This window comes from Magallana gigas, chromosome 7, assembly GCF_963853765.1.
Source record: "Magallana gigas chromosome 7, xbMagGiga1.1, whole genome shotgun sequence".
Taxonomy (NCBI): domain Eukaryota; kingdom Metazoa; phylum Mollusca; class Bivalvia; order Ostreida; family Ostreidae; genus Magallana; species Magallana gigas.
In genome coordinates, this window is record NC_088859.1 from 15,479,191 (window position 1) to 15,767,548 (window position 288,358).

The 288,358-nt window shown below is 33.6% G+C and overlaps 26 protein-coding genes and 1 pseudogene across 47 annotated transcripts in view; 10 read left to right on the forward strand and 17 right to left on the reverse strand.

Annotated features, from left to right (window-relative positions):
• Window positions 1-5,199: 5,199 nt before the first annotated feature.
• On the reverse strand, window positions 5,200-16,244 carry LOC117684642 (uncharacterized). 8 transcript variants are annotated; one of them, XM_034457610.2, is made up of 7 exons: window positions 15,892-16,244; window positions 11,990-12,095; window positions 9,782-10,186; window positions 8,893-8,976; window positions 8,337-8,450; window positions 7,668-7,692; window positions 5,200-7,545 (listed from the first exon to the last, which is right to left on the reverse strand). In XM_034457610.2, exons 1-7 carry the CDS (start codon window positions 15,944-15,946, stop codon window positions 6,286-6,288), a joined length of 2,049 nt encoding a protein of 682 aa, XP_034313501.2. In that variant the 5' UTR covers window positions 15,947-16,244; the 3' UTR covers window positions 5,200-6,285. The 8 variants fall into 8 exon arrangements, with proteins under 8 accessions (XP_034313501.2, XP_034313500.2, XP_034313502.2 ...); XM_034457609.2 differs by lacking the exon at window positions 8,893-8,976 and adding an exon at window positions 9,191-9,280; XM_034457611.2 differs by lacking the exon at window positions 8,893-8,976 and adding an exon at window positions 9,481-9,540 and having other exon boundaries at window positions 15,892-16,243.
• A 5,652-nt stretch (window positions 16,245-21,896) lies between these two features.
• On the reverse strand, window positions 21,897-30,764 carry LOC105341835 (maternal embryonic leucine zipper kinase). Of its 4 annotated transcripts, none has more exons than XM_011448572.4 (17): window positions 30,675-30,764; window positions 29,435-29,545; window positions 28,922-29,007; window positions 28,531-28,647; window positions 28,086-28,229; window positions 27,603-27,671; window positions 27,245-27,337; window positions 27,014-27,112; window positions 26,670-26,837; window positions 26,213-26,296; window positions 25,909-26,019; window positions 25,049-25,466; window positions 24,535-24,652; window positions 23,857-24,001; window positions 23,614-23,717; window positions 23,160-23,333; window positions 21,897-22,150 (listed from the first exon to the last, which is right to left on the reverse strand). In XM_011448572.4, the coding sequence occupies exons 2-17, from the start codon at window positions 29,490-29,492 to the stop codon at window positions 22,144-22,146; spliced, it is 1,995 nt and encodes a 664-aa protein (XP_011446874.3). In that variant the 5' UTR covers window positions 29,493-29,545; window positions 30,675-30,764; the 3' UTR covers window positions 21,897-22,143. The 4 variants fall into 4 exon arrangements, with proteins under 4 accessions (XP_011446874.3, XP_011446875.3, XP_034313508.2 ...); XM_011448573.4 differs by having other exon boundaries at window positions 23,145-23,333; XM_034457617.2 differs by having other exon boundaries at window positions 23,857-24,025.
• Window positions 30,765-30,917: 153 nt separating this feature from the next.
• On the forward strand, window positions 30,918-42,740 carry LOC105341837 (serine/arginine repetitive matrix protein 1). 2 transcript variants are annotated; one of them, XM_011448574.4, is made up of 6 exons: window positions 30,918-30,966; window positions 31,118-31,231; window positions 32,262-32,625; window positions 35,292-38,273; window positions 38,503-38,700; window positions 40,812-42,740. In XM_011448574.4, the coding sequence occupies exons 1-6, from the start codon at window positions 30,949-30,951 to the stop codon at window positions 40,916-40,918; spliced, it is 3,783 nt and encodes a 1,260-aa protein (XP_011446876.3). In that variant the 5' UTR covers window positions 30,918-30,948; the 3' UTR covers window positions 40,919-42,740. The 2 variants fall into 2 exon arrangements, with proteins under 2 accessions (XP_011446876.3, XP_034313507.2); XM_034457616.2 differs by having other exon boundaries at window positions 40,792-40,919.
• A 14,001-nt stretch (window positions 42,741-56,741) lies between these two features.
• LOC136269800 (tripartite motif-containing protein 2-like) lies at window positions 56,742-60,188 on the forward strand. The gene is made up of 2 exons (XM_066065044.1): window positions 56,742-56,882; window positions 58,135-60,188. Exon 2 carries the CDS (start codon window positions 58,155-58,157, stop codon window positions 60,186-60,188), a length of 2,034 nt encoding a protein of 677 aa, XP_065921116.1. The 5' UTR covers window positions 56,742-56,882; window positions 58,135-58,154.
• Window positions 60,189-62,091: 1,903 nt separating this feature from the next.
• Window positions 62,092-66,986, reverse strand: LOC136270140 (otolin-1-A-like). Its single transcript, XM_066066777.1, has 5 exons — window positions 66,828-66,986; window positions 63,430-63,474; window positions 62,781-63,251; window positions 62,587-62,615; window positions 62,092-62,245 (listed from the first exon to the last, which is right to left on the reverse strand). Exons 1-5 carry the CDS (start codon window positions 66,898-66,900, stop codon window positions 62,126-62,128), a joined length of 738 nt encoding a protein of 245 aa, XP_065922849.1. The 5' UTR covers window positions 66,901-66,986; the 3' UTR covers window positions 62,092-62,125.
• Window positions 66,987-76,000: 9,014 nt separating this feature from the next.
• LOC105341841 (acetylcholinesterase collagenic tail peptide) lies at window positions 76,001-96,786 on the reverse strand. 2 transcript variants are annotated; one of them, XM_066066775.1, is made up of 5 exons: window positions 96,705-96,786; window positions 96,380-96,442; window positions 76,926-77,396; window positions 76,677-76,705; window positions 76,001-76,471 (listed from the first exon to the last, which is right to left on the reverse strand). In XM_066066775.1, the coding sequence occupies exons 1-5, from the start codon at window positions 96,772-96,774 to the stop codon at window positions 76,097-76,099; spliced, it is 1,008 nt and encodes a 335-aa protein (XP_065922847.1). In that variant the 5' UTR covers window positions 96,775-96,786; the 3' UTR covers window positions 76,001-76,096. The 2 variants fall into 2 exon arrangements, with proteins under 2 accessions (XP_065922847.1, XP_065922846.1); XM_066066774.1 differs by lacking the exons at window positions 96,380-96,442; window positions 96,705-96,786 and adding exons at window positions 78,050-78,112; window positions 78,377-78,497.
• On the reverse strand, window positions 88,497-91,082 carry LOC105341842 (collagen alpha-1(XXV) chain). Its single transcript, XM_066066776.1, has 6 exons — window positions 90,987-91,082; window positions 90,642-90,677; window positions 90,016-90,423; window positions 89,240-89,422; window positions 89,098-89,126; window positions 88,497-88,831 (listed from the first exon to the last, which is right to left on the reverse strand). The coding sequence occupies exons 1-6, from the start codon at window positions 91,045-91,047 to the stop codon at window positions 88,700-88,702; spliced, it is 849 nt and encodes a 282-aa protein (XP_065922848.1). The 5' UTR covers window positions 91,048-91,082; the 3' UTR covers window positions 88,497-88,699.
• An 8,361-nt stretch (window positions 96,787-105,147) lies between the features above and the next one.
• On the forward strand, window positions 105,148-107,014 carry LOC117684231 (uncharacterized). 2 transcript variants are annotated; one of them, XM_066066779.1, is made up of 4 exons: window positions 105,148-105,255; window positions 105,576-105,836; window positions 106,200-106,234; window positions 106,890-107,014. In XM_066066779.1, the coding sequence occupies exons 1-3, from the start codon at window positions 105,190-105,192 to the stop codon at window positions 106,203-106,205; spliced, it is 333 nt and encodes a 110-aa protein (XP_065922851.1). In that variant the 5' UTR covers window positions 105,148-105,189; the 3' UTR covers window positions 106,206-106,234; window positions 106,890-107,014. The 2 variants fall into 2 exon arrangements, with proteins under 2 accessions (XP_065922851.1, XP_065922850.1); XM_066066778.1 differs by lacking the exons at window positions 106,200-106,234; window positions 106,890-107,014 and having other exon boundaries at window positions 105,576-105,955.
• LOC136269801 (probable cyclin-dependent serine/threonine-protein kinase DDB_G0292550) lies at window positions 106,304-108,887 on the forward strand. The gene is made up of 2 exons (XM_066065045.1): window positions 106,304-106,315; window positions 106,890-108,887. The coding sequence occupies exons 1-2, from the start codon at window positions 106,304-106,306 to the stop codon at window positions 108,609-108,611; spliced, it is 1,734 nt and encodes a 577-aa protein (XP_065921117.1). The 3' UTR covers window positions 108,612-108,887.
• A 3,392-nt stretch (window positions 108,888-112,279) lies between these two features.
• On the reverse strand, window positions 112,280-114,188 carry LOC136269802 (complement C1q and tumor necrosis factor-related protein 9-like). Its single transcript, XM_066065046.1, has 4 exons — window positions 113,553-114,188; window positions 112,764-112,946; window positions 112,611-112,639; window positions 112,280-112,351 (listed from the first exon to the last, which is right to left on the reverse strand). Exons 1-4 carry the CDS (start codon window positions 113,764-113,766, stop codon window positions 112,280-112,282), a joined length of 498 nt encoding a protein of 165 aa, XP_065921118.1. The 5' UTR covers window positions 113,767-114,188.
• A 690-nt stretch (window positions 114,189-114,878) lies between these two features.
• On the reverse strand, window positions 114,879-132,608 carry LOC105318879 (serine-rich adhesin for platelets). Of its 2 annotated transcripts, none has more exons than XM_011416184.4 (8): window positions 132,459-132,608; window positions 132,331-132,376; window positions 124,474-124,704; window positions 123,302-123,511; window positions 122,760-122,867; window positions 121,711-122,432; window positions 119,003-121,529; window positions 114,879-118,617 (listed from the first exon to the last, which is right to left on the reverse strand). In XM_011416184.4, exons 1-8 carry the CDS (start codon window positions 132,516-132,518, stop codon window positions 117,599-117,601), a joined length of 4,923 nt encoding a protein of 1,640 aa, XP_011414486.3. In that variant the 5' UTR covers window positions 132,519-132,608; the 3' UTR covers window positions 114,879-117,598. The 2 variants fall into 2 exon arrangements, with proteins under 2 accessions (XP_011414486.3, XP_011414485.3); XM_011416183.4 differs by having other exon boundaries at window positions 114,879-118,620; window positions 132,459-132,607.
• A 4,454-nt stretch (window positions 132,609-137,062) lies between these two features.
• On the forward strand, window positions 137,063-140,988 carry LOC105318878 (uncharacterized). The gene is made up of 9 exons (XM_011416181.4): window positions 137,063-137,194; window positions 137,926-138,025; window positions 138,385-138,526; window positions 138,645-138,691; window positions 138,977-139,027; window positions 139,253-139,297; window positions 139,535-139,921; window positions 140,088-140,188; window positions 140,519-140,988. Exons 2-9 carry the CDS (start codon window positions 137,941-137,943, stop codon window positions 140,702-140,704), a joined length of 1,044 nt encoding a protein of 347 aa, XP_011414483.3. The 5' UTR covers window positions 137,063-137,194; window positions 137,926-137,940; the 3' UTR covers window positions 140,705-140,988.
• A 3,294-nt stretch (window positions 140,989-144,282) lies between these two features.
• On the forward strand, window positions 144,283-146,807 carry LOC105321376 (EF-hand calcium-binding domain-containing protein 1). Its single transcript, XM_011419645.4, has 5 exons — window positions 144,283-144,419; window positions 144,727-144,942; window positions 145,381-145,528; window positions 146,272-146,343; window positions 146,560-146,807. Exons 1-5 carry the CDS (start codon window positions 144,417-144,419, stop codon window positions 146,601-146,603), a joined length of 483 nt encoding a protein of 160 aa, XP_011417947.1. The 5' UTR covers window positions 144,283-144,416; the 3' UTR covers window positions 146,604-146,807.
• Window positions 146,808-147,913: 1,106 nt separating this feature from the next.
• On the reverse strand, window positions 147,914-161,621 carry LOC109617784 (uncharacterized). The gene is made up of 6 exons (XM_034457620.2): window positions 160,381-161,621; window positions 159,163-159,195; window positions 154,450-154,754; window positions 153,322-153,543; window positions 150,832-150,979; window positions 147,914-149,314 (listed from the first exon to the last, which is right to left on the reverse strand). Exons 1-6 carry the CDS (start codon window positions 161,582-161,584, stop codon window positions 148,692-148,694), a joined length of 2,535 nt encoding a protein of 844 aa, XP_034313511.2. The 5' UTR covers window positions 161,585-161,621; the 3' UTR covers window positions 147,914-148,691.
• Window positions 155,042-156,164, reverse strand: LOC105341145 (tigger transposable element-derived protein 4-like; annotated as a pseudogene).
• An 11,472-nt stretch (window positions 161,622-173,093) lies between the features above and the next one.
• On the reverse strand, window positions 173,094-174,473 carry LOC136270280 (E3 ubiquitin-protein ligase TRIM45-like). The gene has a single exon (XM_066067481.1). It carries the CDS (start codon window positions 174,328-174,330, stop codon window positions 173,119-173,121), a length of 1,212 nt encoding a protein of 403 aa, XP_065923553.1. The 5' UTR covers window positions 174,331-174,473; the 3' UTR covers window positions 173,094-173,118.
• Window positions 174,474-180,118: 5,645 nt separating this feature from the next.
• LOC105321375 (uncharacterized) lies at window positions 180,119-187,964 on the reverse strand. Its single transcript, XM_034457621.2, has 7 exons — window positions 186,746-187,964; window positions 186,094-186,141; window positions 185,618-185,650; window positions 183,185-183,480; window positions 181,971-182,198; window positions 181,126-181,267; window positions 180,119-181,010 (listed from the first exon to the last, which is right to left on the reverse strand). The coding sequence occupies exons 1-7, from the start codon at window positions 187,944-187,946 to the stop codon at window positions 180,382-180,384; spliced, it is 2,577 nt and encodes an 858-aa protein (XP_034313512.2). The 5' UTR covers window positions 187,947-187,964; the 3' UTR covers window positions 180,119-180,381.
• Window positions 187,965-193,999: 6,035 nt separating this feature from the next.
• LOC105347141 (uncharacterized) lies at window positions 194,000-198,688 on the reverse strand. Of its 3 annotated transcripts, XM_066066897.1 has the most exons (9): window positions 197,692-197,798; window positions 197,334-197,480; window positions 197,038-197,133; window positions 196,733-196,883; window positions 195,629-195,819; window positions 195,420-195,509; window positions 194,972-195,076; window positions 194,393-194,502; window positions 194,000-194,284 (listed from the first exon to the last, which is right to left on the reverse strand). In XM_066066897.1, exons 3-9 carry the CDS (start codon window positions 197,117-197,119, stop codon window positions 194,054-194,056), a joined length of 960 nt encoding a protein of 319 aa, XP_065922969.1. In that variant the 5' UTR covers window positions 197,120-197,133; window positions 197,334-197,480; window positions 197,692-197,798; the 3' UTR covers window positions 194,000-194,053. The 3 variants fall into 3 exon arrangements, with proteins under 3 accessions (XP_065922969.1, XP_065922970.1, XP_034313513.2); XM_066066898.1 differs by lacking the exons at window positions 197,334-197,480; window positions 197,692-197,798 and adding an exon at window positions 198,665-198,688; XM_034457622.2 differs by lacking the exon at window positions 197,334-197,480 and having other exon boundaries at window positions 197,692-197,807.
• Window positions 198,689-199,784: 1,096 nt separating this feature from the next.
• On the forward strand, window positions 199,785-205,296 carry LOC105347142 (uncharacterized). The gene is made up of 8 exons (XM_066066899.1): window positions 199,785-199,915; window positions 200,032-200,128; window positions 200,247-200,388; window positions 200,603-200,790; window positions 203,259-203,399; window positions 204,120-204,209; window positions 204,368-204,471; window positions 204,692-205,296. Exons 2-8 carry the CDS (start codon window positions 200,044-200,046, stop codon window positions 204,881-204,883), a joined length of 942 nt encoding a protein of 313 aa, XP_065922971.1. The 5' UTR covers window positions 199,785-199,915; window positions 200,032-200,043; the 3' UTR covers window positions 204,884-205,296.
• Window positions 205,297-209,133: 3,837 nt separating this feature from the next.
• On the reverse strand, window positions 209,134-211,373 carry LOC105347143 (uncharacterized). Of its 3 annotated transcripts, none has more exons than XM_011456055.4 (4): window positions 211,241-211,373; window positions 210,734-210,941; window positions 210,169-210,276; window positions 209,134-209,701 (listed from the first exon to the last, which is right to left on the reverse strand). In XM_011456055.4, exons 2-4 carry the CDS (start codon window positions 210,932-210,934, stop codon window positions 209,243-209,245), a joined length of 768 nt encoding a protein of 255 aa, XP_011454357.3. In that variant the 5' UTR covers window positions 210,935-210,941; window positions 211,241-211,373; the 3' UTR covers window positions 209,134-209,242. The 3 variants fall into 3 exon arrangements, with proteins under 3 accessions (XP_011454357.3, XP_011454358.3, XP_019930445.3); XM_011456056.4 differs by lacking the exon at window positions 211,241-211,373 and adding an exon at window positions 211,113-211,240; XM_020074886.3 differs by lacking the exon at window positions 211,241-211,373 and adding an exon at window positions 211,072-211,210.
• Window positions 211,374-216,998: 5,625 nt separating this feature from the next.
• On the reverse strand, window positions 216,999-225,274 carry LOC105347144 (synaptotagmin-17). Its single transcript, XM_011456057.4, has 5 exons — window positions 225,125-225,274; window positions 220,486-220,598; window positions 219,029-219,883; window positions 218,082-218,202; window positions 216,999-217,713 (listed from the first exon to the last, which is right to left on the reverse strand). Exons 2-5 carry the CDS (start codon window positions 220,504-220,506, stop codon window positions 217,361-217,363), a joined length of 1,350 nt encoding a protein of 449 aa, XP_011454359.1. The 5' UTR covers window positions 220,507-220,598; window positions 225,125-225,274; the 3' UTR covers window positions 216,999-217,360.
• Window positions 225,275-227,685: 2,411 nt separating this feature from the next.
• Window positions 227,686-230,491, reverse strand: LOC136269803 (probable serine/threonine-protein kinase ifkA). The gene is made up of 2 exons (XM_066065047.1): window positions 229,452-230,491; window positions 227,686-228,826 (listed from the first exon to the last, which is right to left on the reverse strand). Coding segments are annotated over exons 1-2 (1,143 nt in total). The 5' UTR covers window positions 229,454-230,491.
• A 16,233-nt stretch (window positions 230,492-246,724) lies between these two features.
• Window positions 246,725-252,323, forward strand: LOC105347145 (transmembrane protein 26). 2 transcript variants are annotated; one of them, XR_010707983.1, is made up of 4 exons: window positions 246,727-247,271; window positions 249,333-249,480; window positions 249,759-250,630; window positions 251,892-252,323. XR_010707983.1 is itself a non-coding variant. In XM_011456058.4 (3 exons), the coding sequence occupies exons 1-3, from the start codon at window positions 247,081-247,083 to the stop codon at window positions 250,533-250,535; spliced, it is 1,116 nt and encodes a 371-aa protein (XP_011454360.3). In that variant the 5' UTR covers window positions 246,725-247,080; the 3' UTR covers window positions 250,536-251,251. The 2 variants fall into 2 exon arrangements, 1 of the variants encoding a protein (XP_011454360.3); XM_011456058.4 differs by lacking the exon at window positions 251,892-252,323 and having other exon boundaries at window positions 246,725-247,271; window positions 249,759-251,251.
• A 965-nt stretch (window positions 252,324-253,288) lies between these two features.
• LOC105347146 (uncharacterized) lies at window positions 253,289-255,573 on the forward strand. Its single transcript, XM_011456060.4, has 6 exons — window positions 253,289-253,411; window positions 253,795-253,968; window positions 254,283-254,395; window positions 254,752-254,888; window positions 255,090-255,274; window positions 255,415-255,573. The coding sequence occupies exons 2-6, from the start codon at window positions 253,798-253,800 to the stop codon at window positions 255,520-255,522; spliced, it is 714 nt and encodes a 237-aa protein (XP_011454362.3). The 5' UTR covers window positions 253,289-253,411; window positions 253,795-253,797; the 3' UTR covers window positions 255,523-255,573.
• Window positions 255,574-262,375: 6,802 nt separating this feature from the next.
• On the forward strand, window positions 262,376-266,472 carry LOC105347147 (uncharacterized). Of its 3 annotated transcripts, none has more exons than XM_011456063.4 (6): window positions 262,376-262,543; window positions 263,152-263,345; window positions 263,948-264,057; window positions 265,029-265,165; window positions 265,780-265,964; window positions 266,147-266,472. In XM_011456063.4, the coding sequence occupies exons 2-6, from the start codon at window positions 263,181-263,183 to the stop codon at window positions 266,231-266,233; spliced, it is 684 nt and encodes a 227-aa protein (XP_011454365.3). In that variant the 5' UTR covers window positions 262,376-262,543; window positions 263,152-263,180; the 3' UTR covers window positions 266,234-266,472. The 3 variants fall into 3 exon arrangements, with proteins under 3 accessions (XP_011454365.3, XP_011454367.3, XP_011454368.3); XM_011456065.4 differs by having other exon boundaries at window positions 262,428-262,554; XM_011456066.4 differs by lacking the exon at window positions 262,376-262,543 and adding an exon at window positions 262,970-262,994.
• A 10,723-nt stretch (window positions 266,473-277,195) lies between these two features.
• Window positions 277,196-281,263, reverse strand: LOC136269804 (uncharacterized). Its single transcript, XM_066065048.1, has 3 exons — window positions 279,508-281,263; window positions 277,562-279,294; window positions 277,196-277,228 (listed from the first exon to the last, which is right to left on the reverse strand). The coding sequence occupies exons 1-3, from the start codon at window positions 281,261-281,263 to the stop codon at window positions 277,196-277,198; spliced, it is 3,522 nt and encodes a 1,173-aa protein (XP_065921120.1).
• A 6,897-nt stretch (window positions 281,264-288,160) lies between these two features.
• LOC105347148 (NAD-dependent protein deacetylase Sirt6) overlaps window positions 288,161-288,358 on the reverse strand; it is a 3,795-nt gene continuing 3,597 nt past the window's right edge. The window contains exon 6 of the mRNA XM_011456067.4: window positions 288,161-288,358. This exon is cut by the window's right edge and continues 396 nt beyond it. The gene's annotated coding sequence lies outside the window, so the exon portion shown is untranslated.

Here is a 288,358-nt window from a genome sequence, read left to right on the forward strand (position 1 = left end):
AAATTACACTGAACAATATATATATATATATATATATATACACACACACACACACACACACCTGGTTTCTTTAAAGTACCAGGAAAACTGGTATAAATATCTTTAATATATAATAAATGTAAATACTATATATAGTATAGGTAAGCTTGAGACAAATGTCTCATAGGTTATACATATGAACATATACATATTAAATAAACAGTAAGAAAAACAAAGTGTACATAATCAATTTGGATAATTCACATGGAGAGTTCGTTGCTTGTTTGCATAATATAAATATTTACCTAAATTACACAGTTCTTTAGTATTAGAGGTAGATAATAACTGTATAACTTTATAGACACTTGGTTTTCGGGAGTAGTATTTTTTAATATACTTATCTCTTAAACTACAAAGTGATGGACAAATAAGTAAAAAATGGAACTCATCTTCAATTACATTTAAGTTGCAAGATTCACATTTTCGACAATCACGTGTTAAATTATCATACCTTCCTGTTTCAATCTTTAAGTCATGTGAGGACAACCGTAAGCGTGTAATTAATTTACGATATTTTACATGAATTGGTTTCTTTAGGTAAACTTGTAAACAAAAATGATCAACAACATGTTTATATAATATACATTTTGATGCATTGCTTATATCGTTAACAACTTTTTGTTTAAAGACATCACACATTCTATTATAATATCTAAAATAACAGACTCTTTCATAGTACTTTGATATAAATCGGCTAAGCCTAAGATGGACAATTCTTTCCTAATATTTGAAATCCATATGTCATTATTTTTCACCATGTCTTCGTAGCATGCTTTTAAAATACAGTTTTTACTGTTTCTTAATTTAAACCAGTATTTAAAAATTTTTTGTTTCCTGAAAATCTCTAATGGAAATCTACCTACTTCATAATAAACTGCACTGTTGCAAGTATTTTTTCTGACACCCAAAACCTTCTTACAAAAATTTATATGGACTTTTTCTACATCTTGACCTTTATGGAATCCCCAAATTTCAGCACCATAACTAAGTACACTTTTTACATAAGTATCAAAAACATTCAATTGAGTTTCAACATTAAAATTCAAATCTTTCATTTTACTAGATATGCTGAACATTGCTTTATTTCCCTGTGCTGCACAGTGCTTTTGTGTAGATAAAAATTTACCATTGTAGTTAAACAACATACCAAGATAGTTAAATTGATTCACTACTTCTACGTATTTGCTATTGTATTCCCATTTTTCATTATCTTCAACACATTTTCCGTTTCTAAAAATTACAATTTTGGTTTTTTGTACATTAACAGATAAGTTCCATTCATCAGTATATCTGTGCAATGTGTTCAGCATATCCTGTAAACCCTCGGGCGATTCTGCCAAAAGGAGAGTATCATCAGCATACATAATTAAAAACATATTAATCATTTGTAATTCAATTGATGTACAATTACTATTTATAAAATATCTTTCAAAATCATTAAGGTACATTGAAAATAATAATGGAGACAATATTTCACCTTGTAGAACTCCAGCTGAGATTCTAAATGTTTCTGTAAATGTACCTTTATGTTTAACACATGCTCTTACATTTTTATATAGAGACTTAATAATACGTAATAATTTTCCTCCAAAACCCTCCATTTGCAATTTATACCATAGTTTTGATCTATCAATTAAGTCAAAGGCCTTTGTATAATCCACAAAACAACAGTACAATCTTTTTTTGTTTTTTAAAGTTCTACTTATGAGATTCTGTAGTACAAATATGGCATCAATTGTACCTACCCCTGGTTTAAAACCAAACTGAGCATCAGTAATGATATTATATCTCTGGTCCCATTCTAACAATCTAGTATTTATAATACATGTAAATAGTTTTGCCAAGCAACTAACTAATGTGATACCTCTATAATTGTTTAAATCTTGCATTTCACCTTTTTTAAAAATTGGTACAATACAACCTTTTGACCAATTGTCTGGGTAAAAACCAGAGTCGAATATATTATTAAAAAGTCTACACAAAATAGGTATCATAACCTCTTTACATTTCGAAAAAAATTCATTAATTACACCATCTTCAGCATTACTCTTGTTACTTTTCAGTTTCAAAATAGCTTTCTCAACCTCTAATTCTGAAATACACACATCTAACTCTTCATAACATGGTAATATTTCATAATCATCACTAGTGTTGTCATAAGTAGTAGTTTTTACATTTTCAAAAAGGTTCTTAAAATGCTCAAAAAACTCTTTGGCACTTACATCACAACTGATTTTTTTTATTATTCTTAAATAAACGAAAAAACTGCTTTGGGTTACATTTTCTTAGGTATTCCATTCTGTCTCCCTGATATCGTTCGTAGTTATGCTTAAACTTCTGGACTGTTTTTTTATAAACCTTTTTCTTTGCACAAAGTACAATTCTATTTACATCCGAATTGCATACATTAAAATTATGCAGTGTACCTCTATAATCACGGTATTTTGATTTACAAATATCATTAAACCAGGGTTTATCAATACAACGTTCTGCATCTATAACCGTATTTGCCAGTCCACCAGTGATAATACAATAGGCCTTCATTATTTTACAGAGTGTCTTACTAAAATTCGCTACACAATTGTCAACATCTTCTTGTGTATATAACTGGTTTTCTACATATGACAAAAATAAATCATAGTAGGAGAGGGGTATGTTTAGCATTGTTGGATTTCTTGTTTATCAGCAGTGTAACGTGGTATGAAATTATGATTAATTAGCAGGTCCAGATGACAAGGGAAAATATATTAATCAGACGGTAACTTGTTCCCCATATATACATGCAGGACGACTGCTACTAGTATATATGACAAAGCATGTACTGGCCCAATCACCTTTTTATAGACCTCGAGACATCAGCTCAAGATAATATTGCTCAGGTATGTGCAACGATCATACAGATTATAGCCGATGCAATACTAAATGCAGATATCTTATTTTCATTATATAATTACGAACGCCGCCAAGATACACACCCCTTTTCAATTTATTACAAATATGAACAAAGGGAAGCAACTCCCAAATTTCATTCTGCCCTATATATAACATTCTCGTCTCGTTTATTGATGTATATGGTTTGACTGACTATCATAATGGCATACCAAACCTTGCAATATTTGATCTTATTTTGATTCGATACAAATGAAAAATCAACCAATACAAATGGAAATTATCGAAAATTTAAAAAATGCATGCAATACAAAAAAATAAAATAAAAATAAAATACCACAAACGTAGATATACCACAGTTATTACATTATGTTTTAATTTAACAGTAACAACCTCTTATTTTTTTAATTGTATGCTTAAAATTTCCTCAAAGGATGAAATGGTTACTAGTATTTCTTCTAAATTATACATATACGGATCAACATCAGGCACGTAGCATCAGGGGGGGGCCAGGGGGGGCCTGGCCCCCCCCACTTTTTCTAGCAGCAACAAATTTTTTAAAATACACATATAAAAAAATTAATTATAATGGAGTTGGCCCCCCCACTTTTTTGGAAGTTAGTAAAGAATTGATATGAAAATAAGGAAATGAGTAGTGTAATTGAAGTTACCCCCCCCCCCCCCCCCCCCCCCCCACGGATTAGGAATTTCTTGATTTGGAGGGAAAAAATTTTGGCAGGGAAGATTTTTTTTTGGGAAGTATAGTTGAGTCTCTCCCCCCCCCCCCCCCCCCCCCCCCCACGGATTAGGATTTTGAAGATTTTTGGAAACTTTAAATCCCCCCCCCCTTTTTTTTTTTTTTTTTTTTTGGCTTGTCAAGATTTTTTGGATGGGTCTGGCCCCCCCACTTTCAAAAACGATGCTACGTGCCTGAACATCTTCGCTAGCTAAGTGACCTATTCGTTTTTCTGATGAGAAAACTTGCTTAGTGAAAATGACTGATCGACAATTATGATAATTTACATTCACATAAAATAATGAATGTTTTTGGAGCATCAACTTCTAGTCTTTGTTTGGAAATGAAAAACTGGTATTGTCGATTAAAGGGTATTCCTATGGAAAACAGATATTTTGTTCAATACTTTGTTTCAAAGTATATTACGGACTCTGAACTACTGCATGGTCTATATTGACATAAAAGCAATCTGTAATCTAATACTGCACGTAATACTTGCGATATTTTGAGCATTAAGAAATGGTGAAATGTTTTTGAAGATACCACATGTGATACACATGTAACATATAACACTTATTATATTTATGTATGCAAAACTCGAGAGAGAGAGAGAGAGAGAGAGAGAGAGAGAGAGAGAGAGAGAGAGAGAGAGAGAGAGAGAGATTTAACCGGATTAGGCCTACGTATTTTATTTTCGAAATTATTCTTTGAACACCAAAGTAACACAAGTTTAATTTGTAAGAAAATTTGAGATCTGTGTTTCTTCATATTGACTCTTTATTGCAAATTCAAGATAAGTTTTGCTTAATTTATAAAAAAAAAAAAAAAGTTTCTTTCTTCATTTTTGTATGTAAGTAAACTTAAGAATGTACATGTGAGGCGTTCTTGGTTTATAGAAATAGACAGGCACTTCTATTCCTTCCTTTTCTATATAGAGTGAAAGAGTTTGTATGCCTGTTTAGAATTTTAAAGAAAATATATATACTATCATCAGGCACGTAGCATCGGGGGGGGGGGGGGCAGGGGGGGCCTGCCCCCCCCCCCCCACTTTTTCTCGCAGCAACAAATTTTTTAAAATTTACATTAAAAAAAATTAATTATAATGGAGTTGCCCCCCCCCACTTTTTTGGAAGTTAGTAAAAAATTGATATGAAAATAAGGAAATGAGTAGTGTAATTGAAGTAACCCCCTTTCCCCCCCCCCCCCCCCCCCTCCCCCACGGATTCGGAATTTCATGATTTGGAGGGAAAAAAATTTTGGCAGGGAAGAATTTTTTTGGGGAAGTATAGTTGAGTCCCCCCCCCCCCCCCCCCCCACACACGGATTAGGATTTTGAAGATTTTTGGAAACTTTAAATTCCCCCCCCCCCCTTTTTTTTTTTTTTTGCTTGTCAAGATTTTTTGGATGGGTCTGGCCCCCCCACTTTCAAAAACGATGCTACGTGCCTGCTATCTTCCACATTCATTTTTCTTCAAACACAAGACTTTGTCCACATATAGCATGTACTCGATACACGTAAAAACAAAATACAGAAGTGTAGATGTACTTCATATTTAAAATATTTTAATATTAAATCACAGTGATGATTACAAATATAAAAGTATATATATAAAACAATGGTATAATGAATATTCTCAAATAATACGAAACACAAAGGATGTAACAAGGGAGACAATTCAATTAAGCAGACGTCCTCTCACAATCACCGAAGGTAAGTATAATTACAGGAAAATGATATGGACACTATTGTTTTGTAGGGATTAGTCTATAATTAAAAAAAATAGCTAAATAGCAATCGCTTCTCATCACACATAAAAATATATATTATTAGTTTTTTCCCCACACAATCTTGCAATTACAGCGCTAAAAATGAACATACAAACATGTAAGTGAAAACACACGGAGCAAACTCATTTTGATTAAATGTTTAAATGGAATTATTACATATCTATGTTTAAAAATTTAATACATTCATTTGTGCCTAATTATTCTTGTATCTATATGTATTCGAACAATCAACAATATGCTCGGATTAGCACCTTATACTGGGGTATATACAGCGCCACCTATTGGTGGACTGTTTGCACTCTAAATCATACATAACGAAATATAAAGTAATATGTAAGTAAAACTATTGTCAAGTAAAACCAAAATCACTTGTACATAAAACATGTTTCTAAAAAAACATATAAATGCAAAATATTTTAAATTGATAGGTTACACTTCACTAAATAATACACGAAAACTTCAAATCTTATCGATTCTTTGAACTAAAGAAGTTAAAATTACATTTGAGCAAATAAGTAACTAATCCAACCTCACGCTTTAGTTACAAAATGATTTTTTTTTAATTCTATGCAGTATTGCAATAGTTGAGCTTTATTTTTCTAGATTTCAAGCACTAGAAAGCACTTTCAAACTTCAATATTAAGCGTCACAAGTCCCGTCTATAACGGTAATGTTTTGTCATGGTCAAGCAGATGATGAAAACTATACTACATGTACATTTTTTCATTTGGGAAACACGTAAAAATAGTACTTTGTAAAAATTTAATTAATTATAAATTTATGATTATTCATACTATAATGTCTTTCATTCCGTGTCTTCTAAGTATTTCTAGCTAGTGCATTGGGGGAGGGGGAGGCGGGGGAGGGGGTGGTGGTGGCGGGGGAGGAGGTGCTCCAGTTTGCGGAATATTCATAGACGTACGTGGACTATTTGGTTCTGACCGCGGAATGATTTCCGGTGGCGCTGCTGAGAAGTTTACGGCTCGCGAGTTACTCCCATCGTCGTCATCATCATCTGCATCTATCGAAGCTCCTCTATGTCTCTGCTGCAACTCGCGTAGAACCTGATTTGAAAATGCTGTTTTCATATCTGGTGGGCCTCTCGATTCTGTCGGAGGAAACAAAGGGGATTTTTTCTCCTTAGTCGATCTGTCTGTTTCGGCGTCAAATGGAGGCGTCGGAGGTCGCTCCGTTGTTGATACACGAGGCGTCTCGACTGCGTCAAATGGAGGCGTCTCCGGACGCTTTGGGTACACCGAGGACCTGTCAGGCCTGTTGAAGGATTCCCTTGGAGACACTGGTTCACTTGGAATATCTACTGGTGGCGTTACTGGTCGATCTTCTCTTGGATAATCACGATCAAATGCGAAATCGTCTTGTTCGCCCCTGTAATCCCTGGTGGTCTTCGACAAAGGTGAAAAGCCCAATCTGTCCTTTTGTGAAGAGATGTCACGCCTCTCTGATTGGGAAAGACTGTAAGTTTTTCTAGGATATTGTGGAATTTCTTTAACTTCTGTTTCGTCATCTTCTTCCTCATTATAACTCCTGTCAAATTCTGTTGGTTTACCGTCATGTCTGCTTTGAATGATGTCCTCTAATTGATCAGACATGGACTGTCGAAGAGGATTATCTCTGCCTCCATTGTAACCCACGGACGTCGTCGGTTTGATGACGGAAGCATACATCGCACTTTCATCGCCTTCTGATGACCTAGTGCTTTCACGTATTCTTTGACTTGGTTTAATAACCATAGCGTATTCACTAGTGGATGGTTCCTCTACTTCCTTTCTCTCTTCCTCCCGAAAGGATTTTCTCGGTGTCGTCTGCTTGGGCGAATTATCAACTTCTCTATAAATGATGTCTCCTGCAGTTGGTTCCGCGTGCACACCACTGAAGATGTCGTCGATTTGTCTGACGTCATTGGATGTGTTGGACATCCTTGTAGACGTGTCAAGTTTTGTAGATTTCCTCAGAGGTACTGCGTTCTCCGGAGATTGCGATCTTGGTCTCGGTGAACTGTGCTTTTCTGGAGATTTCGATCTCCGGTTTCTCTTCGGTGACTTTTTTCCAGCTTCTTCGTCAGAAAATTTTATCTGCAAAGAAGAGAATATTTGGTTGCAAAATTGTCTTCTTTGGCTTATGTAAACATGGTTTATTTCAAGGACTCACAATGGATCGGGGGGATATTTCGATGCATATAAATGAATTACTTTACCTGCTCTTCTGTACTTTCTACTTCCCTGCAAAAAATAAGTAGATAGTGCATTATATAAATGTGTAAATGGTAAAAACCTTGTAAAGAAATATTCTCCAAAAAAAAAATCACACTTCAAAACAATACTTGCAAATGCACAAGCACACTCAAAACCGATCGTTAAAATTATGTTTACTGACATTTTCAGATGTTATTTTATCTTAAATGAAACTTCCAGTACAATTCAAACTTTTTCAGTCATAACAATTAAGAACTAAATATATTTCAAGCGACACAAAGGTTAAAGTACTTAAAGCATCCTTAATCTGCAAGAAAGAGAAGCCTGCATAATTCATAAGCTTGAGACAGACAATCTTCATTGCAATACCAGACAGTGTTTCTACTTCGAAGGCATGGCTGTGGAAAATAACCTTTTTACACTGGCACTGTTATATTTTCTTTCAGAATTGTGGAATTTAATTGGACAATTTGCCATATTCCCTGATTTTTCATTCATTAAATGTATAACAGACATAGACGGTTCCTCTAAAAGTAGGAAAAGCCGTCTTAAAACAATACGATTTCCAAAAGTCACAACACAAAAAACAATTTCCCGGTACCACACTACACATTTCCCCCGCCTCTTCCTCAAACATCAGACATTATAACCCAGCACCAGCCATGTCTTACCACTGGGGTCTGGGGTAACTAGCGTTTGAGCTAGACCTCGAGCGATGTTCGGGGTCTCTCTTGATTTCTCCGTTTGAAATCCTAGGTTTGTATTTGTCTTTCCTAGAATGATCTCTGTTGGGGGAATACTAATAGTTTAGCAAGGAAAGTAAAACTCATGTATATACATAAATCGCTAGCACATATAAGTGCAATACGACCTCATCTGAGTTAGTTTGATTTACTTGTTGCTCAAGATGTCGATAAAGTTGATATTACTGATTCTTTAAATAAAACCATTTGTTTTTATATCTCTCTTCGATAGACATTTACCAAATACAGAGCTTTAAAAACTGAAGTGAAATTATGCAAAATTCATCTATAAGACTAGATTTCAACCATCATGCATCCCCGTGGAACTACATTCTTCGTGTAAATCTAGACAACATAGAGATTGTAAGTCAACAAAATGAAACCACTATCGACATCACTGATTATCTTAATATTAATGACAGCATGCAAATCATCCAATCATCATGCGCCGTTAGATCCACGTCACTAAAGCCCCTCCTCTTACCGAACAGACCAAGCCACAGAGCTTGCGGTGCTAGAACTTGATGTCCTAGATATACAACTATCGTGCGTTTGCTCTCTTCCTCCTCTGAAAAAATTTATAATTGTTATAGGGATATTTAAGCAAATACATGTATACATTGGGTACACGAACATATATGGGGGTCATCGACTCATGCAACTAGCTGCACATGCACCTATAACACAAGGTTCGTAACTACTTCTAATCTATAGCTACAGTAGAACAAATTATATGCCCATTGCTGGCGCTGTTTTATGGTTGTGCAAATGATGAACCATACCGGTCCGAAGAATTGCTAGATTTTGAAGAAATCGAACTCGACGAATGAGAAGTGTTTTCTTCGATGACCAAGTCCGCCTTTTCGTCCTCTCTGTAAAATATGCTACTGCTGAACATAATGGTAAATTCTATTCTCTCTTTTTTGTTTTGTTCTAGGACACACAAGTTTAAAGACAAAACTGACATCTACGTAGCCAAGGAGAAGTGAAGTTGAACATGAACAGCACACGCTACAACATGCAAACCTGGACTTGTATGGCATTGCGTGAGGCTCTACCAAAAATATCTTACCCTGGCGGGTTTGATCGAACGAAATCGCGAAGTTTTGGATGTGGTCTTCTCGACCGTTTTCTGCAAATGATGGCATTTGAGACTTTTACAGCAAAGGGTGAAAAATCAAATGTTTATCTTCTCTAAATACCATATGGTTTTATGATGGCAAAAAAAAAGAGAATTGCAAGATAATCGAAAGAGGGAAAACAGCCCTGTCGTCTTATATCTTTATGACATCTGCCTTGTCCTGAAAGTGTAAACTTAAAGGTAGAAGACAAAATTAACAGCTCGGTATTCCATGACAATTAATTATACGTACTTTATCTCTATTTTGGACGATGGGTCTTTACTGGTAGAGAAATAGGACCTCCTGTATCTATTTTTGTGTTCTCGCATGGTGGAGCGCACCGAATTCTCGTCATCGTCTGATTCGTCGATGTAAATAATTTGCTGATATGGAGGCTGCATAAAGTAAGGCGCCATCATGGATCTATAAAGACCTGGAGGAGCCACGGAAAACCTCAGAGGACCCGGAGCTCCTCGGTGGCTACCGATGTGTTTGCTGCGGGTGCTCCTTTGTGTTCCATGAGGGGTTCCCATAATTCCATTCGGTACCATTGTCTGCATTGGAATGCCATTCGGCGCATTTCCGTTCATATCATATTTTGGTTTGGGCAATGGTTTCCGGTACCGCGGTTTTGGAGGTTCTCTCGGTGCCGAGTATCTAAAAATTATACAGATGGAATTTTGTTAAAAAAATTTTAACATTCGTGCAACGATAAACATCTTGCACATAAACTTTAGTTGATTTTTATTTTACAAGTAATAAGTGACACGATATTGGCATGCTGTACAGTCAGACGTTAATAAAATAATGTAACATTCACTTCCGTCTTGTCGATTTTTGACCTCTTGTCGTCTGCCAACATCAGAAGTTCAACACAAATTCAATCTGTTGCATACAGCAAATGACGCCCAATGTGAAACAGGACATAAAAAAAATCAGTCATTATTAGATATTTGATTGTAGAAAATCAATCTTTGTGACGAAAAACACGAGGAAATGCTTTAAAATCGACTTCGTCATTTATGAACTTTCTGTTAAAACTCGTAAATTAAAAGGACAATCAATGTTATTGGCTTTTGGGTTACTGACCACAAATTTCAGCTTGTACAAGATCTAATCTTATCAGATATGTTGTATGGCCATATTTTTTTAATTACCTATTTTTGCATCTATGCATGTTTTTTTTTAAATATAAATTGTATTGAACAAAGGGATGATTTTTGCTTTTATTGTAAAAATAATATTGCAAAATGATCGTCTATGCACAGTTTTCTCTTATATCCATTAAGGTATTTTAATTATTTCACTTGTACAACCTATTTTGACTTCTGCTGAAAATTTCACACAGATCAGAATAATATAATATAATATATCAGAATAATAAATGGAATATTCAAGTTACCTGTCAAAAGATCGACAGAGAAGCAGGCTTATAAAGCACTTATATATACATGGTAGATATTTACATAAAGGAAGCATTAAATTTTCCCTCAACCACAACCCCATTGAGAAATATGAATTAAACACGTGCACAGAGAATTACACCTGTTAGATTTATCAAAGTATTCTATATCCTTTTAAAAAATAACAACTTAATATTGAATTAAACATTGTATTGGAACATATTTTTGTTCAATAGGTTTTCGTCATCTGTATATAGTACTATAGTCTGTCCCAAGTTATTGCTTCCATCAATTTTTGATGATTTTTAATAAAAATACACATACCTGTGGAAGAAATACAATTGAAATTGATGAAAAGGAATATATCCAAGATATTTTCATTGAACAATTACCCCTTTTCACTCATAAAATTTCACTGGAACGAAAACAATTTTCTTACGGAGATTTATAATGGGAAATGTTTACATCTTTTCTCCATTCGGAATACACTCGGAATACATCGCGCAATTTTTTAACGTTATCATCCGGGCTTATTAATGGCTGATGCAATGCAAAATCTCCGTAGACTTTCAATTTTGGGATGTGTATTGAAACCTGAAGCGGTAGAGGGGGCGTTTCAAAACAGATAATCTGGAAATTTTTCATATTAGTGGATGAACGTAGTTTGAGCACAAAGGTATTTACTATTATTGAAATATCAAGCAAAAAGTTGTGGAAGCAAACACTCGGGACAGAGTATAACTTGTTTTGTGAGTTGTCCAACAAGTGTCTTCGATTCAATTAATTGGGTTATTTACAAATTTTGTGTTCCTATGGGACAACAGGATAATACAATGTCACTAATATACACGTACACTCGAGATTGAGCAGCAAGGTTGAGAAGAAACCATATAAAAATTTTAAGGGCATAATAAATTTTGGATTTCGCTCGTTACAAGTATCAACGGGCAAAAAAAAAAAATGAATGCTGGAGCATGTAAGTTATCAACGAGGGTCACATTATTCAATTTTTGATGATCCAATTTGAAGCTTCTGTCTGAGTCATTGATAAACCTACTTGTAACACAGTATGGCGGACACAATAACAATAGCCACCAGCATAAAGCCTGCTGCAATGGTTGACCCAATGATGCCGTCCACGCCAACATCCAGAGCAGACACACCTGTCAAAAAGAAAAGGCAGACGGTCAAGGGTCATCAAGTAATAGTGATGTTGCTCCTTGATTTATCGTTTTTGTCCATTTTCCTATCGCAAAAATCTTCATTTATAATATATACCAGTAGTGTATAAATGTAGAATACAGGTAATGGTACGCCTGAAAACATTTATACATGTCCATCTATTTGATCAGTTTCATGCTTATGGAAAATTGATATTCATGTAGAAAGTGCTTAGACCAAAATAAAAAAAAAATTATATTGAGTATCTTCATATGTACTCTAAACTCAATATGATAAACGCATTTACATGGTACAGGTTTGTGAGCAGAGGGTGTGCTAATTCACACACGATTTAAATGCCTATACATGTATTTAACAATTTCAAAACAATTTCTAGAAGGCTGCTGGCTTTTTGCACTTGACAAATTAGACTGCTTTCACTTTCATGTAATATGCACTTCCTTGCTTGAGAAATTCCGCATAATGACGACAAAAAAGATTCACGGCTTTTCTTCGCAGTTCTCTTTGAGTTAAATCTGTCAGTGAACAATATACAGTAAAGTTATAACCTCTTGCCTTAAAGATGTTTATCAGTATGATTGTCTAGTTTTCCTATTACGTTTTGCACAGTCCCCAAAAAATGGTGGAGGGGGTGGGGTGCAGTTCGTTCAAAATGCATTTTCTAATGCATTTAAGAACAATGTCAGCTTCTAAAAAAGCCGGGGGGGGGGGGGGGGTGTGGACTTTAAATAATTCTTAAGTATTTTTAATCTACAGTCAGTGTGGTAGATGATTAATGGGGACCAGCTAAGGCCAATCAGCTAATTGTTGCCAGATAAATTAGTCAGATAAAAGTTGTTCAAACAATCTATCATTTAACAAAAATTGGAACATTTTTGTCAAATATGGATGATGTAGTGTTTAATTTTAAAACGTATGGTCATGACGATGAAAATTCTTTTGTTGTGATTCTCGTAATGTAGTTAATTTTCAGTTCAATATTTGCAGCTTTGTATGCACAATGGACTGTTATATAGCTTTTGAGGTTTATACACCCACCTTCTATAAAAATATCGACATTTTTTTAATCAAAGAGCCATTGGTGAACATCGAGTAAATATACCTGCACAGCTTTTACATTCAGGGAAAAAGAAAAAAATGCATGCATTCGAAGAAATTTCTATAGAATGCTTATTTGATAAGAAATACGAGCATCCAATTTCTCAGAATCGCACCTCGATGCATTTGACAACCTTGACCAGTTATAGAATAATATAGAATTTCTTTTCTAGGCAGGCATATCATTCCAGCATACTATGCTATTAAGTAACAAAGAAACCTCTGTATGAGCTTTACACGCTTGGTTACAATCTTGAAGCTTTATACGGCCCCCGCTTAATCTCTTCTTTATTAATATCTAAGTATGCATCGCTGAAGTACCTGACCATAAAAGATATCTCTCTCTCTCTCTCTCTCTCTCTCTCTCTCTCTCTCTCTCTCTCTCTCTCTCTCTCATATAACTTTTCATTCACCCTATCTCAAAATGATCATGAGTGTGGATAATTTCATGTTTGCAGCCAATACATTTCACATTGTACATTACTTTTTTCATTTTGATCTCTATCTTCATAATGTTAATTCTGTCACACACAAAAATAACTATGCATTTCAATGTCACACCGTATTGAACAGATAACAAATATATCCATAAAACCGTAAGTCTTCCTTGTTGATTTTTATCCTTTTATTTAATAAACATACGGGGTTTTATTTCTTTATTTTTCTGGTTATTGTATGAATAAATCAATAATCAAACAACGCGCCATACAAAGAGAATTAATCTTAAGAAAACAAATAAATTGTGTATCGTTTAAAACCGGTTTTACAAAGACCTTCTCGTTATCTCTGATCATTACGATAATGCCCGTTATAATGATCGTAATACTAGACCTACGAAATGTTTATTAATTCTCCTCTGTGCTTAAATATTTAAGACCGTTCTGGTTGATCTAGGCCTACGGTGTTAAAAACAGTATATACACTTGTTGACTTCAAAGACAAAAACAGAATTGTCAGTCATTTATATTAAAGGATTATAAACTTCATGTTGTTCTAACCTCGTTTATATGCTTATAAGGATGCAAGTCATGCATAACTAAAAACAACAATCGTATTAATTATAAATGGACGCCTTTTCCCCTCCTAACATTCCACATTTCAAATACATGTAAATATAGATCTGGCATACAATTCGTTTTGCACTTATAATTAGGAATGTGCAGCGAAAAAAACCCAACTATTGAACTGAACTTTTCTTCTTGGTTTTTGTATAAATTTATTACTTGACTGCACAATAATCGCTTTAGGAAACATACCATGCAAATTAATTTTATACTCAATTTTTATTCCAAGCAGTTGCAACGAATGGCCAGCTTATAGACACATGCTACTATAGGCCGACAATTTCATTGTCTGTGAAAATATTTGGTTAGTGGGGTCCCAAAGGCTATTTTCCATGGCATTCAATACCGCACTTTACGACAACATTACGTGTTTCCCCAGATAATGGATGCTTTAAAGTGTCCGGATAAAAGACCGATTTTCCGGTCATTAATTTGCCTTTATTATGGCGGTTCCACACCTCATTTTGTTTGGGTTTTTTGGCAATTAACACATTTTTTCTGATAGAAAGGCATTCTTGAAACTCGTTATGATTATAGAAGACAGAAACAAAGCTTATGTCCTCATGCTGCTTCAAAGTGCAATAGATCATTTCGAAAAGCAGACGACAGTTGAAATCGACAATGTCCAAATGATGTCGTAAATATTTTTGTCCACGTGGGTTATGCCCTTAGGTCCTTTCGTCAGACAGACATCGATAAAGGGTCAACTGAAATGCTTGGTATAACGATATAAGTGTGGATACACTAAGTATTGGCCATCATATATGGAAAGGAGAAGAAGTGTTTTAACCTTTGGTCCTCACGAGTCAGATTGCCCAGAAGAACCTGTAAGTCCCTGTTACGTAACTCAGCTTAAAGAAACCCACTGTGCTCTGCCTTTGCAAAGCCCATTGTGTGTGTGTGTGTGTGTTTAAGAAAGGAGGATAAACTGTGTATTACGACATTAACAGAAGGAATTTGGTCGTAATGCCTTTTAATCTTTAAAGATCCTAATCCCACCCTCTGCCTCTTTGCACCTTGATCTGTAGTCATCGTACCTGTTTCCTTGGTCTGACCCCTTGGTCTTATTAAATGTCCGTGTTTGTGTTTGATCAGTCTTGCAATCAAGCATTCAACCCTTCATTTACATATTATTGAAATATGGTCTATACAAACAGTCTTCGTAACCGCCTCCAAAATAAACACACAGTGGGAATACATTCTGACAGAAAAACTGATTACCAAATATCGTGCAAGATGTAATACTCCAAGATCATCCTTGCATGTCAAGCATAGTATCAGTTTACAGACAATTACCAGACATGTCAAAACTTTCCAAAAATAAACTTCTTGGAGAAGGGAACCACCCAGTCCTGTTTTATAAATAGGTATTTGCAATTGACCCCACCCTTTGCTTCATTTCGACATGTTGCCGTTATTTGAAAAACGTATTTTCAAACAAGAACATCATCAAATTGGGTGAAAAGGGGAATTATTTCCCATCTGTAAAGTTATTTTGGTGGGGTCAAAGGTTGTAAAAGAAACGGTGCAGCGTATAGGTGTCGATAGGGGTAAAAAAAAATTAAAGAATGAGAGAATTAAGAGTGAAAGAAAGAGTGAAGACATTAATAATTACCTGGCAGGGCCAAGAGGCCACAGAGAAGCCGACGGTGGCCAAATGTTCCATCCATTGTGTGATCCTTAAACAATCCGAAACTTGGAAACGAACTAGGAAGTTACATTTCTGCAGTCTGAAAAACCGGCCTCTTCCACACTCCTCGGTTCTGCTCTTTACAATATTTGCTTTTTAAACAGGCGTAAGTTGGGTCGACAATTCACGGTTGAGCGACTGCTTAAGAAAGCTACCATTGCTAATCGTCTCAACTTTGAATATATACACACCGCAGATGACACTTTTTTGTGGTTGAAATAATGTACTTCGTTACAGTTTAGTACAAGAGGCAATGGCGTCCTTGAAATGGGGTTGCATTCAGGTGGAAATATGTGAAGAGATCAATACTATAAAATCAATTAATATAATAGATGGTCTCGCAATGTGAATATAATGGAATGCGCACGTGTGTCACTCTCCTCACCAAATCAATGACGAAAATCTATTGTCACAAGTATGTTATAAATTATTCATTTTTTTACGTCTTCCAAAGCGTTGATTTCTAGAAAGTGTTGTCTATTAGGCATAATTTTAAATTTCATTAATTATCATACGGTCATTACTTAAAGTCCAAATTCTGTCGCAGTAGAGGAAAATTAAACGCAGACGAAGACTTTAAATATCGGAAATGTACTTCCCATGCTTTATATATACTGTCAGAGTCGATGTGACGATTTCGTCTTTAGACCAGACAACCGTTAAATATCAGGAAGTGGTCCGTATATATATCGTTTATTCAACAGAATATGGTGAGAAATCAGCACAGGAGAGAGAGAGAGAGAGGAGAGAGAGAGAGAGATTTCCGCGTCTTTTACCAAATTTGAAACTCCTATTATTGTAATCATATGCGCTCCCCAGCTAGTTTTGTGAATGTCATTACAAATGATGTCTATATTTATATGATACATGCGTCTACCCTCTATACTATAAAATCTTGTAGTATAGAGGGTAGACATGAATAAGTAGACATCGTTTGTCGTTTACAAAATCAGCTGGGGAGCGCCTATGATTGTAATAGGGTTCTTTTTACCTCAGTATTCTCTTCTTTTGTGGATAAAAGTATCAGGTGATGATTAATATTATATAATAAGGGCAGCCATACAAATCTAATTTTTATTAAATTTGGGTTTTAACATGCAATATCGAAATTAACAATCATGGATAATTTTAGAATTCTCCTTTCAAAATCTTGCAATTGTCCTCCTTCAAAATTCTTTATTTATAGAGTCTCCATTCTTTAATGTGTCCGTGTGGGATTTTTTTTTTTTTTTTTTTTTTTTTTTTTTTTTAGAAAAGCCATCGGGTTATATAGTAAGGTTCCCCAAGATCATTCTGCTCTGACTTGTAAAATGAAGGGTCTCGGCAACCTGACTTTTTGGGTTAATCAACTTAAGGAGAAAGAAATGAAACCCGATTGCCAAAATTATAACATTCAATGTGTGTAACTTTATCATTTGACTATCAGGGGTTAGCTGCAGAACTGTTGCTCTCCGGGGAAAAAATATTGACAGACCGGTCTGTCAATATTTTTTTTCCCGGAGAGCTACAGTTCTGCAGCTATCAGGGGTGGCCCCGTTGATAAAACCCAAGAATCTAACTATTTCTCGTTTGAATTCACCGTTGAAATGAGAACTGGTTGTAAAGAAATTTTCTTGTTACCTTCTGCATTTCTGCTTGGCTGCAGCACAAACGTTAATTCTTGTACGGCACTTTCCTGAACTTATATGACCCTAGTATGTGACAGAGTGAACAAATGGTGTACTTTAATTTGCAGAGTGTTGAATTTCGGCTTATTGCACGGATATTCCACATTTGTTCCCTGTCCTATACAATGGGGATATTTAACTAATCACGCATAGTTTTCGTAAAACTAATCATACATATCTAAACTGAAATATGTAAAGAATGAAATCTTTCTTTAAAAATTGATACTGATAATGGATATTGAAAGTTTTATATATAAATCGGATTGAAAGAGATTCCCATAAGAGACATGCTTTTACATAACGCGTTGTAAAAAATGTAAAGAATCTCATATCTATTGTCGAATCACCAATTTACAAAACAGTGATAAAAGACAGGATACCGGTATTCTTTTAGTTTCGGTTGTTTGCAAAAAAAGAGCGTCTCTAGATTACCTAACAATACCTCCGCCGACACATCTGTATGTCTCATCTAGTATTACATTACGACAAATTGATGGTTCTTGGAAAAATAACTCCGTTTCAGTATTACCAACCCTCTAGATCAGCACTCAAGTAGTAAAAATAGTTTTATGTCATGTCTAATGAAAATGACACGCTATCAAGTAGTTGCAGAACTGCTTATAAAGCTATGCATTTCAAAGTTAATATTTTTCAAATAAAACATATACACGACACTTTAATACAGATACACATGCAAAAAAAAAAAAGATTCTGCTGTATTAATTTCTTTTCTTACTAGTACTAATATTTAATATAATGATGCAAATGCACACCAACTTCAGCAAATCAGAAATCGATGTCTGATATAAGACTTGCCATGAACACTGGTGAGAGTTATCTCTCTTGAGAAAGAGTATTTGAATCTAATTGCGAGGAGGAAAAGTTGTCATTAACATCCTTATAAATTCAGAATTTTTAAAGCCATAGACAATTAATTTCGTCCCTTCCCCCAAAAATTGCTGTAAAATTTTGGAAAGGGCCATGACTAACCTGCCTTTCGATCAAATCTACTGAACAGATTTTCCAAATAACGTTTTTTAGAACCAAACAAACGGACAGCAATTGGTAAAACTTTTATATAAATTATAATTGTCACATAAAGTTAATGACGGATCTTATAAAAATCCAACATGTCGAAACTTCACGAAAAAAGTCACCAGCAAACACCATCTCTAACGCAAACACATCATACCGTGATGTTTTATAACCCATACACAAACTTGTCGAGGAGTATCATATACGAGGGTTGTCCCAAAATAGCGTAGACAAGTGGCGTTATTCAGTTAATCGAAGACAAAGGAAGACGAAATTTGTGCCACAAAGGGTTCAAGAAATTTGCATTCAAATAATGTTTTAAAATCGAACATTGTTTGAGATTAAATTAGTGAAATGAAAGCATGTTAGATCAGAAATTCGACATGCGGCGCAATGTCAAAAACAAAAAGTTAAAATCAACATAATGAATTGAAAATTGGGAGGAAAAGTACTTTTCGAATGAAAAAATTCAAATAAAACATACACTGATATTTGATAATAATTCTGTTATTTACTCAGAAAATGTTTTGGCTATAACAAAACTTTTAAATATTTTATAGCGCGTTTTGTGACAAGTTGAAAAGTTAACTGGTAATAAAATGACGTTGTCAGCGTTTAAGGCGGCGCAGCAGTAACTGATACAATTTTGTAAAGACCACGAAATAAATCCTAAGCGGCTTTGGAAGTAAATGAAATTAACAAAATCGATGAGAAATGCGTTTTGTGAATAAGTAGTTAAACAACATTGAAACTATTTGAACAAGTATGATGACAATAAGTGGAAAAAAGAAACCCCGAACGATATCAATGGACGTCAAAATGTTGAACGACACATTTCGGTAAGACGGACGTTAGACAACAAGTAATACGGGGCAAGTTTGGAGCCGACAGATCGTTTGTACTTAGAAAATGTTTAAAAAATACAAAACTAGAAATACATATTGAATGTGCAAGCAGGGTACATGTTCAAAGATAATATTTTTTCTAAGACATTTTCGGAAATAAAACGTAAATGTTATCGTAAGCGATATGGAGGGTTTAGCAACATAAAACTGGAAATTTTCGACGTCGCATATTGCGCCGCCTGACAAAACTTGTTATTAATTATTCATTTTCTCGAGAAATAAATAAAGTACAGATTTGAACTTTTCAGCACTGTTTGCCAAAGAGTCATTGAAGAAAACACAGAAGTCTAATGAAATTGCTGTGAACAGATTATAAATTATGTGTCCTGTCTATATTATTTTGGGACAACCCTCGTATGCATTTAATTAGGTTTCATTCTGGAGTAGAAAATTATAAATTTGTAATGATGACCACCTCCCTGCCTAAAATCTTTCAAAAAGAACTATGAAACCTATAATTTTGAGGAAAAACTTAAAGATGTGGTCTACAAAATCATAAATTCAGTTTTCCTTTCAGATGTAAGGGAGTAAAGAAGATAATTTTGAAACATTATATGCATCAACACCTATACATCCATTTTGGCCCTACCCTAGAGTCAAAACCCATACTCCAGGGGACATGAAATTTAAAATTTCAGTAGAGGACTTCCTGGTAAATATAATTATGAAGTCAGTTTTTCATACAGATGTGCGAGATAAAGATGTTTAAACATTATATGTATTAACACTATATTGCCCCTCCCCCATGTCCCGAACCCCTGACACAGGGGCCATGAATTTCACAGTTTAGGTAGAGGAGTTAGTGAACATCATAAGCATGTATGCAGTTTTTTGCGTATATGTGTGGGAGTAAAGAAGATTTTCTAAAATTCAATACATTTTTACTATATGGCCATATTGGCCCCACCCTAGAGCCTGAACCCCTGACACAGGGGTAATGAATTTCACAATTTTGGTAGAGGACTTCATTGACATTATAACCAGGCATATAGTTTTTTTTACAAATATATATAGGAGCAGAGAAGAAGATTTTCTAAGATTTACTACATAATTACTATATGGCCTTATTGGCCCCACCCTAGAGCCTGAACCCCTGACCCAAGGGCCATGAATTTCACAATTTTGGTAGAGGTCTTCATGAACATCATAACCATGCAACCAGTTTTTTCCTCACATGTTTGGGAGTAGAGAACAAGATTTTTGAAAATTTAGCTTCTTTTTTTGCGTATTTGGCCCCACCTGTGGCGCCCTGGGGGTGGTAGAGCCATGAACTTTACAATTTAGATTCCTCTTACCATAAAGATGCCTCACACTAAAAATGGTAACAATTAGGCTTGTAGTTTTTAAGAAGAAGTTAAAAATGTAAAATTGTTAACGCACAACGACGGACGAAAACAGATACCAATAGGTCACCTGAGTTTACTCAGGTGACCTAAATTTATAAATCATTACCTTCCATTCGTTACACATTGCAAATTTCATTCTTGATAAAGATTGTATTGAAGTGAACACGCACCAATGAAAGAAGAAAAAATAACGCAAACACAATATTGATCTAATATTATAAGATTTCACCCGTTTACACGTTTATTTGTAATTCTTCACAAAGAAATAACAATGGCTTCTCCTTTAAGTGTTTATGTACCATATATAACCTGGGTATGACAGTATACCCGTAATGAGCAGATATTCAGTACAACTTACCCACACAGGGGCAGTCAGAACAAAATAATGGGGGTCAGATACATGTATATATACAAAGGGAGACAACCAGAATGACAGAGAGTGAGAAAGGAAAGAGGTGAAAGAAAATCAGTCTTATTTACAAATAGTGAAATTATCGACAGTCTGGACATTTGACAATGTACGAGTGAAAAAAAGATGAAATATTAAAAATTACATAAAATGTGTATTCTGAAATATAAAAACAATTTTTCAACATAACTAACCACTAAAATAATAAATAACTAAATAAAAACTACATTAACTGCAGAAAAAAGAATCCAAATTTCAACATCATTTAAAACCAAGGTATACTTCTGAATTTATATTACTGGTAAGGTATTCTTTTTTCCACGTTACTGTAATTCTGTAAAGCTGTGAATCCTATTTCATATTTTTCTAGCACTCAAATTAATAACATACAAATAAAAATCATGCTATATAGGGCCTGTGTGCATGTACAGAGGTGGATCATGGTTAGTAAGTAGGTGGAGTGGGGTGGGGTGGGGTTACAGTAAAGAATAAAGTGTGGACAGCAATTAAACCAATAAAAATAATTTCAATATCACTGTCCATTATATAAGGTCATCAATTTTTCTTGGAAATACAATCCTCTTGCATTGCATTCACACACAGCTAAAACTCAGTTTCTTTGTTTCCATTTTTTTTCTTCTGCTTTTTTTTCATAAACTTAAAACATTCACTAAAGCACCATTTCAGAAGCTTGTAGACTTTGATGAGGGAAATCACAGACATTTATAAAGTGCCTCTAGTGTTCTTTGAGGCGTGATGGTACAGGATGTGTAGTACTCTTCAAGGCAATATCATATATGTATCACAACCATTCATCATTTCCTAAAAGAGAACAGGAGAAATTTATGAAAAGTGTGTTGTTAAATGAAATGATGATAAAAGTAACCCCAGACAATTTTGATTGACGCTTAATACACGTATCACTATAAAGTACATGTATTTATATGTAAACTAGTTATACACAAATTTTTATATTGTTCTGAAGCTTTCTAATACTGCAGGATAACGTTTAACTAGTTCTAAATAAGGGGGGTAACTCTAATTTAAACATTTTTTTTAAAAATTCTCTCATTCCTACTCAAGGTATTTTAATTTCTGTCAAAGACAAGAAAACTATTTGGCTGATCACAGATGATTCCATGAGACAGCTGGCAAATTTCACTGTTTGTGCACACATGTATTTTTGAACTTCATGTACCTTGTTTCCTTTGCAGAGAGAGCATCAAGTAAACTTCGTTAGAATGCAGTTACCTAATATTTATAAGGTTACATAATGATTCAAATCATGTTTTTTCTTCATATGCTTTGAAATTTCTTTTGGAAGTAAACTTCCTCTAAAAGTTAAGTTTATTCATTCACTTGTATTTCAGAAAGCAACAGAACATCAATGTCATAAAAGCCCAACTTATGTTTGAATCTCAGAATTATATACAATAATGATATATTTCATAATGATTAATTTAACAACAAGTCACTAAATTCAAAGACTTTTACCGGTAATCACTCTAAAGTGTTTCGTAAGACTTAAATTAAAAGACAAAAGTAAAATTGATGATATCAAGACTCTTCGCAAACCACGTGGTTGTACCATTTGAGGAAAGAGGATAAGCAAAAAAATATTCTATATCAATATCAAATAGTAATAGCAGCATTTCCAATTTCCCACACATTCTTAGAATAAAAATGAGACAACTGTGTCCAAATGTATCATAACCTGGATTATGTAAATGTTACATGTAATAAAGAACAAAAACAATTCAAATCTTCCACCCATGCTAAGAAAAAAATTCCTGCCCACCTTGCAGTAAAAACTTACCACAGCATGACTTACAGTTTACAGGAAGTTAAAATGTCCTCACAGAGCTTCTTGTAGTGCCAGGTATCACCTTTGACCCGCTTCCTGCAGATTCCTACGTAGGGAACCTTGGGTAACGTGCAGATCTCCAGGTCAAAGGCCAGCTGAACTCTCGACCAATCACTCATCACAGTGCAGCGAAGTGTATAGCTGGAGAAAAAAAAATATATTTCATATTCAAATTTTCAAAAGAATTTAAACACTATTTTAATATTCTTTCAGTTTTAAACGGAAAAAATTAAATAACTAACAATTGAATAATTATCAATATTTCTTTTCATACATAAATTTGTACATGAAGTATTATAAGAATTTCTCATCTATATACACAAGAAGTCCCAAATCAACTGATATTTAATCAAGATCTGGTGCTGTGATTATGATTTTTGGTCCAGTAGACATTCTTAAACATTTATTCTTAAAAACTTACTCGCTCTGTTTATACGGAACACACTTTTCTTCTACAACCTCCTTCAGTTTCTCCAGTACATACTCAGGATTGGTTTCATTTGTTCGGAAAATATTGTGTAAAGCCTAAAAGTTCAAAAATAAAATAAACAATTCATAAACCCATAAAAATCAACCTGCCTTTTTTTTTTTTTACAATGAACTATGCAAGTTTTGAAAGGTTCATTGTATATAAAATCGATAAAAACTAACTTGGGCAGCTTACCTTAACCTTTCTGGGACCATCAGAAGAGGACTTGGTCTGTTTTTTAGGGGTCAGCATGTTGAACATTCTCTCCAGACTCCCAAACACTGAGGCCTTACGAGACTTTGGTGTAAACTCTCCCTCCAAGCCATCTGCTGAGGCAGCCCTGTTAGATTTGATCACACTCTTTCTAAAATTTCATAATTAACACAAGGGTAAACCCTCATGACTTCTGACCTTGGTGGCCCTGTATGTTTTGCCAAGCCAAGCTACTAAAGCTCATGATGTGGTTTAGGGTGCCCCAAAAATGAAAAAAGTGCAAAAAAAGATTTCTTTCCTATTTTTCACTATAAATATAAAACTATGAAATCAGAATAAAATATTTTACAGCTAAAACTTCAGCAATCCAGAGAGATAAGTTCAAACCTAATACTTAGAAATACTGAAAGAACTATTCAGAATTACGATCAAACATCCTCAGTATAAGGATTTGGAGATATTAATTTTTTTCTGTTCTTAAATATCTAAAACTTTGGTTGTGCACAGAAATGAAATCTAGCAGAGCAATGAAAAGCAACAACAAAAACAACCCTCAACCATATTTATGGAAAAATCAGTTTGATGTAGCTCTATCAAAGTCTTCATAAAGAATAACAATATACTGCATTAATGAACAACACTAATACAACATAATCTGACCTCTTGCTAGCACTGAGTGGAGTGGGGTGATCTTGGAGCTTGTTGAGTTGAGAATCATAAGATCGGGATGGAGAGAGTGTCGTGTTCATCATTGAGTGGTCCGACTTTCCTGGGGACACTGTTAACAAAAGACAGTTGATGTAAATATCCCTAACCACCATGTCATCTGCTGTGGATTGATAATGAATTGTTCATACAATGAAAGGATTATCTTTGAATATTAAAATTCAATGAGGGAAATGATTCTCACTTGGATAAATTTCCATGTAATATTTTTCCTTTATGAATTAAATTTAGATGTTATGATAAAAGGTGACTTTTTGTCAGTTGCCCCTCCCCCTTTCTCTAAACTATGCCTAAATTGTGTGCATTTCAATTCTTTGGAAAATGATATAATGAAAGCAGAATTTGACAAATAAAACCTGAATTACTGGAGTTAAACTTTTATCATTTTTATATAAACCAAATGTCAATGATTTAAAAAAGATGATATGTAGACAGCCAATTGACTTACAAGTGTCATCCAGAGATGTTGGTATTAACTGTTTGGCCATCAGCGGTGACCTTGGTTTGGAGGGGGGCACCATCAGCTGCTGGTAGGGGGTCTTCACACCTTTCGGCCTTGGTGTCCTTATCCCTGGGGTAAGAGGAACAGCAAAGTTCTCTTTGTCGTCTTTTCTACCACTTTTGTCCTGTCTAGTGATTGCAGAATTTTTCTCATTTTCTTCATCCTCCTTTGATGAGAAAGGCAGCCTCTCCCTAGCCCGGTTCCTCCCCCTCTCCTCGCAGCCTCCATACGTTGTGGGGCGCGGCCCAAGGTCTTTGTTGTTATTGTTGGGTTTGGGAGAATCTAGTCTCTCAGATGCTGCAATTCGTGGGGAGTACACCAATTCATAGCAGGCTGCATCATCTGCACTGTGACTTCTTTTTTCCTAAAAACACAAAAGAATGTTTTCATAGCAAATAAATACCATTTTTATATAACTGTATTTACACCAATTCATGGGTCAATTTTTTAGTAATAAGTATTTTTTACACTAAATATTTGCTAACACATGTACAGTACAAGTAGATTCAACATGACATGCAACTACATTTCCTTTTAGCTTATAATTTCCTCTTACCATTTGTTTCTTTTACAACAATCATTATCATTTCTTCATTTCCCCATGTAAATGATATGAAACTCTCACAGGCACCTGACAATATTTATTTTTTTCTTAATAGAAAATTTATTCTTCCAATGTATGTAATTATAGGTAAAGGTATATTTTTTATTAAAAGAAAAATACATAATGTCAGGTGCCTGCGGAAACTCTCAAATAGCTACATCATTTATGATAAATACACAGATAAAAAATGAAATTTAAGTACCCTGCATGTTCCTTCATGATTTCTGATCTTATTCAGAAGCCTTACAGGTCGACCTTTCATTTTCTTCTCCAGCAAAAGAAAGTAGGTGGCTGTAAGGTAGTCAAACTTAAACTGTAAATAAAAAGCAAAAATATTAGTCAGACCCCTGAACATATGGGCAAAAATAAAGGTATTTTTTCAGTCTCCATACATGTAGAATGATATCTTGGAATTTAAAGTTGAAAGATTCTTCTATGCTTTAGGTATTTAAGTCATTTCTTTATCCTTTGTGTAAACCTTATCTTTTAATATTAAACAAATTTACCTCTGAAACAGATGCTTCCATATCTTTCTTTGTCTTCCCATAATGCACTGCTAACTCAGTGAGGCAGTCTTCATCCAGACATCTCTAGAAAAAGAAATGATATATAATTAAATATACGTTACTTTTTATGGCAAGAAGAAAGTTCAGTAAATGTTAAAATGAAGACACATTTACTGTGGAATAATCTTTATTCATGGGGGTCAATGTTAGTGAGTAGCCAAGATTTTCTTGGTTCGTGAAGACGCAATTTCGTTAGTAGTGTAATCAGGATAAAAAATTTTAATTAATATTAAATAAATGATTGTGTATAAGTTTCTGGGGATATAAGGTTGTGGGCAAGGGTTATCCACGGAAGCCACAAACATGTTCCCCCACAAAAAATGATGATTACACATGATGATTACACAGTAACTTAAGGTTCATGATTTCCTAATAGAAACGGTTGCAAACCAAGTACCTTATATTTACTGTGCCACTCCACTGGACACTGGGCATCAGCCATTAACCATGGGTGAGCCAGGAGATGTCGAATGGTGACCCGTCTCTTAGGGTCTACTTGTAACATGGATGCTATCAGTGACTTACTCTCATCTGACAGCCATGATGGTGTGTCATATTTACCACTCTGTAAATAACATTAGGGAAAATCTGTTTACTTTAATATCAAACTTCATTTCATCTATCGTACATTCATCATATGTAAATTAAGAAAATTCTTCAAATATGAAATTGATAGAACAAAACAATTTATTAATATAAATGAATTTTAAAAGTGATCAGAAGATGAATTTTAAAAGTTACCTGAATCTTTTTATATAGTGACGGGATTTTGTCATCATCAAAGGGTAGATAACCGCAAAGTAAAGCATATAATAAAATCCCCATACTCCACAGATCAGCCTGAAAGGAAAATTTGTGCGTGTAAATACCTACCACCTGCTAGTGAATTTCATTAACAATATACAACCATGACCAAATACTTGAAGAAAAGAAAAAATATATTGTAATATTTAGATTTTTAATTAGCCTTACTTCTGATCCGAGGTATTCCCTGCCTGACACCAGCTCAGGTGCAGCATAAGCAGGGCTCCCACAACAGGTAAACAGCTGACTGTCCATCCCACCCTGGTAAAACCACGCAAAATTAAAAATAAAACTAGATTAAGAGTTCGAGTAGAGAATGGTGAAGGTTTGTTTAGTTAAGTCAATGAAATAATGATAATCAAGAAAATTAACACATTCAACTGGAATAAAGTACCTTCTGAATTATGATTGGAGCCATGGACAATCAAGAGCACTGTACATAATGTAGTCTTTAGATTTCTTGTTTAAAAATGTTGCTATATACAGGTACACTGTTAAATAAGATATTTTGAAACACATTACTTACCTTTGGTTTTGCACACAAACCAAAGTCAATCAATTTCAAATTCTGGTCCTCATCCAGTAATAAATTTTCCTACAAAAAAAAAATAAAAGCCATTTTTAATAATGGCCCTATTCTAAATCTGCTCCTGAAGAAATGAACACACATAACATGAAATTTTTCATAAAATAACGATATCATTATCTCTTCTTTGAAAGCTGTTTGTATCGTATGCATGGAATTGGAAATTTTAGCTCTTTATGATAACAATTATCTTTATACTACTGTGGAATCAATATAATTCATGAGGGATTTCTTTTCTCTCTTTTTTAATATTTTTATAAATGAATATTATATATATAAAAGATCGAACTAATAAGTATTTGGGAATGTAAATTTGTAGATGAGGATACCTAAAATTGGCCAAAAATCAACAAAATTTGAACCATCACCGATATTAATGATTCCACAGCAGCTCACAAAATGAGCATATTTTTGTTCACTCACTGGCTTGAGGTCTCTGTGGGCATAGCCCTGACTGTGTATGTACGCTACAGCTGCCACTATCTGTCTGAAGAATACTCGGGCTTCCTCCTCAGACAACTTGTCTTTAGATACAATGTAATCAAACAACTCTCCCTCAGGGCAATACTGAAACGAATCACCAATCAAAGAAAAAAATGAATCTTGCAGACATTGAGTTAGTAAAAAAGCAGAGAAGATTTTTCTCCTTGGAGTTTTAGAGCATGTAAGGCCAAGAAAAACAGAAAAGGAATGTATTTGCTCTCATGCCAAAAATTTGATAATATACTCCATATGGTAGGTATTTATTGCAAGATTTGCAAAGGAGAATAAGTGCATTTTCATGTATTTTTTTTAAACTTAATATCTATACTAGCAATAAAAAAAATTGAGATCTTCATATAAATGAAATAATCAGGTGCTAAGAAACCTCTAAAATCATGAAGAACTTGGTTTCTGTTTCAATCACTTGGTAAAGTTTACAGATATGTTGATGACACAGGTCCTTCATGGCTTCGATTTCTGTCTTCACTCTTGGCAAGTCTTCCTACAAAACAAAATCTCCACATCAAGAACTGGTACAAAATTACATTAAATGTTGTACTACCATGACTTTTATTTTTCCTCACAAAATCTCAAAATCATTTTTTGTAATACACTCATCTTGATGAGAATAAGTTTCATTTTATGAATCGTTATATTCATACAATTATAAATTTCCATATTTGGTAACAACACTTACACAGAGTGAGCATTTGAATAAGTTTCATTTTATGAATCATTATATTCCTACAATTTCCATATTTGGTAACAACACTTACACCAAGCGAGCGTTTGTCCATGATCTTGATAGCAACCTTTTCCCCTGTCAGAGCATGGTAAGCCAACTTCACCTTCGCAAATCCACCTAAAAAATTTCACATACATCACCTACAAAAATATTCTGCCCATACAATACACCTGGTATTAAGATCATGGATTTCACATCTATCTTAGATATATACATGTATATAATATTTTTGTTACTTTTTAAAATACACAGTAAATAGTACATAGCATGAGATTTTTAAAGAGAAAAACTTGTACATTTCAAGCATTCATTGAACATACATAATTAGTATGTACATGTACTTAAAGTTAAACAAAATCATTAAATCTTAAACATATCAAAATAAACACTTCCTAGTCATACAAATAAACCAGTTGACAGTTTGAGAATTTCAATGTGATAAATAATGATTGCTCTAATGCACATAAACTACATGCAATCATAACTTATGTGACATACATGTGCATGAAATTTAATTGCTAGTTTCCACAGGTGTATAATTTACCTGAGCCGATGGTTTCCCTCAGGTGGTAAAGTCCCCTCAGCTCTGTGAACTGACTCATAGTAAACAGGTGTCGGCTCCACTGTCACATATAATGCTGACTTATAGTTTGAACTGAATGAACAAAATGGTAGCAGTTGCAACAAATCAATATCAAGAGTTGAAAATATTTAATATAGAACAGATGTATTAATGTTCTGAAAATAAATGCAATTCTTTTGAGCACTTGCTTTGAAAAAACATGTATTATACATGCTCTGTCTCGAGTTTTTGCTCCCACCACTTTTCGCTTGATATTTCGATAATCATAAATTTCTTTGTGCTCTAACTACATTCATTTACTAATATGAAAAATGTCTAGATCATCTGTTTTGAAATGCCCCCTCTACCGCTTCACGTTTCAATACACAACCCAAAATTGAAAGTCTATGGGGATTTTGCATTGCATCAACCATAATTAAGCCCGGATGATAGCGTTAAAAAAAATGTGCAAGGTATACCGATTGAGTTCCGAATCAATCTAATTAAAATTAGATCCTTCATGCTCTCGTATTTGATATGTCGCTGTGAGAGGCCCTCACAGCGACATATCAAATACGAAAGCATGAAGGATCTAATTTTAATCAGATTGGGTTCCAAATGGTAAAAAGATAAACCATTATAATTCTTCGTAAGAAATTTGATTTCATTCCTGTGAACTTTTATGACTGAAAAATGATAATGTGTCAATGAAGATATTTGGGATATTATCCCTTTTACTTCAATTTCATCTGTATTTCTTTTACAGGTATGTGAAGTTTTTTTTTGTTTTTTTTTAATCATCAAAAAGCGATGAAAGCAATAACTTGGGACAGACTATAGTATGGGTTATCATAAAATGCCATAGCTTTAGTTTAAATAACACAATGAGGTGAAAATTATCATGTTTTTACCAACCACAACAGTAAACCATTTATTATTGATTAATCTATGTTTCTAGGAAAAGCTGAGGAGTATGCTTTCTTTTTTTATACATATAAATGAATTCGATATTATATAATATCAACTTTAAAAATTTACAATTACACAGTACTGGCACGCCAGAAACGTTAATCAAAATAAACAATGACAAAAATGTTTTTATGACCGAACTTTTAAATTTTTTGGAAATAGAAAAACAATCAAAGATGACACAACAATCAACACTGAACAGAACATTGAACCCATAATGTGTACATATGATTATGAAATACAGCACTGTTACCTAAGATAACATCTAACGTTTTATCTATCGGTGCACGTCTTGTTTTGGGGCACCTGCACAGTTTTTGAAAATGGCTCCTCGAAGTATAATCAACCAATCAAAACGCTCGGTAACTAAACGAGATAGATATTTGTTATATATTTTATTTTTTAAAATCAGATAAAGTTATCAGAGCGAATTTTGATATATCAGATTACATAATATCTATTTAAAAAATATTTTGGTTGGTTGGTTATTTTTTGTCGTGCACGCGAGATCACAATTTCTGTCCAAGATGGCTTCCGACGAAGAGGTTAGTGTTCGTTGTAACATTAAAATCCATCTGTTTTATCAGTACATTGTATAAACGATCAGTAACCATGTGTCCAGGTCCTAACATTTTTCACATTTAATTAATTTTAGTGTCATAATATGGTAATACATTATGCTGGAACATTTTGTAGGATGATTTAGAAGCTTTGCGACTAGCAGCTTTAGCTTCTTTAAAAAGAAAGAAAGATGATTCTTCAAGTAACCCACCCCAGATACAGACACAGCCACAGACACAGCCTAGTCAAGTAAGTGTTACAAAACATATTGATATGATTTAATTTATATCAATTTGTAAACCTCGTTTACCAACTTAATTATCTATCTACAACATGAAGATTATTCTCTTTTGAGAAGTGGACATGCATGAGAAAAAATAATCTTACCGTGACCAGGCTACGCTCAGGTCACAGTAACAATTCGTCCCATATACTTGCAATGTAGCAGCCGCTAAGCGGATCAGCTTCGCGTCGATTTTAAGTCTGTTAAAGATAATCTGCAGAGAAAAAACATGTTTTTATACATTACAAACCTTTTTGAACATGCATAAGTAGTTTAGTCCACAAAATATCCATTTAAGGAGTCGTACCAAGGCATTTTGTTAAAATACGCGTTTGAATTTGCCTGCCATTTTGTCAAATATCGCACTCGGAATGTCTAGGATTTTATCGTTAACATGGCGACCATAAACAGCGAATTTTCAAATGTGATGATTAAAGTGGCAGCGATTTCGTTGCAAAAACGGTTAATGTGGTATTATGGGATTATAAAAGAGCAACATTGAAGGTATTTGAGATCAATCATATGAAAATTTAGGCGAGATACAGGGCGATATAATTTTTTTATTTGCTACGAAGCGAGTATATGGGACGAATTCTATCGTTAAACCGGGTCCATAGGACATCTGTCATTTTAACGATAGAACATTCTATCTAGACATGCATAGCCTTAAACCACTTCTCTTCGAGAGCCCTCATATTTTGATTCTGGAAAACGTGAAATTGAATTGAGTTATTGAATTTCACAGACAGAAGGTATGTTTCCTAAAAGCATAAAACTGAAAGGTAGTTTTTGGCAACACAGAATTGCAGAAATTGCAATAAAGACATTAAAGTCAGGTAAAATGAGAGAGAGAGAGAGAGAGAGAGAGAGCAGTGAAATGCATCCACCCTGCCCAATGTCCCCTGACTTTTTCATTTTTTTTTTCATTTTTTACACAATAGCGTACTGTATAGCAATTGTATGGCAATTATAAATTTGCCTTATTGATTATTCCAGGCTATTCCACAAAGTCTTAACTTTTCAACATATCAGCCAGTGGGCCAGTCTTTGCCATTCCAGTCCAAACCAAACCAGGGCTTTCAGAAGGGGAGAGGAAACAACCGCCGCCCCTTCAGGGGTGGGAGAGGAAGGGGAAACAACTGGAACACTGCCCCGTCAGGACCGCGGTCATGCCTAATTGTACTGACCCAGGAAGAACCCAAAAAGGAGGCACAACCTGGGCCTCAGGAATCAGTATCCAAGGATTCAACACAGCCAGCTAAGTCCAAGCTGTTGCTTCCACAGGATAAATGGGCATCTTCAGGTTTATCGGGCATTTCTGATGAAAACAGTCAATCTTCTACTCCCACCAGACCAAAAGGTAAATCAGGACTTGATGATTCCTTTGAAATATGTTTACTTATATGATTATTATTGCAACTTGTATTATATTATTGAAATTGGCTTTGATTGATTAACTTGAAAAGCAGTGTTTTCCCCAGAAAATTTTTTAAGCATGGGGGAAAGTTTGCCAGCGTTGGTTCACGCCGTAACAGCGCCCCAGCCAGCGCGAAATCACTGCGCGTAATGATTACAATACCATTTGATTAAATGTACTACAAGTTCTGTACTATAATTGATGCATTCTCATGAAATCTACATCAACAAGTATTATTTCATTTTATTTGTAATTCATATATCTATCCATATTTTTTCTGGGGTTTTTTTCCTAGCAAAACTAATAGCATTTTTTTCAAAATCACATTTTTCAAGAAGCTTTTACAAGAAATATAGATTCATAAAGCAGTTCTTACACCTTCTGTTCTATTCTTTTTCCTTTTATATAGAGGAGATTACTTTGGGGGGGGGGGGGTTACAAGAAAAGACAGAACCATAAAATTACAGCAAACTTGTTTCAATTATTCTGGACAGTCGATATTTTTTGTTTAAATTTGGGGTTAATATGAAAGTTTCTGTGATAATATGATTATTTGGATTTAATTAAAGCTGCTTGGTCCGATTTTATATCAAATTTTATGCACGCTTTTAAACGATGGCTATGATTAATATATGTATAATAATAGACATTGCAGTAGTTTTACCCGTCAATTATGCCAAATTTCAATGAAGAAAAATACGTACAAAATTTGCTAACAAAACAAACGACATTAAAAGGTACCGCGTTATTTCGCCTCATGTTAAATTTCACCCCTGGCGACGAGACGGGAATGGTTGTATTACGAATTTGACATCGCTCTAAATAAAGGTCGAAATGATCAGACAAATTACAAATAAACATGTGTACGTTTTGTTCGCTAATATTTCCAAAGTCTGCTTTCTTTACAATCGATGCATAGCATGCGGGTTGAATAACCCCAATCATTCGGGGGACGAAACCAAGCGGTTTCCTTTTCTAAACATTCCCGTGATGCATTTTGGTTTGTTTTTTCGTTTGCCCAAAGAGAAATTATTTTTATTTACTTTGAATATTTCTAACTTTGAAAGGAGACTGATTCTGCTGGTGTAAATAGGAGAAAGTCCATAACTTTCTGAGATAAATGATTTGTATGGAACAAATTTTGATACTGTAATTACAAAATAAATCGGACCAAGCAGCTTTAAGTTTAGTAACTTTACTATAACTTGGCAGTCAGTCCCTATACATGTGCACACAATCATTTTCAGAGGCATATCATACTATACTATACGATGTCTCTAGTCTTCCGTGTATTACTTGCTGTTAACTGTATTTTTTTTTTATTGAGTACATTTGCTCAAGTTTCCAATATTTTTACGGCAAATAAACAGTTCAAGCATATCGCAACCAAGCTAACACCATTGAGTGAACATTGTGCTATTTTTAGATCTGGGAAAATCCACAACATTCGATAATGGCGGAGGTGTCAAAAAAGGCACATTATATTAAAACAAGAAGTAATCAAGTCTCTATTTATGCATTTATTACCAATTAATAAACTCAGTTTCAAAATATCTCAATCATTAGCCAAGTCCTTTAACCATTAACCACTTGTGCCCCTTGCTGAGATCGATGTCAGAGTTAGCGACGCTCTTTGCGGGTGCAAGTGTTTTTATGAAGATTGAACGGAATAATGACATTTTTACAACAACTTATCACTGTTAAGATGTGAAAGAATAAGAATGCATAGGGGGAAGCATGGCGGCACTGTGTGATGCATGGCGGGGAATCTTCAGTGCATGGTGGTACCGCTATGCAAAAAAGGCCTGGAGAAAAACTGGAAAAGTTTAAAATTTTCATTGATATGAAGAGTGTTGGACATAGAAAGAGAATACTTAATAGTAATTAAGAAAACATAATTTAAATACTTATTGAATACTGAATATAAATTGATATTTTTATCAATGTATGTATTGTAGTTCAAACCCAAAACTAAAGTTATCCTTATTGAATCTTTTTGAAATATACAATGATTATTAGTAGTGATGGGAATCGGTGAGATTTTCATAATTGTTAAATGGTTTCTCGCAACTAACTAATTATTTATTATAATCGGGAGATTTTTATATTTTGTAGTGTAGTGCTAATGTAAATAAACAAGTTACAATGAACAGACTTATTACTAGGCTTTTGTAATTTGATTTACTTAGTATTTCTAGCTATAAAATAATTATATTTAAAAGATTTTCTTTAGTAAGCAGTCCAACATTAATTTTCTTGAAACCAAAACGTGCAAAATGCGTCCAATTTCGGGAATGTGCTATATTTCCCGAGTAAGAAAATGGAGCTGCCATTTTCAGACCGTGCGCCTTTTTAGGGTTTAGATAGTTCGCATCTAGAATATTCTGTTTTTGATATGCACTCGTTGAAAGGGAAAAACACCTCAACCGATTAATCGTAATGAAACCTTTTATGATCGAGCACTTAGAATGCGATAACAATCGATCAATTTTCGATTATATTCAATGATTGGAACATCACTAATTATTAGTGTAAAGAAACCATCATAGCAAAGATCCAAAAACGGAAATGGGCTGAGTTTTATACTGAACATTCAATTTTCTTTGTAGACAAGTTTTCCCGCTATGCTGACACTGACTCAGACTCGGACGAAGGATCCGATGTTCAGCACTCCTCAGATGAAGAAGAAGAGCTAGAAGAAAATGGAAATCACAGCGACAAAGAAAACCACAAAACTTCATCCAATATGGAGGATAGGAGTCCTGAAAACAGGCTTGCTGAATCAAGGTCTCCCTCTCCAGAATCCAAACGGAGAAGAAAAAACTCCTCTGCCAGTGCAAAATCAGAATCACCTGCAATAGGACGGAACCAAAGACAAAAAAGTATGTCAAGTTCACCGGACAGACCTGCCAGCAGCAACTCCTCAAGGTCAAGTTCTGTGGCCAGTCAGAGTTCACAAAAGGGATCTCCTTTAGGGTCAAGACCCAGTTCTCGCGCTAGTAGACGATCTAGGAAGAGTTCTCATTCTGATTCAAGACCCAGTTCTTGTGCAAGTAGACATTCTAGGAAAAGTTCAAATTCTGATTCAAGACCAAGTTCTCGTGCTAGTAGACATTCTAGGAAAAGTTCTCAATCTGGTTCAAGACCAAGTTCACACACAAGAAGGCATTCTGGAGACAGATCACGTTCAGGTTCAAGGTCAAGTTCAGGTCGAAAGCAAACAAGATCTCAATCAAGCTCAAAAGCATCCCTCAAATGTGCTTCTCCATCTCCACAACCAAAACATCTATCAGGGTCTCATACAACCTCTTTAAAATCTATTCCCATTGAGGGACACAGTGATATAGTGACTCTATTGCAAAGAAATACCTCCCCATCTCGATCAAATCGAAGGAGATCTACATCACCTAAAAGGGCATATTCTTCGAGATCAAGAAGTTACTCAAGTAGAGAAAAGTCACCCAGAAAAATCAGAAGCAGGAGTGGATCAATATCTCCAAGGAGAGGAGGAAAGAGATCCCCATTGCCCTATTACAGAAGGAGAAAATCCTTCTCAAGAAGTCGATCACGATCACCCTACAAAAGACCACTGTCTCCGTACGGGAGATATAAAAGCAGGTCAAGGTCTAGAACTCCTAAAGGATTGTATCGTCCAAAGAGAAGTCTCTCCCCAAGGAGAAGCAGGTCTTTTTCTCCGAGATCTTTCTCCCCACGTCCTCGTAAGCGCAGTCGATCCTTCACCCCTCAACGATGGAGCAGGTCCCCATCCCAATCAAGACAGAGGGGGAGATCACCCCCACCAAGACAAAATGCTAGACCCAGATCCAGAAGTAGGTCATTTTCTCCCAGGAGGCTGCCATTGAAGAGAGCTAGAAGCAGGTCAAGGTCTTTTTCACCAGACAGGCGAGGAAAAGTATTTAGAAGATCTCGCAGTAGATCGTATTCACCAAAACATTCACAGTATTCACCTTACAAGTCACGCTCACCATTAAGGAGGTTCCCATCTCCACCCTCACGGAGAAGGTCAAGGTCTCCAGTAGCAATGAATAACAGAGGTTCATATCGTAGATCTCCATCTCCTCAAAGCAGACAATTATTTTCAGGAAGTAGGCAGAGATCTCTTTCACCTTTGAGGAGAAACAACTGGTCACCAAAGCCAGGCCGGAACAGGTCACCAAGTCCCAGAAGGAAAGCATATGGCTCACCTGAAACAAAATCTTTGTCTCCCTGGAAAAGAGATCCAAAAGGAAGAGAAATAGACCCGAGGGAAAAAGGAAAATCCAGTATTGTAGATAAGATGCTACAAATAGCAGGACAATCTCAAAAAGGGAGGGTGAGTGAAAATTCACTCGATGAAGTAAGGAGCAGAGATGATAGAAGAGGAGGGGACAAAAAGTCCATGAAAGACAAAGATTCTAGACAGCCTGTCGGTGAACGTGTATCGGTTACAAAGAGTGTGAGTAAACTCAGTGTTAAGGAGAGAATATCTGTTAGTAAGACACAGAGTGTTAGAACAGTTCCAAGTAAAAGTGACACAAATGTTGCAGATGGAAAGGATGTGGAATTGTTGGAGGCTAGAAAAAGAAAATTTGAAGCCTCTTCAGAAGTTAGTCTAGAAAAGAAGAAAATATCTTTGAAGGGAATAATTCCCAGCAGTAAAGATAAACAAAGCAGCAAAGGACACAGGGAAGGACACAGTCACAAAAGGAGTAGGTTATCTTCAGATGCAAAAGAGAAGAAGTTATCGAAAGATGACAAAAGTGAGAAAAGTGCCAAAAAGACAAATAGTGAAACCAATAAAGGTGCAAAAATTACACCCCACAAACGTAAAAGCCGAGAATCTGTGAAGTCAGTGCGACATAGTGAATCTGAGGATTCTGATGGGGATTCAAGTAGTAGCTCTTCTTCAGAGGACTCTGAGAGTGATTCAGATGAAGACACTTGGAGAAACAAAAAGGCTGCAACATCTGAGAGGAATCAAGATGATATAGAGCGAGAGAGAAGGAAAAGATTGGAAGCTGTCAGAGAGAAAGAAAGGGAGGAATACAGAGCCCAGAGGGAGGAGAGAAGGAAAAAGGAGGAAGAGGAGAGGAAAAAAGAGGAAGAGAGAAGGAGGGAGAAAGAAGAGGAGAGGAAAAGACAGAGAGAAGAAAGAAAAAAGTCTGGGGAAAATAGGAAAGATTCTGTGAAGACAGAAAAGAGAGAACGTGAAAGCAACAAAGGGAACAGGGAATCCAAAGTGAAAGAACATAGGAAAAAGCATTTTGTTGAAATGGAAGGTAGTGATGATGAAGAAAGTGCCACAAGAAATAAATCAGTTCCTGTGACCAGCATAGTGCTGCCCACCAAAAGAACAGACAGTGCAAACAATCAAAAGATAAGTCGAAGGATTGTGTCTCGAGACAATGAAGATGATGACGCTGAAACCAGAAGGAAACTATCGAAGACTGATGCCAGACATTTAATACGCACAACTAACAAGAGCAGTAGGAAGGAGGATGGAGATCAAGAGGAAGAAATGGAAGACAGCCCAAAATCATCCAAGAAGGAAGGCAAAGCAAGTCCTGTTGTGATTTTCCAGTATGACACAGGTATAATAAGTCAGATAGCTTTTAATGTTTTGGTTTTTATATCTTTACACTGAGTACTGAACATTTGGGTAACTGTTCCAATTCTATCATTAATCCAGAATATATATTTTGACTTAAATCTATTCTGTATTTCTTATTTAATAGCTTTGGAGCCAGTATTTCATTGTAAAGGATGTAAACATAATCATATTGTACTGCTGTCTTTAATACATGAATTGGAATCTTCCAGTTAAACAGAAACCAAACCCAGCAGAAGATGTATCTACTAGTCGACTGTCAGTCCACGCTCGCCTGGGACTTCCTGTTGACGTCAAGAAAGTAAAGAAAAACAAGCGCACTGTGCGGGAAGTTTCCCCAGAAACCAAAAGTAAAACAACATCCACCCACCGCAGAGCAACAGTGATCAGTACTAAGGAAGTCATTTCAGGTAGGATAAGTTTGCAGTACTGACCGATAGTGCCATTATGTTCTAATTCGAACATAAAATATTTACTACCTTATTCAATCATAAAAACACTGATTATGGTTAAGTGCTGAAAGACTAGCTCATTTATTTAATAAGGTATATAGATATTGTGTAATATCTGTCACCTTCTCTTGAAATAGAACTTGAAATCTGCAGCAAAAAACATCATGAAATGCATATTAATACTTAGTAAAATTACTCATAACATATGCAAGTTTATATGCATCAATGCGTGGGCAGGTGGGTGCAAAACGTGTAAACAGCTGAAAGTTTTGAGCTTGAATGATTTAAAATCTCATTGCATGCCAGTCATGCTCTACATATCCGATTCAATTCGTAAACTACTCCTAATAAACAAACTATAAAAAGACAGTCATAACCACATGTTCAATAAAACCTAGTTATACATAAATCTTTCAACCTGCATTAAATATAATTCTATGGTTTCAATTTGGGCATCAGTTTTCATGGATTAAATGAAAATCAGCATCAAGTATAGATATATTTATGGCCAATAATATGTTAACAAATATTGAAACTCAATGAACAATAAAATTTAATTCACAAAAAATTGTATTCAACGATTTGTGATAAAAGTACAGTATTTAATTAAGAAATGTAAGACTGCACATGAAGCAAAATTTTTCATATTTTGCCGATCAAGTGGCATGTTTAAACTATTGATTTATTGAAGATTGTGGCACATTTTTGAAAAATCTGTAGGGAGGTAAATAATAAATAAGAAGTATGAGATCAAAGCATTCATGTAACTTAAGAACTAGCAGGGTTTGACATTAAGTTTTTTAATAACTAGACCAGTCAGGCTACCTCAGCAATTTTTCACTAGCCCTGACTCTTTTACTACTAGCCCTGACCAATTTTGACAAAAATAAACTAGAAGTAACGACAAACATAAAATATTAAATACCTGTTTTTGTTTAATTGTATTAGTTTATCTTTACCAATATGAATCATTCAGACACTATTTAAGATTTTATTTTATTCAAACTGTACTAATAATGATACAAGTATTCAATGGTTGACCAGGGACCAACAAAACTTTAGGGAGACTTTACTTCTCCTTAACAGAGAAACATGGAGAAGTTTGAGAAATCGGGGAGACTTTCATTACTTGACAATGGCATAACAACAATCATGATAATGATGATATACACAAATTTAATCTTTTAAATAATAATTTAAATTAAATTAGAAACAAGTCATTATGATTAAAAAATAAAACAAATTATAAAAATTGAAAAAAAATATATCACGTTTATTTAATTTAAATTGTTTGATGTATTCATATATTTTATAGATCAAATGTTTTGTAATTGTGTTAACTAAAATGACAAATAAAATCAGTCTCTGTTTTTTAGTGTATTTTGGTGGCATTATTCCAACCCAACCATTATGTTGAGGATTTAGATTTTAAAAAAAGATATTATTTTAGCATAAATTTGGCAGTGTTATTAGCTAATTACAAGTTACCAACATATTCACTGTTAAACATCGTTTTGTACAGCATGTGGTTGCATCACCCGTATTTATAACCCCTTAAGATAAGACAGACTAGATTAATTAATCACAAGAGGCATAAACTGAGTTTGTGAGGAGAATGAAATAATTATCACTTTATAGCCCTTTAGGTTAATTTACACGATTATATGAACTCCGTGTACAGGGCGACTTGGACTTTTCGTTCGGAGGAAATTCCGGGAAGTTACCGATCAAAAAGTGCATGAGTATTTCCCCCACTTCATCCTCTAGGTTAGTCCTTGGATTGTACTTAAATAACGGTTTGTAGAAATTAAGTCTGTTAGGAAAAGGTGTTTTTACTTCTATCGATATTAATATTACAGAAGTTTTTTTCACACGACCAGTCGGGTTAGTACACAGACATTTAACCCGACCGGACCTATCGTTTACTAGACAATGTCGGTCGGACGTGCCTTAGTGTCGAACCCTGAACTAGGGCTTGATAAAATACTTACAGCAATTTCATATGTTGCTACTACATGTATTAATAATTTGATAATTTACTATCTACAGAGTTATTTCCCTTTTTTTAGGTGAGACCGGGAATTTGGATGCCAGGATTAAACTTATCAAGAAGAGGAATGTTGAGATAGAAAGAAGAGAAAACGAAATAAAGAAGGACAGAGAGATATTTGGATGACAATAGAAAATCGACAGTGCGATTCAGTACCTTGGTTGATCAAGGAAAATCGTGTGTTAATTTTCCAATGCATACTTATTCACTTTGAACAAATGAAAAGTGTTGTACATGGATTTCTGTAAATCTTTTAATCTAATTCATCCTGAACAATGATGGGTTAAATTTTTATACATAAAAATACTTGTCTTATTTCAGGTAGATAGTAGCTGTGCTTGTATATTATTTGCCGTAAAATTTTAACACATGTATAATACAAAAACAATATAAACAAATATGAACCCAAACAAACATCAATAAATGATAGTAAGTGCTTTAAGATTGTTTTGTTTGTAACGTGTTTATATTAAACTTCCAATATTAGCATTTAATTACCTTCATAGTATATATGAATTGTGATGATGGTTCTGCATGTGTATTTCTTTGTAATTGTATGTTTTAGTTTTCATGGGCATGTGGCACAACAGAAAAGCAAATTGTATATATACAGTAATATACACATCTGATTATTGTGGATAGCTTCCAGCCATTTTTCAACCAATTTTTACATTCTACTGCCAGTTTTCATATGATGCCAATTTAAAAAAAACATATCAAGAAAAATTAGTGTGTTGCAGGTGTGTATGAATGAAATGTAATACATGCATGTATGCTAGGGAATTCATATTCATTTATAATGAAAATTCTTGCATTTATGAATCGATAATTACTAGTATATATTTTTGCAAGTACATATCTGAGCCAATGCATTTATTATGCTAAGGATTATTGTGAAATCATTGTTTTTAGTGGTAGCTCATGGGTTTTGGATTTTGTTGATACCCCTTACCCTCATAAAAACTTGATTATTTTTTTACTGCCCATAAAAATTAACCACCACCAATTAAAATGATTCCACAATGACTGCCAAATTCGGTATTTTTTTTAAATGTAGCATTGTTTTAACATAATTTGTATGTTAGTAATCTTAACCAGGAAACATTTTCTCATGGTTGTAATGATTTTCACTTTGTCGTACATTCATGGAATGTTACATTTCATCATATAATGGTATTTTTGCAAATCATGTGTAACTCATTGAAGATTATATTCGAGACACACTCAAGCACTAGCATCTAATGCAGTTGACTTACTATTCATTTGTGATGTTGATAAGGTGATTAGTAAATATAACTAGATAGGTATGTTGCACATTTCAAAAATGACATTTAGAAATGCGCTGAAAATTATAACACATTTTGATAAATTTAGAAGTTGTTGAAAATAGAAAATATATTGGGTAATGATACAAAATGGTTGAAAGAAAATGTACTCTTTCCGTCCACAACACCCGTATGTGCCTTGCCATTCTGAAATGCAATTTTTTGTTTCTTACTAGATCTATGGATTAGTATTGATAAGAAAAGTCTTTAGATTATGCTTATATGTTTATGTACCCGTATATGATGATATGTACATGATTCAATATGCAAGCAATTCTATGGATTCTTTTTTTTTTTAATAATTCCAGTTGATTATGCAGCAAATTGTATAAAATTTAAAGGTCAATTGTTTACACTTAATATTCAAGAGATTTCTGTACAAGGTATATTGAATTTAAAAAAAGGTAAAATGTCATGAATGTTACCTACAAGCCAACTTCAACACAGCTCTAAAATAATTTAAGAAAATTAACAATATGCATGTAACATTTCATGTTTTACTAGTAGTATTTTAATCAAAAGTCCTTATTTCTTAGGAACACTTTGTCATTTAATTGATATGTAACAGATATTCACAATTGTTTATCACAAAGTTTTAGCTCTTAAAAACCTAGTACATTTTCCCCTGTGGTTTATGATTGCTGAAACATGCTGTATTCATTGGTCAGTTTATGAGTAGCTCACATTAGATTGGTTTTTCCATCAAGTACACAAGAATGAAATTTTAGCAAATATCAGAGTGTAAAACCCTGATGAACTAGAAGTTTAAAATGTTGCATTTAAAGAAGCATTTATTATTGTTTACAACTATTTAGCCTGGCATAATCACATGTTTGCATTTCAGGGATCAACTATTTTAGTTTGTATGCAGACATCTGTTATACAGATGTTTTAAGTTTCGTTTCTTACATGTATCATGTATTGTAAAACGAGAATCCCCATTGTCTTTCAGATTTCATGAAAACCCAACAGATCACCATGCTGGAAGCTGGTCACTAAGTGAAGCAGTTTTACTGTAAAGTCACTGTATGATGGTTTTGTTTGTTATATTTTTTTTTTTCAGATGGAAAGTTGAAAGCAGTATATATACATTTCTTATTGGTGCTACTTGTACATTTAGGTTCAGGTTAAATTCTAGCCAACTCTATTATTGGTTGGTGCTTTGCAGTCAGTGGCCTTATAGAACTTGTTTAGACAGGTTGTAGCATTTCTTATATACTTCTAAAACGAGTATATAAAAAAGGAAGAAAAAAATAGATGGACACAAGAAGTTATACAATTATGATTTACAATTATATATTTAATAGTGCACTACTGATGATCTCATATATGTTTTTGTTTTATAATTTTATATGTTGTTTTGTTTCAGGAATAAAAATATTTAAAAAAAATCTTTTTATATTTTGTCTTTACTATGTAGAGGAGAGGTGACAACTGCATGTATATTGGCAACTTAAACTTTCATGGCCAAATCTTTTGAAATAATAAAAAAATACAGACATCACATTTTGAATAGTGAGAGGCCAAAGCCATTCAGGTCGTTTATGAGGGTCCAAGGTCAAATTTGCTAACCTTGTGTACACCAGAGGCCTGGGTGCGTTTTACAAAAGAACTTAAGACTTACGACCAAAATGAATGCTTATTAATAACAGACTAATCAATGATTTATTCATATGGCTGTAAAATATAATTATGGGAATTGAATACTTGTAAACAAATAGTTTTATGTCAGTTATGTTTTTAAAGATCTTTTTATAAGACTGTAAATATTTACGACTTTGTCTTATTAAGTTCTTTTGTAAAATGCAGCCCTGTTCAGCAGATGGTACTTATTGGCAGATCGCCAATAAAGAATGAAATATATGATATCCAACATATAATGTGAAAATTATTTTACACAATCTGCGTCAATGCAAATGTTTAAAAATCTTGCATGAAATCGGCGTTTTTACAGTCGAAACAAATATCAATTGCCTATGTGATAGAACATTGGAAAATAGGATAACACTAATGAGAATCGAAAAAAAGAAAGATACAAAACCAGACCGTTAAAGAAAAATAATCTTTTTCAATTAATTAATAACAACCATTTAAATTTTTTTCACCATGTATAAATGCACTAAATTTTGAAATATTAATGATAAATAATGTATAACCAAATTATAACGAACGCGAATCATCAATTTAATGTGAAATAGATTAAAGTCTATTTCAAAAGAAAAATTGGAGTTCAAATTGAATTTGGGTTTTTATGTTTTGGTTCTGGTTTTTTTATTTCATCAAAATCTTTGTTTTTACATTTGTACATATAAATATGTAAACTTAAATTCTTTCAATAATTTTTCATTTTTTCCCCGTGTTTCACAAAACACAGAAAAATAATTCTGGGAATGAAGTTATAAAACGATTTTTTAACAGAATTGAATTTCCCTGTATTCCACATTACCAAATATCAATAACATTGGTCTGACACCTGTCCTTGTATACCAAGCAAGGAAATGACTTCAACTTTGACGGAAAACAGTTCACTCTACATGTACACGAAAAAAACCCATGCACTGTATATCATACAAAACTACATTTTGTAGCATTCACACACAAGTTCTTTCATGTTGAGAGGCGGAAAATCTTCATTGATGATGAAACAAATAGTACCTTGCGGGAAAGGTAAAAAATATATAAATCTATAGATAGCTTATAACAATTGGAGGATACCATGAGCCCATCTGGCCTGCTGGACACATGCGGGAATGAAACTTTTTTTTTTCAACAAAGGATGGTGTGAAATGCGGACGTTAGTAAATGGACAAAAATAAATGTTGGAATTTCTGTTTTATTTAAGACTCAAACCGAATTGAAAGATGTGGTATAGAAAAAAAAATTATCAGGACATTGAGATCTATTAATTGCAATGGCCAAGTTGAATACAGAATATCTTTATTATTTGCAAATGACGTTAGTTATAAATTAACTTATTATAAATTATGATGTTAAGGTGATGTGACACAATATACATGATTATATAAGTTACCAAGTAACCATGGTATAAGTTTGTAAGAAGAAATGAATAAAGAAAGCGTAGATGTTTTGCCATCTTCCCAAACTACTCACAAACATCCAGCGAATCAGAAACCCCTGACTTAGGAAGATGTTTTTTTAATTAGTCTTTGTGTTTTCGTTATGTGTATACATCATTTGTTCTGATAATGTTTATATGCCAGAAGATGATCGCCTTCTGCAAATAAAGAACCAATTATTTCAATATAGAAAACCCGGACATTTACCATTACAGAACCATTAAGCACTGAATGATGTTCGATATTAACCACTAATATAAAAAAAAACAAAAAACGCCGTTTGTGTTAGCTATGAGTGAGTTATATTTTTTAAAAAGTCACGAGTCTCATAGAAATCGAATCAAATTTTCATCATGGAACCCTAGGTCCAGTCTATCGCTAGTCTGAGATAAAGTAATATTCCTCTGATGCAACATCAAGTCAGTGTCCACAGCGGAATTTAACCAGCAACTTTTGGGTTACTGGACAATTGTAATGCGTATGCCATCATAGGCACGTGTTCCACAGATCACAGAAGCCGTTTGAAAAGTATGCTTGATATGTACTAAAATTGGTATTAGTACAATACCTTGTTTCAGTACAACAGTGCGCGTAGCTTTAGTAGGACAATACCTAGTTTTAGTAAGACAATACCGGCCTAGTTTTAGTGGTTGTATTTGAAATCAATACATAAGAAAACATGATATATGACGAATTTCGATTCATTTTAATACAAAATTAGGCTGTGACAACTCAGTCTCTGTGCGATAAACATGTCTAAACCTTGACCAATAAAACAATTTTGATGATGCTTTATCCATAATACAAGATTGTTATAATTTTGAAACATTAATCATTGCAAACAATTTGAAAACTCTGTAAAATACCGCACTAGTACTAATAATAGAATTGGTAAATTTCTTAACTTTCGCAAAAACGGAAACGGTTTGATACCTGGAAATCTCACATACATGTATGTAGGGAAGTATTTCTAAGGCGGAAAGGTTGCGTCTTATATAAAGACAGGACAAGTATGATGCATACAACATACAATCGAACTAACACAATTGGTTTGTTGAACCGTATGGACACTACATCTATATCCACAGCTTGAAGAAAACAACTGTAAGTTTTTCTCTCTTTTTTCTTTTTTCTTTTTTTGTCAATTTTTTAAATCAATAATTTATTTGTAATACTATGTGTCAATATTTAAGGTATAATTAACCCGGTTTTATTTTTTCAAAATAATTTACCAATTATATAATTACAAATGATTTTGAATCTTTATTTATTTATTTTTTTTTTTTTTACATTTTCCTTAGCTAAAAATGTCACCGGTCAACTTAAAACTTCCTATGTGTATGCAACTGACTTTTCTGAATTTCAATATCTTGATTTTTTTTCTTATATGTAATATAAATCTGAATGCAACAAATGTGATACAATGCGACAAGAATGTTGGAAAACTTATTATAATTATACTAGTATTTGCAAAACAATTTGTAGTTAACAAAGGGGTGTTTTTTGTGTTGACAGATTACAGAATGGAACACATTTTTCGAGTATCAGAAGTCCTGTACGTGGGCCTGTGTTGTAGATTAGGGACTCCTACAATAGTGAACCTCAGGAGGGAGGTGATGGACATGGAATTAATGATTCAAACTACAGCAATGAAACGTCATGGAACCATGTTTACGATCAGTGGAAGTTATAGAGAAGGATTCAGGTTCAAATCCTCAGACCAAGATACCATGGTCTGGAATCCATCTCATAAACTGATTTATGAGATGTCTCAATTCAAAGACTTCGATGCTTCTGGCCTGGATGTCATTCTCATGGAACATTCTGGAACACCTCCTGGATTCGTGAGACTGAAACTCTTGACTCCATTTCATAATATACTATTGATATCCTCAGCGGTAACACATGGACATTGTTGCTACCTATCAAGTGAGAAATTTAGAACGCAAGGGTTTTATTTTTTCAGGATAATGATAAGAGAAGGAATGCAAACCCATGGTCCTTGTACAAACTTTTATATCGATGGTACAGAACATGACTTTGCCTGGTGTTTTGCTTGCCAGTATTGGCCCCAAACAGCCCTCGCCTGGGTTGCTAGATGTCAAGAAAAGGGATGGCCGGTGCAGAGTGTAGTGAATGAAATAACATCTAGCGGATGTCACGTTATACCAATTGAAAGTAACGTAAGCTGTGATGAGTATGCATTGGAATGGAGACTTTCATTTTCTCAAGCAGAACAAATATTGGTTTATTCAATGAACCACACTCAATTTCTGTGTTATGGAGTTTTGAAGATCTTTCTGAAAGAGGTATTGAGTTCAACGAACCAAGGATCCCTAATTTGTTCCTATTTTCTGAAGACCATTCTATTCTGGGAGATTCAGAACGACCCTGACAGCTTATTTTGGCGTCCATCAAATTTATTGACTTGTTTCTGGGTTTGCTTTAAACGCTTGTGTAAGTGTGTTCTCGATTCAAATTGTCCAAACTTCTTTATACCAGAAAACAACATGTTCAGACTCAAAATAGTCGGTTCTCAACAAGAAGCGTTGATATCTCAGCTGAATCGTTACTACGAAATGGGCGTGGCCTGTCTGTTCCTCAGTCCTACTTTTATGACCATTCTAGAGCCCGCATTGAGTAGTCCTTCATTTGTGATACCATCCTCAGAGGGAGATGTCATGTCGCTCAGAGGTCTAGATCAGAATATTAGGAATGAATTATTTAAACGACAAAAAGTACCACAATCAAAAGAAGACTATTTCATGATATTGAAATCGATCCAAAGCTTAGTACAGCTACGCCTCTCTCAGTTCCAGTCTTTGGCATTACAGCATGCTACAGCTAACATTCTTGTCCAGCTGGCCTTTATACTTGCTGATTACCCTGCATCCCACCAAAATAAAACTTTCTACATACAAGACAGACGGATCGTCAACGTGCTGAGACTGTCTTCAAGGTTCGGTCCTGTGTCTCAGTTACTTTATTTAGGTGTATATTACTACAGAACAGGTCGATATAACAAAGTTCTCAGCATTGCTGGAATTTGTCAGAAGAGATTTTCACAACCCTTTGTCTTGCACTTTGATAATTTAATGAGACAGCGATATTTGGAGAGTGTCGGTATGCATTCTTTGGGTCAACGTATGAGGGAAGGCTGGATGTCGTATATTAACTTTTGTAATTCAATAACTTTTCTTGCAGAATTATATTTTGAACAGCAGGAAGGCACTGCAACAGTACCTATCCCCCCATTTGTGTTGATTCACATGTTATGTGTGTTGTGTTACTTCAGACTTGGTGACATGTCCAACTGTCTACAGTCACTGACAGACCTACAGACACTTCTGCTCTATGATGACGGAATGTACGTGCCTTTCGATATCAGGGACATTTCTTGGCAGATACTGGGGATCTGTCAGCATGTTGCAGGGGATCTACAGGGGGCGTTACAGTCGTATAGAGAGTCTCTGAGACAAAAACCTCGTCATAGAATACAGAGAGCTACTGGAATCAGAATTGGACTGGTTCTTCAACAGTTACGCGAAAGATACTAGTAATTGAAATGACAGATAAAATTAAATTCAATTACATTTCTGACATGTTTGCTTTCTTGGACTTACAAATTTTATTCTCTGCATATAAAACTTAAAGATTTATAAAGAGCTTCTTTTGTTTATGTATCTTTAAAATAGTCGTAATATTAAAAAGCATATATCCTCGTATAATACTGAATTTTGCTGAGGTACATATATTAAAAAATACCCTGCATGCAGATACAATCATAACTGTAGAATGATATACCTCTTCTAAAGACCGAACGAGCAATAGTTTATATCAAGTTGAAATTAACTGGTGAAGTCACTTGCAGTGATTGATATCCAGTCTCCCACTCCAAAGTGTTTTGAATGATGGGGAATGATATAAACCCAGTCAAATATAAGACGACATGTAATACTTGAATAACATACCTGATATTTAATTGCTGTATCGGATCAGAGTACAAAATGGTTACCTGTCACGTAAAGTCATATAATTATATAATATGTAAGACTAAATGTTTTTAATAATTTCATATCTCAAATGTTGTGGCATATTTAGTGTACTGAATATTTTTCTGAGCAAAAGTACGCTACTTTAAATCTTATTGACATGAAGAATAAAACAAAGAATTGAAGTATGTGTACGCTTTTGATGTCATATATATCCTAATGTGTAATGCTATGGTGACAAAATAATTGTTATACATTTTATTTTATAACGCCTTTTTCAGATTTTACATTGACTATATTTCCTTGCGAATATCCTCTAAATCATACAATTCATTGTGATGAATCTGCGTACATGTGCAGCAATATGTGTACAAGTAAATATGAAGAAAATATCTTACGAAAGAGGAAAATAATCGGTTGCTAGGAAAATAATCGGTTGCTAGGAGGGTTAATGTTGATTGAGGAGTAATTGATAGTGTATTTATCTCTAAAACAAATTCATATTACACAAGTAATAAGTTAAAACTTATTATTTGAGTAATAGTTTTAATTTTAAGACATGCACCCTATTTTCACTGTTTCGCAATTATCTCCCTTTTAAAAAGGAGTTTGACCTTTTTTTTAAAAACAATTTAGAATCCTCGTCCTATAAGAATGCTTTATACCAGGTTTGGTTAAATTTGGCCCATTGGTTGTAGAGAAGAAGTCAAAAATGTGAAAAGTTTATAGACAGACAAAGGGACAGACGGACAACAGGTGATCAAAAAAGCTCACTTGAAATATTATTTTAAAAAAAAATCATTACTAAATACTCATGGCGTAAAGACCATTACCTATTTAAATTGAAAGTTGATTTTGTACGGCATGAATCAATCATTTCCATTCTAGATTTTATTAAAATTGACTCTCCAGCATATGTGTCAGTTATTAGATAATTTTAGATAAAGTATTTGTATAGGTAGGGCAAATACGTTGCTTTATAAATGTTATGAGGTCTTTTTTTCATCAAAAGGTTTTTAAAAAAATCATTTAATGAAGGAAGAATGCACATATTTAAATCAGTCGTCTTTGGCAGATTAAATCTGTGGTAATTCTTAACAAGACCCATAACCCCTGGGCATCAGAATATCTACGTCACTACACGTACATTGTCTGTACAAGCAGTTCCATACCCACTCACAATTTTTTTTCCAATGGTATAGTTCATTAGCCAGAAATGAACAAGTTTTGTTAGTATCGTACAATGCACGAGTGCAATTCAGAAGGTAAGAATAGAATTGTCATTTCAATATTGAATCAATTTAAATTAAAAAGATTGAAATTGAAAGCTGTTTTATGGGAAATTATTAATTTTCTCGATTTCATTTCTATGATGAGGATATATCTATAGAAGGTTTACTAAGTTAATATATATATATATACATAGAGGAATTAATATACAGGCTGTGCACTGTGCCACCATTGCAAAAATAAATACTATAAAAATAAACTTTATGGGATATGTTTTTTTGTTCAATGCTAGCATGCAATCTAGGTATATTATTCATTATTATATCGAATACGTCTGGAATCGAAATTCGTTTTCGCTTTGTACTTTTAATGAGTTTTAATGAGTGATATTTTGATCAATTCATATTTTTATTTTCTTACATGCCATGACATGTGTACGTCTCGTTATCTGATTGAATATATCGATTGAAGAAGCTATTGTAAAGATATTAAAGTCTCAGGGATGGCATATGCAGGTTATTGTTCAGTTTAAGGATTTAAGTATTTGAACGCTCAATACTCATACAAAGAAAAATGAAAAAATGAAAAAGTTTGAGCCAAAAAAACCCTGATAGGAAATGTTATCATTGCTTGACCTCAAAAATAGATTATTATCAAGAGTGATTCTATGACTTATCCTGATTAGTCAACTGACATTTAAAACTTCTGTATTCCCAGAAGATAATTATTATAACTTAAAAAATTCAAATTTAATATTGTGCATGGAAAGCATGAACAATATAGTAAATATGACTTTCAAAATTTTCACAGACGTCTTCAATTATGGCATCTAAAAATGAAGCCCAACATATCGTGGAATGTAATCTGTGTCAGCAACCAGTCTCGTTTTTCTGCAGACGATGCGGGGTCAATCTCTGTGACCCCTGTGCCTTAAAGCATCTTCGCGTGAAATCTAGAAACGGCCATGACATTGTAGATTTCGTCAGTAAGGATGATGATGACGACGACAAATGTCATTGTGATTCCCATCCGCAAAACGATTGTTGCGCATACTGCAAAACTTGTTATTCTCCGATATGCATGCTTTGTGTATTGAACAATCACAAATCGCACGAAATGTCCGTGCTCTCCGATACAATTGACGAACTTTTAAAAGTTATTGCACGGGAAAATGATCGACTTCAGTCATACAAACAGGAATTAGAAAGACTTCTGGAGCACACGTCTAAGCTTTTAGTATCAATATCCTCCTTTTACAGGCAGAAGAAAAATGAAGTTACAGCACGGGGAGAGGAGTGGACCAAATTGGTCGAGACGACCGTGAAGAAACTTCACCAGGAACTAGATGATATGCAAAAGGATCACGAGGATGTATTGCTTAAACAAAAGAAAGAGTTTGAAGAAATGATCGAAAAAGTGGATGAAATAAACAGGAAAGCTTTAAAATATCACAAATCCAATAACGTTACAGAAATGCAGACATTTATACCAGTGATTGAGAAACAAGAAACACCGAGCGAGTTTACACAGTATTTGTTTCCGACATTCTACGAATGTAAAATAGATGCATATTATTTGAAATCATATTTTGGATACGTTGAAAAATTCCAGGAAAAGAAAACCTCACTCATAGGAAATATATGTACAGAAAATGACTTTCGGTGAAAACAATATTAGAGGTATCAACGGTTTTGTCTGTTATAGATACTGAGTTCCCTGCTGCTGCTGGTGAATATCGTCTGTATGATATGGCCGTTACAGACGATAACAAAGTGTGGATGGGAGGAGAAAGCAGTCAGCTGAAGTTGTTTGATATCCAGGGACACCTCCATCACGTCGTCAGCATTACTGACACAGGCATGTATTTTAGTATGTATAACAAACGAGTTGTCTTCATTGATCATAATGATAGCACCGTGAAAATGGTATCTGATGGTGACACTGTGGACACGATGTTTTCTACCGGGGACTGGGAGCCGTGCGGCGTCACAAGCACCGCGTCCGATGATCTACTGGTCTGTCTCTGCAAAGACAATAAATCTAAAGTCGTTCGATTCAGCAGTACTGGTACCGTGCTCCAGGAAATTCAGTACGACTCGCAGTGTCAACCTCTGTACAAAGACGCGACTTACATCAATGAAAATATCAACGGCGACATCATTGTAACTGATGTAGAGAAAAACGCAGTCATTGCTGTTGATAGATTGGGCATATTCCGATACTCATACACGGGGAAGGACAATGATTTTGCCGTTTGTTCAGTCGCAACTGACTTTTTCGGTGACGTCATTGTTACAGATTTTGGGGGTGACAAAATCCACATGCTCGACAGGGACGGACGATTCCTGAGATACGTAATTTTTGAGGAAGGAATAAAAAAATCCACGCGGCGTCTGCATCCTTGCTAACGGTGAGATGATGGTAGGAGAGTGTAAGACCGGAAAAGCCAAAAGAATTAAATACAAAGAATAACGAAAACATGTGTTTATTCATCGACGTGAACAAAAATGCATTGTGCCTTTTACAAATGTTACATACTCATTTCAAAATTTCAATATGACAATCAATAAAAGGACTATTTAAATGATTTTTAATGTTTTTAAAAACAAAGCATTCTCAAGAGGCCTCTTTTCTAAAGACCTTAATTATCTGAGAGATAAGGAACGATTCTGACAACTTATTTTGGCGTAGACCATTGATTTTTTTCTGGGTGTGACAGTTTTTTTTTTACTTTTATTGTTAATTTGATTTTTAAAGGATTTTAAACGCTAATCTAAGTGTGTTCTCGATTCTAATAGTCCAAATTTCAACATGTTTGATCACGAAAACAATTGGTTCTCCACGAAAAGCGTCGATATTCCAGCTTAGGCAATAAAATAAAAGATGAGTAAACTGTCTGTTCCTCAGCTCTTCTTTTAGGATCTTTGAAGAGCCTGCACTGAGTAGTTCGTCGTTTGTGATACCATTCACAGAAGGAAATACGTGTAATATGTCACTTAGAGATATATATATTTACATTCAGTGAATATTTCCCCGTATGTTTGCATTGGAAATTTGTGACGTTCAATTTTCTATGAATACACTTTGCTAATTTGCGCCATGAGTACAAATTTAAACATCTTCACGTGTTTCGAGTACATTTACTTTTGTAAGATTAAATGAAACTTTAAATCTTGCATAACCAATTTGATATTAACTTTTTAAAAAATATCATTAATTTATATCTACTCCTTATAAAAAAAGATTTTTTCTCCAAAAAGTTTCTGGGACTATATTTCTTGTCGCGGAAGCTAACTAAATAACATGTTAATATGGCTGTTCCATGTATGTTTGTGTCATATCCCTGACTTAGAGCGTAAAAATGGTTTTATGGCAGCGATACACAATATTTCATACAAATAGACATCATTACGAAACTCAGTACGAACGCTAACGCGCGGTATTTAATTTTTCTGCACTGCTTGGTGTGTCATAGAACCGACGACATCCAAAAAATAAGCATTCAATGCTTTAATATCAACGTATTAGAAATGAATTATTTATAAAATATTATCAATCAATATCAATAGACGACTGTTTCATGATATTGAATTCGATCAATACAGCCTTCATTTTTGCTGATCACTTTGCAACTGACCCTGATGAAACTTTCTACATCCTAGGCAGAAGGATCGTCAACGCGCTTAAACTGTCTTCAAGGACCAGTCCCGTGTCTCAGTTACTTCGTGTAGAAAACAGGTCGACATAACGATGTTCTCAGCATCACTGGACTAAGTCAAAAGAGATTCTCACAACCCTTTTATAAGCTTTTGTAAATCAATAACTTTTCTAGCAGAATGAGATTTTGAACAGCAGAAAAGCGCTGCCATATTACCTATCTTCCCATTGTGTTGGTTCCCATGTTATGTGTGTTGTGTTACAGTACCAGCAACGTTATTTTTTACAATCCTATCCTATCGTATCGTGTATCAATCCTATCGTATCGTGCGTGTATACTGTTCTATCGTGCGTTAATGCTATCCTATCGTGCGTTAATCCTATCAGGTTTATCGTTCAAATTTAACAGTTTTTTTCGTTTATCCTATCATGTTAATCGTTTTGTGCCTTTTCATAATCAAGTAAATTTATTTCAATGTTGCAAGTCGTTCAGTCCACAGTATACGAAATTTATCGAATAAGAAATGTAAAATCCTATCCAACATTCTATCATGATACTAATTTCCTTATTCTTTAGATAAAAATTAACCAATATAAAATGTATATCATACAAATGTACTTCAGACTTGGTAAAGAAACCGAAGTTAAAAAAGGAATTTTTTGTACGACTTGACAATAGACATTTCCGGTAATTTTATATACGCCTTGAAGTAAATCACTACCGTATGCAGTTCAAATCAAAAACTTGACATTTTTTAGGATTTAGATTTAGTTAAGGTAAAAAAAAAACCAACAAATGTTTTGTAGTATTGGAGGGTTGATAGATTGCCTTTAGTTAAAAGTTGAAGCGGGGAAGAGATTAAAAGTCATCCGATTTACATCGAAACAAGAGTCGAATTTCAAACAATTCTCCCAGTATTGCTTAGAGTAGAACTAGTCCAAAATTCAGAAGAGACTTTGACAGATATCGCACACTTGTCACCGGAAAATTGTTTCATATTAATAATAGCTGCATATATACAACAATGAGTTGACATACGACAAGCAACTAGAATTGTTCATCAGAGGAGACTGCAAATCGCAAGATCTTCAGCTGCATTTCATAATGTGTACGGATCGCTTATGTATGCTTATATAATAATGAATGTCACTAAATGAATCAAAAATATTAAACTTTAAGCTAGGAATAGGAAAACTGTACAACCACGTAAATGTATCCCCCTCACAATTTATACATCACAAAGCTTGGGGATTGGGATAAAATAGATATTATGAATTTAAAGTAGTTGTGAATACTTGTGTCATATTTATTCTGATCTGATGCATGTATTTTCCTAAATAATGCATTCCCCTACAAGAAGTCATGTCGCGAGGGGATGCTCCACTTAGCGGCGCCCTTATTTACTTTAATTTTCGTTTAAAGTTTAGAAAAATTATGATTTCTTTTTATGAATAGACGTTAAATGTAGCTTACACATGGAATGTAACTTTATACAGAGCGATTTGCAATCCTATTGCTACCCTTGTAAATGTACTCAATTTTTCCGATGTTCGGACCTCTTTGAAAATGAATGTACAAATAAAAGACCTGCTGATATATTCACAAACAGTAGAATGGTATTTCTCTTCCAAAGACCACAAGAACAGTATCATCGTATAGGCATCAAGTCCTGAAATCGCTTGCAGTGAACCAGTCTCCCGTCATAACGGGTTAAGGATTACCTTAGAACATTAAACTAGGAAAAGATTAATGAAATATGACATTTGATAACATCTTTTTTGCCGCATCCAATTATAGGGCACAAAATGGTCTTCTGCCACAAAATGTCTTTATGATAATTCAATAATAAAGCTACTTGACAAATTATAATTTTCAAGCTTAAATGCAATCATAAATGCTAATTTTCTTACGTTTTACGATTACTTTTTTATTTTGTTAAGAATGATGATAATATAAACAATAAAATTCTTCTTTGATGATTCATTCGGGTTATGAGGTTAGCGATTATTACCAAAACAATTACATAACTCGCTAACGTCATGTATTTTTTTTCTCCAATGTCGCCACCTTCATATCCCGCATGAATTATTAAAGAAAGCATTTTGTTGGGTTTTTTTAATGAACGAATAGGGCTTGCAGAATGAAATATGAATTTAAGTTAAGTGATTACCATAAGCACACTGAAGTAAGTGTATATATGCCATTGTTCAAATGAAAAATTGATTTTGCAATAATACACGATATGTGCCACATATGAGGTAAGAACTGCGAACGGAAGTATTATTTACTTAATTTTGAATATCTTAATTACAGAAATACCAAAATATTTGGATGTAAAGAATAGGCGGGATTCGGGCGTTAGCACTCGTAGTTCTTTTGGCAAATTATTTGCGACTTAAGTTAACTTTGTATAGGAGTGGCAAATGTTGATTATGTTAAACTAAGAATATGATGCAAAATTGAAATTGTCAAGGATTTTTATCTTCCATTGAAGAGATTTTTATTTACCTGTATCTTAAAACTATTAATGTTTTGGCATATTTGACGAAGGAAAAACAATTTTTTTTGTTAACATACTTTGTCAAATTCAATTTGTTGCAACATTTACAAAGAACCATAACCCCTGAACGTCAGAAAGGAGTGTTAACTATACGTCACTACACTCATCTTATCTGTGCAAGTTACTAATAGGTCTGAACCCCCCCCCCCCCCGAAAAAAGTTTTCCAGTGTTAAAGATTATTATTCGGAAATGAACAAACTGGTTCAATAGTATCTCGCACGTACAGTGCACGAGTGCATTTAAGAAGGTAAGATTGTAATTATCATTTCAGTTTCTGATCAATTCAGTTACATATAAAAGCATTTAAACCGAAAGTTGTGTTTTTATGAAGAATAACTATTTTTCGGTTTAAAATCATTTATGAACGCAACCTGATAGGCACAGTATTTTGTAGCTATATCAATATTGGGTTCACAAACATAAAGGCGTTTTATGTTCAGTCTGTGCACTGAGCCAACTTTGCAAAAATGCATAAATTTTATATTACCATGTAATAGAGGTATACTCTTCGTTTTAAATCAAATACTTTTGAAATCCGTTGAAGTCCATTTTTCCTTGTAATTTTAATGAATTCTAATAATACTTTAAGCAAGCGAGATTTTATTTTATGACGCCTCATGACACGTATACAGGTTTTAAAAGTACTGATACATCTAGGGTGTCATATGTAGGTTATCGTTTAATAGTAGTTTAACCCTTAAAAAGAGAATGAAAGAAATACATGTAAGAGAAATGTCATGCTAAAAAACTTATAAAGTTAACATTGCTTCAATGACATTTGAAATAGAAGCAGTGTTGTAATGAGAACAATATACAGATTAATTTATGGGGATTTATATTTGGAAAAGAAATACTTTCGATTTGGAAATGAGGAAGTGACTCTTGATTTAGGTGATCAGGCCCCACCGTCACCAACATTTCAAATCCCATAACTCAGTTCTTAACTCAAATTCTCACAAGAAATTAACATAACTTGAAGAGTATTTGCATCTCCATTTAACTTTTTAAACTTGAGTGTTTTCATTTCCGCATACTGACAAGCTTACAATTATTATGTAATTTTTATTGAGCAATTATATCAAAGGGTCAATTTGGTTTTGTGACACCGATTTTATTTATAGCTATTTTATAATTTACAATTGCAAAAAAGAAATAAAAATTGTTTATTACTAAGGTAATCGATGCTTACAATAATATTTTTGTTAAAGCTGTTTTTGTTTAATTCGTCAAGCGGACATTTATTTTTTTATTTGTCTATAGTATCTGTATTATTTGTCTTTGAAAGCTTTCTTTGATAGCCTTAACATATATGTAATATACATTTAGCGGTAATATTAAAGTTACAAATTATGACATTGTATATTATCAATGAATATTTGACTTATGATAAACATTGAAATGACACTTTAAAAATGTGGCTTCATGTAATATAATAGATTGAATAAGTCTTATTCAAGATGTAAATCCTACAATTGATATAAAGCTTCAAATTTTCACAGATTGCTAAAAGTCTTGAATAATGACATCTAAGAATGAAGCCCAACAGATCTCGGTATGTGATCTGTGTCAGCAACCAGTCTCGTTTTTCTGCAGGCGATGCGGGGACAATCTATGTGACCCCTGTGCCTTAAAGCATCTTCGCGTGAAATCTAAAAACGGCCATGACATTGTAGATTTCGTCAGTAAGGATGATGACGACGACACATGTCATTGTGATTACCATCCACAAAACGATTGTTCCGCATTCTGCGAGACTTGTGATGCTCCGATATGCATTCTTTGTGTATCTATCAAACACAAATCGCACGAAATGTCCGAGCTCTCCGATAAAATCGAAGAAGTTTTAAAAGTTATTGCACGGGAAAATGATCGACTTCAGTCACACAAACAAGAATTAGAAAGAATTATGGAACACACAACAAAGCTGTTGTTCTCGATAACGTCGTTTTATAAACAGAAAAAAGATGAAGTTACAGCAAAGGGAGAAGAGTGGCACAAACATATCGAGAATACCGTGACGAAACTTCACCAGGAACTGGATGACATGCAAAAAGAACACGAGGGTGTATTGCTTAAACAAAAGAAAGAGTTTGAAGAAATAATTGGAAATGTGGATGAAATAAACGGGAAAGCTCTGAAAGATCGGAAATCAAAAAACGTCAAAGAAATGCGAACATTAATACCTGTGATGGAGAAACAAGAAATATTGAGTGAGATCTCTCAATATTCATTTCCGACATTCTATGAATGTAAAATAGATACAAATTATTTGAAATCATATTTTGGATACGTTGAAAAATTACCGGAAAAGAAAATCCCACTATTAGGAAATAAACTTAGCGAAATTGACTTTTCGATTAAAACTATATTAGAGGTACCAATGGTTTTGTCCGTTATAGATACTAGGGTCCCTGTTGCTGCTGCTGCTGCTGCAGAGGAGGAGGAGGAGGAGGAGGAGGAGGAGGAGGAGGAGGAACCTCGTCTGTATGACATGGCTGTTACGGACGATAACATAGATGTACCAACGGTTGCTTCTGTCATACAGGAGGAGGAGGTGGCGGAGGAGGTGGCGGAGGAGGAAAAGGAAGAATCTCGTCTATATGACATGGCTGTTACGGACGATAACATAGATGTACCAACGGTTGCTTCTGTCATACAGGAGGAGCAGGAGGAGGAGGAGGAGGAGGAGGAATCTCGTTGGTATGACATGGCTGTTACGGACGATAACATAGATGTGCCAACGATTGCTTCTGTCATACAGGAGGAGGAGGAGGAGGAGGAGGAGGAGGAGGAGGAGGAGGAGGAGGAGGAGGAGGAGTTTCGTCTGTATAACATGGCTGTTACGGACGATAACAAAGTGTGGATTGGAGGAGCAAGGAGTGAACTGAAGTTGTATGATCTCCAGGGACGCCTGCACCACGCCGTCAGCATTACTTGTGTAGGCTTATATGTTTGTATTTCCAACAATCAAGTAGTGTTCAGTGATATTAACACAGTGAAAATAATATCTGACACCGATATTGTAGATACAATGTTCACTACCGGAAACTGGGAGCCATATGGCATTACATGCGTTGCGCCTGGTGATCTACTGGTCTGTCTTTTTAAAGACGATCAGTCAAAAGTCGTCCGATACAGTAGTACCGGAACCGTGCTTCAGGAAATCCAGTACGACTCTCAGTGTCAACCTCTGTACCAATACGCGATTTATATCGCTGAAAATGTCAACGGGGACATAATTGTAACTGACTACAAGAAAAACGCAGTCATTGCTGTCAATAGGTTGGGTATATTCCGATACTCATACTCGGGACAGGACAGTAATTTTGAGGTTTCTTCAGTTGCCACTGATTCCGTTGGTCACGTTATCGTTATAGATTTTGGTGGTGACAAGATTCACATGCTGGACAGGGACGGACGATTCCTGAGGTACATCATTCCTGATGAAGGAATAACAAATCCACGCGGCGTGTGTATCCTTGGTCACGGTGATATGATGGTGGGAGAGTGTCTGACCGGAATAGCCAAAAGAATCAAATACTTAGAAGAATGAATACATCAGTTTTTTAAATTAATTTAAAGAAACATGCAATTTGTTTAAATGGTTTTACAAATTTTACATTCTGATTTCAAAAACACTACAATCATTGTATAGAAATTTAAATGAGTGAACTATGACAAAAAGAATTCTTAAAAAGATTCACTTTCATATAACAACAAAGCCGGTAAAATTTTGAGAAAAATCATAATATCTGTTGAGGTTTAAAAAAATATAGTAACTCTTGGGAATCTTTCATTTTACTTACTCTCTTTAATACTATTCCATGGGTTCAAACATCTTTACTAAATCTTTACAGAGTTTATATGTATTTAGTTTATAGTGATGAGAAACATTCAATTTCACCCACATTGACTCAATATTTTTAAAATCACGATTCTTTAACAAACATCGATATTGGTATTTATCCCGTCTTTTTTATATTCTGTAAAACTGTTGTCAGTTTGTTTAAGTCAATTCCTACACACATTCACACATTTCACAACACAAAGAAATGACCTGTTAAGTAATTTGAGTGATTTGTTACACTTTTGATTTTTACTTGCCATTCTACGGATTAATCTTTTTTTTTAATAAACAGTAAGATTGTACAATCATTTTAGGGGATATTTTCTAATTTTGCCCCCCCCCCCGCAAAAACATGAACCTTTTTATGTCAACTCGACCTCATGCTAGCATTACCCATGTAATAAATATATATATTATACGTTTTGACTGTAATGCGAAACTTTTCTCCAGGATGTGGAGGACCCTTTAATACCCTTTATATACATAAAACCTAATTTTCTTTATACTATGGGATCATAGAGATTTCACGATATCCTTTTTATATATGCATGTCTACAACAGCAACAACACAATAATGCCCATAAAGTGGCATTATGTCTCTTAGTTTTGTTACATTTACATGTTACAATAGGTTGTTTTTTTTTCATTCATCTACAGGCATGGGACTGTAATTCATTTTATGTAAATATATGCGATTCGTCAGACATGAGTTTATATTTAATCAGAGTTTTGTTTCAAATCGTTTACATTTTAATGAAGACATTTTTTTTTTTAGAAATTCTACCAAGTTAAGCAATGATATGATTTACTTGATTTAATCTACATCGACTTTGTATTTTTTCTGAGATTAATGTCTTGCCTAATATATATTTGCTGCTGGTTTTACCCATGTTTTTTTTAATGCTACAAAAATTCATTTATTAAAGAAATTTAACTGCTTTCCATCTTCTGTTGAAGTGATTTTCGTCTTTTCTACATCGTTTATTCGTTGGAACAACTTTTTGATTTTCTAGACATCTTTAAATGCTTCCATGAACAAAAAACAAATGATTTTTATTATAACGAAAACTGTACATTGACAGAACACGATTTTAAATTGCTGTTAACCATCATGACCATCCGTTTTGTTTAAGTCTAATGAAGTCTGATTATGGTAAAGCTGTTGTCAATAATAGGAAATAACATTCTCTTCAATCTGTCTTGATTTTTGTGATTTTTTAATGATATTAACAATAGCTTTTATAAAAATAGATTTAATTTAGTTTGTGTAACACCCCCCGTAAAAAAAATAGTACATGTAGTAAATAAAAAAGTAGATAAACAACATCCAAAACAAACAACGCCCCCCCCCCCAAAAAAAAAAAACTCCACACAAACAAAATATGTAGCTACTGACATCAATGAGCTTGTTAAGTACACAGTCGTGCATTAAATTTAGTGTGCTTATAGCAAACAAACATTACATCGTGAAAAAAGGACAGTTTTAGTCAACCCATAAATTTCTGAACTCCGTTATAGAAAATACTTTAAATGTGGTAATAAATCTTTGTTTCTTCAGACTTACAGGTCTGAAAATAAATCTTTGGTCATAAAAAGTGAAATAAAAGTATTACATACGAGGACATAAAAAGATCCATGTGTTTTTATTCGAGATTCAGATTAACATTGAAACTTAAGGTTTTTTCTTCCAAATAGGGATCATTACGTTTAAAACTCGAGGATTTTCCTGCAAACCCATGGGAAAACATGATTCTCTCCATTTCCTAAAAAGAAAAAGGGCAATATATACATGTATTATTTTTTCAATTTTTTTCTCAAAGCGATGTCGGCTTCAGATGCAAACAGCATTTGGTTTCTATTCCGAATATTTTCATTACATATATAAATAATACATAAAATGTAAATCAATGAATATTTAATATTTTTCTTCATAAAGTTAAAATGGTCAAATAAATTTTCATTTCATTGAAAATTATTTAACAGATTCACTTTTACCATCTGTTTTCCAACGACAAATAATTCTAGGTTTAAGTTCATTAATTAAATAAAGGAAAAATATCTTTGACATTAACATGTATGAGAACTTCTGATGAATTCATATTACCTCAATTCTGAACCTCAGCCTCTTGAAGTCTAGGTGAAAAAAAGTAGTATTGTTACGGTATGCAAAAGAAGATGTCATATAAGATCGTATATGAAATGTATGTACATGCATCATGTATCATGAATAATGCTAATTCACAACAAAAAATCATTTTTTTTTTATTTGCAGTAGCATATGATACAATTAAACCTTACTAAAACCACTGCAAACTTCGGAGCAGCTCCGAGATCTTCCAGGCAGTCCAGGTAGCCCGGGATTACCATCTTGTCCTGGCTGACCAAATCGTCCAGGAATTCCCGGATCCCCCCTCTGTCCTTTGGGCCCCCTGTAACCAGGTTTACCGTCATCCCCGTCTTTACCAGCTTCCCCCGGAGGACCTCTTGCGCCCGGAAGTCCTACATCTCCAGAATTCCCTATTTGTCCTTGTTCTCCTCTATCACCACTGTCTCCTTTATCCCCACTATCCCCTTCCTCCCCTGGATGACCAGCCTGACCGTCTTCCCCAGGTAACCCCTTGTCTCCAGGGTCTCCTTTCTCCCCCTGGTCACCTCTGCGGCCCGGGTGTCCCATGTCACCTGTTTCCCCTTGATCTCCTCTCTCTCCTTTCATGCCTCTTGGTCCAAGTTCTCCTTGATTTCCGGTAGCCCCGGAAGGACCCATACATCCTGATAAATAAAACATATAACTCATTTGATATTTCACTTTAGTTAAATTTACTCACTTGCTCGGTCTGGTAATACAATTTTTATTCTTGTAACTAAAGAAAGATTCAAAAGGAAACGAAAATGCCTAAGAAAGTATTTTATTAGTATAATAAGATTGAATAAATGATTGTACTAGTACCTGTCGGGCAATCTGAAAAATCACCAATTCTTCCAGGCAGGAGGCCTACAATAAATATATTGTTTAATTTTTAATTTTTTTTTTTTATTTGCAATTTTTTTTAATTATATTTTTCACATTCATACATACACAAACACACCATAGATTATAAGTAATTATACTATAAAGTTGATACAATCAGGAAAAAAAAACTATATGACTTCTGCTCTAGATCTTGTATATATTAAACATTACAGAAAAGATTTTTCCATTCAGACCATATTGTATTATGTTTGTAAAAAGAAGAATTTCTAATTGCTAGACAACTTTCAATTTCATATCTATAAAGTAAATGACACATTAGTCCAGCAATGTTTGGGGGTTTTTTATTACAAAGACATTGAAAAATATACTGTTTGGTAAATCTATACTACTATATTAAAATAATAGACTCGAATTTTTGGTCTTTAATACCGAGAAATCGGAAGAATATTGTCTTTTGTTTTATATATTTTAAACATCATTGGTACTTGAAGATTACTAATTTGTTTTTATTTTTTCTCAGTTAAGCTTCGTTAATTAATAATCAACGAAAATTCCTCGAAAAATCCCGGAAATCACCTGGATTTTTTGGATTTTACAATCTTGCGCTTGCGCAATACATTCACGCTAAGTGGATCTTTTGTTTATGTTTCCACAATATCACATCTGTATGAATAAACTCAGATATGATGATACAAATACGGGTAAATTTCCACTGGACTTTTGCTATATATTCTGTTCATAATTTCTTATGAGAGAAAGTATAAAATAACAAATATACAAATTCAACTAATTACTTACTTTTGTCTTCGTGATGACAAAAAATATTTGATTACATGCAAAAAAGTTGCATTATATTTGTTAGGAGAGTGAAGATAGAATATGTTTTATCGTAAAAATGAATAATGTCCTACGGACCCAGTTTGACAAAGAAAATACGAGTACGTTCGTGAAAAGGTGTTGGATTCTTCCATTCTATGAATTAATTTTTGAAAGGTATTTGCAGTCTCAAACAGGTTTGTTGTGATGAATATGACTGCATGTTATTTTCAACGCAATTATATTAATGTTCTCCAAAATCGTTTTGGAGCGATTCTGCAATTTTCTGCTACATTACGGGTATAAGGGAGGCATTCTAACTGTGGTGAGGGTCTTTCCCGAGATACAGTTAGATTATTCAAACTAAGGAAAGTGTAGTGAAATTATAATAGCATTATAGTAGGCGTATAGCTTTGTTATGTAAATGTCAATAATAAGGTGTGTCGATGTACCTATTTCGTAAATGTCCGATATGCAACATTTTATGTCAACCCGTGCACGCATGGGTCAAAGTCTAGTAAAATTAGAAAATTAATGACTAAATTTGACTTTGAGAGAGGAGCCTCTCCGAATAATATATTGATTACATTAAAACCAACTCTCTTTGAGACAGTATTGTAAATATGCATACTCAAACTATTCCAGATAGCAAGTACAGTAGGGCAAGATGTGAAAATATGTTCAATGGTTTCAACTTCACTCTTGCAGAAAGTACAAGTGTCATTATCAACTAATTTTAACTTTTTCAAGTAAGCTTTAACTGGGAGAAGTCTATGTAATGTTCTATATTGTAACCATTGTATAGAAGAGTCTTTAGTGACCTTGAAACATATTTTAGACACATCCTGTAAAATTAATTCAGGATATCCTCTTTGTACAATAGTGGAATTCCATCTTCTAATTGATGTTGGTAAAATACCTACTGTATTAGTATTAATTAATTTGTAAATATGCTTGGTACATTTCTTGTATAAAAGAATTTCAACACAATGATAAGGAACAAAAGGACCAATGCTATGGCTGTAGGTTTCCTTACAGAACTTTGAACTTTTTACAAACTTTGCTACAGCACTAATCATACTGTTGTATTGCATAAAACATATTACAAAATTGAATTTCTTTTCAAAATCAGATTTTGATAGAAATGATCCATTTTCATATAAAAAGTCTTTCACAATTTTAACACCTCTTCTGTACCATTCTTTATAAAACACAGGCTTTTTATCCACCTTAATTTTAGAATTAAACCAAACTGGAACATATGTTATGTTATCATTTGAAATTCGACTTTGGTTAAAATGTGTATTCAATACAATAAGCCATGACTTCAGAACATCTCTCCAAAAAGTATTGGTACAGTTGTTCAAAAGATTTTCAATAAAAGCATCACCAAAATCCAAAAATCCAGACACAATATCTCCAAACACTGCTTTAAAAATACTCAACCAAGATTGTCCCCCCCCCCCTGCACTAGTCTTTGTATCCAGGAACACTTTAAAGAAATTATAAAATTATTCAAGTTCACCATATTCAGGCCTCCTGCAAAGAGGTTTTGTGTCACGACTGAGCGTTTAATTTTATCACACTTGGATTTCCAAAAAAATCTAAAAAAATCATTGTTTAAAAAATTAATTGTTTCTATTCTTGGATTTGGTAATGAAATAAGTAAATGGTTTATTTTTGGAATAATAAGACTTTTAAGTACAGTAAGTCTTCCTATGTGAGTAAGAATCCGCCTTTCCCATTGTTGGATGAGTGCAGAGATTTTTGGAATTTGAATATTATAATTTAATTCTGGAATTTGTTCCAAGTCAACAGAAAAATGAATACCTAATAATACAAATTCAGTGGCCCCCCAATCTAATTTCCATCTAGAGTGATGAAAGACTTCAGATGAAAATTTCTTTGAGCCAAACCATATAATTTTTGTTTTTGAGCTATTAACTTTCAACCCCGATATTTTTGAAAATAATTCTAAAGTTTCGAGAGCATTAAATAAAGATGAAGCAGAACCGTCAAGAATAAGGGATGTATCATCTGCATACTGGGATATTTTATGTTCTCTATCATACACAAAAATGCCTCTAATATCTTTATTTTTTTTAATTAGTATAGCCAATATTTCAGCACAAAGAATGAAAAGAATGAAAATTTTTAAAAAAATTGTTATGCCGCAGAAAAAAATAATTTTCTTCGCAAATGATCGTTTTATTTTGTGGTTATATTAACTTTCGAACGTGTACATGTACATTGGTTTTCAGGAAACTAAATAAGAATTCAAGCAAGATTTCATCTGTGTCCACAAAAGAATATCGTTGCCGTTTCCATTAAGCAGGCCTTTTTATTTTGTGGTTTGCAGTCCATATAATGCACAGTCCAATTTAAAAGTAAATCGGCAAAAACTGCGAATCATTTTGATCATAATGGTGTAAGAGCTCTCTCTTGCTAAACAGCGGCGTACTTTTCAAACAATACATGCCATTTCCTTATTTCTATGATTCTTACAGAAACCACTATACGAAGATGACTGCGTTAAAAGTAACGTGTTAAATACTAACCAAATTCAGAAAGGCCTCGACTCTGTACCACAAACAAGACCAACACCGCACTGATCCACACTGGACGAATCATTGGGACTTTCTGAGACGCGTGTTACACATCGAGTGACTTTGGACTTAAATGTTTTCTTAGATCAGATGATACGACTAATAGAATTTTTAATGATTTTCCTTTTTAAATGTATATATATCTCGATATCGATTTTATCACACATCTTAGGTACTAATGTATTATAATAACCTACGCGCGTATTATAAACGGATGCGCCTTTTTTAATTGATTCAGGAAATGCAGCATATATATGTATTTTATTAATCATTACGTACACACTATGATTATTTTTTTTCAGTGTAATCTCTTATTTGATTTTGTGTTAATTTTTTAACTTGCGTTTTGTGTTTTGTTTGATTTATGCAAATTTTTTGTATATTTCTAAAATAAATTCTTGTAACTCATAAAATGAAATGCAACTTTTAGTTTGATATCAGAAAACACATGATAACATTAACAAAATTGAGAAAATGAAAGTTTGACAATAGTCATATCAAATTATGACCAAGGCCTTTAGAGCGATTGTCCATTCAAAACGCAGTTCATATAATTTTGTAATATATACCAAAATGCACTAATCAGTCCAAACTGTATGCTTTCTATTGATGTTCAGTTTAAGTCTGTTTCATGGTTATTAGATGAAGCTTTCTTAATTGCCTTTTATTGATTTGATAGCTAATTGAACATATTCATTGATTAACGATATTATAATACGTTAGACACATTTCATTAAGTGTTTCGATGTAAGATTAGATCTTCTTTTAAGATAAAATTCAGATATGATATGTTATCTAAGTGAACCATTTAAAACATTCCAGTAGTGAGGATATAAGAATTCCTTAAATGTACCGTACAGAAAAAAAAACAACAACAACGAAAAAAAGTCCCTGTCAGTACAGCCGGTATACGTAAAATTCTGGTGATAGAAATTATAAATTATGCTTTATAGTTAGTAGACGTTAATTTCATACACAGAAATGCTTGTATTGTCTTAAAAATAAAAGGAGAAGGATCATTATTTGTAATATTAATTTGTAATTTTGATCGTCGGCAATGACAATATTTACGATGGTCTCCCATCTGGCCGTTTAGGACAGAGATGTGCCAACTCCGTACCATGGCCTCGGACGTTCAATAATCTTCAGAGAAAACATTCTGCAGTTAACATTTACAAATTTCTCTGAATCTTAACCTCTCTTATTATTGATATAAAAGTAAGTATAGTATCTCTAGTTCATTACGTGGCATAAAAGAGATATACGTACATCTAGGAAAGGGATAGTAATTACCGAAACATAGCCTCAGACCCCCTTCGCTCCCCTGGCAATTTTAAATCAGCTGACCTTTAATATTTACGTTTTAAAAAAAAACAATTCAGATTAACACAGCGTACTTGTATAGATAAACTTTTTCAAAAAAATATTTTTGAGAAACAAAAGGTAGTAATTGAAAATATTATACACTGCAGACATGTGATGAACATCATAGAAAAATTGTATACGATATGCATTCCTGTGAAAACTGGCTTTATAGAAGTTTTCCACGCACCCGCCGGGTCGCACTAATACCATGTCTTTTTCGTATTTTTATATAGGTATTTACGTTTTTAGTCGAATTCGTACATTTTATATTTTGTGATGGTTAAGCTACCCGAGAAGACTGCTTTTCAACGAACCCGTAGGAGGAGGTCAATATTCTCCTCCGAGGGTACCTGAATCATCATGTTTGGTTTATGAAAATAACTAATTTATTAAGTTTTATTATGGGAAATATCAAAAATATGATGAAAGATTTATGCGTTATTGAGAGTATGAATAAGTATTTACATATGTGGGTAAATTGTCAGCCAATAGAAATGTGTAACTTTTCTTTTCAAAATGTGTGCTTAAGGATTTTGGCTCCTGAAATAATAGTAATGTTAATCATCCGAAAACCTCTTGGATATAAAGATGGGAACCTAAAATGTTCATTTATTTTATTTGTGACCCATGTCACATGCCATTTTGGGAAATATAGGGCCCCAAACAGAACTGATAATTTCCCTGAAATTTTTGCTAAAATTTGACATAGAAATTTATTATTTGAAGAAATCAAACAAATATATATGGTTTCAACTATTATTTAGTTATTATTATAATAAAGTATGAAGTTGAACACAGGTAGTGACTATAAAAGTAAAATATAAGTCAAAGTTTATAACTTCTTGCTTTACGGGTGGCTTCAAAGGCCAGTACATACTGTAATGAACACAACAACGGATGTTACAAAATTTTGGAGTTATCAAATTATAACGCAAATTAAAAAAATTATAGTAATGTAATCTTTCCAAAACTTTGCATACAAATAGACATACATTTATGGGTCACATCTAAAAAAAATTTGAGATATAGCATGAAATAAGCTGATTTTAGACCAAAACTGAAGTAATTTTTTTCTTAACTTTTATGAAATATAAGCTTAATATGCCAAAATATATCAATAGAAATTTCAAAATACATGTATTAATTAAATATCTATTTTAGAGCATCATGAATATATCGTAACACACAAACTATCTAGAAGTTTGGTCTGCGCTGAAAATTAGGAAGCTAAAGTAACAGTACTCTATATCAACTGAGTTATGAAAATTGTTCATTTCCCTCTTGAAAACCTTACGCCACAAAATATAGTCCCCTACTAAACTCTGTAAAAATGTAATTTATTTTTAAAACATTTTATACAATAAAGTTTAGTTATCACTGTAAAATATAAATAGATATACTACTAGAATTAATATGTGATGCAGAATTTCAGACTAGAGGTGAACCAAAATGGCTACCCAAAACCTAACGAGCGAACCTCTTTTTTAATATCTCTTTGTGTTTAACTTTTGAGGATTTGGAGCATGTTTATGCATCTAAATTTAATATAACTGTGTATCTCAGTTGAAAAGAATTGACAACATCATATTCTAATAAGAAAAGTTAAGACTAGGAATAGTTAACAAAAAACAAACCAAACAAAAAAAGAGTAGAATAAATTTATATAAAACGTGTCACTATGCTTCTGTATATATATTCACAAGAAGACCTTGGAATTACCGGTCACAACATGTAAACAAGAGGCCCATGGGACCACATCGCTCACCTGAGCAACAATGGGCGTTCAAAAGATATTGTGTCGTATGGTCCCTCGGTAGAATAACAAAAAAATAAATATTGTAATGTATGCGAATTTTACACTTATTTTTGCATACACGTAATCTTTGACATTGTACCTTCATGAAATACTATTTTTTACCAGAATAAGAAAATCCTACGCAAGATATAAAACTAAACATTTGGTAGGAGTACACTGTTAAGTTGTTAACTTCCAATTCCCTATATTTTCGTCCTGCCCCCCTCCCCCACTTAATAAAGCAATCAAAATATATGAGAGCATATAGGTACATTTTTTTCCATCAAATACTTACTAGTTATTGTATTTTAAAAAAAAATATAATAGTTATTGTTTTTTTATTTTAAAAATCTTACATGTATAGATGTGAAGAAGAAAATTGTACCTCAATGTGCTCATTCCTCAAATTTAAAACATTCAAAAATTTAGTTGTCTTCTCCATTATAATTAACGAGGCCGAGTACAGAACGAGTACGCACGCTTTCGCGCAGCGTTTCATTTTTTTGCTTTGTTGACGCCATGGTATGATAGTTTCAACTGCAGATATTCAGCGAAATTTGTTGAAAATAGCTCGTTTGATGCATAAAATTGATATCATATTGTGGAATAAACATAAATGTCTCGAAGTATAAGCTATATTTGGGCTCGGGTTGAAAACGTGAAGAGAGTTCAGCAAGCCTAGCCCTCTGCCACGTTTTCTTAACCCGCCTAAATATAGCTTATAATTCATGTATTTCAAAACAGTAACCATGTATTTTATATTAATGACCTTAAATATGTGACGTTATATATTTATTTATTACTAAACTATGTCTAAATGTTTTAATAATACTATAAAGATCACCATTTTCGTCTTTGTCAAATAAAAAATAGCCATTATCTGACAAACTGGGAAATTCATGGGCATACAACAAAACAACTTTGATAAGACCTCTGGAACAAACCAGGAGGTAAAGGGTTTTTTTTTATTTGACCACTTGATGCCTTTTAGCAATAACTTTAATATGTAGAACAGAAAAATTAATTTCTAGGGCAGAAGTTTAAGAAAATTGTAAAAAAAAAAATGAGCAAAATTGATACATTTCAAGCAAAATCCCATAGGGTCCTATGTTAAAAATTAACAAACTTTGAGATGACCCCTTTAACAAACGGTGTGGTAAATCTCTTATTTTTTTTATCAAAAAATAATTTTATCAGTAGAAATTCATGTTAAACATTTCATTCAAAAATCTAGGGCAGAAATAATTAGACCCGGCCTCGTTAAATGACTGTTATTTACTTCGCGTACAAACCAGGATAATGTTCCGCTGTGATATTTTCTTAGGAATAGCGATAACTACTTTATCCCCGCAACAGAAATGTGTCAGAACTATGGAAACTGTTTTAAAGATGTCGTTTTTATTTAACCCGTGTCTGAAAAACTATGAAAATTGATGTAGATTTCACATTATTTATTGTATAAAGAGGGGGCCCCAGAGAGTAGGTATATACAGAATATCATTCTTTATTTTGTTTGTACAAGTATTTAACATACTTTAATTCATATAGAATTTCTAATGTTCAACCACCAAAATTTCAGCGTCAATCGTAGGATTATAAGCATGATACAGAGCTCACAGTTCGCCTAGGTTTGAGTCATATTTTGTTCACATGAGTTTATTACACTCAGCTTAAGATTTTTAACTTGGTATTTCCTATTCAGCATTTAAAATGGAAAAAAAGAATGGCCTTAGATTTTCAATTCGTTTATTCACTCAAGACCAGTTCACTGGTATTTGAGGTTCAAAATAAGTTTAATATACAAATGTACACAAACACAGTCAAGGATCACATGTACATTACCGATAGAATGAATTGTATTTCAGTACTTTTTTGATACATCAGATTTTGCTTAATTTGCGCAGGTAAACAGTTAACTGTTTGATTTACCGAAGTCTCTGTTTGATTTGATACGTAAAAATCACGAAATACAGACGATAGTTCCTAGGTTATGAAGCATAAATAATGAAAACGAAACGAAAATCAGAACAAGCTAACACCAACGTCATGTGTGAAAACTGTCAACGCATTGAAATATTTAGCCTCAATTTACTTCACAAAATCGGCACCAATATATTTTGCACGTTTCAAAAATTTCCCTTCATTCGCGAACTGTTGCACAACAAGCAAATTCATCATAGTCAGATCGACCCTTTTTCGTATAATGTCATGGCTGCTTTAAACAAAGAATCTCGTTTTAGAAGTATGGAATACGAGTCTTGGTAAAATGGGTATGCAAACCTGGGCCGTGGCAAAATAAAAGCCGGGGCAGATCGGCAATCGTCAATTCCAAATACGCATTATTTTGCAGCAATATTTACAGCAAATACAAATATACTGGTCCATCAAATATCCTGAAATTTTAATGAGATTGGCAGATTAATAACTGCCAATCTTTTGTTTTGCCCAGGCCAAATCTTGCCCACCTATTTTACCGGATGCCGAACTCGAAGCTATTAAACTGATTGAAACACGCCTTTCCTTTATTATTATTATTTTTTTTTTTTTTTTTTTTTTTTTTTATTTGCAGTTTTTCATTTTATAATACACTGTACATATAACACATTCATACACACATACATACAAGTCATGATCTCAAAAATTTTGCGAAATTATAAAATTTTTAAAATTTAACATTTTCAAACCTCCAGTGCAAAAGTTTTGGGTCACAATTGAACGATTGACTTTGTCACACTTGGATTTCCAAACAAATCTAAAAAACTCATTATTCAAAAATGTAATTGTGTCTTTCTTAGGATTCGGTAGGGAAATGAGTAAATGGTTTAATTTAGGTACAATAAGACTCTTAAGTACTGTAATTCTTCCAATGGGAGTAAGAATTCTTCTTTCCCATTGTTGAATCAAAGCAATAATTTTGGGAATTTGAATGTCATAATTTAAATCTGGAATTTTTTCCAAGTCCACTGAAAAATGAATACCTAATAGTACAAATTTAGTGGCCCCCCCCCCCCCCCCCAATCTAGTTTCCATCTAGAATGATGGAAAACTTCAGAAGAGAATTTTTTTGATCCAAACCATACAATTTTAGTTTTTGAACTATTAACTTGCAGACCAGAAATTTTTGAGAATAATTATTATTATTTTCGTAATAACTCAGATTTAAAACAGAATTAGACCTTAATTTTTGCAATTTATATTTTCCTTCCCATAAGGATAATTTATGCTAAACTACGTTGAATTGGAATCAGTAGTTCTTGAGAAGAAGGTTTTCAAAAATGCACCCCCCCTTTTTCTACAGTTTCAAGGTTTTCTCCGCTTTGAATACAGATCGGACTTTTATTTCTGCAATTTATATTCGCCCTCCCACAAGGACGATTTGTGCCAAATTTGGTTGAAATTGGATAAGCGGGTTTAGAGAAGAAGTTCAAAATGTAAAAAGTTTACAGACGGACAGACAGACGGACAGACGGACAGACAGACGGACGGACGGACGGATAGACGGACGACGGACAAAAAGTGATCAGAATAGCTCACTTGAGCTTTCAGCTTAGGTGAGCTCACAAGATTAGAACCAACAAATATTTCAAATTATAATGATTTAAGCCCCTTTCACAATTGGCGCACGACCACTTTACACCACTTTGCGATCGAAATTTTTGAGCTTCGCACGAGCTCTCGCATACGTTGCACGAGCCCTCGCTTACGTTGCACGAGCTCTCGCATTCGTTGCATAGGTTTTACTGGTCGCATCAAGTCTCCTCTGAATAGTGGACATGCACACTATTCAGACGCGACTCAACGCGATCCAAATTATCTCAGTGCAACGCACGAACATTAATACGAACGTTTTACAACGTTTTGTGTACTCGCAAGAGTGATACACGATTTATAAAGATCGTAAGATTAATCGTTGGTGTTTATGCGTCTGTTTTGCGACCGTGAGACTGTTGCTCAACGTATCCCATGTAATCTTGCAACGTTTTACTATCATTGCACGACTTATCAGCCTCAATATGCCATGCTTTGCTATTAGTATATATACCCTGTATAAGTATCTCTGTTTCAGAACAAAATTAACAATTATTCATTTATTGCATGATGGTGAGGGGAAATACATGTATGAAGATTTATTCCCTCAAGAAAAATCATATTCCCCGAAGGCTTCGCCCGGGAGAAATTTGGTTTTTTCTGGGGAATAAATCCTCATATTTCCTGAACATTAATGCAATAAACGTTTTATTATACCAAGCAACATATGATTACACAAAATACGTTGATTTCTAATAATGTTTTACTTTTCAAAAGTTGCAACATTAACGTCGTGATTGTTTGATTTCCCATGCAACTGACTCACTTTTCTTTCATAAATCATAGATAGTTAAGTTGGTTCTGAGATATAAAGAAAATCATAATGATTAAATATTTCTGATTTAATCATATGTGTCTACATCGTATGCTCATATCTGCGTTTTCATTCCTATGATATCTCCCTGTCACGTGACTTTCTAGACCAATCAGATATAATAGAATAATCATATTGAGGTATAATAATAAAAAATGCTGCTGCATATCTGTACCTTCTTGGGCCTCATCTTTTCTCGCTTCCCACTATGTCTACTGAATATGGGCGGTGTACATGCCCCCGCTGACTCGCACGATCATTCGTACCATGGAAGGCATAATCGCACGTCCAATCACATTGGCGCACGTTCAATCGCCCGATCACCTAGTCTCTCGCGCGTTCCTATCGTATTATGTTTCAACAGTTGCTTTCATTGTACAACAATCGCATATAGACGCAAGATATATCGCAAGATTTGATGCGTTTACATCGCACAACGCTCGCTTAGATCGTGCGAAATTCGTACGAATATATTTTTCATATGCGATTATTTCGGCAACAATTGGCGATTCATATCTAATTTTTTCGGTCGCACGAATATTTGGTCGCTTCTGCTCGTGCGCCAATTGTGAAAGGGGCTTTAGGTACAGATGTATTTACAAAATAATTTTTAATGATGAAAAGTCGTGCGTCCTCTAAAGCCGGTGATTATCTTGCTCTGTCAATGTGTCCGTCGTGTTACCCGTCCATCATGTAACACCGGAGACAAAGAACCATTTTAACAAGAGCTTGGACTTTGGGTTCTTATGTCAAACAGCAATGTGATGTAGGTCTGTCTATTCAATTGCTGGCAACTCAGCTATGGCTCTTTGAAATCAACATGATTTGTCAAGACTACGCAATATGTGCCTAGTTCTCTCAAAATCGGCGTCATTATAATGCTTGTTCAGTGTAAAATTACATGAAGTTACGTCCTACCGAAACTTTCAAGGTCTTCTAAAATGGTTCTAATATGTGTCTTTAAATAATTAACAATTTTTAATTGTCAAAGAGTCCATGACTTATTATGGACTCTTGACAATTAAAAAGTGTTAATCAGTAAAATACAAATGTGTTTTCGGTATTTCCCCCCTAAAAACTCAAGCTTGTTATGACATCTTGCGATGAAGGTGAACCCAGATGCTTTACGTATATCTTTGTGCAATTCAATTTTTGATATTCAATTTCTGATATTCAAGACAAGGTTTATATATCCGGAGATCCCCTCGTTTTAGTAATAAAAGGGACATTTGATGATAATCTGAGGGGTAAACAATACGTTTATTGACAAACTCGATAATGGGCCCAAAAATTTAAAACATAACACAACTACTAACTCAGATGGTTTTGCTAAAAGTTTTATTACTTTGCAAAAGCATTTTGTGTACCGTGAACCATTAATATGGTATGTACTACATAACATTTTTTTCGGAAAGAGATACAAAGAGATGCACTAATTTGCAAACTCATTGGCTCACCTTAAATGCAGAATATTTATATATTACATAAGACAATCGTTTCGTAAAACAGGCAGATGGATAGACATTATAACTTAACAGTTTGGAATGCATAACAAAAGTCAAATATCTGTTGAAAATTGTATTTTAATATCAATTTATACAACCAGTACTGACTCAACGATCAAGTCCACCAGGGTAGTCTTCATTGCTACCCCCACCATCACAATGTTGAGCCGCCACCGGGAGTACCGCCGCCGCCACCGGGATTACCGCCGCCGCTACCGGGATTACCGCCGCCGCTACCGGGAGTACTGCCGCCGTCGTCGTGAGCACCGTGACCACCGTCGCCGTTACCACCGTGACCACCGTCGCCGTTACCACCGTGACCACCGTTGCCGTTACCACCGTGACCACCGTCGCCGTTACCACCGTCGCCGTTACCACCGTGACCACGGTCGCCGCCACGGTATTCGTCAAAGAAACTGTCATCAAAGGCCCCACGAGACCCAAAAATCGTGTGTAAGAAACCACCGGTATCTCCTTGATGCTCGTTACCAGGAAAGAAACTTCCGAAATGAAGTGCACTTTCTAAATTCTGTGAAGAAAAAAACCCGAAAGACATCTGTTTAGTGATTGCTTAAAAAGAAAAATATTGTAATGAGTTACTGTTTTGTTTTATAATAGTTAATTATACCATTATATCAATAAACGCAATTTTAAACTGTTAAAAATGTGACGTTACATTAATTTCAAATGTAATATTACAATACTTATTTCTAATTGAAAGCCATAAAACTTACTCGGACTCTTGATTCCAATTCCAAAAAGCCTTTTGAAAAATAATGATTATATTAATTAATAGTTGTAAAACTGAAGCTTTTCTAAAGAAAATTGATGTAGAAACTAATTCTAAACAAACAAAAGAAATTGTTTTGGATTTTTTTTATATTGCTAAATGTCTTTGAAACTAAGGTGATCGATAAAATGTTTCGTTTTTAAGGCTGCATTTATATAAACAATTATTATAATGAATTAAACGTGCAACCTACCATGACTATCACAAGTTCCAACACAATTTCCGGGTCTTCCGGGGATCCCCCTTGGACCAGGGTGACCGTCTAATCCCGGATGTCCGGAATCTCCGGGAGATCCAGGATCGCCCTTTTGTCCTTTTGGTCCCCTTGATCCAGGATGCCCGTCTTCGCCATCTTGACCTGGGATTCCCCTTTGGCCTCTTGGTCCACTGGGTCCTGTTTCCCCCGCCACCCCTTGCGGACCACGTTCCCCCTTATGACCTTTGTCTCCTTTATCGCCTTTGTCTCCTTTCATCCCAGGCGCCCCATCTTGACCAGGATGTCCTTTTTCCCCCATGTCGCCCTTTTCCCCTTTTTCTCCTTGGGGACCCGGATCTCCTGGATGTCCTTTTTCCCCCTTTTCCCCTTGATCTCCCTTTTCACCTTTCGGACCTTGCTCACCGGGTAACCCTGTAGGTCCAGGCCTTCCGGAAGGACCAATGCAAGCTTTAACAACAAAAGAACTATATTTGGTATGGTCAAATATCTGCCCCCAATTTTAAGCAATTTTTAAATACTATCGTATAAAAATCAAATCTTTATAAATCATAGAACAGAAGATGCCTATCATTTTAATCTTGATTTAAGTCACCATTGCTCATTCGCTGTTTATTTATGACGTCACATAAATGTCAGATTCAATTCTCGCAAATTTGCAAACCAATGAAAATATTGTCATTTTTCTTTATATTTTGCATTCGGAATTATAGAGCGCAGGTCTGCTCAAGTACGAATTTAACATATGTTTTTATTCATATGATTATACACATCATACTAAAAAATGGTACTTGAGCAAGCCTGCGCTCGATGTTTCCCAGTCGAAAAATCGTCGTATTTTTGCTACAAACCATCAATTTTACAAAGTAAGACTATCTTCATTATGACGTCGCTGTAGTGAAAACCTCTTACGCACTTATTTTTGATTTCAACTATCTTCCACCTTATTTTTAAAGCTCTTTATAAAACTTTAAATTTGGGGGCAAAAAAAATGCATCATACCGCACATAGTCCTTTCAGACAAAAACATTCAGTGAATAATAAACTTTAACTATTTGGACATGGATTTTAATTTTATTTACATGTAACAGTAGATGTTATACCTTTAGGACATCTTGAGAAGTCTCCAAAGCCATGATCTGACGGAGCGGTAGGGGGAGACGGTCCTGTAAATATTTCAAAACGATATAAGTTATACGAACAATAAATTTTTTTTTTACCAGTTCGATAGTTAAACATTTACAACCTGTAAAATAAATGCAATGTATGAATATCAAGTAAAATACACATCATACATTTATTGCTTCATAAACAGTTACTTCAAAGATGCCACTTCAGTTTTCAAACTTTACAAATCTCATTTATTTTCATGTGTTTTTTTTAATTTTAAGTTGCTTTCTTATAAACAATAACCTAAATGTCATACTTACCAAAGCCAGAGAAACCTTGACTACCGATGACTATAGCCAAGAGTCCAAAAACCAAAGTTAGGCGCTGCATGCTTAGTGTAAAATGTAACTTCTGCCACAATTTACCAGGTTTTTATACGATTTGCTTAATGGGACATTAATTGATGATTAAGGCATATAAAAATGAGTTTTGATCTCATCTTAATATATCTATTAATTTTCATTTACATTTTGTGATTACAATCTAGACCCTAATGTGTCCTTCAAATAAGCTACTCTAGATCTCGTAAAAGATGAATAATTTAGCTGAAAAAATATCATGTTTATTATTGGTCCTTTTACCATTTTGAACTTCAATTAACATTACAAGGATAGAGACCAAATCAATCCCATTTTTATTAATACATATAAATGCATGTATTCACTATTGAAATTACCTCATTATTGCATGTAAAAAGTAACATGACAATTAACACTGTCTTACCCTATCTTTTAGAAAACAAATACTACAGATTTATACTGGTTATATTTTGTTTCTCTTTTTACATGTTTTTTTTTAAATAAATAGATCAATAGTAAGTGAATATATACAAATGAATAAATTGTACATGTTTAAAAGCAGATAAACAGCAATAACTGTTAATCTACGTAGAAATCTGTTTAAATCGAAAAATCAGATGTACATGTATTGTTTTGACAAATTCCAAACTATTTATTCAATAGTTTGGAATTTGTCAAAACAATACATGTACATCTGATTTTTCGAATTGAACTTAAGGTGGAAGAGCTACACCAACATTTTATTTTATGGATCGTTAAAGTATCGTTTATCAGACATGTTTTCATTGTTTAAAGAAGGATACTATTATATGCTCTCAGTTATTTTATACAATATATAATTTTTTGCATTTTTTATGAGAAAGTGGAAAATTTGTTTTAGTTTAAGAAAAGGTATATACTTCATTCTTAAAAGCAATCACCCGGAACTATACTTTAGTTTAAGCACGTTTGATTAAGGACAAGAACCATTCACCCTGTGTTACTCGAGATAGGTGCCACGTAGAAAAATCATGCCAAGCTAAACCAGTTGCGTTTGCCTTTCCAGAACATTTTTAGGAAATGGTAGAATTATGGGAGAAGTATTGCAAAGTAGATGTAGTTGTTAACGCTGAAAAGAGTTTAGCTGGTTGTACATTTGAAAGTACAGTTAATAATTATAGTTCAGACGCTTCGTAAATCTCTTCAAACATCACTCTTCCTGTTATTTCTGTTGTAAAAACCACGGCGACGTGCATTATTTGTCGCAAAGAGTCAATGGGTTTGCTACCTTTGAAATTGCGTTCCGCCATACTTTCGATAGTTGATCATATGTCCTTGGTTGTAAATAAACGCATATAAAGAACATGTATCGTATTATAGAAAGTAAACTGAAAATAAAATTTAAAGATAATAAAAAAAAGCGTCCATAACTCATACTGCTCGGACATCGACTGTGATTTTTTAAATTACTATACGTTATGAGAACTAGAACCGAGGAGTTTATTGTGTATGGCCTAAAATTAAGAAGTGGAACATAAATCTGTAAAGACAGCAATTTAAACCGGCCCTATAGGTCAAGTCTTTTGTTATATACATAGTCAAGTGTTCCCTACTTTTTTCCGATTTCTTCAAAAACCAGAGAAACATGCTTTGTTTGTGATTGTTATGCAGGGGGTGGGGTATGGAATGGAAAAAGCAGCTTCGTAGACCTAAGCATCTTCTCTAGCCCAGGGTGACGATCTTTCGTGTTTCTCTATTCCCTGATCCACGGTGTTTCTCTATTCACACAAACCACAGTGTTTCTCTAGTCACTCGATCGATCCACGGTGTTTCTCTATTCACTCGATCAATCCACTGTGTTTCTCTATTTACTCAATCTACGGTGTATCTCTGTTCACTCGATCGATCCACTGTGTTTCTCTATTTACTCAATCGATCCACGGTGTTTTTTATTCACTCGATTCACGGTGTTTCTCTATTCACTCGATCGATCCACGGTGTTTCGTTATTCCCTGATCCACGGTGTTCTCTTGATCCGCTGTTTTTCTCTATTCACTCGATCCACAGTGTTTTTCTATTCACTCGATCCACTGTTTTTCTCTATTTACTCGATTCACAGTGTTTCTCTATTTACTCGATCCACAGTGTTTTTCTATTCACTTGATCCACGGTGTTTCTCTATTTACTCGATCGATCTACGGTGTTTCTATTTTCTCTTGATCCACTGTTGTTCTCTATTACTCCATTCACGGCGTTTCTCTATTCAACCATGTGAATAGAGAAGCACCTTGGTTAGCGAAGATGGTAGTAAAAATTAGTACTATTAAATTCTTCAGACAATTTACTGCAGACTAACTGATATTGTTAATTTACTTGCCCAAGACTTTCTCTTAAACACGCTAACCGATCTGGGAAAATTAAGTATGTTAAATTTAGATCAAGAGTAGCCATTTTTCAGGTAAACAAACTGCACCACTTCACTTTCAGAGGTTGGTGTTAGTGTTTAAAAGAATATCAGAGGCAAGTAAAGTGACAATATCTGTAGTAAAATGTCCAAAACGTTTTATGGAATCAAAGATTTGTACAGAATTTGTATGGAAATACGAGTTAATCAGTCAAACACTAGTGCAAATTTTTGTGCGCTGTAAATCGCAAATGTTCAACACGTTCAGAACTAGCTTCCTGGTCGTCCATCCGATTCTTTTCAGACCGGGAGCTACAGACCTGCAGCTTTGTTCTGTTCATATTGTGTACGGAATATCTTGATCTCGTCTGTAAAGACATCTATTATATTTGATGATACACGGTTTCTAAACGTAGTCTGTTACTAATTATGTATGGTATCTGATTATTATCTGGGGTTTTTCACAATTTTCCAGAATTTGTTTGAATCTTCAGCGCTGTCTACCAGGTGTGACTTTATATTTTTTTTAATGTGAGATCGCTTCTATTCTATCTATTCGCACAATTTTAAAATATGTTCTTTGCTTATCAATAATCATGCAGATTTATTTAATCTCAATCTTAAAAATCAAAGAACTAATCTCTTAACTAGCAGGTAGATGTATTACATCTGGACATAAAATCTGCGTAATTTTTTTGAATTTTATATTAATTCATAATACTTTTCAAACCATTTAGGCTGGGTTTCTTTAGTATCTAAATTCGATTTACTTCTAGTCTTCTTATCCTTTTTTGAAACACATATTAAAAGAATTTGTATAGATTTGTTTTCAATTCCAGTAAGTAATATTTATATCACCATGCAGAAAGGACACGGCACTTGCCGACATGTACATGCATTTCCGTTGTCCGAAACATCTGACAATTTCCTTGCTTCTTTAACGTTTAAATATTTACTTGTCAGTTTTTCCTGGCATGTAAAATATCAAAATCGTTAAATAAAAGCCTAGGAAACATAAGATATTTCGGAATTATAGCCATCTTGAATGAAAGAATATTATGGAAGAGTTTCGTTTACTTTTTTCTTCTTTAAAGTATTTAAGTATTTACGCATTTTAAACATAATTTTATTGAGTACAGAGACAGCACAGCATTGATTATTACATTTAAAAAAAATTAGTGTTATATATGTATGTAGTTTTTAATTGTGTATTTATAGGTATATTATTTATGTTCTTAGCTTTTATGCCGATAACTTTAATATTCACAGCGTTGTAGCGTAATTTAATATAAATTATATACGGCGCATTTTAAATTTTGTATAATAATAATTTTTTAAAAAGTCGACTGTAGTATAATTTCTCCACAAATGAGAATGACCAGTCTTATTTAGAAGACATATCGCTTGATGGGACAGTTGGTAAAAATGAAAGTCGGATAAAAAATAAGCATTTTTGTCAGGTGATTTGTTATTAATGCTCTATTATTGAAAAAGCTTCTGACTTCTCCCAGTGATTATAATATTTTTATTACTGTTGATTAATTGACTTCTTGTAAAAAGCACACTGGCATTAGGACCAGTTCTTGCCAAGTACCATATCTGGTCATTGCAATGAAACATCAAAATTTAACATGTTAAAACGTGCACTACTTTGGACTGATTAACTTTATTTATACGCAAAATCTGTGAAAACAATTAATACCATTAATTCTTTATGCAAAACACCATCACCAGCCCCATATGTGAAGAGATGCAATTTGTTTAGATGTAAAAATGGCGACTCTCGATCTCGATGTAAATTTGACATACTTGATTTCCCGAGGTCAGTTGCGTGTTCTGGGGGAAGTCTGAGGCAAGTAAAGAGACAGTATCAGTAGCAAGTTGCATGATGAATTTAATGGTACTAATTGTTTTCACAAAATTTGCGTATACATAAGGTTAATCAACCCAAAACTAGCGCACGTTTTTGTCCACAATACAATGTAGATACACAATTTTTTTAACAGATGGCACCGTAGCTCCCAGGTCGTCCATCCGAATTTTTTCAGACCGAGAGCTACAGATTTGCAGCTAGTATAAAAGTCTTTTTTATTCTTTCCGCGGCCCATAGTAGCGACACTGCATAAAAAATACATAACCTGTGTTAACGGGTAAATGTTTCTTTAATGCAATGATCGTTACCTTCATAGTCTGCATGAGACATCAAAAATATCATTAATCAGTTAATGGTTGATCCATAAGGAATTAGAAATCTGTAAAAGACAGCATGATAATATCAAATCCACAATTCATGACGACTTCAATTAAACTAATATTGCGAATGAATATAAAAAGAACGAAAGACATTTGATCATTGATCATCTACAGCCATGCTGAGATTGACCTGGACTCTGGTTTTCCTTGCGACGAGAGAGAGAGAGAGAGAGAGAGAGAGAGAGAGAGAGAGAGAGATCCACACACGCCAATTAATAGACATTATAAATGGTTTATTATTAAACATAGTATATTTGAAAATTGTTGGGATTTGTCATTAAATAATGACGCTATCGTAATTTCAGTTGGAGGACGCCAGCGTTGCCGAGCTGTCCTCTTGGTAATGTTGTCTTCAAACATTATATGCAAAACATAACATCCTTTTTTCTTGTAAGGTTTTTATTTTCATTTATGCAATTTGGCACATTAATCTATATTCTTTGATAGAGTTTTCATTTTTTTATACTTTGCATTCAATGTCAAACTTCCTCGTCATTCAAATGTAAATGATTTCTTTCTAATTTTTTGTTCAAAGTTGCGGATCGAAATCGGGGCGAAACTTAAAGGGTAAAATAGCGCGTAATCCTTTGTGTTAAGTTTGTTTTGTAAATAAAGTTTCGCTTAAATGACCGGAAATAAAATTTGATATAAAATCAGACCAAGCAGCTTTAAGTTTCACATTTAAAAATCCTCATTTTGTATGTTGATGGTTTGTCTTCGGACCATAAGCCTTACGACAATTAGTCCCTAATCGTAAAAAAAAAAATCAAATTAATGTCTTTATGGGCAAAAGAGGCATTAGAGTTTACTTTTGGTTCTTTCTGGTTATGTTGGCTTGACAAAAAGCTTTACAATTTTGTTATATTGGCCCTTAGTGCAAGAAATAAAAAAAAAAGTGAAAGTGATCATAACAAAAATTAATTTATTTTATCCAAAACAAAACGTAACTCCCTTTTGTGCTGGATTTGGTACTGAGTATCCAAACATCTATTTGTAATGAATAAATTTGGCCAATAAACTACATATGCAGTCTACGAAATACCTGCATCAGAGTTACAGTCATTTTGGGTATTCCGAACCATGCACTTTTTACATTTTTGTTGCAAAATTTTTAAACAACATTTATATACAGTGTACTTGGTTGGTTGGTATCACCAGAAAGAGGCCTAGGATAATCTGCGTCACAAAAAGTTTCTTTGACACAGTGACGTTGTCGGCTTATGACACCACCACTTAATGGTGTATTGCCGGTCACTTCCTAGTACCGGTATTACGTGTCAGTAGATAAACGGCAAAACACAGTAAAAATAGGAAAATAACGATCATATACTGCATAAGTCAAAAGTGTGCTTATTTGCCGCTAGCTGCAACTACTGCATGATGACATAGGCCACATATAACTTTTATATAGGTTTTCATCCCCACCAACTCCTCTGCTAATAAATATGGTGGCATATCTCTCCCCCTTGTACGCAAATTATTTATCTATCAAATACGTCACCATGCAAGATTATTATGCCTTCTGTCAGTTTGTCACTATATATTCAATACTCATCTATTTTCGCATAGTATTAAAGGTATAGCGTAAGCATACTATGCCGAAATAGAGCACGGCAAATGTTTTCAACGAAAAACTTTCCAGCGCCGACAGCGGGATTCGAACTCACGACGCTAATATCATTCGAGCTTGAAGCCCAACGCGTTACCGCTACGCTAAATTAGCCGTTATTGAAGATAACGGTATTTATATATATAAAACGTAGATATATAAGACTGACATCAAGCAATTGAAATTATTCATTTTTCCAAAAACACTTCATTATTGACGGTAATTTTTATGTTAAAGTTTTTTATAAACTTTTGAACAAATTGATTGAACATTTTTCAAAGAAATTCTACATGAGAATCACAAAAACGCTTTTTTAAATGACGCTTGATGAAGAATGTACAAGAAAAAAATTCAATGAGATTTCGTCTGCTAAACATTTCGAGTTTTTTCGGTAAGGCCAAACGTCTCTCATTTCTTGAAAAGAACATGAACCTTTGTTGACTTTTTCTTGTACAACAACTTGTTGATTAAATAAACAATCAAATCAATTGATTAATTTGAAGAAAAAAACCAAAAGCTTGCTTTTCCAGTGATAATTTATAGGGACTTGTCAACACTCGAACGTCACAGCTACTTAAATATAGCAAAGTAAGTCAGTATATTCAACAGTCGGCATAATAATAACAATAGTGTTGTGTTGTGCATGTACTATGCCTAAATAGTAGTCAGGGTTTGATACATAGTGCACTCGCCTCCGGCTCGTGCACTATGTATCAAACCCTGACTACTATTTAGGCATAGTACATGCACAACACAACACTATTATATAATAAGTATGTTGATATGCAAGATAATTATGTCAACATGCAACATAACTATGTTGAAATATTTGACAAATAAGAATTATAAAAAAAAAATTAAAAATCTCAAACATCGCCAACATGTGGCATCTAAGATGCTAGATGCTCTCTATTTATGTCGACATGCAACTTATTTATGTTAACATGCGAGATAAATATGTCGACATGTAACTTATTAATGTCAACATGCACGCTATCAATGTCAACATGCACCTTATTTATGTTCACATGCAATATATTTATGTCGACGTGCAACTTATTTATGTTAACATGCAATATATTTATGTCGACATGCAACTTATTTATGTTAACATGCAATATATTTATGTCGACATGCAACTTAGTTATGTTGACATGCAATTTATAAGTTGCATGTCAACATATTTATCTCGCATGTGAACTTAAGTTTCATGTCAACATATTCATATCGCATGTCAACATAACTAAGTTGCATGTCGACATAAATAAGTAGCATTCGAACATAACTTACTTGCATGTCGACATGAATTTAACTAAGTTTCATGTCAACATATTTATATCGCATGTCAACATAACTAAGTTGCATGTCGACATAAATAAGTAGCATTTGAACATAACTTGGTTGCATGTTGACATAAATAAGTTGCATGTCAGCATATTTATCTTGCATTTAACATGAATAAGTTGCATGTCTGCATAAATAAGTAGCATCTTGGATGTCACATGTGGGCGATAGTTTGGTAGTTTAGAGGTAGTTTTTTGAGATTTTTTATAATTCTTATTTGATTGCAAAATAATTATCTTGCATGTCAACATATTTATATGCGAAGTACATTGAAGCGTTTAAGAGGGGTTATCTCCAGAAAAGTTTCTACGTAATGTTTTGACTGACCTTTGTCCAATCAGATCGTAGCTGGTCGGAGTTAAGACATTGCCGCTCGTGACTTAAATGTTAGAGAGAGAGAGAGAGAGAGAGAGAGAGAGAGTTGAGTAAATTATAAGTGGTGCCGATGAAGAAATAATCATTAGTTATAAACTTGCAAACAAATTAGGTAAGGTCTGAATTTAAAAATTACATGTATATCCTATATTGGTATAACTTTAAAGCGTTTAAAAGAACGATTGGCCGCGCGCCGTCGAAAACATGTACATGTATAAGAATGACGTAACTAACCAACTAAATTTTCTAGCATGGAGTCCGAAAATACGGGCATTAAATGTTTTGAAATGCAAACGAATGATCATTGTAGTGAAAAGGAAAGGCAACGGAGGCGGGTGCTTAGTGGAAAAATAAAACAATGGCGGACAAATTCGTTCTAAGGTAAAGAAAGTTTTTATTCAAAGTAAATTTACAACGTATGTTTAATTCCAGGAAGATTCGGCAAACTTTGATTAGAATACTAACGGTAACACTTGGAATAAAAGCAGTTTCTTAAATATTCGTACAGTCTTCGATGTTTGACATTACCTCATCCCATTATCTATATATATAGACATCGCTGTTCCCTGGTTAAAGAATTTCAAAACACTTCAAAGTTTCATAAATTTATAAGGTATACTAGACCTTGATTTGTCACTTTATAAATTCTGTTGATTGATAGTTCGCTCATCTGCCTCATCTAGGCTATAATTTACTCTCTCTCTCTCTCTCTCTCTCTCTCTCTCTCTCTCTCTCATACAAGTCCTCAACTCTGCCAAGCTACGATCTGATTGGACAAAGGTCAGTCAAAACTTGACGTAGAAACGTTTCTGGATTTAACCCCTATTAAACGCTGCAATGTACTTCGCTATATCTTGCATGTCGACTGATTTGATAGAAAAAGAACACGTACACATGGGGCAGAGATTAGTCAAAATATAATATCATGCCGGTAACTTTTTTATTGCAGTTTTTGAAAATCGAATTATCATTTAATGTTGATGCAGTGTTTGCACTTTTAGGTATGTATTGTATCTAAAAGATGAAATAGTTTAAAATTGAAGACATGTTGTAGTTCCTACAAAATTATTCCTTTTTTACATTGATTACTAGTATAAGACCTTCCTCTCAAAATAATAGAAAACCCACCAGGGTTATAATATGAGTAATCAAAAGGACGAATGCCAAACCAAGTATCTGTAATAAGAAACCAGGATACGTGTTCTGTATTGTATGTGCATTTACTGGTTCATTTCCTTATCAACAGGAGAGAAGTTACAATACGTGCACCGTGTTTCATTATGGATATAAACTTAAAGTTTTCAAATTTTCCGTATCAATGAACCTCTACAGTTGAAAAAATATCTTTATTTTGTCCTTTAATACAATATAACAAGACCTTCCCCTTTATTATTTGCAAAGTGTCTAGGCAATGATTTTTTTCCTTCAAAACTTGTTACATGTATCATTTTTGGGAGTTGATTTTAATCAACTCTCCTATGCAGTTACTCTGGCAAACCGAAAGTGAAACAGTGTTTGGACCTAAGCACAAATCAACACCGCTGACACGACTAAGTTCTTGAAAATAAAGAAAAAAATTCAAAGTAATGTAATAGTCAAATTTCATATACTACGAACAATTTAGATATTTTTGTTGTCTCATGTATTCCTACGCCAGAGTTAATATAGTCTCGTTCAGCCAGACGCTCGGCTGTCTCCGTAAATCTGCGACAAGCAGAGAGGGGGCTCTCTTGCTAGTCAGATATTAACGGAGACAGTCGAGCGTATAGTTAAACGAGACTAAAGTTCGATATCAATAGTGCTTGGATCCATACAATTTTTAGAAATATTTCGATAACTAATACATTCCAGTAGTTGAAATCTATCTTTAAATATTACACAACATGATTCATATGGGGTTTCTCGAAATTCTTGTCGGAAAAGTCTAAAAATTCATATTATAAAAAAGTGCGTAATTCAAATTCGAACTAGAAACTAATTGCCATGCAAGATAAATTGATTTTAAAATAAATGATAATCGATAAAATCAACTCCCGTCAGTACTTCAGTACTTTGATTGATAACATTGTACCGTACAAATGTATCTATCATGTGAGAAGAAAACTCAAGCGATAGTGTTCTATTCCCATTTTTATTGGTTAGAACTCGGTAACAGTTAAAAGATAAACTTCTGACTAAATTTCGTATAACTAATTCATCTGAATTTTCTTTATTGCGTAAAATCAAAATACATTTCACCAGCATTAAAGAAGCATTGGCATGGATTACACTTGTAGAAATCTAGATCCTTCTATCAAAAGGAATACATGCCAGGGATAAATTATAAGTTGTCCTCCATATTTGTTTTTATCTCAAGGTCTCTTTGAAAACGATAGAAAGGTTCATCTGCGTCACGCCTCCTGTCATCATCATCATCACCATCATCTCCATCAAATCTCCAAGACTCCAATTTCTAAATGACAAGCAAATACAAGAAAGTAACAAAATTGAGTAAAATTTTATGTTTTTGTATCCGGCATTTTGTTGTTGTCCGTTTCAATGCATCGGAAAACTAGCTACGTACTATCATTGATTTTGTTTTCTGGTCTATTTTCTTTCTCTTTTTTATTAATTTATTTTGTAAACACGTTCATTCTTTAAATTAAACTTAAAGCAACGCGTCGATTTATATTTCACAACCAAGAAATCTTTACAGTACAACTAGTATGTAAAACATACCTTCAATCTCTGGTGTAATATTCTCAACACTGAAAAATGAAAAATTAATAATAAGAAGTTAATAATGTTACTATCTGTATAGTAAATGCGCATATATGTAATTTTGAAAAAGAAAGGTTAATATAGAAATTACAATTCCTACCTTTGACTAAGTGTACGAACTGAAAATCACATGATTTAGAACAACGTCCCGGAAATCCTGGTTCTCCAACACGACCGGGGGTTCCCGGTGCTCCAGGGGGTCCTTCCCCACCCCTCTCCCCTCGTGGGCCACGCTGACCTTTCTCTCCTTTCTCGCCTGGAATACCCGGTTGACCTACACACTCTATTTTGGAAAAAGTTCAAAATATGAAATTAAAAACCTATATTTGTACAAATGATACTTTATTTATCTCTTATAAATAAACAATAGTTGGTATTAATCAACTTATCATTATTGAAATATACGGTGAAACTTTTGCAGTGACTGACACAGGCAAACAATGAATTTGTTTTGTAACTTAAGAATAAATGCTGGAGATATTTTGGTATGCTTAAAAACAGTTTAACTGAAGATTGTATTTTTAAAAATTTTCATTTTAAAACAATATTTTTGTAGCACCTTTTAGTAAACTTTCTATCATGACGTTTAAGTATTTAGAAATTATTTGATGAAAATGATATCACTACTGTCTGCCTGCAAACAAAAAAAACTCAAGTTCATAACAAAAGTGATATAGAAATTAACAAGACTGTCCATTAATCTAGCTAAATTGCATTTTTATTAATACGATTGAAATGATATTCATTCAACAATCATTCTATCATTGTGATTAATAACTATGTATAACTACTGAATAACTATTTTACTAATTACAATTAAGCTTCAATGTACATAGCTTAACATTATAGGCATGTACGAGTATGATAAAATCCTACCACACTCAGTGCACTCAATGGGACAAACTCCGTCTGAACCTGGTGTACCATCTTGTCCGGGTGACCCGGCCAGTCCTTGACTCCCTTGTTCCCCTTGACTCCCGGTATCCCCCTTTTCCCCCTTGTCCCCTTTATCTCCTTTCTCCCCGGGCTGACCAGGATTCCCTGTATCTCCTTTATGTCCCTTGTCTCCGGGTTCCCCCTTCTCTCCCCTATTTCCGGGTTGTCCTTTATCCCCCGGAACTCCTTCGGGACCTGGTTGTCCAGATAGTCCCTGTACACCTCTGTCTCCTTTCTCCCCGGGCCCTCCTTTATCCCCCGGTGTCCCCGGGGTACCTGGGGTCCCTGGAATTCCCGGTGACCCTTTTGGCCCATCCGCTCCTTTTTCTCCGGGTTCACCTTTGCATCCTATTTAATTATAAATATTACATATAATGTACTGAGAGTCTGTAATGTCCTGTGATAATACTAATTATAAAAGATTTCAGAAAAAATTATTTTTATTGTTTCTGCTATATATATCTTCTTAATCATACGTCAGAATTTAATGTTGATATTTAGACGTGTACATTTCAAGGTTTGGATTTGAAGATTCTACAATCGTTTGAATAAACCATAAAATTTACCTTTGGGACAGTCTGTTGGCGGAGGTGGATCAAAAACTTGAAAAGATAAAAGCAAACTTTCATATCCAGGCAATATAATTACTTATTGATAAATCATCTCATCGAAAAAAAATATTTTGAACAAAATAGTAAATTCTTTAAGTTACTAATTAAAAAAAAAAGTTGAATGCGTAACAAATTTGTAATGACTCTCTCGCATTTCAAAATAAAATAAATATTTTTTGAAACATACGGTTAAGTCTGAATGTTGTTTACTTATTTTAAAAATCTATATTAAATCTCTCTCTCTCTCTCTCTCTCTCTCTCTCTCTCTCTCTCTCTCAGTGAACTTAAAAGCATACGTACAACTAAACCCTCTGACGATGACCGGAGTTAAAAGTAGCAGAATCCAGGTTAACGTTGTCATGATTGACGGAGACAGTGAGCAACTTCTACTCTGCATCAATTTTTATAACCACTGTAAGTATAATCTATTTAAAAAATCTAATACTCATAAAAGTACTTTAAGTAGTTTACATTTTTTAGTACGGTAGTAGCCTATTACTGCTGATGTCAAGATATGGTCTATAAGATAAAAGAGCGATAAACATAAATGAGTTTAATTGATCTCTCATTAAATACATATTGATATCGAACATATACGGTTAAAAGTCATACCGGTACATCTTCATACATGTATGTGCTTGAAATTTCGGGATGCATACCAAAACAACCCCCAAAAAATATATCAGATGAGTTTCAGTTAAACTCAAATACTTTGATTTTTTACATTAATATACATGTAGAAAAAGAGAGATATCGATCAGTGGGCAGCTTCAATTTTTCAGCTCTGACATAAGTCTTATAAATCGTTCAGTTAAACCAATTTGCATTTCAGTTTATTTCTCATGCTTACGTAGCGGTGACTCCAATTTATTTTTCTAATACTATAACAATTCATTATCGCTGCGAACTATGAATTGAACGTTTGTAGTTTTGTTGTTTTATTAGGGATTTGTTTTAACATAAAAATTCAAAATTTACCTTCAATTTCCAAGATAAGAACTTCATATAGCTAAAATAAAAAGAAAAAAAATTAACATTTTTAAAATACGGGTTCTCCTTCCAGACCGTGGGGACCTTGTGTTACCTTTTTTTCCGGGAGGTTCCAGCTAACCCTTAAATCCAGAAGACCCTGGAAGACCTTGAATACCCGTTGGACCTCGACATCCTACAAACAAAATATGGACATCTTTTTAAATTCAAATACTTGAATAAAAATACTTTGTGTCAGATACCTAAAATTAATACTGAAATACAAATATGAAATCTTGTTGAATTAAAAAAATTCGAGACTTTGTAACGTGCAAAACAAGTTCAAAAGTACGGTGTACGCGTGCTTCGTTTTATATTCATTCAAAACTACAAAAGAGAAAAAGAAAACTGTGTTTATTAAGTTGCAGTTATGTGTATTTTATTATTTTAATTCAAATTATTTTATTTATAAAAATGCACAAAATAAGGCATTTAGAAAACTGTTGTATATATTTGAATGAATGATATTAGAATTCTTATACATACCGCATCGCTTCAAATACATAAATAAAGCTTTCTTAAAAAAGATTTCAAAAGAAAAGATTTCGTTTTATAATTTAAAAAAGGGTTTTTCAATTAGAAATAATAAGTTATTTTATTTAGATCAATGCATCAAAGGAAATATTCGCTGTGAAACTTTTCACCAAAGCGGAAAATTCTTAATCATTTCATATATCAACAAATTAACAACAAATCCAACTGTAAAATCTATAAAATAAACCATTTTTGTGTACTTTCGCAAAAAAACACTAAAAAGTACAAGAAATTATCGTTCAATCTTGTACCGAATTCAACACAAATACTTATTTTTTTCTGATGCAGTGGGTCTAAAAAAAATAAAATAATTTCAGTCAAACACAAAATACCGTCAGAATCATTTGAAAATTTATTGGTGAGATTTTGAAAATAGGCATTGTTATTTTCATGATATCAACTTATTTTGTTACCTTTTATTCAGTAAAATATGTAAAACACAAATAAGTTTCAGTAGCCAATGTCAGTCTGTACTTTAAGAATATATTTTACTTTTTAATGTAAATGACGTCAAACATGGGGATGGTTCGCTCAATTTTATACAGTTAGCTCTTTGTTCGTAAAAATGCCTTAAAACTGCACGTGCAGGACTTCAACCTATGATTGCAGATTCGTCCAGGTGATTTGTGATCCGGATTTTTTTTTGCCTGTATCATACGCATCGTTTTCCATGCATGCTTTCTTATGGATTATACATGTACATGTATATAATTATATACAAGGCTCAGTCCGTTTATATTGAATAATCTCTCTCTCTCTCTCTCTCTCTCTCTCTCTCTCTCTCTCTCTCTCTCTTTCTATCTCTCTTAGAAGATGAATATAGTTTCTTTTGATTTTCAGTTCAAGTACAACATCAGCGAAGTACATTGAAGCGTTTAATATGGGTTTTACTCCAGAAAAGATTCCATGTAATGTTTTGACTGACCTTTGTCCTATCAGATCGTTGCTGGGCGGAGTTAAGACATTGCCGCTCGTGACTTGAATGAGAGAGAGAGAGAGAGAGAGAGAGGGCGAGAGGGCGAGAAAGTGAATTGAGTAAATTATAAGTGGTGCCGATGAAGGAATAGTCATTAGTTATGAACTTGCAAACAAATTAATTAAGGTCTGTGTATAAAAATATATCCTATACTGTTATAAAGTGTTTTAAAGAACGACCGTGAAAATTTATGTGGCCGCGCACCGTCGACAATATGTACTATACATGGATAAGAATGACGTTGCTAACCAACTTAATTTCCTAGCATGAAGTCCGAGAATACGGACATTAAATATTTTGAAATGCAAACGAATGATCACTTATGAACATGATGAATTTAGTTGTAGTGTAAAGGAAAGGCAACGCAGGTGGATGCTTAGTGGAAAAGTAAAACAATGGCGAACAAATTCGTCCTAAGGTAAAGAATGTTTCACAATGAGTAACCATGAAGAAAGTTTTTATACAAAATAAATTTACAACCTATGTTTAATTCCAGGAAGACTCGGCAAACTTTGATTTGAATATAAACGGTAACACTTGTAATAAAAACAGTTTCTTAAATATTCATACAGTCATTACCTCATCCTATTACTGATTTATATATAGACATCGTTCCCTGGTTAAAGAATTTCAAAACACTTCAAAGTTTCATAAATTTATAAGATATACTAGACCGTGATTTGTCACTTTATAGGATAACTATTGTTGATAGATAGTTCGCTCATCTGCGTCATCTATAATTTACTCCATTAACCAGTTAACTCTCTCTCTCTCTCTCTCTCTCTCTCTCTCTCTCTCTCTCTAAAATTAAGTCACGAGCGGTAATGTCTCAACTCTGCCTTATACGATCTGATTGGACAAAGGTCAGTCAAAACGTTACGTAACAACTTTTCTGGAGTAAATGCCTATTAAACGCTTCAATGTACTTTGCTGTTTTAGTTATAATTATAATACAGTATGAAGTTGAACACAGGAAGTGACTCTTAAAGTAAAATATAAGTCAAATTTTATAACTTCTTGCTTTACGGGTGGCTTCAAAGGCCAGTACATAATGAACACAACAACAGATGGTACAAAAGTTTAGAGTAATCAAATTAAAACGCAAATTAAAAAAATTATAGGAATGTTATCTTTCAAAAACTTTGCATACAATTAGACATACATTTAATGTCTCATTTAAAAGTGAAACAAGTGCGGGTCCATCTAAAAATTTGAGATATAGCATGAAATAAGCTGAATTCAGGCCAAAATTGAAGTATACTTCTATGAAATATAAGCTTAATATGCCAAAATATATCGATAGAAATATCACAATATTAATTAAATATCTATTTTAGAGCATCATAAATATATAGTAACACACAAACTATCTATAAGTTTGGTCTGCCCTGAAAATTAGGAAGCTAAAGTAACAGTACTCTATATCTAGTGAGTTATAAAAATTGTGCATTTCCTTCTTGAAAACCTTACGCCACAAAATATAGTCCCCTACTAAACGCTGTAAAAATGTAATTTATTTTTAAACAATATTACTCAATAAAGTTTAGTTATTACTATAAAATATAAATATACTACTAGAATTAATATATGATGCAGAATTTTCAGACTAGAGGTGACCCAAAATGGCTACCCAAAACCTATGGATCGAACCTCTTTAAAATCAATATCTCTTTGTGTTTAAATTTTGAGGATTTTGAGTATGTTTATGCAGATGAAAAGAATTGACAGCATCATATTCTAATAAGAAAAGTTAAGACGAGGAATAGTTAACAAAAAAGAAACCAAACCAAAAAAAGAGTAGAATAAATTTATAGAAAACGTGTCACTATGCTTCTGTATATATATACACAAGAAGACCTTGGAATTACCGATCACAACATGTAAACAAGATTAGAACCAACAAATATTTCAAATTATAATGATTTAGGTACAGCTGTATTTACAAAATCATTTTTAATGATGAAAAGTCGTGCGTCTTCTAAAGCCGATGAGTATCGTCTTTAGGGTATTTATCAAAGAAACTGCCATCAAGGGCCCCATGATACCCAAATATCTAGTCCAAGAAACCACCGGTATCTCCTTGATGCTCGTTACCAGGAAAGAAACTTCCGAAATGAAGTGCACTTTCTAAATTCTGTAAAGAAAAAACCCGAATAACATCTGTTTAGTTATTGCTTAAAAAGAAAGATATTGTTATGAGTTACTGTTTTGTTTTATAATAGTTAATTATACCATTATATGCAATAAACGCAATTTTAAACTGTTAAAAAATGTGATGTTACATTAATTTCACATGTTATATTACAATACTTGTTTCTAATTTGAAAGCCATAAAACTTACCCGGACTCTTGATTCCAATTCAAAAAAGCCTTTTGAAAAGTAATGATTATATTAATTAATAGTTGTAAAATTGAAGCTTTTCTAAAGAAAATTGATGTAGAAACTAATTTTAAACAAACAAAAGAAATTGTTTTGGGTTTTTTATATTGCTAAAAGTCTTTGAAACTAAGGTGATCGATAAAATGTTTCGTTTTTAAGGCTGCATTGATATAAACAATTATTATAATGAATTAAACGTGCAACCTACCATGACTATCACAAGTTCCAACACAACTTCCGGGTTTTCCGGAGATCCCTCTTGGACCAGGGTGACCGTCTAATCCCGGATGTCCGGAATCTCCGGGAGATCCAGGATCGCCCTTTTGTCCCTTTGGTCCCCTGGATCCAGGATGCCCATCTTCTCCACTTTGACCTGGTATTCCCCTTTGGCCCTTGGTCCACTGGGTCCTGTTTCCCCCGCAACCCCTTGTGGACCACGTTCCCCCTTATGACCTTTGTCTCCTTTATCGCCTTTGTCTCCTTTCATCCCAGGCGCCCCATCTTGACCAGGATGTCCTTTTTCCCCATGTCGCCCTTTTCCCCCTTTTCTCCTTGGGGACCCGGATCTCCTGGATGTCCTTTTTTCCCCTTTTCCCCTTGATCTCCCTTTTCACCTTTCGGACCTTGCTCACCGGGTAACCCTGTAGGCCCACGCCTTCCGGGAGGACCAATGCAAGTTTAAACAGCAAAATTTCAGACAATAACATTTAGTGAATAATTAACTTTTTGCACATGGATTTTAATTTTGTTTACATGTAGCAGCAGATGTTATACCTTTAGGACATCTTGAGAAGTCTCCAAAGCCGTGATCTGACGGAGGGGTAGGGGGAGACGGTGCTGTAAATATTTCAAAACGATCTAAGTTATACGAACAATAGAATTTTTTTTAACCAATTCGATAGTTATACATTTACAACCTGTAAATTAAATGCAATGTACGAACATCAAGTAAAATACACATCATACATTTTTTTCTTCACAAACAGTTACTTAAAAGATGCCACTTCAGTTTTCAAACTTTAAAAATCTCATTTATTTTCATTTGTTTTGGAATTTTAAGTTGCTTTCTTATAAACAATAACCTTAATGTCATACTAACCAAAGCCAGAGAAACCTTGACTACCAACGACAACAGCCAAGAGAACGAGAACCAAAGGTAGGCGCTGCATGCTTAGTGTAAAATGTTACTTGTATTACAATTTACCATGTTTTTATACGATTGGCTTAATGGGACATTAATTGATTAAGGCATATAAAAATGAATTTTGATCAAATCTTAATTTGTCTATTAGTTTTCATTTACATTTATGATTACAATCTAGACTCTAATTTGTCCTTCAAATAAGCTACTCTAGATCTCATAAAAGATAAATCCAACCAATAAAATCATTTTTATTATTAAACCTTTTTACCCTTTTGAACTTCAGTTAACATTACAAGGATATAGACGAAATCAATCCCATTTTTATCTTTACATATAAATGCATGTATTCACTATTGAAATTATCTTATCATTGCATGTAAAAATATAAGATGAGAATTAACACTCTCCAACGCTATTTAAACAAGAAATGAATTCCTGGGTCCCCCGCCGGTCAAGCAGTATACTAGTATCGAGTCTATCGACCAAGGCTGATTTAGGAACTTGACCAAGGTATTAGTGGTATAAACATTTGGTATAAATTTAATGAAAATCCGTCATAATGTGTAGGCATGAGAGCGCTTACAAGGTCAATTTTTGGATAAAACGGAGTCATTATTGTGGTCAAAGTCCCATAACTCCAACAAAAAGTATCGACCAATGCTGATTTTCGAACTTGACCAAAGTATTAGTGGTATAAACATTTGGTATAAATTTAATGAAAATCCGTCAAAATGTGTAGGCATGAGAGCGCTTACAAGGTCAATTTTTGGATAAAACGGAGTCATTTTTGTGGTCAAAGTCCCATAACTCCAACAAAAAGTAACGACCAATGCTGATTTTCGAACTTGACCAAGGTAATAGTAGTATAAACATTTGGTATAAATTTAATGAAAATCCGTCAAAATTTGTAGGCATGAGAGCGCTTACAAGGTCAATTTTTGGATAAAACGGAGTCATTATAGTGGTCAAAGTCCCATAACTCCAACAAAAAGTATCGACCAATGCTGATTTTCGAACTTGACCAAGGTAATAGTGGAATAAACATTTGGTACATGTATAAATTTAATGAAAATCCGTCAAAATTTGTAGGCATGAGAGCGCTTACAAAAAAGTGTGACGGACGGACGCACGGACACACGGACGCACGGACACACGGACACACGGACCCACGGACGGACGCCCGGCATTTCTATGTCCCCGCTCCGCGTTGCGGCGGGGGACAAAAACAAATACTACAGATTGATGATGGTTCAATTTTGTTTCTGGTTCAATTTTGTTTCTCTTATTACATGTTTTTATTAAATACTCAAATAAATCAATAGTAAGTGAATATATACAAATGAAACAGCAATAACGTTTAATCTACCTAGACACCAATAGTTTAGAATTTATCAAAACTTGTAAAATCAAGATACAAATTCTATTCTGACAAAATACATCTGATTTTCCGAATTAAACTTTATAGATCGTTAAAGTATCATGTACGATTTCATTGTTCAAAGAAGGATATATGCTCTCAATTATTTTTTACCATTTTCGATGCATTTTTTATGAGAAAGCGGAAAATCTGTCTTGATTGCCAATAACACACTGAAAAAATATTGAAACTTGGTGTGAATAAAGGCATGATGTTATTATCTCATATATTATGTCCAGTAAAGTCAATATGTTAATTTTTTAAATTTTGAAATTATTTATGAAAATAAAAACATTTTTTTTTAAATATTTTTCAAACTTATGGATGAAATCTTTTTGAGAATTAAAGAAACATTTTTTGAAAACATAAAACGATACAGAATTTCATAATCTAAATCTACCGGCCAGCAAAGGTATCCAAGACAATATGATTTATATCCGTACAAAACATATTCTTACAGGGGCAGGCGTTCTATTAACTGTAAAGGTTGTTTTGTCATCACTGCAAAGTCCAACAGTATTGGAGAGGATACGGGATCAATGATCTTTCTGTCTTTTGACATACGGGTATTTTAATGTTGTCAATGAAATCTATCATTGTGACAAGTACATCCACTCGTCGCTCCTACTCAAACTTTAAAAAAGGATAAGCTATACTAGTAAATATGGGACATAACGGAAAAAATACAAACTTATTACAAATTATTATTCATTATCTTAGCCTGAAAGTGGAATCGGGAAACTCTCACCAAAACAATCAAAGACAACTTGCTTCCAATTTAGGACAACTCGCCTTCATTCAAAGTTGCTTAATACAGGGAATTAAGGTTTCTCCACCCTTGATGTTTTTATGGTTTAATCCATGAAATTGTTGTTTAAATTTGAAGATCAATATGTTAACAATCAAAACAAACTAAAATATTGATATGTTGCTTATATATTTTTCATGCTGTAGGAGCTAACACAGGTAAACTATCAGAGCAATTATAGCGACAACAACTCTCCAATTAAACATCACATACATTCCATACTTAATTCCAAAAAATAAAACCAAATCTTTCTAGAAATTAATCATTATCATTTTTTTTTATAACAATTTAAAGTCATGTGAACTTGCCAGTATGTATATAATAACAAAAAAAAAATAGATTTTGATTCATGTTTTCAACACTGAAAAAATACAGTACACCAAATCAAAATGTCTAACTTTTTAAATAATGGTTCAAACCCACTCAAAATTGGTACATTTGTAATTCATTATATATCCTATCTTAATTCAAAACGAAAATAGTATCATGCCAGGTAAAAAAATTTGAAAAATGGTGTCTATACATGGTTGCCATTATACAGTTTTGAGAGTTTTTCATTGAATTCAACGATTTCAACTATCTAAATTGTAGAACATAATTGCCATATCACTCCAAATAACTTCAATTGTGTTAACACACAACAAATAATCAAGAAATGTGGGAAAACCCGTGAATTATATAACACTATGATCTTATTTATTCATGTAGTACCCGTATGTACAGAGTCCGACAAAACTGTTTAGTTTCATTAAACACATTTAATAACACTATAATACATGTATGCACATGAATGTTTACAAACTGAAATACTCAACAACCTTCTGAATAACTTTTGCTGACTTTGCTATTCTTGCAGCTTTGGGATTTTCTGTCAATGGTTCTGTGAATACATTTCGAATACCATTTTCTGGGTCTCTAGTGTGGATTTGTCTCAAATGTGACAAACTGAGGCCATTTACAACCAACTTTCGAAGCATTAAAGCTGACAAAATTTGCATCTTAATAAAGGCTCTAAAGATTCCTTGCATATGTAATATGACAAATAAAACAATATTTTCACATAATGTTCTATCTGACAGACACAATTTTGAGTAATACAGCTTTTCTAATGATTTAACATCAGCCATAGCATTATGGGCCTCATATTCCTCTCCTAGTAGAATCTGCACTAATGTCTCTTGCTTGTAATTGGACAGGTTAACATCTTTCAAAGATTTTTTTGAAATCTTCAGAGTATCTAAAAACCCAGTTATATTACCACTAAATCTTTCAAGAAGATTGCTACTTCCTAAATGGTGGCGTAATATAAGCAAGTCAGAACTTTGAATATTATGTACAACTATAATTGGATGATTGAAAGAATCTAAAAAGTTCAGGAACGCAATGAGTGCTTCACATGGAGGAACTGCTGGAACTGCCTCTCCCTTGTAGCACAGATTGTTTCCATCAAAGGTTAAACATGTTGCTTCAGAGGCCTCCTTGCTGATGCAACGAGTTGGTAGGGCATATATTGAAAATTCTTTTTCCTTGCACTTTGAAGAATATCAGATGTTCTTCATGCAATAAGGAAAAAAACTAATAAGCTATTGCCTATTATTATTCACAATTATCTCTTTATATAAATCAAACTGAAAATGCAAATTTCACAAACCTAATCCTCCAGTTTCCAAATAAAAAAACACCAATGGATATGTGTGTAGGTGTTCTACAGGGGAATTTAGTTGAATGTCATTTAAATCAATATATTCTTCCGACCCCAGGCAAATGTTTGCCTGATATGTGTCTACTTTGAAAAAATAAAATAAATAAATTAGATTCTAATGTGCATATATACATCAAAGAGATTTTCAATCTTGCAACATACCAATAAAGAAACATGTACCTTCAAGAACAGACTGAGATGCATTCTTTGATTGCCTTTCAGCCTTTAGTTCCAGTCTCCTACGTTTGACATCCGGCTGCCCAACTCTTAGTCGTTTTCTTTCCATCTTCCTGTCTTTACGTCTCATGTGTCTAAAATGTAGGTACCCGGCGACACAGAACAACTCTTGTTAAGCTACCAATAAAAATGTTAAATACTTCAGCATATACATTGTTCTAACTTATTCTTCTAATTCAATTGAAGACATTTTTATCATGAATGTGGCAGCTATTATTAGGCACAATTTTGAATATTAAATAGATATATTGATAATGGAAACACTTCAATTTTATCAAAAAATACATGTATATTGTACAATTTAAACAATTGTTAGTTTATCAGCTATTAGTCATCAGTGAGTGTGGTTGCAGAAGAAAACGCTAATGTGTGCCAATACATAGGTTCTGGGTATATAGAGTTTGACTTTTGTAGATGCCATGAATTACTATAGGTGATTCTATAAGCAAGAAGTTACATTGTAATTTAGTAAAAGTTTATTCTCTTCACATTACTTTAAGTCTTTCGGTCGGTCACCATTACATTGTTTCAAATCGAATGAGAAAATCGGATTGAAAATCGAAGGAATTATCGCACAGCACCTAATGGGCATACCTTCAAAGTCAGACTTTGGTCCAAGATGGTTATAAATACGATTTCTTTATAAACAATGAGTTTTTTCCATGTTAAACAAAAATCTTCTCATGAATATAATTTTATCAATCATTTGTGAATGGGTTTTACCTACTGTCATTAACAATATCGTTGTTTATCAGTGCTGATTAATTAAGATTGATATGAATTTAAAAAATGGCATAAAAAGTATTTATAAATCCTCATGACATATATTTTTGGAAGAATTGTTCCAATGTAACTTCCTGGGATGTTTCTTATATGAACAGCGTACACATTTTTAACATATATTTGGTATACACGTACATTTCAATTACAGTATCCTTTAGAAATTTTTCTTTGAAATGGATTGATAAAGTGTGGTCTTATAATATATATATATATATATATATATATATATATATATATATATATATATATATATATATATATATATATATATATATATGAAACTATTTCAATATTTTTTTTAAATTTTTGTATTTGGCTAATTTTTGTAAGACTTCACTTAAAAGTGTGGTCTTATAATATATATATATATATATATATATATATATATATATATATATATATATATATATATATATATATATAGTATTTCAATATTTTTTTTAAATTTTTGTATTTGGTTAATTTTTGTAAGACTTCACTAAAAAGTGCCAATGTGCATCTCTGGAGAGGCTGTTTCACGTCTCATTCCGTCAAAGAACCATTGTTGGACACTATCAATGTAATGGTACTGAACCACCAACGATAAACTTAAGTTGATTGTTTCATATCGGATCCATAAAAAGGGAATTTAGAATAAACAAAAAGAACCCCATTTTGTTTAGTTTTCAACAGCGGAGGTTATTTTCTCAATTGTTAGGTTTTTGATGCAAGGAAAAATTGCAGTTTTAAAGTATCTTTGATCAGATAGGGCTTTTTAAAGAATCTGTTGCAAATAACAATTGAATTGACCTACAGGGGAGATGGATTTGACGGGATAAAATCACTTTTGAAAATTAAGATTTTTTTGTTATTTTATATCGTACATATTTCTAAATTTTTCAAATTTGCATTTTGAGCCTATCAGGCTATATTGCTCTTGCAATCTTATTACTAATCTTCAAAGTTGGCTAAAACAACATTTTCTCAGTAAAATGGTATATTTCTGCATGGTTTTTGGCCTAATTATCCTTCACGACCGGCCTGCCCCTAAAAAAATCTGAGATACTTTTTAGGTTTTGTTCAAAGGAATAAATTAAGATATGATATTTAGGGACAATTCGCCCCTTGAGTCGAATTTTGCCAAAAAAAAAAAATATCCAAAATTGATTTCTATCTTAATAATGGACTGTATTTAGATCAAGAATTTTAAATTCTAGATAGCTCAGTGGGTTAATCTGCTGGCTAGGTCACACAGGACGTTTTTTGTGCCCTGGTTCGAGTCCGTCTGTGGGCATACCTTTTCTTTTTTAAATTGACAGCTTTTATAAACACAATTTAATTTTTCATATAGAATTGTGTATTTTTCATATGTAACTTCGACCTTCTTCCTTAAATGTACATTTGCTTGTTGAATTAAAGATATCGATAAAAAAATATTTACTTAACTACATGTAAAAGCAATCAACCTGAACTATACTTTAACAGGACCTGTTTAATGTAAGCATGCTTTGTTTAAGGACAAGAATCATTCACTCTGTGTTACTCGAGATAGCTATATAGGTGCTATTTAGAGAAAACATTCATTTGCCTTTCCAAACCATTTTATGAAATAGTACAATAGGTAGAGAAGCATTGAGAAGTAGATGCACTTCGTTCTTTGCAAAGAACGTGTGCATTGGTGACATTTTATGCCAAAAATGCAGGATGTTTATAGAGCAAGTTACAGTTTTCCGTCCATTTGCCATGCCGGCATTTGGGTACGCCCCTTATTCAAAGGATGCAGCTGTTAACACGGAAAAGAGCAGGCACGTAGCATCATTTGGGGGGGGGGGGGGGGGGGGGGCTCATCGAAAAAATCTTTTAAAAAATGGAAATTCCAAAAATCATGGAAATCCTATCGCAAGGGGGAGGGGGACTGTTAGTCTACCTATAACTTCTTTTCCTGTCTTAATTTTGTTACACACTCCCAAAGCAGTTGGAAGCAAATACCATGATAATTCAATCTTTTATTGCTGCGAGAAAAATGGAGGGGCCATCCCCCCCTGCCCCCCCCCCCCCCCGTCCCCCGAATGCTACGTCCCTGAAGAGTTCATTTGAATGTACAGTTTAATGTACAGTGAATAATGATAGTGTTCAAGTAAAAAGTAAACTGAGTTTACTGTGTATGGCCTAAAATGAAGAAGAGGAACAAATATCGGTATGCTTTCTGTGATAACAGAAACCAATACCGGCCCTATAGGTCTCGTCTTTTGTTATAAACAAGTGTTCCTTACAACACTTTTTTCTGATTTCTTCAGAAACCAGTGTTCAGCAACATGCTTTGTTTGTGATTGTTATGCAGGGGGAGGGGTATGAAATGGAAAAGGCAGCTTCGTAGACCTGAACATCTTCTCTAACCAAGGGTGACGATCTTCCGTGTTTCTCTGTTTACTCGATTCACGGCGTTTCTCTATTCTCAGTTCCATGGTGGTTCTCTATTCACTCAATTCACGGCGTTTCTCTATTCTCAGTTCCATGGTGGTTCTCTATTCACTCAATTCACGGTGTTTATCTATTCCCTGGTAACCGGTGGTTCTCTATTCCCTGATCTGCGGTGTTAATCTATTCTCTGATCAACGGCGTTTCTCTATTCCCAGTTCCATGGTGGTTCTCTATTCACTCAATTCACGGTGTTTATCTATTCTCTGATCCACGGTGGTTCCCTGTTCACATCCATTCACGGTGTTTCTCTATTCCCTGATCCACGGTGGTTCCCTGTTCACATCCATTCACGGTGTTTCTCTATTCCCTGATCCACGGTGGTTCTCTATTCACTCCATCCAGGACGAGTCTGAGGGAGGTAAAGAGAGAGTATCAGTAGCAAGCTGCATGATGAATTTAATGGTACTAATTGTTTTCACAAAATTTGCGTATAAATAAGGTTAATCAGTCCAAAACTAGCGCACGTTTTTTTGCACATTAAATGCACATTTTCAATAGGTGACACTGTGGCTCCCAGGTCGTCCATCCGAAATTTTTCAGACCGGAAGCTACAGATCTGCAGCTAGCATTTAAGTCTTTTTTACCCTTTCCGCCGCCCATAGTAGCGACATGCATAAAAAAAACATAACCTGTGTTAGGGTGCAATTTTTTAATGCAGTGATCGCTATCTTCATAGTCTGCATAAATCATCAAAAATATCATTAAACAGTTCTTAATGGTTGATCTATAAAATGAGAAATCTTTAAAAGATAGCATGATAATATCAAATTCGCAATTTATGACTTCAATTCAAGTAATTTATCGAGAAAATATAAAGAGACATTCGGTCCAACGATAGACATTTGATCATCTACAGTCATGCTGAGGTTGACATGGACTCTGCTTTTCCTAGCGACGACAATTGCATATGGATTTGCTTGTACGGAGAGAGAGAGAGAGAGAGAGAGAGAGAGAGAGAGACGTTGATCAATGGATATTATAAATAGTTTATAACATAGATTGTTTGAATATTATTGGGATTTGTCATAAAATAATGACGCTTTTGTCATTTCAGCTGGAGGAACGTTTTCGACGCCAGCGTCGCCGAGCTGTCCTCAGGGTAATGTTGTCTTCAAACATTATACGCAAAACATAGCATGCTTTTTTCATGTAACGTTTTGATTTTGATATCTGCAATATGGCACATTAATCTTTATTATTTGATAGAGTTTTGATTTTTTTTAATCTTTTCAATTTGTTCATTATATGGTGTAATCTTTGTCCTTAGTAGAAAAAATAACCATTTTTTCCATTCCGAATCTTGAAACAGTTTAAGTATGGCCTTACCAAAAACCTGAATTACATCTCTTTATATAATTCTACTTGTATGAAATAAAAAAAATAATGGAGAAAGACAGCAAATGAATTCTTACTAATCAGGATGCAAGGGTAATCCTGGAAATCCAGGATTTCACGGACCTCCGGGAAACCCCGGCCAACAGGGAGAGAAGGGGGACAAAGGTGATCCGGGGAACAAAGGACAAAAAGGAGACCGAGGAGATCCTGGTTCAAGAGGTGTTTCCGGAGAAAGGGGAGACCAAGGGGAAACTGGACCACGTGGGTTTCCAGGAGTTATGGGACCACCTGGTAACCCAGGACAACCCGGATCATGTTCCAGCAGGAGCGATAACTTACCATCTGGTATTCTTTAGTGTTTTTTGATTTAAATTTGTGTATATTTAATTCCGATTTATTAGTATTAAAGATATAGAATGCTAAAAACTATTTGATATAATTTTTTTTAAGACACTTTGTACAGTTTTGAGGCAACTAGTGCATATGATCAAAGGTCCCCTCCATTTTTCCATTTCTTATATTCAACTTTTTTTATTAAAAATTAAATGTGTCAAAACAAACATGAATTTATGTTATTTTTACAGTTCTAATCCGCAAGAGGTTATCACATATGTTAATTTTAAATCACATTTGAATGTACGTATGTTTTGTCAATTTGCAATAAATAAACCGTATAGTGATAATAGTATTTTCAAACTTTCCTTTCAGTATTGAAGAATCTCTTCATTTTTCGAAAAATTCAGGTTTGTAAATATTTTATCAGTCTGTATTTTTCGGTTTCTCTCAAGGACTATATACGGTTTGAACCTAAAATGGCCCCTTATGTGAACATCGTCATTTTACTGTTATTCTTCGTTTCCTTAGTACAGATATGCATTTGACGTTTCTTCATAATTTTCATTTTGATTTAAGTGCCCACAATTTAAAAAATATGACATCATAAAGTTTACCTTTTCCCGCCATTTTCGCAATTTTAGCATAAACCGGCTCGTTTTCAAGCAGTTTTTTTTAAGAAAACATTGACCGATTGCTTGAACAACAAAAATATTTTCACTAAAGATGTATCTATCCAGTACTTATAAGTGATAAAAAGTTCGTTCTTGTTCAAAGCGTCGCTTTATATTTCCCATTCGAAAAAAAGGAAAATGTCAAATTTTCACTGATTTTGTTTAAATTATAAAAATAGCGTCACTTTTGATGTCATATATTGTCAGTGAGTGCAAGTAATTCAAATAAATAGGCCAAAAATATATTTTATATCTATTCTTCTGAAAATAACACAACAATTTAATGTACATGAAACACTTCAAAAAATTACGATTTATGGGGGCCCAATTTGATTAATATCATATATACGTTAGTTCTTTATTGCGCTGATTTGGATACATTTTATTTTAGTCATTAGAGTTAAAAGTTGAAAAACTGAAATGGTTACTACATGAAATAATTGGAAAAGGCAACAATGGCAATGGCAATGGTAATAATGGCAATGGTAACAACGGCAATGGCAATGGTAACAATGGCAATGGTAACAACGGCAATGGCAATGGTAACAATGGCAATGGCAACAACGGCAATGGCAGTGGTAACAACGGTAATGGCAATGGTAATAATGGCAATGGCAACAACGGCAATGGCAATGGTAACAACGGTAATGGCAATGGTAACAACGGCAATGGCAACAACGGCAATGGCAGTGGTAACAACGGTAATGGCAATGGTAATAATGGCAATGGCAACAACGGCAATGGCAATGGTAACAACGGTAATGGCAATGGTAACAACGGCAATGGCAATGGTAACAACGGCAATGGCAACAATGGCAATGGTAACAATGGCAATAGCAACAACGGCAATGGCAATGGTAACAATGGCAATGGTAACAACGGCAATGGCAATGGTAATGGCAATGGTAACAATGGCAATGGCAACAACGGCAATGGCAATGGCAACAACGGCAATGGCAATGGTAACAATGGCAATGGCAATGGTAACAATGGCAATGGCAACAACGGCAATGACAATGGCAACAACGGCAATGGCAATGGCAACAACGGCAATGGCAATGGTAACAATGGCAATGGTAACAATGGCAATGGCAACAACGGCAATGGCAATGGCAACAACGGCAATGGCAATGGTAACAACGGCAATGGCAATGGTAACAACGGCAATGGCAACAACGGCAACGGCAATGGCAATGGCGGCAATGGTAACAATGGCAATGGCAACAACGGCAATGGCAATGGTAACAATGGCAATGGCAACAACGGCAATGGCAATGGTAACAATGGCAATGGTAACAATGGCAATGGTAACAATGGCAATGGCAACAACGGGAATGGCAATGGTAATAACGGGAATGGCAACGGTAATGGCAATGGCAACAACGGGAATGGTAATAATGGCAATGGCAACAATGGAAACAATGGAAATGGAAACAACGGTAATGGCAATGGAAACAACGGTAATGGCAATGGAAACAATGGTAATAACGGCAATGGTAACAATGGCAACGGCAACAATGGTAATAACGGCAATGGCAATGGTAACAATGGCAATGGCAACAACGGCAATGGCAATGGTAACAACGGTAATGGCAATGGTAACAACGGCAATGGCAATGGTAACAACGGCAATGGCAACAACGGCAATGGCAATGGTAATAACGGTAATGGCAATGGTAATGGCAATGGTAACAATGGCAATGGCAACAATGGCAATGGTAACAACGGCAATGGCAATGGTAACAATGGCAATGGAAACAATGGTTATAACGGCAATGGTAACAATGGAAACAACGGTAACAACGGCAATGGCAATGGTAACAATGAAAATATTAACAACGGCAATGGCAATGGTAACAATGAAAATAGTAACAACGGCAATGGCAATGGTAACACCGGCAATGGTAACAACGGCAATGGCAACAATGGTAACAATGAAAATAGTAACAACGGCAATGGCAATGGTAACACCGGCAATGGTAACAACGGCAATGGCAACAATGGTAACAATGAAAAAAGTAACAACGGCAATGGCAATGGTAACACCGGCAATGGTAACAACGGCAATGGCAATGGTAACAACGGCAATGGCAATGGTAACAATGGTAACTGACAAGGGAGCCGAAAACCTTATAAAAGAAAAACAATTCTATAGTTTTGTTTTAAATGACAGTTTATGTTAACTTTAACTAACTCTGCTTGCAAACTTCATTTGTAATAATGCATTCAATGAAATTCAACGAAATTGTAAATTTTGTTATTATCATGTTTTATTCATTAAATAATTTTTATTTTATTCATTTGTGAAATACTTAATGTTTTGAATTTTTACTTCCCATTCATGTAAAATTATATTTTTGTTTCATTTAAACTGTTTCACTAATTTGAGTCTATATTGGCACAATAAAAAGAAACTTAAGAATTTGAAAAATAGTATATTTGATTATTTTGTGAGATAGATGTGATTTACGGTTGTCACCAATATTCGTTGAACACATTCGTTAATTTCAATGTTGAGTCGATGTACAAAATCAAATGTGCAGCGAAATATAATATTTACTGACGATTAATGACTCTTAATTAACATACCCTGAAAAATGTCAATTTTACTTAGACAACGAAAAATGAGATGTTCATCTGATAGCTAAAGGGGCATGGTCATGATTTTGGTCAAAAACTATTTTTCCGATTTAAATGTTTACAATGCTTTAGTAAGGCATTTTTAATAGGCGGCCAAAATTTGAGTGGCATTCGTTGAGTTGCATGTATAGGCGAGTTACAGAGCTTACAATTCAAAGCTTTTGTAGTTCCATACATTTATGAGGAATATTTTTTTTCTTTTGTCCGCATTTTGCATTTTCCCATATTCAATTTTAATAAAATTGATATCTATAATTAGGGAAATTTCTGTACTTTGTAAATTGGATTCTACTTTTAACGGGAACTCTTTTTTAAAGGGCATATAGGCCGACTTCCTGGGGTGCGTGCAGTCTGTTTACAAACAGCTTGAAAACACGAGGTTTTGGGTGTAGGCATGTTCGCAGCTAGAAAACTTGAGAAAATGCCGTATCGCATGCCCATTTTTTGATGTTAGATAATGAGTAAGGTATCATAGAACACTGCTATCTATTTTTTCTCACGAGAAAAATTTTTCGATATTTTTACAATTTTTTTTTACATAGACTTATATAGCGAAAACAATTACCGGTGTGATACCTTGAAGTGAAAATTCCAGTTTTATATATAATAAAAACAGAAAAATAAAATTTGACAAAAAAAACGAGACCATGCCCCTTTTAGACCAACGCCTCAGGTTTAAGCTTCGCTAGCCAAGGGTGAGGATCCACGGTGTTTCTATTAACTGTAGCTTCCAGTTTGCCACCCCCCCCCCCCGAATTTTTCAGACCTGGGGGTACAGACCTGCAGCTAAACAGAACTATGAAAATTTTGGTCTGCAATATGAAAACGACATACTTAAATCGAATAATTTACCTGAAGAGATACAGACTGCAATTTAACACCTAAAGAATAAATTCAGAGGTCAGGCATGGATGGAATCCTAAATGGGTTTTACAATTCTATGAGATTTTGTTTATCGCTAATTCTTGTACTGTGTTTTAATTTGGACATTTTTCAAAACGCTTGAACGAAATAAAATGCATCACTGCAGTTTAGATCAAGAGGCCAAAGACGATATCAAGCATTACAGAATGGCTGTTGCAAACTGTCATAAGAGGTCGATACAGAAGCAACACTGAGACAAATACCGTCACTCGATAAAGGTAAAAAATTCCTACTTAGTTTTTATTTATGGACAAAGGACACTGTATGTATGATAAAGAAGTGCGCATAAAATTGTTCGTAAATATAAACCATGAAATTTAATAAATTGCATATTTTCTTTATTGCATAATTATCCAAAATGAATATTTTCAATATAAAAAGTATGAAAGATGTAAATGGAGATTGTGGAAGTTCATACAAGTATACTTTATTTGAACACCATTTTCTTATCAAGTAAGTTAAGACTGGTGTTGAGGAATACTATAGCACTATACTCTGTTCCAAGATAAAATATCCCCTTTTCACATCTTGCTTAATTACTCGATATTTATAATACATCAGGATTTAAACGATGTTTATGGTGGCATATCTCTGCCCCTTGTATGCAAGTTATTTATCTATCGAATATGTCAACATGCAAAATAAGCATTTGACATGCAAGATAATTATGTCAACATGCAACATAACTATGTTGACATGGAAGAAATTTGTAATCAAATAAGAATTATAAAATTTTTTTAAAAATCTCAAATATCGCCAACATGTGGCATCTAAGATGCAAGATGCTACCTATTTATGTTAACATGCGAGATTAATATGTTGAATGGTAACTTATTAATGTCAACATGCATCTTAGTTATGTTCACATGCTACACTTATTTATGTGGACATGCAACTTAATTATGTTCACATGCAAGATAAATATGTTGAATTGCAACTCGGTTATGTCAGCATGCAACTTATTTATGTTAACATGCAATATATTTATGTCGACATGCAACCTAGTTATGTTGACTTGCAATTTATAAGTTGAATGTCAGCCTATTCATCTCGCATGTGAACTTAACTAACTAAAGTTGCATGTCAACATATTTATCTCGCATGTCAACATAACTTAGTTGCATGTTACCATGAATAAGTTGCATGTCGACATAAATAAGTAGCATCTTGGATGTCACATGTGGGCGATATTCGAGATATTTTGAGATTTTTTATAATTCTTATTTGATTGCAATTTTCTTGCATGTCAACGTAGTTATGTTGCATGTTGACATAATTATCTTGCATGTCAACATTTCTATCTTGCATGTCGACATATCAAATAAAAAATAACTTGTACACAAGGGCAGAGATATGCCACCATAAATATAATATCCTGCCGGTAACTTCTTTATTGCAGTTTTTAAAAATCGAATTATCATTTAATGTTTATGCAGTGTGTGCACTTTTAAGGCATGTACTGTATTTAAAAGATGAAATAGTTTAAAATTGAAGACCTGTTGTAATTCCTACAAAGATTTTCTTTTTTTACATAGATTATTAGACTTTCCTTTCAAAGTAATGAAAAAACCAGGGTTATAATATGAGTTATCAAAAGGACGAATGCCAAACCAAATATTTGTAATAAGAAACCAGGATAAGTGTTTGGTATTGTATGTGCATTCACTGGCTCATGCCCTTATCGACATGAGAGAAGTTAGAATAAGTGCACCGTGTTTCATTATGGATATAAACTTAAAGCTTTCAATTTTCCATATCAATGAACCTCTACAGTTGAAAAAATATCTTTATCGTGTCCTTTGATACAATATAACAAGTGTCCTTTGATACATATAACAAGGCCTTCATCTTTATTTTTTGCAAAATGTCTAGGCATTAAATGAAGTTTTTTTTTCTTCAAAACTTGTTATCATGTTTGATAACAGTACCGTACATATGTATCTATCATGTGAGAAGAAAACTCAAACGATAGTGTTCTATTCCCATTTTAATTAGTAATTTTAATTAGAACTTGGAAACAGTTAAAAGTTAAACTTCTGACTAAATTTCGTATAACTAATTCATCTGAATTTTCTTTATTGCGTCAAATCAAAATACATTTCACCAGCATTAAAGAAGTATTGGCAAGGATTACACTTGTAGAAATCTAGATCCTTCTATCAAAAGGAATGCATGCCAAGGATAAATTATACATTTTCCTCCATATTTGTTTTTATCTCAGAGTCTCTCTGAAACCGATAGAACATCATCATCATCATCATCTCCATCAAATCTCCAAGACTCCAATTTCTTAAATGATAATGCATATTCAAGAAAGTAACAAAAGTGAGTAAAATTTTATGTTTTTGTATCCGACATTTTGTTGTTGTCCGTTCCAATGCATCGGCATTTAATTATTTGTTTTCTGATCTGTTTTTCTGTCTCTTTTTTATTTATTTTTTTAAATTTTGTAAACACGTTTATTCTTTAAATTAAACTTGAAGCAAGGCGTCCATTTATATTCCACAACCAAGAAATCTTTACAGTACAACTAGTATGTAAAACATACCTTTAGTCTCTGGTGTAATATTCTCAACACTGAAAAATGAAAAAAATTAAGAAGTTGAATTTTAGCCTCCGCCCTAATTAATAATGTTACTATCTGTATAGTAAATGCGTAATTTTGAAAAAGAAAGGTTCATATAGATATTACAGTTCTTACCTTTGACTAAGCGTACTAACTGAAAATCACATGTTTTAGAACAACGCCCTGGAAACCCTGATTCTCCAACACGACCGGGGGTTCCCGGTGCTCCAGGGGGCCCTTCCCCACCCCTCTCCCCTCGTGGACCTCGCCGACCGTTCTCTCCTTTCTCGCCTGGAATACCCGGTTGACCTACACACTCTGTTAATTTGGAAAAAGTTCAAAATATGAAATTAAATACAATTATTTGTACAATTAATACTTTTATTATCTCTTATAAATAAACAACCGTTAGTATTAATCAACTTACTATTTTTCAAATATACGATGAAACTTTTGCAGTGACTGACACGGGCAAACAATGAATTTGTTTTGAAACATAAGAATAAATGATGGAGATATTTTGGTAGGCTTCAAAAAAACAGTTTCATTAAAGGTTGGATGTTTTTTAAATTTCATTTTAAACGGCATTTTTGTGGCACCTTTTAGTAAACTTTCTATCACGACGTTTAAGTATTTTCAACTAGAAATTATTTGATGAAAATGATATCACTACTGTCTGCCTGCGATCAAAAAAACTCAAGTTCATAACAAAAGTGATTTAGAATTTTTAAATAAGACTGTCCATAAATATAGCTAAATTGCATTTTTATTAATAAGATTGAAATGAAATTTATTCAACAATCATTCTGTCAATGTGATTTATATCTGTTTATAACTACTGAATAACTATTTTACTAATTACAATTGAGCTTCCATGTACATAGCTTTACATTATAGGCATGTACGAGTATGATAAAATCCTACCACACTCAGTGCACTCAATGGGACAAACTCCGTCTGAACCTGGCGTACCATCTTGTCCGGGTGACCCGGCCAGTCCTTGACTCCCTTGTTCCCCTTGACTCCCGGTATCCCCCTTTTCCCCCTTGTCCCCTTTATCTCCTTTCCCCCCGGGCTGACCAGGATTCCCTGTATCTCCTTTCTGTCCCTTGTCTCCGAGTTCCCCCTTCTCTCCCATACTTCTGGGTTGTCCTTTATCCCCCGGAACTCCTCTCGGACCTGGTTGTCCTGGTGGTCCCCGTACACCTCTGTCTCCCTTCTCCCCGGGCCCTCCTTTATCCCCAGGTGTCCCCGGGGTATCGGGGGTCCCCGGAATTCCCAGTGACCCTTTTGGCCCATCCGCTCCTTTTTCTCCGGGTTCACCTTTGCATCCTATTTAATTATAAATATTATATATAATGTACCATATGTAAGTGATTAAAATTGGGTTGATGGTAGTGATCCCACTTGGAAACTTTGTTCTCTCATTTAGAGAAATCAAGGCAACATTCAGTGGCGTCGGAAGCTAGTATACCTACTACGACTCCAATTTTCAATATCAACATTAAATAATTTAGTCTTTCTAAGGTATTATATTAAGGAATAATTTTGTTTGCTGCGAGAAAAAGTGGGGGGGGGGGGGGGCTGAAACCTCCCTGATGCTATGTTCCTAACGGATGGGTTTAACTTTGCAAAACACGTGGGGGGGGGGGGGCTTAGCCTATGACATTCAGCATCTGAATCAAAATGAGTGGTATTTTAGTTTTCTCAGATGCATTATGGATGATCAATTGTTCAGGTTAGGTAGGGCCAATGCACACCTGCTCTCAAATATACAGCACCATGAGTCATGATTTGTCATATACATTTGGTTTAGGTGAGACTTATATTAGTTCATTTTAGAGCGGAACTGCTCTAAAGAATTTAACCTGAGTTTTTTTGTATAGTCAAAATAAATCCACATATACACCTAAATAGATTTGAAATATATATGTGTATATATATACGTAAAATTTTTCATGTACACATACATACATGCAGTATTAAATCTTTTCAGGTATAACTGCATCCACGATATATCATCTCATTTAATCTTTTATACCTTTCATTCTTAATTCCGAGGACCAATCCTATTCTCTTATATAGGTGTTTTTTTGGTCCTTTGTTTTTTGTGGGGTTTCTTTTTTTTTTGCATTTTGGGGCCCATAAGTGGAATAAATACAATTTTGTATGAACCGATTGGTGAGATTCGGTCCACCAACATCTAAATAAATTCAGAGATGTTTATTATGTGAGAGAAACAAAAACAGGTTTTTGTTACATGCATTTATTCTGAAACAATAGAAAAAATAACACAGCTACTAAATGTGGTCGTTTTCAGCTTCGAAATGTTAAACAAGGTGGTACATGTACATCTCAATAACAAAATTATAAATGGTTTATAAAAAGTTAAATGAAAATGTTCATGGTTTATCACAAAAAGCATGCAGACATCAGCAAAACAAAGAACTCCCTCAATGGCTATTTTTTGAAACAATTATTAGAGCATTTCAATGAGAGAGAGAGAGAGCTTCTGAGCCATTAGGGTACCCCCCCCCCTTTCCCCCAATTGTTGATTAAAAGAACTAGACGAAGTGAGCAATTCAAAATTTTTCACAAAAAATATCATGATAAAAAATGCTATTTTGAGACATCTTATATATTTAAGGGACCATTATAAAAATGATCAGTGATACTTGCAGACCTATGCATTATACTTGGTTTGTTAATTCATTTTCAAATGCAAATATTTTTTGCAAACCATCTTTAGATTATTTTTTGTCAAATATTCATTTGGTCAAAGATAAGTACAAAACATTACTGCAGAGATGTACATACATGTCAGAAGACCAGACAGTTTAAGACTTGGCTAAGACTGCCTGTCCAATTGAAAGTAACACATACCGTACATAAGCTTGAATACTGTGATTTCATCAAAATTCGTTGAATACCAATATTCATGGATTTCATTGTTGAGTGATCCATGAAAATAAATGCTCAATCATTTGCAACATATAATTATAATTGATATTGTACTGATACAATCATTGACCACAAATTTACGTATCCTTGAAAGTGCCATTTGAAGTAAACCAACAAAATTTGATACCCACAAATAATAATCAAACCACAATTGTGCTCTTAGTATAAATTAACATTGATAATATCAAGTACAAAAGTATCCTAATTAAGGAAAAAATATACAGAAATACAGCAAATTTGTTCTAATTGTTTTTTTTAATACGAGAAACTTTCATATGGGAAAAATTGTAAACATGTGTATCTGATATATGTTCACTTTTAGGTGTATGTGTCAGCAAGGCCCTTGGTCGAAATTCAAAATTTACAAGAGATCTTTGCTTCCACACACTTACTTACTGCAGAAATTGTAACCCATGCACCTATCTGGCGGGGGAGGGGGGGGTCCAGGTTCTCTACCCTCCCCCCCCCCCCCCGGAAAAATTAAAAACTATATTTCATCAGGCAGTTTCACATACAAAAAAAAAATGAATATGACAAAAGCTGAATCAATTACACTTGGCAAATGAGTTGGCAATTCATAACTTTAAACATCAAAACTTTAAAGACACACAAACATTAAATTTTGGCCAGGCTAAAAATGAAAATAAAAATAAACACAATCATTATTATGGAAGACAACCTCACAATTTGGACAAGAAAAGTCATGCAATAATTTGCATGCTTACAAAATACTGACCCTGTGTTCGGCATAAAATGTTTCAAAAATATAAACTTCAAAAACGTTTCCCATCTAAACATGGTGCCATGATTTCAAGGTACACTGTACATGTACATAATAACAAACCTTATACAAAGAAGAAGCCACAAATGAATAGAAATTCCATAAAATTCTTTCAATTTGCATAAATTGGCTTGGGATTTTGATTCACTTAAAATGGTTTTTTTTTTGCTTCAAGTATAGCTGAAAAGTTCCACATTTGACTACACAAGAAATATATTAAATTGACTTCTAAACTCTACAACGCAACAATGATTAATATTGGCGACATGTACAATACAAGTTATATGAAATACTTCCCTGCAAAAAAGGGGGGAGAGGTATGCAAATGAATAATGAACCAAGATGAAATAAATAGCACCTCATGGGGAAAAGACCCCACATGAAATAATTCATTATGCCACTATAACGACAACCATTAAATCCTACTCTACAGATGTATATGGTCCACAACAAATATTACGGTATGATGAACAGCAATCATACACACACAAACACACACACACACATAGTAAACATAAGCACAAATTTTGGCAGTTTCTTTTTCATAAACTAATAAAAAAAAAAGGGTAAACAAACAGGTTTTTGGCAACATACTTCAAAAATATAAATATGGATGTCAAAAAGAATAACAAATACCATTTCTAAAGTTCCCTTCATTTGACCAAAGTAAAAATGTGACATCTTTTCACCATAACTGGGAGATAAAGCACTATCCAGCTTGTATATCAGACCTAATTTGAATGCATAGCAAGGTATAGGAGATGACAATCTATGCTCTAAAGCTCTAAGAAAAAGCATGCTATTTTGTATTGCTCAGTCATTTGATAAAATAAATAATTCTCTGTAAAGCCTAGCTACTTTACAGATAACAATTGCTTTCAAACAAAATTATAAAAAGACAAACTTGAATGTATGAAAAAAAAAAATTAACAAAAATGTAAAAAAAAAAAACCCAACAACTTCATTTTCAATTTATGATTTTGAAATACATTATAAGCTGCAACATAAATGGTTTTAATTCTAAACCATTCATAGTGGAAATATTACAACATCACATAAAGCAAATAAATATTTTTCAGATGTAAAATCAATTTCAAAAAATTTTGAATTGTTTGACAATAGCATTGGTCTTGATTACAGATATGACAACTCTGTTACAGAAATACTTTGGCACTGCCTATTGGTAAACCTACTGGTAAATAATTTAAACATGAAACGATACAATCTTCTACTCAATGATAATGACTTCACTATCGGAGGAATCAGTATTTCCCTCATCTTCGCTCTCACTGCTGGATGTGTCCTGGTTTTCTCTAATTGGCAAGAGGATCTTCTCTGGAAGATCGGTGACTTCTTTTTCCTCCTTCTTCGCCTCTTCTTCCTTTGGTGGGGGAACGTTGACATACTTGTGGGTGGTCAGAAAAGAACCGTATGTGCTTCCCTCCTGTGAGGTCACCTCATCTTTGGTGCTGGTGGGTGATGGTTCTGGGACTTCCTCAGAGTCCGTCCCATGCTCTGGGATGGACAGGGACAATTTTTGGTCCGACCGCTTTAAACTGTCAACGCGGAACATCTTGTGTTCCTGTCCTGCTCTCTGAATGGCAATGGTGGCCTCCATGTCAATCATTGCATACTCGATGGATGTTGATTTCTGCATTTTTAGGGACTTTTGAGAAGCTTTACGACTCTTACGAATTGGTTTCTCACGGAGATCAATCTCGGCATAATTCAACTGACGCTCCGGTTGTTCTCCCGTAAGTGACATTGACTGTGAAAATGGCGGAGATGAGGGTGGACTTGTTTCAAAGTTCATGTATGATATTTTGTTAGAAAAGGTTCTCTCCGAAAACTTTGAGTACAAACTTTCTGAACGAGAGAATTTCGGCAGGTTTGGAGAATCTCGGTCTTTGCTGAAAGCGCTGAACTGGGACACTTGATCAAACGTAAATACACTGGAATTCATGGAGGGGGAGCGAGGGGTTTGGGAGGGACTGGAGCTGAGACTCTCGTTCAATGGCCGCTTCCTCTCCAGTACAATGTAGCAGTTTCCAGCCCTGGGCCTCATGACGGTGTAAGCTGGGCTGTTCCTCAGGGCGTTCTCACTACAGATACTGTCGGTGTAAGAAGACAGGGAAATTTCATCATCAGACGAGTGGTCCTGGTCCAACTCCACCACCACAGCTGTGGACCGGGAATCCTGATCATCCACTGTACTGCTCACAGATGCTGGGGATCCTTCTTTTACAGCTGCTGCAAATATTTAAATTAACATAATTTTAAAATATTCCAAGAAGTCACAAGTATTTACTTATACACATTTACATTTTTTTGAGCCAAACATGTTGATATCTGTTGTAATATTGCTGCAAGAACTTTACGTAATTAAGGGGACTAATTGGTCAACAAATTAATCATCAGATATACCTTAAAATTATAAATATGATATTTTAGATCATAAACTATCATTTACCAGAGTCAAAATCTTAATATTTCAGCTCTTTTTAAAAATTAGTTCCCTATATGTATCTTTAAACAGAACTCTTTGTTTCAAGGAGATTAATTAAGTCTAAATAAGGCCATGGCCAAGGAACAATGTTAAGCATAAAAATTTAAGCTTCATTCAAACTTTTACCTTGTCTGGGTACCCATATTGATTCCTCTGGCTCCTCTGCAACTTTCAAAGTTTTAGACATCGAATCATCTGTATCTGTTGGTCCTATCAGAGCATAACTGTGCTCTGATCTGAATGACGAGATGCTTTTATTATCCAGTGTGTTGTTATCTTTCCACAGTTCCTCTTTTCCATTGGAGGGAGCGTTCTCCAAAACAGGGGACAAAGCACTACTTTGGTAGTTCTTTTGCTTTGGAGGTACAAATGGAGCCAAAGAAGCTACATATTTAGCAATAGCTGCAGCTTCTTCGTAAGGCGAAAATGCTTTCTTAGGGCACATGTTCAGCTTGAAATCGTCAGATTTCAATGAGTTTGTTTTCTCAGAATCTGTATCACCATAATAGTCCTTTACTTTAGAATATTTCATCAGATCAATCAGCTTTTCATCATCAGTTTTGCTCGAGGTCTGGCACAGTGGCATTTTGTATGATGGTTCATCCACTCTCAAAACAGTAAATATTCCCATTTCCTGGGTCTTCCGAAACTTCTGGAAGGATTTGGGTGACATGCATTTTCCCTCTGCATTACTTTTGGATGCTGAATCTTCCGAATCTGTTTGTCCATCACAAGGTCCTGTGTAGCCAGTCCTGCTTGTAGAATTGGATTCAGTACTTCCCGTGTCATTGGACTGTGTCATTTGGTCTGGTCCTATTAAATGCCTGTGGTCATCAGTGGTCCCATTGGAGCAAAATGAATCTTGAGAAGTTTGATGAAAATTGTCTTTGGGAGCAGCGGCAGCAGCAGTAGAATTCATCTCCAGAAAGCTACTTCTGTTTGGAAAGCTAGAGGATCTTCTTCTTTCCACAACTTCAGACTGGTTCTGTTCAATACTGCTGTTGGCAGCAGACGACACACTTGATGTTGAGAGATCCTTGACACTTGCATTTTCCTTACACACATGAATGTTTGATAAGGTTTTTTCTAAACAACTCTCACTAGAACTAGAGTTAAGAAGATTTTCTTGACTCTGAGACATGCTTTTCCTGTTACCCGAATTCCTTCGGATCAGTCTGGTAAGAAATCCTGGACTTTTACCAGGGTTTTCTGTACTTTTGTCATTTGGTGCAGATTGCACTGAGGTTGTACTGGCACTTTTATGAACTTCCTGAGAAGAATCTTTGAGAATATTATGTTTCTGGAAATTTATCAAGTTTGGGAAAGGCAAAGAGGATTTTCCTTTTAACACCTCTTTGGCTTTTTCTGGTGACATGTTTTTGTTTGAGGAATTGTCTTCAGAGTTACGTCTTTCAATCTTTGGCGAGGCTGCTCCATTATCATCTCCGACAATTACAGAGTCTCTCACTGTTTGAGCGTTATGAACATAACTTTTTAGGGACTTTATATTTTCAAGGACTGATTTCTTCTGACTAGTTAAATGATGCATGAGCAGATAGTTTTCTTCCCTTACAGGGGTACTAGCAGCACTGCTGGGTGTGTCACTTAAACTGAGAGAATGATGAAACACCGGGCGAGAGAAACGACTCTCTGCAACTGAGGAAGCACTGCTTGATCGGGTGTACATCTTCTGAGGAGAATCTGAAGATTCCACTTCATCCCTGGATTTCAGTGTTACCCGTTCATCTTCAAACATCCCACTCATATCCATGTAACCGCACACATCATCGGGATTCAAATTTTCCTTTCCTGCAGAAGAAGGTGATCTCTTTGGAAGCCTCACTTTCAGTGGACCATCCTTATAATTGGACAGCTCAGAGGAACTTCCATGGGGAACACGTAGAGCCAATTCAGACCTTCTTCTGCTGCTTGGTGATGCATCCACTCCTGCCATAAGAAGATAATTTGGCTCCCGAATCGGACTCATCACTGGATTTACACCTTGCCTAGGACTTGAATATTGAGAGGAATACTTATTTCTTTTAGACAGATGGGCTCTGTGCTTTCCGGGAGGGATGGGAGGGGGACAGAACGGTCTACTCTTCCTCAGGAGTGCTGGTCCCTTTGGAGGTAAAGCAGGTGGTTGGGCGGCAGCTTCTTTGGCGGCAAAATCATTTGCGTATATACATTCAGTGTTTGCATAGTTTGACTCAGGAAGATCAATCGGAATTTTGTGAGATTCACCATCAACCCCTCTAACACAGCGATCTCTTGGAGATTTGGATTCCCTGTCATAACTCTCGCTTCTGTGAGACAGGATGCTACAGGTATCGTCGTCCGACTGGTTCCGTACGTACACATGACATTTATCCACATCTCTCCCTCCATCGTATTTCTCTAAATTGACATACGGCAATGGAGCAGACATTTTGGAAAAAGACGGAATTTTGCGTAGCCGCGACACCAAGTTGGGACTCAAAAGGACACTGTCGGAAAAGCCCGAAATACTACTCTGTGAACTAATGGTGGAATATCGGTCGAGTCTGGGACTTAATGTGGCACGACGATGGTTCTTTGATTTTTTCCTTGGTAATGGTGGTGGTTTTTCTGCAAGATGGTCAGTTGTTTTCACTTTAGGTTTCTCCTTCACACCCTAAAAAAGTATCATAGTTTATTACATTCAGTTTTGAAGATTCATGTTCAATACCAAATATGGTATATTTGAATTTATAATAAAACATACCTCATTGTAATTTTACTAAATTCAAATTTTTTTTGAAAAGTTTTTCTACTTTATAAATACTTGTATGTTTAATCGCATACACATATATTACCATCATGATTTCTTCCAAAAGAGTTATTTCCCTTTGCAGTACTTCTTCTGATTTTTGAAGATTTTCCAGCTCGAGTCTCCGGCATTGTTCAGTCTCCTCTTCAATTCTGGAGGGTACTGATGCCACAGAAATGGATTTGCTGCCCTCCGATTGATTGCCATAGAACCCGTAGCCACATAGAGAGGGAGCACTGGCCGACACCTTCACCATCTGCCCTAGGGCAGATACAGAGTTCTCTCCCGAGGAAATACTCATCTGAGAGTCGGAACTCGGTCCACTGGCAGAGCTCAGGCAGGCTTCAGACTCGATCCACTGCTCGATTCTGTTGTCTACACATTCTTTGCTGAGTTTATGAGACAAAATATCCGAGACATTTTTGAGTTCCTGAGAATTTTGAGATACACAATGGGTTGGTTGTTGAAATTGTTTAGTATTCAGATATAAATTAGAATTGTCCACTTTCCTTATTCGACTAGGGGGAACGTCGTATAACAAGTATTTTCTTCTCCCAGTCTCAAATTCATTTTTGTTTCGCAGATGTTTTTCGTTGTAAGCAGATGCATGGGAAAAGTCAGTGAAACTCAACGAGTGCCGTTTTGATCGCTTGTCGTCAAAGAAGTTTTGGTCTGTGCAGTTTGACCAGTTCGGGAAATCTCTATACTGACTGTTATCGTTGAAGGAACTGTTGAGTGGCTCCAAATGGTAGTCAAATAGCTGTGATCCTGTAACACATTTAAATCAGACTCATGAGGGGCTCTCTCAATATATCAGTTAGTTTAAAACGATGAAAGATGATCAATTTAATTTAAAATCATACTCCACTTGAAAAAAAAATAAATTTGTTCATTGTCTATAAAATATAGCATATATTTGAAATTCTTTTCAAATTAACATGCTTAATTTAAACAATTCCTCCAAATGGAAAGGCTACACTTTTGCTGTCTAAAGCATATCATTTAACAAATGCATAAATAAAACTAATTCTTTACTTTAAAAGCTGATAAATAAAAATGAATTGATCAATAGCAAAGTTAGATTAATTGACTTACTTCGTTTGATAGACTTTCTACAGCTGGCTGTTTTCCCTTGACTGGCCAAGCTAACGATTTCATTGATCAACTCTGCTTGTTCCGACGTAAAAGCATGGACTCCAGCACCTACAAAAACACAACACTGGCCATGTTACTGTTATCAATTATGCATGTTTATTCATGGTTTTTTTTTTATGAAATAAAAAATAAGTTATTTTTTTTAGTGTAATGCAATGCAAGATGCATGTGTATCTCCTTGCAAATATATGTTAACATGCTGCCTGCAAATGCATGACTTAGAATTAAAATTCAACTATCAATTGAGTATGTATTAGAGGATGATAATTAATTTTTATTTTTGGAAATTTTAAAATTGACATCCCTCCTAAAAAAAGGAGAATATGAAATTAAATAATTTACAATTTATTCAAAGCATATTTCGAGAGAGAGAAAAAAATATGAGAGAGAGAGAGAGAGAGAGAGAGCCTGTTTTAAGTACGGTAGAAAACACATCTGAGGAGAGATTGGTCTAAAAAAAAAAGATTTTGCACTTGACTTACCTTTCCCACAATTTGATCCACCTTCGAATATGAATTTTTTGTCCACCACACCAAATTTCCGCAAGTCTGAAATCTGCCAGATGGCTAAGACTTTGGGAGGAGCACCGTTTGTCAAGCAGAACTTCTGCCGGTGGATGTGCATCCGCAGAACGTCCAAGGGCAGCTTACTGTTGTTAGGAACATTGGTCACTTGCACTTTGAACTGGTCCTCTGCAACAAATGAAAACGAAATATATGTACTGTGCATGAAAAATTTTCTTTCTAAAATTAACACTGCATATCCACTGTATAGACTGTAAGGCTCCATTAAATACTCACATAGATCTAGAATCTGAGAGAAAAAGAGATTTCGGTGCTGATGAATGAACATGTTCATCACAGAAACTCCGAAAACATTTCTCTCTTATAATAGGATCTTTGTAGAATTTATAGAATTAATGAAGACAGCTGCTTCTTTTTACACACAGCGGACTTTATGTGCAAACATGATGCACTGGATAGTATACAGAAGTTGACGGCCGATAAAAACTATCTGAACCTTTTTATATCAAAGTAACGAAGGATGTTTCCAATTCATGAAATCAAATTTAGCCGTGTACTTTTTGAAGTAACAAAATGTCATACTTTCTTCAAGAAGGAAATGCACTTAATTCTATTGCTAAATATCAGTCCTCGTATGTTATTTCTAATCTTTCACACGCATGAAACATCCTGTTTTTTTTTTTTATTATTATGAATGAATCCTAAGCTCTGCTTGCTTTTAAGATATTTTTCTTCCCAGAGTCAATTTGCCCCTATTGAAGAAAAGTACACAAAGCAATCAGCAGAATTAAGGCCATCTTGTATTGTGTTAACTGTCACTTCCTGACTAGAACTTCCTGTCTCAGTGATGACATTCCTGTTAATCTCTCAACAATTATCCATCTATACAGCTTATCAATTGACATCTTGATTTTATTTTTCTTTGTCACATTATCACTTGATGTCACAAACAAACATTTATAAAATTTCTAATTGCTTAACTTTTATATATATCTTTTATCCAATTCGTTCACATCCTTTTAAATATTTTTAACATAATACGCACATTTGGAGAAAAAAAACATTATTACCAAATAGGGTAATTTAAATACTTCTTTAACAGAATGAGGTTTTTTTTCAACTTTTGGTACCTTCCCCAAGGCTTCTTCTGATTTTGATCTCAAACTGTATAAGGTTGTCCCTGTTTTCAAAGGAAAAGAGCGTGACTTGTTTCTGGCAGACAATGGCTAAGACATTGGTCTCCTTGTCATAGCTGAAGCCTGTCTCCAGACCGAAGAATCCCTCAATATTAAAGTTTGCCTTTGGTTGCCGTTTGTGAACATCTTTAACGTCCACCTTATATAGTTGTACGTTGAGTTGATCTGAAAAAAAAAAATTAAAAAATAAAATTCGGATCACCAAAACAGGTTAATTACTTTTCTGTGTGTGTGTGTGTTAAGTCACGTCTTTTGCGTTGTAAAAACATTGTTTCTTTTGTGTTTAGGTGTCTATAAAATCTATTTATGTTGTGTTTAGAGCAAAACTTTAAAATGTTTTTACACAGAAAACCAAACTGATGGTGTTAATGTGGGAGAGACAAACATATAATCATGAATCAATTAATGTCACACCGAGCCATTTTGGTTTCTTTGTTCATGACTCAAGTCACAATGATGCAATATCTTTCATGCAATCAATACCGTAACACATTTTTTTTTAATATTTCGATAATTCATAAATGCAGTGTTGAAATCCCAGCCCTTCCCATTACACTCATAAAGGAGTAAACTCAACTGAAGCAAACACGAATCTAAGATAAATGAATCAGCAATATACTCTCCAACTGATCAAATAACTAATGTACATTACTTACTGATAGATTAATACTTGTCATTGTGTTTACATATTTGATAAAATTTTGTCAGAAAAAAGAAAACCTAATATTTAAAGAGAAAAAAATTCTTATTTAATAAATAATTCATTTGGGACATTGATGTACTTTAAGATACTGGTTTACAAGTAAGCTAGCTGCTTCAGCAAAATTAACAACTGGGATGCCTAGTACAGTCTCTTGCAAAAACAATTAGATAATTGGTGTTTTCCCATAATCATTTAGCAAAAGATAAACCTTCTCAACATAGGCTATTAGCATGCTTGACCTCCTGTATGTTCTGTTAGGCATTGGACATCAAAAGCAGATGTCTTGAAAAGACGTCTGAAAATCTAACTACTGGCATATCAATTAGCTGGGGCTTAAAAGGCTCGGATTATCTTCATTTTGTACCAAAGTAAATACTGTTTAATGTGACTCATAAGCTTTTTTAAATGAAGATAGATAAAAAATAAATCAAGAAAACGCTAATCTGATTCCGAAAAATCATGACCCACTTAAACCAACCGGGTTAGAAAATCTGCCTTCAAACGAAAGAAGATGCTCTCTAAAATTTTACAGATCAGGGAACATCTGGAGAAGTGCAAAAAGTATCCCATAACTCTTCTGTGTGGTTTAATTGGCCTAAAACTCGGCAGACTGGAGTATCCAGGCTGATGGTTTAGAAACAGTTGTCTTGCACAGCAAGCCATCCTTGTGTGAATATTCTCTCTGGTTTTTAAGTCTCTCTCTCAACACACCGATACTGTACCAGCTCCTGTCTTTGTTGTTAGCGTAAACATCTCCAATGAAGAAGTTTTTAAGGGTTTAACAGTTCAGTCTAGCTGCTCGGATTCTTTTGAAGGGCTTTGTGATAAATCACTAACTTTATTGTCAAGACTTCATTGTATACAAACATGGGTACAGTCTTGAAACTCCACCTCAAATGATGACATCATGTTAACGCATTTACTTTAACAGCAATAAAATGTTGTTTTATGACTAACTGTGCAATATGACCAGTTGAGATGCAAAAAGCAAAAAGAACAATTTATTTAGATTTCCACCTCAATAGCATTCACACAGACTAAATGCTTACATCTCATTCCCAAGGTGTAAAATTTCAATGGGCTATATAGATTTTAATCATTTATTCTTTCTTTCTTTCTTTAAATTCCTCAGCGTTTTCACTTAAAACGAGCCACAGCTTATATGGCGCAGTGCCAACAAAATGCATGTTTATGGATTTTAATATGTGCGATGTATTGTTCAATAACATATTAATTTGAAGCGAGCAAGTACAAATCGAGGGAGTTACGTGGCATTTAAAAAACACAACTCGAGCAAGCACAGCTAATATCAAGGTCGTGTAACCTAGTTATACATATACTTGTCGTCAATGTTTATATCAAAAACTAAAACATAATGCAAATATATAGCTGCATGTATTTATATGCATTAGGACATGCACTTATCAAACAAACAATTTACACAAATATAAAGACTTCATCTTCTGTTTCAATTTATTTTCTTTACCACCCCCCCCCCCCCCCAAAAAAAATAAATTTAAAGAGGGGTACAAAAGTGCCACCCTGCAGTTCACCCATAAATACCCCCAGAAGTACAAAATGCGTTGAAGGAGATGTTGACACGATTGTGTGCTTTTTGGAAAACAGACACGATCGGGTGTGAGGTCTCCGATCTTCCACCAGACAAAAACATTGTCAATAATAGTCTTCCTCTCCTTATCAACAGACATCTTAACTAGCTATTCTCCATATGCACAGACAGCCATGCATGTTCTTGAAGACGCAAACAGAGGAAACCCTGGCCCAATAACAATTGCTAAATTATTATCACTGCCGCAGAGCTCATTTTAATATTACGGTAATGATTTATTATGTAAGACGCATAGAGAAAAAATCTGAATGTCCTGAAAAATTGAGAGCCGGCCTTTTTGTTATGTATATCTGAATAATACTTTTTCAAATAACTTTTCAATTACCATTAAAATGAAAAATCAGAAAAATGAACACATATACCATCTTTGGAACAATATCTTTTAGATTGGGAATTTTGCTCTAGTTGGAAAAAAATTTACGTTCCATATTTCGAATATTTTGAATTACCGAAGCAAACTGAGGTGTCTGATTAATTGTAACATGTCAAAATAATTAAATCTCAATTGATGGCAGGGAAGGTTAAATATGAAATAAATGATCTAACATGACATAAATTGAGAGTGTATATAAGCTGATAAACGCAGTTTAACAGAACTGCCTTTGTCTTGCCAAGATTAACACTCCCCTAAATTATGTATGTTTCTCTGAACTCTAATCCATCATTTGATGCATTACAAATGTGGAAAAAAAATTACATTCCAATACGTTTTAATGCAATTTTATGGAGAAAAAAAAGAGCAAATATTGTATTTCACCAATAAGACCAAGAGATAAATCAAGAATTTGTAATCTGGGGCAGGAGCTTTGCTGTCAAGTATAAAAGTAATTTTTGACAAGATTATTGCTTTCTGCAATATAAAGAAATAATTGCATACTTGAGGCATGATATCATCGAATACAAAGCAAGATGTGGGGCGAGTATAAGCATCCATTTAGCATGACAAGCATTCCAAAATCTTCACAATTTATAACAAAACCTTGCTCATCTGCTCCTGCTAATACAAAACAAACGATTTCCGAGACAGGAAATGCCTTATACAAATTACATGGTTCTTTCATTTCCGCATCACTCACTTTACAGACTACGAACATAAGAAACAAGACTTTCGCTGCATTAACACTGAAAAAGAAAGATGGTGCAAAAATAATACGGGAGCAGATTTATCAAACGTTTTTAAAAATAAATCTCTAAAAGCCTTTTTTAATACTTCTGCAAGTGTCTGCAGATGCCCCATTATGTAGAACTTGAAAGGTAAAGCTGGCCCAACTCAAATCAAGCAGGCAAACGAAGAATTTCATTTTCTATATTAAAGTTAAAAATACATGCAGCCATTTTATGCTTTATTTAGTGTGATTATCAAAATCATAGTACATTAACTTAATTACAATATATTGTATATTTTTATACATGTACTGGTTCCTTCACTGTAAAAAGTAGATGTCATTAATAAAACTGTCATGCTAAAGACACTTTACTATCATTTATAGGATATGAGACTTCAAATTTCAATATTATTCAGTATCAGATTTTAATTTCAGCAAATCTTTAATGGTGGATGTACAATTGTATTTTAACACAGCTACTGGTATGTTCCCTGAGAAAGAGGGGGTGGGGTTATTGAGAGAGAGAGAGAGAGAGAGAGAGAGAGAGAGAGAGAGAGAGAGAGAGAGAGAGAGAGAGAGAGAGAGAGAGAGAGAGAGAGCATACCAGCAGTTAATAAATAATAAGAAAATCTTGAAGTCCATATCTCTCTTAATTTGCTTGCACATCTTGCTTCACTAAAATCAAATAAACTCCGACTGCAATAATAAACCTATATCGTACACACCCTTTTCTCTCAGATAAATCTTAACAATTACTAGGTAGCAGCTCCCACACTTCATAAAAACAATAATAGATAAATGGTTTCAATAACAAAGAAAAAGATTCTTAACATATAACATTTTTTTTTTACTTTTCCTCTCTCTGGTTTGAATTAATGAATAGTTACATTTAGCTAGAGTAGGGGGAAAACAAGGAGTATATCAACTGCAGTATTGATAAAAATAGCTACAATTATTATAATATTATCAGTTTTAAAATAAATCTTGGAACATAAACTTTTTAACAAATATTATATATTAATTAATTTTATAGCTTTAATTAAGTAAGCCTTTGTTTTTGCATTAAACTCGGACATCACATCACCCACTCTTGTGTACAAGTATCTGCTATCAACAATACTGCATTTGCTAATTGGGACATCTTAAAAGTTACATTCACTGGGTCAATTCATGCTAATAATCTTCAAAAATTATCTGCTAGAAGTGTATTTGACATGGGATTCAATGCTTTCATACTCCCTTTTTGACATGGGATTCAATTCTTTCATACTCCCTCTTTGACATGGGATTCAATGCTTTCATACTCCCTCCTTGACATGGGATTCAATGCTTTCATACTCCCTCTTTGACATAGGATTCAATGCTTTCATACTCCCTCCTTGACATGGGATTCAATGCTTTCATACTCCCTCTTTGACATGGGATTCAATGCTTTCATACTTTATCTTTGACATGGGATTCAATGCTTTCATACTCCCTCATTGACATGTCATTCAATGCTTTCATACTCCCTCTTTGACATGGGATTCAATGCTTTCATACTCCCTCTTTGACATATCATTCAATGCTTTCATACTCCCTCTTTGACATGGGATTTAATGCTTTCATACTCCCTCTTTGACATGCCATTCAATGCTTTCATACTCTCTCTTCCTGATCATCCTGAATATCAGTGCAAGAAGATCACGCTAGGAACTCTTTCTACCTGAATCTCAGAAACATTTGTACGGCTCTGCAATCAGCGGGAACCTCTAGATAATCAGTGTGTGAATATTACTGGGTGAAAAAAAAAAATCTGACATTTCATTCATGTACAAAAATATGAGAACTCCAGGAGGGAAATGTACTACGGTATCAGAAAAGAGTTTTCGAATCGATGATGGCATCTTGTTTTCTCTGTATATCTAAGCATACACACCCAAAGTGCACCGTGGATTTTTCGGTGTCCTTGCACTAGACAGCATGACCTAAACATTTGATTTATTTTGTCTATGAACCTATTGTGATACCTAATGATTGATCACACTATGAGCACAAGTCTTACTATAGCAGTATAAATCGGTTACAAGCATTTACATATATACAAAAATACAAATTATTTTTGCATGCTTTATGTACATGTATATGGCCGGTAGATTGAATATGGAATATAAAAAATGCTTGTCCTGCATTGATGTGTCAGAACTAGAGTTGCGAATATAAAAAGAAATCATGTTACACTCTCTCTCTCTCTCTCTCTCTCTCTCTCTCTCTCTCTCTCTCTCTCTCTCTCAGACTCTCTCTCTCTCACAGACACCCAAACATTTTAATGTAAATGTACTTTAGACATGAGTGCATTTATTTAAATTGATCAAATCCTTGCCCTCTATGCAGTCAGAAAGTGCAACAACACTTATCACAAAATCAGAAAAATCTTAATCTGTGACCAACTACTTTAACTTGTTTGGTTTTAGTCTACCTCACATTTAGGAATTAATAGCAATAACCCCCCCCCCCCCCCCCCCTCCACCCAAAAAATAATATTTCATATCTCCAAGACCTGTGATTTCATTGATATGAATAAATTCATTTAATTGCATTTTTGGGGGGAATTCACTGTTGAGTTGAACTACCAAATTAAATATTTATTGAACTGCAAAATCTGCATAATAACATATCTATATGAATTTAAGTAGTCTTGGAATAATAGTTTTCACTAAATCCATGAAAATTGTTGCCCAAAAATATGGATGAATCCACAGAACTGAGCAGATGAATGTAAACATTTAGTGGGTGAATGAAAAATATCATCTTTGACTTTCAAATTTGTAAAAATTTAGGAACTTCCTGTTTATATAAAACCATGAGTGATATATTTTTAATTCAATCAAAACGAGGATTATTTGAACATGGGAATTTAATCTAATTACTACAACAAAGAGAAAAGGAATGCCATACTATTTACAAAGGTTGTAATGAATAGCTATGTTAGAGATAATACTTTTCCTTGTTAAAAACAAAACTTTAAAATATAATCCTTGGAATTATTTGAAAGCATTCTCTAGTGAAAAACATCTTGCAATCCAAAAATGTTCTCTTGTATACATCAAAAAACAGGAAAATGGGAATCATTTCAAACTAGTTAATAGAGCAGCTGTCTTGCTTGTTTGTGGCACAGTTAGATTAGAGGAACTTCGTAGGCCAAATAGATCCCAAGTTTAAGACTTGTGTCAAGTTTTGAAGATTTCCAGTTCTTGCCATTATTCAGTATGTTTGCAAACAAATGCGCAACTAACCCAGATAACGATTGACTAGTGCTAGCTTTGGAAAGTAATTCTTGAAACTGAGATGAAGAAATTTCTTTTTTCAAAGTAACTGAAGTTTTGTTTGAACCGAAAAGAAAGAAAAGGAAGGTTAATTGTACACTCAGACTCCATTTGCATGATTAGAACTTTGTTCTTTCAAAACTAGATGATAAAAGGTTCTAAAAGCTTTACAGCCAATCTTTCAATTCTTTAAGTGGTTAAACATCTATAAGTCTGCACTAATATCCGAAATCAATTCTTCAAAAACTCTGAACATGACATTTATTTTGTAACCCTCAACCTATTATGCAGGTCTTAATTAGTTATTGCTCTGTCATAGATTAACCGTAATAAGAAATAAGAAAGTTATCATTTTATTGTTGAGAAGGAATATCCTGCTCACTTGAAGCAACAGCATTAGGAGAGAGAGAGAGAGAGAGAGAGAGAGAGAGAGAGAGAGAGAGAGAGAGAGAGAGAGAGAGAGAGAGAGAGAGAGAAAGAGAGAGAGAGAGAGAGAGAGAGAGAGAGAGAAATAGACAAGGATAAATCCAGCAACTAAACCTCCTTTTTTATAAATGTAAATGCTATTTAGAACAAGAAGCATATAATATATATCTGCTGAATAAACATAATATTTATTTTTTTTTCAATGAGAAAGGGGGTATTAACAATAATAATTGCCACCACATGTTTTAGATTATGGTCCAAATCCGCTTTACTTTGCTATGTTGGGTTGACCCAACCCTGTTTTTTTCCCCTCATGAATCAACATAGTAAATATTATCTTTTAGTAAAGTGTGTCAAAAATCAATGTGTTTCCCTGGCATCTATAGACCCCTGCAGGGTTTCAAATCACCTGATTGCTAGGGACAAACTCAAAGGAAGTTTCATTGTTTACATTTATCATAAGTAAAAAAAAAATACCATTAAAAATCAATGATGTATATGTGTATTTTATGCAGAAATTAACGGAGATTTGCATTCATTTATATTCATTAAGGAGTGTATATAGAAAAGATTTACACTGGAATTGGTCTATAAAAGTTTATATTAAAAAAGTTTACTCACCAGCGACGGGAGATGGTTTTCGTAAAACACACCAACGAGGTTTCCACTGAAATGCCCAAGAAATTCAAATTAGAATATACTTAAATCAAATATTTTTCACGCGACAAAACTTTGTCAATTATGTTTACCTTTTTTCCATCTCGATATTTTACTCTGCCCTCTGTAACAACACAACTTATATCCGACATGTTGGTCCCATACTTCTGAACCGCACTGAATGGTATGCAGTGATTTAATTGGGCACATGAAAACAGTAGCGGGGGAGGGATAGGCTCAAAACTTGTTTTTGTGCGGTTAACCAGAGATGATCTCCTAAGACAAGCCTACAGGCGTGTGCTAAACCATCCAAAAGTTGATCATTGATTGAAATAAACTTCTGAATGTGAAGAAGACTGTGAATCGATATTAAAAGAGAGAGAGAGAGAGAGAGAGAGAGAGAGAGAGAGAGAGAGAGAGAGAGAGAGAGAGAGAGAGAGAGAGAGAGAGAGAGAGAACACGCTTTACGTTATCCTTTAAAAAAATTAAGATGTATCTGTATCAAAATAAAAATGGACGATTGATTAAATATATACCCTTTTAATATTTGCAATGGTGTGCAGGTACATATAAATGTAGCTGTCAAAGTTAAACTTTTAACTATCACTGGCCAGTGGCGGATTCAGAGGGGGAATTCAAATGGGATTTCTCTACATGAAACTGATTTCAACGGCGTAGCATGAAAAAAAACCCCGTGTGGAACGTATATAGAAAGCCCATTTTTAATCACCCTCTCCCTGGGTTCAACTGTGACGAGTCACACATGAGCTTCTCTGGGCTTAGCCCCCCCCCCCCCCCCAAAGGCTGCCTAGATCCCCTGTCTAAAACTGGCACCCCCTGTAACTTCAAATCCTGGATCCGCCTCTGCTGGCGTTGGCCAGGCTTTAAAAAAAAAGATACATGTAGTATAAAGTATAAATTTAAATGATATTAATGATCGAGTTTCTCGCTAATGTTACTTTACTTTTACTTACGGCAATATTCTCAAATGGGGGAGGGGGGGGGGGGGGCAGAGGCACATTTAGGCTCTTGAAGTGTGTGAGAAGGTCGGCGTTTTATTAATGATGAACATATCCAGTTTGTAAAATTGCTAATCAGTTATTGCACTTGTTATATATTTTTTTAAATAGCTAGCGTTTGACACATAAAAGCTAGACTGTACATGTGTTTTTACCTGAATCATTTTAATGACTGCATCTTCGAAGATGTCTCCCCTATAGCACAGAAATACGTGTAAATGAATTAATGTTTTATTTCTCTAAAACCATATCAATGGCACACGAGCAAGACTCCCACCTTTTCACATTAATTTCCGAAAAGATCTGTTTTGTCTTGAGTTTACAAAGAAAAGTCTTCCTGTATTTTTGCCTCTTAACCTCAATTTATATTCATGAACATATTTCTTTGGAAATCCCTAAAAAATGGGAAGCAGCATCAATAGGCTACATTGTGCACGACTAGTTCATTTGTAATAAGTTTATGTGTTTAAAATACATTTCAGATTGACATCTCCATCAAATTCATGACATCCTCCCCCACTATTCATCTCTCCCGATACCACACACAGGCTTTTAAGAATGTCATGCTGTTGATACAATGTGACCGGAACTTTGAACTATATATTTATTCTAAATTTCCAAAATAATGATAAATTAACCACCAAAAAAACCTCTTTATGAAAAGAGGGATAACTCTATTGTCAAGTTCATACAAAACCGACAATATCTTGCATCTTGGCTAAAATCTGTTGCTATGCAAGACTGGTTCAGAAATGTAGAAAATTCACCCAAATGTTATTTTAAAGGATTTTGTATGATATTAAGGGTCATTTTTACAAAATGTAGAACATGTAACCACAAATTACCAATAATTGAAACAGGAAGGTGAAATAACTTAATTAACATAGAAAGATGTTTTAACATTTGGTGACTAATACTACTACATAATGCAGTGTATGTAATGGAATGCCTGGCATTTAATTTTAGTCCGTAACAAATTAATTGATGAGATATACTCAACGAATGTTAACTTATAAATTTGGAAATCATTAAATACCATAGATATTAATCTATTGAAAAAGTTGTCCATATATAAATTGCGTTAAAAAATATTTGCTCAATTTATTCAAATTTCTTTATTTTTCCTAACTTGATCCTGCATTTGTACATTTGTAAATGTTTTTTTGTACCTCATCATGTACCGTTTATGTGGGTTGAGAGAAACAACCCCTCAAACATTCATTCATCTTAGACTATACTAATCTCATGGAAAAGAAAAGCTCTGTTTAAAGACCGGAATATTTTCAAATTCTAAAGCTTAAATAATGATAATAGTGATGTATGTATCTCAAGTGGCACGTACATAAATGCTAGTTTGTTCCTAGAAGTTTTAAATGTTGAATAATCTGTACAATGGAACGGGAACAATGGAAACCGTCCTCTATAATGTTCTATACTTAGTCTATCGGCAGCAATGTCTGCTGTATAAATTACAAGGAAACCTACATCAGTAACTTTTGACGTGAAATAACTTACTGATATCATGTACCACCCCCATCCCCCTCCCCCAATAAAACATTCAATATCTAAAACAAGCTAGCAAAATATTAATGGCGAATCACTGGCGAAATTGTGACAAATGATGCTATAGGCGAAAGTTAAGACAGTGTTCTTTTGATAATTTTTTAAATTAAAACTTACGTACTTATTATTCATTACCTTTAGTAGTATCATTTAGAGAATCGCTGTGCTTTGCAAACGATGACTTACTTTGAAATTTGGACAATTAATGTACAGGTTGTCCCACATGATACATTAAATAATTACACTTTGGGGTTTTTGGTCATTGAAAAAATAAAAATTGATTCTAAAGTCTAAATTTTTACCTGATGCTTAAAGCATTTGCACAAATCTCAAATAAGAACCTATTAATTACTGTATGAAATTAAAATTCAGTTTCATTTATTTCTCTTCGAGCCAATACAATTACGTACATGTAGCTATAGATAATATTTGTTGACTAACTTGAATTCATGTTTGCCGTTTGTTTACGAAACCACGTCTCCACTTGCAATTTCATCCAGCTGTTTTCGTAAACAGATTGTTTACAAGTGATCTTCAAGACATATCCATTCTATACAGAAGATTTCATTGAATAATTTAAATCTTAGTCTCTGGTTATAGGCGTTGATCTTTAAAAACCTTTCTCCGGACAATAATTGACTTTGGGTATGGTGTTGACAATTTCGTCTAAACACTTTTAAACTCTCTATTATAGAGAAAAAGACCCGTGGCCCTTATAGCAATTGTTTTGTTGCAGAGAGGTGATAAGCTAATCTAAAGAAATAATATTTTCAGTTTTCACCCTTGTTTATCGACTGTCAAAAATATGGACCCCCGCAGTTGTGCCATGCAAAGGGAAATTTTCAGCAAGGTTCGGCTGGTGAAAAATTAACAAAAAGTTAATTAAACTGAAAAATCTTACCTGACAAGCGTTGGGGACCTGGATTTAAATTTCATTTCAGATATTGTGCATGAGCCAAAATTTTGATTGGATTTTTCACGATGGAGTTACGGAGCATTGCCTTTGAGTTGGGGCTAGAACGATTGCAGACAGAAACGACATTTGTGAAAGATGAAGCCCTGAAAGTACATTGCCAGCAATTTAATGAAGACTTAGAAGAGGAAAGGTTCTTTCGACAAGTGCGGCCTGCGTATGTAACAGAAATGGAACACTCCGTTACTAGTATACAGCGGGGATCTCTACCCTCGGGCTCGGAATTGTTTCGGCAGGCGATGTTAGACTACGGGAAAGTGTTTCGAGAACAACTGGCGGAAAAAGACAAACCATGTGATGAGGTCGCCGAAGAAAGTGATGTTGTGGAATCTCAAATGAAAGACAAAGTACCTACCCATAAGAATACAGCCAGGAGACCCAGTCAGAGGAAGTCATCTCTTGTGTACCCACCCAGAGGCCAACCCGTGTTACGTAGATTGTACTCCGTTCAACTGGACAGGAGCACAGTGCAGGCTCAGAGTTTCGGGGGCCGGAAACGGTGAATAAAATTTCTGGGATTTTTGAAGACATGTCGGTATATATGTATACTAAATTTATCCCCAAAAAGCAATTTCATGAACGAATGAAACACGTATAATGCATGCGTGTTGTATTTTTTTTTAGTTGATTATATAACTTTTGTTTCCAAGGAGAAAGATTATGAAACCATTAGATTTATTAGTTCCTAATTTATTGTTTTCAATAAAATATGTATGGAAATTTGAGTTATTTTTATCATTACCGGTAAATCCGTAGCTTTGCTTGTCACGTGCATACAAAAGCATCATTATTCTATTTCAAGACCGACAAGATAGATACTGTTGACATAAATCAAGATTCATTGCAATTCTATCTATTACCGGTATAACAGATATTAAATAAATATATACAGGTGGTCTCCATATGTTTTGATATGCTTCCATAGTAAGAAAATGCTATTATACATCATCATTATTTTTCATGCAAATAAAGGGTAAAGATGCAGTTAAATTACAACTTTATTTAAGAATTTAAAGATACATGTTATAAATACGCAACATGTCATGATGAACAACGCATGCATGAATGAGCACCACGGAGATTGATTAATTGGACACACTTGACTTATATCCCTGTTTTTTTTTCAAAACGTGTCATAAAATTAGCAAATTATGTAAATAATCGTTGTATACCTGGTAATGAATTCATTACAAAACTTAATTCTCCTGTATTCCGCCGGAGCCGAAAGACCGATATTTCTGAACCAAGGCTCGAGAAACTTGCATTTCCCAAGGTAAGGGGAATCATATTCACTTCTTGATAACTTGAATACTAGTACGTAAACTTGTGAATATTTTTTGTACTAATTCCTTTTGTTTATTTTACAACTCGGCGACAAGAAAGAGTAGGAGAGAATCCATGTATATTTCCATTGCTTCTTTTCGTTTTTACTTCCTATTTATCGTTGGGATGGTATATCGTTTAAAAGAAAATATAATACTTTCCTAGTTGATTGAAAATTAACAAACTCGATGGTTATCTGTCTCATATTTTAAAGGTATTATAAAAACCCGACACATATAAATAGCAGTGAAATTGTATGAGATTTTGTATGCGTTTGTTATGTTACTGGCGTGAAACGCTTACTGTTTTTAGTCTTTAACAATTTTAATAGAAATTTCTAACACTTGATACAGTGTTTTTATTTGATATAATTAACTACTTTACATTTATCAAGATACCTACATGCATGTTTATTTTTGATGTTGTGTAAATAATAAATATACAATGTAAAACGAAATTCGTAAGGGATTTACGGTGTTCAACAAATATGATAATAAGGAATTTTATATTACGACTAGCAGGGCCCATATACATGAATAAACCAATTTGAAATTGTTGTAAATAACGAACACTGATATAAAACAAAGTTAATTGCGGATAATGCGCATTTAGAACATCCCTAAGTTCTTAATTATTTCAACCTTGAATTAAAAAAAAAAGCATGTTTCTCTAATTTGACAGAAGAAAACGAGAATCATGCAGTCGTTCTGGCTTGTAGTGGTGACGATAGCAGTCATCCGTCAATGTTTTTCAAAGACTCTGGATGACGTAAAACTCAGTCGTAAGTTTTGTTTATCAAAATGGTCGTCTGCATTTATCATATAATCACCTTGCACCGTGTGTGTTGATTCTGTGCAAACGTTTGGATATAAAAAGAAAAAAGAAACAAAACAGATAAAACAAATTTACGTTATTCAAATGATAAATATATTCACTACTACATGTACTTTATAACACCTAATATTATGCAATGTGTTTCAAATAAGAATAATTGCTAAATATTGACAAGTATTTTTTTTTTTAATTTTTATAAGTCAAATCTGTGCATGTTTTTACTTGATGTTTTATTTTATGGACAAAGAATTTCGGGAAATGTATAATTTTAATCTTTTATCTTATAATTTCTCAATTGAATTCAAGAACTTGATTGGTACATATCTGGGAAGATATCAGATATAATCAAAGGAGAAGTTGAGGGACTATCTCAAAATATGACAGCAGATGAACTCGACTGTAAAAATAAGATAAACGTAGTAGCAGACACCTGTTTTGAATGCAGCAGGTAAATGAATTTCGATATCGATCAATCAAGTTGAATTTACGTGATTTTGGTGTCTAAATGCCACTTTATTGGCACGATTCTGTATTAACATTTCACGAATGATATTTCTTTTTAAAAGGTTAATCCAAGAACAACAACCGCCAACAAATCATGTTGATTTTACAAGTACGTTTTTTATATGTAAATTGATATTTTAAAAAAAGAATGATTTTCGGGACATCACATTTATGATTATATTAGTTAAATAAGTTTATGGATATATATGTGCGTGTTGATTTATTAAATATTTTTTAAAATCTTCAGTAAGTTAAATACATAGCTTGCAAACAAATACAATGTGAACATGTATGTAAATCAAATGTGTACAAGTCATGTATCTATATATAAACATGTACATGTATGAATTAAGTCAAAAAATTGATATATCGTTGCATTTCTTTTTGACAAAAGAGGTTCTACATGTACAAAAGGAAAAAACACAAGACTGGAAGAAAATCAGAGGTATGAATATGGTCGAGACCCGAAAGTCGTAACGATAACCAAAAGGCAGTTCATTAATTATTTATAAACCGATTTTTTGATGGATAAGCGCCATTCTAATAAATCTTTAAAACTAAATTAGATATTTTTGAACAACCATCACTCACTGTACTTGTTTTTTTTATTTTTATACAGATGTATGTATATATATGTTGATTTTTATTTTCTGTTTCTTCCTTTGGACAGATAATATCTTAAAAGATATGACGAATGCAATAAAGAAAGCATCAGGTACTTTATTTCTGTCGACAAAGACAACATCAAACGCCTAAATAAGATTGAAATTACATTTTTTGGTAATAAACATTCAGGAGAGAGAGAGAGAGAGAGAGAGAGAGAGAGAGAGAGCATACGGTATAACCAAAAAAAAACAAAACAATATTACAAAATGGATTGGGGGGGGGGCGTTAGTAGCATATACTTTGATTCATTAACATCTTTAATTGTTTGATTCATTTATTTCTTTAGATTTCTTTGAGGAAAAACTTCGATTTCCAAAAATCAAGTTACCCAAAGTCAAACTACCTTCCGTAAATCTACAAAATATAAAAATCCCAGATATCGATTTCAAGAAAATGTCATTACCAAAAGTGGACTTTTCCAAAATACAGATACCGAACATCAATCTTCCATCGTTCGATCTCTCCAGTATTCAGATACCCTCCATAACGATTCCAAAAATGGATTTTGGAAACATCCAGATCCCGGAATTTAGAATTCCCAGTGTCAAACTACCCAAAATAAGTTTTCCGAAGATTGACCTCGGTAGCATATTTCGTGGAAAGCGTTCCATTACCGATTGTAAAGATTGTGAACTTTTTCAAAGAGAGAGCAGGGAAAATATACTTCTGAAAGGTAAACTTTGGTTTATTTTCGTATGGTAAAGTTTAATAAATCTTCATGTTATAGATCTATATGTAAATGGTGCATGTGCTGGCAATTCATGTATATGCATGTATATTGTGAAAGACATGCTCACTGTAACTTACCGTCTGAACAAATTCTGGTTTTTTTTTCACAGTTTGCGGCTCTCAGTATGTGAACAGCATGAAATCCAGACAGGCATATTTGGATAAGTTAAAGTTACTCAATTCAGCACTGGAATCCGACTTTGTGTATAATGTAGGTAATATGTATTTATAACATCAAATAAACATATACTTATAATTATCAAAAAATGAATAAAAATTAAAAAAAAAAAAACGATAAAAGTACTTAAATTTTATCATTTATTATTTATTTTCGCAAGAATAATTTATGTGAACTTAAAGTTATTATTAAAATATTGATAATTTTAGAATTAGATAAATGTTCAAAAGAGATGTTTATTAATTCTTTTTTTTTAAATGGATACCTTAATATTACGGTGAGAAAAATATTTTAATATTTTTCAACCGTTTACACGTGTATGTGTAAATAATAATAATGATATTTCTTTCCACTCGTTTGTAGGTTACTTTCGATGAAAGCTCTTTGAACTTCTTGGAAATGTCCGTGAATCTGATCAGCATTGACTACAGATTGTCCAATTCCACAGCTCGTACCTACAACGCCACGGGCGAAAAGTTCTATCTCATCGACATGATTCGATCAGCCGAAGTTCTGGCGCCAAAACTGTTCCAGGATTTTCTGAATTAATTAAAGACTAACAAAGCAGACGTCAACTGGACGTTAGGATAAGTTTTGCTTCTTTCAGGTGCTTGTTCCAAGAAATATTTGTTAATACATGTGTGTTTAAAACCGACGATGTGCTCATTTCTGGAAAAAAATCTTGAAAATTTCTGTTTATGACTTCCAGCTGATGACGATATATAGTGTATCATATGAATGTCCACGTTTAATCAAGTTGATTTGAAATTAAAAAAAATGCATCGTTTTCATTGTGCACTGGTTTACTATAGATATATAAATGATTTATTCAACATATGCATGGTCTGCTCGTTTTCTGAACACAACTTTGCGATGCAAATGTTCCTTAAAATTCAATCAAGTACAACAATAAACCAAAGTCTACGAACGTCCAGAAAACTTGTTCATTCGAGATTCGAAATACGTGATTCGAGATTCAAATATTTAAATGAACCAGTCAAATCATGGATCTGAAAACATGTATCCTAGTGACATCAAACAGTTCTAAATAAAGACCATCCATTCGATCTCGAATGAGCTCTCTTGGCTATCGTAAAAGTTTACATAAAACAGGAGGTCTTCTTTACAGTATATGTAGTAATATAGCGTCACTTGTACAGAACGTGCGGATATCCATGGAATCAGTAGCTCTGACTGCATATAAAGTCATGAAATAACCAGTACTGGTAACATTTAGATACGAGTATAAAAATATTAAAGATAAAATCAATCACCGAAATATTATAATCAAAAGTTAGTTAATGAATTGTCTGATCTAATGCTATGCAATTGCGTCGGAAGAAAATTGAAGGTGGAGTTGGGGCTAAACTTATCGGAGATCTTTACAAGTCCCCCCCCCCCCCCCCCCAAAAAAAAAATTATAACAAAAAAGTTTGGGGGGGGGGTGTAAGTGCTAGGCATGATAGAAATAGGATCAATATGCATTACAGTGTACAATACATTATCAAGTAGTAAAATTCTCAAGCAATTTAATTTTCATATAGAGAACAGCTAGCTTTGGTGGCTTAGTAAAATTCAAATTTCAGTAACATATACATGTACAAATTAAGATCGTCCTTTCTTGTTCAATACACGTCTTTACAATCTTAGGTTTGTGTTTCTCATTAAGTTATCTTTTGTTTATAGTTTCTCGACTTTTAAAAAGAATATTTGATAGTTAGTCGTAAGTAAAATGATCTTTATACATTTAAATTTATGCTCCGCCTTTTTAGGAAAGTATGTGCATTTAAACCAGGATTCTTCTTGACGTCCACTTGACTCTTAAAAAAGCTTTCACTCTGCATCAATTGAGCCTTTCCCTAGTACTTCAAACTTGACGCAGACTCTCGTAAATGATTACAAGGACTATATAGTATGGATTACACAATCGAGTTATGTCACAGTATTTCTATTAAAGGTTAGGGACAATTCTCGCTTGAAAATAAAAATTTTGTCAAAGCATTATTACCTTAATCCTAAAAGCGCGATTTAGGTTTTTTAAATCATGTTTAGTTCCCCTGAACCCAAGATGTGAATATTGAATAACCTGTCGTCCGTCTGTCTCCGAACTTTTTACATTTTGGTTTTGTTTCCAAAACTACAGAGCTCAACAAACTACATGCTGAACGAACCTTGTTCGAAAAAGATATCCAAGTTTTCTTCTTACTTGAAGGTGCATTTGGGATAAAGAAATTGTATTTAACTACTACTTAACTTATAAGGTGTCTGTTGGTTTCCGTTTACGACGCAACTTAGAGAGCGATATCAACATTTGATGTTAGATTAAATTGTGTTTATGTCACGACCCCTTGTGTGTGTGTGTGTGTGTGTGTGTGTGTGTGTGTGTGTGTGTGTGTGTGTGTTAAGCACGTTCTCTTAATTGCATTTAAAGGGGCATGGTCACGATTTTGGTCAAATTCAATTTTACTGTTTTTATTATTTACAATGCTTTAGGAATGTATTTCTAATAATCATGTGAAATTTGAGAGTCAGGCGTAGAGTTTTTAGCCAGATACAAGGCTCACAATTCTTTGTCATGTAAACAAGGCTCGTGCCCTGTGTTTGTTTACGTACATGTAGGTTCCATGTACCAGTCTAAAATCTTTTTCAAGCTGATTTGTCTATCTTCTTTTTCATTTTAAGCATAAATAAACAGTTTCTAACGTTTAACAAAATCATTTCAGTTCGAAAACTGGAATTTTCACTTCAACATTCAAAATGTAAACAAAAGCTTTGAACAACTTGTGAAACTGATTATCTTGGTCCGACATCTCGTTCTGAAAAAAAGAATGTATACATGCGAAAAGTTGAAAGATCTAGATAATCAATTATTTATGCGCAATTAAATTAAATATTAAGAGGCAGACTAGAGAACGTTTATTTACGTCATGAGAATAGGAAAAGGAGTAGCAAATCAGAAGTCGAAAAGATTTGCCTCTTATTATATAAGTGTTATATAACTGTTGAATACTTATACGAGATTTTCACAAATTGTAAGTCTTAGAAGGAAGTGCAACAAAGAAGTAACATAATAAAACACCCATGTGGATGTGCATAATGCATATACGATTTTATCTAAAATAATAGATTTATAGCCCAAATGAACAATTCTGTAAATATAAACAATCAAAGAATGGTGATTAAAGTTGATAATACATAATCCCCATGCATACACCCCCTTCCAGATTCAAGATATTAATTTGTGCAAAAATACATTACTTTGCTCGTTATGGGTTAGCCACCCCCCCCCCCCCCCAAAAAAAAAGGTTTAAAGATGCATGGTCACGATTTTGGGCAAAAATTATTTTTCCGATTTTAATGTTTACAATGCTTCAGTAAGGCATTTTTAATTGGCAACCAACATTTTAGTGAGTTATAAGGGAGTTACAGAGTTTGCAATTCTTTGCTATGTAAACAAAGCTTTTGTTTACATTTTGAGTGTTGAAGTAATAATTCCAGTTTTAAACCTAAAATGACTGAGTTAAACGTTAGAAACTGTGTCTTTATGCTGAAAATGAATAAGGAGATAGACAAATCAGCTTGAAAAATCAGCTTTGTAGGGTCCAAAAATGACGTCGCCAGGGTGGGGCGATTATCCTCACCTCACGATCTACTATAAAATATTTTATCTTCAAAAATAATTCTCATAATGCATTAAATTTTTTAGATATAAACTGAAATCTTAGAGAACGAGATTTTAATAATCTTTCCCGATTTGCCACGATTTAATCGCATCCGTAACATTACCTTTGGATCAACCCGCGTATATGCAACCATAAAAACTTTATCCTGCCCAATTTTCCACTTATTTTTTTGCCAGTTTTATCACAAAATCAATATGATAAGAAATGCACGTGTACTATAGTGTTACACTTATTATTTTCCTTTTATCCAAATAAGTTCTTAATTTCATAATTACATGTTCATGTACATGTATTCTGCTACACACACGTAAAGATTCGTTCCACTCCAAAGGGATTGGGGCACTCACGATAAACAAACTTCTTAAACGGGGAAAGGTGAACAGTACAACCATTCACAAGTACATGTTCTTATGTTGATGAAACCGATGATTGGTCACGTATCACTTACGAGGCTGATTTTCGAAAAAGTTCTTGACCACTCTCGTCCAAATCAGATTTGAACCAGGAAGTCGAGAGATGGTATATAACAGCAAACAGTTAATCCTCATACCATAAACGTGTTAACCTTCTCTGGAGACATGGTAGCTATAATTTCTGTCAATTTATTTTTCTATTTAATTTGTTGAATCTTGAATTCTTTGTATTTTATTTTATAGTAAGAGTTATCAACCATTAAGATCATTTACAATTTGAATTAATTTTGCGCGTTGTTTAATTTGATTGCATTTCCAGTACTGTTCTTTTTCTACCTGTAACTTGAATTCGTTTTATCTATTTGCTATCTTTTTACTCAAATCAAATATTACTATATATTGATGGCGCTTTAACCGTCATTTGTTCTTTAAACTAAATTGATTATAAACTCCAATTCTTTATTTTTTTTTTCAGGCCAAATTCCGCTACCTTACCATTCTTCTTTTGATTTGTCTACTGACCATTGATCATTCCGAATCATGGCGGCGCAGGCGTTTCCGGCGGTTTACCAGGAGAGTTGGCCGCGCAATTAGAAGAGTCAGAAGAACGATACAAACGGTGAACACAGCGGTCGGCGTCATCCGGGCGGTTGGAGCTATAGCCGGGGCAGGAAAGCGATCAGCTGACGATGTATGTTTTTAAAAAAAAAATATTTTTTTCGTGGTATGATAGTTAACTGTGACTTTTTTAACAGTCTATAATTAATGTTTTATGAAATTGTTTTAAACATGAAAATTTTATAGTTACTGTAGCTTGCGTATGATAATAGAATTAGATATAATAAATTTTTAAATGAAAAAGGGAGCTTTCTGAAATGCACATGTATAGAAACTGGTGCATATGCACATTCTTTTTATAGCAAAAAGAAATATTAACGTGGTTAAAATACAATTCCGTTTTTACTACGTATGTCGGAAATTCTCTAAACTATGAACCCTACAGAATTGCTTGAATTGTGATGAAACACTAAGTAGGGCAAAATTCTGTCAGTCAGTTGGGAGAGAGCAAACACTTTTTTTTCGTTGAGGCGGGTTAACATGAGTTAAGGTATTTTGCCTTATATTGCAGGTTCTTCCAGAAATAAACGTTTGTGACTTTAGCACCCTGGATTTAGACAAAGACTATGATGTGGATGAAGAAGAACTGATAACTCTCATACAAATGTCAGGATTAGAAGAACTAGAAGATTTGTTTGAAAAACTAGATAAAGATGGAGGCAAGTATTTGTTGGGTTTTTTTTTGGGGGGGGGGGGGTGGTGGATATGTTTGTTTTTTGTTTTGTTTTGTTTATTTATAGAATTTTCTGTTAAAAATTATTCATAAGAACCTGTTTAAGTTGGTTTTTCGGTAACCTCACAGCAAACCAATCTTTTAAAATAACAAAACTATTCCAATTGAAATATAAATCACATAAATCAAATAAATTCTGTTAAGGACAGAAACAGGACGATATTTTAAAAATGCTTTTCGACATGTGATGAATTTTAAACAAAATACTCTTTAATCTTCTTTAAAGTTGGAAAAAGGTTTATTTTTCATCTTGAAACATTATACAATGTAGTTTAAATGGTAGAGTACGATGCATAATATTTGACTGACTATTGCGTCGTTCAAGATTTTTTATATTAGGCTTTAAAAAAAAATCTTAAATATTATAAACAATGATGATTAAAACACTACAATTTTTGTTTTGTAATAGAATTTTTTTTTTTACAAAATACACGTTTTTACTCATACATATTGCTAAATGAAATCAATGATAAAATTGAGTGATTTTGACCTTGTCTTATATTGTAATTATAAGGTTATTTTATGCTTTTGAAAAATAAAATAGATAGATTTGTTTACAATTGTTCGAAACACATCTTTGTTACAATATAAAGTATGGTTTGATTGATAATTATATTCAAAAAATAATGAATGACTTAATAAAAGTATTATCATTATGCTATTGAACAGATAAGAAAATTACACAAGAGGAGTTCGATTCTTCCGACATTATAGATGAAATATGCTCCGAGGATGAAAAAGGTAAGTAAATCCCAATGTCATTCAATGTTTTTAAAAAAATAATTTTGGTCTAAAATACTCATGTTGTGTGCCTAATTCAACAATACTGTATATTCAAAATTAACAACATGTAAACACAACAACACGTTAAAAGATTTCATTTTAAGGAAAACAACTCATGTCATGCAATTACTGTAAGTTCTATGCTACTGGTATTTCTTCATCTATTTCATATAGAAGACAAACAAATAGAAAATGAAGATGCTAAAGGAACAGTATAAAAGAACCATTGTGTTACAAAATATGATATCGACAAACTGCAATAGAACGGACACTTTCTATCATTACTGTGAAAAGAATTATGTAAAAGGGGTTATTCAGTCAAATGAATTTTACTAGATATTTCTGGTTTTACATTTCATTACAATTGAAGACGGGTTGTGGTAAATTCATGGTAGTAAATTAATAAAGAAAAAAAACCCATATTGATATTTAATTATGTTTATTTAATTTGCTAAAAAGTGATTAGGAAATATTATCAAAACTACATATAACTCAAACGCAATATTTATTTTCACTTATCATGTACATGATAGTTTGAATAAAGAATAACACTCCACAAAATAAAAATTATATCATCTCTGTACAATTATTTTAAGATATAGAAATATGCAGGTTATAAAGCGACCACAAAGATACCACTCAGGTACCAAAAGTATGTCAATTTTTTTTTTTCATTTTTACTATATATTTAAATGAAAACCAACATTTTTCAAAGAATCGTTAAAAAATAACCCATTGACCGATTCTAAAAAGACTTTAATCGATAGGATCAGATTTTCTCCAGCTTTTTTTTTGGCATTTATTTAAATATTTTTCCAACTTTCAGTTCTTGAGATTTGATATTCACAATCCTTAGTAAGATTTTTTGGCTCGCATATTGCAAAGGATATATAGTAGAGCACTTAAAAGGGATCTTCGTGTTCTGTTTGAAATATTAAATTTTACAAAAGAGTTGTCAAAAAATAATTTCAATGCATGTCAAAAAGTGCAAAATGAATCTACTAAAAACAATAAAAAAAATTTAAAATCTGACAAAAAATAACAACAAAAACCCTTTTAAATAAAAGTATTGTTTTCAATGATATATATAGGAAAAAAAGAAAAGTTGACTTTTGGTTCGTTAGTGTACGTGTTATGTACAAAATTTGAATATTAAATAACCGTAAATAATTATCATTTAAATCCTAGTACGATAAGATTTAGCTCAGAAATGAATGTTTTGTTTGTACATGTAGTAAGAGTTCGTAGTTTGTGATTAGTATGTGCCTTCTAGAAAAATTGAAGCTACTGTAGCAGAATTCTGAGGACGGCAATACTTTAAAAACATATTGGTTAGTATTTGTATAATGTCATGCAGTAGGTTAATTGATGCAACGAAACTAAATAAATTCAAATATAAAAACATTTTTGTTACAATGAGTTTTAATGAATTTCTGAAGCTAGTTACAATGGAAAGTGAAGCATATGAAATGACAGTCGTCAGTTTTACATAATAACGTATATACAAATCACACGGATTAATTTACTGTCGGTGCTGGTATATAAAAGAACGTTACAGGCAAATAAGATATGCCACCATCTTTTGAAAATGTGTGTAAAAAGTAATGGTCATTCATTGAAATATGACTGAAGTTTATTAGGGAGGTGGGGATTCAACCCCCTGAGACTTTGTGTTATGACCCCTTCCGCGCATTACCTTTTTTGTCTTTTATGAATGTAATGTGTCATGGATATTTCTTTAAAAAAAAGGATAAAATATATTGATTTTAACATTTTACTACATGAAGTAGAATTAAATCATGTTTTTGACACTTGCAATAATATTAATACGTTGTAAAAACAAAATATCATGGTTAAAGTAGACATTTACAAATGAGATAATAAATATAAACAATAAAATTGTTACAGTTTCTTGTAAATAATAACATTACATCCTAATTATCAGTCCGACTGCGTAATGCTCAATTAATAAGTGTTCTGTGTAAGGAATTGATTTAATTATATATTTTCAAAATAATATTTTAAACTGTAGAATATTCAAAGAGCAATAAAATGTAATTTAAATTGATGTCCGTTTTTGGATCACCGTTTACATACATTTTTAGCTAATCACTGCACCCACCGATAACACAATGAATGTCAAATGCATCGCTTATGCAAAGTATCTACAAAACTGTGGTTTTAATTGTTTATGTTCCGACATAATTAAAATATACTAACTGCTTAAAAGAAAAGAGAAAAAAAATGGGAATTGTTTGATTAACGTGCTCTTGCACAGTTAACGTCGAATAGATTCTGCGTTAATGTTATACTTTCTTGACCATGTGCCCGATGTAGACAGCACCCTTTACTGCAGCATCAGATTCCAATGCGATAACACGTTTAGAGTCAAATGATTTACTTACAGCATCCTGAACGATACCACTTTGAGACAAACTTCCAAACAAAAGAATAATTTCCACCTCTGCCAAGTCGACTGCAAATTTTGTTTTGATATGTTCTATTACCCCTTTAGTAACTTTGTCACCAAATTCAAAAAAATCCTCCTTGTTCCATTTAAGTACGCTATTAGATAATTTCACTTTTTCTGAATATTTAGACATACTAATAGCATTCTTTAGAGATGTCTTTGTACCCCCTTTAGGATAATTAATCATTGAAAGAGGAATATACATATTAATTGTACTTCTACAGGTACTTTTATCTAATTTTGAGTATTTTTTTAAAAAAGCATCTGCAAGTTCCCCAAAATCTCTTCGGTGTTTAGATTTATATATAAGCATTTGCTCCTGACCCATGATTTCTGTAAGGCAGTTTTCAAACTCATCAAAAACCGATTGCAATCCCCATGGCACAGTGCTTATTTTTAAAACTTCATTTGATAATCCCTTTTCACCCTTTTGGTTTATAGTTACAGTTGAAATTTCTTCTGAAAAAAAAATTAAACCAAAAATTTAGTGCATATTAGCGCACGCAAAGTATCACACATATAGTTACATGTGAGAAAGCGAGTGAAAAAGAGAAAACGCCTAGGTAGAACGATTTTAAATAATAACATTTTAATCTGCTTGTAAGGTTTCTACAAAAGTCCATTAAGCTCATTTTTGTAGGTAAAATATGATCACAATATAACTCAAAATTTTTGCAAGAAAACGCGTTAGTTTTGCGAATTTAGGAAAACCTTTACAATTAAACGCGTAACTTTCGCAAAATAACGCAAAACTTTCGCAAAAAATGCAAAACTGTAATATAGATATACACATAGTGTAGTTTTAATTAAAAAGGAACCATTAAAGAGGGCAGTAAGTGGATATGAATACATCTATTAATAAATAAGTATTTTTTTCTGTTTTACGTTGATTAATAAATTTAGATATGTAAATCAAATTATCTTTTTTATATATAAATCAAATTTGATAAAACTACAAACGAGTATTAAAATCATGTTAAATATATTTAAAGTAAATAAAAATGTAGAGCATCCTTTCCGAATTTTTTGCCAACTCTTGTGTTCGAAGACAATTTCTATTCTTCAGAAATAAGTTTAAATGCCATACAATACTTAAATGTTATAAATTTAGAGGATAAATTAACGTTTTCTAAATTCGAACAATAACAAGAAAATTTGTTTAAAAATGTGAAAATTGAATTTTTTTTAAAATTCTCAACTTGTTTTATTTCTTTGAAATAAAAACGCCAATCTAGACGTAAATTTATGCCGCGGCGATATCACATACATGTATTTACACATGTATATTATTGTTACAATGATATTTCATGAAATTTTTAATTCAAATTAATTGATTCTACAAACTGTGATACTTTAAAGTGATACTGAAAGTGCTTAATTTTCGGTATATAGATTTCATTCGCAATTTTTTTTTTTTGCTACTCAAATGAGCTCAATGAGCTTCACGGGCTGTCGTACTCTTCAGAAACCGGTTTAATAAATATGAATAAGTATATTGTTTTTACTAAAACATTCATGAAATATGCTATAAAAATGTTTTATTTATGAAATATAACTTTTATCAGCGAGAAATGTTGGACAAGAATAGTTTTTTTCTCCAAAAGGCATATAATAAAGAATCATGTTAAATGTATAATGCAGCATAGCAAAAATATCATCCGTCTTTGATAATCAAAACACATTTTCATATGAAGAATTTTCGTAAAAATGTGTTGGGAACGTTTTCATAATAATATGGGAAATAAAAAAGATAATAATATTATATTATACAACAAACCTTTATAAATTGATTCTAACTATACACAAAATGATTCGTTACTAGTGTTAGGGTTTTAAACAGTAATTAAAACGTTCTGGTAATTTTTAGAGAGAGAGAGAGAGAGAGAGAGAGAGAGAGAGAGGCGTTATACATATAACTTATGAGATTTAATTAAAAACTCATAATTATTCCATTTGAAATTCGGTGAAATAAATACCTCCAAAAGAGACCACCAGGTATTTTTTACCGACGCCGACTTCTTCTTCTATGTTGTAACATGAACGTTCAGCTACTAAGCATTGGTAGTAAAAGAACAGTGCTTCTGTTTCCAACACAACTAAAAGTGGGGAACGGGGAATACCACTCTGGAAATAAATAATATTTGTCTACGATACAGTGATGAACTATGAGCATATCACAATTACACAATGTATTGTTTGCCTTTACTTTGACACAGTAAGATTGTTACTTGATGTGGACTACTCATTTCGTTCAAACAGACCGTTGTAATTATTCATGTTATCCCACAAACAGTGAAGTTGAACTCAATAAAACTATCAGAAAGAGATATATTATATAAATAGTGCCTGTTTGGGAGGGTAACAGTTGAAATTGACACCCCGAGAAAACCATTGTCAACCGACGCGAAGCGGAGGTTGACAATGGTTTTCGAGGGGTGTCAATTTCAACTGTTATCCTCCCAAACAGGCACTATTTATTTTGTTATACTGAATGTCTTTTTTAAAAATTTTTAAGAGAATTTTCGCGCATGTAACATTTTTTAATGTTACCCGTTGCCAAGTGCGTTGCTAACGCTGAGGGTAATAGTAAATATTATTAACTGCGTCTTAACCAATCAGATTTCAGTATTTAACATGAAAGTATAACAAAGCTTAATGTCACCACTATGGAAGTTTGATAAATTAAAATACAGATGTTGTTTACGTAAGGTTTACGTTGTTTAATTTACTTTGTTATAAAGTTTAATATAATGAGTAAATTTTGTCTAACACTTCAGGATGTTGTTTACTTTGGGTTTAAAGCTGAACACCGCTCGTAAATAGGCACTGTCCGCCATATTTCTCTTTAATCACTGCTGTCCCTACAACCCTTATATAAGGGACAGACCTCTAAACAGTTCAAAGTACTTCGCTGTAGAGGTCTCACCTGTGTGGACGTACATTTTGCCTCGCCGTGTTACCCGGTCGCGATGAAATTATCAAATTTTACGCACTTTTTGAAGCCAGAAGAATACTAACATCAAATAAATTGGTCAATGCATTATTTACGAACAGAAAATGAACATAAGATAAGAAAAAAAAGCATAAAATCTAAAGACCACGAAAGGAATACTACATGTCGGCCACGAAGTTCAGGTGTGCAATCGGGTGTAACGAAATCGAAGGGCTTATATACCAGGTATCTGTGTGACGGTGCCTATTTACGAGCGGTGTTCAGCTTTAAGTTGGAAAACTGTTTGTTAAAACAATCTATCTCATGAGTATAATTTAATCTTAACACACTAAAAGCGAATTTATTGATCAAGAACTAGTTTAGGTTTTAATTCGGTTTTGCAAACGTTTCATTTATTTGCAAACCTGGTTTTGAACTAGTTTATTGGCTTTAAACTGAAACAAGTTTCCAAGAAACCTAAAACCACCTCCGAGTTCGGTTTCGGGGGTTTTAAATCCTTTCAAGATGGCAGAAAGACAAGTATTCGAAAGAGAGTTGATACTCAAGTGTGGCACATGTGTCAAAGAATAAACTCAGCGAAGCATATGGGTATCGTCCCAACGTTAAACATAATTTTTATGTGTTTCAAAGGATCTATGATAGTAAATTTAATGCTGACCAGAATAATAATGTGAAAAAGGGCGATTCCATGAATACAAACACTGAGAATTCCTTTTTGCAATTTACAACAGGCAAACGGAAAACTTTCAAAGTGGTTTATTGAAAAAAGAAGAATTCATTGAAAGATCTGCTCATAACATTTTATTTTAGTAAGATTGCAATGCACGTAATAAGTTCGCCTGTCTATTTCATTGCTGGCCACTCAATTACGGCTCTTTGAAATCAACAAGATTTGTCTGGCTTTTGAGCCAAGACCACGTAATTAGTGCATATTTCACTTGAAACCAGTGTCATTTTTATCTTGTTTCAAACGTCTTGAGTGACCCAAATGATCTCTATTGATATACGTGTAGAAAAATGAATATTAATAGTTTTTTCATAGCAGCATTCACTTTTCCATAGTATTGATAGGGTGTTAAAAGCCAATTTTCCAATGGGTTCGCAGAATACCCTAATATGTGGGTTTTGCCAGGAAAAAAACTGTCTGCACTGTTTACTAGAGAATAAAGACTTTAATGCAAATGCAGATGAGTTCAAAAACTATCTTCTACAAATTCCAAGAACAAATCCAGTATGCGAGTGCAATGGCAGCCATTTTTCTAAACTAACTGTCCATTTAGTGCTAAACCTTCAAACCACCCAACTGGTTTCAAACAGATATGAAACTATTATCAAACCATAAATCTTAACTCAAACAAGTTTTTTTTATCAATAAATTCGTCCTAAATATGATTATTATGGGCTTTTCAATAAGGCTTTAAGCTGATGTTAGTAATTTTTTTTAAATTGACTTAAATTGCTGTACCTTTTTGTATTAAAATTTATTTATGATAATAAAAGTAGGTATGAATACCTTCACTGCTGCCTCTTTAATGAATTCCTGCATATTCTCATTAAAATGCGTTGGCACAATAATAACATATTTCCCATCATGCACATGTGACGCACATGTTTCCCATCTGCTGAGAAGTTTCACAAAATCATCAAAAAGAAACTTTAATGACAATTCTAAAACATCCGTGACTTTTATATCTTTACCACTTTCATTCTTTAGTTTGGTCTGTTGTGTAATTGTCTAAAAAAATAAAAGAAAACACGTAAAACTCATATGCTAATTCATGTTTTTCGTGAAAATCGGTTAAATATAGTTATTACAATTGTCTACGTTATTCAAACAATGTTAGAGTATGTTCACTTATCACCTATTGAGTTATAAGAGTAACTTCTATGAATTTATAATAACAATATGGTTTGTGAACATCCCAATCCAGATGTACTTTTATAGACGTACTTTTACAAACCTAATTCATTATATTAAAAGGTACTATATTGTATATATGAATGATATTCATAATATATCTTTTATAATAATTAATAAGGTTTGTCATTTTATGATTTTTTGACGTGTTTTGAAATAAGGCATTGAATTTTACTTAAAAAATTATGCAAAGGATAAAGGAATATTTACATTGTGTGACAAAACTACAAGTAAATTTTTGTTTTTATATTTCAATAATTCCGTTACTGGCGCATTGCTTACAAAGGTCATGTTTTAAGCAGCACAGCTAGGTCGCTTATCACCGCGTGTTAATACACAGTCTGTATTACTTGAATAATTGATATGTTTTAAATGACATGTACACTGTTCGGACATCAGCGGTGTTTGCATGATAAAAATTATGCAAATGTATCGATATTAGTTGTACATGAAATGAATAAAAAAAATAATGTAACTATAAGTAACAAAGAATCATTGTTAAATCTTAATGGTGTCGATCATTACAGTTAATCAAATATATCATGATTCGTTATTCCTTAATAAAGCTTTCGTCTGAAATATATGACATTTTTCATATGAATAACAAGTGTTTGAATAACTTGAATTTTTAACATTTTTAATAAAACCAATGCAATGCAAGTTTTTACACGTCTTAACGCCATACATACTGGTAAATAGACGATTTAAAACAAAGGTACGAACCAAATGCATAGAGGATTCAAAAGCTGTTGTTATTCTTTGAAAGAAAAAGATATCTTTCTTTTCATCATCTTTTGCGTCATCATATTGTTCCTCTGCCTCGTATCCAAATGCCCGAAATGACTTGTCCTGATTCAAAAGTAAAGAAGCAGGCACAACATTTACATATCTTTGATTATTCGTCTGCCAATTCGTAGTTTTAACGTCAAACCAGTTCCCCCAAAATGAGAATGCGGAGGACCATGAAGATGTCCTGATATCAAAAGCTGCTGCGATTATTTTAAAGTCGTCGGTGTTTCTGTGGTGATCTGCAGTTAAAAACAGTGTCAACTTTCAATTCATTGATAAATCTTTCAATAAATGTAAGTACAGTCAAACTTGTATTAAACAGTCACCTTTGGGAGTCACACAAAGTGACCTCTTAACAGAGATGACCTTTGAATAGAGACTTAGGAATTTGCCATCATCAGTTACCTTATCTAAACAAATATTATTTTTTTTTATACTTGCAATTTTTTATATACTTGCAATTTAGCATACTGATCTAAATAAAGAATAAAGCTATTGTTTGGATTTCAATAGCATTTATTATACATGCATTTACAAATTACAAAACAAAGAATTGTGCAGGCAATTTTTTATTTATTTTTATTTTTGAAAAAGTCGCTGATTTTGGTCTGCACTCCTGACTTGCAGTTGATGTATTCCTCTGTTATCATATCATCAATAACTGTAAGTTTATCTAAAATTTGAGCATGGCCATGAACTTTTGAATAAAGTTTCATTTCTGCCAAATTCTTGCAGAACTTCTCCCGACAATTAACAGACTCACACTCCTCACTCTCTTCTCCCTCATAATCCTCATCTTCCTTCTCATTCATTTCTTCAATTATCTCTGAAGCTGGCTTGTCCCAGTCCCATTCTTGATTGTCACATGTTTCCATATCCGCGTCCATCTTGACTAACTCTCGGAATTCACAACCGAAAAGTTCCCTTGACAGCTGTAGGACAGCAAGTGGGACATCATCATCTTCATCATCATCACCCCCATCATTCACATCTACTTCAGTTGTTGGAAGGTTCTTATTTTGCATATCAACAAAACCACATTTTTTAAAACACTTCACAATTGTGGACGTTTCAACTTCTTTCCACATCTGTCAATCCAGTAGATTGCTTCCAGCAGAGAAATATTTTTCAGGATTTCTGATCCACATTTGGAGTTGTGATCCATTTCACGAACCATTTTCTTAAGTTGGCGATTTCTAAATTTCAGTTTGAGGGTTTGAATAATTCCTTGGTCCATTGGCTGTAATTTTGATGTAGTGTATGCTGGGAAAAACTGAAGTTTAATGTTAGACAGATTTATTTTCATTTATGATGGTGCATTGTCAAGAAAAAGTAAAATTTTCCTTTTCTGGCGGACCATTTTTCTGTTGACTGACTTTAACCACTCTTCCATGATGTAGGAAGTCATCCACGCTTTTTAATTCAACTTGTAGACAACTGGTAGTGCACTTGGGTCCACCCTATTAAAGCATCTTGGCTTTTGACTCTTTCCTATGACTAGAGGAGAGAGTTTTTCACCCATCATGCTGGCACATAGGGCTACGGTGATCCTTTCCTTTGACCGTTTTCCTCCAGCACAGTCTTGTCCCTTAACATGAAATGTTTGTCTTGTTGTAGCTCTATCAAAATGAAAAAAAAATGTTATGTTCTATACATCAATTCTTTTTATGAATTATCAAAAAAAAAACCAAAAAAACCCCAAGTACCTGAAGAAAAAGGCCCGTCTCGTTCATATTGAAGATATTCTCGGGTTCGTATTCCTTGATAAGATCTGGAATCCTTTCCAACCAAGATTGCACAAGGCTATTGTCAACATCCCCCCGCTCACCACTCTGGGTACCAAACACAACGTTATGTCGCTTGGTAAATGAAGCCAACCATCCATTTGAAGCTTTAAAATTATGATTTCCGAGATCTTTGGCAAATCTAAGTGCCTTCATTTTCAGGAGTGGCCCTGTTACATTTATACGTCTACCAACGGCATCTTGAAACCATTTCCAACAAAGGTCATTTATATCTTCATTACCAGTCTTCTGGCGCTTTCTTTTACGGTCAGTGGGTGCATTATTCTCAATATCATTAATAATTTCGGTCTTTCTTTTTAATATGTTCGTCATTTTCGTCTTCCCAACATTAAACTTCAGCGCAACAGCACGAGCACTAAATCCCGATTCCATTAATTTGATAGCTTCATGCCGCTCATTGAGAGTTAAAACCTTCCTTGTCGCCGACATTCTCGCAATATTAACACCAGCTATTTCTATGACTTTATATAGAAAACAAACACTGTAAATACATGTACAATTCAATCGTTTATTTCTTAACCAACCGTATCTGAACTCAAAATCATATTAAATCGATCGATTTTCTCTAGCCTCGTCTCGGTCATTTATTACATCTATATCATCAGTTAACATATAAAAACAAACACTGCAAATTGTAAGAATTCTACCGTAGAAAGTCTTCCCGTCTGTACTTGTTATATTGACAACGTCAAAAGTCCGGTAAAAAGCTTCACAAGTTTATTTGGATCGTATAGTGGTATCAAAGCTGGTCTAATTCCGTTCTCATTCAGTTCTGATTTACTAACAATTTGACATGCATATATATACCCTTTCGGCTGGGACAGACAGTTTCACTTACTCATGACCACCTGCGCTGGTCATGAGTGTAGATTTAGTGATCAAATTCCTAAACAATATTTTAGTTCCAAATACAGTATCAAAACTGTCAAACTGTCCATCACAGCGTCGGGGGATGCGGGCTTACAATCTCCCGCATCAGTACAAAACATGAGTATAGGTTAAAAGGTTAACAGAAAACATGTACTTTGTGACAAGCTTGCAATATCAGGACTCCATAGAGTCTGTAAATATAATATGACAAATATAGCATTACTGTCCCAAACCTGGACGTGTGAGATCATGCTGCTGCGCAATTAATTTCCAAAATATAATTTCCCAAGGACTTTCCAAAATAGTGATTGACATATTAATAACTGCGCAGTTTGCATATACAGCTTACATGTTCATTTCATAGTACCTATCAAGGTCACCTTATAGTCATCTGTTTACAAAATATATGTTTAAACAATTTAATTGTTTGTCCCTATCTGAACTGCCAATTATATAATTACGACAATCGATTTGGCTTCTCTCACCTCCGGTTTAATTATTGTGTACATTGGTTACCTGACATTCGGAAGCCATGTTTAAATCCCCGAATGTAAATCACGTGACCGACCAAAATAGCCGCCTAATGTATGTCGAAAGTACAGTTTCGGATCAAAATACGATGGCCGCTGACCGCGTTAGACAGGTGACCGCTCTTAAGGGGGCAATCATAAAATGACCGCATACGAAAGGTGACTGCTTAATAGGGGTGACCGCGTTTGGCAGTTTTGACTGTATTGCTTGATTTTTTTAAATTTGATTTCATATTTACATTAAGGATTACGTCTACTCAGGGGCTAGCCCTACTCTATTTTTCACTTTCAAATAACTATAACTAGGTCAATGACCTACTTTTTATGCTAGTGACCTCAGAATGTTTAATGAAATATTTGTCAAAATTCTCCATCCTTTACAAGGTTTCCTTTGTTTCATAATTATAAGAAAAATGTAAATATTTTGATTCCCCATTGTGGCAGCACCTTTGAATCTACACTGATTGAGAGTGATTCAATACAATTTTCAATTCTCGTAGGCAATTGAGTTTTAAAAAAAAAAAAATTTACATGCTATTGTATTAATTCGATCTATATGCCCAAGCCCTTCTGGATCATGATCACTAAGGATGCTTCAACACAGGTGTTACCTTTTCTGGCTAATTGGTTGCGGTAAAATAGACTTTTGGGGGAAAATGTTTCTAAATGTAAATCTTCCCATTTTGAATTTGTTCCTCTATCGTTGCCAATCCTACTCCCGGGATCATGATTTGAACAAACTTGAGTCTACACTACCTAAGTATGCTTTCACACAAATTTCAGAATCTCTGGCTGAAGAGTTTCTCTATTTATTCCTATGTAAAAATTCAAGCCCCAATGTGGTCTAACTCAGCCCTAATGAATCATGATCTGAACAAAAAGAAATCTACGTTGCCGTAGGAACTTGTCACACCGGAAAAGATTTTTGTTAAAATGCCAATCATGATGCTACACGGGAAGTTTGAAATTAATTTGCAAAATCATAGGAAAAAAGTGTGGAAAACAATGAGGAGACAGACAGACTGGGTCACAAGTAGAGAACAGAAAAAATAGCTTACAACAATTATCAAGGTGGACAAAAACCATAAGCTGTTTAACTAGGGTTGATGCATCCTGAGAGAATAATGTAATGCATACGTTGAATTGTGATTTTTTTGCAATTGCCAAACTGCTCTTCCATTTGTAAGATGCCTGTCCTGTAAAGTCTTGTTAAGGGGTTGCTGTCATGAGGGATATTTTCTGTTAAACTAATAAAGGCTCACCTTTATATTTTAATTGCTATGAATTTGTTCCTTAATTAGATTGAACCGTGATGGGGATCATTGAAATTGAAACGTCAAATTATTGTGAAAAAATTGCGTTTTGAACAAAAACATAATATAATTTGTAATTTTTAATATTTCTATATAAGCAAAATAAATGTAAAAAGGCTGAATGCATACCGATTGATATCCCTTGCAAAATGCGGATAGAATCTATAAAACAAAATATCTGTTGTATTTGTTATAACAAATTTTAATTTATCTACATTTACATATTTGATTCGTAATAACAAATGTAACTTTTGATTAAAAATTGTTAAAGCCAGAGTTATTGCTATATGTTTAATTTATTGAAATATTATAACAGCAATATTGTCCAAATGAGCTTTAATGCAAAATATGAGAAATTTGGGGATTTTGGAAAAATTAAGGAACAGAAGACTTGATGATCTAATGAAAGATTTTCCAACAAAGAGACCACTATTTAGTGCTCATCACTTTATTTTTCCATGATCATTTAATTTTGATAAAGAAAAACATTTCTGACAACTTTGAATTTTTAACTGAAATAGATATTAAGTTCGCCGAGAATGAATTCAATCTGCTCTAGCATAGACTTTTTTTGACTGATTTTAAAAGTTATTGTAACGAATAAATAAAAATAAGAATTATTTTCACATTCTAAGATTTCAATTCGCAATCACTAGTTTATGAAATTAAATTATAGCGTATTTTTTTTATCCAGTTTGTGATAATAACTTTTCATAATGAGAGAACAAATTACGATTAAAAATTTCATGAATTTTTTTCAGGGAGCGCAATCTGTGAAAACAAACAAATATAAAGTTATAACAAGTATAACATTGTAATTACAATTTCCAATCCGATATAGCGAGTTCAAATATCTAGACAACAACAATGGAGAAAGCGAGACTGACATCGCCAAAAGATGCCATTACGTGAACATTCATAATGAATGCTAAAGTACATCGTTTAATCTGGCATTGCCTACTAAGAAACCGATAATTACTGTTCATTGTTTATAATGATCAACCAATACTCTTAAGTTTATTGGGCATTTACAGGTAATTATTGATTTTTTTTTACAAACCTACTTTAATCTTTTTTTTTCTCAATAAACCCTTGAAAAACAGAAAATTACTTGATAAACGTATTAAAAAAGCCTTTAAACATTTTATTTGATTCAAAAAGCAACTGATTTGAAAATAATAAGAACTACTCCGAACAATATATACATTAAATATTGAAATATTAATGTTTTGACACATGAAATCCCTTGTCCATTTCTTCAGTTTAAAAAGATGAAATGTTTTGCCGGTATACACTGGTATATATTTACAGCAAGCAATAGATTATAGCAAACAAAGAATCAATTACCTTTTTTCCTTTGAACCCTTTCATTCTCTAAGACATTGTAATGACTTTCAATTTGTGTTAGGAAGTTATTATTCTCCATTATGTACTCAAAATCACCTAGTTTTGTCAAACTGTGAAATCTGTTTAAACCATCAGCCAATTTCCACGTTAGTGCCGATATCTTCATTTGATTTCCTTTCTCTCTAATGTTTTTCAACTGATCATATATTTGTAGTTTAATTTTTTCCTTTGTTATAAAACTTTGTTTTCTAATTTCCCTCTCCATAACAGGACATGCAATGTTCTCAGTCTTTTCGAGAATTGCATTGAAATTTTCAAGCACATTTAATGTAGAAGTCAATTCCGATGCTTTCTTTTCGTGTGCATTTCGTAATGAATCCCAAAACATTGATTGTAAGGAGTCTAGTCGTTGTTTTATATCTTCTATGTTTTTTGTAACATTGCTCAAAATTTCATCCGTTTTCTTATTGAGTTCAGTAATGTTTTTCTTTGTGTCTTGAATAGTAAAAGTGGTCAAATCCCTCATCTGTTTTGTTTCTCTAATGAAACCTTTGGAGGAATTCTCTAAATCACGATCGGCAATTTCATCCAATGATAGAACAGTATCGCATTGCTTGTGTATTGTCGTCAAGCAGAAAATGCAACCCACTTTTCCATGATCAAAGCAATAAACTTCTATTGGTTTGTCAATATGAACACTACAATTTTCGGGCTCTGTGATTTCAATGTTAGCATTTTGTGAGTTTAATTCAACTATTGTGTGTAATTCAAATGCTTTTACTCTTTTGTGTATAAACTTGCAACAAGTCTCACCTAAATTTTCCCTACATTGTTTACACCGAAGTTTTGCCCTAATTTGCTCACCGTTTTGTATGCAAGAGTCACATATAAATGCACGCTCGGAAATGCTCTTTTCTTTATACGAATCCTGAATGGCCAGAAGCTGGTGGTTTATCGGCAATTGTTCCGCCCATTCTTTGGCTGAGATGTTTTGAACTGGCGGAGTGTTGACACTTCGACACACTGGACAATCGAATGATATCTTCCTATGGATTATAACACAGTCCGATAATGATGAATCAATAAATGATTGTATACACAACTCACAAAACGTATGCAGGCAAGGTAGATATTTTGGATTTCTCAATTTTTCCAAACAAATTGGGCAATCAAAAACACTTCCTTTATTACCCGACAAGGCCATCTCTACACTACCTACTTATGACGACCAATCATATTATTGCCGATTAGTCTCAGTAATGTTTTTTACGAAAGCCTTTATGCTGCAAACTTGAAATAATTTTCCACACTGCTCTCGTTTATTTTTTGTTACTTATTCAAACGACCACTTGATAATTCATAGTAAGAAATTTTGTTATCAGTATGTAACCTTTTATCAGTAAGTCGGCAAAATATTGTAACATATCATACATGTCCCTTTATATAAAACTAGACTTTGACCCGTGCGTGCAAGGGTTGACATTGCATATCGGACATGTACATTTCCGAATTAGATACATTCACAGGGGCCAATCCCGTTTTAACATTAATTTCAATGTAACCATTCATTATTAATGCCTCACATATACCCGTAATGTAACAAAAAAATGCAGCATCGCCCCGTAACGATTTTGGAGAAAATCAATGAAGAAGCATTGAAAATAACAGTCAAATTAATCATAATAAACCATTTTGAGACTGACTGTAAATACCTTTAATCTAAAAATTCAATCAATATAATTTAAAAATTCTACACTTTTTAAACAATGTACACGTCTTTTCTTTGCTACAGAGACAACACACGGAACGCATTCTATCGTAAAACCGGGTTCGTAGGATATAAATATATTTTTTCATTTTAAAGATAAAACAATTTATACATTATATCTTCACTCTCCTAAGAGATACACGTAAACAAAAGTAGGCTTAGTACTAAGTAAATATGTGTATTTATTATTCTATAATTTCTCTCATAAGGAATCATAAAATATATGAACAGAATATTTTGCAATTAAATTTCCAATGAAAATTTACACGTATTTGTACTATCGTTTCTGAGTTTATCAATGCAAATATGATTTTGTGGAAACATAAACTAAAGATCCCGTCAGCGTGAATGTATTGCGCACGCGCTAGATTGTAAAATCCAAAAAATCCAGATGATTTCCGGAATTTTTTGAGGAATTTTCACTGATTGTTAATTAGCTAAGCTTGATTAAGAAAAAATAAAAACAAATTGGTAATCTTCAAGATGTACAAAAAATGTAAAACAAAAGGCAATACTCTTCCGATCTATCGGTATTAAAGCTTTAAAAATTCGAGTCTATTATTTTAATATTATTTATAGTAGTATAGATAGATTAGATGATTTATTCAACAAGTCATGATTATATTGCATCATAATCAATGTTCAAATCCGAAATTACAAACACTTTTATGATGAGTCAAGAGTAAGCCGCTAAATCCCTCAACAAAAGAACATATAATAACTTATTACATGATTATATATATATATATATATATATATATATATATATATATATATATATATATATATATATATATATATATATATATATATATATATATATATATATATATATACACAATGTGTACAAAAAGAAATGAAAGTATTAACTGTTTTGAAAAAATGAAATCTCAAGTAACGAAGTGCTCAAAGAAATTTATTCTTTTTGTATGCACGAATCTGCAATAATGATTTAAATCTCAGAATCTAAGGTAAAATAGAAAAGGTACAGTAATTGCAACAGCCAAACCACTTCTTTGTGTAGGTAAGCGGTCCTAGTAAATTTCATGGACGAGTTTGGCTGATTGATGTCCTTTTTTTCACACCGAATTTTCTATTTTGAAATTTTTTGACGTTATTGTATAAATACTTGGAACTAGAAAGATGATTATCTCTCATTATCATTTTCTTAAATTCTTGTAGGTGATTTAATGGTATCGTTTAAAAACATAATAACTTATTCGATAGAATATTCATTGATATAAATTAATTACAATGGTTATTTCATGTGAGAAGAAAGGGATATTTTCTAATGCATATATAGACCAATTCTATTTAGCATTTTTAAGCATTTTTAAAAACATTTCGGTTCGGCGCGCATAGTCACCGATTTTTTTCAAACTTTAATTAGAGTTATATAATAATATGCCTATCATAAAAAACAAGGCATTTTTGGTGATACCCTGTCAATTCTTGTGGGCAGGTTGAAGCAAACCGACATTAATCACAACATGACAGTGCTGTCCGATATAAAAAGCAATCAAAATTGAACTTGATGGGAAAGTTACATAAAACTTGTTGTGTCCATGGAAACAAAAGTGTATATTTTACCAATTACAAACTTTTTAAACTCTTAGTATGATTCATAGATATGTTCTTTTAAAGCTGCTTGGTCCGATTTTATATCAAATTTTGTGCACGCTTTTAAACAATGGTTATACTAAGTATATGTATAATATTTGACATTGCAGTAGTTTTCCCAGTCAATTTAGCCAAATTTGAATGAAAAAAAATATGTACAAAATTTGTTGTAACAACAAACGACACAAAAAGGGTATCGCGTTATTTCGCCTCATGTTAAAATTCACCCCTGACGTCGAGATTGATATGGTTGTTTTACGATTTTGACATCGCTATAATAAAGGTCGTAATGTTTAGTCCAATTACAATTAAACCTGTGTATGTTTTGTTCCCTAATACTGTGGTTTCATTAATATTCAAGGGCATCAATTTTCGTGGATAAAGTGAAAACCACAGTTTCAAGGATACGTAAATTCGTGGCCAATGACCCAATCAATACAAAATGTTAATAAAAATTGCACTTCAATGAACATTTAATTTCGTGTATCAACTAAAGAACGTAATCCACGAAAACTGGTATTCAACGAATATTGATGAAACCACAGTATTTCTGAAGTTTGCTTTGTTTATAATCGGTAAATAAACCCAATCATTCTGGGGACGAAACCAAACGGTTCCCTTTCTGGATACCCCATGATGCATTTTGGTTTGGTTTTTCGTTTGCCCCAAAAGAAATTATTTTTATTTACTTTGAATAATTCTAACTTTGAAAGGAGACCGATCTGCTGGTGTAAATATGAGAAAGTCCATAACTTTCTAAGATAAATATATTACATAGAAAATTATTTGATACTGTAATAACAAATAAATCAGACCAAAAAGCTTTAAGAAGAAAATGTTTGAAAATATTATGAAAGTTTTTGAAATATTTTTACAAATTAGTGATACTAGGAAAAGATATAGTCAACAGTTACAATGAACCATGGAAAAAATAAAACAATTTTTTTCAATTCTAAGTGTCTTAGATAGCTCGAGTCTTTGTATTTTATTTCATTTTATGAAAAAAAGAGTATTCATTACACTTATGTAGTCAGCTCAACATAGCTGAAAGCTTTTGTCCGGCGTCCGTCTCTTTGTCTGTCCGTCCGTCTATAAATTTTACCCTCTTTTGACTTCTTCTTCAGAACTTTTGGTCAATTCTAACTACACTTGGCACATATCATCCGTAAGGTAAGGGTGTTCAAATTTGTTAAGATAAATGACCACATTCTCTTTCAAAAAGAAAAATAAAGAACCACACATCTGATATGGTCTTAACATTTGACCTTGAAACTTAGTTCAAGGTCACTGCACACCATTTACATTCAACAATTTTGTTTACGTGGAGAATGAACTAGATAGGTTTGGTGAAGAGTATCCATGTATTCTCTGAAAAAAAAATTGATTTTAAGTGTGTTCTGATACGACCTTGACCCTGAACATCATTCAATTTCACTGCACACCCTTTGACCGAAGGCACTTAATGAGTAAAGTATGAGACAGAATAAACCTACGGGAGTGAATATATGATTCGGACAAGGATTTATTTTTATTTAACACTCCTATGACCTTAACCTTAGATTTAGAAATTTGGTTCCCTTAACCTAAGTATTAAGTATGAACCATATTGGGCCAAGACGAGAGAAGATACTGAAAGTGATATCGATGAATTTAAACTTGCTAGCATTCTTTTAAAATATCTTCAAAAATCATTTAGCTAGAAAAGTTGAAACTTGTGTGGAAGCATCCCCATCCAGTTAATGTAGACTCAATTTTTTTTCTTCGAATAATGGATTTCAGGAGTAGTGTAGTGTAATAGGGGTGACTTTTTAACATACGAATAAATAGAAAAAAAATGGAAATATTCTTCTTAAAGACTAATCTAAAAAAGGCTTTGATGTTTAACATAAGGATATGTGCAGAAAATGTTAATGATCTTTTTTAACAAGATATACTCTACTAAATTGTCAAGATATATTTTTTTGTTTTTTATCAATCATGGCTATTGTTGCTCAGGTGAACGATGTGACCCCAGGATATCTTGTTTGCTATACCAGTTGCTGTGGTAATATTTTTATTATATGGTAAGAAAGAACATTATGCTACTTGTACATGTATTCATATTTCAATGCGAAAAACCAGACGACTCACCCTTGATGTAAAATTCCCTATTTAACTATGATCAATAATTACAAGTTTTCAAATTCTCTTTTTTAACTTTACAACCTATATTGTACAAGTACCTGATATGATATTATCAATGAACATGCATAATTTAAAAAAATTAAAGTTAAGTCCACAATTCCTTCGGGTTACCCATGCATACAATTTTAAAACATTTTCATCAAAATATCCTAATGTTTAGTTAGACATGATATCGATAAAGTAAAAATGTATTGAATATTACTTTAACATTTAGAATGCATGACTTTTATTCTTTTAGGTATCACTTTTACAATCCACCCAGTATCCAAATGACAATTATTGGCATAAAGACCAGCTAGTAAGCACAAGCCAATTTAAAACAAATACCTATCGGTACATGCATTTTTATATATTTACATATGTATGCTTGATAAAAAAAAAACCAAAACAGTAAATAAAGGATCTCTCATGATTTGCGATGATATATGGTTTTTATCCAACGAGTTGTGTGTTTTCAGTCCCCTAGCCAAGGCTCGGGTATAGAAAACGCACAACGAGAGATTCTTTTTATCACATGTTTTTCACGTATTTTGTTAAACCTCAATTTTTCTGTGAATTTTATAACTGTGAGGCGCACAACATATTTACTACAAGATGTCAAAAGCCTTATGCACGAAAAAGAAAGTTGCTTGAAGATAAACAAACGCGTATTAAATTTTCTAACACATTTTTTCAATTTATGTAAAAAATGAAACATAATTCAGTTGTTACGTTTATAACTTTACACTTTTCAACTGAATTATTCTACGTCAATCATTCCCTAAAGCTACGTCATGTTTAACTATGACATCACGTGGCGTAAGAACACACAGTGTAATTAAAAAAATTATACCATGAGTGATATCCACCGTATAGTGAAATGAACATGTGATAAAATAATTTATTTGGTAAATATGTTTCAAAATTCCTTATATACAAGAAAACATGAAATAATTAACAAATTCCCTATTATACATATTGAGAAACTACCACTGGCGCAAATGTAACAATCAGTTGTAATAGTTTAAAAATGAATACATATAAGCATGTGTTGAAATTGTTTGTTTTTTTTATCCATCAACTTCTAATTTACAAATGATACATGTGTATGTGTAGGGGTAAACCTAAATATCCTAAACAATTCACAACTGCACATCAAAAAAGCCCGGCTTTCAGTACAGCGGTACTTTGATTTATTAAGGAATGTACGTAAGCAATTTATGGTTATCACATTAAGATGCACTGAGGTGGATATAGGGTCCGATCCAATTTTATTGCGTTGTCATTTTATAAAAAGGAAAATATCAAGCGTTTAATCAGAATCAAAACAGTTACTAAACTTTGCCCTTTATTTGAATAAACTTAAATCCCCTCCACCCCACACCGATAACACAACGACACACACCATACACATTTTGATAAGAAAAGTTCACTAACAGCCTTTGACTCTGATAAACTAAACAATTTGATTAGATGGCAATGTCAACAATTTCAACAATCTTGGCAATCGATAGCATGCCGGATATGCACTGCACCATATAAGACAGCATTTTCATGTAATGCAACAACACGTTTTGTATTGAAAAATTCTTTCACCGCATTTTGGATGACGATACATTCAGATAGACTTCCAAACAAAAGAATAGTTTCAATATCTACCATATCACTGTCAAGTATTGTTTTGATATGTTCTATAATTCCTTTAATGGTCTTGTCAAAAAGTGGTAAAATAGCTTCTTTGCTCCAGATCATTCTATAATTATTTCTGATCTTTATTCGTTCTGAGTATTCAGAAAAACTGAAAGTGTCTCTAATAGATGATTTTGAGTGATCTTCAATCCACTGAACGATATCGCGTGCTATGGATACACGTATTTGCACTGTTTGACCATCGCGCATTGTCTTCAGTTGACTTCCAAATTCTTCAGTAAGATTTTTGTAGTCAGAGGAAAGATTAGTTTTGATATCTTGCATTTGCTGCTTGCCAATTATTTCTTCCAAGCAAGTTTCAAATTCGTCCAATAGAGATTGCATCCCCCAACACCCTTTACTTATTCTTAAAATTTCATCTGAAGTTCCGTCATCACTCTTTTTGTGTACGGTTAACGTTGATGTTTTCTCTAAAATTAAAGACAAAAGTATTACAAGTTACAAACATGTATGCCAGAGGAAATTTGGAAAACGACATAACGTTAAAAAATTATCTCTGACTTAAAATTGGCGTAATTCAATACCTCCCAAACAAGCAACAAGATACTTTTTTCCAACATGAAGTTCCATATCCTTCTCATATCCTTTAGTTTCTTTGCATTGGTAATAAAAGAACGCCGCCTCTGCTTCCAAAACTATAAAAAGTGATGATCGGGGAAATCCACTCTGCAATAAAACATTTATATATTTAATTTCCATAAAATAACTGAATCATAAAGGTCTGCGACACATAAATAAAAATATTCAAGAATTGTTAAAAAATTCTCCTTACAACTTCTTTTTAGTTAAAAAAGAAAAAATAATACCAAATTCAGAATTTCATTACAATACATGCTGTATGTAATACGTTCACAAATTTCTGAATCTGATTATATTTTTGGGAGTTGATTTTAATCAACTCTCCTATGCAGTCACTCTGGCAAACCGAAAGTGAAGCAGTGTTTGGACTTAAGCACAAATCACCACCGCTGACAAAACTTACTGTGGTTTCATCAATATTCGTTGAATACCAATTTTCGATGATTTCGTTGTTTAGTTGATCCACGAAATTAAATGTTCATCGAAGTGCAATTTCTATTAATATTTTTTTTTATTGAAGGGTCATTGGCCACGAATTTATCTATCCTTGTAACTGTGATATTTACTTCTTCCACGAAAATTAATACCCTTGAATATTAATGAAACCACAGTAGTTCTTGAAAATAATAGAAATATTCGATGTACAGTATGTTAAAGCATTGTTTTTCAAGGAAACTTATCTATAAACAGTTTGAAAATAGTAAGATTTTATATAATACGAACAAGTTAGATATTTTTGTAGTCTCATGTAATCCTACGCCAGAGTTAAATATAGTCTCGTTCAACCAAACGATCGGATGTCTCCGTAAGTCTCCGACAAGCAGAGAGGCTCTCTTGCTTGTCGGAGATTAACAGAGACAGCCGAACGTCGAGTTGAACGAGACTAGAGTTCGATATCAATAGTGCTTGGATCCAAACAATTTTAGAATTTTTTCGATTACAAATACATAGTTTAGAATCCATCTTTAAATATTATACAACATAATTCATATGGTGTTTTTCGAAATTCTTGTCAGAAAAGTCTAAAAATCCATATTATAAAAAAGTGCGTAATTCAAATACAGACTAGAAACTAATTGTCATGCAAGATAATAAATGATAATCGATAAAATCAATTCCCGTCCGTACTTAAGTACTTTGATTTTTATTTGTATTAGAGAAGTAAAAAACACAGTGACAATAACCCCTCCCAAGTTGCAGTTAATTAATATAGCTAGGCAAGACTCTTCTGTGGATAAAACTTTAAATATTGTTTCTAATCTGTGATCTGTGTCTTGACAGATGCAATTAGTCTTTTCAAAATTTTCCTTCCATTTTCCTATTATACAACTCCATATCTGAGAAAATAGATCCTATATGACTTTGGTTTTCTTTGTTAAGCTTGTTAAGTAGAAAAAAACCTCAAGAAACATTAGAATTTGCATGCTTCCATTATAAAAAGGTACATGTAAAAAGGAAAATTTAATATTACAAAAAAATTAAAATTGCAAAACAACTACAATTCTATTAAGGGGGAATGCTACACCAAAATTTTATTTCATGGATCGTGATAGTATTTAAAAATACTTTAAATGAATGTAACGTTTACATTATATATAAAATAGTTTATATCAATGTATATTTTATCTCTAACATATGATACCTTTACTGCCGTTTCGTAAACAAATTGCTGTATATTCTCACTGAAATAGGTAGGCAGAATAATGACACATTTTACGTCTGTTTCAAGTAAATCTAGTACTCTCCATTCGTAATAGAAAGATTTAGTAAACTCCTTGAGGAGAAAATTGAGTGCCCGTTCCCAAATTGTAACAGTTTCAATTTTTTTTCCAGTGATATCGTCTTGTGTCGTTTGCTGTGGATTCATTGTCTAAAAAAGAATATAAATATAGTAAAAGGAGACACTGCCTAAATAAAACGTCGCAAAGTTTTTGCACATTAAAAACTTTAAGACCTTCCAATTCTTCAATTAAGTACAATATTATTTAACATAATAACATTTTTAGAAAATTTCCAGCACCTCTGTGTGGGAATTTTTTTTCTACTTGAGACAAAAAAGGAAATGCATATTGCATACAGTCTAATAAACAAACGATTATTAAAATGTTTATGACCACTTTCTTGATTGGAATAGTGTTCTACTTGATGTAATGAAAAAAAATATTTAACATTGTAGCTTGTTTACTTTTTCAAATAATCGATAAAACTCAGCTTTTATTAAAGCACACATCAGTATTTAATTTGAAAGATCGAAGTTTTCATTGAATGCTTTTATAACAGCTCATACAATCAACTTTTCTGGCCAAATCTAATTCAATTACACATCGTTTGTTTCTGAGGAAATATTGTGCGATTAATTGAAGTCAATTTACTTAAATGTAGAATTCATATTTATAACAAGTAGTTGTCCTACCGCGGTTCCACAACTATTTTTTGCGAGTAGTAGGTGGGTTTCGAGGCCTGTATCTTGCTCATAACTCTACAAGTGAATGACCTTTTCAAACGATTTCTTAAATTGTTTGTTTATAAACACAAATGGTTTGCTGGCGTTCTTTTAATGCTTGTATCTTTTTATCGTCTATGTTTTAGCTTCCAAAAAGAACTCAATGAGGCTTCGTACTTTGTTCAATAGTGAGTAACCTTACTTAAAAAAGGAAGGTGGACAGTAACTATGAAACACGAATTCAATTGTTGCAAACTAATAGTTGTTTGTTGTTGTTTTAGCGGCTGTTATCTTTTGTTAAACATGAATGTATACACACACACACACAGAGATATATATATATATATATATATATATATATATATATATATATATATATATATATATATATATATATATATGCAGTATGCCTAATACAAACCTTTTGTGAGTATAAAACGCTAGTTATATCTTGGAAGAAATAAAATTTCATTTTTTGTTCGTATTCCAGATAGTAAAATTGTTCTCGCGCCTCGTATCCAAATGCCCTAAATGTCTTGTCTGGGTTCAACAGTAAAGATGCAGGCAAAGTGTTTGACATGTTATATTCCATAGAGCACTGGTACCAATTAATAGTTCTTATATCGGACCAAGATCCTCGGGGAGAGAATGCGCAACTCCACGAAGAGTTTCTTAAATCAAAAGCCGCTGCTAATAGCTTGGTGTCCGTAGACATCGTGTAATCTGAAGTTTAAAAAAGTGGTCAAGTATAATAATGATATATGCATTAGAAAAGATTTTTGTTAAAATGCCAATCATAATGCTACACGGGAAGTTTGAAATTAATTCGCAAAATCATAGGAAAAAAGTGTGGAAAACAATGAGGAGACAGACAGACTGGGTCACAAGTAGAGAACAGAAAAAATAGCTTACAACAATTATCAAGGTTAACAAAAACTATATGCTGTTTGATTAGGGTTGATGCATCCTGAGAGCATAATGTAATGGATACGTTGAATTGTGATTTTTTTTTTTACAATTGCCAAACAGCTCTTCCATTTGTAAGATGCCTGTCCTGTAAAGTTTTGTTAAGGTGCTGCTGTCAAGTGGGATATTTTCTGTTAAACCAATTAAGGCTTACCTTTATATTTTAATTGCTATGAATTTGTTCCTTACTTAGATTGAACTGTGATGGGGATCATTGAAATTGAAACGACAAAGTATTGTGAAAATGTTGCGTTTTGAACAAAAAAAAATATATAACATGTGTTTTATTTGTAATTTTAAATGTTTCTATATAATAATAAATAAAAAATAAATGTAAAAAGGCTTAATACATACCGATTGATATCCCTTGCAAAATGCGGATAGAATCTATAAAACAAAATATCTCTTGCATTTGTTATAACAAATTTTATCTACATCAACATATTTAATTCGTAATAACAAATGTAACTTTTGATTAAAAAATGTTAAAGCCAGAGTTATTGCTATATGTTTAACTTATTAAAGTAGTATAACAGCAATATTGTCCAGCTGAGATTTAATGAAATTTTGAGATTTAAAAAAAATTAAAGAACAGAAGACTTGATGATCTAATAAAAGATTTTCCAACATAGAAAACAATACATTGTGTTCACCACTTTATAATTCATTGATTATTTATTTTTGATAAAGAAAAATATTTTTGACAACTTTTAATTTTTAACGAAAATGAATATTAAGTCTCGCCGAGAATGAAATTCAATTCCATCTGTTCTAGAATAGAATTTGTTTTGACCGATTTCAAAGGTTATTGTAACGAATAAATAAAAATAAGAATTGTTTTCATTTTTTAAGATTTCAAATCGCAATCACTATTTTAATGAAATTAAATTATAACGTATTTTTTATCCAGTTTGTGATGATAACTTTTCATAATGAGAGAACAAATTACGATTAAAAATTTCATGAATTTTTTTCAGGGAGCGCAATCTGTGAAAACAAACAAATATATAGTTATAACAAGTATAACATTGTAATTACAATTTCCAATCCGATATAGCGAGTTCAAATATCTAGACAACAACAATAGAGAAATGGAGACTGACATCGCCAGAAGATACCATTACGTGAACATTCATAATGAATGCTAAAGTACATCGTTTAATCTGGCATTGTCTACTAAGTAACCAGTGATACTGTTCACTATTTATAATGATTAACCAATACTCTTAAGCTTATTGAGCATTTACAGCTAATTATAGATTTTTTTTACAAACGTACTTCAATCTTTTTTCTCTACAAACCCTTGAAAAAGCAGCTGATTTAAACATAATAAGAACTGCTCCGAACAATATATACACTAAATATTGAAATATTTATGTTTTGACACATGAAATCGCTTGTCCATTTCTTCAGTTTAAAGCGATGAATGTTTTGCAGGTTTACTATAGTATATATTCACAGCAAGCAATAGATTATAGCAAACAAAGAATCAATTACCTTTTTTCCTTTGAACCCTTTCATTCTCTAAGACATTGTAATGACTTTCAATTTGTGTTAGGAAGTTATTATTCTCCATTATGTACTCAAAATCACCTAGTTTTGTCAAACTGTGAAATCTGTTTAAACCATCAGCCAATTTCCACGTTAGTGCCGATATCTTCATTTGATTTCCTTTCTCTCTAATGTTTTTCAATTGATCATATATCTGTAGTTTAATTTTTTCCTTTGTTATAAAACGTTGTTTTCTAATTTCCCTCTCCATAACAGGACACGCAATGTTCTCAGTCTTTTCGAGAATTGCATTGAAATTTTCAAGCACATTTAATGTAGAAGTCAATTCCGATGCTTTCTTTTCGTGTGCATTTCGTAATGAATCCCGAAACATTGATTGTAAGGAGTCTAGTCGTTGTTTTATATCCTCTATGTTTTTTGTAACATTGCTCAAAATTCCATCTGTTTTCTTATTGAGTTCAGTAATGTTTTTCTTTGTGTCTTGAATAGTAAATGTGGTCAAATCCCTCATCTGTTTTGTTTCTCTAATGAAACCTTTGGAGGAATTCTCTAAATCACGATCGGCAATTTCATCCAATGATAGAACAGTATCGCATTGCTTGTGTATTGTTGTCAAGCAGAAAATGCAACCCACTTTTCCATGATCAAAGCAATAAACTTCTATTGGTTTGTCAATATGAACACTACAATTTTCGGGCTCTGTGATTTCAATGTTAGCATTTTGTGAGTTTAATTCAACTATTGTGTGTAATTCAAATGCTTTTACTCTTTTGTGTATAAACTTGCAACAAGTCTCACATAAATTTTCCCTACATTGTTTACACCGAAGTTTTGCCCTAATTTGCTCACCGTTTTGTATGCAAGAGTCACATATAAATGCACGCTCGGAAATGCTCTTTTCTTTATATGAATCCTGAATGGCCAGAAGCTGGTGGTTTATCGGCAATTGTTCCGCCCATTCTTTGGCTGAGATGTTTTGAACTGGCGGAGTGTTGACACGTCGACACAATGGACAATTGAATGATATCTTCTTATGGTTTATAACACTGTCCGATAATGATGAATCAATAAATGATTGTATACACAACTCACAAAACGTATGCAGGCAAGGTAGATATTTTGGATTTCTCAATTTTTCCAAACAAATTGGGCAATCAAAAACACTTCCTTTATTACCCGACGAGGCCATCTCTACACCACCTACTTATGGCGACCAATCATATTATTGCCGATTAGTCTTAGTAATGTTTTTTACGAATGCCTTTTTGCTGCAATCTTGAAATAATTTTCCACACTGCTTTTCTCCAACAAATAAGTCTAACGTTTATTTTTTGTTACGACCACTTGATAATTCATAGTCAGAAATGTTGTTATCAGTATTGTAACCTTTTATCAGTAAGTCGGCAACATATTGTAACATATCATACCTGTCCCTTTATATTAAACTAGACTTTGACCCGTGCGTGCATGGGTTGACATTGCATATCGGACATGTAAATTTACGAAATAGATACATCCACAGGGTCCAAGCCTGTTTCAATATTAATTTCAATGTAACCATTTATTATTAATGCCTTACATATACCCGTAATGTAACAAAAAATTGCAGAATCGCCCCGGAACGATTTTGGAGAAAATTAATGAAGAAGCATTGAAAATAACAGTCAAATTAATCATAATAAACCATTTTGAGACTGACTGTAAATACCTTTCATCTAAAAATTTAATCCATATAATGTAAAAATTAAAAATTCTACTCTTTTTCAACAACGTACACGCATTTTCTTTGCTACAGAGACAATACACGGAACGCATATTCTATCGTAAAACCGGGTCCGTAAGATATAAATATTTTTTTTATAATTTTAACGATAAAACAATCTATACATTATATCTTCACTCTCCTAAGAGATACACGAAGACAAAAGTAGGCTAAGTACTTAGTAAATATGTATATTTGTTATTCTATAATTTCTCTCATAAGGAATCATTAAAAATATGAACAGAATATTTAGCAATTAAATTTCCAATGAATATTTACACGTATTTGTACTATCGTTTCTGAGTTTATTAATGCAAATATGATTTTGTGAAACATAAACTAAAGATCCCGTCAGCGTGAATGTATTGCGCACGCGCTAGATTGTAAAATCCAAAAAATCCAGATGATTTCCGGAATTTATTTTTTGAGGAATTTTCACTGATTATTAATTAGCTAAGCTTGATTGAAAAAAATAAAAACAAATGGTAATCTTCAAGTACCAATGATGTTTAAAATATATAAAACAAAAGGCAATACTCTTCCGATTTATCGGTATTAAAACTTAAAAATTCGAGTCTATTATTTTAATATCATTTATTTATAGTAGTATAGATAGATTAGATGATTTATTCAACAAGTCATGATTATATCGCATTATGATGTTCAAATCCGAAATTACAAACACTTTTATGATGAGTCAAGAGTAAGCCGCTAAATCCCTCAACAAAAGAACATATAATAACTTATTACATGATTAGATATATACAATATGTACAAAAAGAAATGGAAGTATTAACTGTTTTGAAAAAATGAAGTCTTAAGTAACGAAGTGCTCAAAGAAATTGAGTCTTTTTGTATGCACGAATCTGCAAAGATGATTTAAATCTCAGAATCTAGAGTAAAATAGAAAAGGTACAGTTATTGCAACAGACAAACCACTTCTGTGTGCAGGTAAGCGTGAATTTTCTATTTTGAAATGTACTGACGTTATTGTAGAAATACTTGGAACTAGATAGATGATTATCTCTCATTATCATTTTCTTAAATTCTTGTAGGTGATTTAATGGTATCATTTTAAATCATAATAACTTATTCGACAGAATATTCATTGATATAAATTAATTACAATGGTTATTTCATGTGAGAAGAAAGGGATATTTTCTAATGCATATATAGACCGATTCTATTTAGCATTTTTAAGCATTTTAAAAACACTTCGGTTCGGCACGCATAGTCACCGATTTTTCTCAAACTTTAATAAGAGTTATATAATAATATGCCTATCATAAAAAACAAGACATTTTTGGTGATACCCTGTTAATTTTTGCGGGCAGGTTGAGGCAAAACGACATAAATCATAACGTGACAGTGTTGTCCGATATAAAAAGCAATCAAAATTGAACTTGCTGGGAAAGTTAAATAAAACTTGTTGTGTCCATGGAAACAAAAGTGTATATTTTACAAATTACAAACTTTTCAAACTCTTAGTATGATTCATAGATATGTTCTTTTTAAGCTGCTTGGTCCGATTTTATATTAAATTTTGTGCACGTTTTTAAACGATGGTTATGCTAAGTATATGTATAATGTTTGACATTGCAGTAGTTTTCCCAGTCAATTTAGCCAAAATTTTTTATCAAATTGTTTTTTAGCCAAATTTCAATGAAAAAAATATGTAAAAAATTTGTTATAACAAGAAACGACACAAAAAGGGTATCGCGTTATTTCGCCTCATGTTAAAATTCACCCCTGACGTCAAGATGGATATGGTTGTATTACGATTTTGACATCGCTATAAATAAAGGTCGTAATGTTTAGTCAAATTACAATTAAACCTGTTTTGTTCGCTAATATTTCTGAAGTTTGCTTTGTTTATAATCGATGCATAGCATGCGGAGTAAATAAACCCAATCATTCTGGGGACGAAACCAAACGGTTCCCTTTTTTAGACATCCCATGATGCATTTTGTTTGTTTTTTCGTTTGCCCAAGAAGAAATTATTTTCATTTACTTTGAATCTCTCTAACTTTGAAAGGAGACCGATTCTGCTGGTGTAAATAGGAGAAAGTCCATAACAATCTAAGATAAATATTTTGTATAGAAAATTATTTGATACTGTAATAACAAAAAATCGGACCAAGCAGTTTTAAGAAGAAAATGTTTAAAAATATTATGAAAGTTTTTGAAATATTTTTACAAATTAGTGATACTAAGAAAAGATATAGTCAACAGTTACAATGAACCATGGAAAAAATAAAACAATTTTATTCAATTCTAAGTGTCTTAGACAGCTCGTTGTCTTTGTATTTTATTTCATTTTATGCAAAAAAGAGTATTCATTACACTTATGTTGTCAGCTCACCATAGCTGAACGCTTTCTTCCGGCGTCCGTCTCTTTGGCTGTCCGTCCGTCTATAAAATTTACCCTCTTTTGACTTCTTCTTCAGAAGTTTTGGTCAATTCTAACTACACTTGGCACATATCATCCGTAAGGTAAGGGTGTTCACATTTGTTAAGATAAATGGCCACACTCTCTTTCAAAGAGAAAAATAAAGAACCACACATCTGATATGGTCTTAACATTTGACCTTGAAACTTAGTTCAAGGTCACTGCACACCATTTACATTCAACAATTCTGTTTACGTGAAGAATTAACTAGATAGGTTTGGTGAAGAGTATCCATGTATTCTCTGAAAAAAATTGATTTTAAGTGTGTTCTGATATGACCTTGACCCTGAACATCATTCAATTTCACTGCACACCCTTTGCCCAATGGCACTTAATGAGTAAAGTATGAGACAGAATAAACCTACGGGAGTGAATATATGATTCGGACAAGGATTTTTTATTTAACACTCCTATGACATTAACCTTAGATTTAGAAATTTGGTTCCCTAAACCCAAGTATGAAGTATGAACCATATTGGACCAAGACGAGAGAAGATACTGAAAGTGATCTCGGATGAACATACGGATAGATGGATGGATGAACAGAAAGAATGATGTATTGACTTGTCTCTGTAGGTCGTCCGCATAGCAGGGCCATAATAATTTATACTTGCTGGCATTCTTTTAAAAAATCTTCAAAAATTATTTAGCTAGAAAAGTTGAAACTTGTGTGGAAGCATCCCCAGTTAATGTAGACTCAAGTTTTTTTTCTTCGAGTAATGGATTTCAGGAGTAGTGTAGTGTAATAGGGGTGATTTTTAACATACGAAAAAATATAAAAAATGGAAATATTCTTCTTAAAGACTATTAATTTAAAAAAGGTTTTGATGTTTAACATAAGGAAAATTTTAATGATCTTTTTTAATAAGATATACTCTACTAAATTGTCAAGATATAGTTTTTTGATTTTTATCAATCATGGCTATTGTTGCTCAGGTGAGCGATGTGACCCCAGGATATCTTGTTTGCTATCCTGGTGGCTGTGGTAACATTTTTATTATATGGTAAGAAAGAACATTATGCTACTTGTACATGTATTCATATTTCAATGCGAAAAACCAGACGACTCATCCTTGATGTAAAATTTCCTATTTAATTATTTATAAGTTTTCAAATTCTCTTTTTCAACTATTGTACAAGTACCTGATATGATTTTATCAATGAACATGCATAATTTACAAAATTAAAGTTAAGTTCACAATTCCTTCGGGTTACCCATGCATAGAATTTTAAAACATTTTCATCAAAATATCCTAATGTTTAGGTAGACATGATATCGATAGAGTAGGCATGTATTAAATATTACTTTTACATTTAGAATGCATGAATTTTTATTATTTTAGGTATCACTTTTACAATCCATCCAGTATCCCAATGACAATTATTGGCATAAAGACCAGCTAGTAAGCACAAGCCAATTTAAAACAAATACCTATCGGTACATGCATTTTTATATATTTACACATGTGTGCTTGATAACAAAAAACCAATACAGTAAATAAAGGATCTCTCATGGTTTGCGATGATATATGGTTTTATCCAACGAGTTGTATGTTTTCAATCCCCTAGCCAATGCTCGGGGATAGAAAACAGAACGAGGGATTCTTTTTATCACATGTTTTTCACGTATTTTGTTAAACCTCAATTTTTCTGTGAACTTTATAACTGTGAGGCGCACAACATATTTACTACAAGACGTCAACAGCCTTATGCACGAAAAAGAAAGTTGCTTGAAGATAAACAAACACGTTTTAAATTTTCTAACATATTTTATCAATTTATTAAAAAAATGAAACATAATTCAGTTGCTACGTTTATAACTTTACACTTTTCAACTGAATTATTCTACGTCAATCATTCCCTAAAGCTACGTCATGTTTAAGTATGACATCACGTGGCGTAAGAACACACAGTGTAATATAAAAAAATATATACCATGAGTGATATCCACCGTATAGTGAAATGAACATGTGATAAAACAATTCATTTGGTGAATATGTTTCAAAATTCCTTATATACAAGAAAACATTAAAGAATTAACAAATTCCGTATTATACATATTGAGAAACTACCACTGGCGCAAATGTAACAATCAGTTGTAATAGTTTAAAAATGAATACATATAAGCTTGTGTTGAAACTGTTTGTTTTTTTTATCCATCAACTTCTAATTTACAAATGATACATGTGTTTATGTAGGGGTAAACCTAAATATCCTAAACAGTTCACAACTGCACATCAAAAAAGCCCGGCTTTCAGTACATCGGTACTTTGATTTATTAAGGAATGTACGTAAGCAATTTATGGTTATCTCATTAAGATACACTGAGGTGGATATAGGGTCATATCCAATTTTATTGCGTTGTCATTTTCTAAAAAGGAAATATCAAGCGTTTAAGGTCAGACGACACGTTCCTAGAGAATCTTTTTTGTATCTCCTCGTAATAAAGAGTTCCAATAAAAAATATTAATTTCATAATTACTTTAAAAATGATCAAAATTTACTTGGCTTTGGTTTTGTGTCTAGATGGTCGAGTGGTTAGAACCGTGGCCGCTCACTGCCAGAAGCGTATAGATTCTAGAAGTCGTGAGTTCCAAGCCCCGCCCCGGCGGAGATATAGTTATAATATAGTGAATTTCGCTGTGCTCTAGATGTATTTTTTTTGTAATATCAGAAATTCAAGTGTATTTTCAAGATTATATAGGAAATTGCATCTAATATTTTGCAGAAATGCCTGGTAAGGTACCCTAATTTTTTGCAAGAAAGTTTGTCAAAGTAGTAGTAAATCATTAACAAATTCCTGGAAAAAGTTATTTAAAATTGAGGAACGTGTCGTCTGACCTTAATTAATCAGAATCAAAAGAGTAACTAAACTTGGCCCTTTATTTGAATAAACTAAAATCCCCTCTACCCCACAACGACAACACAACGACACACAGCATACACATTTTGATGATAAAAAAAAACTCACTAACAGCCTTTGACTCAGGTAAACTAAACAATTTGATTAGATGGCAATGTCAACAATTTCAACAATCTTGGCAATCGATAGCATGCCGGATATGCACTGCACCAGATAAGACAGCATTTTCATGTAATGCAACAACACGTTTTGTATTGAAAAATTCTTTGACTGCATTTTGGATGACGATACATTCAGATAGACTTCCAAACAAAAGAATAGTTTCAATATCTACCATATCACTGTCAAATATTGTTTTGATATGTTCTATAATTCTTTTAATGGTCTTGTCAAAAAGTGGTAAAATAGCATCTTTGCTCCAGGTCATTTTATAATCATGTCTGATTTTTATTTTTTCTGAGTATTCAGAAGAACTGAAAGTTTCTTCAATAGATGACAGTGTGTGATCTTCAATCCATTGAACGATATCACATGCTATGGATACATGTATTCGCACTCTTTGAACATCGCACATTGTTTTCAGTTTTCTTCCAAATTCTTCAGTTAGATTTTTGTAGTCAGAGGAAAGATTAGTTTTGATATCTTGCATTTGTTGCTTGCCAATTATTTCTTCCAAGCAAGTTTCAAATTCGTCCAACAGAGATTGCATCCCCCAACACCCTTTACTTATTCTTAAAATTTCATCTGAAGTTCCGTCATCACTCTTTTTGTGTACGGATAACGTTGATGTTTTCTCTAAAATTGAAGACAAAAGTATTACAAGTTTACAAACATGTATGCCAGAGGAAATGTGGAAAATGACATAACGTTAAAAAATTATCTCTGACTTAAAATTGGCGTAATTCAATACCTCCCAAACAAGCAACAAGATACTTTTTTCCAACTTGAACTTCCATATCCTTCTCATATCCTTTAGTTTCTTTGCATTGGTAATAAAAGAACGCCGCCTCTGCTTCCAAAACTACAAAAAGTGATGATCGGGGAAATCCGCTCTGCAATAAAACATTAATATATTTAATTTTCATAAAATAACTGAATCATAAAGGTCTGCGACACATAAACTAAAAGAATATTCAAGAATTGATAAAAAAAAAATCCTTACAACTTCTTTTAAGTTAAAAAAGAAAAAAAATTATTGAAATCAGAATTTCATTACAATACGTGCTGTATGTAATACATTCACATTTTCTGAATCTTCTGATATTTTTTTTTATTTGTATTAGAGAAGTAAAAATACAGTGACAATAACCCCTCCCAAGTTGCATTTAATAAATATACCTAGGCAAAACTCTTCTGTGGATAAAACTTTAAATATTGTTTCTAATCTGTGTTCTGTGTCTTGACAGATGCAATTAGTCTTTTCAAAGTTTTCCTTACATTTTCCTATAATACAACTCCATATCTCAGAAAATTGATCCAAGATTTTCTTTGATAAGCTTGTTAAGTAGAAAAAACTCAAGAAACATAAGAATTTGCATGCTTCCATTATATAAAGGTATATGTAAAAAGGAGAATTTAATATTACAATAAAAATTAAAATTGGAAAACAACTACAATCCTATTCAGGGGGAATGCTACACCAAAATTTTATTTTATGGATCGTTTAGTATTTAGATACTTTAAATGAATGTACTGTTTACATTATATATAAAATAAGTTCATTTCAATGAATATTTCATTTCTAACATATGATACCTTTACTGCCGTTTCGTAAACAAATTGCTGTATATTCTCACTGATATAGGTAGGCAGAATAATGGCAAATTTTACGTCTGTTTCAAGTGAATCCCGTATTCTCCATCTGTTGTAGATAGAGCGAGTAAACTCATTGAGGAGAAAATTGAGTGCCCTTTCCAAAATTGTAACAGTTTCAATTTTTTTTCCAGTGATATCGTCTTGTGTCGTTTGCTGTGGATTCATTGTCTAAAAAAAAGGAATATAATTAAAGTAAAAGTAGACACTGCCTAAATAAAACGTCGCAAAGTTTTTGCACCTTAAAAACTTTTAAGACCTTCCGATTCTTCAATTAATCAAATATTATTCAACATAATAACATTTTTAGAAAATTTCCACCACCTCTATGTGTGTCGGACATTGTTTTACTTGAGACAAAAAAAGAAATGTAGATTGCCTACAGTCTGATAAACAAACGATTATTAAAATGTTCATGACCACTTTCTTGATTGGAATAGTCTTCTACTTGATCTATGTAATGAAAAAACAATATTTTATATTGTCGCTTGTTTACTTTTTCAAATACTCGATAAAACTCAGCTGTTTTAAAAGCACACATAAACATTTAATTTGAAAGGTTTCATTGAATGCTTTTAAAACAACTCATACAATCATCCTTTCATGCCAAATTTATTTCAAATAGAAATCGTTTGTTTCAGAGGAAATATTGTGCGATTAATTGAAGTCATTTTACTTAAATGTAGAGTTCATCTTTTATAACAAGTAGTTGTCCATCCGAAGTTCCACTATTATTTTTTGCGAGGCCTGTATCTTGCTCATAACTCTACAAGTGACACTCATATTTTTGATGATCAATGGAAATGTATTACTAAAGCATAGTAAAAAATAAAAGTAAAAATATATAATTTGACCAGATCTGTGACCATGACCTTTTCAAACGTTTTCTTAAAGTATTTGTTTGTTCATAAAAACAGATGGTTTGCTGCCGTTCTTTTGATGCTTGCGTCTTAAATCGTCTATATTCTAGCTTCCAAAAAGACTTTGTACTTTGTTCAATCGTAAGTAACCTTACTTTAAAAAAAGGAAGGTGGACAGTAACTATGAAACATGAATTCAATTGTTGCAAACTAATAATTCTTTGTTGTTGTTTTAGCGGCTGTTATTTTTTTTTAACATGAATGTATACATGTATATGCAGTATGCCTAATACAAACCTTTTGTGAGTCTAAAACGCTAGTTATTTCTTGAAAGAAATAAAATTCCATTCTCTGTTCGTCTTCCAGACAGTCATATTGTTCTCGCGCCTCGTATCCAAATGCCCTAAATGACTTGTCTGGATTCAACAGTAAAGATGCTGGCAAAAAGTTTGACATGTTAAATCTCATAGAGCACCAATTAATAGTTCTTACATCGGACCAATGTCCTCGGGGAGAGAATGCACAACTCCACGAAGAGTTTCTTAAATCAAAAGCCGCTGCCAAAAGCTTGGTGTCCGTAGACATTGTGTAATCTGAAGTTTAAAAAAAAGTGGTCAAGTATAATAATGATATATGTACACGTAATGCAATATGGGTCCTTAACTTTTATTGATAGTTTTGTACACATGTACACTGTATTGAAAATATGTATTTGCATTCGTATTATTACAGGATAATCAGAAAATTTTTATATGTATTTGAGTTACAAATGTAAAAATATTACATTAAGTAGCAAACCGATGAATCTGTAATTTTTTGCAGGTTTGAATTAAAGCATTTGATCTTTAACTTCTTTACGCTTCAAACTTTTGTATTTGTACACACATATATAAACTCTTTACACAGTTTTCATATAAATAGTGAAAATCTCCCAAGACGTCTACTAGTTTTCAAAACATACAAAGTGATTCACAGGTTGTATGGGGCATCTGTCGATATCAATGTGGATTAAAGTACTTTAAAATGGGAATACTTTCTCCCGTTTAGAATTTTCAAATTTTACAATATTTATCCAAAAAAAGCTTATAAAATATTTTGAGAAGTAAAAATTGTAAAAAACCCCAGCGGGATTCGAACTCATGACTTTCAGATTCGTAGTAAACCCTCTAACCACTGCGCTACTGTAAAACGACATTTTTGGGAAAGAAACTACTAATATAATTACACCTGGTTTTATTGTTCATTTCGATAAACAATACGTCACAACATGGAAGTATCCTATACCACCTTAATTAATTACGTTTTCTCAAGGTCAAGTTGATTGAACAGAATGTAAGGTATACATTTCACAAAGAAGTACAAAGAAAACAAGCAATGTTGACCACTATATTTTTAAGATTTCAAAGTGCAACATGAATCAAAAACTCAAAAGAGAAAAAAGCCAGTGAATTTATATAAATGTCAAGATGTATCAAATTTTGTAATATTTTGCGGGGATTTTTTTCACTAAAGTGTTTTTTTTTATCAGTTTATAGATGAAACTACAGGTACTGTTAGCACGTTGACAAATGATTCCCCGCTAAGAAAATATGATAACTCAAGCACTTTAATTCTCTTTTGAAAAGTAATGAATGCATCATTTTCTTATAGGTACCTTGAACTTGCAAAAATGACCAAAGCTCCCGATCAGGACAGATCTTTAGCAATCTTTGTGTCAAATTTTAGTTTTAATCATTTTCCATAAAAATGGATTTCTTGCCGCCTAGACAGGAATTATGCATTTTTAACAATGACCTTGAACTTGCAAAGGAACTTAAGTCAAGTTCATGAGACACCCTCAGGTGGGAAGCAATCTTTATGTGAAGTAGGAATGTCCAATGATTCTTCATAAGACAGATGTAGACCTGACCTAATTGTGACCTCTTTCTTTCCAATGACTTGCTCAATTAATATTGGCATTGGGTCAAAATCATGACACACCCTCAGATCATAAGCAATCGTAAGTGAAATAAGAACATCCAATGTTTCTCCATGAGAAAGGTATAGACCGGAAACATACATGTATAATGAATCTTTACTTTCCAGTGACCTTGAATCTGTCCAATTGACTTAGGGTAGAAATCACGACACACCATCAGGTCATAAGCAAGCTTTGTGTAAAGTAAGATCTTCCAATATCTCTCCATAAGAGAAAAACAGACCGGACACATATTTTCACTTTTCCTTCCAGTGACCTTGAATTTGCTCAAATGACCTTTGGTAAAAAAAAAAACATGACACATCCTCGTGTCATAAGCAATATTTGTGTGAAGTAAGGACTTCCAAAGTTTTCTATAAGAAGGATAAGGACCGAACACGATTGCGTAGAGAGTCGAACAGACGGACAAGGTGATTTCTACACACCCAAAACTTGTTTGCGAAGGGCTATAATGACAATTGCATAATGTGTTTCCCATTAAATAATTGATTAAAGAATACATCTTAAATATGTTACTTTAACAATGTATTAAAAACTTTTAAAATTAACATTTACCGAATACGTTTTATGAAATATACTTCTATTTGTCTTTTTGATTAAATTGAATTAATTCTGAAAGAAGTTTCTACCAAAATGCCATTTTATTGTACCTAAAAATGCAATATAATACCTTTTACGAAAAATTACAATGTTCTTTGCCGTAAAATATAAATAATAAAAATATAAAATGTAGTGTAATTTTAAATACACACCGGTTGAGATCCCCCGCAAAATTCTTATCGAAGCTACAAAAAAAGGTACAATATATAAAATAATATTTATATCAGTTCTTGCAAAAATGTATGTAAGTCTATTCAAACAATAGTTTGATTGACAAGATCTAGAGATCTTTGACATAAGCAATATCAGTAGCTTAAAAATGCAATAGCTCTGGCTGTATCTTAGAAATGAATAAATCAACCTTCTTTTGTATTTTTTATTTTGACGGAGGGGCCAAAAAAAAGTCTAGCTATCGCAAAAAAAATTGTCGTAAACAGCCAATAGTATTAATTTAAACAAAGAATTACTGAAGCTCATTTTATTTTACAGCAGATCTCTATACAGAGATCGTATTCTTGAGGATATTAAGACTAAACATGCCCATAACCACTGAAACCCCTTAAGTCTCATATGAACTAAAATACTACACCACTATATTACCGATAGCAAAATATAATTAATGACAAACCTTGAACAACATTTCTTCTTACAAATTCTTCTGCTTCTTTCTTTGATTCTAAAAGAAAAAAGAGTTTATAATCAGTTGAATACCTGGCTGTTAAGGTATTCAATGTATAATGGAGGGATATTGAACAATTTTGAATCATTTTAAACTAGTTAAATATGTATTGCTTGATAACTATGAAAGGGAAATGAACCAAATTCGCATGACAGACAACATATAGGGAGCCGGTTATTTAGCACCTAAATTTTTTTTAAGGAGTTATCTCCCCTTCGTGAAAAAAAGACAATTTTAACTTCGTCAAAATATGTGCGGTAAATGATTCATTTTATTTCATATTTTGATAAAGAGAAAGTGTATGCATGTATTAACCAAGAGAGTTTTGCGAATTTTAAGTTACTTTTTACAATATCTTAAGATAACATACGTTGCCCATAGACTTCAATGCAAAATTCCAGGTGTAATTAGTTGGACCATAATCAAAATTTTGAAAATTCCTTTGGTGGAGTATTTTTATTTGATAATACCTTCAAAATGATATAATGATTAAGAATATCGGACCATTCATTTATTAGGTACAAAATGTGGTCGTTATACATTGAATACCTTAAAATTAGAACAAAATTAAATAAACAAGATAGTAGATAAAATTGATTACCTATTTTCTTGTGAAGTCCCTCTTTTTCAATAACTTTAAAATGATTTTCAATTGGTGTTACATAGTCACAAGCCTTGCTTTTGTATTCAAAAACACCTATATTTTTCAAATTTATCAAACTGTTTACTGCATCATTTGATGTCCACTCCAATGTTGATCTCCTCATTTGTTTTCTCATAGCTTTTATGTTTTGTAGATGATCAAGTAGCTGTGGTTTATTTCTTTCCGTTGCAATAAACATATGTTTTCTGTTCCCCTTCTGCATTCCGGAAGATGTAATAGTTTCAATTTTGGCAAGAATCTTATTGAAGTTTTCTAAAGGTTCTAGTACAGACGATAATTCAGATATTTCTTTTTTGTGAGCACTTTGTAAAGATTGCTCCAACTTTAAATGCAAAGAATCGAGTTCTCTTTTTATGTCTTCAATGTTTTTACTCACATTGATAAGAATATTTCTTTGCTTTTGATTTAGTTCATTTATATTTTTCCTAGTATCTTGAATAACTGATTGGGTCAAATCCCTCATTTTCTTAGTTTCTGTTATGAAACATTTGGATGAGTTCTCTAAATCGCTCTCGGCAATTTCGTCTAATGCCAACACTGTTTTGCAGTCTTTGTGTTCTGTAGTCAAGCAGAAATTGCAGCCAAGTTTTTCGTGATCAAAGCAATACACTTTTATTGGTTTGCCAGAATGAACCATACAATTTACACTATCATCAGCTGTTTCTGGGTTTTTGGATGTCAATTCAACAAACGTGTGCGAAGCAAATGCCCTCACTCTTTCATGAATAAACTTGAAACAGGTTTCACATAGGTACTCGTTACATTGTTGACATCGACGTGTCGCACCTATATGCTTACCGTTTTGCCTACAAGAGTCACATAACACTTCGCAGCTTGAAATTATAGGTGTGCGATACGATTCCTGAATAGTCAAAAGTTGATGGTTTACCGGCAATTCCTTTGCCCATTTTTCAGATGATATGTTTTGAGATGGTGGCAAATTAACGCATCGACACACGGGGCACTCAAAAGATATTGTTCTGTGGTTTTTGACACAGTCAACCATGGATGAATCAATGAATGATCGGATACATAGCTCACAGAAGGAATGAAGACAAGGTAAATACTTTGGTGTCCTCAATTTTTCTAAACAAATTGGACAATCAAAAATACTTCCTGTTTCACCTGAAGCGGCCATTTTTATACCTCATACCCAGGACAATTCGCACACTTGAGACTTCGTCCCGATATATATATATATATATATATATATATATATATATATATATATATATATATATATATATATATATATATATATATATATATATATAGAATTAATGTGTTTTTATTATCACAAAAATACAAATATAATATTCATATCACTAATATGCTTTGTATACATACTTGGGTTATGTTTCCTGAACATATTATGTAGGTGTTGATGAATAAGAAGGGTTCAAATTCTGTGTCAACTCTTTAAATAAATCAATATTAAACTCAAAATTATTTTCTTCTAAAATTCTTCTTGTCGGTAAAACTAACGTTATCATTGACTACGAATTTTAAATTTGAATCGTTGGGTGGTTTCTTAAATGATACACGAATATACTTAATATTTTATCAATTGACTTTTGTATTTATAAAAAAAAAACCAGACAACCACAGACAATTGCTGATTTTTTCAATCCTGTCTACATAATTTTACAAACAACAATGAATATATATTCACATCTACTAAAACTTGATTTTCTATTATTTTCTAAAGGGACCTAGAACACTGTGTCGGATAATTATATGCCAGTGCCCAGGTGGAATTTTTGCACCCGTTTAAGATGCAGTTTCGGAAAAATCCATAAATAGATTATTGTCTAGAAAGTATATAACCACTTTTGTTTTTAGAGTGTTTTACCTAGAAGATGAGATATTTACCTTTAAAAATTAATATGATAATTCCCATAAGAGAAGAAATAAACAGAGATTGAAATTCTTTGTTTTGCAAACAAAGCTAGAGTCTTGTTTTTGTAAAATATCATATGTGGTGTATTGATACAAGTTTCAAAAAAATGTTGGTTTCTTTTGTTAATAAAATTGCTTTGTGACCCTTTTAAATCTGTATGTCTTGTTTGTCAGGAGCCATTTTGTCAAAGAAATCAAATTAATTAACTATATGTAATTGATTTTTTTATCAAATACAAGACTCGTGCTTTGTTTACATAACAGTGAATTTTTACCTCTGTATTTCGTTTGTAACTTGACTTCTAATATTCGAATATTAGTTAATAATTTATTCAAAAGCGCAATTAAACTATATTTAACATAAAGTTGATAAATGATTGTTGATCTCAAATTGTTTTTAAGTCCCTTAAAGAAATCATTTATACTTTTTGAAAAAACTACATTTTTAATTAAAATTTTATTTTGCGTTTCAGTCTACATATTCATAAATACCTATTCAAACTTTTTTACAACTGGACTTTGGGTTTGTTTAGTGACTCGGTTCATAGCCTACACTCCACTGAAATGATGTATCACTGGTAAATATCTTACATTTCTTTACCATCTAAGTCAAGTTAAATGCATTGACGTCTTGTGAATACAAGCCATATACTGCAAAACCTTTGATTTAATTTTTTAAATTTAAAATTAACCACTTATCTATAAAATAAAAAAGCAGAGCTTGGTATTGAATCTCTTAAATAAATGCACATAAGACAGTTTTGTAATAAGCCAGAACTGATTAAAGAAAAAGATTAAAGAAAGATAATCTATAAAATCACTTTAAATCCAGTTTTACAGGTTTTTGAATTGTCCCATGTTATGCATATGATTACAAATCCATAGGACTTGAAACCTGATATGAATAAATGATAACGCTGGGGTATTTAAACATCGATTTGACAAAGACAAATAATCGGAGGTTAGATTTGTATTGCCATCCTTGACATTACTGACAACAGTTGTTTATATCTGCAAGTTTAATTTAGATATTACAAGATATATTAAATATTATTAAATATAAATATCAAATATAAAGAAAATTGGTGATATGAAAACGTTATGAAAAATTGAAGCTTTATAGGAGTACGTTATAAGAAAGAACAAAAGAAAGAGTAATAAAATTGAACGCCTTTGAATACACAGAATAATGCTAATTTTCAGAGTTATTAAGGTCTTCCGTTTCCAACGGAAGACCTTATTGTTTTTCTTCGGTTTCTTCTTCCCTATTATTAGGGTCTTCCGTCTTCAGCGGAAGACCCTTCTATTATTCTATTGTTTCTTTTTCAATTTTATTATTAGGGTCTTCCGTCTTCAGCGGAAGACCCTTCTATTATTGTAATGTTTCTTTTTCACTTTTCTTATCATTATTCTTTTTTTGTCTTACAAATTTTGTGCAGGCGATTTCTCGGAGATGACTCGTCCGATTTCCTTCAAATTTTCAGGACTGATGCCCAGTGATATGAATTTTATACCGCCGGAACAATTTTCAAAAATTCACTTCCGGTCGGAAGTTATCGTCGTTTTACGATTTTTAAAAGTCAATTTTGTCGGCGATGTTTCTCAAAAACGAGTAAAGATAGAGAACTGAAATTTTCAGAGATGATAGATCTAGCAATATTCTCGTGTACCTCGGTCACGAGAATGTTGGCCGTCACTTCCGCTCGTCACCGGAAGCAAAATTAAAAAATGAAAATTTTCAACTTTTTATTTTTATATATTTTTTCCAATAAGATGATAGTGACCCTTTTACTGATTCAGAATATGTAATTTGTTTCAAAATTGATCAAGGCGTTCTCGAGAAATTAAGCGTCAAAGTCCTGAAGCGAGAGTCCGAGTAGCTCAGTCGATAGAGTCGTGGACATGGCCCGGGCGACCCGGGTTCAAGCCCCGAGTGCCGCAAAATTTTTTTTCTCTTTTTTTCGCTTAGATCTACGATATTATCTTTGAATTGATAAGTTAAACCTATTCTTTTCAAAAATCGAACGGAAGACCCACTCGTTGCTCGCAACGAGATCGAATCTAGTTATTATTCTTTTTTTCCTTACACATTTTGTGCAGGCGATTTCTCGGAAGTGGCTGATTTGATTTGCTTCAAATTTTCACTGATGATGCCTCGTTATATGAAGTTTGTACCCTAGTGAGATTTTTTCAAAATTCATTTCCGGTCGGAAGTTATCGTCAATAAACGATTTTTTAAAGTCAATTTTGTCTGTCAAGTTTCTCCAAAACGAGTAAAGATATAGGGCTGAAATTTTCAGAGATGATAGATCTAGCGTTTTTCTAATGTACCTCGGTCAAGAGAAGGTCCGCCGTCACTTCCGGTCGTCACCGGAAGGAAATTTCAAAAATTGAATTTTTCGACTTTTTTATTTTTTAATATTTTTCTTTCAAATTTTTCCACCTTATAGTGACCCTTCTACTGATTAAGAATATGTAATTAGTTTTAAAATCAATCAAGACATTCTCGAGAAATCAAGCGTCAAAGTTCTGAAGCGAGAGTCCGAGTAGCTCAGTCGTTATAGTCGTGGACATGGCCCAGGCGACCCGGGTTCAAGCCTCGAGTGCCGCAAATTTTTTTTTTCTTTTTTTCGCTTAGATCTACGATTTTATCTTTGAATTGATAAGTTTAATCTTATCTATTCAAAAATTGGACGGAAGACCCACTCGTTGCTCGCAACGAGATCGAATCTAGTTATTATTATTTTTTTTTTCTTTCAAATTTTGTGCACGCGAGTTCTCGGAAATGGCTTGGCCGATTTTCATGAAACTTTCAGATCAAATAGATGATGATCCAAACCTTATTGGAAATTTTTTATTTTGATGACGTCATTTCCGTTTCAGAGATATTGACGTTTTAGCGATTTTTAGAGGGTCAGCTTGTCCGTCGAACTCCTCCTAAACGATAAAAGATATCAAATTCAAATTCAATTGAAGACAAATGATTGTAGTTTTGTCTAAAGTGAGCCATTTATGTCTGGCGCAAAAGGCGCCGAAGCTCGCCTGAACCCGAAAATTGAGATGTAAAAAATATAGTGATTTTTCTTAGTTTTCTTTAAATATCTCTTATCTCGAAAATATTTTGTTAAGACATGTAGAGCAATTAAAATTTATTTTTACAAGAGCTTTCATTCGACATCAAGAAAAAGGGGCTGCCCCCTCAAATTAGGGGCCAAAAGGGGTCTGAAGTCTTTCTTCCATAGCACTTCACTGAGAAATATTTTGTAAAATGTTAAAGAAGCAAAAATGTTCATCTTACAGTTATTTATCTTTTCATTATAAAAATAATTTCATGCGTTACGTAATTAGGGGTTTTTAGGGGCCAGAAGTCCAAAATTTCGATCACTTATATCACAAAAAGGACAAATATTTTGAAAAGCAATACAGAATAAAAGATGCTTAGAATGATGTTCTAAACAATATTCAACTATTAAAATTTCGTTCTGTGGCCCCAATAAGGAAATAAGGGGTCGGCCCCTAAAACGTTCTTTCCCAGATAGCTCAAGAACGGTAACGAATTTCTAGACAGTTGTTGAACAAAATATGTTGAATATTAAAAGACCTTTCATTTGACATCAAGAAAAAGGAGCTGGCCCCTAAAATTAGGGGCCAAAAGGGCTCTAAAGTCTTTTTTCCAAAGCACTTTACTGAGAAGTAATTTGTAATATGTTTAAGAAGCAAACGTGTTCATCTTACAGTTATTTAACTATTCATAATATAAAAGAATTCATGCGTTACGTAATTAGGGGTTTTAAGGGGCCAGAAGTTCAAAATTTCAATCACTTGTATCACAAAAAGGACAAATATTTTGAAAAACAATATAGAATAAAAGATGCTTAGAATGATGTTCTAAACAATATTCAACCATCATAATTTCGTTCTCTGGCCCCAATAAGGAGATAAGGGGTCGGCCCCTAAAACTATTTTTTCCTAGATAGCTCAAGAACGGTAACGAATTTCTAGACACTGGTTGAACAAAATATGTTTAATATCAAAAGACCTTTATTTGACATCAAGAAAAAAGGGCTGGCCCCTAAAATTAGAGGCCAAAAGGGCTCTGAAGTTTTTCTTCCATAGCATTTTACTGAGAAATAGATTGTAATATGTTTAAAATGCAAAAATGTTAATCTTCCAGTTATGCATCCATATATGATTTAAAGAAATCTCATATGTTACGTAATTAGGGGATTTAAGGGGCTAAAAGTCTTTTGATGATAACTTTTAATTGTGAACTATTTTGTAATACATTATAGAAGCAATTATATTCATCGAAACACTATACACCTATAAATGACAATTATTTACTCCTTTGTTACGTAATTAGGGTTTAAGGGGACAGAAGTCCGAAAGTTTGATCTTCAATATATTAAAATGGAGAAAAATTTCGAATGCTTAACAAGATGCAACCATCATTGTTTTGTTACCTGATCCCTTAAAGGAGTTATATGGCCGGCCCCTAAAATGATCTTTTCCAGATATCTCGAGAACGGTATATTTCGAAACACTTGTTGAACAAAATTAGATCCCCCCGCATTTACTGATATGTTTCGTTGATAAAGATCAAAGGCAATTTCATTTCCTTCTCTTAAAATCGAACGGAAGACCTCCTCGTTGCTCGCAACGAGATCGTGTCTAGTTTCTCTTATTTTTTGAATGAATTTATTCCATTGTAGCAATCTACATTTGTAATGCTTCAGACAAATAAATAGCAAATTTTGTGCATTTTGATATGTTGAAATGCCCTTCACTAAAATTTAGTATTTAGTATACTATACTTATAAGGTAGAAATTGATATTACTAAATTAAATCACATATTACAATTCAAGGAAAATAGCTATCGCAGTATTTCATTTAATCTGCTTCAAAGCGCGGAATATGACAATTTCCTATTACAATAGTAAATGTACCTGTTTTTGTGAGGGCCTTTAAAAAGAACTAGATGGTTGATTTTCTTGAAACAATGAAATAATCTAGAGTTGGTTTAAATTCTATATGGGTAAAAAATAAAGACGTTTGCTTTTGTAGTTATTCTGCAAAAAAAATAAAGTATTTAAGTTTAGTATTTTCAAAAAGAATAAATGTGTGCTCTCTATATATTGTTACCGTTTCTTTCTTTTAAAAATAAACAAAAAGTACTTGACAGACCAAAAAAAAAAGTTGCATAGATACATGTACATATTTTTGTGTAGTTATAAAATTTCACCATTTTCTTAGAATTTATTAGTTAATCAAAACAAAAACTGTTTGGTACGTATGACGTGTTTATTATCGTTTTAAAATATCCAAATAATGATTAATTAGATTGATTAAGCAACACCGAAGCCTTGGACTGTGTTATAAACGTGCTTCATAAGGATATCCTCAGCCATAAATATAGCAGTTTCATTCAAGTTGTGGAACGCTATAGAATTAATAGAATTAGGTGTTGAGGTTTTTTTATAAATGGTCTCTTCTATTCTGTATTTGTAACTGTTCATCTCAGCCTTAAATCTGAAGGGAGAAAACTCGTACATCGCCGTGCTCTCATCAAAGTCCACCTAAAAATAACGTAAGTCAGTATAATAATAACTTGAAATTCGATTTTTATGTAACGTTGATTCCACGACTGTGCAATCTAAAACAGTGATAAAAATGAGTGATCTTACCTCTTGAATGATTGGGTCCCCATTTCCAAAAGTTGTGTTGAATATTGATCGGTATCTATCAGCGTAGTCCAAAATGCTTTGAATATTCATTAACGTCGTTGGACCACAAACTTAATGATAACATAAACAAAGTAAGTAATAGAGTAGATGATAGTAATATAAAGTGAAATTCAACATTACTCTGTTTTCATTACTCTGTTTTTATTGAACTACGACATGTACACATTACCTACATCAGAAAGAGAAAAAGAAGGTCCGTACTCTTTTTAGATCCCCTAGCCATATCGTTCCACTTGTATTGTATACTACATCCGAATATGGAGTAGCTATTCAAGTTTTGACCTCATTATCAGGGGGTTTTTTCAAGGAAATTTTTGTTAGATTTTAGCTTGACCAAATACCGGTATTACTAAGTAATAATCAACTCTAAGATTGCACTTTTTAATTCTGTGTATTTTAAGATACCAGTAATCAAAATTCTGCGAGATATTCTGTTAAACTGTTTTTAACCAAGAACGAAGTGAAAATATATCCAAGATAAACATCATTGAATTTTTATAATCAAACATATTTCAATACCTATATCTATGTAACCCTCAATGTTGATACCATCTAGACCAGCGCAGTCGGAGCATGACCTGATCATGGTTATGGTAGATTGTCGTTTACGTCTGCCTACAAATCCTAAAAAGTAAAAAAAAATAGAAGAATCACTTTCTAAAACATTACTGTAACTTTTCTTTTTAATAGTTTTAAATATAATAACAAAAACTCTCTACAGTGACTCAAATATCATACATAAATTCTTATAAAATCTGTACAATGACTAACTATACTTTGTCCAAATATCATACATAAATTCTTATGTGCGGGACTTGGGGTTGATAGTGCAAAATCCTTTGAGATAAACACACAATGCAGTTTCTTTAAAAAGATAAATTATAAAGAATTTTAATTTATGTATACTGTAGAATATTTCGATAAAAAAGATAACTATTTCCTTAAGGATGATGAAAACATTTTATACCAGAGTTCTGAAAATTGCTTGCAACTTTTCCAAGTTTCTCGTCGATTTCTCTGCTAATGCGGTTTGATTCTTCTTGTGGTGTTCCTAGTTCTAAAAATGAAACAGTAACATTAAATTCCTTAACATTTGTTTAAAAAATAAAATCAATTCAGCTTTCTTCTCTAGAAAATGTATATGATCAGTTTTCGTTTGTTTTCACAACTTTTCACCTGGTGAAATGGCTGCTTTTAGATAATTTGCAGTTCTTCGAAAATCCTCTTCCATCATATATTTACGTTCACCAACTTGCTCAACCATCCAAGATGGCGTCAACCCGTCCAAAACATCGAAAAAGAGCTGCAGGACAACAGGTATGGGTCTGTTCAGATTTTGTTGTATATCCGCCATCGAAGGGACGACACTGACAAAAAATATGTTCTTGAATCAAAGTCTAAGTTCAGTGGGAATTTCACCTGAGTACTTATAACGTGTAAATTTCAACACTTAAAACAATTCTGAAATAGAAAATCGTACATAACACTGTGCCGGATAATTATGCCAGTGCCAAGGTGGCATTTTTGCACCCGATTAAGCTGCATATATTGAAAAATTCAAACATGCCATTTGATAGACTATTGCTTAAAGAGTTTACAATCACCTTTGTTATCATTGTATCTCACGTGTCAGATGAGATATTTACCTTTCAAAAATAAATTTCTACAGGAAAATAATTTTTCCCATAGGAAAAACAAAATTCCTATAGGTAATTTGAAATTTCCTATCGGAATACAATAACTTCTTATAGGAATTTCAATTCCGATAGGATTTGATAAAATCCGATAGGAAAACTTAATATCCTATAGGAAAACTTCATGTCTGAATCAAATTCCTACAGGAAATACCATTCTCCTATAGGAATTATAATTCCTATAGGACTTTTAAAAAAGCCTATAAGATTGTCAATATTTCCTGTAAGAGAATCAATTCTCCTATGGGAATTAAAATTTTCCGATGCAAAATTAATTTTTAAAGGTAAATATCTCACCTATCAGGAGAAACACACTAAAAACAAAAGTGGTTATATACTCTCTAGACAATGGTCTATCATTTGGTATATATGGAGTTTTCCGAAACTGTATCTTAAGCGGGAGCAAAAATGCCACCTTGGCACTGGCATAATTGTCCGGCACAGTGTTACATATAATTGTTATTTACAGATGATTGTCTCAATTTTTTAAAACTTATATTACATGTACATGTAGCTCATAAACATGCATTATTCATAGATTACTGTTTTTATTTCTTAATGAATTATATAGAATTAAGAATCTTACGGGCTTGAAGCACATTTGGAGCAGACATATTTCCGGATCCGGTTTATCTCGTTATTACACCATGCGTTGTTTCTTTCTATACGCCTTGCAAGATTATCAATGCCATTCGATAACGCTCCAAACATATGCCGCGTGGCTAATGTGTTAATTTCTGAAAATTAATCAACATCGTATCAATTTATTTAATGCCTCGTTTTGTTTAATTCGTTAATTTTTTTTCGGTTATATGATCATTATATAATACTTTGAATTTCGCCTCTCTTTAATTCGTTTCTTATTGAACAATGAATGTTGAAATTTCTTACTTTCTGTTTCTGTGGGCCCAAGAATTTTTCCATTTGTGATAGTCGACGCAAGAGCAAGCACCACTGCTATCAACATCCTCATTTTCCTCTACTGATCTGAAAATCAAACATAGTTTTAAAAAAGAATATTATGAGTTAATCATTACCGTCCGTTTTCAATATTTTACTTTACGTATACTTCATTTGTTTTGATTTTGACACATATCAAGTTTTGTTCTATCATTTGATAAGATACGTACATATATATCTACTTAGATACTGAAAATATATATATTAAATAATCCAAATTTGCTCACCTATAAAGTTTTCAAAGTTGATATAGAATTAACTTTTCCAATTCCTAGGAATCTCTTATATATATTTCTAGTGCCGGATGTTTTTATGTTGCAATTACAAAGGATTGTCCTCATAAGTTGAAGTTAAGTAAATGATCTTGATGACCTCTTTTTCCAAAAACACACATCGTTAGTTACTTAGTGGTTTAATCTGTTATCCTCTCTCTCTCTCTCTCTCTCTCTCTCTCTCTCTCTCTCTCTCTCTCTCTCTCTCTCTCTCTCCCCCCCCACACACACACACACACACACACGTTTAGTTTATAAATATTTGACCTATTAAAATAATTTTTCATTATCACCAGAATGCAACTTTACCTACCAAAATAGGACCTCTCGACGATGTAAAAGATAACGAAATCTCAAATTATCCTTCTCGTTCATATTTATAGCTTATTCAGCTTGGAAAGTTATTCGCCTTAGGACAACCGATTCTTCACGTTGTTATCACGAAGTCCTAAAAGCTAATATCATTTGTATTTGTTTTATCTGTACATTTTAAATCATCGATATTACTAATTCCTGCCATTATTTAAGTTATTTGTTTATTTCAACAGGTGTTGCCTTGCTGCCAACCGTTACCTATTTTTTTTAGCTTTAAGAATAGAATAGATAACGTAGAGATGACAGCAAGTTTTTTTTTCAAAATTAGGACTTTCCGATGATTGATTGCACGGTAACAGGTATACACTTACATGTACCTAAAACAACCCTCACGGTTGTAAACAACAAGGTTAAATATTGTTATAAAATTAAGTGCATATGTACATACACATGAATTTGAACGACTTTCATTTAGTTTGACTTTGTTTTTTCTTAAAAAGTTAAAAAAAAAAAAAAGCTTCTTATATTCTTGTTACATGTACATGTATGAAATAAAATGCACATGTACAAACACATGCATTTTGAACGAAATTAATTCAGTTTGACTTTGTTTTTTTCCTATAGTTTAAAAAAAGCTTCTTATATTCTTTAATTTATAATATCAAACTATTCATGATGGATGGGATTCAGACACGTGACAGACATCGTTTTCAACGATGATGGTCATTCGTGCACAAGTAAAAAAGGAGGGGCGAGCTAATATTTTTTCCATAATTTTTTTTTCTACATATAAAAATATTAATAAGAAAAAAAGGCACACTGCAACGTGACTGAATAAAACAAATCATTGACCTTTAAAAGGAAAACGTTTCTGGATATAATGTATATCAAAATTTGCATCAACAAAGCTTTCAAACAGCTTATCCCTCATAAATACAACTAGCCAAAATTTATTTGCTTTTTTTTTTTACCTTACTGGTAGATAAAACTCCTAAAAAAAAAAGCAGAAAAACAAACGGAATTTTAAGACTTCAGCTCATATTGCATTTTCTCTAGCAATAAAACCTAAATTTAAAAAATCCAAAGCCTACACTAAAGTGCAATATTCATTTTTAATTTTTCAAGTCAACTGCAGTATGTATATAGCTTTCTCCTCATTATTTGCAGATCTAACTATAAGTAACAGAGTGACCGGGGGAGAGGACACGCCGGGTTTGTTTTTTGTGACATGTTTACAAGGTCATTAGGCGAGTCTTGTTTATGAATCGTTAATTAATAACGACATCACATCTTGTTCATGGTCTGATGAACCGCCCTCTCTCATGTGTATTTATGCTGACGTCAGTATCGTTTGCAAGAGATTTTCTCGTGTGCAAAGGAGAAACAGCCCAACTTGTTTTTTATAACCAAAACCAAACCTTAAAGTTGCGTGCAAAAGCACTTTTCTGACAGAGTACCTTTTTAATGATATAGCAATATGAAAAAGTTTTGGAAACCAACCAGTCTATTCAATCAATCTAAACAAACAATACTTATATATTATATACTAAACAAGCGACAGAATGCATAATGAATTGGAAAAATAGAATATACATGTAGTAGTAGTTTATCGAATTCTCAATTATGACATAATTGTATTTTTTTCAACTTTGTATAAACTATTAAGAAAAATGAAAAAAGAGAAAAAGTACGCTTCGTTTAGAGGTAAAATGACGAAAAAAATATAAAATTTTGTAAACTTACACATTATAATCATAGAACCATAAGTGTCAAATGTGTTGGTCTACTACGCTTGTGTTGAGCTAAGCGGTTATTTATAAGATGTATGTATTGGTAATATGCTGCAATATTATATACCCCCCTCCAAAAAAAAAGGTTATTGCATATATTTACAGTACTTTCCAATGTAATAATACATTAAACACCCCTCCCCCATTCCCCCTTAAAAAATAAGTGCAATATAGATATGTTTACAGCATTTTCCTAGATATTACATATCAATCACTGCCAAAGAAATGAGTGTATGTTTTCAAGAAACCGCTGGTCGGTCGTAAAAAGCTGATGACCCCCCTGTCGTCACCATGTGTTGGCCTTTTTTTCTGTACAGTGGAACCTTTGTATGGACGTAGGTCAGGGTTTTTTTTATTAGTAAACAGGTAACTTGTATATATACAGACAATCATTCCCCCGTTGTCATTACAAAAGCAAATAGCCAAGAAAAGGTGAGTAAAAGTTTAGTTCTTAATTAACATGGAATAAGATTGTAAAATTGTGTTGAATTTAAATGCAATAGAATACTTGTCATTTATTTTATTTTCCCATGTGGTTTTTTTTCTAGATTTCAAGAAATATGCTGGTATTCCTACGGAGCTGCATTGTGGTCTTTTTCGCCACAAAATGTTTCGCCGGCCCGATGTCGACAGAAGACTTAAAAGGTAAAATCTTTCTTTTCATGCACGCAAAACCTGTACATATACAACTTATTCCGTTTTTTAACCATCTTTGTTTCTGCATCGTGTTTAATCTTGCCAATTTTAATTTCTTCGTTTTCAGATTTCGATAAAAACGTGAGAATAAGGCTTGCTGTGTTGGTGGCTAAAAACTTGGAAACCCTCACCCAGCAAATTACGTCAGCTAACGATGGCTGCTTACTGAAAATAAACACGACCATTGAGAACTGTGCTTCCTGTCCTGCGTAAGTCATTCAATATGTCAGCAAAATCCAGGAATCTTTACGTTAATCGCAAATAAATAAAGCAGGCTGAATATTTACTACCTGTTATTTGAAAAAGAAAAAATCCAAATAGCATAGCTTGAAAATTCGAATATTTTCCTGATCTTCGTAAAATGGCCACAAACATCCAGCCCTCTTTAGACTGTCTAGTATTCTTTTTATTTTACTCTTTCAGTGGTTCTGCTTCACAGTCAAAAATTGACGAGGTGGTCAAGGCCATTAGCTTTCCGATCGTGGAGGGAGAGAAGCTGGTCACTAAAATTACCGACTCCCTCTCCAATGTCAACGTGCGAGAGTTACTGGGGGACAAGCTGGGCCCATTGCTCAACACCCTGAAAGGAACATTAGGAGTCTTAATCAACAGTATGTGAATCTATGAAATTTTACATTTTAAAAAAAATCTCCTGACAGCTGAGACATTTATCGTAAAATCTTCTAATTTTACTATATTTTGTTTGATATATATTGAATGATATAATGTTAATGTTTTTAATGTTGCAAGGATATCTTAATGTCATTTCGTCTTAAATCTTGTTAAAAAGAAGTATAATTGCATACTACATTTTTTTTAGTTTTAGGATAAAATACAGGCTCAAACTGCATATTTCTTTTTCTAATGCTTAACAATTTATAACAGTCATAATTATATACGTTCGAGATATCTGAGTATTCAAGATATCGAGGGTAAAATAATTTAAAAGTAGGTGGTCGGGACTTAAATTTACATCCGACATATCCACTGTATGTATTCGAGATATCGAAGTTTAACAGTATTTTAAAGGGCATAAAGTTTTGTTAATCAAGTTTATAACACTGTGCCGGATAATTAAGTGCCAGGTGGCATTTTTGCACCCGCAGTTTCGGAAAAATCCATATATACCAAATGATAGACCATTGTCTAGAGAGTATAAAACAACTTTTGTTTTTAGTGTGTTTCACCTGACAGGTGAGATATTTTCCTTTAAAAAATAATATCCCATCGGAAAATGATAATTCCCATAGGAGAATTGATTCTCGTACAGGAAATATTGACAATTCTATAGGATTTTTTAAAAGTCCTATAGGAATTATATTTCCTATAGGATAATGGTATTTCCTGTAGGAATTTAATTCAGACCTGTAGTTTTCCTATAGGATATTAAGTTTTCCTATCGGATTTTATCAAATCCTACCGGAATTGAAATTCCTATAGGAAGTTCTTGTATTCCGATAGGATATTTCACATAACCTATAGGAATATTGTTTTTCCTATGGGAAAAATTATTTTCCTATAGGAATTTATTTTTGAAAGGTAAATATCTCACCTGACAGGTGAGATACAATGATAACAAAAGTGGTTGTTAACTCTTTAAGCAATGGTCTATCATATGGCATATTTGAATTTTTTGATAAGCAGCTTAAGCGGGTGCAAAAATGCCACCTTGGCACTGGCATAATTATCCGGCACAGAGTTTTATACATTTTACAGATTAAGGGAATTGGGGGGGGGGGATAGATAAGTATATTTTCATGAGATTAATATTTTATATAAATTATTTATTAAGGTTATTGGTAGTATTCGGTATTATGGGTGTCTTGCAATTTTCAATTATTATAGGCTAAAGTGACAGTGATTACTAGTATATAAATAGTGCCTGTTTGGGAGGGTAACAGTTGAAATTGACACCCCGAGAAAACCATTGTCAACCGACGCGAAGCGGAGGTTGACAATGGTTTTCGAGGGGTGTCAATTTCAACTGTTATCCTCCCAAACAGGCACTATTTATTTTGTTATACTGAATGTCTTTTTTAAAATTTTTAAGAAAATTTTACTGCTTTTATATAGGAATAACGTGAATTCTACAGCGAACCGTACGCGCATAATTTTCGCGCATGTAACATTTTTTATTGTTATACTTTCATGTTAAATACTGAAATCTGATTGGTTAAGACGCAGTTAATAATATTTACTATTACCCTCAGCGTTAGCAACGCACTTGGCAACGGGTAACATTAAAAAATGTTACATGCGCGAAAATTATGCGCGTACGGTTCGCTGTAGAATTCACGTTATTCCTATGTAAAAGCAGTAAAATTTTCTTAAAAATTTTAAAAAAGACATTCAGTATAACAAAATAAATAGTGCCTGTTTGGGAGGATAACAGTTGAAATTGACACCCCTCGAAAACCATTGTCAACCTCCGCTTCGCGTCGGTTGACAATGGTTTTCTCGGGGTGTCAATTTCAACTGTTACCCTCCCAAACAGGCACTATTTATATATTGTTATACTTTCATGTTAAATACTGAAATCTGATTGGTTGAGACGCAGTTAATAATATTTACTATTACCCTCAGCGTTAGCAACGCACTTGGCAACGGGTAACATTAAAAAATGTTACATGCGCGAAAATTATGCGCGTACGGTTCGCTGTAGAATTCACGTTATTCCTATGTAAAAGCAGTAAAATTTTCTTAAAATTTTAAAAAAAGACATTCAGTATAACAAAATAGATAGTGCTTGTTTGGGAGGATAACAGTTGAAATTGACACCCCTCGAAAACCATTGTCAACCTCCGCTTCGCGTCGGTTGACAATGGTTTTCTCGGGGTGTCAATTTCAACTGTTACCCTCCCAAACAGGCACTATTTATATAATGTTACCCGTTGCCAAGTGCGTTGCTAACGCTGAGGGTAATAGTAAATATTATTAACTGCGCCTTAACCAATCAGATTTCAGTATTTAACATGAAAGTATAACAATAAATATTATTAATTTTTCTAGCCCTGCATATTTTTACGTTGAATATACCAATACCTTTATGCGTTGTTACGGTACTTTCTTTTATTTTAAGGTAATGAAATCCAGAACATTGGAAAGTTTTTCTCAAACTTTGAGAGCACTTTCAATAATTTGAAGAATTCCCTTTCAAGCATTCCGTCCAGCCTTGGAAAAACATTTGAGACTCTTGTAGGTGATATTGGTGGCAAACTCAGTAAGTAAATGAAATCCAATACAAACTCAGTAAGTAAATGAAATCCAATACAAACTCAGTAAGTAAATGAAATCCAATACAAACTCAGTAAGTAAATGAAATCCAATACAAACTCAGTAAGTAAATGAAATCTAATACAAACTCAGTAAGTAAATGAAATCCAATACAAACTCAGTAAGTAAATGAAATCCAATACAAACTCAGTAAGTAAATGAAATCCAATGCCTGTGTATTACCCCCACTCATTCATTTTCTTAATGCATGCGATAATTCTTACTTTAGAGTATTTCTTGGTGATAATTATGATAGAGAAGAAATGCTAGAGCAAGATTAACTGGATTTTTAGCTGGAGTTATTTCCCGTCGGCCACGGAAATCCCTTTATAATTAGTATTTAACCTATCATGCTTGAAATTTGATGTAAATGTAATGATTAAGAAAGTTTTCATTTCTTACAAATATATAGTCGTTAAACCATCATTTAATATAATTTATTATTGTAGAATAGTTAAAATTTTCTTCAGTATATTTCTATCAAACTCGTTTGAAATCGGCTACTCAAAGAAATTAACGGATGGTGGCCATGGGGGAAAACCCTGAGTAAAAATAAGTCATAAGAAAACTTGCTAGCTATTGTTCGGAAAAAAATATATATCTGACAAATAAAGTATGAGTCTTGGTTTTCAATAAAAACTAATTCATTGGTCATTATTTATCAAAGGTAAGCTAAAGTTTTGGAGAAAGAGACGATCCGCATGCGCCGACTGCGAGAAACTCAGCTCCAAAGACCCCAACACGGTCATCACAAACGGTGGGTACAATTCTCAACTTCACATTAATTTTAGCACGTTGAAATTGCAAACAACTTACTTATATTTATTTTAAAAAATGAATATAAGTAACGTTCATTTTCAAATTATTAAAATATTATCGAATAAATTATGAATTATTTTTCCCCATTTGTTACAGTTTGTGGCGCGAATGTGGCCAAGCAGTTGACTGACCTGACAAAGAGTCTTGAGAATCTACAGGAACTGTATGAAGACTCCGTCAACGGAACCGTGGTCACTGAGGTAAGTCGTTCTTAATCTGTCTATTTTGTAGTGGTCCTTGGTTTCTGAGTCGTCTTTTTCATTCGTCAAACGTACTTTTTTAATCAATTGCCGCACTGCATGGGGAAAAGTGGGGGAGGTCTGTGACTTGATGTTTTGCGTTTGATGTTTTTATTTTATTAGATAAATATTGAGATTTGGTAAAAATTCGTAAGTAAAATATGTCAATTTTTTTCCACAGCTTGTCATAGGAGATCCCCAGATGACATACTCACCCTCTTTCAAGGTGGTCGCTGACCTACAAAGCCTTACATACAACATTGGAGCCACAAAGAAGACTCTGCAGGGATTTGCTGGGGAGATCATTAACTTCACCGATAAACCGACTTCTTATGACTTCCTGGCAGATAAAATCTACCAAGATTTCGTTTAAAATCTGTCAATCAATGTGCACTTTTCCCCCTTTTGCGTAGTTTTAATAAGCGTGTGTTGTTATTCTTGTTTTTTATGTGTGGTTTTTTAATCTTAAATTTACCACTGATCAATCACATTGTAGGCATATTCTGTGTGTAATATTTCAAATATTGTTTGAAATATTTGTATACTATAAGATGGGAGTTTTTGTTATTGTTTTTTTTTTTATAAATAAGATCATTTAATAAGTCCGCGATGGACTGATCGGTTTCTTATTGATTGCAAGGTTTTGCATGTACATAATTGAAGTACATTTGTTTCAACTGCATATTTTTCGTGATTGTAAATATTGGAAGTATTTTTGTCTGACCTATTACATTTTACATCAACATAAAGTCATGTCAATGATGTATTTGTTTTCTTCATTTTTTTTTTAAAATCATAACAGGGTTTTACGTACATGTATTTGCGACCGGTTTTGTAAATACTATAATTATTTCGCATATTTCATATGGCACAAAGATTCGTATAATCTATAAATAAATTAAGATCGTAACTGGTCATATATAAGAACCATTTCCACTTGTTACATATGTAACTCTGCCAATTTCTTGAGCAGTTTATCGATTGTACTCTCTTATAAGATACATGTATAGAGTGCACTGAATGACACGATTTATAAACACTGCCGGTGGCAGGGTGAATGTACATGTACATACATTGCACATGAATGGAGAGATTCTTCACTAGCTCTTATATCAGATGCATGAGAATGTCCGATGCTTTCTTAATAAAAAAAAAACTACTAAAATTAAAAAGATTCATTGGGTATAATTATGAAATTTTAAAAAAAAAGTATAATGCACCTAATACCGGAAACCCGTGCATTTATTCATCAAACTAACTATAAAAAACACACATGCAGTCTACATGAAAAATGAATAAGAGATATATATAGTTATCAAGTTCTATATCTAGCCCTTTGTCAGTTTGCAAGGCGAGTTAGTAAAAAAAACCGGATGTTTTAAAGTATATCCTTATTTGGCTTCGCGGCCTTGCGCTCTTTCGCAGAGTTTCCTATGGGGGGGGGGGGGCATAGGGGGCCTAGCCCCCACATGCACACTTTTCCCCTAAAATATATACTTTTCTTGAATTTTTATTTATTGATCGTAAAAGTTTAATGAATTCTAAAAATGATATAGAGAAAAATTAGGAAATAAACTACAGAACCAATGTTGTAGTTACATCGCCCCCCCCCCTTAATTTTTTAAGATTGGGGAAAAAAGGGTTACATTAACTTTATTTTTGATTGTCACTGAGCAATTACCACGATGTCTGACATATGTCTAGTAAAGGTTTAAAAACTGATAGAAAAACAGTACTAACAATGTTTTATATACTCAAAAGCAACACATTTATTTGATATACATCATTTGATTAAACTTTATTTAAACTATAAAATGCTGTCTTTGATGATTCATGCGAGATATAATGGTAGCGACATTGCAGAAATATACTTATGAGAATTTTTTTTTGCAATGATCGCTGCCTTCATCACAGTGCATAGTGCGCATGAATCATCAAAGATGTTGTTTTATTGTTTATATTCACATATTTCTTTTAATAAATTATTGAATTAATCATTAAATAGTGGTTTAAAGTAAGTAAAATCATTTTTAATGTACATCAATACGCTAGATGAAGGAAAAAGCAAGCTTCATATATGGGAATTTGAGTCTGACACCAACATGATTATTTCGTGCAGTCCGTGATTTTTCTTAGGTTTGCAAAAGAAATATATAGTGAATATCCTTATATTGACATATACTGCATTTTGTCATACAATTTCTGATTAAAATATCTTAACAGATAGAGAAAATAATATCGACGTAACAAAATTTTTATCAGATAATTTTTTTCTTCATTTTATTTAATAATGTAAGACTTATGTAAATCGTGTTGTTTACTAAAGCAATACAGGGTTTGGGTTTTTTTTTCTCGGTGTGGGTGGTTGGGGGTGAAAGATAATTTGTTTGCTGGGTGCAGGTGGGGGGTCGAGGCCTACTTTTGGTAAAATTTGTACAATGTGAACAAGTAAACTTTCAAGGGAGGAGGTTCAAACTCACAGCCCCTTTCTAGATGCGCAAATGGTTTATATATTTGCCATCGTCATAAATATCAGCCAACATCATGTGGGAGAAGGCTATTATACCATGTATGATGAACATGTATATACTGCTTGGACTGTGAACCGTGGCCAAGACGGTGTGCAAATCATCATGTGATACGTTGTCTTGACACGTTCCAACGGAAACACTGGGCCCTTACTGCAATGGGACCGGTACACCGGAATAATTTTCATCTTCCTGCTTTCATAGATTTACTTAGTGATTTTATGTATATTTATATTTACTCATGTAATCTTTGAAACTTCAACTGAAAACAATATCAAGTTCACTAGCATTTATATACTCTAAGACTTGTTTTCCACATGAGGAAAGCCAAATCAAAAACCGTGCATGGGTTTTCGCTTCTCTAAATTGATGCCCGAAATTTAGCGTTAGAGATATTAAAGGGGCATGGTCACGATTTTGGTCAAAAAATATTTTACCGATTTTAATGTTTACAATGCTTCAGTAAGGCATTCTTAATAGGTAACCAAAATTTGGTTGTCATTCGTTCAGTCGTAAGCGAGTTACAGATCTAACAATTCATTGCTATGTAAACAAAGCTTTTTTTTTATTTTTTGAATGTTGAAGTCCAAATTCCAGTTTTAGACCTAACATGAAGGTGTTAAACGTTAGGAACTGATTTTTTTTATGCTTAAAATGAATAAGAAGATAGACGTATCAGCTTGAAAAAGATGTTTTAAAGATATATTGAACCTGTGTAAACAAAAACAGGACACGAGCCTTGTTTACATGCCAAATAATTGTGAGCTCTGTATCATGCTTATATCTCAACGACTGACTCTCAATCTTTTTTATCATTATAATTTCAATTCTAAAGCATCATAAATAATAACAAGAGGCCCATGGGCCACATCGCTCACCTGAGGAACAATAGATATAATAAAATCAGCTTAATGGAGTCAATATACAAACTATCTGGACAATGTACAATAATACATGTAGATCCTGTATAAATAAAATCATTTTCCCCCCGAGATATTCTTATGTTTATAATCATTAGTCCCTTTTCTAACAGGATGATTTTGTAGTCATATCACATGTTGAGTATTGCAGTTCTCAAAAAGACCCTTAACAATTGTTTATATCTAGGATATAAACATACATCAAACTCTGAACCTTCTTGTGAGGCCGAAGAATTGTCCTTGGGCCAAAGTCTTAACAATTATAAAGAATCATCTGGCCGATTAGTTTCTGAGAAGAAGATTTTTAAAGATTTACTCTACATATTCCTTTGCTAAACTTCGACCCCCCCCCCCCATTGTGGCCCCACTCTACCCCCGGGGGTCATGATTTTCACAACTTTGAATCTACACTATATGAGGATGCTTCCACACAAGTTTCAGCTTTCCTGGCTGATTAGTTTCTGAGAAGAAGATTTTTAAAGATTTACTCTATATATTCCCATGTAAAACTTCGACCCCAACCCCCCCCCCCCCCATTGTGGCCCCACCCTACCCCGGGGGTCATGATTTTCACAACTTTGAATCTACACTACCTGAGGATGCTTCCACACAAGTTTCAGCTTTCCTGGCTGATTAGTTTCTGAGAAGAAGATTTTTAATGAATTACTCTATAAATTACTATGTTAAACTTTGACCCCCATTGTCGCCCCACTCTGCCCCTGGGGATCATGATTTTTACAATTTTGAATCTACACTACCTGAGGATACTTCCACACAAGTTTCAGCTTTCCTGGCAGATTAGTTTCTGAGAAGAAGATTTTTAAAGGTTTTTAAAGGTTTACTCTATATATTCCCATGTAAAACCCCCTCCCATTGTGGCCCCACCCACACTACGCAAAAAGGCGTGATCCTTAATTTTCACAACTTTGAATCCCCTTGGGCTAAGAATGCGTTGTGCCAAGTTTGATTGAAATTCGCCCAGTGGTTCTTCAGAAGATGTTTAGAAAAGTTTACAGTCAGGCAGACAGACGGACGGACAGACGGACAGACAGACGGACAGACAGACAAAATGTGATCAGAATAGCTCACTTGAGCTTTCAGCTCAGGTGAGCTAAAAACAGTAAAATAAAATGACCAAAATCGTGACCTTTACGGAAGTATAAAAACATTTAAAATATTTTTGGCATTCATTTTAATAATCAAATCAATACAAAACAAAAAATTTCTCTGTGAATAATATGAACAATGGATTAAATAATCCATCGAATAGTGTAAATGAAAAAGTCAGTAATCGTCAGCGAGAAAATCATGATTGAAGACAAAATTGTTGGAACACTGAGCCATCTCGAAGTCGGAACAACAAGATAAATCTGTTGACCCTCGACCTTCAAGGTCACAAAGTTCATGAGAGAGGTGACCTCTGAAGCTTTCACCGGTTTGTATGTTAAAGTCTGAGGTAGTCTGAGTGCAGTTCATTCCTGCAACATTGAAAGTATTTGGCGTAGGTGGTTCTGTTTGATTCTGTATATTTGTTGAGGAAATGTCACTCTGAATTTGGCCATCAACAGCGCCATTTTGAAGGATAAAATTCACGAGACCCATCACATCCACCGGTGTTATCACTGTCTGCTGCTGTTGTGAAAATGATTCACTTAAGATTTTCAGCATTTTGGCTTTTTCCGATTCCATTTCAGACACCTTGGCCTCCAGATCCTTCTTTCGCAGCTCATGTTCTTTCACTGTCTACAAGAATAAAATTAATGATGAACTTTACATGAATTATTCGGAAACTCTTTTCACTGGATCACGTGATAAACACTACATGTACATTATAATACGTATAGCTACATTACTCAGCAATATTTATATTACAACCGTCATTTAATTAATAATACATGTAGTATTTAATTGAAAAAAAATATTATAAAAAATGTGTTGTTTGTACTGTTATAAAAATACCGTATGAACCCAAACAAAAATATTTTATGAATTTTATAACAAGATTACATGTAACACTTCTCATCTGACAATGTATTTTTGTATTATACATGTACATGTATATTTCTTCTAATCTTACTTATAACAAAATGAACAAACAATGAGATTACATTTTTCTTGTAACATTTGTATATGCATGAATGGTTTTGCGATATTTCTTTTAAAATTACTCAATACAATTGTATGTTTAATAAGTGAATAATTATACCTACTTGAAATATTTCCTGAGTTTCCTGTTTTTTCTTTTCACGAGATTTTTGCGCAGATACTCTGTTGCATTTTCTCCTGGCTGCAATTCGATTCATTTCCTCTTTTGAAAGCTATGTAAAAAAGAAAATGTATGTATTTGACATAATTCATAAAACATTTACCCTTCCAAAAATATAAATATAAATGTTGGATCGCATAGAAAGACTACAAATTATACAAAATGATATCATTATCACATGTAATTGATGAAACAAATTTATGCAGTAAAACTTACAAATCATTGAAATTAATACAAGCGAAAATGATAAATTCAAATATTGCCGAAGCTGTTTGCATTTCTTTTTCAAAATAGCTTTAGCTTAAAATAAATATTTTTCGTGACAAGGGGTGTATTTTTAATCATAGAAATATTTCGTGAAAAATTTATGCGTCTAAATATTAAGGGGGGATAAAGGGTTGATTGACAAGATATTTTTATTAAACAGAGTGGCGCTATCTATTAACAATCCATGAAAGCCATACTTAATTCAAACTATTTTTTAAAATAAATCGTATACATGTACGTACTGGGTGTTTAATGTCCGAAGTTTTTTCAATTTCCGGCTCATCTTTCCCCTCAGACACGCGCCTCAACAAAATGGTCATCTTCAACTGTTCCTTTGTAAGGGTGGGAGAATAGCCGATCTCGCTATACTCCTCACGCGCCTTTTTAAATGCTGGATCCGCCTCACCCATATCACTTTCCATCTGTTCGCTTGCCGCCTGCATATTTCAGCTGCAAACAAATGTTTTTTAAACGATTAATGTACAAAAAAAAACTGTTAAATTCATAATTGTGAAAAGTCATAACAAAGGCACGCCCTTTCGTACAGCATGACAAATTCATACATGCATTTGGCATATACCGTTAGTTCGGTGGCACACTTTTTTGATAGTTGCGACCTACGATGTAAACTTGCTGCATATGTTTTAACATCCGTGCTACGTTGGAATAACAGAACAATGACTGTAGCATCTAGTTATCGTATTAAGTCATTGATTGTGCTATTATGAAGAGATTGTGGAGAAACTCACCTTCTTCCCCGGCTATCAAATCTGTTGTGTCACGTGGCACTTGGAATTCTAATGAGACATGTGCGTGATCTATTTTTAGAGATACGTAATAGTTTGTAAAGTAGCGAAATGTCCGTAACTACACTTTCTTGGTGTTTTCTAAGCAAGCATTTCTCTTTGTTTGACTTGCTTGAATTTGCATTTAATGCAAGAAACCACTTAAAGCACCTATTTCATGCAAAATAGAAGTTTTACCTGGTAGTGTCTATTTTTAAAATAGGTGCTTTCCCAATAAAGAAGGTCTATAAATAAAAAGAATTCCCATCCCTAAGCTCTATATATACTGTTGATATGCCTTCCCAATGTCTTATAAGGCAGGCCTATTCATATAGACCGAAACTGAAACTATGCTTTTATCACAAATATGCGTTTCAGTTGGCGATTTTTTTATTGATTACTTAATATAGCTACAGCCTACTTATACAGCCTACTTATACAGTACGCATCGTCCATAATATTAGATCTATGCGACCCAAATCCTGTAAAATTGTGATTTGGAAGCCTAAGTTAGCCTTTCATTTGAGATTGTAATCATTTCATTCAATGATTTAAGTCATTTTTGTTATAATTACTTTGCGGCCACTAAACTTAGTAGTCCTATATCTAGATTTTTAAAAAAATAAAATGAAAGTTTATAGGTAAGTGCGATCAGTCATGCATTTAAAAGAACGACGAAAGAGTAATCTTTCTCTATTAATCAATTTTTCACTTTGCCTTATTTCAATGTGATTACAATGCTAAACCCAACCAAAAATTATAAATTCTGTAAAATTCGCCTATAATGAATTCAACGTTATTTATATCTCAAACCAGTATTATTAAAAATAATATTCTATTTTAATTTTTTAGAAGATATTTAAGGATTTCATGAAGGAAATACCATGTTTACTTGTTTCTTGTTTTCGTTTCTTCATATTTACCATATTGTTTATGTCCGTACAGTGTATTCAATTTTATTCAGAATCAGAAGCACATTTATAATAATGACTTTAAGGGGCTTTTCAGCAACTTCCCATCCATGCGTAGATCTGGGAGGGGGTGGATTAGCACCCCCTCCCTCTCCTACAAATTTCAAACATATAAAAAATCACACAGTAAAATTCTCGAAAATGAACCTCGGTATCCCTCTGATAAAAAAAACAAGTTTTTGACCTCTCTCCCTGGACATTTTTTTTGGGAACCGCGCATGCAATCTTAATATTCATTGCTGACTATTTTAAGGAATAATGAAACATTCTTTGAGTATTATGAGGTGATAATTTCGGTCGGGGCGTGATCAATCCAATAAAGCCCGAAGGGCTTTATGATAGATTTGATCACGCCCCAAACGAAATTATCACCTCATAATATTCAAAGAATGATTCCTTATTACTTATATTTATATAATTTTAAACCATCGTACAATTAAATATCTCAATATAAATAAGCAAACCCCGCTGGCGCCTCAATTTGGCTTTATTTGAAGTTATGGGTTTCATGGGTTTTATACTACAAAATCGATACGTAATGTTATCACAGGCAAAGGCACTGGAAAATATAAATATTGGTTAATAACAACATTGTGTCCGAGATATGTATGTTTAGAATTTTAATTGAAGTAAAATCGTCGATGTCGATTTTACTTTAAAATTTAAATATAAAATCCACTTGTAATAAAATTAGTTTTGAATGGATAGATACTGCGTAATATCAAAACTTTCGTTTCCTCGCTTTTATATCCCTGACATCTTCCAGAAAAACTTCCTTAATTTGAATAAGATTCCTTTACACTTACTGTAATCTGTTTACATCCTATATAACCATATATTATGATAATTGTGCCTTGTATCTATAAGGAAAGGGCAAAAATAGATCTTTCCTGCTGCTCAATCCTATTTTTTATAGTAATAAAATATTATTTAAATTGGATTAAAGAGACTGGATGATTCAATAAAGCATTTGGAGCCATATGCATTACTTCTCGATTTACGTCATGTGTTTATTAATAGTATAGAACCCGTCTCCATTATTTCCTCCAAAATGAAGTGCAACGGAAATGGCGGGGGTGGGGGGAGGCAGACAGTCAAAATACCACTGTCATGTCACTGAATACCATAACTAATTCTAAATATATAAATAATGTTATAATCCATACAAGTCACTTGTGCATGCACGAATCTTGGAACGAAATGTGACACAGATAATTGCGTCAATGCATGTTTTGGGTTGTCGTCTGCAACCCCGCGAATTGTTATGTATTCCAAATCATTGTCGATATTACTCGATTGCTCAGATTCATATTTGAAAGCATATACCCTTCACGGAAAGTGTTAATACAAGTCCATTTTGTCAACATTTACTACATCCGCTTGCCCCCCCCCCCCCCCACCCCCCCCCCACCCCCGCTCCCTCCCCTGGGGAAAAACCTGGATCTGAGTGATCAAGAATTTGCAGCGAATAATCAATATTAGAGGGTAGAGTCTTTGAACAAAACAGAGAGAAAGAAAGAGAGAGAGAGAGAGAGAGAGAGAGAGAGAGAGAGAGAGAATTTTTCATCAACGACTTTATATGAGTTGTCTCTCTTTCTCCATATACTACATGTGTTGTATTAGAGAATCTGTTATTTCTTTCAGATTACCCTTTTAATAATTTAATTATCATATCTTGATATGTATATCATCAGTATGTCACTCAGCAACCAGTTACATGTAACAGTATGTGTTGGTTTATTAATACTTTATAGTATATAGGTCTGGTTATTATTCTTCGCATGTTGAGGTAAAAATCGTCGTGATATATTTAATTGTTTTTGTGTCTAGAAATACATATATTCTGCACAAAGGTTATATATCAGGCATGTAGAAGGGACCTGGTCTAGCAATTTTTTGTTGACATTTACATATAAAAAGGTGAATTAACATTGAGTCCCCCCCCCCCCCCCCCGCCTCTTTTTTGGAATCATGTAGAAAAGAAATGAACAGAGAAACACTATGCTACAGTAAAAATTAAGACATTCAGTATAACAAAATAAATAATGCCTGTTTGGGAGGATAACAGTTGAAATTGACACCCCTCGAAAACCATTGTCAACCTCCGCTTTGCGTCGGTTGACAATGGTTTTCTCGGGGTGTCAATTTCAACTGTTACCCTCCCAAACAGGCACTATTTATATAGTGTTACCCGTTGCAAAGTGTGTTGCTAACGATGAGGGTAATAGAACGGATTATGAACTGCGTCTTAACCAATCAGATTTCAGTATTTAACATGAAAGTATAACAAAACGAATTGTTACATGCGCAATAATTTTGCGCGTTCGGTTCGCCGTGGAATTCACGTCATTTCTATATAAAAGCAGTAAAAAAATCTCTAAAATTAAGACAATCAGTATAATAAAATAAATAGTGCCTGTTTGGGAGGATAACAGTTGAAATTGACACCTCTCGAAAACCATTGTCAACCTCCGCTTTGCGTCGGTTGACAATGGTTTCCTCGGGGTGTCAATTTCAACTGTTACCCTCCCAAACAGGCACTATTTATATAGTGTTACCCGTTGCTAAGTGTGTTGCTAACGCTGAGGGTAATAGAACGGATTATCAACTGCGTCTAAACCAATCAGATTTCAGTATTTAACATGAAAGTATAATAAAACAGTATGTACCTCATGAAGGCGTCGTTAAACGTAACTATAAACGATGGAAACCTAGTTCTAGCAGACTGTCATTAATTGTGATTTTTCATATTACAGAGTGCCGTAGATGTGTAAAATTGCTCTGCTCATTAATTAGTTACGTTTAATTTTATTTCAGGCAATGAAATGGAATGATGTTGGTAGTAATTAATTGGTTGCATTGATTTTTAAAAGCAAATCAATATTTACATTGGATACTGTAAAAACAATTTGCACATGCACAACCATTTTCATAATTATAAAAAGTTGACTACTTTGTAATTTGTTTATCAGTAAGTGAAATGTAAAATTAGTTTGCCAGTGAGTTTTAAAAGTAAAGGATTCTATTGTTAAACATTTACAATACTGTACATGTACGTAGAAATGCACTTATGCAATGCGTTTTATGTGCCAATAGTCCTTGTATCTATCTATAATTTGTACATATTTATAGTACACAATCCATTAAGGTCGCTACATATATAAGTACTTTTTAAAGAAACTGTTGTTTAAATTTTCTCGAAAAGTAATAAAAGTATATAATATGTAGGGATGGATTTGAATTTTGTATTTAGTGATGATGTTTTTTTTTTCTTCTCTTCAGTATATCACATTCATTTGTTGATTAAAAACAGGTAAATGTACACTGTACAACGTTCTCATTCGCCAAGCTTCCAGCATTACAAATGTAAGTTGCCTTTCTTTCGATCGAGAGAGAGAGAGAGACCGCAACAACTACATCTGTAGGTCACAGTTGGTGCTTCATATATATATAGTACGATTTTATATCAGGTTATTTGTGCTGATCGCCTTGCAACTTTCACCGTTACATATTGCAGAAACTCGACGGGACTTGTAACAACAAGCACTCTTTTAAAGTGATAAAATAAAAGCGGTTGTATATCAAGATTTGAATGTGATATGCATGTATGTACATGTATGATAATTCGAAATAATTAACAATGATATGTCGTTTGTAAGCAATATTTTATTGTCCAACCTTTTTTAATCAATTTTTATTTTTGTACAAGGTGACAATATATTCAACACTCAACAGAAAAATCTATTCAGGTAACATACAAAAATATATATATGATTTTTAATCATGAACAAATCAATTGAAGATAAATGTACATATGATCATACATAAATTTATATTATGAAACTGTATTTGTTGTGCGGTATTTTATAATATTAAAGCACAACGAATGACCATGGCCAGCGAAAACTAAACATCACAGATACGCCATGATCAAGGCTCTTTTTTTGTAATTCCGCACTCCCCATGAATAAAACATAACATTTCCTAACAAGTGCATCCACCTGTCGTGGCGACTGCGCATTAATACATCTTGGATATTGCGCCAACAACAGTGCAGCTATTAATATCGAGTACACACATCAGTTCAAGCAATGATATAATATCAAACGATCAATTTGTGATCCCAAGAGGAAAGTGCTAATTTCCATTTGTCTCATTCCTTGCCAGTGCAGTACAAGCTGTCTGTAGTAATTTGATGTGCCAAAAAATAGGGGTTTTGAGGTGAATTGCAGAGCGCCAACTCTAAATAATTTTGTAATAATCTTTTAAAATACACGAAATAAATTTTACATTCACTACGATACAGAGAGAGAGAGAGAGAGAGAGAGAGAGAGAGAGAGAGAGAGAGAGAGAGAGAGAGAGAGAGAGAGAGAGAGAGAGAGAGAGAGAGAGAGAGAGAGAGAGCTCTGTGAATTCTTTGTTTGCATTGGCGTGAATGAAATAAAATGGACTCTATCAATTGATCTTTTAACGGCGTAAGCATCAAAAAGACCATAATAGATATATGAAAATATCAAACTTTGTTCTCAATACTTTAAGAACGTTAATCGTAAATCAGGCCATATGGCATATGCATGATAAATGTTATTTCAATCACAAAAAATATATTTCCTTTACTGGCCATGGTTTTTTTTATACAAAACAGCAAAATATGGTAAGACCAGTACAAAAAATGTAAGTCATTGGCTTTTCTTTCATTTCCAACAAACCTGGCAAAAGTTTACAAAAAAAAATGATTGTGTTTTATAAAAAAAAAAAAATATTTTGACACCCTGATATTAGAAAAAGTTGATCCTTACCAAAAGGGTAGGTGAAAATTGCCATTTCTCACAGAAACATCATGTGATCAATTTCACATGTTAATAGATCATGACATTAACACTGTAAATTGCTCAAAATTTACATGCTGTGTTGCCTGCCAATATCAGAGGAGAGAGTCGTCAGAAAATTAACAACTTTCAATTGAAAAGCGTATAAAAGGTACTCGGAATATTATCAAATCACGAACAAAATGTCACTTCGTACAAATAACATCTCTTATTTTGGCATGTATGGAAAATTCTTGTCAGCAACAGGCGTTTGATATTTGCATCCTACTGTGCAACATACGGTGTCACGGCACAGCAATTGACGCAGGCGACACTTGGTCGCACTCTTGACGCGATCGAAGTGAATGCCACTGCGCAACCGCAGAACGCTGCGAAGTTAACATCCGGTTCCAGTGCGTATACTCGTGGGGACCCGATCCATATTTTCCCAACACTACTCGACCGACAAAATCGTCTTTACTTTTGGAGTTGTAATCCCAGACTGTTATTACGATACTGGTGTTTTCTAATTGTTGTGGGGTAATGTTGAAGTTGATGGACTCATTAAACACTGGATCGATGGTGTTTTTCTTCCCGGAAGTTTTCTTATTTTTAATTGGTTTCTCGAAATGCACCATCGTTATTTTCACAAATGGATCTATAAATATAACAGAGAAAACAACATGAAATCAGAACCACTATGCTGATGTATTTATTACTCATATGTTCATAGTTATAATATTCACTTAATATGCCTTTGCTTTTTACATTGCCAAGCCAATAGATTAAATCATTATTTGTTTAATAGCATGAAATTATGGCATCTACTCCTTCTATTACCTTCTAGTTCAGCTGAGACACATCAAACAAACAATTACTCTACTGTTTTTCATGTTGGTCAAATTCTTCTTTAGTCAATTATGCGAGACAGTAGAAGCTAGTGCATGAATATCGGTTAAGCTGGAGATAATAATTGAGAATGGATTTGTCTGAAATTGGTCTGACCAATCGGATCAAAGGACTCACCAGAGCCACCAATCATGTCCGTCTGTAGAAGTTGTTTTGCCTTGATGACGTCAATGTTTAACCTCCCGGCTGTTGGCAGATAGTTCAGCGACAGTAGGATTTCCCCCAGGTCGTGCCTCTCCTGCCAAAGAAGATAAATTTAGTACATGTATGTCCTCTCAAGTAGCTAATCCATGGACACGATGTAAAATGCACTTTAATTTTCTCTATTTTCTAGGGGAGTCGGTTAATTTTTCGGTAAACTTTGTGTTCTAGATGGTTTGTCTGATTTCATATAGTTATAAATGTTCTTTATTTGATAACTGAACTTTTCTACAAAACATGGAATGACTGACTTAATAAATAATCTTGTTGATGGAAACTATGAGTAATTTATTCAAATTAAAAATACTAAATAAGGAAATATCTCTTGTAGGTTTGATTTTGTCTAAATATGGTAAAATCATTCTCAAGGATGACTCCACCTATACAAATTTGATTGGCAATCTCTAAGAGTAAATTTAGCAACGCCCTTTAAAAACAAACTCAAAACGGAAAACAATAAGTACATGTATATAAAATTATATTTTTTAATTAATATTATGATGTATGACGAAACAGAATGTTTGTTCTCGTAAGATGTAATTAGTTTATCAAATCAATTAAATATTTTAAGAAAATAATTGCCTGTGTGGGTTTTTTTTAAAACAATAATCATAAATTGAATTCAGTTTGACTAATTTGTAAGACCCCCCCCCCCCCAAAAAAACAAAAACAAAAAAAACCCCATCAAATCTATCTTAGAAATTCTATTCAATATTTTTTTCTTGCAATGATCTATTACTATTACTCATGTCTCAAATAATTTGCTTTTATTTCTCTTCAGCGCTCTTCTTTTCGAGGAGGTTTAAATAGTGTAAAAATTTGTCACGCCCATCCAGTCCCTTTAAAAATCATGGAATGGCTACCTTTGTGCTAGGACTGAGTGGTTTCCACATGTGGACGCCTTTCAGAAGCTGTAGGTTTGTTAACGGTAAATAGACTTGTCCAATGATACAATGGCGGGAATATTTATCGAAATCTTTCACCAGGATTTCTAGTGTCCTCATCTGCACTTCACTGTAGGGAATTTCAAACATAAAATATTCATTCCAGGTCGGTTCCTGTGTTTTGCGTTGAACTGACGTCTGTTGCGAGTTCTTTTGGTCCGGAAGAAGACAAACTTTACAGTACGGGTTCGAATGAGCCATATCCTGTTTGTTCTCGTCCATAGAAAAAGGTCTGGGCAAGTCTTTGGCCTCAATGATTTTAACCATCAAAACTTTAGTAGATACTTCGTAGTTCAAGCCAATATGAATCTGCCCAAGTTGAAACTTGGCTAATTTCTCCTCATCAGTCAGACAAGGTTCTGTTTTTTCCTCTTCATATAAATCTGGCTGAAAATTTTCTACACTGATTTCTGTTTCACTCGGAAGGCGTCGGCGGTGTTGCTTGGGCTGCACGCTCTCTCTGTTCGCAGCCCAGAACTCTATGGGTTTCATATCAATGACGGGCGTCGTCGTCCCTCGGCGGTATTCCCCACTCAGCTGCGACGCCGAGGACACCGAGTCGGTGCGTGACGAGGCGTTGTCCGATTCCATTCGTTCTCGGAAGCTTCGCGTGCTTTCGGCAGCAGAACTGGTTGAATCTAGTCTTGCAGACGATTCCCTAAAGGAATGCTGAATATCCGACTTTGTTAACTTTTTTTCACTTCCGAAGCAGCAGTCACAACATTTGTTGTCACAACAGAAAATTTCATACAGTTTTTTCACACATCGGCGGGACTATAAAAAAAAATTGAAAATGTTGAACAAAGATGTTTCTTGGATGGATAACTAATATCTGAATCTTTTTTAATATTTTTTTTTTTTTTACAAATAAAAAATATTTTGTCCTTGAATTAAGGAGATAAGACTCTCCAGTAAAATGTTATGACGTTCTCTTCATTTGCTTATTATCGTGATACTAGTATATACATTACCAGGGGCATTTTAACAAATGAGATTAAAGTGACAAAATAATCGATGCATGTCAAGGATTATAGCCCTAGTCTACAACATCAACAGTTTTTGTCCTAATGATTTTCAAAATTTTGCACACACCGCAAAATTCCTTTTGCGAAACAATTTTACTCGCCAAAAAGTGAAAAATTTAACGCATTCGTAGCACTGATCAACGTATGCATGTAAATTACTGTGACGAATTACAGTTTTCTTAGTAGGTTAATTACAAATACCTATTACAATGACTTATTTCACGAATGAGTGACTTGATAAATGCTTTTAACAGAAAATAGTATTCTACCTACATGTACATATGAATAAAAAATCAGAAAACCTAAAAACATTTAAATATATGAAGTAAGTAACAATGGATACAAACGTACTGTGTTGAGAATGGACGCCATCCTTATGGTGATGGGGATGTCAAGACTGGTACAAATCAATAGCCGGCTTGTAGCTGTTGTCAATCTCACCCACCAATCGATAGCAAAGCCATCTGAAACCAACAAAGTCCAAGTTTTATATTCATCGAATGGACTCCTTCGTCTGCCTCCCTATCTCGCCATTTCATTATTCCCAATCAGTGGTTTATTTTTAAGCCCGTGAATGTACAATGACACATTTTTTTATGTCTGTACACACGTTTGCTGTCACATCTGTTGTCTGAATTCTATTTAATCTGTTAAACACGGGAATATGCCTATAACAATCATATTTTATGAAAAGAAAAGAGATATGTTTCCGAATATCTTTATAGAAGTAAGGCAAAAGAGAGATGCGACATCTGTTCTCTTAATTTCTTTAAAGTATAAAACCATCATGTGGCCAATAAGCGGAGTTCTTGGTTTTACTAGCACTTGCTATGCAGATTTGAGAAGGATTTTAACTGTTTACTCTCTTGTCGAATCAAAATGGATTTTTCAAGGACCCTCCAGCTTCTAGTATTGATTTACAGAGAAATCCAAATGCCTGACATTAATTTGACGTTTCTGTTATGTGAAATAGTCATATAAAAGGGACGGTACAAGGCTTTATCAGTTTATGGCGTTTTTGTCCTTTACATGTCTTGCTTTAAAATCGCGTAATTAGTGCACATCGAGTTCAGTGCAAATGTTTACGTGTCTTAAAAAAAACTGGCCGAGCTCATAAATTCAACGTACTTTTTTTTTAAAAGAGTGTTCGTTTGATTATCTTGTTCAGATTATTCTGGTCTTTTATTATTTGGAATACAAAACTTCCTTTGAAATTGACGTATCCTATATCATGATATTTCGAAAAGTTATGATGCTGAAAATTAATCATGTTCGGATTTCTCTAAACAACAATGAGGCTTTCACTTCTATATAGCATTTAATGTTATTATTTTTTTTTCTTTTGCTCTCTCTCTATCTCCACATCAAACCATGGTATACCGCAATGTTCCAATATCCTGGATGCACAGCTGGTGAAGAATATTAAACCAGTATTTCTTTTATGAAATTGTACCAGTTACACAAAAACACAATTATAAACGCATCAAAAAGTGTAATAATGTCGCTCTGTACGCATATTCTTATAGATATTAATTATATTTTAGGCCCACGTTTTTCAAATTAGGTCACGACAATGAATATGTCAAGGTCGAGTCCTAATATGGTTACGGTTATATTATATGATAAACCGGATTGAATCCAATGTGTTCATGAAATAAAATATTATACCGAAATTACTTCTGAGACATTTCAATACTGTTTTTGGTATTTACTGTTTTTAAGTTCTCGAAAAAGCAAACAAAAGTCAAAAAGATAAACTGGTAAATATATATAGATAACATTGTTCCCTAATTAAATACACTTTTGTACGAGTAAACTGTTCGATAAATGAATACAAATATAAAAAAAAATGTACTTGTACATATATATATTTACTTGAACTACGGTCTCTCGAAGATCCAAATTTCGAATCCATGGCCGAATATCGAATCATTTGATATATCAGAAGGATTTAGAGCTCTATCGATTAAGTTCGAGATATAACGTGTAGACATTTTATGGTCTGTGATTGGAAAATTTGAACATAAAAAATTGTCTGAAACTGTACTTTTGAACTAGTGCACGTGATTATATCCTAACTGTGTCAGTATATCGCAAAAACTATAGTTCACTCAGATCAAGGAGAGAATGTGCAACAAACGATTTTAAAGCTTAGATAATACAATAATATTTTAATCTTCCGTCAGTCCGCTCCCGGCAATACCCATAATGTGTGTTCCATCTGTGTAGTTGTGGAGGTTTGCACTACAATACCGGCGAGAATCCGACTGACAACGTCATAATTATTCTTTAATGTATCAAGCATACTCGTTTGTCTCCAGATAGCTTTGATGATCTAACAGTGCTCCTAGCAATTTTGTTCCATTTCTCTTTATCACAAATGTACCAGACTATCAAATGAAGGGTGTTTCGCAAGAGTCGATGTATGTTCTGTAGTCGTGCAACAAGTTCATTGACATGCCGAAGAGAAAATTCTGCTTCTCTAGATTTTCAATATCTGTATTAATATTATGCTGTATATAGAACCATTTGATGTAACTATCTTTATCTTGAATCAAAGGAAATTACAAATGACGCTGGTTTCAAGTGAAATATATACAGATTACGTAGTCTTAGCTCAGAAGCCAGACAAATCTTGTTGATTTCAAAGAGCAATGGCTGAGAAGCCATTGCTGTTTGACACAAGTACCCAAAGTCAAATCTTGTAAAAATGGTTCTATTCTTTTTCTTTCTTTTTTTCGGTGCCCTTTTCCAGTGCATATATCTTCTCTTACATTATACCTTTAAGCTGTAAGTTGGGTGTACCTATATTTATATTCACAAATTTTCGAAATATTAAACAAACCAATACCATATATAACTATATATATACACACTAAAAAAAGCTTTATTGATAAAGACCTGCGAGCATAAAAAGAAACAACACCCATAAAACTCTAATAAGAGTTTTGCCACTACTTTTCTTTGACTTTGTTAATCAAATAGTCATAAAATAAATTCTTTTTTTGTCATAAAATTGCGTCTTGTCGTGGTAATATTGCGATCTAAAAGATCAACGATTTTGCTGCGCAAGAAGATAGAAAGGAGGAAGTAAATTAAAGTTGAAGCTAAAAGTGTGCAACCACGTGCTCCAACAAGTGACGTTGCGGGGTGGAGATATTGATTAGAGACAATCGCTTCCTCAATTCTCAGAGGAAATGCAGAAGAAAGCAAGTTGGTTTTTCTTGTCTTAAAAGAAAAAACAAGAATATTTAATCGCGGTCGAAAAAACCCTCAACTAACGATACTAAACACACGTAACCAAAAAAAAAACATGAAACAAAGTCACCGAAACGAACGTAGATTAAAGATTTGTATAGACAGGGCAATGACTGTTGAAAGATCCATCAAAGCATTTTTTTGCGTTTTTTATCACATAGAGACTTGTATCGTCCCTGATAGTGTTGAATACAATTACAATGCAAATTTCTCAAGCGTCGTTTTTTCCCTCAATATCTTCTGGGTAGGATCGGTTGGCCCCTCCACTTTTTTAAAAGTGTACTTAATTCTTATATTTACCATAAAAAGATAAACTTAGAAGGCAGTTGGTCGTTCGCCTTTCAAATGGGCCCCTTACTTTGAAAAATGATGCTTGTTTGGTTTGATTTACTTAAATCATTTACAAAAACATACAAGTACAATACATTGACCAAATGGTTTTTATTGTGAGACACAACTAAAACTCAAACATAAGTAATGATACGCATAACTTATATTATAAGACGATCCTGACCCCATCGATCGACAGCAAAGCTTTATCAATTAAAAATCGTGTTGGAACTTTTGGCCTGGGCCTGTTTACTTGTTATTATTACGGAAGAAAACCAGACAGAGTTCGTTGAATCTTTCAATCGACTATAATTGTTATCAAATTGTGAATTTTTCGGGCATGTCGTGATTTTTAAAATAGAAGCAAACATCTACACAAAAAATAACTGTTTCGTATTTACATCACAATGAATGTGAAATTTGTTTATTATTGTATTGAACAGAGTTATCCTTTCGAAGTTCAAGGTAACACATGACTCTTACTGCTACTTTGTGGTTTGGTGGATTGCTAAGGTGTTTATATATTGCTTTCTGGAATGGCAATAACCCGAGATTAGTCTTCCTCGTGACAAAAATTGGAAAATGAACGAATCAAAAATAAATCCTTGTCAACCACAATTGTTAAAGGCATCGCTTCTACGGGATTAGTTACGATTCGCGGAGAAAGGTACATTTGTACGACGACCAATTGTATCTGATTTTACATCTACTTAAAAAAAAGGCGAAATGTAAGGTGTTTCAACCATAGTTTAAAATGTTTCAAATTCTTTAACATTCAGACCATATCTTTAACTTCACAAATAAAAAAAGTATATTTCTTCTTTTCAACACTTGACGGCTTGAACTACGAAGTAGACGTGTTTTTGAAATATAAATTGTTATTGCATTTAGAGAAATCTTAGAGCAAGATCTAGATTCTACAAATAAACTTCGATATTACTGAGAAAATTAATTTGTGACAATATCAATTTTATTTTATATATGCCACTAAAAGATGTGAAATCAGGAAATGCTTCTCTATCAAAATCAATTCAGGATTTTTTTAAACTTTTAATAAAAAGCACCTCCTTCACCATTAAATTTGTGCAATGTATATTATATGATGAAATATATGGGGTTTCGTGGGATCAAAGAAAACTGACCATCGTAAAATAAAACACAATATTTGTTTAAATCTCCTTATGAAATACATGTATAATCATGTGTAGTTAAAGACTGTTCAAAAGGCATTACTATTACAACCAAACTACAAGTTATTGTAAAAACGATATAGAATTGCATAAATAATATTAGCGACTGTTGCATTTGACAAAACCCAAATAAACGTGGACTTTTCATTTAGACTTAAATTCATACAAGTGTAGCCAAAATTGGTAAAAAATCAAAATAAAATGAAACTTACCAAGTTCTTGAGCACGGTATGAGCGATCGCTGGAGCTACTAGCGACTGTCGTTCAGTAATAAGCTCGTCACTTAACATACCTCCGACGACATGAGACTCCAAGCCAATGCCAGCCTCTGATTGATTTTAACTAGGCGTTGCTAGGCAACCGCGGACGATTTTCTATGAATCTCTTCCCGGTGTATTGAATCTCTATATTTCTCCATAAAACTGTTGGCCATGTCAGATATCGGGAAAACAAATTTCTTCAGATTTTTTTTTCGTATTTCGAGTCCTTGATATTTTTTTTGTAGGACCCCGTGGTAAGACGCAGTATTGTTGTTATTGCATTTTTTTCAGTTACTCGATAAACTCGGTGTTTATGACCTGTTGAGGGTTGACAGAACGGTAATTAAGAACTATCTAAAGGATGTTCCGAGGATGTTTTGGAATTACTTTTGACACTATCAGGTTCATTGATCAAAGACAACAATATTAGCACCGATGAAAATGGATCATTTTATTTGTAATGGGAATTACTTTGCTCCACATATTGGTCAGCGCTGAACTGTTTAACTGGATACAGCATACAAATCAATGGTTCATCTACAAGATCGCGTCAATATTCGTAATGCACTGTTTTATCCAATAAATGATGCGCTGCTTGAAAACTACATTAGGCATGGTCTGTTTGTAGATTTTTTTTTAGTTTAATGTAGTCTATAATAATTAATAATGTAGTCTATAATAATAAATAATTAATTTCGGTGTCACGGTGTGGTTATATTTTACTAGATATCGTATGTACCCATCAACTACGAAATCAAAATTTCTGAGGAATTTAAAGAACAAATTATTTTATTTACCGTCCTACAAAAAAATCTACGGATGACATAAAAATAAATTCCCTTAGATTCTGTCGGTATCAAAATTTGCAGCCGCAAATTTAAACTACATTTACAGTGTATTTTCTAAACGACTTAGTTATTTACTAAAAGTGATTTATGACGAAATTTAGACAGTTACCATTACCCTTTTCATACATTTGTACATGTAACATACTAGCTTTTCACTGGGTCAAATCTACATATCTATATATAAACGTAAATCGTACTATAAATACACGCGTAATCCGAAACCACTTTTATACCTAAAAAAAGTTCACAGTTTAATCGCATTGACCAGAAACCTTCCTGTTTACATTGACATGTATCAATCTTTAATGATGATTATTTCAAACAACAATTTTTGCATGTCAAAATAAAGTGTACTTGCAGACTTAGATTCTCACTGAACAACAGAACATATTTATTTAACATTATTAATGTATTTAATCGATTGTTTCTATTTGACATCTGTTCATTTCAGCCAAAATACCATAAACTTTTGCATGAACACAGGGGAAATGCAGGTAAATTTTACGATACACAATTTTTATTTTAGATCAATCTGACAATGTGTCATTATTAATTCATAACGTGTATAAATAGTTCATTTTTTTAGATTTAAAAAAAAATGAAGATTGAAAAGCACTGTTCATGATTTTTCAAGTTAAAAATTTTTGGTGAACTCACTCAATGTAAAAGGGGGACAATCTGCAGCATACATGTATATCGTTCGATATCTAATTATAGTTAATTCTGACCAAACAAACTTTATTATTCTCTTTTTCTTTGCAGTCTTGCAAGCTATATAAAAGCAGAAACTGTATAGAATAAGCCCGACTACTTTTACCGAAGAGAACGTCATAACCTTCCTTCTTTGAAAACGTATACCATGCTGTAAATTACTGTAAACATACTGTATTGATCACGTACGATATTTGCCATAAATTGATTTTCCAACAAATTAGCGTATTTTGAATTAGCGTATTTCTGAGTGTGCAAATTCTATTCCACACAGCTGTATATGTCATCATGGAATTTGGGGTTTAAATATATAATTAACGTTGACCTGTAAAATATGACCAAGAGTTCAAATGTGAAGAAAACGTCTTTTATTTAGGAAGCGTCCAGTAAAAGTCATGACATATAAATCATAAGATTATAAACAATGAGTCTTTGCACATATAAAAATAGTGCAACAGATAATATAAAATATCAATGACCACATTATGTAAAATTAACCATATGATTTACATGTGCAAACATCAATAAAATAAACAAAAGTATAAAAACCACATAAAGTACAAATGTTTATAATCCAATGGGGAGATTAACTTAAGTGGGGAGAATTAACTTTAATGGTAGAGAACTTCACTTGGCCATGATAAGGTACACAAATTATGAAGGAGCAGACATAAACATAGGGTCTTATTTGCATAATTTTAAACTACATGTATTCAAGATTTGAATCAAAAGATATGTTTGAATAAAGATGAAATAGATTTTGATTCTGGACTTTCAGTTATTAAGTTAAAACAAGTAAAAGAATTGAAATCATTAATGCTTAATGAAAACACACACAGCATCACTGTACATGTCTATTGTCATAAAAAACCTCAATCAGAATCATAAAGTATGCAACGACAATAAATCCCTAAACGAATTACAGTAAAAATATGTAGTTATCAACTTACATCTTTATGTTTGGCACACTGGCACACTGTATCCGGGTGGTGGGGGTGCGAATTGCTGCCACTGAGGATGGGGGTTGGGTGGTTTGCTCCATGGTTCTGGCTGACCGTTCCTTGATTGGCAATTACTTTGTGTTAAGGCACTAATTTCGGCTTTCAAGGAGTCCTTCAGCTGAGCAGCTAATGCTACCAGGGTTAAATTGTTCATGTCTTCTGTGGTGTTGCATTCTAGCTGTGCTTTAGCTAGGGACACTGCATGGCGTAGTTCCTGAAATGTTTTAGGCTCTTTGGATATAACCTTTGCCTTCACCTGGTTCTCCAGTCCTTGGATGGCGAATTGGACCTTGTATATCTCTGGCAAATCATGGCCAAGGGCGGTTTTCTCTGCCCTAGACAAGTACACATCAGCAGTTTCTCCTGCTTGTTGTCTAATGGACAAGAGGGTAAAGTTTGTTTCTTGAGGGGCGAATCGGTTTTTTAGGCACTCTTTGAACTCAGTTAAATTGTTTCTCTGTCGTGGTGACAATGTTTGTAGCCAGGTTTCAGCTTGGCCTTCTAAATTGCATCCAATTGCTAAAAGTGCTGCACCGTCTGTCACGTTGTGAAATTTCTGCCAACTGTCTAAGTGGGAAAGCCACAAGTGGACATTTTCACTACCACTAAACTTCTTTAAATTTATTCCAGTGGTCATATTGACAATAATTCTTTCACTGTTTTCTATGTGATTTTCAGTAACGTTTTCTGTAGTTTGTTCGTGGGATGTGTTGTTTACACCTGAGGGTGCAGCGTTTTCTGTATTTTGTTCCAAGGATGGGTTGTTATCACTTGAAGTTGCAGAGTTTTCAGTATTGTGTTCCTCGGGTGTGGTATTTTCACTTGAGGTTGCAGAGTTTTCTGTATTGTGTTCCTCGGATGTGTTGTTTTCACTTCCTAGTATATTAAGCTCTTCACTTGGTATTTGACTTTCACTGGAATTGGTAAGTTGATTTGAGCTGGATTGTTGTGAGTCAGAAGATTGATCTTTTTGTTGTCTATCTCTCAAGTTGTACATGTAGTTTATTGGTCTGCTCTTCATTGGGATCTTTGAGGAAACATCCACCAACTTGTCATCATGGAATTTGGGGTTTAAATATATAATTAACGTTGACCTGTAAAATATGACCAAGAGTTCAAATGTGAAGAAAACGTCTTTTATTTAGGAAGCGTCCAGTAAAAGTCATGACATATAAATCATAAGATTATAAGCAATGAGTCTTTGCACATATAAAAATAGTGCAACAGATAATATAAAATATCAATGACCACATTATGTAAAATTAACCATATGATTTACATGTGCAAACATCAATAAAATAAACAAAAGTATAAAAACCACATAAAGTACAAATGTTTATAATCCAATGGGGAGATTAACTTAAGTGGGGAGAATTAACTTTAATGGTAGAGAACTTCACTTGGCCATGATAAGGTACACAAATTATGAAGGAGCAGACATAAACATAGGGTCTTATTTGCATAATTTTAAACTACATGTATTCAAGATTTGAATCAAAAGATATGTTTGAATAAAGATGAAATAGATTTTGATTCTGGACTTTCAGTTATTAAGTTAAAACAAGTAAAAGAATTGAAATCATTAATGCTTAATGAAAACACACACAGCATCACTGTACATGTCTATTGTCATAAAAAACCTCAATCAGAATCATAAAGTATGCAACGACAATAAATCCCTAAACGAATTACAGTAAAAATATGTAGTTATCAACTTACATCTTTATGCCATTTAGTTATCAAATGTATTGTGCAGATTAACAATGTTTTCCTTAAGTCAAGACATTTTCAATTCGGGCGGAAGCGAACTCATGTAAACAAAGCTGAGACTAAATTTAGAACTGGTCATGTGACACATAAATTTCCGGAAAAGTGTTGCATAAAAATAATAAAAAGAGTAATTCAAATATTCAGATAAATCTACCCAAAGTAATTTTAGATTTTCAAATAAGATAATTTTTCAATCGATATTAAATTACTTTTGTACATTTACGCATTTCAACAGCATACAATGGGATCTATGTAAATGACTAATCTACATGCAACAAGAACAAAGAAAAATCACATAAAATAAAGTACAAACTTATATTGATGTGTTATACAAATTAAGTAAAATTGAACACATAAACCTGAAATCATAAAAACGTACAATACAAAAATAATTAAAAAGTAAGTAAAATATTGCCTACCTGTAAAATATGACCAAGAGTTCAAATGTGAAGAAAACGTCTTTTATTGAGGAAGCGTCCAGCAAAAGTGACGCGCTGGGCTTTGATACAAAAATTCCTCTTGGTCAAGGTAGGGTACACGATAGGTTTACAATATTTAAGTTAATAAGAAAACACAATAATTTCCCTGTCGGGGGCCTCATACCCAAAAGGAGGGATGTAGCGTGGCCTAAACAAAAGCAGCGCTAATCCGTAATCCTGACAGTAATTGAGTAAAGGGGACATCAAAAGGCTTTCTTAATTGATTGTCATGTGATTATGTAAAAGTTGTTTGTTAGCAAATTATCCAAAATTCCTCGTGGCATCGAATGGTGTTAATATGTACCTAACTTCTTATCGTGTCTAATTTATAGAATAAAAGATATTGTTAATGCTTGACACAAGTTAAACAGAGACTTAGTCACGAATTGTCGTAATTAAAAGTAGTAAAAAGCATTTAACCAAAAAGAACTGTTTTTGAATAAGTTTGAGAAATGATATATTACATTAAAATTATATATAATAAAAATAATATCAGAGGGTCAATGAGACCTGATGATATATATATATGCAATGTAGTTTATTTTGTGGGAACCTGGTGTTCCGTAAAAAAAAAACCCGCTAAATTATGTAGAATACAAGACAAAATGAATGCGTTTACAGTAATCCACAGATACTGGCTTTTTACATGAACCAAAGACCTCGTTTGCAGGACGTGTGAAGGATCCAAACACCCCGCTTTAAATCCAACGTGACACGCATGCGATCCTTTGGCTTCCAACTGTAACTACAACTTTTCAAACATGATTTTCCTCATGCAAATGTGACTTGCGCTCGATATGAATTTGGCGTGAATGCTTTCCAGAGCTGTGTGCAACACCACTTGGCGATGAAATAAAAGGAAAAAGTCAATCAATATTTAACCAGATCTGATGTTTGGGCCTAAATGTCATTGGGTAAAAAAATCAATTTTTTTTCAGGTTGAAAGATATACACGTACCATAATTATAATTTATTGATATGACATTTAAACAAACCGCAATTTATTTCTTTTGATGTAACCACAAGGAACCCGTTTTTCTCTTAACATTGCGGTTTGAAATCAAGAAATTACTTTACGCCATGGTTGATCAATATATTGTACGCGGTCTTGCCGCAATTCCCTCTCTCGGGATTTCGCTGACACCTCGTCGTGCAACATTAAGAATTTATCGTAAAATTAGTTTCAAAAGCACAGGCAGAAGGCTGGACCAAATTCTTGAAAGTGCTGAGATATAACTGGAGATTGGAGAACGAAATAAAAATGTGATTCCTCAGGGGGTCATTAGATTGTTGAAAATTTCAGTTTCTCGCCGTCGTTAAGGCAAATTCAGCTAATAATACAAGAGGAAATACAAGAAAAGAATAATTTGTGAAATGCGTTTTAAAATCAAGCGACACTTGTCCAAAATCTGGAATAGCTAAGAACGGAGTATTTGAAAGTTATATTAAGAAGAAGAAAACACTAGATTCCGCGGGGGCCATTTGACTGTTCATACTTTCATTTTTCCATATGTTGTCAACCATAAATTTTAAAAAAGATTCATTTTATGAATTGCGTCTTAAACAAAAGGCACTCTTTGGATATAGCATCCAAATTCGTCTTAGCAATTTATGACAACACGTGCGATACAAACGAATGTGGGTGTTGTTTTGTTTTTTTAATAAACCGGTGTGATGATGATAAACGTAAAACCATAGAAAAAAGCCAATTATCTTTGAAATGTTCCTTGCAATGAGTGCTAATTGTTAAATTGTTTTATGACTTATTCTGAGCGTAAGAGAGGTGTCCCTACTTGGGATCGTAAAATACTAGAATAGTTTTAACTATAGATATATAGAGGGTTACAGAGGTGCATGTATGTTCACAAGGACCCCCATGTATTGCTGGATCGTCCATCTTAACTTCAACAAAACTAACTTATCCAACATATGAAGTTGCATCGGAGGTGAAACAGTTGTATGATTTTTTGAACGACTTTTGTTTTTAAGTCATTAACACAGGAAAACGTTACAAATCAGTAATCGTAACGAATGCGATATCAGTATAGCTTATTCAACTTGTAGGGTCTTTTTAAAAAACGAAAATGTAATAAATGGCTGGCATATGGTTAGGCGAAGTAAGAAATAAACTGATGTCTAGACAGTTAGGTGCTGTGAGAACGAAATGGAATTGTGGCAAGGAATTGCTGTCTTAAATGTTAGTTACGTGGAAAGGGAATATTCTTTATGGACTCCTTTCTGGAATGTTTGTCACGTGGATATGGCAATCGGAATGACTCCTGTTCATTTACAATGTAGTTACATTGTACATGAGGAGGGAAAATGTGGAGAGGGAAAACCTCTATATGTCAGTCATGATGACAGGAAAGTGGAATTATGTCTGGTCTGTTGGTTAGGTAAAGATAGAGAGGAAGTTAATGCATGTTTGTTGTTAAAATGTTTTGGGAGATGAGAATAATATAACATTGTCAGTTGGATAAGCTGTTAGAGAGACTGAATCGATATCTGGTTAGTAGGTTTCGTGGAAGCGAAGATGAAATTGATATCTGGTCAGTACGTTTTAATGGAGGGGGAATGAGTTGATATCTGACTAAACTTTGTTGAGGGGAGGAATGAGTTGATATCTGGTCAGTAGGTTTCGTAGAGATGGAGATAAACTGATAACTAATAGACTTTGTGGAGGGGTAGAAGGAGTTGATATCTGGTCACTAGTTTCCATGAAGAGGAAATTAGAATAGATATTTGGGTAATAAGTTTCGGGGAGGGGATATGTAATTGATATCTGTCTAGTAGGTTTCGTGAAAGGGGATATAAAATTGATATATGATTTGTAAGTTTCTAGGAGGGCGAGGAGGAGTTTGATATCTGGTCAGTTGGTTTTGTTGAGAAAAAGATGGAGTTGATATCTGGTCACTAGGTTTCGTGGAGAGGAAAATAAAATTGATAATTGGCTAATAAGTTTCGGGGAGGGGATACGTAATTGATATCTGTCTAGTAGGTTCCGTGAAAGGGGATATAAAATTAATATCTAACTTGTAGGTTTCGTAGATAAGGGATATAAAATTGATATATGACTTGTAAGTTTCTAGGAGGGCGAGGAGGAGTTTGATATCTGGTCAGTTGGTTTTGTTGAGAAGAAGAAGGAGTTGATATCTGGTTTTTAAGTGTCGAAAAAGCAAGATTGCTGTGATGTCTAGTCATTTGGTCTAAATGATAGGAATTTAAAATATTTAATATGATTAGGAGGCATTATATATGCTTACATTATGTGTCGGGTTTTTTTTTGGCATTGACTACATATTTTTTTCATCATGCAGAGACGGGATTTAGAGGTATATGTAAAGCGTGTGTATCATGAAGGTATTTTACAGGTGTAGTAAACAACATTAATCATGAAAATTATTGATATGACGCACATCAACAGATTACTCCGAATTCCCAGCAGAGAATGAATCGGTGATTAATTTACCTCACAGAGGGTGTCAATCAAGTTTTTTCTGAAATAAGAACAATGATAATTGTATACTTAGCAATAAATACCACGAAATGTGGAAAGTAGCGGATGTTCTCCCTTGTTTAATGTCATATAAAGGTTGATTAACACTTTAGGTTTTGCATGTATCTAGACCCGGGGGGTCGTTATTGAGAGTGGGTCGAAACAAATTTCAAATTTAACAATACATAATGAAATTCCCTAAAATAGGCATCGGAAGCCCTGAAATATAAAATTATATCTCGGACCTCCCATGGAGATTTTTTCTGAATCCGCGCATGTTTTGGATGGATATATGGAACTGGGAAGATTAAATGAAAGCTTGGATTTACCAGAGGTTACTGATATGTCCATATACAAAAACTCAAAGTTACTTTGTAAATTCTCCCAAATGTATAATCATTTAAATAATACTTTTAAAATCGATTATATTTGACAAAATCAATACCAAAGTGTGCATGTACAGTTTATAAGTAAAAATTAATATCGTCTCATAACATTATAAAAACGGAAGATTTTGTAGATTATGTTGAATACTAGAAGCACAGATTAAGGACAGATTTCATTTTATTTCAGTCTGTCTAAGAGTTATCTGTGCTTTGTAAAAATATGTTTCCAAGTGTTCAAAATGAAGATAATATAAATATATGATATGTTTTAGATACTGCCCTCTCTATTAATATGTTCACTGTTATAATTATTGTTTGTTGTTCATTATATCATTGACGATTAAAAAATACACTATTGTTACAAAAGCACACCGAAATGTAATGTCAAATTGTGATTACATGTATTCATATGCCTGTATATGCATTTTTAAAGACGGCTCGATTGTCGTGTCCATTTTAGGACTATATTGATCTCATTTCAAAGAAGAGCTTTATATAAAAATACATGTATAGGAAAAAGCCAAAATTAAAAAGGTAAAATATATGGATTTTGGGGATATTTTTCTTTACCAAGTTATAGTTTATAGTTAAACAAATCATATCTTAAAATTTAAAGTCGATCTGGTGGTAAATTTATTGACCATTCAGCCCCCTTAATATAAAAATTATTTATGTAAATGAGTTGAACAAAAAATCGTTCTAGGTACTTATACACAATGCGACCCAGTAAAGGACGATTTTCATTTACCAATGATGTTGACCTCGCTTTCGGGCATTTTTAACGGGTAAAATATAGGAATCTTGAATCAGGTACTGTAGAAAGACATATAAACATTGGCTCATTAGGTAATACATGGAGTTTTATTATTACAGTACTTTGATACAGACCATAGATGAAACGCATCTCAACAGAAAAGTAGCATTGATTATATTACTTGCATTGGAATTTTGGAAACAGGCAGAACTAGCAAGTGGGTCCTTTTTTTTAAATTACCAGTTTTGTAATTGGAAATTGACAAATATAAAATCAGTTCTTAAAAAGGAATTGTTCCCTTCAATTTTCTGTAACATATACAGTGCCCTTTCGCTTGTTGAATTTATTCCTGGCATAGGCCTTTGCCCGACCCCATCCGACTTTAAATCTTGGAAATCGTTGCTTCGTGCCTGGGAAATTGCTTAATATAAATTTATTACATACATGGTTATGATAGTTTTAGCGTGACAAATGTAATATCTAAAAACAATATCAATATCATACACGTGTACTAGGTGCTTCTTTCTTCTTTATTTTATCGATTTGTCACCCAATTTTCCCCCAATGACATGCAGCACGTGTACACGAGAGAATGCCACGTGTCTTCAACTAAGCTGTTTTACCTACCACAAACTATTATACTGCCATTGGTCCTTCAGAGGTCTAGGGAAACATGCGTGCATAATTTTACGTTTAATATAATTGTTTCACATTTTCAAGACAATATATTATAAGAAACATGATCATGTACTGTGTCGATATACAATGTATGCAGGCACGTAGCATGGGAGGGGGGCACTTCAGATAAATCTGTGTACATGTATGTATATTATATAGGTGAGCCTTTTCTCTAACAGAGTACACGTGCTAGATCATCATGTTTACAAATACAACGAACTGTTATTATTTTCTGATAAACATCGGCATATTGCAGATCGTTATCACAATAATATAAGGTAAATGAACCCTAACCGAAGAACAAGGCACAACAGACAGTAAGCGGGTACTCTAGAAATTAAAGGCTGGTTATAAGCTGAAATTCTTTTGATTGTCACTTGTTCACGTAGTTTGCTAAGACCGAATGCAGTGCAAACTTACCTGTTGACAATTATAAAAAAAAACTATCGCATTTTGATATTATATAACAGAATATCAGGTTTAATGGGGTTTTTTTCTGCTTTAATAACGTCCTGATTTATTACATATCTTACTTTCATCGCTATCTATATAATATTACATCACAACATCAAGTCGCAGAAAGTATTGTGCAAAGTCTTTGTAGCATAGTTACATAGTTACCATACATTGTAGTTCCGGGTATCGAATGAAAACGACATTTATTGTACAATTGAACATATCATGAATTGGTCAGAGCTCGTGCAAACTTTTCATATCAGAAAATAGAATTAACATGAGTTGCCACCCACACACTTTAATGGGACCATAACATTTAAATTTTTAAAGTTATATGTAAACCTGCCCTCCCCCCCCCCCCCCCCAACGGATTAGGATTTTTGGATTTTTAGGTTTTTGAAAAGTAACCTTATTCGGTTATTTTTTTTTGGGGGGGGGGATGTGCTTTTTGCTTGTCAAAATTTTTGGATGACGCTGCCCCCCCCCCCCCATTTCAAAAACGATGCTGACATGTATGAGCTTTGGACCACATTTGTGTTCACCAGTAACAATATAAAAATAGTGCCTGTTTGGGAGGGTAACTGTTGAAATTGACATCCGAGACAACCATTGTCAACCGACGCGAAGCTGAGGTTGACAATGGTTTTCGAGGGGTGTCAATTTCAACAGTTACCCTCCCAAAAAGGCACTATTTATTTTAATATACTGAATGTATTAATTTCAAAGAAAATTTTACTGCTTTTATATAGAAATGAAGTGAAATCTACGGCGAACCGTACGCGCATGTAACAATTCGTTGTGTTACCCGTTGCCAAGTGTGTTGCTAATTACCAACTGCGTCTAAACCAATCAGATTTCAGTATTTAACATGAAAGTATAATAATTTCAATTGTTATGCATTTAAAAGGGCTTTTATAATCATTGTACATTGACATATATTTTAGATGCAACATTTTTTGTCAATATCCAGTATAACATCAATTACATTTCTACGATAAAACATTTAAGGAGATAAAAGCTCTTCAGATAAATCTGTGTACATGCATGCATATTATATAGGTGAGCCTTTTCTCTAACAGAGAACATGTACGTGCTAGATCATCATGTTTACAAATACAACGAACTGTTATTATTTTCTGGTAAACATCGGCATATTGCAGATCGTTATATATCACAATAATATAAGGTAAATGAACCCTAACCAAAGAACAAGGCACAACAGACAGTAAGCGGGTACTCTAGAAATTAAAGGTTGGTTATAAGCTGAAATTCTTTTGATAGTCACTTGTTCACGTAGTTTGCTAAGGCCAAAAAAAATATATGTGTGTTTCCGGTTTCCCGACTGACCCTATTTTTTATGCTCCGACCCTAACACTTTTTATTCCAAATCCAGATTACCAACCGTAATTGATTTAAAAAATAAAGTCTTTTACAAATCAGAGTTTAAAAAACGCTTGTAACAATTCAATAGAAAACACCACTTATCAAAGCGTTTTAAAGATCTCTAAGTGCAGATTGACAGCATGGATGAAAGTTATCCTAAGTTGGTTTTTTAGCTAAATTATCAATGCAATAAATATTTTTTTAGGGCAGTGATGTGTTAAAAATTAATTTAAAGATGTACATGAAAAAGCAGAGGCAAAGTTTTTTTTTACATTTCTGGGTGTGGAGACTGCAGACAGTCTCTGAATAGGCCTAACAATCATTCACATTATAAATATGATTTTAAAATGCTGCATTTCAGATGCAAATGAAATTTTAAGAATTAGTCTTAAACCATTAATGATGTATTCATTTTTTTTTTAAATTGTTGAAAAGATTTAATTCTCAGGCTCTCGTCTGATCAATCAGAATTTCCTCTGTTTCCGAATTCAACACCTACAGTTACGATATTAATGTCTACTGTTATGTCAGTTGACCAGGAAAATAGAACTAATAACTACATGTACTATATGATATATTTGTGGTAATGAGTATTATACTCAGTTAATCTATATTGGCTTTCATATTTATATTTTCTATATTACATGAAAATAAAATCTTCGTATACATTCCAATTTAAACTTAGATTTAGGAAAGCTTAAATTCTGTAACAGTTGTCACTATTCACCATTCCTCCACCTGTAAAATACATTTTATTAATGTATAGAAAAATCATATGCTAGGAAAGGGGAAAACTGAAAAGCTCATTAAAAAAAAAAAAAAAAAAAAAAAAAAGCCGACCTACCTACCCTATTTTAAAATATGATGAAATAGGAAACACATGTATTTTTTTTTTGGCCTAAGACCGAATGCAGTGCAAACTTACCTGTTAACAATTATAAAAAAAAAACTATCGCATTTTGATATTATATAACAGAATATCAGGTTTAATGGGGTTTTTTTCTGCTTTAATAACGTCCTGATTTATTACATATCTTACTTTCATCGCTATCTATATAATATTACATCACAACATCAAGTCGCAGAAAGTATTGTGCAAAGTCTTTGTAGCATAGTTACATAGTTACCATACATTGTAGTTCCGGGTATCAAATGAAAACGACAATTATTGTACAATTGAACATATCATGAATTGGTCAGAGCTCGTGCAAACTTTTCATATCAGTATTTAAAATAAACTGAGAACATTTAATATTTTTTAGGTTTAATGCTAAGGACAATATGTATCGAATGAATAAAATATTCTCGAGTGGACGCCAATCAAATCATAATCAAGTGTTTATTTGAAAGCATCATATACGAGATGTACAAGAATTGCCAATTAAAACAAAGGAAGTGAATATGAATAACCTTTGGAAAGATAGATGGTATTGATAGTATGGACTTCATTTGGATTTTTCCTGATTAATTCACAGTGCTTTGTTTTTGTTTCATAGCAACAGCACATACGCTACGGTTTATTATTTTTTCTAATAGAGTATAATTCCACACCCACACCCCCTTACTTCATTTCCTTCATCAGTGACGTCATTACGCAGGTTTACAGTGCATACAAGTATACATCTTTTTAATAAATATCCTTTTAAAAAGACTTCTTCGTCAGAGTAGACGAACGGATCGTTAAACTAAGACGTTAAATAAGTTATGTATGGTTCAGGAAGAAAATTGATACAGTTTTATACACAACCGAGGATAGATAAAAAATTTGAATCTATTACTTTCCAAAAGGCCAAGTCAAGGACAGTCATTACGGTAGTCCTGCTTTCCACATTAATGAATAGATACATACTTGGATACATTTAATAGTGGAAACATATACGTGGGTGACAGAACGTGTGTTTTGACCTCTCCAAGCAATAAGGAAGTAACGTTTTGGCACGGTCTTATAACAAAGAAATTTGATACACAACAGAGGATAGATGAAAGTTCAAGTCCGATATTTCCCAAAAGGCCAAGTCAAAGACAAACATTAATGTGGTCATGATTTCTTTCTTAATGAACATCCTTTAGTTAGATACATTTAATGGTGGAAACGAAGGTAAATGGCAGAACATACGTTTTGACCTCTCCAAGCAAAGAGAAAGTAATGTTTTGGAAAGATCTTTAAGACAAAGAAACCAAATTGACATTTCTTTTTACCTCACTACGGTAGCCTGTCATTTTGATGACGAATACACTGTTCTCTCTGCCTCTGCAAAATCTCTGTATTTAGAGTTGTGGTTTAGTTTTCAGTCACGAAACTACTGAATGCATGTTGAAGCATTCCTCAAACTTTCAACTTTTTGATTACGATTTAATAACAGTCGAGGAACGGAATTGGAGTAACGCAAACTAAGTAAAATCCCCAAATATCCAAATACAGCTGCCAACATTGATTTAATTGTATGGATAAACAGGAAAATGTAGGCAGAGAAAATAATTATTAACGTGGTATAGAAAGTAAGTTTATAACGCGTTTATGTCTGTAGAATATCCCTTCTTCATTACTTAATTTAATAGTTAATTTCGAAACAGACGAACCTTAATTGTTTTGCACCAACAAAGAATTAACATTTTACATGCGACATTTTCTTTGACTCTAGTAGCTTATCATTTAGTAATTCCTATGTATGTCACACAAACCGGTCCTTTGGTTTAGGACGCAGAATCTGAATCTTTTTGTCTCAAGAAAAAAAAAATCATTGTTCAGTACATGCTTTTGGGTAACACCTTGTTTGTTCGATGGTATGTCATACCCGCAAAGGTTCCGTTTGGTTTGGTCATGAAGAAAATAGTTTATAGGTTCTCATCGGCATCTAGGTGAAAGTTAACTCCATGTCAATGGGTCCAAGAAGTCTTTTTTGGTAATTTCCATTCTCAACTGTATACAAACATAATATAAGATTATAAATACACAAATGTATACATGTATATCTTTATGTTTTAGATAGTTTTTCTCATAAGTTAGAGGTTATACATAATTATACATACGTACAATTTTAGCGAATGTATATTAAGAAAACTGAGGAAAAAGAAAGAGATTAGAATTATGTAAAGAGATATTACATTGGAGCTTGAATTGTCTTGGATGGAAGATGTGTCCGAGAAATTTGTTTCACCATCGGAAGTAAGTAGCTTTTTCGGAGGAGCGTTAAGCAACACAGCTTAGAACAAACCAACACAAAAAAATTTAAGGAATGCAAACACTGTCTTTCTGTTTCTTATTATGAAATGATATGTACATTCTCACTTTGTTTCGTACGAAAGCCGATTAGGGCCACATAAAAAAAATATTTTTATCTCGTAATAACGAGAAAAGATCTCGTTATTACGAGTAAATGATCTCGTTATTACGAGAAAAGATCTCGTTATTGCGAGTTAATTATCTCGTAATTACGAGAAAAGATCTCGCTATTACGAGTAAATTATCTCGTTATTACGAGAAAAGATCTCGTTATTACGAGTTAGTTTTCTCGTAATTACGAGAAAAGATCTCGTAATTACGAGAAAAGATCTCGCTATTACGAGTAAATTATCTCGTTATTACGAGAAAAGATCTCGTTATTACGAGTTAGTTTTCTCGTAATTACGAGAAAAGATCTCGTAATTACGAGAAAAGATCTCGTTATTACGAGTAAATTATCTTAATTACGAGAAAAGATCTTGTAATTACGAGAAAATATCTCGTTATTACGAGTAAATTATCTCGTTATTACGAGAAAAGATCTCATTATTACGAGAAAAGATCTCGTAATTTCGAGAAAAGATCTCGTTATTACGAGATAATTTTCTCGTTATTACGAGAAAAGATCTACATAAAATGATGCGTTTCTGAAAAGAATTCGACTGGATAACCCTTTCAGTCTTTTTCATTCAAGAAACGTTTATTCAATTTTGATTAATATTTTAAAATAACAACGATCATTTGTCATTAATTTCTACATATCAATAATTGGATTTCACATTTTATCTTATATGAATAAAAGGAAAGAACTTCATGTAATTTTACTATTTATATTATATATATTATAATCCCACTACGAAGTAAATACCAGGTATTCCTATAGTCGTAAAAGTTACAGATAACTTTTATGACTTTATAGTTTTAGTCATGGATATGGATATACACGATTTACCCGAATTAGTGTTTTATATGTTTATACACAACCTACATGTATATTGAAAATAATTGATTTTGTATACTAATATTTTGGAGTCTGAAAACAAATTACACGTATCCTTCTTAATTATTGATAAACAGTTCGATGAATTTATTAATCAATCTGCTTTGCTACTTCTAAAATTTCTTTAAAACTGCTTGATCCGATTTTATATCAAATTATGCGTACGCTTTTAAACGATGATTATGCTAAGTATGACATTGCAGTAGTTTTACATAAAAAGATTAGAATAATGAAACGCGACATATTAAATAGATCTTTTCTCGTAATAACGAGATAATTAACTCGTAATAACGAGATCTTTTCTCGTAATAACGAGATCTTTTCTCGTAATTACGAGATCTTTTCTCGTAATAACGAGATAATTAACTCGTAATAACGAGATAATTAACTCGTAATAACGAGATCTTTTCTCGTAATTACGAGATCTTTTCTCGTTAAAACGAGATAATCAACTCGTAATAACGAGATGATTAACTCGTAATAACGAGATCTTATCTCGTAATTACGAGATAAAAATATTTTTTTAAGTGGCCCTATTCGTCTTTCGTAGTTTCGTCATTCATCATCAAGGATCACATAATCGTGATAACAGATGTACCCTTTACGCTAGTCAGGTATTCATTCCTTTTGTTTAACTAATGATAAGAAAAGTTAAAACAAAAAAGAATTATAATAGAAAGGTCTTCCGCTAAACACGGAAGACCCTAATAATTAACGATTTTTTTTTTGTCTTTAACCGAAAAGAAGAGTGTTTTTAACTTGTACTACAATCCAACAGCCCCTTAGTGAAGCAAATTGTTGTTATTGGTATTCTTTCATTTTGTTTAACTGTTGATAATGTGTTCCATTTCTTTTTAATATTAGACAACTTCTGCTTGGAAAAGCACTTTATAAACCTAGTTCCATGGGCTTTGTAATTCCTCGGGACCCATTTATTGTTACTTGGTATTTCATAACAACATGTTATTTTTTTCTAAAAACAAAATAGGACAAGATGCTTGTATTGTACTATGATCATGTTGTTTCATTTGCAGACTTAAATATGATATGTCAACAATAGCAGCAAGCATCGTTTTACATATTTGACCCACAAGACAGTAGGAGTTGTCATTCATAATATGTCTAAATGCTTAACTATTTTTCATAATGGTCTATTTTTTTTTTCAAGAAAATATTGAAATGAAAGATATTGAACCCACTTTTCCTCATAAACTGTTTAATTTGAGCCTTAGTTATAGCTGTAAACCAAATATTTGGTTTAGCTTGATATGTGACGTGAAACGTTCACCTACAACTATGTCCGAAAAATATGTCCATGTCTTATAGAAGTTGAACTTGTATTGTCTCGCCTAATTTATTGACGAGACATGGACACGATTTGAGCTCAAAATTCAAAATTTTATTTTTCTAATTTTAATGTTTAAAATAGTTAATCTGGGTACTTTTAATGTTTTGTCAAAATTTGAAAGTCAAATATTGAATTATAGGCAAGATATAGAGTTTGAAAATCTTTGTTTTGTAAACAAAACTCGACCTTTGTTATGGTTTACATATGTGTTTTATTGGTATAAGTCTAAATCAAATGTTGCGTTTTCTGTTTATCATATTATCTATGAACACATTGGATCAGTTTACCTTGTTTGCCATGAGTCATTTCATCAAAGAAATGGTAATTCCATATTTTACATTTTGTAAACAAATATAAGAATCGAGTCTTGTTTACATAACACTGATTTCTCACCTCAGTATCTCTCTTATAACATGGCTTTCAACATTCAAATTTTGGTCAATCATTCAAAATAAGCAAGTTAACCATTTTATACAAAAAAAATATATCTTGCAATTCATAGAACAAACCAACAGGATTTTCTAACAAATCATACTGTTGTGTATCGTTTGTTTTTCTTTTCTTTTTTCATTTTATCCGTTGTTCTGTACCCTTCTAAACAGAAGTATTCCCATAGCTTTACATCAACGTACACTTGGTGTTTTTCAGAGGATCATCCGCAAAATAGGAGAAAAAGATTTTCTTTTTTATTTTCATTTCTTTACTTTTTAAGATTTAATTTTCCAGCATATTAAACATTGGAGGTGTATTGTGTAACACAATATTTAATGGAAAATACATAAATATATTCCAATTCCCATTACAACAAACAAATGGCAAAACATGGTCACATGATACTATTTTTTACAACATATGCCAGCAATAAAGACGAAAACTTAAGGTGTGGGACACTTTCATGTTGTGACATATTGTTTATCGAAATAAACGATAAAATGAAGTGTAGAATTATATAAGTAGTTTCTTTCCCAATATTGTCACCTAACAGCGTAGCGCATTGAGTTAGAGGGTTTCCTACGAATGAGTTCGACTCCTGCTCGGGGTTTTACAATCTTAACAAGACCTTGGACTTTCGGTTGGACGTAGCTATCTATTTATTGCGTCAAAACAAGTTAAAAATGACGCGGTTTCGCGCGAAATATGCATAGATTGCGTAGTCTTAGCTCAAAAGCCAGACAAATCTTATTGATTTCAAAAAGCAATTATGGCTGAATGGCCAGCAATGAAATAGACAGGCCTACGTCACATTGCTGTTTGACACAACTACCAAAAGTCCAAGCTCTTGTTAAAATGGTTTTATAATGTACTTTAATCTACATTAATATCGACAGATATCCCATACAACCTTAAATGAGAATCAGAGCAATAGATACAGGGAGATAATGCATTCGGATCCAAATAGCGGAAGAAAATGTAGCGCAGGAGACATGTACGTCTAACAAATTTTTAATAAAATCAATTTTGGAGGACAAAAAGTAATTACAACAAATGTGTTTTACGTTTAACCTCGGTTAAATTTTTTTTTAAATAGTCATTCGTTTACTTAATTACAGTTTACGAGGCCTAGTAAAGTTTACAATATGACAACCATGCGAGGCGTAAAATCAAGAAAGCAACCTTTATAATGAAGAGGATGGGTTTTTTTTATTTTAAAAAACCACATCACCTATGATATCCCCTTTTTGCTAAAAAATAATTATGCTTTTGTTTTGTTGATAAAAAGGTAACGTACATCGATTATCGACGCTCTTTATATATCCAATCTATTTCCAAGAGATAAAATATCGAATTTTCATTTTTCTAATTCTATAAAGGTAACTAACGAAAATACAAATATCATAGTTTGTAACCCGTCCTGTGCACCGTGGATTTTTTTTAACAAGTATCGAAAAGACTGGGTTAAGTAATAGACTCTTCTAAATAAAGTTCATTGTACGCAATGTACTTCATCGGGTTCATGCATTTACTCTGTTGATTTATTGGTAGAACTGATCAGTATTTCAGTTGTAATAAGAGCATGAGGATACCATAAACTATCTTTAAACAGCTGTTTTTAGTTAACTTCAATGTTTAGAAAACAGGTGGACACGTGCAAACAGAATTGGGGATTCGATCGCCAGTTCGCACGTTTCATAAGTTGTGATCATGAGACGGCGTAACATATGAAATATTTTATACAAAATTGTAAATTTATATAATATCATATCAAATAGTGTGTGTGTATATTTGTAGCTAAAATTTGTCGTGCATATTCAGTTATGATGAAATTTAACATAAAAAGGATCGATTCCTTAATGGAGGCTTAGTGTTGTAATTAATTGGTGCATGGTTTATTTTCTTCAAACTTACCAATATGCCATCGTCGGAAACCCAAGGTTGAATACGCTTTGCTACTTTTTCCACCACTAGGGGAACTAAGCTTAATCAACCGTGGGTTTCTGACAGTGCTATGTTACATAATTTATACAACTTTCGCGTATTACATGACTTGAGCATCATCTTGTGTTACATTAAAATCACTTGCACCTTATGAAAATTAATTAATGAGGCTGGAGGTCAAGAAACTTACCATCGGAACCTTGTAAGAGTCATTAGACTTAAAATTGGAAATCTTTGTTGGTGCAAGATGCACTACACTTGCAACGACGATTAATTCAGCTCTTTTAATTAAGTCTAAACGTATATAGAGTTCAGTAAATCAATCGCTGTTGTCTGGACTTTAGAAAATACTTTGAAATAATTCCTTCATCTGCTGGTGTGAAATACTGCTAAGTGTTTTTCTTTTCTGAACAGCTGGTTTTGAGTGTGAAAAAGTACGTCTGCAATATATTTCTATATTGAAGAGGAAAACAAAAATTATATAAAGAAAAAAAATTGAGATAGGCATGTTGTAACACACACTTGATATCAATATGATATCAACAAAGGTTTTTTGTGGTAGATGAAAACACGATCAAATAAACGTCACTGTAGGACTTGACTGATAGTAATTAAGTAAGATAATTAAATGGAGAGATGGTGGATTCATGGTGGCTATGAACAATTCTGCACACCCTATCCGTCGCCAGGAGTCTTGCATTCTTATATGTTTTGACGCGATTCAAGTTCCTAAAGTATCTAATTTCCCTTTGCACTTAAAACCGTTATCAACAAGAAAGCACTTCCATTAGTAAAAAGTATTATCTATTTTAATTAAGATAGGAACAAATATCAATTGAGACAATTGAGAAATTATTGGACTTGGACTTGATCGTGTAAATATATGCCACACAATTCTTTATGAGTATTGCTTAAAATCTTAATTAAATGAAAATCATTTAATTTCATCTTTTTATTAGATGGGGTGTCTTTTATTCTAGTTTTCCTTTTTAATGCTAGATATGTGCACATCGGTTTCGATTGCATTTATTGGTTATTTTTCCCCTTACAAATTAATTATAAATGTATATCATACACATGTGGGGAATACCGCTTTGAAAACAAAAATTGAACTGCTTTAAATGAGTTACAAACTTACAAATTATTAATATGGTTAAAGGGTCAAGATGGAAGAATATAATGGGTAATTGAGTCATTTAGTAACTGTCCCACTACAACGTTTTCCCCAAGAGAGGTTACTGTTAGGATTTCAAAACAAGACAATTATTTCGAAAATCAAATAAAAAGGGTAATTAATATTTAAGACTCTTTTTTAGAACAGGATAAAACTAACAACAGCTAGTGTATATCTCTGTGTATTTATTTACAGCTATTAAATGAATAATATATTTTGAAGTGAAATAGATCAATGTTTCTTTTTGATAAACGTGTGAGAATTTGTGTAAAGACTCTCCCTTTTCTATGTAAACAGATCACCTCATTCCGATCCCAGTGGGTTGTTTGTGTACCTAACTAACGCACAAAGCGCGGGCAGATTAGAAAATCTATGTTCGTTTGTCATAATTAGATATAAGTGTATTTTCGATCCGTTTAATCAGAAATCTTACATGCCAATAATTAAATCTTCCAGCGGCAAAAAGAATGTTGACACTGAGCGCTTTGTGATGCTAAAATCGACAGGCTTTCCATATTTTCTGGGGAACGTCATACGGGGATTTCTGGCCTACGTCACATGATAAAATATTTAAGTTATTAGCAAAGCAGCGACCCCCGATATCGCTCTCAGTTGTTGAGGAGACTGACAATTAATGATGGAAGGAAAACAAAAATTAACTCATTAACTGCACGAAAACAAATATTGACCGTGTTTTTTGCAAACATAGGAAACATATTTAGTCTGTGCAGTGATGTTTTTTTCAGCATTTGGAGGATAAAAAAATCAAATCTCGAAATTTTATCTAAAGTGAATTTTGGAGACGTACTGGTATAACACAAAGAAATGTTGTTAGTGAATATTATTAAAGCGACTTTGGTTCGTCTTGTGTTGCTCGTGCATAGTGTTTTAGCCATATGGAGAGCAGTAAGCATAGCAAGCAACATGTGGCTGCTGTTGCTAGCTGTTGCCGATGTTGCTTTTATCACAGAAGCCTTGGTGACCATCATCAAACGTAAAGGAATGGAATATAAATGGTAAGGTACGGGTTTAAGGAGTCTTGTTGATCAAAAAATTTAACCATGAGATCTGCTTTTCAAATACTGTAAATTTCTCATTTTACGCGATTTCTTAATTACGCGATTCCGCTGTTAAGTATCAAATCGCGAGGATATAAAATTACTAGCACCAAATTTTTGTTATAATTTCCTATAGTTCAAAACTGCCTAAAAGATTAAAGCGAGATTTTAAAATCCGCGAAAGCAAAACACTACCATAAAATTTTAAAAAAAATATTAGCTTTATAATGTTAACATTTTGGTATATCTTTATAAAGAGCGCTCCGTCTAAAAAAGGTAGATTTAGCTTAAAAAATGGTGATGACCATTTAACCATCCTAAACAACCAAACTAATTCGTTTCTAAATTAGTTTGTGTCTGATATTTCAATTAATGGCTCTTGATGTGTCTGAATTTTGTTAAAATCAAACGAATGTTTAACAAAACAATACAATTTTTAAAAAACTATGCACTTTATTTTTGTTAAAACATTCGTTTTACTTCATGAGTTTAAAGATTTAAGATTTCTTTTATTGTTCTATAATATTAAAAACAGAAATATTTTTAAAACCATGATTTTCTTTAAAAGCCATTACAGTATATTTCTTTAAAAAAATTTTAAAGACCCCCCCCCCCCCCCCCCCAGAAAAAAAAACAAACAAACAAACCAACAAACAAATCAGGTGAGTAAAAACAGTTCTTCAAATAATTAATTTCTATACACACAATACAACCAATTTGACCAAAAATGTTCTCATTTTTTTTTTCTTGATTAACTTATACACTGGTTGTGTAAGTATAATTAGTTACATGTATATACATGAACATATGTAAATCGACTCAATTATGGCCGAAATAAATCATATACATTTTTTGTTCTCTTTCGATTCATAAACAAAATACATGTATTCATACATCTATAAAAATATATTCATATAAACAGTTTTGATAAAAGAACAGTATAAATCGGTACCGGTAATTTTATCCCGTTATAAAATTTATAATAATGCTTAAAGTGTACTCAAAACAGGACTTGCAGGTGACCGACTCATGCATGTACTTATTGCCCCTAAACAGTAAAGATTAGCATATTGTTGTTCCACAAGGTTTGCTGCTAGGAATTGCTACAAATCAACGTTTATTTTTAATAAGGATAAAATATGATTCTGTGTTTCCAAATATCAATGATGTAGTGTTTACAAGCCGATTGGGAAAATTAAACAAAGAAATATAGAAAGTTCAAATATAATTCATTAATAAACTGTTTATTGGTAATCAATTTGATTCATTAATATACAAAGTCTCTTTTTCAAGTGCTATGTTCGATAACAGTATTTGCATAACGGGCTACGGGATACCAGCATTGCATTTGCATTATTTCCATGACGAACACATGTCATTATAATATTCATTCACGTAATGTAAAATGCATACACTTCAAAAGCATTCCAATTTTGGGAAATAGTAAGAGTATTGCTTTGCTGTGCGTGAACCAGGACCTCAGATGCCATTCATCTTTTCTTCTCTGTTACTTCTGAAGACTAGATACATTAATGCAATATTTGAGACGTAATCACGCCCGTCAACATCCCATGACAATGCCAAAAAAAAATAGTTTACAATTCATTCAAAGTACTCATAATGTTAGAAGCGATATGCCGGGCTATATGCAGCAAGCCAAGCTTGAAGTATTATATGAGTTTTGATATCTTTTCACATAACTTCGAAAACACCCATTCAAGCATGACAGCTTTTGCCCTAATTTCGAACGGAGTTTCGGAGATTGTTTTGCTTTGACCTTCAACGATATGATATTTTCGGCCATTTTGCATTCATGCACTTGCATGTACTAGTATGAATTATTTTTGTGAAAAACTCTTTGTTCAATATGTTTCAATAATTCTTTAAACAAAAGAATTCTCATACTTATATTAGAACATTAGAAAATGGATATTTTTTTTTAATTTAATGAAATGCAAAATGACAATATTTTCAAAGAATACCGGTATCCACATCATTATGTTTTTGTTTACCTTACAGGTTTTGTCCCTGCTTCTTTTTCTACCTTGGGGGCACCTTGCCGTCCATTTGGCTTCTAGAGTTGGACAGACGAGAGCGTTACGTCTCTGTCAAGGAGGGCGTATACAACGTCACAGCCACTGACTCACTGGCAGAGATTTATCCGGGGGTTAGTCATGTTCCTATCTCATTAACAGAAAGTTGATTATTAAACTCTTCAAATTGTTTGCGTACTAGTATTTGTTTTGATGTCATGATAGTTTGGATAATATTAATCTCCAGTGACTGATAGACAGATCGTGTAAAAAGCTTGATAGGATGTTTCGTGAAATTGTTTTTGATGTACCTGATAATTGCATGCATATTTTTAGAGGATCTAATTAATGTAAAATATCAATCAGAAGCAGTTTAGATTACTTAATGATAAAAAAACACTTTTTATTTCAGGTTTCAATACCCATTTCGTTACCCGCTGACACTTGGGTATTGTTAATCGAGCAGTTCTTACTGTATTTTATGATAGTTGGGAGATGGCTTTTGCCGCGCGGAACCATTTCACGAAACGAGCTCTCCCAGCTTCTGTTTGTTTTCATCGGAATAGCTTCTGACATCACAGAGTTTTTCACCTTATTTGACGAGGATGTTGTTCGTAAAAACCTTGAGTTGACCTATGCCATCTTGATTATCTGGACTGTCAGCTTGTTGCAGTTTTGTTTTGTGTTAACTGCGACGAGAAATTCAAACAAGCCCCGAGTCGCTCTCATTAATTCTGACATAGAATCGCCAGAAAGCATCCAAACACAAAGAAGAAAAGGTGGTTGCGAAAAATGTGTTTCTAGTGAAGTATGGAGCACAATGGTGACGATGTGTATGCAAGATGGCCCGTTCCTTGCCATTCGATTGTACGTTATCATCACTTATCATCTTGTCAACTACGCAATTATATTCTTTACTGCTAAAAACGCTTTGGTGATGTTACTTTTGCTTTACCGTTTGGTCGTCATCTGTAGTCAGAAAAATCCGGAAAACGTCCCATCCAGTTTTGACTTGAGTTTTAGTGTGACGGATCCGACTCCTCTTTCTGACTATAATATGACGTCATCACATGTTTCATCGGATGCTTTGCAGTCTGATCATGACATGAAGGAAGATACTTTAAACTATAACAAAGGAAACCGGGTTAACGAATATCGAAATAATAATAGACAAAAATACGATGCTTGAAAACCTAAAGTTTTGAAATTAAAATTATATTAGGGGCAATAGCTTACCTTAGCTGAAGGTTCAAAATTGGTCCGACGTTTGTTGTTGTCATCATCGTCGATCTCTATATCATCTTTTTATATTTTTAATTTTATTCTGATCGACTGAGCAAATTTCAACCATATATTGTACATTTTAAACGCATCCTAATATAAAGTGCTTTCAACTTTGGTAAAATGAAGGATTAGGCTCTCATGATAACGAATATTTATAGGAAAGCTTTATCTAAGAAAAGTTTAAGTTTCTTATATAATGACCCATGCAATATACGGCATTCATAATGATAATATGCAAATATGATATTGGAATAAATAAGGGTGATTTTCTTCAAACTTTCTATTGTTACATTTTGTTAATTACTAGTATTTTGCGATTATCTTAATATCGGGTGAATGAGATTTGGAAATATCTTTTAAAATTATCCTCGGAACTTTAGTTATTATTCATATAACATATGAAAAATTACATGTCAAACGTCTTAATTCGTAGTATTGTGTAGATTTCAACTTTGTTCAAGCCTTTTCTTTTGCACTAATTCTAGTACTAGTACTGAGGACCCAAATGGTAGGGATACAAAGTTCTTCAATGGAACACAAACACTGTAGGGAAACATCTTGTAAAGAACCAAAATACTAGAAACCCTTATATTATTTTGCATCAATTTTAAATTCATGTAGTTAAAAGGACTATGTGCGGTATGGTCAAATATCTGCCCCCGATTTCAACCAATTTTTAAATAGTATCGTATAAAAATGAAATCTTCACAAATCATCGTAAAGAGGATGCCTATAACTTTAATAATGATTTTAGTCATCATTGCTCACTCCCTGTTTATCTATGACGTCACCTAAATGACCTAATTCCCGCAAATTTGCAAACAAATGAAGATATTCTCATTTTTGCTCTACATTTTGCATTCGGAAGTATAGAGCGCAGGTCTGCTCAAGTGCGATTTTAACATATGTTTTTCTTCAGATAGTTATACATATTATACTAAAAATGGTACTTGAGCAAGCCTGCGCTCGATGTTTCCCAGTCGAATAACCATCGGAAAACACCCATATTTTGATACAAAACATCAATTTATCAAAATAATGCAATATTCATGACGTCATTTTTACATTATGACGTCACTGTGGTGATAACCTTTTACACCTTTATTTCCAATATGATTTTAACTATCTTTCACCTTATTTTAAAGCTCTTTCTAAAACTTTGATTTTGGGGGGCAAAAATTGCATAAAACCGCACTTAGTCCTTTGTTCAAAGTGGGGACTCTCGGAGAGGCCTCATATGGATTACAATGTTGCAAGTTAGGTGCGTGTGATTTGGGTCGACAATGCAGGAAAATTGTTAGTTCTAGTAGCACTGGGGTCGTAGTTTTAAACTCGTGAACATACGAATTTTAGCATACATGTTGAAAACTTGTGACATGGCATGGTCACAATGGTAGTTATAGCAGATGATATATAGGAAAAGATGCCAAAAACCCTTGGAAATGTACTCGGGTCAGTGTTGTCGCCTATAGGCCTTTTTTTGGTATAGTTTTGTGTTTAGATGATAAGTTAAGTGTGGAATATTCATATCTGTATTTCTATGCAAATCACCGTCTGAAAACAATTATTTATTGAATTTAGTGTACTTATGCATATTTTTTCATGTTATATGTGTCAAAAGAATTTCAGTTGATTCGCATTTTATTTGTCGTTACATGTACTTTTCATGAAATTTCCTAGACATAACAATGAATTGGAGTGAAATAAAATTATACTCAATTAATCTTATCTTTTAATGCGTTTTAGTTCACATACATGTACAAGCAAATATATCTTTTCGGATAAAATAATAAAGGATATTTATATGATATGAATCTGATACTGATACTGAAGTTAAAATCATGTATATAATTTGTGACCAAAAAAAGTGCTTATTGTCTGTATCATATTTTTTTTAAATTATTTACACAGAGGTCCGTTTTATATTTGGTAATATACCGACAAACGACAAAACCCCTATGAAAATTTCTCATAACGACACTAAATCTAGTCGCAGCTCTACGTGTATGCTTATCTTCATTGGAGAAGCTTTAAAAAACAAAACAAAAACCGCCCCCCCCCCCCCCCCCCACTTAAAAAGGCACAATATAAATGTATTTAAAAAGCTGATGTTGCTGTGACTCGGTCCGTCTTTTATTCACGAAAATATCGCTAAATGATCGGGGATGTACAAATTAAACAAACGCTTTGTTTTACAGCGTAGATAAAATTTGATGACTTTAGTACATTTTGGGCCAAATGCGTCATTTGAAAATTTGGCTAGTTTTATCGATATAAACGGTTTAATTTCAAGTATTGCAATAATTTCTTATTGAAAATAACGACGTCCAATGTCTGAACGCGTAATTCCGCTAATATTACACCCCCCCCCCCACACACACACACACACAGGTATCAAGGAGTTAATTTATGATTGTATCAGGGACTTTTGCCTTTGCTAAACACAACGTATGAGGGATTGATGCATATATAAAACGTATCTGGGCCGGCAATTTCGCCTCGAATGGCCAAACATGCACTTCACAAATATACTTCAATATATATTTTTGAATAAAATACTTTTTGAAATAATGACCAACAAGACTGCGAGTATATGTACAAGTATCTAGGTAACAGAACCATTTCGTCCCTAGCAAGCTATTGTCCTAGTGGATACTCCGGCGGGTACAGAAGGGTCAGGTTTTAGAAATGTTATATATTGGGACAAGATAAGAATTCGAAAGTTGTATAAATACGTTCCCCCTTGTTTTTTACTGGTACCAGCAGAACACAATAAAGGATGTGAGTATATACAGATGTACAATGTACCACCCATGTTATAACTACAATTAGAAGAGTAGAAATGCAAAAAAAATCCTATCAAATTGTGCTCTTTTAACATAATAGATATGGCGATTCGATCTTTCTTTAAAAATTTCAAAAATTAAGTACATGTATAATAGGCAAAGAAGGTTTTCCTACATACTTTTTCTTCTTGCTTTTCCAATTTTTTTCGGTATGGACAATCAGATTGAATAAGTATGTGTTGATCCTTGGAAAGCGGTTTTCATATGCGCATGTTAAAAAAATTATTTATTTTATATTATTGACTTTGTTTTGTTCCACTATTTTAGTTTATTAGCAGCTTTAAAAATTGAATTTCTTTATTCCTTGGCTCTAAGCAGACGATGGAGGCGCTAATCAAGGTTCTGTTTATTGTGACGAGTCACTCGGAGATGGGTAACACTGGGGTCAGGACCGGCTGGTACCTGAATGAGGTGGCCCAACCTTACGAAGTGTTCACCAAAGCCAACTTCCAGATCGACTTCATGAGTCCAAAGGGAGGCCAGACACCCATGGTAATATACTAATTAATTTAAAGTAAATTTTTTTTCTACGATTTAGTACATTACTTGCAAATTTGAATAAGCTAATTATCTTCTTTTAATTGAAATTGATAATCGAGAAAGATTTCTAGGGAAAGATGTTCAAGAATCTCACGAAAGTCATAACGAACGATTGTTGACTACGGACATTTGTTTTACTTTGATGATCTTTTATCTCAAGAAAATCATTTATTCACAAAAGTACTTACAAATTTGTTAATTCTGGTAAACAACACTCCATTTTCCGAACATACAAGACTCAGTAGTATCCGCCATGTTTTTCTCAGGATCCAGGAAGCGCCGTGGAAGGTCGGGACGATCCACAGTGTCAGAAGTTTATATCGTCCGGAGCCATTAACAGACTTAACACCACGATGGCGCCCTCTCAAGTTAACATAAGGTGAGTACATTACAGAATCACCTGTATAAGGAGCCTGATGGTCAGTAAATTACCTATCAGATCTGCCTTAAAATTTTACATTTCATACCTTTAGCCATGTACTATTTATTAGAGAAAAAAGTCCATATATTTTTGAATTAAAATTGGAATATTTTTTAGTATGTCGTTATATAGAGCTCTTCGTCTAAAGGAGATAGGTATAGCCTAAAAATTGCCACAACTCCGAGCCCTCTTAATGCAAAACATATCGTATTTGAATACCACCTTTTCAATGCATACATTTTAACTGTGGTAGACTTTACCAAAAAGCAGAGAATCCATATATATTCATTTTGACATGAATTTCCTTTGGACAGCGATTACCAGGTGATATTTTATCCTGGGGGACATGGACCTATGTTTGACCTTCCGAATAATGACGAAATCGCCGCACTGACGAAAACAGCATACGAATCGGGAGCAATCGTGTCTGCTGTCTGCCATGGAATAGCTGGTCAGATTTTTTACCCTCTTGTTAAGATTTTTTTTAAAATACTTATGTTATATTCTTATTGCACACTCCTACTGGTGAATTCGGAGTTGCATACATTATGCATAGGTTAATTTGTATGCTAAGTACATGCGTTATTTGTTACAAAGGCATTAAAAAAATCGATGCAAATGTCGACTTGTCAAACATCGTTCTCAAATACAGGTTTTGTGCCCGTGAGACTTTCCAGTGGAATAAGCATAGTTAAAGGGCAGACACTCACGTCCTTAACGAACTCCGAGGAGGCTGCCGGGAACTTCTTTAATCTGGTTCCGTTTCTTTTGGAAACGAAACTGAGATCTCTCGGAGCCAATTTCATCGCTGGTCCAATCTTTAAACCAAACGTACAGGTGGACGATATTTTGTTTCTTTATAAAATGTTGAGTCAGTTTAGCAGCATCTGTGCAAATAAGAATGCATTGCATCTATTCTATAAAGCATTCAATTGAGACTTATTTTATATTGTGAAAATATCTTGATGTCTTTGCAGACAAGCGGCAGATTGGTTACTGGTCAGAATCCAATGTCCGCCAAACCCCTGGCAGAACAAGTAGTTCGACTGGTTCATCAACATTTTCACACAAATCACGGATCTTAATATGTTTATCAGGTGTAGTTTTATAAATAAACATGATGCATGTGCATATGAAATATACTTGATTTTTTTTCCTTTTTGTAATGTTGACCTAAAGTCAAGACTCAGCTGATAACCCTCTTTGGTTGGAATTTGTACGTAATGTGTTCTACCTGTGGTCTTACTATATACTTGTAGTAAGTACATATAATAGGAGACACTGTCGATAATTTTTTTTTACCTTTCTTATCTTATTCTTTATGAATCTACTTGACCAAAATTCAACTAAGCTTGACTGAGAACATGCTTGGTTAACGATATCAAATGTTATGCATCATACGAAATCGTTACGTCAAAATATGGAAGTGTCCCATACCACTTTTAGTTGGAGCGCCCTATCGGTTCCATTTAACATCTGACCTTCTCCTTTGACAACACAATTACTGCTTAAATGAAATAAACAATTATAAATTCTATTAAACAAGATAATTAACATGTAGTGATTCAAAATATTCTGAAGAAATCACTTATCCATGTCACAATGCACACAATGTGGTGTACAATTACTCAAACAATGAATTTGCTTTTTCTTAAGTGTTCTAAAGTTTACATTCTTATTTGGATAGCTTTCTTTGACAAATCCATAGCTTTAATTAATACGAGTAGTCGCAATTAACAAAGATATGTAGCTAAATTCAAGCTATATAGCAAAACAAAAGAGGTTGCTTTGAACCTATTAAATGCAATGTATTTTGGCCAATTTTTGCTGTGCAGAAACTACAAATATTGTCTTAGTTCAATTTTTATATTCGTACTCATAACATGTACTATAGTCAGTGGGTAAAACTCTTAGAAATAAGTACATTGGTAATGAAGGTACAATATAGAACATTGATTTGTGCTCTTTTTATTAGGGGTACAGTTGTACACGAGACCAGATGAGTAGTGTTCACTAAGAGTATCACAAAGGTGTATAAAATACCGGTATATCAACTTGAATGTATTTGTCTTGTGAAGTGTTCAGTCAATAAATAGTGTATGATCACCAATCGATTGGATAGAGTATTACCAAAGGATAAGTGATCACTGATCGGGATGTCCCCATTAGCCAGGCTAGTGAGCAGAGTGCACTAATCGATGGCCCTAGCATAGTGTGAAGTGTTCACATATCAAGCGTACATTGTTACCCGAAGCCTTCCGAATTGTTTGCACAATCGGAAGGCATCGGGAACCAGATTAGATTGGGTGTCCCTAGCCTACTGAGTAGTGTTCACCGACAAAGAGTACCCTTGTTCCCGAAGCATTCCGAAGTGCTTGTACAATCGGAAGGCCTCGGGAGCTATTCTATATTCAGGCGTATTTAGCCCAGTGAGTAGTGTTCACCTATCAGAATGTCCCCACCCTAGTTAGTAGTGTTTACTGATCAAGTATACCCTGATTTCCGAAGCCTTCCGATGTGTTTGCACAGTCGGAAGGCATCGGGAACCAGATTAGATTGGGTGTCCCTAGCCTAGTGAGTAGTGTTCACCGACCAAGAGTACCCTTGTTCCCGAAGTCTACCGAAGTGCTTGTACAACCGGAAGGCATCGGGAGCTATTCTATATTCAGGCGTATTTAGCCCAGTGAGTAGTGTTCACCTATCAGAATGTCCCCACCCTAGTGAGTAGTGTTTACTGATCAAGTATACCCTGGTTTCCGAAGCCTTCCGATGTGTTTGCACACTCGGAAGGCATCGGGAACCAGATTAGATTGGGTGTCCCTAGCCTAGTGAGTAGTGTTCACCGACCAAGAGTACCCTTGTTCCCGAAGCATTCGCAAGTGCTTGCACATCCGGAAGGCCTCGGGAGTTATGATATATGCAATGCTATATGCAGGCGTATTTAGGCCAGTGAGTAGTGTTCACCGATCAGAATGTCCCAAGCCTAGTGGGTAGTGATTACTGATCAAGTTTACCCTGGTATCCGAAGCCTTCCGATGTGTTTGCACACTCGGAAGGCATCGGGAACCACATTAGATTGGGTGTCCTTAGCCTAGTGAGTAGTGTTCACCGACAAAGAGTTCCCTTGTTCCCGAAGCATTCCGAAGTGCTTGTACAATCGGAAGGCCTCGAGAGCTATTCTATATTCAGGCGTATTTAGCCCAGTGAGTAGTGTTCACCGATCAGAATGTCCCAAGCCTAGTGGGTAGTGTTTACTGATCAAGTATACCCTGGTTTCCGAAGCCTTCCGATGTGTTTGCACACTCGGAAGGCATCGGGAACCACATTAGATTTGGTGTCCCTAGCCTTCTGAGTAGTGTTCACCGACAAAGAGTTCCCTTGTTCCCGAAGCATTCCGAAGTGTTTGTACAATCGGAAGGCCTCGGGAGCTATTCTATATTCAGGCGTATTTAGCCCAGTGAGTGGTGTTCACCTATCAGAATGTCCCCAGCCTAGTGAGTAGTGTTCACATATCAAGTATACCCTGGTTTCCGAAGCCTTCCGATGTGTTTGCACACTTGGAAGGCATCGGGAACCAGATTAGATTGGGTGTCCCTAGCCTAGTGAGTAGTGTTCACCGACCAAGAGTACCCTTGTTCCCGAAGCATTCGCAAGTGCTTGCACATCCGGAAGGCCTCGGGAGTTATGATATATGCAATGCTATATGCAGGCGTATTTAGGCCAGTGAGTAGTGTTCACCGATCAGAATGTCCCAAGCCTAGTGGGTAGTGTTTACTGATCAAGTATACCCTGGTTTCCGAAGCCTTCCGATGTGTTTGCACACTCGGAAGGCATCGGGAACCAGATTAGATTGGGTGTCCCTAGCCTAGTGAGTAGTGTTCACCGACAAAGAGTTCCCTTGTTCCCGAAGCATTCCGAAGTGCTTGTACAATCGGAAGGCCTCGGGAGCTATTCTATATTCAGGCGTATTTAGCCCAGTGAGTAGTGTTCACCGATCAGAATGTCCCAAGCCTAGTGAGTAGTGTTTACTGATCAAGTATACCCTGGTTTCCGAAGCCTTCCGATGTGTTTGCACACTCGGAAGGCATCGGGAACCAGATTAGATTGGGTGTCCCTAGCCTAGTGAGTAGTGTTCACCGACAGAGAGTTCCCTTGTTCCCGAAGCATTCCGAAGTGCTTGTACAATCGGAAGGCCTCGGGAGCTATTCTATATTCAGGCGTATTTAGCCCAGTGAGTAGTGTTCAACTATCAGAATGTCCCCAGCCTAGTGAGTAGTGTTCACATATCAAGTATACCCTGGTTTCCGAAGCCTTCCGATGTGTTTGCACACTCGGATGGCATCGGGAACCAGATTAGATTGGGTGTCCCTAGCCTAGTGAGTAGTGTTCACCGACCAAGAGTACCCTTGTTCCCGAAGCATTCGCAAGTGCTTGTACAATCGGAAGGCCTCGGGAGCTATTCTATATTCAGGCGTATTTAGCCCAGTGAGTAGTGTTCACCTAACAGAATGTCCCCACCCTAGTGAGTAGTGTTTACTGATCAAGTATACCCTGGTTTCCGAAGCCTTCCGATGTGTTTGCACACTCGGAATGCATCGGAAACTACACTTTATCAGGCGTCCCTAGCCCAGTAAATAGTGTTCACCGATTAAGGTTCCCTAGCCTAGTGAAAAGTGTTCACAGTTTAAGCGTACCTTGGTTTCCGAAGCCCTCCGATGTGCTTCTACAATCGGAAGAGCCTTGGAAACTAGTCTAGATCAGACCTAAGGTTTAAACTATCTTGAGTACAAGCTCAGGCCCAAAATTGTGTATCGTGCTCCAAATGCTCAGGGTTTAAAGGTTATAAACCTTTTTCATACTCATGCCCCGACTGAGTACAAAACGGCGATTTTTCAAGTAAGCTATGGTGCTAACTTAGCTGCAATAATGTAGCCCTCTCCGATTTTTTATATCTGATGTTTACTGGAGAGGGCTACAATTCCATAGGATCTCCGTAATGGTGCAAAATTAATTTTTTAATGCGGCTGACTTCGGTCTGAAAAGATTGATTTTATATTTGACTTTCTTTGGATAAAATGATTTTTTAATTCAGATTGAAAAAACTAACCGTATATAAATCAAAACCAGATAAAACACATCAGCATGTTTACCAGTCGTCTTTTTCAGCAGCCATGACAGTTCTCGCGTGATTTTATGGGATTTACGCTTGGAGTTTTGATGGGCTTGATAACGTGAATGTCAGTATAAATAATCGATCTTATCTCGTTCTATCACTGAAACATCATTTAAGGAAATGGTATATAATGGAAAATTCATATTTACCGCGTTAATTATGTTTAAAATAGGGGAATTCCTACATTCAGTTCAAGATCCGCTCCTAAATTCTCATTGGTTGTCCCAAAATAAAACCGGTCAAGGTCAGTAAACATGGCGGACAAATTCAACTTGCGTTGTTGACATACACGAAAATAACCGATATATGGACTATATCTGATATTTTTGGATTAATTTATGCCATAGACATCTACAATGTTTGAGTTCAGGTAAGAAATGCAGATGTTATTGTCATTTATATATGATTTGAGACGAAATCGTTGCGGGAGTAAATCACTCCCGCACTTGCACCATTACGGAGATCCTATGGAGTTGTAGCCCCCCCCCCCCCCCCCCCCCCAAAAAAAAAAAAAATCGGGAGAGGGCTACATTATTGCAGCTAGAGCTAACTCAAAGTCGTTCTCAAAATACTATATACATGTAGTAATAAATCTAAACAAATGCCGTGCAAACAAAATAGATTGTTACATCTTCTAATCCTGATGTGTTTTACGCTATAATTTCATTATCGTCACTTATATAAATTAATATGGAAACTTTTCACCATTTTTTAATTTTTTTTTTTTAGAATTGGGGTTAATTATACGAATTGAAATGGGGTTACAGATAACTATAACACTTTCTATAACTTATTTATCATATTTGATATTGACTTATGAAACATTCTACAGACCCTGAAACGTGCTACTACACCAGTTGCACGGTTCGGTTCGTATAATTTTTTAACGGTACGGTTCGTTTTGTGAACGGTACGGTTCGCTTTGTGAACGGCACGGTACGCTTTGTGAACGGTACGTTTCGTTTTGTGAACGGTACGGTTCGTTTCTTGCACGGAACGGTACGGTTCGTAGCACGTTTCAGGGTCTGTATAATTATAAACCACAGGCCTTGAATAGGGGGATTTTTTAGAATTAGCGGGTAATTATTCACACGGGAATTTCAGAGGGTTGGGACCCTCATTACAGTGTAGCTTTTTCAGATTCATAATTCATACTTTAAATTTTTGTGAAACAGCTCCTGGCTTTCCAATTAAATACAGGCTTTTATAAATCGTCTTTTCTCTACAGTATCAAAACTACGGATATCGAAATGTTATAAATTTAATTATATAAAAAAAGAAAATCATATTGCAGATAATCATTAGATAATGCATATGCAAGGACTGATATTTATACATGTACGATATGATATATTTTTTTGATCTATAGTATAGTTAACAGTCTAACTTGGCACCTCATATAAATTGTCATCACATTATCTTTTTTTTTTTTGGGGGGGGGGGGTCCAATTTCTTTTGATTACAAAATGTAGTTTTCCACTATTATATTTGCTGCTCAAAAGTTCAACGCCATAAATTAGGACATTTCCATACTTGCAGATAAAAAAGATTTGTGTACAGGCAACTAGCATTGGCAGGGGAGGGGCCGGGTTGCATTTCTTTAAAACCTTTCACATGTTATAAATAAGGCTTGGGGTAAAATGCTGACGATGGACCCTCCATTTTGGAGGGTCCATAGTGGAGGGGGTGGAGCTTGGTGTGTCAATCTTAATTCAGAGTCTGTTTGATCTGTCATTCCAATTTCATCATGCACATAATAGCTAAAACATATGGGTTGTTTATCAGAAATTTAAAAAAAAAAGGAGAGGGAGGTCCTAACATTTAATGAATTTAGCAACTTCAAATGAACTTTATCAGGATACATAAATTACTCTATGTTTGTGAAACAATTATTCTGATTCCATGAGACTGTAAACAGGAAGTTTACTCATTTATTTTTTTCCCCAGTAACAAATTTTAATAAATTGGTAGTAAAAAAAAATGCTATGGATGTGGACAATTATTTACAGACAAATTAAGAAAACCACCTGATGATCTTGTTCTCAAACAGTATGATTATCGGAAATTTTAGAATGAAACAGTATGAAATTCAGACATTTCAGCACAGTTATCTTCAGGACATAGGGACACTTTAAGGAAATGTAATATATAACAATAATTTAATTATTTTTACAAGACTTACACTTTTGTAGAATAAAATTCATAAGCTGTTATAAATTTTAAACATTTTGTCAATTTCAGCAATAATGCAGCTGTAATATTTTTACTACATACATCTTGTGTAGAACTTATGAACAATAAAGCAAATTATATATGTACTTTTAAAAAACCCAGCACCTAAATGAAAGTGCCACCACTCGTTATCGTCATTTAGGGGAGAGAAGTTTTATGTGCTTGTGTTTAAAAGTCATATAAATAAAACAATGTGCCCCATTCTGTTTCTGATAACATAATTGGAATGACAGATCAAACAGACTCTGAATTAAGACTGACACACCAAGCTCCACCCCCTCCACTATGGACCCTCCAAAGTGGAGGGTCCATCGTCAGCATTTTACCCCAAGCCTATAAATAACACAATCAGGAACATTTTCTGCAAAATATAAGGGCTATTCAACTAATTGATGTGCACTAATGGACGATAACAAAAAAAACCCAGAGGTCATTTTTCAGGAGAGAGAGTCTAGCCATACTTGTTATGTTTTCCATGGTTGGGTGGATATTTTGGATCTTATTCTTTTACTTGAGCAGTTCTCGGTATTTAAATCCTCCGCCCGATAACACGCGGCTGATACCGGGTCGTAAACAATTTATCGCTTGATCCTCGGCAAAATTTAGAACAATTTAGAGGATCCATTACGCGAAGTCTGTATAGTACTCTTACCAGTGCACAGGTACTAGTGCATCTTAATCCGAGGGCGAGTCAACTGAAGGTATAGTATATGTACGTTTTAAATTCGATAGTCATTAATCCTGCTATATATCCCATGTGTAATGTTGATGCATATACACTCATTTCAAGCTTTAAAATGATTATGTATATTCATGCATGTGTGGTTTGTTTTTATACGAGGCATGTTCTTTATTTGTTTTTTATAAATGAAAGTGCGCGTGCAACAGCATGTATCAAGCAGTTGCATAACGACAGAAGATGTGTTATTTTCACCTTTTCATTGTTTCCATTCATTTATTTATACAAACTTTTGCTTAGCCAATCATCGTTACGATATCGGAATTCCTCTTGTAAGCTTTGATCGCATGGAGCATTATTCTTATCATGGACTTTGATTTGATTGTACCGCGGTCCCTATGCAACAATAACATCGCGTTACTTAGACTCTGAATCCTTTTTCTCTAGGCTCATAGTGAAATCCTCTTCGCTAGGTGGTTAATTTAATTATGATTTAGTATAATATATTTTCAATGCGTAGTCTCGTGAAATGTAACCAAATGTATTTCATTAACTTCACCATGTATCTACTTTAATTAGTTTTTGTAAAACTTAATGTTGACTTCTTGAATCGTTGTGGTTTCCTTTCAGATCTTCAGTCGAAATAAAAAACTTTGACAATGGCGATAAAAGTACTCACAGTGGTTACCAGCCACGGCGATCTTGGAAATACCGGCAATAAAACCGGATGGTACCTACCGGAAGTCTCCCATCCCTATGACGTTTTCACTAAGGCCGGATTCGAAGTGGATTTCGTTAGCCCGAAAGGCGGGGATGCTCCAATGGTAAAATTAAGTTTCATTAAATATTTGAAACATATTCATGACATTTACGAAGAATACAGTACAATTACGTGTACAAGTAACCCATTCGTATGGTATATAGTTGAATTTTGATTTGAACGATGACCAATTTATTGACGTAAATTATAAAAAAAAAAATCGCGTACTGCTATCGTGTATCAGTGATACTATTAATTTACAGAAAATATCCAGTATTTAAACTAAAATTCCAACATTAGTTTGTATTTTCTTAAGAAAGAAAAATTCCTACTGTAAAACGTATTTTCCCTATGCAATGATATTTACATCTCTCAGTGCCTTTTTCTGTGATAACACTACGAATCAATTCTGTAACGTATGGTCCATTACATTTCATCAATGACTTTTTAAAATATTTTGAAAAATCGTTCAATAAATAATTGCTGAATATTAATATAAATATAAGGCATCATTCTTGGAGTAAAATGAGGTGATCAAATACGGTCGGGAGTGATCAAATCCATCATAAAGCCCGATGGGCTTTACTGGATTTGATCACATCGACCGTAATTAATCACCTTATAATACTTATACAAGGATTCCCTATCACGTGTATTATTCTAAAGGATCCGGGAAGTGCAGAAGCATTTAAAGAAGACCCTGTTTCTCAAGCATTTCTGAAATCTGGAGCCGAGAAGCTGAAAACAACAATGAAACCTTCGGATGTAGACATCAGGTAAACTGGCTGATTGCAGTAGGATACATTTTGTTGGGAACATTTTACTCATTCTAATTTCAGACATCGACCTTTATTTTGACTATGACTACTAATTCCTCTTTAGTGCCAAGTATCATTTTCATCAAACTTCATATAGAGATACTTAATATTGAGTGCAATCATTTGAACTGTTATCTGATGATTATATTTCCTTTAATACATTACTATACCTTTGAGAGGCAGCTATACTGTGTATCTTTTATTTTTGCATTCCTCTCTTGTGTAGAACTAGCCATACAGTTATAAGATTGTGTTACCTATATCTACCCGATGACTTTGATTTCACTACCAAGCGTTTTGAAGAAACTTAAGTTGCATATATATGTTTCAGTTTGAGCTATTTTGGTCTGGACCTTTCTATAAGATTGACTTCAATACTTAGTGTGTCTATCATCATTTAACTTTTAAATTTTCTTTTTTTTTTTCAAGAATTATATTAAAATAACAAATGAAAATTCTTTCTTTCAAGATATTTTTTTAATGTTAAGTCGGACCAGTAAAACGATACAATTATAAGGTACTTTTTGTCTCGCGTATTTTTGAATACTAAATAAATGAAACATCAGGCAGAACGTTCATATTCTGATGTCGTTGTGTACAACTCCGTGCAAACAGCTCAACGTAGAATTATATTCTATATGTATATTCATTTCCATACATACCCAATGCTATTCTAAACAAGAACCAATTGAATGGCAATACCCTTGTCTGTCGACTCAAAAATATAATTGAAGAGTAGATCAAAATTGAAAATTCTTTTGAACAAATTGATTTTTTGCTATCTACATACTTTATTAGCATCATTGATGATCGAAATTGTTTTAAAATTACTGTTGCTTTACATGTATAAGAGAAAACCATTCTTTATCAACTGATTTTTTTTTCTTCACAAGAATCATTTCATTCCAGACATGTTTTTTCCATTTTAGTAAATACAAGGTGATCTTTTACGCCGGAGGACACGGTCCCATGTTCGATCTTCCGAAAAATGAAGAAATCGCAAAACTCTGTGCCAAGGCTTACGAAGGGGGTGCCGTGGTTTGTGCCGTCTGCCATGGAACTGTGGGTAAGCAAACACAATTATGTCTTTATAGTGTTTGTAAATTCGCTTTTTTATGATAACCATTATGTTGATGAATTATGTAATTTAAACATTATTCTCGTTGAAAAGAATTATCCAAATAAATCTGAATTGTATGTACCTAATATTTAGAAATTCGGAAAAATCTGACACATTGGGTGTACTTAGGAATTAATATTTGACGAGTGTCAGAATTCGTGAATTTCGTTGTTGTATCATTATAATTGTCACTGTCCCATTTCTATAAACATTGACACACTGTTTATTCATGTCATAACAACCCCAATTAACTTGCTAAAGGATTGAAATAACAATAAAAAGGCCATCGTATTTAAACTGATTTTACGCTGTTTTGAATTGGTTACCGTTGCTAAAGTTTGTCAAAATACTATAAGAGTTCATATATTTTAATGTTATTAAATTTTTCAGAAGAAGACAAAAAATGAATTTTACTTGGGTAGAAGTTATTAAAACAGTTAGACGTCAATTTACAAAATGATTTTAAGATGTGTGTTATCATGAGAAGTCACGGTAGATTATTTGTTGTTTTGTGTAAAATGAACGAATGAAAACAAACTTTTGTTTTAACATTTATTAAGGTTTGGTGCCGGTAAAATTATCCAACGGGGAGAGCATTGTAAAAGGACAGACATTTACGTCATTTACAAACGCTGAAGAGGAATTCGTGAAGCTAACCGAAGCAATGCCGTTCTTGTTAGAAACGAAGCTAAAAGATTTAGGAGGAACCTTTGTAGGCGCTGAAAACTTCCAAGTAAATGTACAGGTTAGTAACAGTATAGATTACAGGGTTATTTCCCCTACTTTTATTTTTCATCATGTCATAAATTTATCATGTCATTTTTTTTCTACTTTTATTTCATCATGTCATAAATTTTATCATGTCATATTTTCTTCATATACATCTATCTTGATTTCGTTAATTGGTGGGGTTTTTTTTCATAACAGACAAGCGGAAGAATTGTTACTGGACAAAATCCACCGTCTGCCGGACCTATGGCTGAAAAAGTCGTGTCACTTGTAAAGGCAGCCTAAATGTGTGATAAATTGATATTTTAGTTCTTAAGCATTGCTGTCGAACAAAATTGCCATATCATAACTAGTTATTTAAATGTCTGTTTTTGATATGCCGATATCAAGTTTATGTTTTTAGCTTGTTGATTTGTATTTGAAAATATTATTTCAAAAAAAGGTTTCTTTTATATTTGCAAAGAACTTACAATTTTACATTAATCACTGAATGTATGAAAATAAAAACTTTTGAATGTAAGAAATTCATTTCCACTCTCACCATTTCCTGAAGACACGTTTATCGTCAAGCAAGGACCAAGTGATTTGTCCGATGAAACAGAACGCCTTGAAGAAAGAGCGCTTCAAGACTATTCGTAATAAACAGAAATATCTAGTTGATGCCGTGCCGTTATTTAATTCCTCACGGAACAGAGCTCTTGCACTCGGAGAACTAACATTTTGGGAGAATTGAAAAATGTGCAGAAAAATTAAGGTGGTATGGAACATCTGTCGATATTAATGTGGATTAAAGTTCATTATAATTGAAATACATTCACCGGTTTAGAATTTTCAAATTTTACTACATTCAAATAAAAAATAGCTTTTAAAAAATTTAGAGAGATTAAAATTATAATATAAACAAGAGGCCCATGGGGCCACATCGCTCACCTGAGCAACAATGGGCGTTCAAAAGATTGTGCCGTATGGTCCCTCGGTAGATAGAATAACAAAAAATATTGTAAAGTATTCGAATTTTACACTTATTTTTGCATACACGTAATCTTTGACATTGTACCTTAATGAAATATTTTTTTTACCAGAATAAGAAAATCCTACGCAAGATATAAAACTAAACATTTGGTAGGAGTACACTGTTAAGATGTTAACTTCCAATTCCCTATATTTTCGTTCTGCCCCCCCCCCCCCTTTGTAAATCAATCAAAATATATGAAAGCATATAGGTACATATTTTCATCAACTACTTACTAGTTATTGCATTTTTTTTTAAAAATAAATAAAATAGTTATTGTTTTTTATTTTAAAAATCCTACATGTATAGATGTGAAGAAGAAAATTGTACCTCAATGTGCTCAATTCCTCAAATTAAAAACATTCAAAAATTTTATTTGTCTTCTCCATTATATTTAAATGACTGTTATTTACTTCGCGTACAAACCAGGATAATTTTCCGCTGTGATATTTTCTTAGGAATAGCGATAATTACTTTATCCCCGCAACAGAAATGTGTCAGAACTATGGAAACTGTTTTAAAGATGTCGTTTTTATTTACCCGTGTCTGAAAAACTATCAAAATTGATGTTGATTTCACATTATTTATTGTATAAAGAGGGGGCCCCAGAGAGTAGGTATATACAGAATATCATTCTTTATTTTGTTTGTGCAAGTATTTAACATACTCTAATTCATATAGAAATTCTAATATTCTACCAAGATTTCAGCGTCAATCGTAGAATTATAAGCAAGATACAGAGCTCACAGTTCGCCTAGGTTTGAGTCATATTTTGTTCATATGAGTTTGGTACATTCAGCTTAAGAATTTAACTTGGTATTTCCTATTCAGCATTTAAAATGGAAAAAAAGAATGGCCTAAGATTTTCAATTCTTTTATTCACTCAAGACCAGTTCACTGGTACATTGTATTTGAGGTTCAAAATCAGTTTATACAAATGTACACAAACACAGTCAAGGATCACATGTACAGTAGGAGTAATAATGACCAAAAAAGGTAAAGTTTACAATACAATAAGTTGTTTAAGTTGGTTTCTGGAAGAACAGACTTTGAAAATTTTCTTAATAAATGTTGACATTTTTTTTTACTTTTTTAATCTTTAGTTTTTAAGATCTGTGTACAAACATAGAATTGTGACCAAACCTCTGTATCTTGCTTATAATTCGAAGCTTAACACTCAAATATGGCTAGTAAATAGAAATTGTAAACAATTAAACACAAGAAACATGCAGTATAACAAATAAAGAACACAATTTATCTTTTGGAAATGAATCATATATATACACTGTACATGTATATACCTACATATTTCCGACAGCGATATCAAACTCTATTTAAACTGAATAAACTCGAGAAAATGCCGAGCATCTCAACAAAAGCTGTTGAATTAATCTACCATTACGCAAAAGATAATGCCGAATTACCGATAGAATGAATTGTATATCAGTACCTTTTTGATACATCAGATTTTGCTTAATTTGCGCAGGTAAACAGTTAACTGTTTGATTTACCGAAGTCTCTGTTTGATTTGATACGTAAAAATCACGAAATACAGACGATAGTTCCCAGGTTACAAAGCATAAGTAATGAAAACGAAACGAAAATCAGAACAAGCTAACACCAACGTCATGTGTAAAAACTGTCAACGCATTGAAATATTTAGCCTCAATTTACTTCACAAAATCGGCACCAATATATTTTGCATGTTTCAAAAATTTCCCTTCATTCGCGAACTGTTGCACAACAAGCAAATTCATCATAGTCAGATCGACCCTTTTTCGTATAATGTCATGGCTGCTTTAAACAAAGAACCTCGTTTTAGAAGTATGGAATACGAGTCTTGGTAAAATGGGTATGCAAACCCGGGCCGTGGCAAAAGAAAAGCCGGGGCAGATCGTCAATCGTCAATTCCAAATACTTACAGCAAATACAAATATACTGGTCCATCAAATATCCTGAAATTTTAATGAGATTGGCAGATTAATAACTGCCAATCTTTTGTTTTGCCCAGGCCAAGTCTTGTCTACCCATTTTACCGGATGCCGATCCCGAAGCTATTAAACTGATTGAAACACGCCTTTCCTGTATTATCATTTTCGTAATAACTCAGATTTGAAACAGAATTAGACCTTAATTTTTGCAATTTATATTTTCCTTCCTATAAGGATAATTTATGCTAAACTACGTTGAATTGGAATCAGTAGTTCTTGAGAAAAAGATTTTTAAAAATGCACCCCCCTTTTTCTACAGTTTCAAGGTTTTCTCCGCTTTGAATACAGATCAGACTTTTATTTCTGCAATTAAAATTCGCCCTCCCATAAAGATGCTTTGTGCCAAATTTGGTTGAAATTGGATAAGCGGTTTTGGAGAAAAAGTTCAAAATGTAAAAGGTTTACAGACGGACGTACAGACGGACAGACGGACGACGGACAAAAGGTGATCAGAAAAGCTCACTTGAGCTTTCAGCTCAGGTGAGCTAAAAACCCAGCGAGATTGGAACTCACGACTTACAGATTTGTAGTAAGCCCTCTAACCCACGCTGTCAGGTGACAAAATTGGGAAAGAAATTACTTATATAATTACAGTTGGTTTTATTGTCTATTTCGATAAACAATACGTCACAACATGGAAGTGTCCCATACCACCTTAAGGAGGCTGGAAGGTCAACAAATTAACGGTCAGATCTACCTAAACTATTTATGTACGATTTATTTAGCTACATGTATAAACCGTTATTTGGTGAAAGAAATTCTATATATTTTACATTTCAAATTTGAGCAATTTTCTATATTATTAATGTATAGAACTCTTCTTGTAAAGGAGGTCAATACAGTTTAAATATTGACCATGATCATCGGGCTCTCCTAAGGCCTATAAAAAAATTTGTGTTTAGGGTAACACTGGGGCAATCGGTTTTTAGAACGCAGTTCGCAGTTCGCAGTTCGCAATTGAATAGTGAACTGCGTTCTATAGAACGCAGTTCGCAATTCAAAATTTAGTGCGATTGAATAGTGAACTGCGTTCTATAGAACGCAGTTCGCAATTCAAAATTTAGAATTCATATTTGGGGCCCGCTTGCCTTATATGCAATTGAATAGTGAACTGCGTTCTATAGAACGCAGTTCGCAATTCAAAATTTAGAATTCATACTTGGGGCCCGCTTGCCTTATATGCAATTGAATAGTTGTAATGAGTTCTTTTTGGATTTTGTCAGCTGAATGAACAATAAGATTTTGTACAGAAAATAAACAAGTTTAATTTGAAAAAAAAATTAATAAACAACACAAATCATTATTCTCACTCCCCCTTTCACACCACTCTCATTCGAACATAACAAAAAAAAGAATAATAATTCAATTAAACAAATGAACAAATATCTGATACTATCAACTAAATTCAAGACTAAATCACACTGTATCAGATATAAAATGGAAGTAAACTACAAAATGTTGTTTAGAAGCTATTTCAACCAATAAAACTCTTGTTGAAAAATTTACTCAAAAAAATATTAAAGTTCAATAATTCAAAATACCGTGAATTTACAATTACTTCAAATTTCAGCTCAAAAGCATGTATATGAAAATTAGCCTGTAATAACAGTCGCTTTTTAACACTTAAAACCTCTCTGAAAATGAACTCAAGGTCACTATGCACTCGAGACGCTCCTGCCCTCGTCAAATTTCCTGTCCCTCTTGTCGCTATCCTAACCGAAAGCCCCGGACTCTCAGGTCTCTCGCTTCCAGTCTACGACCACTGCCCGGATAGAAAGCCACGCCCCACTCAGCATAGAATGCGTCCCCGACCTTCGTCAATTGTCCCCACGACCTTCCATAGGAAAATTTCTGTCTAGCACACCAGGCTGTATTTCAGGTAATTGTATCAAACACCCTTACGCACGGCTAGGAAAACATGTGCCCGCCTAACAGAATCCAAAATTTCAATGGCTACCCATTTCTCCTTAGTATTAAGCTAACTTGAGATATTCACCATATCTTGAAACAGGAGCTGCAAAACGTGGCACCCGGCTGATGTCGTTACCGGACCCTCTACTGACCACTACACCCAAACCGGTCACTTTAAATACTCGATCTAAAAATAGCACACTCACCCGACACTCGTCACTCACATACGGTAACCCATTCATAACAAAATTAAAGAGGAACACAAATATAAACACCAGTATATACAAAACTGAATCAACTTTATTACATATGCCCCCATTTATTTACCAATGTCCATTGTAAATAAATAACAGATAAAGTTGACAAGATTTATGTCGACCGCGACAAGAGATCTGCCATCTTGTTGTTTGCCCCAGGGATATGCTTAACAGTAAACCTATATTCATGCAATACCAAACTCCATCGTAAGAGTCTTGGATTCTGTGATTTCATTGTCTTAAGCCACTGTAACGCACGATGGTCCGTCTCTATGATAAATTCTCTCCCATACAGATACTTTTGCAGACGCTGCACCGCCCACACAATTGCGTAGCACTCTTTCTCAACCGTAGCGAAGTTCTGCTCTCTAGGTAGGAGCTTTTTACTGAGATAGACTAACGGATGATACTCACCATTTTTTTTCTGCAATAATAACGCCCCCAGACAGGCGCGTAGCTAGGCGTATGCAAGTACGCAAGTGCTTCCATATCATTTTCAGAAAAGAGAAAAGAAATGAATGAAAAGAATAAAAATAAAATTTAAATAATGCTGATTAATGAAAACTTTCTTTTAGGAATAAAAATTAAACTAAGCCGCTGTTATCTCAGAATTTGCTGAGAAATAGCGCAGACGACTTGCCTTCTTTTTCAATAAATAAAAAAAAATGCTCTTCTGTTATATTCTTTTATTATTTGCATGCAATTCTATAGCCTGAGTGATCGTGACAGTGATTATGAATAGATTATCGAGATCGAAATAACGGAATCTTAAAAAGTTTAAATAAATATTTATGTAGACAAAAATGTTATAGACCATTAGGAGAGAGGAGAGAAAGACTTTTTAGATATAGAATAAATTGATTAAATTAATTACATTATAAATAAGGCACTACTTTTTTTTCTTTATCGCTAATATTATGATGATGAAGTAAGCATTTTACACATTAAAAATTGGGGTTATTTTGATGAAACTTCTTTTTCTGGATACTCCAAATTAAGTGTTTGAAATGCCGAAAACTCGCCAGCTTCCGGGCGTCCTGGGCCCCTACCATGGCTTCGCTCTGTACCCATTGGGGGGGGGGGGGGCTCAAGGCGGCCCCCAAATCCCCTGCCTTAGTTTGCTTCCACAATAAGGAAGCCTTAGCTACGCCCCTGCCAGACCTCTGTCACTTGCGTCTGTCTGTAACGTAAATGTTAATGCAAAATCCGGATTCCATAGAACCGGGGCACTAACTAAGTCTGACTTCAATTGTCTAAATGATCTATCATGTTCATCTGTCCACACAATCTTATTCGGGCTTGACTTTCTAGTGAGATCTGACAAACTAGCTGACTTTTCAGAAAAATTTTCTATAAACTTTCTGTAGAAATTTATAGAGCCCAGAAATGATCTTACCTCCTTTTTAAAGCGCTAAGCACAGCTGCAGCGCTTTTTTGTCGCCAGATTTCTAAACTTACTTCCACTTTCGTTTTCGCGTTTCCTATATACCGCCACCTACTGACGGATGCTGGGAGGTCGTACCCTGGAGATGACGTACTCTTGAAATATCATATATAACTTTGCAGTAGGCAGAACTTATTTAAATTGAAGTTTTCCTGCATGCAGATGCATTTGTTCTACCAGAATATATTAAATTAACAATAAGTTTCATTTAAATGTCATTATTATATATCAGATACGGGTGCTGCAAAAGCCCTATCATGATGATTTATTTCGAGAAAAAAATTGATGTTATATTTTAGGTGTTTATTAATAATTGGAATAATTCTACATCAATAGGTTTTGGGTGTTTTTAAATGTAATATGTTACAGTTATGAATACCATGTTTTATACAAAAAATGCAGAATTTTTTATACAAAATTTTTTGATTAACACCTTTTCCACGATAATTTGTGTTGCTTTTTATTAACATTATTTTAGGCTTCATTTTCTGTATGCAATATTTCATTATTTATTATTTTTCTATCAATTTGCATTGATATGTAATATTATAATTTTCCAAAACCAATGATTTGATTATTATTTATAAAAAAAGATATAATTGTCGAGTTACTTTAAATACTACAGTAAATATAAGTAATAATCTTTATAAAGTGATACCAGCTAACCTCGTTTAATTTGCAAATATGATTTTATTAATGATCTAATTAATGTGCAGTATTCTTCAAATTGTACGCTTTGGTATTCGAACAATATTTCCAGCCTTATTTAACAATACGCCATGCAAAGACCCCTAATGAATAAACATTACCAGATGTTAGAATATCAAAATGGAGTCGCTTCTTTTCATTTAAGAATCAACTAGACGGTCTCTTCTGGGGTATATTTAAGGGTATATCATTGAAGTAGCGAAATCTGTTTAAAACTAACTAGCAATATCATTATAAAATTACTACAAATAATCTCGATTTCCAGAAATTGCTAAAATTTTAAAATCAAGCATTCTCTTTTTAAACATGCTTTAAGGGTGTTATTTACTCAGGGTTTGAGTTCTCAAATTCCGATTGTTATAAAGTTCAATGTAATGAGTAAAATTTGTTCTAAACACAAAAAGTATTTATGAAATGAATTATTATTGACAAAACATTCAATAGTTTTACTTTATTATGAAATTAGGCTCAAACAAAAATTGACTTTTAGTCAAACAGAGGAAATTCGGACTAAATTTTGCAGATTTTGTTTTCTGCTAAAAGTTTTTTGGCAGTAGTCTAATATTAAAAGTTAGGATTTTATATTTAAGTGTATGTAATTTTGCATATTTTCCGTTAGTTTTACCTCACTTATTCATAAAAATAATCTTATGGCATGAATAATAAAAATATTAAAAACTGCTTAAAAACGATAAAAGACACCATATCTCAAAATTTTGATCATTGACCTCATATAAATTTTATGCCAATAGAATAAGGTCAATATAAGTAGTTCAATACCATAAATTTTTTTGTAATATCATCATTCAATTTTTTGTAAAATTGAATCAAAAATGGGAAGGGATTTGAAAAATGATAGAGGAAATTCGGACTGAATTATTTTTAAAAATTTATGCTGAAATCTTGATGTTGTGTACTTATTTAGTGCCACTACCATTCATAAAGTGTATCTTATTTTTTAAAGTGCTTAATTATTTGTAATATTTTTTTAATTAAGAAAATCTCAATCGTAGTGTAAAATTTTATGGGATTTTTCTTGATTTTTCAATGAATATTCAATGGCTATGGAGGGTAATCGTGTTCAAAAATCCAGACATGTAAACTTGTAAGTCCGAATATGCAGTCGTGTTGGTGTGTAAGCCCGAGTATGAATGAGTGTAATTTTGATCGTATAACCTATAAAACTCGGGCAGAAACACTTTAGAGTTGACCCCGTAGGCCTTCAATCTAATTTTTGCTACAGCTGTAAAATGCTGTTTGTTATTTACATGTAACCTGTCACTATAATAGACACTTTCCATCTGTAGTCTCTGCATTTGTATTTCCGTTTTCTGAAATAGCGCGGCTGACATGTTACAAATCAACAAATGTAAAGCCTACAAGTTTGTCGAATTTTGACATGACCATATATGGAAACAGTGACGTCACCGATATAAAAGGATAGCCGCAAGTAAAGGCATGCCGTAATCGCCGGAATGGGGACGGAATAAATAAAAAAAATATTAGGTGGGCTAATAATCATTTTATCTCTGGACAAAAACGTTAACATTTTTAGGAAGTATTATTTTTCGGAAAAATAAATCATAAGCTTGGTGTACATTTTATCAAGAGAATGTATAAAAGATGCGAGTGAAGAATTCAATCGGCTTCAGATACCTTCTTAAAACTGGGAAAAAAAATACATATGTAATGACTTTGTTTGAATATACTTGGATATGGATATACATGCATTTTTACTAGAGTACATGCAACAAATTGTTAAAGTACAGAGGTCGGCTGAATAAAGAAAATACATGTATCTCTAAAAGCATCCTTATCGCTACCACAAAGATGGGACAAGAACCCCCCCCCCCCCCCCCCCCCCGCGAAAAATTACACGGGGTCGGCCAGCCGGACAATTCAATAACTGAGTTGCAAAGTTATCAATAAGTAAAACTAACTATTTAAAGATATTGGTATGAGATTTTGATTAATATGAGACATGAGAAGCGACATCCCCCCTTTAAAAAAGATAAATAAAAATTCCCAAGATAAGGTTAACTGTCGTGAAATTAAATTTGTATACATTATTTTTTCAAAAATGTTTCATATTGCCTTGTTGGTAATATAATTATAGGGGGAAAAAGCTCATCATGCAGGTGCAAGTTTTTTTTTATTTCAAGCAATTATTACGGGATATCAGTATGACGTCCTGAATGTCCGTTCAATACAGACTCACTTAGTGAAGTTTGTTGATAAAAAATTTCCGGAGAGCTATTATAACACAGCTTTACAGCCACTTGTGAACATGTACTGTTTACCATAAAGCAGCTACTTAATTTTGTAAAATTATCGTCAATACAATATATAATTTAGAATATTTTATAATTAAGACTTACCAGTTCATATACGATCAAATTCATCTGACCCACCCCGTTTCTTAATACAGAAATCTAATTTCCGAAAACATAATTACAAAAAATAAACATACTCGTATACCCTTACTTTTTCTTCAAAACGTTTGAATTCTTAACAAGACTTTGTGCTTTAATTAATAATTATAGAACTTCTTTTTAAAACCGTTTTAGATTAATTTATTATTTATCTTGTACTTGCACACCAAAATCATTTTGATATTTTAAAAAAAGTATAAATACATGTATAGTTACATACATTTTTCCGCAAAAAATACAAAATCTTTTCAAGTAGTTTAATTTTAACTAATTCAGAAAATAACAAAATTAACAAGAGAAAAGCTGTCAATGTGACAGCAAACCGGGTTTCTTTTGTGTGAACAGTATCCATATTAAATCCATATTTGTCAATCCTGAATTGATAAATACTACCTATCCAGAGAAATGGGGTACTCTATATGCAATATTTTTGCCATAATGACTTAGTTCAACGGCTGGTATTTGTTTTCATTAATTATCAGGAATCATAATCCTAGGAATTTGCATACCTCTGATAAATGTATAATTGATCTGCAAAAGAACAAATACCTATCTTGAAAACTGTGGGAGGGGTTATCGGTACAATAAGAGTACCTTTTGGCAGCCACTCGCCCGCCCGCCATTTTCACTATTTCAATAACCGGAAAACCCGGTTAAAAGTTCTCTCTCAAAATTCTTAGAACTCAGAAGCAACGGAGTTACATGAGACCTAACAGCGGTCTCCGAACCCCGTGTCGCTCAAAATATATTGACCCCCTTAAGAAATTTCTTGATCCATCTCATTTCTAAAAAAAAATTACGCATTAACTTCTATTCCAGTTTAAATTACATGTCAAATTATTTTAGAGAAATAGGATATTATACATTTCTTTTTAACCCTTATCGTATAATACCATGATAATTATATAACAAAAAATAGTGCATTCGTCACATCGGCAACGGTTTTTATATATATGAGCCTCTTCCTGTTTGGTCCAGTTTCAATCATACCTCAATGATTTTCTAAAACTAATACCGGTATTTCCGATAGAAAAAGTGTCGCTCATTTAAAGGTTATTGCAACAGTTTAGCTGAATATTATGTTTATTTTTCGTCCATTCCGGCGATTACAGCATGCCTTTTCCCGCAGCAAAGCATTTGCCTTATAGGGTCATGTCAAAATTTGACAAACTTGTAGACTTTACATTTGTCAATTTGTATCATGTCAGATGTGCTAATGTCGAGTCTGAAGTTACAAATGCAGATACTACTGGTTGAAAGTGTGCAAAGTTGAAGGTTTAATTAACTAATGAAAACAATTAAGCTGCAAAATGTGCATTATACGAAGGAACTGAGTCAAATCTTACATGTGTTTATGCCCGAGTTATATAGGTAACACGATCAGAATTACACACTTTTATCCCCAGACTTACACACCAACACGATTGCATATTCGGATTTACATGTTCACATGTCTGCAATTTTGAACACGATTACCCTCCATAAATGGCCATTAACTCAAAAAGTAGGTCATTGACTTACTTTTCTGAAAGTGAAAAATAACAATACAAGCAAAGATCTATAACACACAATAGATGGTTTTTCATTATCATCAGTGGATTTTTTTTTCATTCTGAGTAAACGTCATCCTTAAGGCAGATTGTTATATAATTGTAAATTTGAAATTTCAATTTTGCATATTAAGTGCATTTTTCTCAATAACGAACAATATGATTCTTTACATGTATTTTCATATCAATCGATATATTTTTAACACTTTCTTCACGGCATAGCGCTTTTCAGTACTTTCAGTACTTTGATTCTTCGTGGGAACAGGGATATTCAAAATAGCCTGTACTTTGTCTGAGGTTGGTTTTACCTGACCATTTCCGACTAAATGACCTAGAAATTCCAATTCTCTAGCCGCAAACTCACATTTCTTTGGATTTGCTGTAAGACCTGCGTTCTGAATAGATGTAAGAACTGCTTTTACATGACCCACATGACTGTTCCAGTCTTTACTGAAAATGATAATGTCATCAATAAAAGCATCTGAATACTCTTCATGACCCATTAAGATCTTTCTTACCAATCTGTTGAAAGTAGCTGCTGAATTCATCATACCAAATGGCATCACAGTAAACTGATAATGGCCAAATGGTGTGATGAACGCACTCTTTTCCTTTGCTTCATTGTCCAGTAAAATTTGCCAGTATCCTTTAGTGAGATCTAACTTACTAAGATATTTAGCTTCTCCCAATCTGTCAATGATTTCCTCTATCTGCGCATTAGGCTCTGGATCAAATTGAGTTACAGCGTTTAGTCTACGGTAATCTACACAAAACCTAATAGATTGGTCTTTCTTGGGAATGATTACCACAGGTGAGGCATATGGACTTACCGACTGCTCTACTATACCTGCCTCCAACATTACTGATAACTCTCTTTTGACCTCATCCCTCAATGCATGTGGTATCTGATAAGGTTTCTGAAAAACTGGTATTTCACTTGTAGTTACCACACGATGTTTCAACAGACTAGTTCGACCTGGAACATTGGACAAAACAGAACTAAATTGATCCAAGCAATCTTGTAACTCACCTTTTTGTTTCTGCGTCAGCCTTTGAGAAATTGTTACATCGTTAACCGTATCTCTAACATGCAAAAGCGGATTCCCGATCCACTCATCATCATCATCTGAAGAGTCTGCGTGACAGACCGCAGTCATTACTTTCTCATCACTTACAACGTTGTCATCATCCCTCTCTATCCACCGTTTCAACATGTTGATGTGGTACACCTTTCTGACACCGTTATCATACTGAACCCTATAATCGACTGGACTTACTTTCTCTGTAACAGACACTGGTCCCTTCCACTGAGCTAATAACTTCTTTGTACTTGTAGGTAATAAAACCAGTACCTTGTCACCAACTTCAAAAGATCGATGCCTTGCTTTCCGATCGTAATACCTTTTCTGTTCAATTTTACTTACTTCTTCATTTTCTGACACAATGTCCGCCATCTTTGCCAGCTTTTCCCTGGTTTCAAGAATATAACTCAGTACTGATGGCTGTAATTGACTCTCCGCCTCATCTTCCTCCAAACTCTCTTTAAGTATTCCTAGAGGACCTCTCACATACCTTCCGTAAAGTAGTTCAAAAGGAGAAAATCCAGTTGTCTCTTGGGGAACCTCTCTGTATGCGAACAACAAATAAGGTAACAATTTGTCCCACTTACCTGGTTCGTCTTGAGCATAAATCTGAAGCATTCTCTTTAGCGTTCCATTGAACCTTTCAACGAGACCGTTGGCTTGTGGATGGTACGGAGTTGTGTTGAGTTTGCGTATGCTTAACAATTTACAAAGCTCTGTAATTAATGAGGACATAAAGTTGGTACCTTGGTCAGATAGTATCTCTTTGGGAACACCAAGTCTCGTAAAAACTTCCATCATAGCTTCCGCTACAACTTCTGCATCTTGACTTCTGAGGGGTATTGCTTCAGGATACTTAGTGGCGTAATCACACATCACTAAAATGTACTGATTACCTCGTTTCGTTTTTGGCAAAGGTCCAACCATGTCAATCGCCACACGCTGGAATGGATAATCAACTGAAGGAATTTTAACAAGAGGTACCTTACTTACCCTCGACTTTGACGTTCCTTTCTGACATTTTGGGCAAGATTGACAGTATTTTTTTGTATCCTCAAAAATACCTGGCCAAAAGAAATTCCTTAGAATTCTTTCCCTCGTCTTCTTAATCCCCATGTGACCTGCTAAAGGGATATCATGACTCAACGACAATATTTGCTTTCTGAACTTACTTGGTACAATTACTTGCTTTAGAACCTCGTCAGTAACTGTCGTAAATACTCTATACATCATTCTGTTTTCCTTCATGATATAACTTCTACCATTCTTCGTTCCTTCAGATACTTCTTTGTTTCTACACTGTTCCAAACTAGGATCCTTACCTTGTTCCTCTATCCACTCATTTCTGGAGACTATGTCGTGTACCACAGATCTATCCCCAATACCTTCATCTTTATCTTGTGATACCTTTTTTGCTGAAGCTCTAGTTTCCACTGCCTGACACATTTCATCATCTGGCTTAACAGGGCTTGTAGATCTCTCCACTGGAATATCTACCCTAGTAAAGTTACCAACAATCAAATCAGCAAATGGAGAGTTCATCACCAAAGCAACAACCTTACCTTTCACATAAGGGGTGTCTACCTGTATCCAGACCTCTGGACATCTTTGTGAACTTCCGTTTGCCAGGGTAACATCACTTGTCACCCCTGTCTTGTCATCATCACTAACAAATCTGTCAGATACTAAAATCGCAGTGCACCCGGTATCTCTGAGTACTGATGCACTCTTACCGTTCACTGTACCTGTTTCGATTCTAAGTCCACTCTGACAAATAACTGACTCAATGACAGACTTCTTCTCATCTACTATAACCGGAAGCTCCACTGCCACTCCCTTTCTCGATATAGTAGGAGAATGAATCAAACCTGCTTTATCCTTACCAGTATATCCCTGAGTTGGTTGACCTTTATCATTAAAGCCAGGACTAGAATTCTTGGGTACCTGTTTCCGTAGAGGACAGTTGTTCATAAAGTGACCTACTCTACGACACTGAAAACATTTTTTCTCTTCCCTGTTTTGACCGACCATAGGATTGTTATTGCTTTTAACACCATTACCTTGGTTTCTTACCTCTCTCTGCGGCACAGGTCCTTTGTTCATTACCTGGTTACCTTTATGTGCGTTCTGGTAAGCCTCTGCCAATTCTATCATCTCCTCTACAGACTTAGGTTGTCTCTCTTTCAACCATATCTGAAGATCTCTAGAAGAACTATTTGTAAGCTGTTCACGCATCAGAACATCTACCAGATTATCATGATTTTTGTTTACTTTTTCCATCTGACACCAATGGTCAAAATAATTGGTAGCTCGACTACTAAACTCCCTAAAAGTTTCACTGGAAAATTGCTTACACCCTCTGAACTTATCTCTGTACGTGCTAGCTGTAAGATTGTACCGCTTCAGAATAGCGTTCTTTATGACATCGTAGTCATTTGCTTCAACTTCTCCTAACCGTGCATATGTATCTAACGCCTTACCTGTCAGTTGTGGTATCAGTCTGAGAGCCCACTCTGCTTTCTGCCACTTGTGAAGAGTTGCTAAACGCTCAAAAGATCTTAAGAAAACATCTATGTCTTCACCTTCAACATATTTTGGTAAGATAAACTTAACCTCGTGTTTCGCTTCTCTCTCTACCATTGCTACTGGATTAGTCTCCCGCTCTCTCATCTTTCTTTCTTGTAGTTCTAACTCTTTCATTCTCACCTCTAACTTTTTCTCTTCAAGATCTTTATCATGCAGACGTTTTCTCTCTTTTTCATCATTCTCCATTTTTATTCTCTGCATTTCTAACTCATCTTTCTCTTTCTCTCGTCTTGCCTGTCGTTCTTCCCGCTCCACTTCACACGCATGTTTCCACATCTCCATGCAAGTAGACAAATCTTGACCCTCCTCTACAGCCTCCTTAACCCAACCAGGTAACGACATCGTACAACTCTAGACTACAAAACCAACAGACTATCAAAGACCGAGTTCTCTTTCAGGTGGGACTGAGCTGCAATAAACTTTAATAAGAAATTAAACAATTATTGAACTTTTCTTCAAAAATCAAAAAATGTTTCAATCACAACGGATATGAATTTCTCAATTCAAACAAACATGAAAAATTCAATACAAAAAAAAAAAAAATCACTCAGCCTAAATGACAAAATCCCACCGCTGCCACCATATGTAATGAGTTCTTTTTGGATTTTGTCAGCTGAATGAACAATAAGATTTTGTACAGAAAATAAACAAGTTTAATTTGAAAAAAAAATTAATAAACAAAACAAATCATTATTCTCACTCCCCCTTTCACACCACTCTCATTCGAACATAACAAAAAAAAGAATAATAATTCAATTAAACAAATGAACAAATATCTGATACTATCAACTAAATTCAAGACTAAATCACACTGTATCAGATATAAAATGGAAGTAAACTACAAAATGTTGTTTGGAAGCTATTTCAACCAATAAAACTCTTGTTGAAAAATTTACTCAAAAAAATATTAAAGTTCAATAATTCAAAATACCGTGAATTTACAATTACTTCAAATTTCAGCTCAAAAGCATGTATATGAAAATTAGCCTGTAATAACAGTCGCTTTTTAACACTTAAAACCTCTCTGAAAATGAACTCAAGGTCACTATGCACTCGAGACGCTCCTGCCCTCGTCAAATTTCCTGTCCCTCTTGTCGCTATCCTAACCGAAAGCCCCGGACTCTCAGGTCTCTCGCTTCCAGTCTACGACCACTGCCCGGATAGAAAGCCACGCCCCACTCAGCATAGAATGCGTCCCCGACCTTCGTCAATTGTCCCCACGACCTTCCATAGGAAAATTTCTGTCTAGCACACCAGGCTGTATTTCAGGTAATTGTATCAAACACCCTTACGCACGGCTAGGAAAACATGTGCCCGCCTAACAGAATCCAAAATTTCAATGGCTACCCATTTCTCCTTAGTATTAAGCTAACTTGAGATATTCACCAAATCTTGAAACAGGAGCTGCAAAACGTGGCACCCGGCTGATGTCGTTACCGGACCCTCTACTGACCACTACACCCAAACCGGTCACTTTAAATACTCGATCTAAAAAATAGCACACTCACCCGACACTCGTCACTCACATACGGTAACCCATTCATAACAAAATTAAAGAGGAACACAAATATAAACACCAGTATATACAAAACTGAATCAACTTTATTACAATAGTGAACTGCGTTCTATAGAACGCAGTTCGCAATTCAAAATTTAGAATTCATATTTGGGGCCCGCTTGCCTTATATGCAATTGAATAGTGAACTGCGTTCTATAGAACGCAGTTTGCAATTCAAAATTTAGAATTCATATTTGGGACCCGCTTGCCTTATATGCAATTGAATAGTGAACTGCGTTCTATAGAACGCAGTTCGCAATTCAAAATTTAGAATTCATATTTGGGGCCCGCTTGCCTTATATGCAATTGAATAGTGAACTGCGTTCTATAGAACGCAGTTCGCAATTCAAAATTTAGTGCGATTGAATAGTGAACTGCGTTCTTTCTAGAACGCAGTTCGCAATTCAAAATTTAGAATTCATATTTGAGGCCCGCTTGCCTTATATGCAATTGAATAGTGAACTGCGTTCTATCTAGAACGCAGTTTGCAATTCAAATTTAGAATTCATATTTGGGTAGTTTTTAGCTCACCGAAACGAAGTCGGGGGGAGCTTATGCTATACCCTCGGCGTCGGCGTCGGCGTCGGCGTCCGAACCTGGTTAAATTTTTTGTTGCAGGTCCTGTATCTAAGTTAGTACTTGTCCTATCTTCACCAAACTTGCATGGATGATGCATCTTGACCTACTCATGGACTTGAAAGACCTGAATGCTGAATCAGGGCCATTAGTTTCAGATGCTGGAGGAGGTTAAGGTTTTTGGAGCAAGTTAGAGTTTTTGGTGCAGGTGCCCTTTGATAGCAATTTATAGGTTACTACTGGTCCTAACTTTACCAAACTTGCATGGATGGTGCATCTTATGATACTGATGCATCAGACATGCTTTAATGCTGAATCTGAGCCTTAAATTTCAGATGCTGGATGAGGTTAAGGTTTTTAGAGCTGGTTAACGTTTTTGGAGCAGGTGCCCTTTGATGATTATATCATAGTTATTACTGGTCCTAACTTCACTAAATTTGCATAGATGGTGCGTCTTATGATACTGATATACCTGGCAGGCTTGAATGCTGAATCTGAGCCATAGGTTTCAGATGCTGGATGAGGTTAAGGTTTTTAGAGCTGGTTAACGTTTTTGGAGCAGGTGCCCTTTGATGATTATATCTTAGTTATTACTGGTCCTAACTTCACTAAATTTGCATAGATGGTGCGTCTTATGATACTGATATACCTGGCAGGCTTGAATGCTGAATCTGAGCCATAGGTTTCAGATGCTGGATGAGGTTAAGGTTTTAAGAGCTGGTTAAAGTTTTTGGAGCAGGTGCCCTTTGATGATTATATCTTAGTTATTACTGGTCCTAACTTCACCAAACTTGCATAGATGGTGTGTCGTATGATACTGATGCCTCTGACAGGAAGGAATGCCGAATCTGAGCCATAAGTTTCGGATGCTGGATAAGGTTAAGGTTTTTAGAGCTGGTTAAAGTTTTGGAGCAGGTGCCCTTTGATGATTATAACTTAGTTATCACTGGTCTTAACTTCACCAAACTTATATGGATGGTGCGTCTTATAATACTGATGCACCTGACAGGCATGAATACTGAATCTGAGCCATAGGTTTCGGATGCTGAAGGAGGTTAAGGTTTTAAGACTTTGTTAAAGTTTTTGGAGCAGGTGTCCTCTGATGATTATATCTTAGTTATTACTGGTCCTAACTTCATAAAACTTGCATGGATGATACGTCTTATGATACTGATGCACCTGGCAGGCTTGAATGCTGAATCTGAGGCGTATGTTTCGGATGCTGGATGAGATTTGTTTTTTTGGAACAGGTCACAAATTTTATAGATAATAGCTTGCATAGTTGATTTAACTATAATATTAATGAACTGCAGAGGTAGCTTCAGATGCAGATCTCCATTATCAAAGTTGCTAAAAAAATTATCCTATCTAAAACCTGCTTGATAGATGTGTTCGTTGTTAAATGATATAATATGATTCCTATGATATAGTATTGTATGATATGATACACTATTGTTTTATATGATACAATATTATATCATATATTATATTGTAAAAAGTTATATGATGCGATATGATATTGTATCAATTTTTTTTGTACATTATGATATGATATTGTATTGTGATATTGTTATGTTTAGTATTGTTTATTATGATACAATATTGTATAATATGATATTGTATAATATCACATATATTATATTTTATCACATGCTATTTCATATGATATTGCAACATAATATAGTATCATATGATATGATATTGTATAATATATATCATATCATATGATACGATATTGTATAAAATGAGATTGGTTTAAATAATATATTATTATATCAATATATGAAAATGTATTATATGATATTGTATAATGTGATATTGTATCATATAATACATTAAAGTATACTATGATATTGTATGATATAATATAGTACTCTATCACATGATATTGTATCAATTGATATGATACAATGTTGTAGCTAATTTTATTGTATCATATGATACAATATCCTACATTGTATTAAATATGATACAATATCATACAATGCAATATCATGCTATAATATTATACAGTATAATATTGTGATGCATTATGTGATATGATATTGTATCATATATTATTATAATGTATCATATCATATCAATATCATAATATATTATGATATTGTATTATGTGATCAAATACAATAATGTATAACAAGATACAATGTCATATCATATGTTACAATATCATATTTCATCATTATTTATTACAGTATTTTATTGTAATATATGATATATATTGTACTGGTATCATAGGATGCAATATAGTATTTTATATTATCGTATTGATAAACATTGTATCATATAATACCCTATGAAATGAACATATGATTATTATACAATTTTTATTATATGATATTGTTATACGATATTTTATCAAAACAGTATCCATGTATATCCAAGATCATTAACTATGATTTTCAAATAATATGATAAAGGTGGTCTCATAAAGGTGATTCCTCAAAAAGGTGATCCCTCGTCTCGGTGAGCTTTGTAATCTGTTATTACCTATGTTTAAGAATCGGGCTTATATGCAATTGAATAGTGAACTGCGTTCTATCTAGAAAGCAATTCGCAAATCAAAATTTAGAATTCATATTCGGGACCTGAATTTTTCAGGGGCATCTACTAGTGGTATTTCACTACCACTGTGAAAATATGGTGATGCAGTTATCTATAGTTTCTGAGAATCGGGCTTATATGCAATTGAATACTGTAGTTTCATTGATATTCAAGGGCATCAATTTTCGTGGATAAAGTGAAAATCACAATATCAAGTATACGTAAATTAGTGGCCAATGAACCTATCAATACAAAATGTTAATTAAAATTGCACTTCAATGAATATTTAATTTCGTGGATCAACTAAACAATGATCCACGAAATTCATATCCTTATCTAGTGACACACTAGTAACTATATTTTTATTCATATGCACTGATAATAAATGAAAATAATATATATATTGCAAAGTACATTTTATTTTTTTTTTATCCATGCTTGCGTGCATGCATATTTCAGCATGCGCAGTCTAATATTTCCGGACACGACTTCCTACTAGACTGTGAAACTTGCAAAGTTGCGTTAGCGCGACGGCGTGTTAAGCAAAGTTGTGTTAGCGCGACGGCGTGTTGTGCAAAGTTGTGTTAGCGCGACGGCGTGTTGTGCAAAGTTGCGTTAGCGCGACGGTGTGTTGTGTACATGTGTTAGCGCAATGTCTTGTTTATCTGAACGCGATGTCGCGCTAATGCAAATGGCCCTATCCGGACACCATACAGATCTCAAAAACTATAGATTACTGCATCACCAAATTTCACAGTGGTAGTGAAATACCACTAGTAGATGCCCCTGAAAATTTCGGGCCCCAAAAATGAATTGCGAACTGCGTTCTAGAACGCAGTTCACTATTCAATTGCATATAAGGCAAGCGGGCCCCAAATATGAATTCTAAATTTTGAATCGCGAACTGCATTCTAGATAGAACGCAGTTCACTATTCAATTGCATATAAGGCAATCGGGCCCCAAATATGAATTCTAGATTTTGAATTGCGAACTGCGTTCTAGATAGAACGCAGTTCACTATTCAATTGCATATAAGGCAAGCGGGCCTCAAATATGAATTCTAAATTTTGAATTGCGAACTGCGTTCTAGATAGAACGCAGTTCACTATTCAATTGCATATAAGGCAAGCGGGCCCCAAATATGAATTCTAAATTTTGAATTGCGAACTGCCTTCTAGATAGAACGCAGTTCACTATTCAACAATTTGAATTGCGAACTGCGTTCTAGATAGAACGCAGTTCACTATTCAATTGCATATAAGGCAAGCGGGCCCCAAATATGAATTCTAAATTTTGAATTGCGAACTGCGTTCTATAGAACGCAGTTCACTCTTCAATTGCATATAAGGCAAGCGGGCCCCAAGTATGAATTCTAAATTTTGAATTGCGAACTAGTTCACTATTCAATTGCATATAAGGCAAGCGGGCCCCAAGTATGAATTCTAAATTTTGAATTGCGAACTGCGTTCTATAGAACGCAGTTCACTATTCAATTGCATATAAGGCAAGCGGGCCCCAAATATGAATTCTAAATTTTGAATTGCGAACTGCGTTCTATAGAACGCAGTTCACTATTCAATTGCATATAAGGCAAGCGGGCCCCAAATATGAATTCTAAATTTTGAATTGCGAACTGCGTTCTATAGAACGCAGTTCACTATTCAATTGCATATAAGGCAAGCGGGTCCCAAATATGAATTCTAAATTTTGAATTGCGAACTGCGTTCTATAGAACGCAGTTCACTATTCAAATGCATATAAGGCAAGCGGGCCCCAAGTATGAATTCTAAATTTTGAATTGCGAACTGCGTTCTATAGAACGCAGTTCACTATTCAATTGCATATAAGGCAAGCGGGCCCCAAATATGAATTCTAAATTTTGAATTGCGAACTGCGTTCTATAGAACGCAGTTCACTATTCAATCGCACTAAATTTTGAATTGCGAACTGCGTTCTATAGAACGCAGTTCACTATTCAATTGCGAACTGCGAACTGCGAACTGCGTTCTAAAAATTAGGTAGGTAGGGAATTTTTTTTTTATTTTATCATATTTTTTTCTGCATGAATCCTAAGAATGTTTGTTTGCATCATATTTAAAAACGGATGTTTTAATAGAAATAATATAAAATTCACAATCGGATAAAAACAGACATCTAAAAATGGTAGGATAGGGGCATATTTGTAGGTTAGGTCGGGTTACCCTAAACACACAACTTTTTTTTAGGCCTAATCATCATGCACATGCATGTCAGAGGTATATAGTTCAAATACCAATTTCCATGTATATACAGCGGTATGTCAGCCATTAAATTTTGATTTTAAAGGGAATCATTTTTATCTGAATGCATTTCTGCACTGCAAAAAATTGAAATGTTGTTGAAATTTGACAATGTTTGGGATATATGTTCTCAAATTGCAATTATGAATGCAATAGAACACTAAAATTAGCGGACCGCCATGGCTGATTTATCGTTCAGGAGTATTTGGATGATACTCTCGCATTCAGAGGAAGCTACAATTTACGTGAAGGAGGGCGCACGTCAACAAGACTTCTGAAAATATAGTACGGAATCTTTATTTGAACATTGAAAAGCGTGCTAAACATTTCGAGTTTTATTACAATCCTTTTTCAATACACTCCTTCCTTTTTTTGATTGAGAGCATGGCTTTCATTTCGACAGATGTAAAGGCTCCCAATCAAGTTTGATCACTGCGTATACGTAGTGCTGAAGGAAACAAATTGTAGAATAGACGCCG

Excerpts from the sequence above, each read along its gene's own strand:
- LOC117684642 (XM_034457609.2), bottom strand. The coding sequence starts at position 15,946 with ATGGATGGAACATTTGGCCACCGTCGGCTTCTCTGTGGCCTCTTGGCC. Across the intron at positions 10,187-11,989 it reads TCCGCCATACTGTGTTACAA|ATACTCGGCACCGAGAGAAC; the intron begins GTAGGTTTATCA and ends TATAATTTTTAG. Across the intron at positions 8,451-9,190 it reads TCTAGCAATTCTTCGGACCG|AGATCATTCTAGGAAAGACA; the intron begins GTATGGTTCATC and ends TTCCCCCAACAG.
- LOC105341835 (XM_034457617.2), bottom strand. The coding sequence starts at position 29,492 with ATGAGTCAGTTCACAGAGCTGAGGGGACTTTACCACCTGAGGGAAACC. Across the intron at positions 27,113-27,244 it reads GGGAATACCTCGGATCAGAA|GCTGATCTGTGGAGTATGGG; the intron begins GTAAGGCTAATT and ends TTTTCCTTTCAG. Across the intron at positions 23,334-23,613 it reads GTTCCGTATAAACAGAGCGA|CTATACACTTCGCTGCACTG; the intron begins GTAAGTTTTTAA and ends TTTTTTCTCCAG.
- LOC105341837 (XM_011448574.4), top strand. Across the intron at positions 31,232-32,261 it reads CACAGACACAGCCTAGTCAA|GCTATTCCACAAAGTCTTAA; the intron begins GTAAGTGTTACA and ends TGATTATTCCAG. Across the intron at positions 32,626-35,291 it reads TACTCCCACCAGACCAAAAG|ACAAGTTTTCCCGCTATGCT; the intron begins GTAAATCAGGAC and ends TTTTCTTTGTAG.
- LOC136269800 (XM_066065044.1), top strand. The coding sequence starts at position 58,155 with ATGACATCTAAGAATGAAGCCCAACAGATCTCGGTATGTGATCTGTGT.
- LOC136270140 (XM_066066777.1), bottom strand. The coding sequence starts at position 66,900 with ATGATTCGTCCAGTGTGGATCAGTGCGGTGTTGGTCTTGTTTGTGGTA. Across the intron at positions 63,475-66,827 it reads TCGAGGCCTTTCTGAATTTG|GCCTCCTGCCTGGAAGAATT; the intron begins GTTAGTATTTAA and ends TATTTATTGTAG. Across the intron at positions 62,246-62,586 it reads GGCTGAGGTTCAGAATTGAG|GAAATGGAGAGAATCATGTT; the intron begins GTAATATGAATT and ends TTTTCTTTTTAG.
- LOC105341842 (XM_066066776.1), bottom strand. The coding sequence starts at position 91,047 with ATGACAACGTTAACCTGGATTCTGCTACTTTTAACTCCGGTCATCGTC. Across the intron at positions 90,678-90,986 it reads CATCGTCAGAGGGTTTAGTT|TTTTTGATCCACCTCCGCCA; the intron begins GTACGTATGCTT and ends TATCTTTTCAAG. Across the intron at positions 89,127-89,239 it reads GTTCGTACACTTAGTCAAAG|TGTTGAGAATATTACACCAG; the intron begins GTAGGAATTGTA and ends TTCATTTTTCAG.
- LOC105341841 (XM_066066775.1), bottom strand. The coding sequence starts at position 96,774 with ATGCAGCGCCTACCTTTGGTTCTCGTTCTCTTGGCTGTTGTCGTTGGT. Across the intron at positions 96,443-96,704 it reads TCAAGGTTTCTCTGGCTTTG|CACCGTCTCCCCCTACCCCT; the intron begins GTTAGTATGACA and ends AAATATTTACAG. Across the intron at positions 76,706-76,925 it reads TGGAACTTGTGATAGTCATG|GCTTTTTGGAATTGGAATCA; the intron begins GTAGGTTGCACG and ends ATTTTTCAAAAG.
- LOC117684231 (XM_066066778.1), top strand. The coding sequence starts at position 105,190 with ATGACGCTTTTGTCATTTCAGCTGGAGGAACGTTTTCGACGCCAGCGT. Across the intron at positions 105,256-105,575 it reads GTCGCCGAGCTGTCCTCAGG|GATGCAAGGGTAATCCTGGA; the intron begins GTAATGTTGTCT and ends CTTACTAATCAG.
- LOC136269802 (XM_066065046.1), bottom strand. The coding sequence starts at position 113,766 with ATGGGAGAGAAGGGGGAACTCGGAGACAAGGGACAGAAAGGAGATACA. Across the intron at positions 112,947-113,552 it reads CATTGAGTGCACTGAGTGTG|AGTGTGTAGGTCAACCGGGT; the intron begins GTAGGATTTTAT and ends CCAAATTAACAG. Across the intron at positions 112,352-112,610 it reads TATTACACCAGAGACTAAAG|AAATTGGAGTCTTGGAGATT; the intron begins GTATGTTTTACA and ends TTATCATTTAAG.
- LOC105318879 (XM_011416183.4), bottom strand. The coding sequence starts at position 132,518 with ATGTCGGATATAAGTTGTGTTGTTACAGAGGGCAGAGTAAAATATCGA. Across the intron at positions 132,377-132,458 it reads AATATCGAGATGGAAAAAAG|TGGAAACCTCGTTGGTGTGT; the intron begins GTAAACATAATT and ends TGGGCATTTCAG. Across the intron at positions 123,512-124,473 it reads CAGAAGAAGCCTTGGGGAAG|AGGACCAGTTCAAAGTGCAA; the intron begins GTACCAAAAGTT and ends CATTTGTTGCAG.
- LOC105318878 (XM_011416181.4), top strand. The coding sequence starts at position 137,941 with ATGCAGTCGTTCTGGCTTGTAGTGGTGACGATAGCAGTCATCCGTCAA. Across the intron at positions 138,692-138,976 it reads AAATCATGTTGATTTTACAA|AGGTTCTACATGTACAAAAG; the intron begins GTACGTTTTTTA and ends TTTTGACAAAAG. Across the intron at positions 139,298-139,534 it reads TGCAATAAAGAAAGCATCAG|ATTTCTTTGAGGAAAAACTT; the intron begins GTACTTTATTTC and ends TTATTTCTTTAG.
- LOC105321376 (XM_011419645.4), top strand. Across the intron at positions 144,943-145,380 it reads GAAAGCGATCAGCTGACGAT|GTTCTTCCAGAAATAAACGT; the intron begins GTATGTTTTTAA and ends CTTATATTGCAG. Across the intron at positions 146,344-146,559 it reads ATGCTCCGAGGATGAAAAAG|AAGACAAACAAATAGAAAAT; the intron begins GTAAGTAAATCC and ends TATTTCATATAG.
- LOC109617784 (XM_034457620.2), bottom strand. The coding sequence starts at position 161,584 with ATGGCCTTGTCGGGTAATAAAGGAAGTGTTTTTGATTGCCCAATTTGT. Across the intron at positions 159,196-160,380 it reads AAGGGTTCAAAGGAAAAAAG|ATTCTATCCGCATTTTGCAA; the intron begins GTAATTGATTCT and ends TTTGTTTTATAG. Across the intron at positions 153,544-154,449 it reads TTGAATCCTCTATGCATTTG|ACAATTACACAACAGACCAA; the intron begins GTTCGTACCTTT and ends TTATTTTTTTAG.
- LOC136270280 (XM_066067481.1), bottom strand. The coding sequence starts at position 174,330 with ATGGCCTCGTCGGGTAATAAAGGAAGTGTTTTTGATTGCCCAATTTGT.
- LOC105321375 (XM_034457621.2), bottom strand. The coding sequence starts at position 187,946 with ATGGCCGCTTCAGGTGAAACAGGAAGTATTTTTGATTGTCCAATTTGT. Across the intron at positions 186,142-186,745 it reads GGGACTTCACAAGAAAATAG|AATCAAAGAAAGAAGCAGAA; the intron begins GTAATCAATTTT and ends TTTTTCTTTTAG. Across the intron at positions 182,199-183,184 it reads GCGTTTTAGACTCACAAAAG|ACAATGAATCCACAGCAAAC; the intron begins GTTTGTATTAGG and ends CCTTTTTTTTAG.
- LOC105347141 (XM_066066898.1), bottom strand. The coding sequence starts at position 197,119 with ATGAGGATGTTGATAGCAGTGGTGCTTGCTCTTGCGTCGACTATCACA. Across the intron at positions 195,820-196,732 it reads TCCAAATGTGCTTCAAGCCC|TGTCGTCCCTTCGATGGCGG; the intron begins GTAAGATTCTTA and ends ATTTTTTGTCAG. Across the intron at positions 195,510-195,628 it reads AAAAGCAGCCATTTCACCAG|AACTAGGAACACCACAAGAA; the intron begins GTGAAAAGTTGT and ends TTTCATTTTTAG.
- LOC105347142 (XM_066066899.1), top strand. The coding sequence starts at position 200,044 with ATGCTGGTATTCCTACGGAGCTGCATTGTGGTCTTTTTCGCCACAAAA. Across the intron at positions 200,791-203,258 it reads ATTAGGAGTCTTAATCAACA|GTAATGAAATCCAGAACATT; the intron begins GTATGTGAATCT and ends TTTTATTTTAAG. Across the intron at positions 203,400-204,119 it reads TGATATTGGTGGCAAACTCA|GTAAGCTAAAGTTTTGGAGA; the intron begins GTAAGTAAATGA and ends TATTTATCAAAG.
- LOC105347143 (XM_011456055.4), bottom strand. The coding sequence starts at position 210,934 with ATGCAGGCGGCAAGCGAACAGATGGAAAGTGATATGGGTGAGGCGGAT. Across the intron at positions 210,277-210,733 it reads CTTCGGACATTAAACACCCA|CTTTCAAAAGAGGAAATGAA; the intron begins GTACGTACATGT and ends TTTTTTACATAG. Across the intron at positions 209,702-210,168 it reads AAACTCAGGAAATATTTCAA|ACAGTGAAAGAACATGAGCT; the intron begins GTAGGTATAATT and ends TTATTCTTGTAG.
- LOC105347144 (XM_011456057.4), bottom strand. The coding sequence starts at position 220,506 with ATGGCGTCCATTCTCAACACA. Across the intron at positions 218,203-219,028 it reads CACTCAGTCCTAGCACAAAG|GAGAGGCACGACCTGGGGGA; the intron begins GTAGCCATTCCA and ends CTTCTTTGGCAG. Across the intron at positions 217,714-218,081 it reads GGACATGATTGGTGGCTCTG|ATCCATTTGTGAAAATAACG; the intron begins GTGAGTCCTTTG and ends TTATATTTATAG.
- LOC105347145 (XM_011456058.4), top strand. The coding sequence starts at position 247,081 with ATGTTGTTAGTGAATATTATTAAAGCGACTTTGGTTCGTCTTGTGTTG. Across the intron at positions 247,272-249,332 it reads AAAGGAATGGAATATAAATG|GTTTTGTCCCTGCTTCTTTT; the intron begins GTAAGGTACGGG and ends TTTACCTTACAG. Across the intron at positions 249,481-249,758 it reads TGGCAGAGATTTATCCGGGG|GTTTCAATACCCATTTCGTT; the intron begins GTTAGTCATGTT and ends TTTTTATTTCAG.
- LOC105347146 (XM_011456060.4), top strand. The coding sequence starts at position 253,798 with ATGGAGGCGCTAATCAAGGTTCTGTTTATTGTGACGAGTCACTCGGAG. Across the intron at positions 254,396-254,751 it reads CCCTCTCAAGTTAACATAAG|CGATTACCAGGTGATATTTT; the intron begins GTGAGTACATTA and ends TCCTTTGGACAG. Across the intron at positions 254,889-255,089 it reads TGTCTGCCATGGAATAGCTG|GTTTTGTGCCCGTGAGACTT; the intron begins GTCAGATTTTTT and ends TCTCAAATACAG.
- LOC105347147 (XM_011456063.4), top strand. The coding sequence starts at position 263,181 with ATGGCGATAAAAGTACTCACAGTGGTTACCAGCCACGGCGATCTTGGA. Across the intron at positions 265,166-265,779 it reads CGTCTGCCATGGAACTGTGG|GTTTGGTGCCGGTAAAATTA; the intron begins GTAAGCAAACAC and ends ACATTTATTAAG. Across the intron at positions 265,965-266,146 it reads ACTTCCAAGTAAATGTACAG|ACAAGCGGAAGAATTGTTAC; the intron begins GTTAGTAACAGT and ends TTTTCATAACAG.
- LOC136269804 (XM_066065048.1), bottom strand. The coding sequence starts at position 281,263 with ATGTCGTTACCTGGTTGGGTTAAGGAGGCTGTAGAGGAGGGTCAAGAT. Across the intron at positions 279,295-279,507 it reads AAAGCAAGTAATTGTACCAA|TTGATTATCCATTCCAGCGT; the intron begins GTAAGTTCAGAA and ends AAATTCCTTCAG. Across the intron at positions 277,229-277,561 it reads ATTTAGTCGGAAATGGTCAG|AAAAGTAAGTCAATGACCTA; the intron begins GTAAAACCAACC and ends TTTCACTTTCAG.